The following is a 288,358-nucleotide window of genomic DNA, read 5'->3' on the forward strand; positions in this document are numbered from 1 at the left end:
TGAACATAACGGATTATAAAATGATATTAAAGCTGCAATAGGCAAAACTTTTTATGTGGAAATGAACAAAAACAATTACAGATATCAGAATAGAATGTAAAATAATTAAGTCCCAGATAAAAAAACACTCATCTTAAATATTGATAAACGCTAACAGGGCTCATTAGCATCTATCAAGACCTGTGTAGCTCTAATCTCCTTTTTGTAATATAATCCTCTCTAAATGAGGATTAGAAGTCCTGCGCCATTTTTTAGTCATAGCTTTAACTGAATGCTAACGTAAACATGCTAACACACTTATGCCGAGTCTGTGGCAAATGAAAGATGACAGCTGTAGTAAGGAATTGAAAATAATTGTGTATTTAGCCTCTTGTCTTAGCATTAGCAGGCTAATTTTCTTTTAACAAAAGTGAGTACTTGGTAGAAAAAATGGTGGATTGAGAAGGCAACATCCGCAAAATCGAAAGTCATTTATAAGCACAGGCCATCCAGTCAATGAAAACCAACACATACAAGTACTTATTAATTTATTTACACAATTTTAAAATACACAAATACAGTGGCATTACAAATGAGGAGCAAAAGTCTTAAGTTGGGAGTGGAAAGACAAAAGATTCCCCATGAGTCCAGATGCATTGTGGGACACGAGCAATCATCTCCACTGCGCAGTTAAAAGCAAAATCGGACAGAAGGGGACAAAAAAAAATACAAGAAACAAAAAAAACAAGTGAGGCAGACATGACAGACTGAAAAATAAAAATAAAAATAAAAAATCCTATCCCATGTAAAGTGTACTTGCATTTATCATAGCCATCATCAGTGAGACAAACAAGTTAATCCATCATTACTTTTTTTTTTTATTTTTTTTATATTTTTTTAGGTTTTTCAAGCCCACAGGTGAAGAATATTTAGAAAAAAAAAAAAATCTGCCTTAGCAGGAACTCTAATGGAGTGAGGCATTCCCAGTCCCTCCGTACTCTGACGCCGTACGGCGGCTCACACGGTCGCAGAGCAGGCACATCCTATACACAACAACAGAATAAACATGTACAAATTACCACTACGACCCCTTTCCCCCTTTTTAAACTACAGAAAAATGGCCTACAATACTTTGCAATCAGTCTATCACATCGAGAAGTTTCTACTTTAAAGTCACAGAGGAAGAGCCACGTGAGGGACTCCTTTCTCAGGACGCCACTCAGTCCACGGCTCTCCAAAAACCTCCTTTGCTTCCGTTTAGCCGGATTTTAAACCAAGCCTGTCCCATTTTTCCCACCAGAACACTCACATCTTTTGTGTGGCCCTTCGGATTTTAAAAACGACACCACTCGTTTTCTGGAATATTAACCCGGAAAATTAAGGCAGCCAAAAACAAAAAATAAAAAAATACTGCTCGTTTTCATACAGTAGCTATTTATGGCGTTTTAACCATCTATTGCAACCAGTAAATCCCTGACTCCAGCTCAGTGGTGATGATCTGAAATTCACTTGTTACCACAGTCTGCACATTATAAGGGGCACGCCGGTAAACCAGTTCCCAAAATGTTGTGGCACTTGCAGAAAACTAAGGCTACAGGTTGCAAGAATACAGGGTCAGGATCCAAAAACCATTGCATCCTACATGTCCCATATGTATTTTGTTAAAGCCTCTCCTTAGCTGGGCTGTGCTCCCCACAGACTATTAAGAAGATCGTGATTAGAGGAAACGATGAAATGCCCCTTTAACGCGACTGCTGAAATGTACATGTCATGTAACCGTGTAGCAAAATGCTGTGTAATGGCACATTACTAAACTGAGCACTAGTGGGAAATAATCGTGTGAGGCCGATCTGGGAATTCAATCCAGAAAATGTTGCACGCCGTCGACTCACTACATTACGTAAGCTCTTGTGGGGCTGGTTTATGTGTCGTGTGCGCGCTACAGAGCTGGATCCAGACGAGTAGGCCGCAACACAAAGATAATGTGATCAGAATCGAGTGTTTAATGAAAGAGGAAATGGTTTAAAAAAAATGGAGGCAGATGGTCTAGAGGGAGGTTGAGGAGGCAAAGGAGTAAAAAACAAAAAAAAGAAAGAATAAACCCTCAACAAGTTCATCCCCCACCCGTTTGAGCTTGTATATCCCTAAGACAGAACCACACAAACACACACACAGAAACCACATCACTATGCACCGGGTAAAAAAAAAAAAAAAAGACATCTCATCCGTTCAGTGTGGACAGATCGACCCCCCCCCTCCCTCCCCCAAAAACCACCCCACCCCAGAATATTTCACTGTTCCATTCACAGCTTTTCCCACTGCAGTCACGACCTGAAGACGGAAACAAAAATGTGCTGCGTGTTTTTGTTTTTTTTGAGATTTTTCAACAACGTCCCATTTCCACCTGAGGAGGACAATGTCAAAAAAAATAAAATAAAAATAAAGGAACATTAAAAGGCCTTTCGTCCCATGCCATTTCACAAACCAAGGGGGTTTATCATAGCTTTAAATTTAAACCTGCAACGACTAAAAATAAAAGAAAATAATAAAAAAAAAAATATTAAGATAAAACGCCGACTTGTGGGATTTTACAGCATCTATCGGGACACGAAACAGAGTTCAGGCACTGCCCTCTAACGCCGCCACGACTGGCTCACGTGTCTCCTTGCTTCTTGCAATTAAAATAAATCCCACAGACAATATTCAACCACTCGTTAAGTCTCCGTTTTCAGACCCTCGTGAAGTCTGAGCGGCTGGTGTAGGAGACGTTTTAATGCTAGAGATTAAAAACAAGTAAAATCAAAAGTTGAAAGAAAAAAAATAACATAAAAATGAGAAGAAGATGCCAGAGAAAAGTGAATCCATGGCTTCATCGACAGTAAGGAGGTGTTTCCACATCTTCCATGGGGGGGAGGAGGAGGAGGAGGAGGAGAGGAAGAAGGGATGCTGTGGCTGCTACTTTGCCAAAAGTGGTTGTTAAGGCAACCAAACTGTACTCCACCTGCCCATCTCTCTCTCTCTCTCTCTCTCTCTCTCTGCATCTCTTTCTCTCTCACTCACACACACACACTCACTCTCCCGGCTGTGCACCTCTTCCTCGGTCACGTAAACAGGAGCGCAGCCGGACTCTTGTGCATTAGTTGGTAGTCCGTTTGAAAGTTCATATATGTGAGAGTGTGTGGGTGTGTGTGGGTGTTTCGAGAGAGAGAGAGAGAGAAAGAGAGTGTGTGTGTGTGTGTGTGTATGTATGTGTGCGCTGCAGGTGGCAAATACTGAGGCCTCCGTGGTGCACAGGTGGATGGGAGGGTTTCACCGGGGGGCTGCAGACGGGAGGCCGCTGGCTGTGACTCGGGACAGAGCCTGAGAGAGAGAGAGAGACAGAGAATAATGTCAATGTGATGAATAATGTTTGATGTGTTGCACCGGGACGCACGTGTTGTTTCGGCAATAAAAGTCCAAAAAACTTTCGGGCGAAAAACCGAAAATGCACTTTCGGCCGAAATTTTATCGCCGAAACAACATGGCCGAAACAAAATGGCTGAAACAGGATGATGTGATGATGCGAGCAACAACCGCAGCAATTTTCGGCCCAAAAGTGCATTTTCGTTTTTTTCCGGCCAAAAATTTTTGGTGCATCCCTAATTTATATCGACTGCATTATGACGGTACAGCCAAAGTCCCGGCATCCTATGTTACTGTTGCTAGGTTACGCCAACAATTACACTGAAATCCTGCCGACTTTGTTAGCACTGAAACTTGTAATTGCGATACTTAAAAAAAAAAAAACGTGTTTTCAGTGTGTTTCTATGGGTTTCCCGCAGAGAAAATTTTTTCCACTGTCTGAATATAGCAATATATATATATATATCTATATATCTATATATCTATCTATATATATATATATATATATATATATCTACAGGTATCTCTCTAGTTCACCAAATTAATTATTTACATGGCACAAATACCATGAACCTTATTCAAACTTTTTTTTTTTTTTAATTAACGTTTTTTTATTGATTCCACATATCAATATTCAGCATTTTACATATACAATTTTTCAACAGTATAAAACATTCCTATACTTCTCCACCAGGGAGCAGATACAAGGATAAACACATAGTCTCAAAGAGAGTTACCGTATAGTAAGTTTGAAAAGGAAGGAGAGAAAAAAAACAAAAAAAACCCAAAAAAAAAACCACTTTTTCACTCCTGTCCTTATTTTCACATCTCTCTTACATCGCCCCTTTACTCCTGGTGGAGAGTAAACATAATAAACATATGAACAACAATTAACAAATTCGTAGCCTGAACCAAGGGGATCAGTAATCTGCCATACAGTGTCCTTACTGCACAAAGTCTGCTCTCAATGGAGACACAAAATTAACCCAGTTTTCCCAGTAATTTTTAAATATCTCTGTTTTTAGTCTAGTTGAAAAAGTCAGCTTCTCCATTCTATAAATATTAAGCATTACCTCTACCCAGTCCTCAATTTTTGGTGCAACAGTTTTTAGCCAATTTCTGGTGATGGCTTTTTTAGCTGCCACAAGCATTATTCGAAATATGTATTTTTCTCCTGACCCTGTAATCACCTGGTTCTCTTTTCCCAAATATAATACTTCAAATGTAAATGGAATTTGCACTTTCAGAATTTTTTCCATACTCTTCTGTAACTCCTGCCAATAAGGTAGAATACAAGGACATCCCCAAAAGATATGAAAATGATTGGCTTTATTCTCCCCACAAAGTCTCCAACAGTGTGTATCTCTAGATTTCTGTTGTGCTGGTGTAATAAAGTATCGGACAATGTTCTTCCAGCCATAACCTTATTCAAACTTTTACACATTATTCCCACGCGGTTAGCCACGGCTCGCCTTGCAGCCTTGTTGATGTCGGCTAGGTATTTCTAAAAGAAACAATCATGAATCAGGACCACAAATAAAGCTGTATTTGGGTGGTGGCGGCTGACGCTCTGTAATTATTTATGCATTTCTTAACACAACAAAGGCTAAGGGAGAAGGCAGGCAGCTCTTCGATTACAACACCAGTAACTGTCTGGGTTACAAATACCCACAAAACGTTGTCAAAGCAACGCACACTAACACATGCAAATTATTTTAATTATTCAACAGGATTTGGGATATTTATGAGCTGCACTCCGAACGCAAGAGGAACAAATCTTTAGTTCCCTGGTTCAAAATTCGGCCCGTCGGACTTCAACGTGTACCTTTAGCTGCAGGTTGGAGCAGATAAACTACAAGCAAATACCCTTCTTAAACTTCAACGTGCTATTCCACTCTTTGACCTCTAGGTGGAGTGTTAGACCCACACAAAAGAAGAGAACAAAGGACTTAATGAAGTCACTGGCCCTGCTGGGGCGACCTCTCTTCCTCTATTCACGGGCTGCTTTTCCACTACGACGTCGTAAACTGGGAAGCTTTACAGCTCTTGCGCAAGGGCGGTCAGTTCTGCTTCGCTTTTCCACTTTATTTTGCAAACGGGGAAGAAGTTGCATCGTAGCGGCACAAAACAGGACAGATTGTTTTTTTGAGTGCGTATGACGCGTGCGCTGCACTGGAGGGTAAAAAAAAAAAAAAAAGGAACGAAACATTTGGTTCAAGTGAAAGAGGAAGTTGTTTGTCCTAAAACAGACGCCATCTGTTCTCTTCTTTTTTAAAGACGTGTTAATCTTTGCAGAGCAAGTGAGCAAAGAATTTAATTGACATGCAGATTAATGTCCCATCTTTGTTGTTCTTATTCACCCTTTGATATTTCTTGATTTCATACAATCTAAAGCAGAGTTTTCGTTACCTGTGAGGACATGCGGGACGTGTCCTGGCGGCCCGTCAGGTCTGATGAGGAGATGTTGACCGGCGCTCCGCGGTGTAGACGCATGCTCACTTTCCTCTCCTTCTCCATACCTGAAAGACAAAAAGGTGCAGCCCGTCAAATTACGACACTCAGTAGAGAAGCCAAACTGTAGTTGGTTACAGTCTATGCAAAACCTGAAATAGCAGGTGTGTGTGCGTGTGTGTGCAGACCTGTGTGTGAGGCAGGGTTAAGCGGGGAGGGGGCTGCGACGTCCTGAGTTGCCCTTGCTCTTCCCGAGGCAGAGGCCAGGCCCCTGGCCGCAGGGTTCCTGCTGTGCCTCAGCCTCTCCTCTCGCTCCCGACGCTCCCTCTCCGCGTCCTCCGCGGCCCTGTTGGCACCCTGAGAAACACAAGCGCTGTCACTGACTTTGTTTTTTTCGTGGGCCACATTCAAGCTCGTCTGTGCTCGTTTAGCAACAACCATATGTCGAATCTGGTCGCACTGAAAGAGAGTACAAGCTTGTACAGAAAGCAGGAGGATGAAAACTTCACTCCCATTTTTTCCTTTTCTCTTGATTTCACTTCAAGTCCGTTTCAAATTATTCATAAATGTGATTTGTTGGGAGACTTTTGAATGTTTGAACCTTGTTCATATTTTAGCTGGAACGGTCCAAATGCCCAGAAGTGTTCTTGCGTCTCATATTTTATGCAGCTTGCCTCGGGAGCAGACGGCTGAATGCATACAGGCGCGATGGCAGAGAATATAAGCCGGCGCAGACAAATGTTACCGTGTCACCAAATTTAATTATTAGATGACAAACGAGGCTGTGAGATTGGCTGATGAATTGCAGCAATACGATGTAAACAAAAGAACGACTACAGTTTTGTGTTTTCCTCCTGAGCTTATTATTTTGAAAATGCAGCTCCGCAAGGTTTTCCTGTTTGCCTCGACTGGGTCTGATTTGCATATGTGCATGAGCAAACACTGTCATTAAAGTTCCAAATCGGCCCAGTGATTGAAGTATCTCACCGTCAGTGCAGAGGTAAAAACATTTCTTTCACGACTGACAGCTTTGACCGCTAAAGGCCCCTTTCTACAAACAAATCTGCAAACTTGAAATAAAAAATGCATGAATATGAGCTGAACGACATTAGATTTTGCTTTACAGTGACCGTGGTTCACCTCTCATGCAGACGAAAGCTCAGCAAAAGCGACGAAGTGGACCTCGGACTTGAGATTATGTTGTCACGCGGGTTTATAGCCGTGCTGACGTCAGCAGGAACGCCGTGGTTCCAGTTGGAGATTGAAAGCACGCGTTTCTTTGGAGGTTTGTGGCGAGCGCAAATTCCCAAGAATGCGTGTTTGTTTTTGGCACAATGCAACCATTTAACTGCAGTCAGTCACCGTGTGATCTTTTTTTTACTGTCGTGGTTGACTGTGGCCGTAATAAAGAGCAAATGAATAACCTCCATGAAGTCATAAAACTCACAAATTTGAGCATGTTCCAGTCGAAGACGTAGTCGTAGGAGAATCCCTGTCTGTGGAAGAGGTTCCTGAAGAGCTGGCGGAGGTATGAGTAGTCGGGCTTGTCGTCGAAGCGCAGAGAGCGGCAGAAGTTCAGATAGGTGGCAAACTCCGCTGTGAGAGACAAAGAAAGTGGAAAAGTTTAGTATGAAAGCGGTAAAACGCAATTAAACTTCTTAAAAAAAGCAGCATTATAACCTACATGGGTAGCCTTTGCAGAGGACCTCAATGGGCGTGGACATTTTCTTCTCGCTGATGCGTTCGTACTTCTGCCTCTTGGTGGCGGCTTTGAGTCCTTGCCAGGGCAGAGAACCCAGGTTGAAGTACATGAGGACGTAACCGAGCGACTCCAAGTCGTCCCGTCTGGACTGCTCTGTAAACGCAGAAAGAGCGCGGCGACGGTCAGCGTGATCAGCCTGAAAGGGATGCGAGCGGTTAATCCGCTTCCCGTCGAGATCTTACCGATGCCCAGATGTGTGTTTATGGAGGCGTAGCGGGCGGTGCCGGTCAGGTTCTTGTTCTCGCGGTAGGGGATGTGCTGGTGCGTGCGTGCATCGCGGTACTTCTTGGCCAGGCCGAAGTCGATGATGTAGACCAGGTTGCCCTTCTTGCCCAGGCCCATGAGGAAGTTGTCTGGCTTCACGTCTCTGTGGATGAAGTTCTTGGAGTGGATGTATTCAATGCGGCTGATCTAGAAGAGAGAGAGCGAGAGAGGAGATGGAAGGCATGAAGCTGGAGGGTTTCTTAGAACATTTTGGATTTTGTGTGAGGGTCGGATAAATCCGTTGCTTTGTTTTTCCAGAACTGCGGACAGCAATGGTTTTATTGTCCTGTTAAAGTAGCGGTTTTGGGGAATTATGCTTAATGCCTTTCTTGCAAAGTTAGATTAGAAGTTTAATACCACTTACACTTCTACAGGAAACACGGCGCAACAATCAGCAGCTGGTTAGATTAGTTTAGCTTAGCAAAAAGAAACCGGCTGGTCTGGTTACGTCCAAAGGAAACAACATTTGTCTACCAGAATCTGTAATGTTGTAAACAAGTGGCCAAAACTTGTCTACCAGTTCAAACAAACAAGCCACTGGTTTGTCTTGTAGGTCTCAACTGACTACTGTAGTACGCACCATGGCATGTTATCGTTTTGCAGCATAACCACGTATCAATAAACTGCCAGTAGCATATAGCTCCAAGGGGCCCTTAAAACAGTCTATGCCACACATAAAGTTCAGATCTTGATGTGATTAATCATTTGCCGTCTGGGCACTTAAGTTATCGAACGGCTTCCTTATGGTGGTGAGTTTCAAGCCAGCTCTTGTTAAATATTTATTCCGATGCTTTCAATGGTTTGTTTTTGTAACTGCAATGCACTTTGCAACCCTGGGCTGCATAAACTTGAAAAGCACGAAAGCCAAAGTGTGAACACGCTACGGAAAGACTCGCTGGAGCAACAACAATAACAAAAAAAACAGTTACAGATTTAGATCAGTTCTTTTTCCGTTGCTAGTGGTTACCTAGCCAAAACCTAGCCAAAACCACCACAGTGTTGTTTTTACACATAACTTCACATTTACAAGCTGCTCTTCTCAACTAAACTCAATTCTCAGCAACAATTATAAAATCAATGAAATGACTTTAGATCCCATAAACCATCAACCAAAGCTGTGAAACTTTAACGTGGAGGTTTCTTGGAAGACGCTTTACAATCGTCACGTTTACAGCATTCACGTTTCACAAACTAGTGTAACAAATGGCACACAAACCCAGGAAACCACTATCTCAACAACAAAATTGTGCCCCTCCCCTCCCCCCACACAACCATCATTTCCTTCCTCCCCAGCTCTCACCATCTGGTCAGCCAGCAGCAGGACGGTCTTGAGGCTGAACTTCCTCGAGCAGAAGTTGAACAGATCCTCCAGACTGGGCCCCAGCAGCTCCATCACCATCACGTTGTAGTCGCCCTCTGCACCGCACCACTTTATCGTTGGGATACCCACTGGAAAAGATCAAGATATAGAGGAGAGGAAAACCGTTATATTTGATTCTTACTTGTTGGAGCGCTCGGACGGGAAGGAAATTAAGAGGAAGGAAATTAAGATTTCCACAACGTGTAGTAAATATAAACTTGTCAGTAGGGTTGTCATCATCCTGTTACGCATCTGTACACATCAAACACAGAAAACCTAATCCAACGAACAGTTACAATCACTTGGTTCATGAACATCTAGTAGGATTCCTTTAGGATTAAGGCTAAATGTGTAACGTAAGTAAGCAACATCCACACTAATGCCAGGTTTAAAACTTTCCCAGCAGAACACTGAATATTCACAAGATGATCAATGTCATTTACGACTCCCGTCAGTGGTTTTAATGTTGTGGCCGACCGTTGTATGAGGATACAGTCTGATTCAGGGCTTGAGAGAGGGCACTGTGTGTAAACATCTTTTTCCACTTACAATTCCCTGTGGTCACCACTGAACGATCAAACTTAACATGTGCAAAGAGCAGCTTTTAGCTTCCTTGTGCAAAGCCCTACTTTTATTTTTCCCCTCTAATCACACTAAACTGAGCATTCAAAGATAGAGTATTGGGACAGACCAACTTTTATCGGCTTATACTTTCCCAAAATATGCTAATATATATATAAGTGTGTAGCTGCTGCTGCTCTCAAATCATTAGATGTTAAATCTGAACTCTGTGACCTCAAATGCACTTAATAAACTAGATTAGTCAGCTTTCTCCAGTAACCAGAGACCTTCTAACTGTCCCCCAGGGTAGACGTTTAGATATCTTGTCCTTTTTCTACCATGTTTCTAGTCACGACAAACAGTCGTTCTTAGGTAATGTGCGTATGCGCATGGAGAAGGCCAGGAGCAGAACTGACTACTATGAATCATAAACGGTCTGATGCAACCAGAGGGTTCTTACCAACTTCCTATGTTGTGGTTAAGGCTCATTTAGGCTACGGCGGGACGAGACGTGGTAACCAAAGCACGTGCGAGCCATTTATACTTGTGCGCTCGTCAGTCTGGTTCGTTGGCCTTTCCTTGACGTGTTAAATCGTCACCGAGTCAAAACAATCAATTTGATGATTGCGTAGATGGGAGAAGCAGCTGGAAATGCGCTACTACCAAGCAGACCGATCATATCTCTTGCGGTGTGCGTTGCCACGGCACGTAGTTACATTTCTGGGGAGGTGCACGTCAGGCTACAGCTCCACTTTAACTCTAGACGCCATTATTACGGGTTTACAACATTTTTCTGTGGGAATAGACCCCCACATTGCCTTTGTTTGTCTCATCTAGCAACAGTAACATGGGATATCGGGACTTGACAAAGGGTTAGATCTTTAACTGGTGGTCGGCAAACCTTTAATTGACCTTTAAAAGTCAATGCAAGGGTCAATTGCCAATTGCAATGTAAGGTATGAAGACGTATGTGCAATTTTTCTTGTGTCATCATCACCAAATACACAAAAAAGTCCAAGTCTGAGCATGGACACATCGGCAAGATGTCAGATCTCCCAACTGTGCAACATTTGAGCAATGACATTTCAGTTTCTAGTGCAGCAATGTGAGTCTATCTAATTTTACCCTGCTTAATACATACTTGATCGGATCTTTTAAAACCCTAAACCAACACAGTCCAGTTTAGTGCCACTGTAGATAATAAAAACGTCCAAAAAATATGAGCAGCTTGCTTTTGCACACCCTGTCCATGCCCCCACACACAGGGGCCAGCTGGTTTAGTAGTAGCTGGTAACTGGCTGACGTTGCCAAGGCGAGGAGGCCATCTGGCATTTCCTTCTACAGGCAGACAGCAACGAAATGCTGCTGCTCAGCACCTTGCATCGCACACACACAAATACCCTCACTCTGCATCAGCTATTTATACACATACAAACGCAAATACATCCCACGGGCTGAGTTAACTACCGTGTCCCAATAAATCCTACCATGCTGGAACAAAAATACAAACGCCTGTGTGTGCAGTTATGCAGGCAGAGATAAACTGTCTCTTGGAAATGCTCAGTATCATATTTACTATGATGGCAGAAGGTGCTGATAAGGACAGAGTTGAACTCATCAGCCAGAAAAGAAAAACTCATTTGACAACTTATTCTGAAGCTCACCACAATGGTCACCTTTCTGACGTACAAGGGCGATTAGAAAAAGCAGCTGTTAGTTTTCTTCAACACTGCCAGAACATTTAAAGATGACATTCCTTGATTTTTTTTATTTTTTTTTGACCGGCACTAACCTCCTGTTCACAGAGACTGCAACTTTTTCCCGTGGTGGCATTTTCAAGGGCTGCTTCAGAGCCGGTGTCTAATGTCAAACTAGATCTTGGCCAAGAAAACGGTTTTGAGTGTAACATCATCTCGAAGAAAGAAGACAATAAATCAGGGGCTGATTTATTGCGAGTTAACAAGAACAACTAAAGGCTGTTACGGACTCTGCAAGAAGCAAGAAATTTGTTCTCACACTGAGGGCTGCAAGAACAAAATGATGTCTTTTTGTTCTTGCAGCCCTTGTTTGGGAGTTCGCGCAGCTTGTTCTCGACACATCGACCGGGCAGAACTTTTTTCTCGCGTGGTGTCTGGTTACTGTTTGGTGATTGGTCGGAAACTGGAAGTGGGCATGGTAAATGCTCTGTGAGCTCCCAGATGCCAATATTCACAGAGATCGGCATACGGTGTGTGGGTGCATGCTGAACGAACGGTGTGATCCGACTGAAACGGCCGCCAAAATGGCTGGTCGATATCCATAAATAATAAGAAAAGTCCCTCTTGTCGTCTGTCTCCCGCATCTCCCACAATGCTTAGCGAGTGTGACGTATGCTGCAGTGGGAGGACCCTATGAGGACTTCCCCGGAGATCGGCACTTGAGCTTCTCGTGAACTTTTTTCGTGTCCCACATGCATTTGTCCCGCAGCCCCAGGAGTGAGAACAAGTATGTAACAAGCTTAAAACACTGTGTCCGGGGTAGTGCAATTTGCTTAATCCAAAGAAAAAGAAAGCCAGGGTTTTAGTGTGGACGTGATGTCAAAACAGCAGTGGTCCATGGATTAGAGAAACTGTCTGAACCAACTTGGAAACAGCAATATCTTCAGATCAGAACTAGCACATGATTTGTGATTACTGACTAAATTCTCAATAGTTATAGGGAACATTTCTCTAATACGTACTTTGCATATGTTCAGTACTTCCCCAAACCTTGCTATTGTTCTTTTAAGGTAGCTTAGCACACTGGGAGCTCAACTGCATCAGTGAGTTAACGGCCGAGCCCAGTCACTGCCCGTTAAGAAAGGTGGCTGCAGTCACAGAAAGGCCTATGCTGTAACGCGCCTATATGAGCATAACATTTACTGAAAGGTTGCTCTAGTACTCATATCGGTTCTTTTTGTCATTACGACGGCTAAGAAGATTACCTGAGCATACTAGACTCCAAAATCAATTAGACGAATGCATTAGGAGGCAGAAAGACATGGATTCAAAGAACTCACATGAGTATTAGGACAAACTGTGCATATTTGAAACTCAAGGAAGTGAAATTTGTTTAAGTATCAACCATTTCTTAATTTAATTCCTGGTTCTCAACGGCAGTACTAACCTCCAGTTACTTCTTAGATTAAATCAATGTACACAGTTTGTCAGAGGCAACAAACATTGATCATTTTCCATGTAGCTACTGATTTACAATGATGGATGGAAGCTGGCTTCTGGTTTAAAGTGCCCGTAAATATTGATGAGGAGCGCGTGAAGGGGAGCGACCCAAGAGTCATGCGTGTGTGCGCGTGGCGTGTGTGCGTTACCTCCACCCTGCATCATCTTGTAGATTTTGCTCTCGATGTGGAGCTGGGGGTGTTTGGTCTTCACACATTCCAACTTGATGGCGACCTCTTCTCCGACAGAGATATCGGTGCCTAGACGGAGACGGAGACAAGAGAGGTTAGCTGCAGCCGATCTATAAAATGTTGACGGTATCTTATACGCGGCACTAAAGCGCAGTAAACGCCGTGTCAGCCTGTCAGGTCAAACTCCAGCGAACGTCAAAAGTCGCATATTTAACATGAATTGTGCTATCAATGTGTCACAGAAACATGAACAACTTATTTTATATCAGTGGTTGTTTGCTTGGGTACACAAGGAAATATCAGTGGTTAACACGGCAAAGCCAGCCAAAATGGAAGTCAAGCCAGCCGGCGGCCTTGCACTGTATGTACCCTGATCTTCTTTCATGTACCCACTTGCATGTGGAGCCCAGATTCCTCGCCGCTATCATTTCCTTTTTAATCACTTTAACAGAACAGAAGGATTTGGGAAGATCACCGTCGAACCGACAAATCAGCGCTTCAGCTGTTCTCTTCCTAAATCTGTCCCTTCTTATAAACACAGCAATTGGACACCAGGTTACGTAATCCCATTCAACACACACATGCACCAGCCTCCTAGCTGTTCATTTGTGTAGGCCAGCAGCAGCACCGATGGAGCTTTATTGATTTCTCTGCATGATGTCATCTGGGTGGGGCGCGCAGCACCGACCAGGGCGGGGCGCGTAACCAGAACCCTGAGTGTTCACGCATGAAAACTGTTGAAATAACGCAGAAGAAAGGCCGCACGCACGTGGACACAACATGTACTGTAAAAAAAGAGGGTGCTACGGCAAAGGTTTTATAACAAAGGAGGGAACCACGAGGGCCCGAGGCTGCTCTGCTGCTTCTCATCCGTGAGGCTAAATTAAATGGCATTGATCAGACCCAGGACGGCTGCCCAAATCTATATCCAAATCATTCTGGGGAGTAACTTTAAAAAAAGCTCAGTTTACACAAATCTCTGGGATCTTTAAATATTAAAATGTTCATTGTGCAGCAACACATTTTAACCGTTACAGTTTTCTGTTAATGACTGTAAACCATAAACTGTATAAATATGGACAACGTGTCCCCACTTCCTTGTAGTGGCCATGCTTGCGCTACTTTCCCGGGGACACGGGTGGCGCCATCTTGAGAGTTTGGAGCCAGAGTCTGCGCAGTACGGTCCGAGAGTGGAGCCACGCAGAGCCGCAACATCTATGACCTGACCAGACTTCTGCCAGACTCACTCGCGTTTTCGTTTAATTAATACAACGCTCTGCTCTACCTCCACCGGTTGCAAGGAAATGTTGATTTTTATTTATTTATTTATTTATTTAAACAACTCTCCCGGTCACACGGGGGAGCTTTACGGTATTCGCCTTTAGGTCACATCCTGTTTCTATAGCGTCAAATAACTAACTAAAATGAAACTTATCCAAACAAACTGATATCTAAACATGCATCAACATTATATTAACTACCTAAAATTACTGAAATCATCGTTGAAAAAATAAATATTTGACGTGTAGTTCGGTGCCCCATCCACTAACATGGAGGGGGTGGAGCTTATGACCTATACTGCAGCCAGCCACCAGGGGGAGCTCTACTCGCTGTTCCGCCATCCATCTTTATGCCATCTATGCCGCAAACAGGCATAAAACTGCACATAAACTAATTATCTTTATGTAAATCTCAGCGCAAATAAATCGCAAATATTACAGCCGTTTAAAAAAAAACGAATAACTCAAAGAAAAGTGTATGCGGTTTTTAAGCAGTATTGGTTTTTATAATCACTTTAAAGTGAACAACACAACTAACATTCTTGGTTACGTCTTATTTTGTCCAACGAATGGTACAAAATTCACCTTTAACACCAATCAGAGCAACGAATGCTTCTGATAGCGGACTGCTAAGAAACAAAAGTTACTCTTCCGTCTATCAACGCATAAAGCCCGCCCCAAACTATTTGATTGCCCCAGCAGATTGGTTGGGAAGAACTAATTCCAAATGGAGCCACTCCAAACCAAAGTCCTGCACTAAAAGTTTGTGGGCAGCAGCACTATGAAACTATGCGCACCTGCAAGTTTCATCATTTGATTGTTATCTCATCAGCCGTGTTGACATTTACGATCATGATACTTCAGCTTCACATTACATAACACCAGTTTTATGAGCGTGCTATGAAACTACGGCCTGTGATTGGTTTGATGTCTACAGAAAACTTTTTTGTTTACACAGACAAGCTGACCACAGTCACTTTTGGTCCATAACCTGATAGATGAAACAATAAATTATGAAATAAAAATCCAAACACATTTGCAAAACACAAATTTGACCTTCGACTTGTTTATTTAAAGCATGTTTGCTCAAACATGTGGTGAGTGAAACACTCGCACCAACGCGTTTTTCCGGTTTTGTGCGTGTGGAAACTGATCAATAAACGAACCCGCGTTTCGGTGAAAGGGTTGCACGGGCTCTTCATAATCCGAGGACCCTCGCGTTGCACGGCGCCGTCTCCTCTCTTGCGTAATAGGAATGCGATATGTCTGGACAGATTTTTCTGGGGAATGCAACCCCCCCCCCCCCCCCCCACGCTGGTCTTCAGAGAGGAGAGCTCGTGTGGGTGTGTGTGTTATTGGTAAAGCGGCGCACCACGTGTGTGTTTTTTTTAGCGTGTTCAGCGCTGCCGGTGAAACATGTTCGGACACGTCCAGATAGGCGGGTTGACAAACGGCAACGGGGGCAGACTACACAAGAAGCAAATGTTAAACATGCAAATGGTCGATGACGTTGACGTTGACGCCAAAGCAATAAATGTATACGTAATATAAAGGAAACTTTCCATCATTAATAAACTTAAAAAAATAAATAAAAGTGTGCTGACACACCAGCACAAAGTGAAAACAGAAGCTAATTGACGTGTTTCTCAAGTGTCACTTAGAAATTCACAGCACGGGCATACGTAACACGATGAGAAGTAAAAAAAACAGCCACACAACGCTCACAATCCCGTTCCCTGAATGCTTCAGGAGCATAGTGTGGGAGGTGTGCCCTGGCCTGTCACACAGAGAAGTGTTAGCTCTAGGGCTTGTGGTTCAGGACACGGACCGTATAAATCCCAGCCTGTTGGCATGCATCTCAAACGATGAATTAACTCAAACGATGAATTAATACACGCATGGTGGAGAAAAATGTTCCACCTCATGACTCGTCCTGGGCAGTAGCTCGCTGACGTCACCACAACCACCTTCAACGGCTGCCACAACACAAAGAGGAATCACTCTGAAAAGGGAGTCACCACAAGTGTTAGGTCAGACGCACAACTGTAAGTTCTCTGTTATTGCTGCAGCACTAAGACAACCCGGTTGCTAGCGCTCCTTGTATAAGCTGGGCCCAGCCCTTTGAGCATACACTGCTGGAGCCTCTTCAGTTTACCTAGACATCACAAACTAATCACGCAGCCAAATGGACGCATCCAGTGGTTTACAATGTGTGTGTCAGAAAGGATATAAAGTTTCATCTGAGTGTCTAAGACTAAGCCTAAGGGTGCATCCGAATAGTCAGTACATACTAACGCCGGTTAGAACGTACTACTCAACCGTCAATTTAGTACGTTATTTATGTATGCGAGCGAGCAGTAGGCATACGATTCGGACGTACTGGGCAGCCATCTTGCCTGTCCTTTGACGCCGACATATATGACGCACACCGACGGATGCCGCGAAATTTTAAAGCCACCTCGGAGGAGTATTTTCGAAAAACAACCAACATTTTAAAACTCAACATTTATCCCAATATACTTACATTTATAAACTAAACGGTTGTCGTAGCTGTAGCTGTCACAACGGTCTCAGCCATTTTGTCTGATTTGATTTTCCCGGCGGCTCGTCTCCCGCTGAATTGTGGGATAGCGTAGTGAGCTACCGTTGTATACTGTGGAGGTAGTAGGCCATCCGGGTATTTTTCGCCTACTAAGAATTCGGACGTACTACTACTGTGGCGTACTGCGTCTCGCCTACTGAACAGTACGTTAGTATGGGTATTCGGATGCACCCTAAGAATTGTCTCCTTTAAATCTAATACCAACGTGTGCTCTTGTAGGTAGTGATTGGTATTTGAGAACAATCAGTGGCAATACACGTATTTGTTTGACTTTTGTGGAAGTGAGAATGACGTCTCAGTTCCACAAACTCCAGTGAATATGCGACATATATTAATAAAACGCATACGACGGTGGTAAGATCAGAGACTTAATAAAAACTCGAATACAACGATGTTTAAATCCAAAGTAGAGCGGTGGACGTGACTGCTCGAGATGAGCAGCTGTGGCGGCCAATGTTGATGGGATTTGCCAAACCGAGAACTCGACGTTCTCAACCTCGTCAAGACAACAGTTGCCATCGTCGGATTTAGACGCTTCCGCTTAACGTTCTTAAACCGCAAGTGACAGCGTAGGTCAAGCAGCAGCCACGGCTTCATCAGGGGGACAGCAGAAGCTTGAGACGAAAGATTTACAGCTCTTCACTGCGGTGGAGTCAAACTGGTTTAGGTATGCTCGGTAGCAAATTGCTAGCATGGCATTAATCGCTAGCAGTTGGCCTGCTTTTAAACTCGGAGCGAGATACCCCAACCCAGATATTAAATTGCTTCTCGTTAATACCGTCAACTGCGGAAAAGATGGCCGTCGCCCAGAGGCAGATTATCCCACACCCTCAAACCTACCTGCCAGAAAACACGGAGGGCGTTTTCAATATTTTCACACCGAAACAGAAAAAGGTTCTAAAAAAAAAACTTTTGAAGCAGTTGCCACTAAATTAGCAGGTATTTCTGTCAGTGACCGCTTCAGGCAAAATAGTCGTGACACATAACTCCCTACAGGCAACCTGTCATTTTTCGGTTTCAATCTGATGTGTGGCAGCATTTTGGATTTAAAAAAAATAATAAAATAAAAGCTGGACTTGAACAAAAAGCGTAGCCAACTGGAGGTAAAATACTGTCGAAATATCTCTACGTAAATCGGATCGTGACCAAATAAGCCAGTCCAAGAAGGCAGATTTTGTTACCTTTCAACTTAGTCACACTAGTGGGCTTCTCTTCTTTGTGCTAAATTAAGGAAACCAGCTGTTGGCTGCAAGTACGTGACTGCCACATTCTCCTAACTCTGAACAAGAAAGTATAGTGTGTTTTTTTAGATGTTAAACTACAGATTAAAGCAATGGGGAAAGAAAACTGGATCATAACCATTTCCTCCAACTACACAAGAGTATCTGGTCGCCAACGGACCATAGTCACGCGAGTTTCTGACGGGCAACACCCACAGATGTTCTCAGTTAAACCCCAACTCTCTCCGCAAGTTGTTATTTTATTTATTTATTTATTTATTTACAACTGAATGCACTTCAGTTTCAGCTCGTCTTTTTTTCTTCCAACAGAATCAACCATATTTAATGTGACTCAAAAACTACTACTTTTGATACCATCTGTCAACAAATGCTTGATTTCAGTCGATACCAAACAAGTACTGACGTTTGCCACTAAGCCATTATTATGAGGGGGGGAACTCTCCCAGCTGATGAAGTGTGAACAATGACAAGCGCAGCTTCCGGATTTTTGTAGCCTGTTTCAACACGAACCAAAACGCGCACATCTCCCACCGGAGAGCACACCGGCCTGACTCAGCCACCTGACTAACGCTTTAGTGCTCTTTTGTGCTTTTAAAAAGACGTTTCGCCGTGACGAACCTCTCCAGCGTTGCAAGCTGCTCTACCTGACTATCCGACCACACACTTGTACCCGGTCCGAGGACACGGAGTACGAGGATCTGCTCCAAGAGCTGACCTCACCTCCTCCTCCTCCTCATCATCATCATCACCCTGCCAATAACAAACCGCCTCTCGCACAAATATGAGCAGAATTCGCCGATCCGACGGCAACCGGCGCGCCACGCAGCTCACACATAGTCAGCGTTATTAACACAGGCTGCGTGGGCTGCACTGCTGTGGGAAAACACTGTGAAATCCTGTAGCTTTCCGCTCAAACTTCAAACTTTTTTTTTTTTTTTGATTTATGTCTTTACCTTTGGCTTGTTACCATGCAACAAATTACTGAGTCAGAAACACCGCTGCAGGTGATCACAAGGAACCATGCACCCCTGTTCTGGCTTACTAACAACGTTACGTCACATTAGTCACCAGCCACTCAGCCGGGAAGGGAGGGAGAGATGAGGGGAAGACAAAAAAAAACACGAAGAGATTATGCAAGCAGCTGGCGGCTCTCGCCGTCGCTCCCAACAACAGGTCATGCGGAATACAGACTGGATCAAATTAAATACATCCATTAACCTCCCTCGAAACATTGCATTTACTGAGAACAATCGTTCATGGTGACTGGTTAACCTTCTTAATGAGGCAAGTTAACCATGTCATGACGTGTTTGACATGACTTAACTTAGTCTGTACAGTCAACGCTGTTAGACGTCTGGATAATACAGAATACAACAACTTGAGAGTAACGCTCATTTTAGTCATACAGCAAAATGTAAGTACTTTAAACATGAAGATAAAGGTGGGAACACATGCAGCTATCAATGTTATAGCGCAGACAGGCTGATAAGTCATTTTTCTATTACACTTCTCTTCAAAGCAGCAGCTACACCAGATTTTAAGCTATTTTTAACTACGCGGTTCGCTCTTTTGCATTCTCCGAAATATCAAAGTGCCTCCTCAAGGCAAAAAAAAAAAAAAAAAAAAAAAAAAACCCATGAGAGAATTCAACTGTGACCCTCCAAAAAGAGGACACTGACTAATAAGAGCGCCTACCCTGCAAACTCCGCGCAGAGCTCATCCCCAGAAAGGAAGCCGAGCTCATTAACTGACCAGCCTCGCACACTTCCTTTTATCTTTTAAGTGGAACTAAAATTCGCCTAAAACACAACGTCGCAGCTCGCGTTGAGGATTTCGAAAACTTCAGCCGGGTTTTCGTTTGAGCAACAACGCATTTCTGTGCTAAGTTCGTACCGGGGGGTTTTAAGAAAAGACGGCGATAACGCGTCGATTCGTCATCCCGCAGCATTAACAAACCATTAGGACCCACAGGGGAGAACCTCGTTCCGGGAACTGTCAGCGGGGTTAGCACAAAATATATGTTTATTCCCGTTCTCTGACGGTTCGCGTAGCTCAGGGAGGACTACACGATTACACGCGTTAGTCACTTGATTTGAATAACAGCTAAAAGGAAGATAAAGGACACAAATTAAACATTTGTGGGCAGCCTTGTGCAACGTGGTAACACACAGTTTGGATTTCCTTATGCTGGTGTTTCAACAACACAGTGATCTAACTAAACGAACAGACACGGGCTTAGAATTAATTTCACCTGAAAGTGCTTTGCAACATACTAATCCAAGTTTGTATTTAGCTAAATGCTTTCAAATAAACACTTAAATAAATGTGAATGAGTCCCAACAGCCAGAGCCCGGGACAGTTTCTCTCTGGGCTGATTAGACTGATGTCAGTGATGAAGTGATCAGCGGGTAAAAGCGCCTCATGAATAAGCAACGTCGCCCTCTCTATTGTTGTTCACGCGACTGTCTTAAGCTCAGAAATGCGATCAGCTGTCTTCAAACACTGTTGCCAAGAGCCGTGGACCTCCAACATGGCCACCACAGGGTGAATTACAATAAAGCCGGCGGAGGTGATAGCATCTTCCACATCAGACGCACTTCCCACAATAAATGACCATTTAGTCCAGCAGCCAGTGTGAAACCCACACTGCTTGTGCGTGACGCGTAATCTTTAACCGACACATCTAGTGTACACTTTTACCTTTTAAATGAGCCCACAGCCCTTAGAGCTCCCACATATGAACACGTCCCCCCCCCCACGAAGACAAGTAGATTTATTAACCATGTTCATGTCAAAGTCACCTCAGCTGGTCCTCAGCAGGCCCTCATTTCATCAGATGTACCCAAACTGAATGAAACAGGCTCTAATAAGCTACCTGATTACTACTTTTGTAGGAATGTCTCTATAATTTCATGCTAACATTAATCGTTTAGCTTTAAAAAACCCCACTTGAGAATAAGACTTGATGCAGCCTTTTGAGCAATTAATGATCACAGGAGTAATCTGTGGTGTTTAGAGGTGGACAACGTAAAAGCTGAATGTCATTTACCACTTTATGAACTCAAAAGTAAAGCCTGTCTCATACCAGAGCTGGGCAAGGGCAGAAAAAAATGAAATATTAGCTAGCTAATTGGTAATAAAGGGTTTAGCTAACACAGCAGCCTCCTGTTCAATTTAAGATAGCAACACGATTTATTTGGACGTTAATTTATTTGTATGACAGGGAAAATTAGTCACAATTACGAGCACAATTACAAAAATGCATCGTGTATTGGGAAATAGTTTAAGATATCCAAGTTAGCTGCTTTGCTACACAGACTGCTACTAGCTTAGAAGCTAACGTTGCTAGCGCTCAACATCGAACAGCTGATTGACTGCCAGCCCCGGAAAAGGGCAACCAGCTGTCTCAGTATTATGGACCCCCCCTCTACAAAATCCAGGTAAACACAAAACACAGCGAAGCACCAGAGCAAGTTTCTTAGACGACAACTCACCCAGGTAGATGTCTCCAAACGAACCGCTACCAATTTTCCTGCCCAGTCTGTATCGGTTTCCCACTCGCAACTCCATGGTAAGCAGTCGGAGGTCGGCTAGCAAGCAGGCTCACTAGCTCCAAAATATATATTTTTTTTTTTTTAAATATAAATATTCAAAGCCAAAGCTTGTTTAAGAGCGGACCAGGCAAAAACATCCGTCACAGGCGAAAAAAAAATACGTCTTCTCTGTGTGTTGTCTCCGGATGAAGTCGGCTCTCACAATCTTTCGCCTCTTGTTTTAAAACACTACTAAACTCATATTGCGGCAATACGACGCTCCTTAGAAAGCTTAAAGTGTGTACTTTCTGCTCCTGCCGTTTTTGTTAATGGTACGTTTTAATTTTCCAAGGATGATGACGGATTTTGAGCAGGTAACGTTTTACGCTTAGAGCTCAGGTCCTACTGCTCTGGCTGCTGTCTGTCTGTCTTGTTCTCTGTTGGGATCCTGCTCTGCGATCTGCTGGACATGTCTGACATCACTTCCCTGCTGGGTGATTGGGGGGAGGAGGACGCCGCCAGAGAGCGTATTGTGAAATAGAGTAACCAACGGTTACCACTAACGGTAACAAGGCCAACAAACTCACAGGCTTTGTGTGGTTCCTTAGCTTTGTATATTACGAAAATAAAAAGAATAGTACAGGTAAAACATAGCCATTAACGTTAACAGTTAACCAGTTTAAATAGTTTCGTATAAAAATACTTGTCAAACAGAAAGAGTGTGAATTTTCATATTAGCAACCTGTGCTAATGTTGCATTCAGTTACAACTGAAAAATCGAAATCTCCTATTTGTGACTGGTTGAAAAGTTGTACTTGATAGCTAACTTCAAAGTCCGCATTTTACATAATTTCCTACATCGTGTATCGTTTCCTAATCAATTAAATCTCACGCTTATCATCATTAACTTCATATGCTAAGAACGTCAACGTCCTTTCCGCTCTTCTATTTTCTTCTGTCAAGTGATCCCCTAAATATTCCCACTTGTGCGAGACATTTGAACGCAGCATCCTCCCTCAGTGCCCCGTGTTGCTGCTCTTGTGGTTTCCTGCCGGGGACTAATCTCTTCAGAGTAAAAGGTGTCTGGTCGTGCACAATAACAAAAGGTTGGTTTCTTTGTCCAGTTGGCCTCTATCCATCTTCTCGTGGGCAGCAAACTCCCACGAATTCCTCCCAAATAGACAATAAAAAGAAGTAAATAAATCGAGTTAAATGAGGCAGCACATCAAGCGTAACAATTTCCTACTTTAAAAACAGAAGTGTATATTAACCTTTTGAAAGCGGTTTGGTAAAGAAATATAATAGTAACAACAGAATAAATAAAAGACCATGATGTGTGTTATATCAAATAGTTTTTTGAAAGCTTTGTAGTTCATTTAATTTCATCGTCTTTATTTATTTATGTATATCGAGCTTTTACTCTGAAGGACTAAACCCGGAAGTATTGTGTTGTTGCTAGCGGAACGCGCGATTCTACTTCCGTCTCCTCAGCAGTAGTTCCTTACTTCTTTTGCTTTCTCCAATACATTTAATACCATGGCGTCTGTAGGTGATAAAAACAAGCTGCCCTTACGGAAGAGAAGGGAAGACAGAGACGGAAATGGCGAGATAACCGCGAAGAAGGACAAAATTGAGCCCAACCGGTACTTCCTCTCATGTAGTTTCACTATCTTGCATGTCGGCTGCTTTAAGTACTGCTTGTAGTTGCCTCTTGACAGTTTAACAACTTTGCACATTTACTAGCCTCGGTCATTCACTGGCAATGCACAGGTATCATGGTACATAGTGTTTAGAAGATTATTAATAATGTTTCAAGATTAATTTAATCAAGCAGAAGGCTTTTTTGTGTATATTTTTTTCCACACATTTGCAAAAGCACACGTGCAGACTTTTACTATGGCTGTGTTGCATTCAGGTGAGCTAGGTCCAGGATAGACAGCTTTCTGGTACATTAAATGTCATTTTAAGGGTAATTTATGACCTCTATTAATTGCCATTAATTGCCGTTGCTGTTAAAAGTGTGTTGCCTATAGAGTTTACCTGTTTCCTCTCATTTGTTACCAAGGTGTTAACTAACAGCCCTGTTATAAATCATTTGTCACTAGTTAGTGACAGGAACTGCGTCTGGAGACAGTTTAATCCACCTCTTCCTTTCACCAGCCTGGAGTCTTGTCTGGATGAACCCATGGATTCAATCGTTCACGAGGTCGTCAAGTTCACGCCGTCACCTCTCCCAGGTCAGGCGGCTGTATTTACGAACCCAAAACCCACCGCTCCGAGCCGTGGCCGATGTCTTCACCTTCATCTCCTGTCCTCTTCCAGTGAAACACTACGACGCCGACACCACCGAACCGATCAGCTGCGGCCTTCGCACCATGGAGGAGCTGCTGTCGTGGAAGCGAAGCGAGGCGAACCCCTTCAACGTGGCGGCGGTCCCTCTGGCGGCTCGGGAGCCCCCTCTGGCCCGCAGCGCACATCGGACCTTGGTGTCTCATGACATGATGGGCGGCTACCTCGATGACAGGTATGGATTTTATTGGGCGTGAAATAATTAAAATCTTCTTGGGACATGTTGATGCACATTTTTCAATGATCAAAACTTTGATTTATTTTATCTATATCCGTATCCACATCCATTAAAGTAATGCATACTCTTTTCTACTGTGAAGGTTTATCCAGGGAACAGACTCGGACGCCCCATATGCCTTCTACCACTGGCAGTACATAGATATTTTCAACTACTTCACACACCACACGGTGACTATTCCTCCTGCCACGTGGACCAACGCTGCACATAAACACGGAGTTGTCGTCCTTGGTGAGCACAACAGCACAGCAGATCTGGTCCAGTGTTAGTGTCAGGATTTAAAGTAGATATTAGGTCAGAACTGTTTGATTGCACAGCAAATTCAGCTGCTAATCAGGCTTCAAATCTTACCTTAAATGCATTATAGAGCCTTGTGCTTTGGTTTGCCTTCTATCCAGGGACTTTTATCACGGAGTGGACTGACGGAGCCGCGATGTGCGAGGCCTTCCTGAAGGATGAGGAGTCGTACCGGGAGGTGGCTGACAAACTCGTCCAGATCAGCCACTTCTACTGCTTCGATGGCTGGCTCATTAATATAGAGAACGTCCTCAGCGTGAGTACAACTTCCGTGCTGTCCATGCTCATGTGCTGAATCCGTATAGTGCATCTGGGTGGTCGGGTGCTTGCTCAAGAAGCTGGGATTTGAACCAGCGCTCCCAAATCTGCTTCTCCAACCACCAGTTCACAGCCCCTCCTCATGGTTCCCTGAAGCATTTTGTCCTGATTGTGCTATTATTCGGATTGTTAGAGGGACACTGGTTGGATCTCTAACAAGTGAGGTTCAATAACACACCTTCAGTGACCACGTATCGCGATAGGTGCCGCCAAAGAGAACCAAATGGAGATCTTCAAGACGGCCACTTTATCTTCACGTTTAATGTCGATATAACTCAAAACACTCATCCCCTCGATTCCATTTATGTGATCAGATATTCTGCAGCCTTTATTGGTTTTGTGCACTAAAAAAAATAAAAATAAAAATACAGAATCTGAGAGTTTTATACTATGAACCAGAAAAAAAAACACAATAATGCATATAGGAAGTGGGGAAAAAATACTACATTCTTGTTCTTGCTGGCTCTTGTTATGCATTAATTACTCATATGATGACGTAGTAATTTAGAAGATCATCTGTGCTGCCTTGTGCTTGCAGGAGGCCGCGGTGAAGAACGCGCCTTTGTTCCTGCGCTATCTGACGGACCAGATGCACGAGCGAGTTCCCGGCAGCCTGGTCCTGTGGTACGACAGCGTGATCGAGACCGGACAGCTGAAGTGGCAGAATGAACTCAACCAGCACAACAGGTAGAGGAAGGAGCAGGTGTATTAGTGAGGCTATCCATTCAGAAACAAGCTCTAAACCGGCTCGGTTCACCTGGAATTTAATGAAACCATCTATGGTTTGAAAACAGTTGTGACCATTGAAACGAGTCCGTTACTCTGCGATCTTTAGCCGTGTCAATCTCTCCGCTTCCAGGATGTTTTTTGATGCTTGTGATGGTTTTTTCACCAACTACAACTGGACAGAGGAGAGCCTGGACTGGATGAAAGGTTACAGCGGGGCAGAAGGCCGCCAGGCCGACATCTACGTCGGGGTGGACGTGTTTGCAAGAGGAGAGGTGGTGGCAGGGATGTTTGAAACAAATAAGGTAATGCACTGTTGGACAATGTTGAAATCATTCTGACTTTTTACATGGACGCTTAAAAAACACACGCTACCTCCATGTTTCCATCCCAAATTGTCACTCCACCTGATGTTTACCCCATGCACGGCGAACAAGCGCAGAAAGAATGCAGTTGTTCCGACTTAAGAGTGAGGTGGGATCAGGCTTTTACGTGGCCATTGAGCTTTTTCCTAGTTAAGTGATAATCAAAGGTTTGTACCACCCCTTTCGATCTGATTTCTTCTGATCAGGCCGCTCCGTTAGTCTCGGTGTAAACACAGATTCGAAGTCTGGTCTTGATCTGGTCCCGTTCGTCCGCAGGCGCTGGAAATAATTCGGAGGCACGACTTCTCTACTGCCATCTTTGCTCCAGGCTGGGTGTACGAGACTCACAACGATAAGAGCGAGTTCCGCAAGAATCAAGACAAGTGAGACGGAAACTGAATTTGCACTGTAAATAACAAACGGGGTGAATTTAGGAGTAGAGATACACTGAGGTGCTCTGTTTTGTGTGCAGGTTCTGGGGCCTCCTGTCGGACTACCTGTACATCCATCGGCCCGCCTCGCCTCTCCCCTTCGTATCCTCCTTCTGCCAGGGCTTTGGGAAGGCCGTCTACTGGAGAGGACAGGTAAGAGGAAAATTGTCTTTATCGCCTTTTTATCGCAGCACCACAAATCTGAAGCCGTTACATGCAGGAAAAATTACACACAGAGAACACCTGTGAGCCCACACCTGTGTTTTTCTGCACACAGCGTGAGACAAAAAAGAGCTGGTTCAACCTGACCGCTCAGGAGATCCAGCCCTTGTACTACCGCACGGCTCTGGAGGATCAGGGCTGGCTCAAGAGTTGCGGCTGCCCGGAGGACGCCTGGAACGGAGGCAGCTCGTTGCTGCTGGACGGACTCATCCCCGCGACTCGCACGTCTCCAGTTTGCGCAAAGTGTGTGTTTGCTTCCTGTCCAGTCTTTCTTTTACTTCACTTTCCGAGCAAATCAAAGGAAGCTCTTTTTCAGTGTTCCCATATTTTCTTTGCGTTTGTTCTGCACCTGTCAGGATCTTCTCCCTCCACGTTCCCTTGGCCTCCCAGACCCTGGTGACCCTCATCTACAAGGCGTCTGCTGGGATCACAGTCTCGGTGGAGCTAAAGACGGCAGACACCAATAATTGCACACACTCTGACGTCAGCGTCGGTGAACGTGAGTTTGTTAAGGATCCAACTTCAAAAAAAAGATTCTTGCTCACCATAAAACCTGAGTGATGATGACAGGTTTTTGTGATACCTGGCAACAGGATTTTCTGTACCTCGCTTTGTTTTTGTGTTTCTTCTCAATATACTTTGCATACTTTCGGATACATATGTTTGTGTGTTGGTGTATGCCACTTAAAGGAGAACTCCGGCGCAAAATGAATGAATGGTTAATAACACATGTGTACCGAGTTCGACCGTTCTCTGGTATTTGTTTTCATGCATTTGTTTTGTTAGTCAAATGTGACCAGTTTTCTTGCAAACCGCTAATTAGCGTATAACGCTAGCCTTCGGGGCACACCTACACATAAAAAGAAATCGCTATTTCTATACCACTAACAAGGCTCACAATATCACCACACTTACACGGTAGCATAACTAGGGTCTCTACATGTAAACCGAAGCATTGAGAACTTTGCAAGTATACAGGCAGTTTATTAAAAAAGGAACACAGTACCGTTGGCGTCTGGCTCGCATATCCAGGCGGGCGCCATCTTGGGGAAACTGAACTGTCTGTTGCCGGAAGAAAGCACTGAGAGCATAGAGAAGCACTGAACGAAGAGAGTTCAGTTTCCCCAAGATGGCGCCCACCTGGATATGCGAGCCAGACGCCAACGGTACTGTGTTCCTTTTTTAATAAACTGCCTGTATACTTGCAAAGTTCTCAATGCTTCGGTTTACATGTAGAGACCCTAGTTATGCTACCGTGTAAGTGTGGTGATATTGTGAGCCTTGTTAGTGGTATAGAAATAGCGATTTCTTTTTATGTGTAAGTGTGCCCCGAAGGCTAGCGTTATACGCTAATTAGCGGTTTGCAAGAAAACTGGTCACATTTGACTAACAAAACAAATGCATGAAAACAAATACCAGAGAACGGTCGAACTCGGTACACATGTGTTATTAACCCCAGGTTCATTTTGCGCCGGATTTCTCCTTTAAGGGAACTTACTGTATTTGAAAAGGCAGGTCTCTGCACTCGTTAAACTGAATCTAAGACGGTCTTCCTCTTCGCATTAACGGAAACAGTTCTTTTGTTCCTGCAGTTACCAGTGTGTCGCCTGAAGTTCTGGACGACAGTCACCAGCTAGTGCGCCAGTTCTCTCAGCTGTGTGGAAACTTGAATTCAGATGGCTGGACTGTCAGGTGAGGCCCACCAGGAGCTGAGTCTATTTAAATCGCATTAGAGAGTCTAAATTCATGGTCTTTTGTTCTTTTTTGGTCATCTTAATGTCCCCGGGTGCAGGTGTGCGCAGCTGGAGCTTCATGGTTGTGTTCTTAGAGAGGTTTGTGTCAACATCCAGCGGGACGGAGAGTCTCAGGACACAGCTTTCAACTGCAGAGTGGGAGAAATCATGGTAATTTATTTTCAGATTTACAATACGATTTACAGTTCCACTTCAGTGTATGATTAAAGTGTGAACAACAAAACATTTCTTTAACTCCCCGTTTATAGGTTTACTCAAACTGCGTCCAGTACTTACACTTCCGCTGTCACTTGAATTTATTTTCTGATTTATTTGAATTCATTTCAGTTTGAAGATTTGCATTTATTTTTTTTTTAGAAGGAATGATTAAAGATTTTTCTCCAGTCATTAACTCCCAACCCCCGCCCTACTTCCTGGTTCTCTCATGACTAGGTCTTGGATGTAGCCAGTCTGCAGGTGCCCCCTGAGTCGGTTCAGGGCTTGTGCATTGATGACGTGGTTTGGCTGCGCAGTTCCTGTCCCGGGCAAGAGTCTCCCTGCCTGCACCTCAACACCACCCTACGCTGGGACTACCCAACCGAACTGGTACGCCACTTCAGGATACACTGGCGGCGACTCAGAGGACCCGATCCCAGAGTCCCTCCGGGTCAGCTGGTGCCGGTCGGCCGTGCGTACTCTAATCTGTTCAGGGTGACGGAGCTGGTTGTGCCGGAGCCACCCGGCCTTCTTGAGCTGGTGGTGGAGCCAGTGATCAAGGAGGGCTACGTGGTCCCAGAGAGTCACTGGGGAAGAAGAAGCCTCAGCTACACAGGGGACACCTCACAATGATTTTACACAAACGAAATCAGGCTGCTTCTCCACAGATGCTGCTACAATCACGGCTCTGAAGTAGAACTCAGCATTTTCAAACTGGTGCACACCCATGTTCATTTTTGTACCTGATCTTAATTTAGTTTTTCGTCTTTACCGTCTGTTTTACTTATTCTTGTTACTCCTGGTTACAAGGTTTCAAACCTAGAAACAATTTGAAACTTCCTGAAGGGTTGCATAATCTCTTTCTTTTTCTTCTTTTTTTTGGTAATGCAAAAGTTATGCCTGTAAATAATGGTGCTTTAAATCCATAATCTTGGATTTGTGACTGTAGCTTAAATCAGTAAATATACTGTATCTCTTCGTAGTCTGTAATCATGATGATTTCTTATTACCTATCCTTGGGAAAGCTGTTGTAAGCCACGGGTTATATGAAGAATGCACTTAATTATTTATAAAAGACAATCAATGTTCTTTTCATGTACCAAATTTAGGATGAGCATTGATTAATTCACCTATATATAAACTGAATTTATATGTTATTCACTCACCTATAGTATCTGCTTTACTTCAGTACATGTTTTTTTATTTACCGTCCACCATGTATGTGTCATGCATCACCTATAAGTATCATGTGATCATGCTGGTATCATTTGTATGCACGTACTGTACATATAAACAATTTATAACATAATTTATTTATTTTTACATTTTATTCATTCATTCATCTTTTGTAACCGCTTGTTCCTGTGAAGGGTCGTGGGGTTTTCTATCTCAGCTGTCATCGGGCGAGAGGCAGGGTACACCCTGGACAGGTCGCCAGTCCATCGCAGGGCTAACACAGAGAGACAGACAACCATTCACACTCACATTCACACCTACGGCCAATTTAGAATCGCCAATTAACCGAACTAGCAGACAGAGCAGACTCAACCCCCCGCACAGGAGGCGCACAAGAACACCAAGGCCGCTGACCGGAAAAGGGGAATCAGAAAACAGGACAAGATGGCAACTGTGAAAATCAACTTTGGTTCGATTGCGACAAACACACAGGCAACCAAACCTGCATTGCTTGCCACATTGCCTAATCTGTCCCACACACCTGCCGAGATACCAGCCGCAGCAACTGAAGTGCCAGCCACAGCTCTCACAGTACCTGATGCAGCTCCAGGGATTCCTGTCGCAGCTCCCACAGTACGTGAGTCAGCTTCCAGAAGTGCCTGCCGTATCTCCAGAAGTGCCTGCCGCATTTCCAGAAATGCCTGCCGCATCTCCAGAAGTGCCTGCCGTGTCTCCAGATATGCCTTACCTATCTCCAGATGTGCCTTCCGCATCTCCAGACATGCCTGCCGGCTGTCCAGGAGTGGCTGCCGTATCTCCAAATATGGCTGCCACTTCTTCAGAAGTGCCTGCCGCATCTCCAGACATGCCTGCCGCATCTCCAGGAGTGGCTGCTGCATCTCCAGGAGTGGCTGCTGCATCTCCAGGAGTGGCTGCCACTTCTTCAGAAGTGGCTGCCACTTCTCCAGAAGTGCCTGCCGCATCTCCAGACATGCCTGCCGCATCTCCAGACATGCCTGCCGCATCTCCAGGAGTGGCTGCCGCATCTCCAGGAGTGGCTGCCGCATCTCCGGGAGTGGCTGCCACTTCTCCAGAAGTGCCTGCCGCATCTTCAGAGGTGCCTGCCGCATCTTCAGAGGTGCCTGCCGTATCTCCAGATATGGCTGCTGCATCTCCAGAAGTGCGTGCCTCATCTCCAGAAATGCCTGCTGCAGCTACTGCTGTACGTAGTGCATCTCCAGAGATTCCTGCAGTAGGTCCCAAAGGACCTCCACTAACTTCTGAAGAGCATGCTGAAGATACCCCTGCATGGGCTGCCATGATGCCTTCGATAGGGCCATATAGGATAGACATGATAGAATGGACACCTACATTATGACAGTCCACACCAAGAAAATGGACTGAGACCACACTTAAAGTGGAGCCTATTGCCATGCTCCAATGTGCAGCTCTAAAAGTGCCTGCCACAGGTACCCGTGCACTTGGGGCAGCTCCAGAAATTCCTGTCGCTGCTCTCAATGTACCAGCTGCACCAAACTCTGCACAGACGACCATAAGGATCAAAGTGCAACCTTCAGCACTGCCGAAACTGACGGAGTTGACACCTAGAGTGCTGTTGTCCAGCAGGCCTCAAACTGCAGCTCTAGTAATACCTGCCAATCCCAAACTGCCTCCTACGACTTATACCCTGCAAAAACTGCAGGCTATTACAGAGCCCATACAGCAGCCTGCAGCAGCTAAAGTACATCCTATTCTCCAAATGCTGCTTGGAAACACAGCTGAGAAACCGCAGCCTGCAGCTCAGCCTGAACCCACCAGTGCTAGGATCGAGAACGACGCTCTACTTCAGATCTCGGAGCTGGAGTTTCACAGAGTTCTGGGCGAAGTGACAGACAAGATCTCTTCACTGGAGCAAGAAAATGCTGCTCTAAGAAAAGAGTTAGAGCAATTGAGAGAACAGCTCACAACCCAAGGAAAAGAGGCAAAAGAAGAGATGGCTGTTCTTCATCAGGAGTGCAACAAGAAGGAGAAGATGCATGAAAATGTTTCCCTGCACAGTAAACAGCTAGAAGAAGCTCTCCAAGCTGAAGAAAACAAAAGGAAGGAAGCAGAGGCCTGTCTTCAGCAACAAGCAGAGGAGACCGCTAAAGCTAAAGCTGCTCTGACTCTCATGCAGACTCAGATGGACGAGCAACAACATCAGTGGGAAGAGGAAAAGCTCCGCTACGTTTCTGAGAACATAGTGACCAGATCAACTATGACAGCTGCAGATATCAAGATGCAGGAGGACCTGGAAAACGGAAGAAAACAGTGGGAACAGGAAAAGGCCGACCTCCAGCACCGCCTACAATCCATGACTGAGGCCATGAAGAAGACTGTGGAGGAGGGTGAAAACTCCAGAAAAGAGCTGATGGAAGCAGAGGCCTGTCTTCAGCAACAAGCAGAGGAGACCGCTAAAGCTAAAGCTGCTCTGACTCTCATGCAGACTCAGATGGACGAGCAACAACGTCAGTGGGAAGAGGAAAAGCTCCGCTACGTTTCTGAGAACATAGTGACCAGATCAACTATGACAGCTGCAGCCATCAAGATGCAGGAGGACCTGGAAAACGAAAGACAGTGGGACCAGGAAAAGGCCGACCTCCAGCACCGCCTACAATCCATGACCGAGGCCATGAAGAAGACGGTGGAGGAGGGTGAGAACTCCAGAGAAGAGCTGATGGACAGACTGCAACACCTAGAAGAGCAGGTTGAGGAGGTGCCGAAAAAAGTGAAGAAGAAATCTCTGAAGAAGAGATTCCTCAAAATTTAAAGTACTTGAAAGACCCAGCCTCAGCCTGACTTCTGCCATAAGTAGCCTATAACCCCCTCCTCCTCCACTTCCCCATCCCTTCCCCCTTTTTGTGTGTGAATGTGAGTGTGAATGGTTGTTTGTCCCTCTGTGTTTGTCCTGTGATGGTGAAGAGCCCTGTCCAGAGTGGCCTGGCGTCTCTCTGTGTTAACCCTGTGATGTACTGGCAGCATGTCCTTACGGTATTGGGCAAAAACATCCATTGTCCATTGCTTGCTGGAAGAAGCTACAGACATCAACAGGAGTCTGCTCTAGCCATCTACGGACAATGAATGAATGAGTGAATGAATGAGTGAGTGAATGGTTTCATTAACAGCATAAAAAAAAATAACAACATACACTAATGTTTACACATCTCTTCTATAACTAAGTTCTGAGGTATAGAATATTAATTATTCTGAATATTTAAAGTAGCGTGATAGAATCTGAGTTTAAGAAAAAACAAACCCGAAGTCACTTTCGTGCATTTGTGAAGATTATTATTATTATTTCATGGTATAGTTTTGTTCATTCATCGAAATCAGTAATCAAAGATGAACATGTGACTCACTCATGGGTGATAATACCTTGCTATAGATTCATGAAGAGTACTACGGAAGTGCAATACCTTCCCCACAGTGTTATTGCTCGTCTTACGTGTCTGTGTTTGAACATAATGAGACCCTAATGTCTGAATTCAAACCATTGTTTTCTTAAACATAACACTAAACCTGTTTGTCTTCAACAACTCATTGTAGTTATTTTTATTTCAGGCAAACTAAAAAACTAAATTTATTACACAAAGACTGATGGTGACTAAATTGTCCACGGGTGCGTAAAAGTAATACTTTATTTTCGAACTGACATACATTTCAGAAAAAAAATCATGTTGCTAAACATTTATATGTCTCTGAGAACATAGAACTGTCTAAAATAATTTATATAAAATAATACAAAGGGTCATAGTATTTCCAAAAAGCGTTTATAAAAAGGCAACTGGACTTGTCGTCTCAAAAAAGTCCAGTAGCCTTTTTTAAATGCTTTTTGGATAAATAGGTAATTAACATCTAAAAGGAGGCAATATAAAAACTAACCTGCATAATTAAAAGGAACTTAACACAGTTAACAATGTTCCTGTGGTTAAAACAGATACATTCATCTTAGTTTGAATCTGAATCTATGGGGTTGACCTTTTTTTTTTTTCTCCATCAATCATGGTCTTAAACATATTAATATTTGGCCTAACAGTTAATCAGGTGGTTGAGCAGTAGTGGCAGTTTTAATCAATAACCAACTATTAAGAAAGAGCAGTGGCCAGGACCACAGATGAGAAACATGCAGCTCTGCAGGATAAGAGAAATAAAATGTTTTTATTACAAATTAAAGCTGTGATTCTGCTGTTTTGCATAGCTTCGGCTTCAATACATTTCAGTAAACAGCTAAAATAAAAAGTGTCCAAACATTGCTCGACCTATCTAGATATCTAGAACATGCAGTGGTTAGTATTTTCAACCTCCAGTCAAATTAACAAATATGGAGATTAATACGAGTCAGATGATCAAAATAAAGACTAATAGGGCAGTAGAAAATCTTTGTGTATAATGAATTGTAACATAAAAGTGCATTACATATTCTGTATAAAGATGGACGGAGGAACTGCTCCTCAAAAGTGAAGCCAAAACGAGTAGAGCTCCACCTGGTGACTGGCTGCAGTATAGGTCATAAGCTCCACCCCCTCCATGTTAGTGGATGGGACTTGGGCCAAATTATAACATTAAAATACGTGTCAAATTTTTCCAATAATGGTTTCAGTCATTATAGGTAGTTAATATAATGCTGATGCATGTTCAAAGTGCCAATTACTTGGATAGGTTTCGTTTTAGGTAGATTATTTTTGAAAATTATTTTTAAAACTCTCACGGTCTCACAGGACTGCTTTACGGAGTGGTTGGCATGGCAACTGGTAGTCGCCATTATGTAACATCCAGTTTCTATAGCGTCAAATAACTAAGTGTATAATCTAATGTTTCTTTGTAACTGGTGGAGGTAGAGCAGAGCGCAGTGTTAATTAAATGAAATGCGAGTGAGTCTGGTGAACGTGTTGTGCAGACTCTGATTCCAAAACCGCAAGATGGCGCTGCCCATATACCCGGGAAAATAGCGCCAGTTTGGCCAGTGCAAGGAAGTGGCAAGACGTTGTCCATAACTATACATTATATGGTTCAGACCATGCATACCATTTCAAGACTAAAAGACTGTTTTCTGTATTTCTCAAGTAGCCTATGCAAATGAAACAAATGGCTTATTTCAATGGCTTGCTATTGTACCAGAGAACAGGTCTACGCAGCATTTAGTAAAAAAGAAACATGTATTTTATTGGGTTTATGGCAGAAATTGACACAACGTGCTGCAATCAAAAGTGAACTGTGATTCTGAAGTTTGGTTTAACAGCAAATTAAAAAAAAAAAGTCATGATTGTCAGAGCCATTCCAGCTGGCATCAGTGTGGGTGGATCAGTCCTACTGCGTGATCATCTTGAGCATCTGCAAGGCCATCGGTCCCTGGTCTGAGGGAATCTGAGACAACAGGAACAATACAATTACATTTCTATATTCAAACATACATTCTACAGTTTTTAGAACTTGTGTTATTCTACCTCCAACGTCATTATCCAATTCTTTAGTATTATGCCAACTAGTGTCTTACCATGTGACCTGCTTTGAGGATCCAGTAGAAGGCAAAGTTCTTGTAAGTCTTATAGAAAGCACCAGTAACCCCCGCAGAGGCAGGGTCATCAATGGGGGTCCACCTCAGCTTGTTAAAACTTGGAATCCCCTCCCATTTCAGCCGCTTCACCCACAGCTCCTGACCTGTGAGATGAAGCAGCGATGCATGTTTCAGAGGACTTCAGTCTTGGCCCAGGAAGGATTAGGTGTACAAAACGGGTCTTGTGTTTCATCATCAGTCATATATCGATCATTGGCCTAGAAGGTAGCATGCTGCTGAACAAATTACCCATCGTGTCCACGATGAGATCGAGCTGTCCGTTGTAGACTGTGACATTGACTCCAGCAGTCAACAACTGGTCGACTATGTCCACCACTGGCTTCATAAAGTCTCCGGCCATGTAGCTGAATACATCTTCTGCCTGGCCTGAACACAAAGCAAAGACAGAAGAGACATTATGTATGAAGTGGAGGGAGGTTACAATTTCAACGTGTATAGCGTGTGAAATTAAAACAAGGACGGTCTAGTTTCAAGATACGGTACCTCCCCAGGTGACATTCGAGGGGATGTTGCCCAGTTTCTTCCTTATTGCTCCGTTCATCAGCTCACTCAACGACTGTCTGTGGAGTGGATGAATGTGGCGGTACATCAGCTGTGCTGGTGGGGGGGGGGAAAAAAAAAAAAAAAAAAAAAGTCTGCGTGTTGAAATCTAACATTTAGATATAAATTAATTTCATCTCCCAAAACCCAGATGCTTAAATTTGTTAAACTGGGCGTTATTATTCCCTCACGGTGCCTTACAGAGGTAGTCATCCCTTGCAGAAGAGCGGCGCTCCTCGTCAGGCTCCTGGGTGAGGATGTTGTAGAAGTTGACTCCATTGGTGTTCTAATAGGAAAAACAAAAATAATACAACTGATTTGTACCGACAGACCATAGCAGAAGTCATACTTTTAAGCTAGGGTGTTTACATTTGACATAAACAGAGGCGAGAAACTCTGTATGCTAGCAGCCAGTCGACTTAGCCTAGCATAATTACTGAAAATTGGGAAAACTTCTGGCCTGGCTGAGTCCAAAGGTGTCAAAACCCACCCCCCCAACCGCTCTAAACATCAATAATTACCACAGGATATCCTTTGTAGAAAAAAAAGTAAAATATACAGTCCAGACTTCATGCTCAGCTAAGCTAACCTCTAGGTGTAGTTTCCCGTTTGTCTAGAAAGCTTTAATATTTCCCCAAAACTATTCCTTTAGCATCAAGAAAGTCAAATAAATAAATAAAAAACAACACTTCCTGATTATACATTGCCACTGGAGAGTTTTTAATGTGAAAAATCAGAGTGGAAAAATGCAGCCTTTCATCAACGTTAGCTTAAGTAGCATTAGCATTATTCCTCCACCGACCAGTCAAGCTGCGGTCTACATCCTTGTCTGTCCAGACTTTGAATCGATTCATACTGTGAAATTATGACGTCAAAGTGAAGCCAACATTTGGCCTTTACATACAAAATGTCATAGCATCATTATTGAATTTTATTAGATATTTATGAGGAATGCCATCATAATTAACACTTAGCATGTTGAGTAAAGACTAGCGACCTTTGAACACCAAACTGTAACCAATTAATGCAACTGGATATTTGCACCATGTTTAAAGAAAGTCCCTCAAACCCCTCCGGAAATTCTGTGTTCGACTTATGGGGGGTGCGTTTTGTGAACACTTTCCAGAAATTTTAACCACAGTTGTTCTTGGGATATCGTGTTGCACCAACCTGCTCCACCACCTGCTCAGTCACAGACCACAGCTCAGTGGCTTTACTGAACTGCTGCTGCTCCACGGCTTGCTTCACCGCCTCCGCTGCTTTGTTGACATCTGCCAGGCCGTAATCATCCAGCAGCGACTGCAAAAAAAAATAAAATAAAAAATAAAATGGAAGTTTAACTCCAAACTAACAACAGGGGACATTTGTCTTGTGTAGGTTTTATGTTACTTACAGTAGTGTAGAGGTAAGGTCCCCATGTCATGACAGAGTCTGTGGATGGATCAGAAGTTATATACCGACTAGATCATGCTCTAAGGGAAAGTCTGTGCTCCATAAACCAGATGTTCAGCATTACAGTTCGGCCGTTTATGTTAAGGAACATGAACAAACGTTGGACTACGGATTTTAAAACTGGATGATACCAACCTAGTGGGGAAATCCATGAGTCCCCAAGTGCCACACCACGAAAATTGCATTTCACACTTCCTTGGGTAATGGCCTGAGAAAAGAAAACAGCAAACACATTGATTGAAACATCACACTTTAGATTAATTGCCAAACGTCCCTTTTCTGTTCAGTCCAAACTTTAAAATGTTCCAATGTATTACTGCCAATTCTCTAGAGGAAAAAAAAAAAGCCTTTGCTAGCTGTATGACTGTTCTTTCAGTCACATATAAATCACTTCCTTATTCCACTGTATGACAGGTTTTTCACATTGGGACTTTCCGGTGTCTGCAAGCTCACGTGGACATGAATGCAATTCTAAAAACAAACGTTTGCTCCGAGACTCCAAAAGCGGTCAGCTCACCTTGTTGAGCTCCAGTGAAATAGCAGCTGCCATCTTCCCTCCATAGGACTCAGAGAAGATGTAGAAGGGGATACTCTGCAAAGAATCAAACGATCAGTCTGAATTTATCATTAAAGCACGTGCTGTACAGGACACTTTAATAAAACTGTTGGCACATATTATTTTTTTGTACTGGTATACCTGGAACTCAGCCCTCTGTGAAAAGAAGTGTTTAAGCAGCACGAGCATGTCTGAGGCCACAGTGGCCACGTCGGTAGCGTACGCGTCTGGCCTGTCGGTGTAGCTGAAGCCGGTCCCCACGGGGTTGTCTACAAACAACACACTTGCAGCCTGGACCTAAAAAATTTAATTCATAAACACACACACATATATACAGAAATCAGAGTGCCGTCCTTTATTTTACCGCTACTTGTTTAATACTGCCACCTTCTTCAAAACCATCTTACCCAGCTTGTCTTTCTGGGATTAAGATCCCTGTCCAAGGGTCCGATCTCCTCAAAGTTGCCAAACCCACTTCCAGAGCCTCCTGGTCCACCCTAAAGGCACACGGATGAACCTCTTTGTAAAGTTCAAATATTATTTAAATAACAACAAATGTGATCTTTATTACTGTACATGCATTTATCGAGCAGTATTTTCAGAGATTATTATGCAAGGCTGCTAAATGACTTATTGGGAAAGCTGAGCACGCAAAAGATATTACATAATAATTGTAGTTGGTGTTTACTCTAGATGAATGGTTTAATCTTTAAACTTTTATCAGGAGGTTGGTCAGTTCCCCTGCTGCAGTTACGAATAGAAGCAACACTGTTGTTACTCATTCGGTCATGGGGTTAGGGTTGAGGGAAAAACAAAAGCAACACCCAGGCATTTCCAAATGTGCTGACTTTGAATTTTTTTTTAGATGAACTAAAGATTTAGACGGACTAAAGGTCCAAGAGATGGCCTCCTCAGTTCTAAATGACTGCCGCTGAGTTTAGGTTTTTCTACTGTAACGTCTTTGAGTGGTGCATGCTTCAACTTCACATGACAACCCAATACTATCTTGCAATTAGAGGAAGTTGTTCAACTTAATGTTGGTGCCGTCTTCTTTTTCCAGGGCTAATGGCTGTCCAACAACCCACTAGAGGCCATAGATTTTCCAGACTCAGCATGTGAATGGAAGTGAAACTGCTTCTTGAGGAGAAACACTAAGATGTAATTGACTGCAACTACTGTTTACTGTAGTACTTATATATTTTTTTTACTACTGGGTGCAGGTACAACAATACATTTCACTGTGCATTGTACTATGTATAACTGTGCATGTGACAAATAAAACCTATCTATCTATCTCTGTCTACTGATTTTTTTGCAGCTTACCGTCTTCTCCGGCTAATATATGAACGGTGCCCTTCTCAAAAGAAAAATCCTTTGGATCCTCGAGGTCGCTCACCTGTGTCCAACTCAGGTGACCAGTGGGTCATTAAAACACTCTTGTCATGTGAGTTTCAGGTGCGCACCACCCATATTATATTTATATTAGATTCAGACTTCATCGTCATTGCAACGTGTTCAAGGCAACGAAATGCAACGTCCAACCAGAAGTTTCAGATAAAAACCTAAACTCCACGGGTCATTTAGGACTGGGGAAGCTGTTTGGATGAGTGGTTAACTGAAGTGGAGAATAAAACCAGATGACTAGTGACAGATTAAGGCTAAAACATGGGCATTTCCCATACCCCATGCCCTCAGTTTATAAAGCTTGACTTGTTCTCAATCAAAGGTTGAAAGAAAAACATGACATCTTGAAGGGTGTCAGTACAGGATGCAAAAAGACAGCGACACACTGATTGATTCTCCGTGTCATTAACAGTGACTGGATCCTACCTGCAGCCACATGACCAGAGGCAGATCCTGATACTGGGCGGACTGACTGTCAGCATAGTAAAGCCACCAAAACATATGGGCCCCGTCTCTCACTTCCACATAGTCCCAGGCTTCTTTGCCCGCCAGGGGAGTGGAGAGCCCTGCGCAGAAATCAGTTTCAGTCGGCGTTAAGTTGCAGAGTCACAATAATTATCAAATCACCAGAGCAGCGAACGCATCATGATCAGCATGACCAAAGTTACTTTCGATTTGCGGTCACTGCGTCAAAACATGAGGTAACGGGAACACTAGATAAAGATTACATTTAAGGTATAATATCCTAACTTGATATTTATTCTAAATCATACCTTTGTTGAAGATGGTGGCGAGTAGAAACAACAAACCGGAGGCTGTTTGAAAACGTCCCATTGTTGAAGCGCTGCAGCTAACTTTGCTCTGGGCTCAGACCATTGACTGTATATAGGTTCAGAGAAGAAATCACATGACCACACCCGGGATCAGCTGACTACCTTTTTTTTTTTTTTTTTTGCAGGAATAAAGTAAATAACGCATGGATAATAGATGAGAAGCAGAATTAATAAACCTATAAGTGAGTTTTTAGTTGTGAGAAATCGTTTTCTATTAATGTTTAATGGTTTAATTATAAGATTCCTTCCTATTGATGGGACACATGTTCCGTCTTCGCTGTAATGTGACATCTACCCATAGAAATAAACACCTACCTCCGTGCCAACAGGGGGCAGTGTTGTAAATTAAGGGGCACTTACAACCCCAAACCGCGTGTATCCAAGACTTCCGTAGAAAATTGTTCATACAAAATAAAAGCTTAGAAAATGGATTTTGACCACATACTAATGAATGTACTCTGTTATAAATGGAACTGTTGGAAATTAATATTTAATATACAGCAACATGGAAATATGTTTTTCGAATTGAGAGTTATGTGATGCATTTACTGCGCATTATCATCCCCAATACCACTGCTGTTTATTCTGCATTTGCTGCTCCTAATTTGAATTGTACATGATGTACTGAATGAAATGACTGGGAGTTGTTCATTTAGTTTTCATTAATAATAAAGTAGTTGCTTTTATATAGCTGCTAAATAGCTCAGTTGTTTAAAGTGATGCCTAATTTAGACCGTGGTTAGACCGTTTGAGACACAGGTGACAAATAGGTAGATGTTTGCTTTGGTGAAACCTCAGGCACAGCTCCAGTCACTTCAACTCTTTTCTCATTCTGATGACTGACACTTTTGTCAATGCTCCACTCTCAGCATGACGTGTGAACCAATTATATACGTTTGTCTCACAAGTGCTTGAGTAACACTTTCACAGCAACGTGATAATAACGTAGCTTGCCACACTAACCAAGTTGTCGCTTTTGCCACTTGTAGCGTGAACGCAGCGTTGGTTGTAAATGAGGCAGAGTCAGGCCCTGCCAAGATGGCCACGGCTGAAACCACTCACGCTGAACCTCAAAATTGACCTTCAGGATGTTTTAACCATAGACATACATAGACGCCTCATTGAGCACTGGACCGTACGCCAACGCCGCAGCCATATTGGAGGAGGCAGCTCTGTCCCACCAATACGAATTAATGAAATGAACTTTACTAAGCGTCTTCTACAAAGTACTATAGGCATTTACACATTCACACACGAACGTATATATTCAGGAAACCGACAGGATCCAAAAACAACGTCTGCAACATTCTGAGTAGTTAATGTTACAGACGTTGTTTTTGGTTCCTATCGGTTCCCTGAATATATATGTTCGTGTGTGAATGTGTAAATGAGAGGCATTAACTTACAGCACTTTGTAGAAGATGCTTAATACAGTTCACTCCACTGACTCGTATTGGTTCGCAGGACGGAGCTGCCTCCTATATGGCGGCGACGTTGACGTATCGCAACAACGGGCCAACCCGCTCAATGAGGCGTCTATGTCTATGGTTTTAACCACCTTTATGATAAGAAAAGGGATGGATTGCCTCTTTGAAACATTAGACAGAAGCCGTCACAAAAGTGCAGTGCTAGATACTGATGTGTCATTCGCGAACGAGCCAGCTCTAAGAGGCAGTTCTTTGTAGCAAAGAGCCGAAATAAAATGCATTAAAACAAGGGTTTTGTGAATTCAGTGCAACACAAAACATTAAAAATTGCTAAATTAGACTAAAATAGAAGGGTCCCACTCCCATTGATACTAAATGTATAGCCATTAGGGAGCCGTGAGAGCGAGTCTTTTAAGGGAGCCGAGCCAAAAGAGCCGAACCTCCCATCACTAGAGCTAGAAACAACCACCACTACTCGCCCTCAAACTCCCAGGCCTCTATAAATAGCGACACTCTTATTTTGAAAACCTCAAGCGGAAGTATTTTCCTGCCGGGGGAAACTCGAGCAGTGTGTTTTGCGTTTTGGTAGCCGTCATGGCTGCGCACAGCTCCAGCTTCATCCGTGTGCGTTTGTACTTTGACTACCCGCCGCCGGCTGTCGTCGACTGCCGCATGTGCTGGCTGCTCGTGGACCTGAACACGTGTCGCGTGGTGGCGGACCTGGAGAGCATCATCAGGGAGAAGTTTGAGTTCGGCCGCAGGAGCATCCTCAGCCTGTTCCTAGAGGACTACTACCTGCCGCACACGGAGAGCATCTATGTGGTGCGGGACAACGACAGAATCAGGTGCGCATGCTCTGTTAGTTAGGAACAAGTAAAAGTCAGGACGGTGTCATCTGATTTTCAAAACGAAACATTATCTCTATAGACGCTTTCAAAGCAAATCCAGTGAAGCCCAGATTGACCATGTGCTGTGAACATATCACTGAATGTATCACTGAAAACATTTCAGGATCTGGTTCTCATAAGATCTGCAAACATGGGCCTGTTCAGTCCCGGTATTAACATAATCCAGGGTGACATGATCTCAAGTGGACAACCTTAATTTCAGGTGTAATCTAACTTGGCATTCTTATAAGAATTTGAATCTGGTAACAGAGATAAAAGAAATGTCGTGCAGGGTTCATTGCCGTGCAGGGGATTTAAAAGTGGACACTACTTTCTGGCTCGACTCATACTGAATCGTGTTTCTTTTTCTCAGGGTGAAGGTTGATTCTGTCGCTCAGGTGAATGGACACGACGGCGGTCCGGATACAGCAACAGAAAACTGCAGGAAAAGACAGAGAGTCCCAGAGGAGGACGGGACGGGCGAACACGAAGTGAGCGTGGAACGGAAGAAAAAGAAGAAGAAAAAAATTGAAGAGAGCACGACGGAGGTTGCCAAGCCGGTGCAGAGTGACGACAGAAGTAAGAAGTCTCAAGTAAAGCACGCAGAGGAGAAGAAGAAGAAGAAAAGGAAGAAGAAGGATGCGGAGAAAAACTGCCCTGCTGCCGCTCCAGATCCAGCTCCCTCTCCCAAAAAAACACCGGCCACTGTCAACCAGGCAGTTAAAAGCAGCAAGAAGCCCCAAGTGACACAAGCAAAAGCACAGAAAGCCTCCTCTTCGGATTCCAGTAGTAGCAGCAGTAGTGAGGAAGATAAAGCTCCCAAAAAACCTGCATCCAAAAAACCCGCCTCCATCCCTACTGCTCCTAAGGCCCCCTCAAATTTGAAACCAGCTCAGAAAAAATCACAGCCTCCTCCTTCATCGTCATCATCTTCAGACTCCTCCTCTGATGAGGCCACCAGTTTTAAAATCCATCCGAAAAACAAACCAGTAACACTCAACGCTCCCAAATCTCCTTCAGTCCTGCAGTCCACAAACTGTGCTCAAAAACAGGCTGCTAGCACCGTCCCACCTCCTCGTGACAAGGGGGTCGAGTCCCGCGACTCAGACAGCGAAGAGGAGATCCAGCTAGTTATCAAACGGCCGCTGCCGCAGCCTGCCCTGGGAGGTCAGTTCCCTTGGCGCGGCCGCGGAAGAGGAAACGCCAGGTGGGGTGGTGGTGGTGGTGGTGGTGGTGGTGGTGGTCCTGCAGAGAGGGGCAGGGGTAGGGGTGCAGGTAGAGGGAACATCAGAGGGAACGGTGGCAGCTTTGAGCCCTGCTATAATGGAGCCAGGGAGTCGTCTTACCACGCGGATTCGGCAACCAACTTGTCAGTGGTCCTCCAGGTTTGTCTGCTTCTGTCTTCACCATTTACACATGTGACGACAAATTTATATGACTTAATATACACTGCTTTGTAGTTAAAGGGACAATACTTGATTTCTATTCCTAACTGTATGTTTAAGGTTGATTTCATTGACCATTTTTAAAGCCCTGTCCTTCCTAACCCCCCACCTGGTAATTGCACTAGTGCTACTACTAGTTCTAGCAATGCATTTCAAAAAATGACCTTTGAACATCAGAGAAATCCAAAGCTTTAATGTGTCTTGTTATGATTGCTACTCCCTCACTGGATAATTTCTTTTCTGGACAAGGCTAGCAAGCTATCGGCTACATAAATTATCCATAAAGCTGTGCGACTAAATCTTTTGTGCCATTATATTACCTGTCCATTATGAGATGCTCTGTATGACATGACATCAATATAATCATGCTTTGTGTGTGTTTCTCTGTACGCAGAATAAAACTGAAAGTGCTCCAAAACAGGACTACAGCTCCATGCCCCTGTTAGCCGCCCCTCCACAGGTGGGGCAGAAGATTGCGTTCAAGGTGAGCTCACGCTATAGTCCCAGAATACACTATATACAAAATTATATGCTCGCAGAATCAGACCTTTACATTTTTGGTACCACATCCTTTAGAAACTACTCTTTGTCAAATTGTAAGCTTTGTTTCTCTAACTTTATTCTTTTGTGTTCAGTTGCTGGAGCTAACTGAGAACTACACCCCAGAGGTATCTGAATATAAGGTGAGATAAGATATTTAAAATGCATAAAATGTTTACATTTTCCTGCTGCTGGATGAATTAAGTCTGAGCAATTCATTAATTATTCGTACCAAACATGGTTTTATATGTTGTAGGAGGGAAAGATGGTGAGCTTTGACCCAACCACCAAACAGATTGAGATTGAACTTCTTAATGCCTGTCAAGGTAAGAATTTAAATTCCTAGTTCATATTTAATATGTCCAGATGTAAATGATTGTTTTTCTTTATTCAGTGTAAAACTAGATGTTCTGTTTTAGGATAGTTTTCAGTGATAATGACCTGTTTGAAAGAACTGGAAACTTTCTGAGCTTATGTCGAGACAAAGCTTATGTTTAAACAAAATTGACTTACTTAACATACATTTGTGGTTATTCCCAAATTGCTGCTTCTCTCCCAGCTCCTGTAGAACCGGGCAAGTTTGACTTAGTCTATCAGAACGCAGACGGCTCAGAGAGCGTGGAGTACACTGTGTCCAGAGGATCTTGGGTAAGCCTTAGTGTGAAGCTGTTATTTTATTGATGACCCCTTAATACAACAATTCTTATAACTGGATAATCTGTAGTGTCCCAAATGGAGGTTCCATCTGATTCCCTGCCAAAGATAAGGACTGGTCTCATTTCTCTGAGATTAAAGGTGCATTTTTAAAATTTTGTCCACCAGGGGGCAAAAATGTTCTGGTGAACGTGTAAGCAGACAGTTTACACATTAAGCAGAGATTCAACAAGAATGGCATTTGCGTGGAGTCAAGTTTATGTCCAACTGATGAATTTTAACTCTGTTAAACTCTAGTTGGTCTCCGCCAACTCCTGAGTGAAATACTGGGATATTTAGTAGTGACATGCTTTGCTGTGTTCATCGGCTAGTTGCTAACTTTGTCGTTGGTATGTTGATGAGCAAGTAGTGCACACTTGTCTTCCCAGAAGAACATTTTTATATTAATACAGTGGAGGATAGTCACCCTAAATAACCAAGAAAGGCAAAGGAAGTTTTGATTATTTTTAATAAAAAAAGGGGCAATAAGTACACAAATGACACTACTACCAGTGATTTCATATAAATGTCATTCAATTTTTAATTTGCTTTTTTTAAAAAAAGGAAGTGTTTAGCAACCTTTCAAGTAAATTGAACAGTTCAAGCTCATCCCGTGCCTTATAATATCATAGGTTGTGTTGTGTCTGGGTCCCAGTAATTCTGTCTTTTCCATCCCTCGCCCAAACTACACAAGGGCGGGGATTGACAAAAACAGCTGCATATGCAGAAAGTTGTAATTGTTGTTATTTGGGTGCCATTTTATTTTATGGGATTGTTCCGTATCCATACGGATCTCGTGTCGTTCTTGATGGAATAATAATTCATTCATTCATTCACCTTCTATACCCGTTTAGTCCTGTTAAGGGTCACGGGGGTCTGCTGGTGCCTATCCCAGCTGCCCGGAATAATAATAATTTAAGTAATATATTCACTTTCCTTCTACAGGTGACAGAAAGGTGGGAGTCTCTACTGGAACCAAGATTGATTATTTAAGTCTGACCAAAAATGTGAATTTATACATTTGTACACCTAGTTTAACTGAATTTGCCTTTTATGAAATTAACTTAATTTTAAGACCCTTGATTAAGTTTAATTGGGAATCACTTCTGTACATGGTTGGCTATGATTATGGCTCTCTGTCGTTTTAAATAAGTTTTCACTTTGGATATGAGTTCCTACATGGTATGCAAAAATGCTATAGTTTTTTTTACCTTTAAATTGGATTTAGGTGTGTAAGGCAGTTTTTAATATGTTGTTCCACGACGAGGATGCAATGGTTTTATGTTCTGTACAAAAATGTGACTGTTATCAGTCTTGTAATAACTGTTTTTTCTAATAAAACGCTGCAATCTCTTCTTTGACTTTACAGCAATAAATATAATGTCTTATCCCAGTATATCGCATTTTGCACAGTTGTATATCAGAATCAGGAAACAGATCCTGATATACAACTGTATACACTATATGCAGAAATTCAGAAAAATGCTCAGGAAAAGTGGATGTTAATAAAACATAGTTACCATCCCAAAGTTACCGTGAGTCAGGATATTTCTCAAATACTCACAGAGCTGCAGATAGTTTGTTTAATCCTTACTTTCTTTGTCAAATCTGGATTTTGGAGGCTAAGCTGATTCAGGAATAAATTTTACACAAAATTTTGATTTGCTAAACTAAAAAAATAAATAAATACTTAAACCACCTTGATCTATGGATTATTCCAGACCATGGATGTGGGGTTTTCTCCTCGCAAAGTGTATTAATTTGAACAGAGGGTGATTTTTATTTCTTTTATCTGTTTGTATAGTGCACTCACTTGCCAGTTTATTAGGGACACTAATGAAAACAAATGTATTCTGGTGTAACAGCCAGATCTGACAACCCCGTTTTAGTTTCTTTCAGCATAAACTTTAAGACGTACTTAGCACAAGGCAAATTTATGATAAATCTTTCCGGTAGACTTCAACTCTAGGTTAGCCTGCGTCTTCTCCTTCTTCCGTTAACCCTCGCTGTGGCACAATGCACCCGACACACCTGGATCATTAATTAGCCACTGGCCCGTGACGCAAGTCCTCGTGCTCACATCGTCAGCCCTCGTCCTTTTCCGTAACGTCTCGCGCTTCTCCCGATGGTGCGATGCTGCTTATGTCAGAGGCGGCAGCGGCAGCACCAGTCGGTCCGGTGGAGCTGAGCTGAGCAGAGGAAGGACGATGGCGACGACCGTCTCTTGGCAAACCGTTTAATTAAGATTAACGCATATTATCTAGCCCTCACGAAGCCGGCTCTGTCATGGAGGGACAGGTGTTTCCAGACCAGGACCAGCTCCTGCAGTTTCTGAAGAGGCTCAAGGAGGTTTTCGACGTCTGTGACGAGGATGCCGACGGCTTTATCCGTGTGGAGCACTTGGTGGACCTCGGGCTTCAGTTCGGTCAAGGAGACGAGGTGAGAGCTGGGGAAAAGATTACCGTAACATTTTTGGTTTAATTCTGAATATAACAAGCTGTTGTCGGTTGAATAATATGTCTTTAAGGTGTAGTAACAAGTGACAGGAGACCACCTGTCCTACATTAGCTGTCACAGGTATGTTAGAGGTCTTAGTATTTACTCCGACATCAGCCAGTTGCATAATTTCTTGGCTCTCCTTGGTATTACACATATAAATCATGACTACAAATGAGCTGTCATGGTTCTGTTCACCTCTCTGACACATAATGAGTCAGTCTTATCTTTTCCTCACAATTAGCACGGTTAAAACATTTGAAAACCACACAAGTGTTGTCATTTAAATATAATTTTTGACGGATTCTAAAGCTTTATATGTAAGAGGATGTTGGGTCCTTACATCATATTATTAAAATGTTGTTGCACTAGGCCTTTGTCAGTCAATTTAAATCCCAATAAACAACTGGTAATTGTTGGATTTAATATGATGCGTTGATGTATTATAACAATATTGACAGTCAAACGTTTCCCAGTTGATTTTAGGTAATATTATACACCGTGCTGCCAGTACTTTAGGTGTATTGGTGAAAACAAATCCATTTTAATGTGACAGTCCCGCACTAAATCCCCATTCATGATTGTTCTGATGTTCAGTTTATGTTGAAACAGTGGAAGAAAGGTGGTGATTCAGCTGTACAATCATTTATACAAGACATCTGACTAAAATGGTGTCATAATAATAGAAACATGTGTCGGTACAACGCAACACGATTCAGCAGTACTATAAACCACAGCCTCTAAAATGAAAACACAGACAAACTTCGTGAAGCTGAGATTTTGTACGGGACTGTTAGATTAGAATACATTAGTTTTCACACATTAGTGTACCTAATGAAATGCCTAACGAGTGTACGTCGATCCCATCCTCTACCACGGGAAGTTTAATACTGACAGAAGCCCCACTTGACTCGAACGTTAACGCAGCCTGAAGCAGCGTCTGCTCATGATTTTTTCATGATTTTGAATAATTCCTAAAGGCCCGACTACGCTGTAGTATTTCAAACCAAAGACGTAAACACCTGGAGACGATGCAGGCCTATTTTTGGACCCCTTAAAATCATCTCTATGGATTTTAAACGTCTGTCCACGGGATGTACAGTTAACCGGACACAACGTCACCCTGTAAGGAGGGAACGGGAATATCTTAATGTTGTATCTGTTAATGTAGCCAATGATCAGTCTCAGGTGGAGGTGCAATGTATGACACCTGAGGAAAGCAGGTATCCTAAGAACATCATAAGATATCCTAACTTCATCATTTGTAAGTACCGTACTTATTATTTTCATTTCATATACAGTTCTGGTTGTGTTTACGTTGATGCCTGATGTTTTTTTAAGCATTGTCTCCAGATTTAAAATTTCTATAAGATGCATCCATCTCATATATCATTAAACGAGATTATCTATTACAATAAGTAAGACTGGAAATAATTTTTAAGGTCATGTTATTATCTTGTGGGCTATGCTGTTAACAAACGTTTGCTAGCCATTATTGCTCATCATTATTTTATTCTAAAACCTGCACTTCACCTGAAAGATTTGTTTCCAATGAGAGATATATTAGCGTCTCTCACATTAAGTGCCATATATTGTTGTCGAACCCGGGTAACAACAACTCAAACTGATGGTTTTCAGTTCTTTCGCTTGCGACATGAGGACGGAAGGGCGAGAGATGAACCCATCCAGGGTCCTTACAGCCTCAGATAAATAATATGTCACAGTGGGAGTGGATTTTCCTTTTAAGCCGCCATGGTGGCTGAACACCGCGGAACACGTCACTAAAAATAACTCGGCTCCGCTTAAAGACAGCTCCCTTTTCATCTCCCTTCTCCGTTCTCCTCTCATCGCTGTGTTCTCTGTCGCCATGGCGACGAGAGCTACTCAAGGAGCCTGGGAGCGGATTGGTCGATTATTAAGTAATGAAATGATCCGCCCGGCTTGCTGGAGGAGACGGCCAATGAGACGGAGCGCTGCGCCGGGCCTGTATTTACATCTTGTTATTTTTTTTTCCCATGTTAAACCTGAACAAAAACATTTTTTATTTGACTTTATTAGCAAATGCTCAATTTTTGTAATTATTTAGCGTCATCTACATGTACTTAGGAAGCACTAAGGTTTGCAGACTGATCTGAAATAGGAGAGTGGCCCGCCAAACTACACTGCACCGAGAGCTCTGCTTTAGGAAGATAAAAAAGAAAGAGACACTATAAACGAGCACTGATGTGGCCATTCGAATCAGTAAAATTGAACATGGTCTTGCACCATTTTCTTGCCAAATGCTGTGTTGTTGTTTTGTAGGATTTATATAAAGCCTGATCAAAAAAATGTGTTACTTTTGACTATCTATGTCAGTTATTTAACTATAATTTACCCACATTTTAGCTGTATGCAGTCACTCTCCAACTTTTTCTGATTTGTCAAAGACTGGGGTGGGGATACAAAGCGTTAGAGCAGCCTGTTTTGTTGACTGTACGTGTTAGGAGGAGGAAAACCTGAATAAGAGAGAGATTTCTGCTCCACATTTGAATGAATACCGGTTCCAGCGAGGCCTCCTTTATGAATATTTGATTTGACCCCGGCTCTCCTGCTGCTTTAATAATTGATAAACGCTGTGATTACTTCGACTGATCTGATTAACTGAGAATTAATCTCTAAGTATCCATACCGCCGATCATTAAAGTCAGTCCAGTCTCGCTGTTTTTTTCCTCAGTTTTTAAATTAATAATAACCGCGTTTCGTCCTCCTGGCCTGCCATTTTCCAGTGTTCCCTGGCAGTCCGCAGAACAAACTAATTGAGAAAAATGGTTGGATACAGCCCCAGGTTAGAGACAGCCACAGTAACTGGTAGCAAGCCAAGCAAGCTAGGAGGAAACACTGTCAGCGGCATTATTCAAGTGTGCTGCGTTTCAGAAGGGCTGCCGTTGGCCGCAAACTGCATTTAAACTTCAATATTTGACTTTTTGTGAAGGTTATTTGAATTTGGAAGTGCTTATTTGTCTCTTAGACCAGTGCTCAGTTGGCCAGCAGTAGGATTTAGACAGTTTGCACAACTCTCGCTTCACTTATATATATTAAATGCACGTACATTGGGATACATGCCCATTAGTGGACATTCCTTAATAATTTTATGCATCATAAATCTTGTCTTAGGAAGGCCTACTTAAAATACAAACAGTGACTTTAAGATGATTCTTAATCTTTTGTATCGACTGGTTTCTGCCTGTGTGACACTGAGGAGTCTGCAGGTGCTTGATGTGAAATGGATTGCACAGCATGTTGACACCTTCGTTTAATCTCCGAGCTCTGTGCCTGAGAGATAACGGTTTTCCAGACCGCATGCCGCTCCGTAGAAGCCGGTGCGGCACAGGTTGTCTCACGGTGCGCCCTCTGCTCTCAGTAGGGTTATTTTCATCTATTTATCCGGGCTCTCACATCAGAGCTTATTCCTAGATCAAAGCCTGTGTAGTATTTCTTCTCTAAGCATGACTGACAACAAAGGCGTCATCTTCTGTAGAGTTATTTCAACCAAAGGAATTGTTGCATCAGCTTTGTGTCAGAGGTAATTGACGAGGGGACGGAAATAAAAAGTTCCTTAGTGCCGAGTGGCTTTTATATCAGAACATTAAAAACAACAGAAACATAAAACAACTTCACTTTTGATCTGTTGATTCTCTTGGTAACCTTTGTTAACAAAGATCCTCTTTTGTCTTCAAAACTGCTTTAGTTCTTCGTGGCATAGATTCAACAAGGTGCTGGAAACATCACTTCAGAGTTTGGTCCACAGCTACCTGACTGCAGCACTCAGTTGCTGCAGATGTGTCTGCCGCACACCTATGATATGAATCTCCCTTTCCACCACCACCACCACCTGTTTGAAGCATTGATAAAAGACAGGATGGATCTGTGCTTTCACGCAGAAAAATGAGACCCTACCATCCTAATGTTGCAGCAGTAGTATCTCTTCTATTGTCCAATTTTGTGAATTCTGTGTGGTTATTGGAGATACTGTTGCCTTTCCACCAGCTCCAACAAAGTCTGGCTCTATGATTCTTTGGCCTCTGGCATCAATAAAGCTTTCTCGACCAGAGAACTGCTGCCATTCACTTAATATTTACTCTTTTTCAGACCATTCGCCTGTGAAACACAAAGATGGTTGTGCATGAAACTCCCCGTAGATCAGCAGAAATGCCCAGACCAGCACGTTGTTATGACTACTGTATGTCTGCATGCCTAAATGTTGCTGACATGGGACTGCCTGATTAGGCATTTGCTTTATCGAGCAGTTGGTATTCCTAATGAAATAGCCAATGCAAGAATGTGAGTAGAAAGTCTCATTCAGTAATCACCTGGATTTTGAAGACATTGATTCAGTTACTACTTATACAGTAGTATCAGCAGTGACCACAGTCCAGTTGGTTCCTAATGGGGCGGCGTTGTAGAGTCGTATAGTCCTTCTCAACCTCCTCAACCTGTCCGTGGAGCAGGACAACGACAGCAGGGTGACTCTGAACGAGCTTCCGGCACAAATTAAACGACCTTAGTCTCCTGAGGAAATAGAGACGGCTCTGACCTGTTTTGTATACTGAGTCTATATTAGGCAATCAGTCCAGTTTGTGATCCAGCTGTAGATCCAGGTACCTATAGGGCTGAACCACCTCTACACACTCCCCGTTGATGGTTACAGGCTGCAGGTGGGGCCTGGACCTTTTGGAAATCCACTACCATCTCCTTGGTTTTAACTGTATTGATCTGGTTCGCTCCTCACCACGAAACAAAGTTGTTCACCAGATTAAATCCCCGATACACCCCATAGCTGAGGCTAATGATGCACCATATTACAATTTAAACACTTGTCACATTATATAATACAAACACTGAGTCGTCCAAGAAGCTGCAGCGCGTCACCTCCAGCGGACTGAGAGGCGATCCAGCTGTGATCCAGCTGTTGTGCAGTCAGCAGAAGCCGATGTCGCTTCTGTCTTTGGGTTTTCAGTGGACGTGAGGTGACAGGTTAAAACAGGAGAGAAGCACATTCAGCTCAGGTTACCGTGAACAGTGTTGACACTCAAAATAAAAGCAAAAAATAAAATAATATACATTTTAGTCATTGTTGTTAGAGCAGATTTTCTTTTTTACACGGAAACATTTAGTATCAGCTGCTGCTCTTTTGATGTTTGCTGCAAGTCCGGCTCCCTGATTGACGTATACAGGCCAAGTCCCTGACAAAGTACTGACATTACATTTTGGTAAGGTTGTTGCCTTGCGGGTTTTTAGCAAATGAAATGCAAATCAAAATGAAGGCCGAGTTCAACGTCTGGTTTCAGTCTGTCGGTGCAAAGAGTTTTGTTTTCCTTTTAAAGGTGTAAGGACAGCGAGTGCCTTACTGTGTTCACGCCGTAAAGATTTGCAGCACCTCAATAAAACTGACTGAGATTTTGTGTCTTGCAGGTGAAGAAGTTGACAAGGTACCTGGATCCAAATGCTCATGGCAAAATTAACTTCAAAGACTTCTGTCATGGAGTGTTCGCTATCAAAGGTATGAGATATGTAGTCTGTTCTTAGAGCGCTTTGTGAATCTTGTCACCTTTACAGCAGGTTTACTGTTTCCCTCTGTTGTTAGTCTTTATGTTCAATAAATCAGATGATTGCTTTGCCTTCATGTTTAACATATAGACATCAGTGGCATCAGTCTTTTAACTTTTCTTTCTTTCTTTGCTAGGTTGCGAAGAGATACTGAAAATGGCCGTGGGTCCTCGCAGTCTTTCCACCAGCCAGCCGTCCGTCACAGACAATGGCTATATTTACCAGGTACCTATAGTTTACAGCTTTGACTTCAAAGTGGGTATACTCTCGAGAAGTTTTGTGACCCATTGTTGCCCCCCACTGAACTCATGTAGATGAGGAAATTCAGCGGCATTTATAGTGGCAATAGTTGTCAAGCATGGTAGTGCAAGGTGTGTTCTGGAAAATGTAAGGCTTCCCCCTGCTTAGTTTATAGAAATATAGTAGAATGTAACGCCATACTATGATAGGCCTGGTAGATTTTTTAAATTGTATACATGGACTAATGAGAATTTGTCCAATAAACTGGTGTCCTTTGTGCAGGACAGACACCAAAAGATAAAATATTCAGCTAAATCCATAATAATATTACACTTTCATCATTTTTAAGTCAAAAATATGTATATTTTTTTAAAGTTTGACTCAGTATTTCTAAGGCAAAATGTCAGAATTTAGCAAAGTGGTACGAGCCTCAACAACAGTAGAATTCAGGGCTATGTTTAATAGTGAAAGTAAGAGCATTTCCACACGTACAGTGCGAAGAGAATTCAAGGCATTGGGACTGAACAGCTGTGTAGCCTTAAGAAAACCACTAATCAGTGAGGCTAACTGGAAAAAAAGGCTTCAGTTTGCTAGAGAGCATAAAGATTGGACTCTGGATCAATGGAAGAAGGTCATGTGGTCTGATGAGTCCAGATTTACCCTGTTCCAGAGTGATGGGGGCATCAGGGTAAGAAGAGAGGCAAATGAAGTGATGCACCCATCATGCCTAGTGTCTATTCTACAAGCCTGTGGGGGCAGTGCTATGATCTGGGGTTGCTGCAGTTGCTCAGGTCTAGGTTCATCAACATTATGTGCCCAAAGAATGAGGTCAGCTGACTACCTGAATATACTGAATGACCAGATTATTCCATCTATGGATTTTTTCTTCCCTGATGGCACGGACATATTCCAAGACGACAATGTCAGGATTCATGGGGCCCAAATAGTGAAAGAGTGGTTCAGGGAGCATGAGACATCATTTTCACACATGGATTGGCCACCACAGAGTCCAGACCTTAACCCCATTGAGAATCTTTGGGATGTGCTGGAAAAGGTTTTGTGCAGTGGTCAGACTCAGTTCTTGGTGAAAAATTTATGCAAAACACTGGATGGAAATAAATCTTGTGACATTGCAGAAGCTTATCGAAACAATGCCACAGCGAATGCGTGCTGTAATCAAAGCTAAAGGCGGTCCAACAAAACATTAGATTGTCTAGAGTGACCTTTTTTTTTTTTTGACCAGGCAGTGTACATCACCCTCAATCTCATTTGTTTTCCTTCAGTATCAGTTTTTGTCCTCCTAACATTACACCTAATATTTTGTATTCATGTCACAAAGGGGCTTCCATACACGTAGGCAGCACATTTGAGATGGTTTTGCATTGTAGCATATATAATAAAAATATATCTATAAATTTGCTGTGTTCACCTGTGTCTTGCAGTGCATGGCTGCTCATGTCCTTGCCAGAGATCAGCCCAACCGGATAGTTGCCTAGCAACAGCAGAGCCAGATAGAGAGGGCGAGTTAGAGAGTGAGAGTGAGAGAGAGCGAGAGAGAGAGAGAGAGGGGTGTGGCTTTGTCCCAGTTAAAGCATCATGTGTTTTTCAAATGTGAATGACTGAGCTGCAGTGTTACATGTGGGGCGAGGGATGGTATGTGTGAGCTTTAAAGACGGGGGGGGCATTTTTGTTTGACCGCCATGATCACGGATATTCACACATGCTGCACACGTACAAAGGGATGTGACTGGTGACTTGGGACTTGGAGAGGAGACACGTGGTATGCACTCTTAACGGGGTAAGGTGTGAATGTGTTAGACTGATTGACTGACTGACTGAGAGAACTTCCAACTAGATTTAAAACTGATCAGTCAATGCTTTATTTTATGTGCTGGTAGTCTGTGTGGTCGTGCTTTGGGTTGTTTTGAACAGAATTTGAGTGTGTGTGATGTTAAATCCTTGAAATTGAAGCCTATATGTTTTCTATGCTCCACCTACACAGGTGCTTTCATTTAGTCTGGCTAATTAGATCTGTTCTTGGGGCGTTGTTTCAAAAAAATGCGCTCAAAAGACCTCGCCAGTGCTTGGTTACTTACACTGCACCTCTACTTTTTATGTTCCTTACTTGTGCGTGCGGTTTGTGTTTGTGTTTGTGGCTTATTCTGCTGAGCCAACACATATTTTGGCTAGACTTGGCAGGAAATTCACAGGTGTACCTGATGACATTAAATTTAGCCCAACTCTGGAAGTATTGGGAGCATCTGGATGTTTGCTTCAGGAACACGGTTTGAACTGTGCGATGAGAGACAAACCACTTACCCCAAAGCCGTTTTTAGACACTAAAAATGTGCAAGATCTGTGCAATCTGACACAAGCTAATTAAGGAAACTGTTTACAGCGTTTTACAGCCTTGGCACTCGAGATAAAAGCGTACCTTTTGAGCAATTTGATCCAATTTACTTTAGAGGTTGGAGGATTTGGCCTTGAGGTGCTTGAAAATATCCAATTCAAGTTTTTCTGAATTACCAGAAGCTGTCTGAATTAATCTCAGTCGCAGCATTATCAAGCCATTCAGAAGGCTGAGTCCGTATCAGGATTAGAGCCATGGACGTTGAAATGGAGCTAATGCACAGCTCCACGTGGCATCCTTGTTATGAAATACTGAACTCACCAACAGTGTAATGTAATGGTATTTTTTTAAATGATTTAAATTAGTTTTTGCATCTCTTTAATAGCACATGTAACTTTTGAAATTTCTCTGTTCCAGCAATGCTATTTTGATATAGCTGTATGTTTTTAAACACACAAATTCATATGAATAATTATAGAAATTGTATGAAACGGTTGAGTTATCAATTGTTTTACCTTTAAATCCAAGTGACTTGGATGAGGCCAGTTGCTTTTGTTTCAGCTTTGCTTTTTCCTGGCCTAGATAAATGTCTTTGCAGATGCATCGTTATTCAAATGTATGATGCAGATTGATAAAAAGAAAAAAAATAATGTAGGCAGTAGGATTAAAAGACATTTTTAATTCAGGGCAAATCATTTCTAAGAGACACTCCTAAACATCTTTGTTGTAGCGTCACCTTGAGGCTGTTGGCTCAGATATTTTATACTCGTCTTGTTCATGACATCCTAAACCAAACAACCATAGTCTTTATGGTGATTGGCCCCGACCAACTCTACTGAATATCACTGCAGTATGCTGAGAAAAGTTTGACAGCATTGGCACGAGTCCTTGTACCAAATATGGATATTTTTCATATAATTAAAGGAATAATAATAAGTTTATTTGTACTTGTAGGTGTATAGTTAAGCAGAATGAGTCCTCGGTATTGGTGGTGACGACAAAGTTGGTTTCCTTGGGAGATTTTTAATTTCAATCACAGCCCCTCAGCGAAGGATTTCTTAGCCAAAATTGACACAATACAACTGAACACCACACAATCCATTGCTTCTCTGTTCAAAGATATTTCTCTGTCATTTCAAAGTCATTCTCATATCTCTTGCAGCATTGGAGGTAATTCAGCTGACCACACAGGAGCCATCATTTAAAGTCTGGGAGGCTTCATTTCTAATGGTCTAACGGCGGACACTTCATAGTGCCATATCCGCACACATATCTTTTCATCTCAGACAAAAACATGTGTATAATTGATGAATGAAAGACGCCTGTCTCTAAGAGTCCACACTGTGACTCCTGGACCACGTGTTGGCACGTAGACAAATAGAGAAATAAGCCGTCATCTTTAGCGAGACGTGCTGTGAAAGCTTTTTTTTTTTTTTTGTCTTTTAAAGATGAAAATATTTTGTGTATGTGTGAGAGATTGGGTGTGACCGTGCTGTGGCACCTCAGTTGGGTGAAGCCAGACATGGGACATGCATTATTAATATACATATCTGGGGCATGCAGTGTCCCTCTCTGTTTTAGATAAATCAACCCAGGGGACTATCTCATGGTGAAATACCAGAAGTGCAAATTGTGTTTAATTCTCTTCTAAACCTACTTGATACCAAATTAAACTCTAATGCCTTTTAAATAGACTTACTACAGGAAGCAGCTCATTTGAATCAATGGGTCTCCTGCTATGTAACTTATCTGCAGTTTAAATTTGAAGCCAGGCTTAAACCTTCCTGTTTTGACTGTGTTATGCCCTAGACTCACTGACGCGTCCTCAAAAGGAGTGATTAAAACTCTACCTGTGGTTTGTATTCTGTAAAGTTGTTGGAGATTTTTATAGGTCTTGGTTTCAACACGTCTTTCCCCAGACTATAACCTAACCCTGACATACCCAAGAGCCGCTAGAGGTCACTGTACCTTGAATTTTAACCTAAAACTGTTGCATATTTTGTTTAACAGAAGTTGGAGCTCCAGCGTGGACCCTATATGTGTTTTAAAGGGTAAACAAACAAATAATGTTACCCAGAAATGTTGCCGTTTTTACTCACTGACTCCGTGTCCGTGTGTGCAGAACGGCGAGGCAAAGCTGGGCCCTCCGATTATCATGTGTACGCGGTCTTACCCAGAATGCAGTGCGTTCAGTGGCGCAGACGGGGAGTGTGACATGGACAGCAGCGCCGAAAACACCAACAGCTTGGACACGTTGCACCCAACACGACAAAACAGGTCAGTCATGACAATATCTGATGAGCGACTAGAACTTAAAATTTTAGTGTGTATCTGTAATTGATAAAAAATAAGTATTAGAAAGAGGGGTTACTTTATTTATTTATGTCTGTCTGTCTGTCTGTCTGTCTGTCTGTATGTTTCTGCAACCTTAGCCACCTGATTGGCTCAGCGGCTGCATCCGTCATCTCCGGGGAAGAGCAGTTCGAAGACTACGGTGAGGGGGAGGATGTGGATTTTACTCCCAGCAGCCCTTGTCCTGAAGATGACTCCCGAACTAATGGCTTCTCAGACCTGGGATCCTCACTTCCATCCAGGTCTGAAAACACACACCGTTGGCCGCAGTTACAGAGAGAAACTTAAGATCATTTACGTACTCCTAGGAGGAAAAGCATGTGGACAACAATCTGATATCCAGCTTCATTAATACATCATTTATCATCTACCATTTCATGGAAGTATTGAAATAATCCCTGCTGACTGTCACGATGCAATGCACTAAAGACATGGACGAACTGTGCACATCTGCAAATTATTTAACAAATTGTAGATGGTAATAAGTCTGTGAAGGATAGATAGTAATAAGAAAACCAAAGGCTTTTCTCATTGCAGAGTGCAGCACTCACTGACATCTATGGATATTCTTGCGAACGTATGCATCGATGTGTTCTTTGTCATTTCAGTGCGGGTCAGACTCCTCAGAAGATGCGGCAGCTGTATAACAGTGAGCTCCTGGACATCTACTGTTCTCAGTGCTGCAAGAAAGTCAATCTACTCAATGACCTGGAGGCTCGACTCAGAAACCTCAAGGCCAACAGGTAGAGGACTCGCTCATGTCCTGTCCCTTCAGAGGACATTAACCTGACCAGAAATGTTAGCCTAACCTGAACCTAAAACCTGATGTTATGAGGATTTGCTTTTCATCCCCAAAAAAAGGAAACGAGTCGAAGCACTGTTTAAACTGATTTATGCGCGTACAGTCCACGTGAGCATTCACACAAAGGCAGAGCGGGACCAGGACGATAGCGGGGTAGTCGGAGAGACGCTCCGGCTGCTGCCTCAGCATCGCCTCGATTTAACAAAGCTCAGATTAGCTCTCTCAGAGACATCCACCCATCCAACCCAAATCCCACCCTCTTTATTCGCTCTCGGCACCAGATGCTGCACCCACATCAAAGGGGGGTGAGCCTGAGCCGTTGCCGTGGCAACCAGTTCCCCTCTCTGCTGGGATGAGTGGTTGCAAGTTTTTGTCTTTCCCTGCTGTGTGTGTGTGTGTGTGAGAGAGATGGCAGATTTTTAAGTATAAATAACAGAAGTTAAATCAAATGATTGTTAAAAAAAAATAGATTTAAAAGCAACACTGAAAATCTGTGTTACTGTCAGTGTGTGTGACTCAGATTGTCTCTTGTGTTTCAGTCCTAATAGAAAGATTTCCAGCACAGCTTTTGGACGGTGAGTAACCTGACCTTCATACAAATGACGTTTTCTTTTTTTTCTTCATAATAAAATACTACAGTGAATCATCCTCTTTCATTGTAAAAAGGGGATGGCCAGTTACTTGTTTCTGATCGCGTACAGACTTCATCACATAAATGAGTTATTCAAATGTATTTAGCGCTAAAATGGAAGCCTGAACATCCCATCTTTCATCGTGTTGTCTGTGGTGGTTGTCTGATGTGTCCTCTCCTCCTTGCAGCCAGCTGTTCCAGGCCAACCACAGTGTGTTCGGCTCCAGTCAGGGCAGCAGCACGGAGGACTTGTTCACGGACAGCATCGACTCCTGCGACCTCGACATCACAGAAAAAGTACAAAGATGCACATGCAGACAAAAATCTGTCCTCTTGTTGTGCCTTTTTCTTTTTCCTGAAGACATAAAACTAAAACTGTTGTGACATTTTGCATATGAGAAAAATTAGTCTGACATCATTTTCATGTCTAAATATGGAGTTCCTACCAGCAGTTGCTTAGATTAGCAAAAAGATCTACAAGTCAGTTAAAATCAATCCAATCAAATCTACTTAACTGGACAAACAAATGTTTTAAATGAGCTTAGAAACACAATGAGAAGTTGCTCAAGAGCTGTAGCAGAAGAGGACTGAACATTTTCTCACAACTTATTCCACTTTCGCATGCGTTCTGCCTCGTTTGTGAAACTACATGCTGAAAATCGGTTTTGAATTTGTCTATATCATGGATTCGGGACAAGCTGCTTTTATGCGCTGAGCTGCACCTACATGATTTTCTGTTTGTCGTGCTATAAATCAGATATTTAGAACAACGGTAAAGCATGGCCTTACACACACGGTGAGTCAAAAACCTGGTTGTCTTACTCAGGTCAGCTACCTGGAGAAGAAGGTGACGGAGTTGGAGAGCGACAGTCTGGCCAACGGTGACCTCAAGTCAAAACTCAAACACGAGAACACACATCTTGTGCACAGGTATGTGAAGACGTGAGAGCATGTATTCCGATGTTACCCGTTATTGTGTTAATCATTGTATGTTCACTGCATGTAATGCTTTTTGTTTTTTTTGTTTTCTCACTCGGTCTATGTGTGCAGGGTGCACGAGCTGGAGGAGCAGGTGAAGGATGCCGAAACGAAGGCTACAGAGAGTCTGGAGGAGGAGATGAAGAGGCACCGGGAGGTTTACACCAAGATGGAGAGAGACAGAAACACAGAGAGAGACCTGCTCTGTAACAGGTAAACGCACCAAGAGACCATTCAACAGTAATCCACTGTCTTAAAAACAAACACGTCAGTTAATGCATACAGGAAATGGAATTTCTTCTGTAAAATTACCGCAATTATATCCTGTTGAAAATAGGTCTCTTTGTGATAGTTTGATCAGGACATGAAGGGTGCAGTTCCAGACTATAATAATGCAAAAAAATCTGAACTGGGAACAAGACTTTTACCGCGTAGTATTTGTTTGTGTGCATCCACAGGGTTCAACAGCTGGAAGAAGAGAATGGAGAGATGAAGATAAACGTGTGCAGACTCAAGTCTCAGACAGAGAAACTGGACCAGGTTAGTGCAATTCACCGAAATGATAATTAAGTCATTCACAGCTTGGATCTTTTTTGTAGCTGTGGTGATTAATAACTTTATGGTCACCAAGATGAAGTCTTGGCAAGTGTTGGAATACTTTTATTTTGAAGAGAAAATAAGAAACGGTGGCTAATACAAAAAAAAAAAAAAAAAGAAACTCAAATTATAAAAAAATTATTCTTTAATTGTATGAATTCATGTTGAAAGAGTTTTGTTACACCACTACACAATATAATCTAGGCTATCATTTGACAATTTGATCACTATCACGCCGTATTCACTTATTGCTCGACAAGGACCATGTGCGACTGTATGCAGATGACACTGTTGTTTATTACAATGACTCCATTACAAGGTCTAAGAAGGAGCTAACAAATCCCTTATCTGTTTTTAATAGATCAATCAAAAACTGGCGACTATTTGTTACAAACTTTATCTTTTAGGCTCCATATTTAGCATCTTCTAGGATAGAAATTTAGTTTTTTCCATTCAGAAACAATCATTGCTTTTCTGTCTCGATTAAATAGAGGCTTGTTTTTTCTTCCCTTAGCTTGATGATGAGGATGCACTGCTCCTATTTGAAACTTGAATCTTTATTTACTATATACAGAAGGAACAAGTGTAGAGGGGTTTAATGAGCGTTTTGGTACGCTGCACCTTCTGCTTTAGACGATGGTTTCAAGTTTTTTTTTTTTTGTTGCTGGTGTTTCATTTTATTTGCTTGTCTCCATCGTTGTGGTGTTTTCATCTCGGCTACGACACTACGCAACACTACGAACTAATCTCAGTGACGTTTCCCTGATTAAATAAAGGGTTGTGCGAGGAAGCGGTAAATAATTTACCAATTTTCTGTCTCCTTTTTTTTTTTTTTTTTTTTTTTTTTCTGCAGGAGAAGCAGAGGATGACTGACAAGCTGGAGGACACGAGTCTAAGGCTGAAAGATGAGATGGATCTGTACAGGAAGATAATGGAGAAGCTCTGGCACAACCGCAATGCATTCCAAAAAGAAAAAGAGTCTATGCAGGAGGTGGTGATCTATCTCTATCTATCTATCGCTCTCTCTTTTGCAGGCGGCTTACTTAAAATAATAATTCTTCTACGTATAAGAATATCATGGGAAATATTCCAGACTTCTATTTAAATCTTTTTTTCTTTCTGCAGTTGATTGATGATCTCCGCCGGGAGCTGGAGTATCTCCAGTTGTTTAAGCTGGAGATGGAGCATCCTGGAAAAGGCAAGGGGCTGTCTGAGTTTAATGCCAAGACCAGGGAGATGGAAATGGAGCATGAAGTCAAGAGACTGAAACAGGTCCACACACAAATACGACACTGTCACTGTTGCTTCATTTGTACTGAATCCAGTGGAAGTAATACCATAACATAAGGGAACATACGCTGTAGACTTGATGTCTCTTTGTTTCTTTAGGAGAACCACAAGTTGCGGGATCAGAACGATGACCTGAACGCTCAGATTCTTAGTCTGAGTTTATATGAGGCTAAGAGCCTGTTTTCTTGTCACACCAAAGCCCAGTGCCTGGCAGCTGAGATTGACAATGCATCCAGAGACGAGGTTAGTCTCTCAGTGGAGGATGAATCAAATGTTTTTTTTTTAATATATATATATATATATATACGACTACTAATCTTTTTCTCTTTCTTCTTGCTTCTCTCAGCTCGTCGACGCTCTCAAGGAGCAGGAGGAGATCAACCTGCGTCTGAGGCAGTACATGGACAAAATCATTCTGGCCATTCTTGACCACAACCCCTCCATCCTTGAGATCAAGAGTTAAACATCACACACACACACCCGCCACACTCTCTTGTATTAGTGTAGTTGTGCTAATCTACCAATATCTTAATGTTAGCCTACGCGTTAAAGCTGTAATCCTTAATATTGCTGTCCTGGTTACTGGTCCTTCAGCAGCGGCTTGTGCATAGCTTTGAGGAAGTCAGTAACTGCTGTTTTCCATCTTGCAACGAGTAACTGAATGTCATTCTGCTTCATGAGAACGTAGTCGCTGCTTAAAATATATCTCATCAAAGATGCAGAAGTACAACTGCAGTGCGTACTAACCGTTTTCGGACTCCTTCACAATAAAAGCTGCCCTGTATTTCAGCTGAACGCTTTTAATGTGGACTAGAAAATGTAGGATCTGTTCGGCTAATGTTGAATTTCCACTGAATTCCTCGTACTGTAAGAATGAAGCCTGTTTGAATCTAGCACAGGAATGGCTGCCATAACAAGAACTATTGTATAAAGCTATAATTACAGAGTGTAATACCATTAAATGGCCTTTTTTAAAAAAAAAAAAAAGGCACAGACCAGGGTTTGATATTATGAAAATCTTAAGGATTACAACTTTGAACCAGAGCTTGAATAATGAATGTCTCTGAAATCGTTGCTAACAAGCGTAGTCATGTGGACGCGCACACAAATGTATATCTCTACCACCCCAGCAGCTGATGGCCACGTTCACTCGAATTTACTGTTTACAAGTCAGTCTGTCGATCACTGTCGAGCTACTCTGCCGTGTCTAAACCTATCCACCAATGTTTTCTCATTGTACACTTGAAACTGCTGGAATTTGATGTGTGAAGAGTAAAAAAAAGAAGAAAAAAAAGCATTGTTCACTTTATTCCTTGTAATAGTTGAAGGCGATCACACTTTGAGTTGAATGGTTTACTTACATATCAATCAAATGCAGCAAAGGGTCACATATCTCTAGGAAATGGATTTGAAGAGCTGTGAAAAATGAAACGCTTGAAGATGGTTTGGTCCTTCACTTACTCCTAAACTATTGGACATACAGAAATGTCTAGAATCAGATTTTACTGACATGTTAACGAGGATAGTTTAAAATGATTAAACGTCCCTATTGCTACTTTTACATGGACACCAGTATTTCTCTAGTAATAAAATAAAAATGCCACATGTGACCGATTGGAATAGAAGGACCTGATCAGAAGGAATTTTCAATCGGATTGAAAGCTGTTCTTCTGTTGAATTAACTGAACTTGATCAATAAATCAAAAACGATTTCCATCTGTTGAAAGAAGCATTGCCCATGTCAACGTAGCTGTTGTTCTCCAGTGTAAGCAACCTCCTCAAAGTAGGATGGCTTAAAGAATCCCTTTACTAGTCAGCTAGACTTCTGCTAATTTAAATTGAATATTGACCAGAAACCAGAAATCTGTTCCACAGGCGTGTCACAGTGAGCACTATAAGATGTTACGAATCAAACTAGTTTTGCTCCATTGCACTAAATGTTCACAAAGTCATATTTTCATATTTATTAATTTTTATTGGTTCTTCCACAGTCTGTGCATTTGCATACTGGATATATATATATTATTTAGCACTTTTCCATCAAGACATTTTATAATCATTTTTATTTTCTGACACGGTATTTGTGATTTCATACGTTGTAAATGTTGTACAGAATATAATTACGCTGTTTACGTGCAAGTCACTTATTACAAAGCCTCTGTGAGAGGTTTGACACTAAATATGTGTAGGTTATAATATATATAGATATATATATCTATATAGCACACCTGTGTCTTAGCCAAAGTGTATTTGCCTGGAATAATTATGTTAAAGTCTGTGTAATTCAGAATTTCTCAACACGTTATATACATGTTAGAAAATTATTGCCACATTAAAGTTGTTTTCATCGCCTTTGTGTTTTCAGTATTTTTGCTTGCTGACGTACAGTGGAGCTATAGCAACATCACGTAACACTACCCCTCTGTTAATAATATAACTTTAAACACTAGTGTGAATTAGCATCTGTGCTCCTGCTTTATTGAATGCTACTACACTTGGTTTGCTAGCTAGCTATGCCTTCATCCTCCAGAGTTGGAAAAGAGTTGAGGATCACCACCACCTCTACACTGACTATTTAACACTGAGTAGCTTCAATAGAGACAAATAGGGTTCACAGGTACGTCTGCTCTTATCAGGGAATGGGGCCAAACCAGCTAGCCTTCCCTTCATGCTAATATCTAGTGCCAATGTCTGCAGTTCACATCCACCAATGGGTGTACAATATAAGTTCAAAAAAGGGAAATAACTCTGTACAATATAAGTTGCCTTTGTCCGTTCTGCTAAATTTTGTACGAGGTGTAGCCTTACATCCCTTTCATGTTAGCCAGTGATGGCGAATACTAGAAAATCTACTGCTCCAAGGGTAATCCTTCTCCAGATGTGCACTGGTATAGCAAAGACCATTGAGTTATATTTAGATCAAGATTGTGGCACACTTTTGAGACCTAATTTAACAAACATAGCTGCTTCTTTTTTTCCCCCTTTTGGTTCGTAGCCAAGTTAGTCTTAGGTGTGACTGCTTTACACAGACTTTAAACATGGTGGAAGAAAAATATTGTCTCACAATTCACGTGTTCACACTGATTTCTGTTACTTGTGTACCACTCAAATGGAACTCTGGGTGACTAAATGTGTAAATAAAAATCCATTTGCTTTGGCATGACAAACCAGGCCCTTTTGTTGTTCTTTCTTCTGCAGCAGGTTTCGTGAATTTTCTGTCCTGTTACCGAGTGGAATCCAGCTCTCTTGGTAATGATTACATTACCAATGGCTCTGTTTACCAGGGGGGTATTCCAGAAAGCAGGTTTACCGCTAACTCTGGGTATGTAAACCCAGAGTTAGCGGTAAACCTGGGATTTCGGTTCCAGAACGCTCAAAAATGATCAGGCTATGTAAGTAACTATAGTAACATAGGCTCTGAACTTAACCTGGTAGGGGTAGGTTTTGTTCAGGTTATGTTCGGGTATTTAAGTGCACGTTCAGCCAGACCGCTGTTTCCACACTTGTCACACAATGACGTTTCCTTTTGAGGAAGATCCAATTGACATTGAAGCACAAATCATTGAGGCTATTCACCGTGAGAGGGTGATAAGACCACGACTTAATATCCTTTCTTTTCCTGATGAGTTTTTGCCAGAGCGCTACTGTTTTTCTGCGGAATCTTTAATTTATTTAAACAACATTCTCCATCCCCACATTTCGAACGTTACGCATCGTGGATTCGCTCATCGTAATTGTTGCGCGTGCGATAGCCTATTGCACAACATTGCAACGTTGCGCAATGAATTAGTTCCTGCTATTGAGGAGCAGATAGGAACACATTCAGCAACTTGACATCAGAGATGGTCAAAGAATGCGTGATGAAATCTGTCACAATCACTTCAACCAAAAAAAATAAAATAAATGCACGTAAGACTGTTTCACACATTTATTTGCCCATTGCGTGTTTCATGGCCTGAAAAGAGAAAACACTTCATTATAGAGCAAATGTTCTGATCCAGTGTTCTCATGCACTGACAGAAAACATGAAGCAACTATGCTCTAGTCTCTGCACAGCATTTCTTTACCTCGATTCCTACGTGACTGCTGAGAATGTCTATTCATCCTCCTATTATTTATATGAACGGTAATATTGGCTATAAATTGGTCATTTTCGAACATGCAAATCTACACAAATTAGACATAAGTGATTTAGGCGTGGGCCTATTAGGGTAAATACATTGCACTTGTTCATTTTGCTCCTCCTGGGAGGTTGAGGGCTCCGATGACGTGCCCCCAGGAATCCCCTCCATCATCGGACGCCCTCGATTGATACTGATCGCCAACTCCTCCACAGGGGTGAGGGGGGACACCGCTGGCCCAGAACCGGTCTTCCTCTCCTCTGCTTTCTTCCTATTGGCTTTGAAATGAATGTAACTTGTTGCAATATGGCAATTCAAGAATATAATACTGGATAAGTGATGTCTAAGATGATGCACCCAGATATATCTTACCAACTTGGACAATGTTTTTATATTTTGTTTTGACCTGCGGCCACGTTCTCTTGAGGGCGGTCGGGTTACATCTAATTAAAAATAATACAATATATGACAAGGTAGTCTATAGTATAAGAAAGTCTCATACAAAGCAGTTAATATGTAGCCTAATATCTACTGAATTATTGTGCTTCTGACACATTAGTGTGCTATATCCTACTAAACTTACGCATTTACGCGGTCGGCAATTCTCTGCCAAGCAAGATCTCGTTCCTTGGCAGACGCGCAAGTATTGCTTTTTTTCGTTATTATCGCTCTTTCCTCCTCGTACGCCTCGAGCAGAACTTGCTGCTCCGCTTCAGAAAAATAGGCTGCTCTGCGCTTTGCCATTTTTACTCATGGTTTCGACTCTCAATAGATGATGCCTTTATAACTTCGCCGTGATCGCGCACAACTCTAGGTTAAACAATCCGGGGTTGATTGAACTGGGGGGTATTCCAGAAAGCAGGTTTAACAAACACTGAGATAAAACTTAACCTCTGGGTTGTCTGAACCTGAGGCGACTAAACCCGAGCTGTCGGTTCCACAACACCGGTTTGCAATCAGTTCAATCAACCCCGTATTGGTTAACCTAGAGTTGTGCGCGATCACGGCGAAGTTATAAAGGCATCATCTATTGAGAGTCGAAACCATGAGTAAAAATGGCAAAGCGCAGAGCAGCCTATTTTTGTGAAGCGGAGCAGCAAGTTCTGCTCGAGGCGTACGAGGAGGAAAGAGCGATAATCACGAAAAAAAGCAATACTTGCACGTCTGCTAAGGAACGAAACCTTGCTTGGCAGAGAATTGCCGACCGCGTAAATGCGTAAGTTTAGTACTATAGCCTACTATACTTTTATACTATACTTTACTAGCACATTAATGTATGTCAGAAGCACAATAATTCAGTAGATATTAGGCTACATATTAACTGCTTTGTATGAGACTTTCTTATACTGTAGACTACCTTGTCATATATTGTATTATTTTTAATTAGATGTAACCCGACCTCCCTCAAGAGAAAGTGGCCACAGGTCAAAACAAAATATAAAAACATTGTTCAAGTTGGTAAGATATATCTGAGTGCATCATCTTCATCACTTATCCAGTATTATATTCTTAAATTGCCATATTGCAACAAAGTACGTTCATTTCAAAGCCAATAGGAAGAAAGCAGAGGAGAGGAAGACCGGTTCTGGGCCAGCGGTGTCCCCCCTCACCCCTGTGGAGGAGTTGGCGATCAGTATCAATCGAGGGCGTCCGATGATGGAGGGGATTCCTGGGGGCACGTCATCGGAGCCCTCAACCTCCCAGGAGGAGCAACATGAACTAGTGCAATGTATTTTCCCTAATAGGCCTACGCCTAAATCACTTATGTCTAATTTGTGAAGCCTTGCATGTTTGTAAATGACCAATTTATGAACTTCTCAGTTGAAGGTGGAGTGCTTTTACTGGTGGAGCCGCCCCCCCCACCACCACAAATGATACTGCTCCTACTGCTGTAAGTCGTTATTTAATAGTCAGTGTTATATGGCCTATTAGCCTACTTCAGCCCCCAGCCAATATTACCGTTCATATAAATAATAGGAGGATGAAGAGACATTATCAGCAGTCACGGAGGAAGCACCCATGTCTGCAGAGGTATGTTTTGACATGATCAAATTATTTATGGAACCTAACATTCAGTGCTCACATAAATGCCAACTGGAAATGTACCTCTTATAGACCGTGGCTGCGGTGGAGGATCCGGTGCCAAGTAGGCCTAATGAATACAAAAACGTAAGAAATAACCATAGTTGGTCTAAACATGCATAACTAGCTCGAATGCTGAACATGACTGGGATGTATTTCAGATGTCTGCAAAGGAACTTTATCGAGTCCATCTCCAACGCCAAATTGCAAAGGCAGATTTGGAGATGGAATACCTCAAATTAAAGATCGAGGTAAAGAAATGGGCTGTGCAGAGACTAGAGCATAGTTGAGAACATTGGATCAGAACATTTGCTCTATAATGAAGTGTTTTCTCTTTTCAGGCCATGAAACACGCAATGGACAAATAAATGTGTGAAACAGTCTTACGTGCATTTTTTTTTTTTATTATTTTCAGTTGAAGTGATTGTGACAGATTTCATCACGCATTCTTTGTCCATCTCTGATGTCACGTTGCTGAATGTGTTCCTCCGGTATCTGCTCCTCAATAGCAGGAACTGATTCATTGCGCAACGTTGCAATGTTGTGCAATATGGCACACGCAACAATTACGTCGCATGCCCTTTCAGGACTGACCCTCAGCCGACGCAGGCACTGAAACCTCTCCTTGAGAATCCCGAATGTCATTTCGATTTTAGCTCGGGTTCTGCTGTGGGCCACGTTGAATCTGGTTTGCGGTCCAGGATCCGGATCAGGGTACGGGGTGATGAGTGTCGGAAGGCATGGGTATCCTCTATCCCCCAGAAGATACCCATCAAATTCCCCTGTAATTGCACATATAACATTAAGTTAGAGCCTACGCATTAATTAGCCTGAAGTGGATCTGATAATATTTGCATAAGATAACGCACCCCGTTGAAATCTGTTGCTCAAGTTAGATTCCCGGTACATCCTGGCATCGTGTACTGACCCTGGCCATTTCGCCTCCACGTTTGTGATGAGGCATGATGCATCACATATCATCTGGCAATTAGTAAAATTAAATGTGTTTTAAACATCAACACCATTAACAGAGCGTCAAAAATTAAAAGTGGCCTATAGCCTACACCTACCTGGACGTTTATGCTGTGGAAACCTTTCCTGTTCACATAATCTGCCTCGTTTGTGGAAGGCGCTTTAATAGGCACGTGCGTCCCATCAATGCAGCCAATGATGTTTGGAAAGCCTGAAATAGCCAATGCCCATTAATTGAAAGCTCACCAGCAAAGATAATTTCGGTGTAAATTTGAAAAAGTTATAAGTGATGCTGACCTGCCAGTTGATGAAACTCCACTTTGACGATCCTCGTCGGTTTGTGGCCAGGAAAACGAATGAAGTTGCGCAGGAACCGCTTTAGCGCAAGGCAAACTTTACGCACCGCCCGACAAACAGTTGCTTTGCCGATATGCTCTGCGTCTCCCACATCATACAAAAAACTCCCGCTCGCAAAAAAACGAAGAGCGATGCACATAGTTTGCAGAGAATTGAGAGCGAATCCACGATGTGTAACGCTCGAAATGTGGGGATGGAGAATGTTGTTTAAATAAATTAAAGATTCCGCAGAAAAACGGTAGCGCTCTCGCAAAAACTCATCAGGAAAAGAAAGGATATCAAGTCGTGGTCTCATCACCCTCTCACGGTGAATAGCCCGAATGATTTGTGCTTCTATGTCAATTGGATCTTCCTCAAAAGGAAACGCCATTGTGTGACAAGTGTGGCCCTGGCTGAACGTGCCCTTAAATACCCGAACATAACCTGAACAAAACCTACCCCTACCAGGTTAAGTTCAGAGCCTATGTTACCATAGTTACTTACATAGCTTGATCATTTTTGAGCGTTCTGGAACCGAAATCCCAGGTTTACTGCTAACTCTGGGTTTACATACCCAGTTAAGTTCAGAGCCTATGTTACCATAGTTACTTACATAGCCTGATCATATTTGAGCGTTCTGGAACCGAAATCCCAGGTTTACCGCTAACTCTGGGTTAACATACCCAGAGTTAGCGGTAAACCTGCTTTCTGGAATACCCCCCAGGTGTCCCTGTAAGCCATGGCAGTGTCACAGTGAGGCAGCAGTTGTCCACTTTGTCTGGTTGTACAAATGGCCACAGCCTGAAAACCTCTGCATTGTTACTTAAGATCATTCGACGTGTTCTTGATCTCTTTTCCACCACCCTAGAATAAACTTCTGCAGGGAGGCTGAGAAGTGTGATAATTTCAGCACAACCACCCTGGTCTGTAATACAATTGAAAAGATCGTACATTACAAGTAAAAGTCATACATTGAAATATACTAGACTACATGAGCATTAAAGTAAAGATGCTAGTTCGGCCGCTCTAAAATTGTATAATTTTTTTTTCTGGACTGGATCCTTAATCTTGTTTTTTTGTTTGGAACATTAAATAACATCAAAACATGTTTAGAAAAAAATTGAAGGGGACATTATTCATTTGTGGACCTCTAAAGATTTATTTTTTATTTTTTTATGATGTCAGAAACCAAAACATTATGAAATTTTTAAGTGAATGAAGTGATAATTAAAAATTTCTTTATGAATTATTAGTTTACCACAAAATTCTGACTTTGTTCTTAAAATTCTGACTTTTGTTTCAAACAATTAACAAAAAACAAAAAAACAATGACAGAATTGGGACTTTTTCTTTGACTCTGACTAAAATTCTGACTTTGTTCTTAAGATTCTGACTTTGTTTGATTCTGACTAAAATTCTGACTTTGTTCTAAAGATTCTGACTTTGTTCTTAAGATTCTGACTTTGTTTGATTCTGACTAAAATTCTGACTTTGTTCTAAAGATTCTGACTTTGTTAAGATTCTGACTTTGTTTGATTGTGACTAAAATTCTGACTTTGTTCTAAAGATTCTGACTTTGTTGTTAAGATTCTGACTTTGTTTGATTCTGACTAAAATTCTGACTTTGTTCTAAAGATTCTGACTTTGTTGTTAAGATTCTGACTTTGATTCTGACTAAAATTCTGACTTTGTTGTTAAGATTCTGACTTTGTTCTTAAGATTCTGACTTTGTTTGGTTCTGACTAAAATTCTGACTTTGCTCTAAAGATTCTGACTTTGTTGTTAAGATTCTGACTTTGATTCTGACTAAAATTCTGACTTTGTTGTTAAGATTCTGACTTTGTTTGATTCTGACTAAAATTCTGACTTTGTTCTAAAGATTCTGACTTTGTTTGATTCTGACTAAAATTCTGACTTTGTTCTAAAGATTCTGACTTTGTTCTTAAGATTCTGACTTTGTTCTTAAGATTCTGACTTTGTTTGATTCTGACTAAAATTCTGACTTTGTTGTTAAGATTCTGACTTTGTTTGATTCTGACTAAAATTCTGACTTTGTTCTAAAGATTCTGACTGTTGTTAAGATTCTGACTTTGTTTGATTCTGACTAAAATTCTGACTTTGTTGTTAAGATTCTGACTTTGTTTGATTCTGACTAAAATTCTGACTTTGTTCTAAATATTTGGACTTTGTTGATAAGATTCTGACTTTGTTTCATTCTGACTAATATTCTTTGTTCTAAAGATTCTGACTTTGTTAAGATTCTGACTTTGTTCGATTCTGACTAAAATTCTGACTTTGTTCTAAAGATTCTGACTTTGTTGTTAAGATTCTGACTTTGTTTGATTCTGACTAAAATTCTGACTTTGCTCTAAAGATTCTGACTTTGTTGTTAAGATTCTGACTTTGATTCTGACTAAAATTCTGACTTTGTTGTTAAGATTCTGACTTTGTTTGATTCTGACTAAAATTCTGACTTTGTTCTAAAGATTCTGACTTTGTTGTTAAGATTCTGACTTTGTTTGATTCTGACTAAAATTCTGACTTTGTTCTAAAGATTCTGACTTTGTTGTTAAGATTCTGACTTTGATTCTGACTAAAATTCTGACTTTGTTGTTAAGATTCTGACTTTGTTCTTAAGATTCTGACTTTGTTTGGTTCTGACTAAAATTCTGACTTTGCTCTAAAGATTCTGACTTTGTTGTTAAGATTCTGACTTTGATTCTGACTAAAATTCTGACTTTGTTGTTAAGATTCTGACTTTGTTTGATTCTGACTAAAATTCTGACTTTGTTCTAAAGATTCTGACTTTGTTTGATTCTGACTAAAATTCTGACTTTGTTCTAAAGATTCTGACTTTGTTCTTAAGATTCTGACTTTGTTCTTAAGATTCTGACTTTGTTTGATTCTGACTAAAATTCTGACTTTGTTGTTAAGATTCTGACTTTGTTTGATTCTGACTAAAATTCTGACTTTGTTCTAAAGATTCTGACTGTTGTTAAGATTCTGACTTTGTTTGATTCTGACTAAAATTCTGACTTTGTTGTTAAGATTCTGACTTTGTTTGATTCTGACTAAAATTCTGACTTTGTTCTAAATATTTGGACTTTGTTGATAAGATTCTGACTTTGTTTCATTCTGACTAATATTCTTTGTTCTAAAGATTCTGACTTTGTTAAGATTCTGACTTTGTTCGATTCTGACTAAAATTCTGACTTTGTTCTAAAGATTCTGACTTTGTTGTTAAGATTCTGACTGTTTGATTCTGACTAAAATTCTGACTTTGTTCTAAAGATTCTGACTTTGTTGTTAAGATTCTGACTTTGTTCTTAAGATTCTGACTTTGTTTGATTCTGACTAAAATTCTGACTTTGTTGTAAAGATTCTGACTTTGTTAAGATTCTGACTTTGTTTGATTCTGACTAAAATTCTGACTTTGTTGTTAAGATTCTGACTTTGTTTGATTCTGACTAAAATTCTGACTTTGTTCTAAAGATTCTGACTTTGTTGTTAAGATTCTGACTTTGTTTGATTCTGACTAAAATTCTGACTTTGTTGTTAAGATTCTGACTTTGATTCTGACTAAAATTCTGACTTTGTTCTAAAGATTCTGACTTTGTTGATAAGATTCTGACTTTGTTTCATTCTGACTAATATTCTGACTGTTCTAAAGATTCTGACTTTGTTTGGCTATGACTAAAATTCTGACTTTGTTGTTAAGATTCTGACTTTGTTTGATTCTGACTAAAATTCTGACTTTGTTTCATTCTGACTTTGTTCTAAAGATTCTGACTTTGTTGTTAAGATTCTGACTTTGTTCTTGAAATTCCGACTTTGTTGTTAAGATTCTGACTTTGTTTGATTCTGACTAAAATCCTGACTTTGTTCTTAAAATTCTGACTTTGTTGTTAAGATTCTGACTTTGTTTGATTCTGACTAATATTCTGACTTTGTTGTTAAGATTCTGACTTAGTTTGATTCTGACTAAAATTCTGACTTTGTTCTTAAAATTCTGACTTTGTTGTTAAGATTCTGACTTTTTGATTCTGACTAAAATTCTGACTTTGTTCTAAAGATTCTGACTTTGTTGTTAAGATTCTGACTTTGTTTCATTATGACTAATATTCTGACTTTGTTGTTAAGATTCTGACTTTGTTTGATTCTGACTAAAATTCTGACTTTGTTCTAAAGATTCTGACTTTGTTCTTAAGATTCTGACTTTGTTTGATTCTGACTAAAATTCTGACTTTGTTGTTAAGATTCTGACTTTGTTTGATTCTGACTAAAATTCTGACTTTGTTCTAAAAATTCTGACTTTGTTCTTAAAATTCTGACTTTTTTGTTAAGATTCTGACTTTGTTTGATTCTGACTAAAATTCTGACTTTGTTCTTAAGATTCTGACTTTGTTCTTAAGATTTTGACTTTGTTTGATTCTGACTAAAATTCTGACTTTGTTGTTAAGATTCTGACTTTGTTTGATTCTGACTAAAATTCTGACTTTGTTCTTAAGATTCTGACTTTGATTCTGACTAAAATTCTGACTTTGTTCTAAAGATTCTGACTTTGTTGTTAAGATTCTGACTAAAATTCTGACTTTGTTCTTAAGATTCTAACTTCGTTGTAAAGATTCTGACTTTGTTCTTAAAATTCTGTGTTTGTTGTTAAGATTCTGACTTTGTTTGATTCTGACTAAAATTCTGACTTTGTTGTTAAGATTCTGACTTTGTTTGATTCTGACTAAAATTCTGACTTTGTTCTAAAGATTCTGACTTTGTTGATAAGATTCTGACTTTGTTTCATTCTGACTAATATTCTGACTGTTCTAAAGATTCTGACTTTGTTGATAAGATTCTGACTTTGTTTCATTCTGACTAATATTCTGACTGTTCTAAAGATTCTGACTTTGTTGTTAAGATTCTGACTTTGTTGTTAAGATTCTGACTTTGTTTGATTCTGACTAAAATTCTGACTTTGTTCTAAAGATTCTGACTTTGTTTCATTATGACTAATATTCTGACTTTGTTGTTAAGATTCTGACTTAGTTTGATTCTGACTAAAATTCTGACTTTGATTCTGACTAAAATTCTGACTTTGTTGTTAAGATTCTGACTTTGTTTGATTCTGACTAAAATTCTGACTTTGTTCTAAAGATTCTGACTTTGTTGTTAAGATTCTGACTTTGTTTGATTCTGACTAAAATTCTGACTTTGTTGTTAAGATTCTGACTTTGTTTGATTCTGACTAAAATTCTGACTTTGTTCTAAAGATTTGGACTTTGTTGATAAGATTCTGACTTTGTTTCATTCTGACTAATATTCTGACTTTGTTCTAAAGATTCTGACTAAAATTCTGACTTTGTTCTAAAGATTCTGACTTTGTTGTTAAGATTCTGACTTTGTTTGATTCTGACTAAAATTCTGACTTTGTTCTAAAGATTCTGACTTTGTTGTTAAGATTCTGACTTTGTTCTTAAGATTCTGACTTTGTTTGATTCTGACTAAAATTCTGACTTTGTTGTAAAGATTCTGACTTTGTTAAGATTCTGACTTTGTTTGATTCTGACTAAAATTCTGACTTTGTTGTTAAGATTCTGACTTTGTTTGATTCTGACTAAAATTCTGACTTTGTTCTAAAGATTCTGACTTTGTTGTTAAGATTCTGACTTTGTTTGATTCTGACTAAAATTCTGACTTTGTTGTTAAGATTCTGACTTTGATTCTGACTAAAATTCTGACTTTGTTCTAAAGATTCTGACTTTGTTGATAAGATTCTGACTTTGTTTCATTCTGACTAATATTCTGACTGTTCTAAAGATTCTGACTTTGTTGTTAAGATTCTGACTTTGTTGTTGTTAAGATTCTGACTTTGTTGTTAAGATTCTGACTTTGTTTGATTCTGACTAAATTTCTGACTTTGTTCTTAAGATTCTGACTTTGTTTGGCTATGACTAAAATTCTGACTTTGTTCTTAAGATTCTGACTTTGTTTGATTCTGACTAAAATTCTGACTTTGTTCTTGAAATTCCGACTTTGTTGTTAAGATTCTGACTTTGTTTGATTCTGACTAAAATCCTGACTTTGTTCTTAAAATTCTGACTTTGTTGTTAAGATTCTGACTTTGTTTCATTCTGACTTATATTCTGACTTTGTTGTTAAGATTCTGACTTAGTTTGATTCTGACTAAAATTCTGACTTTGTTCTTAAAATTCTGACTTTGTTGTTAAGATTCTGACTTTTTGATTCTGACTAAAATTCTGACTTTGTTCTAAAGATTCTGACTTTGTTGTTAAGATTCTGACTTTGTTTCATTATGACTAATATTCTGACTTTGTTGTTAAGATTCTGACTTTGTTTGATTCTGACTAAAATTCTGACTTTGTTCTAAAGATTCTGACTTTGTTCTTAAGATTCTGACTTTGTTTGATTCTGACTAAAATTCTGACTTTGTTGTTAAGATTCTGACTTTGTTTGATTCTGACTAAAATTCTGACTTTGTTCTAAAAATTCTGACTTTGTTCTTAAAATTCTGACTTTTTTGTTAAGATTCTGACTTTGTTTGATTCTGACTAAAATTCTGACTTTGTTCTTAAGATTCTGACTTTGTTCTTAAAATTCTGACTTTTTTGTTAAGATTCTGACTTTGTTTGATTCTGACTAAAATTCTGACTTTGTTCTTAAGATTCTGACTTTGTTCTTAAGATTCTGACTTTGTTTGATTCTGACTAAAATTCTGACTTTGTTGTTAAGATTCTGACTTTGTTTGATTCTGACTAAAATTCTGACTTTGTTCTTAAGATTCTGACTTTGATTCTGACTAAAATTCTGACTTTGTTCTAAAGATTCTGACTTTGTTGTTAAGATTCTGACTAAAATTCTGACTTTGTTCTTAAGATTCTAACTTCGTTGTAAAGATTCTGACTTTGTTCTTAAAATTCTGAGTTTGTTCTCAAGATTCTGACTTTGTTTGATTCTGACTGAAATTCTGACTTTGATGTAAAGATTCTGACTTTGTTCTTAAAATTCTGACTTTGTTGTTAAGATTCTGACTTTGTTTGATTCTGACTAAAATTCTGACTTTGTTGTTAAGATTCTGACTTTGTTAGATTCTGACTAAAATTCTGACTTTGTTCTAAAGATTCTGACTTTGTTGTTAAGATTCTGACTTTATTTGATTCTGACTAAAATTCTGACTTTGTTCTAAAGATTCTGACTTTGTTGTTAAGATTCTGACTTTGTTTGATTCTGACTAAAATTCTGACTTTGTTCTAAAGATTCTGACTTTGTTGTTAAGATTCTGACTTTGTTTGATTCTGACTAAAATTCTGACTTTGTTCTAAAGATTCTGACTTTGTTGTTAAGATTCTGACTTTGTTTGATTCTGACTTTGTTCTTAAGATTCTGACTTTGTTCTAAAGATTCTGACTTTGTTCTAAAGATTCTGACTTTGTTGTTAAGATTCTGACTTTGTTTGATTCTGACTAAAATTCTGACTTTGTTGTAAAGATTCTGACTTTTTTCTTAAAATTCTGACTTTGTTGTTAAGATTCTGACTTTGTTTGATTCTGACTAAAATTCTGACTTTGTTCTAAAGATTCTGACTTTGTTCTTAAGATTCTGACTTTGTTTGATTCTGACTAAAATTCTGACTTTGTTGTAAAGATTCTGACTTTGTTGTTAAGATTCTGACTTTGTTTGATTCTGACTAAAATTCTGACTTTGTTGTAAAGATTCTGACTTTGTTGTTAAGATTCTGACTTTGTTTGATTCTGACTAAAATTCTGACTTTGTTCTAAGGATTCGGACTTTGTTGTTAAGATTCTGACTTTGTTTGATTCTGACTAAAATTCTGACTTTGTTGTTAAGATTCTGACTTTGTTTGATTCTGACTAAAATTCTAACTTTGTTGTAAAGATTCTGACTTTGTTCTTTGAAATTCTTACTTTGTTGTTAAGATTCTGACTTTGTTTGATTCTGACAAAAATTCTGACTTTGTTCTAAAGATTCGGACTTTGTTCTTAAGATTCTGACTTTGTTAAATTCTGACCTTTGTTGCAAACAATTATGACAAAGAACAAAGAGACAATTGTGATTTTTTTCTTTGAGTTCCAATTCTGAATTTGTTCTCAAAATTCTGACCAATCTTTTTCCCCTCACAATTGACAGTTTCAGAATTCTGACTTAAATCTCATATTTCTACGTTTGGAAGATATAGAAGGTAATTTGTGCCACTGTAAAAGGTGTTTGGGTTAGAATGATTTAAATCTCAATATCCTGACTTTTGTATGTTAGTATTCAGTTTTGTTTTGTTTTTCATAATATGGTCACCTTTTTTAAGACTATGATTGGAGAAGCAGAACCAAATTCTGGTTCTCCAATTGTAGTGGAAAGTATCATTATTTCTGGTGAGGTGGTTAGCACTGAGCGCTGGGCCTTTCTGTGTAGAGTTTGCATGTTCTCCTTGTGTCTGCATGGGTTCTCTCCGGGTACTCCGGCTTCCTCCCACCGTCCGAAGATATGCGCATTCGGTTCATTGGTGATTCTAAATTGGCCGTAGGTGTGCATGTGAGTGTGAATGGTTGTCTGTCTCTCTGTGTTAGCCCTGCGATGGACTGGCGACCTGTCCAGGGTGTACCCCCGCCTCTCGCCCGATGACAGCTGGGATAGGCTCCAGCAGACCCCCGCGACCCTTAACAGGACTAAGCTGTTTAGAAGATGAATGAATGAGTACCATTATTTCGTTTAAATATGTAGTGGAGTGTAAGTATGAAGCAGAATAAAGTGGAAAAAGTACCATGAAATTGTGGTTAGATAAGTACATGACTATTACTGCCCCCAGTTGCCTAAAAGCATAATATTTAAATGAAGTGAGAGAGAAATAGCCATGCTCATGCCCATTACGTGTTGTTACACTCCAGGCCAGCAGGCGGCGGTAATGCAGCGCATGCGTCAATATGTCCGCCGCCAAAACGCTCATTTCACAGAAGTAATATTTTTCTTTTCGGAAGAAGATCCCGACAAAGCGGCCCTGTTTCTTTTCAACTAATAAAAAAAGAGTCGAAGAATCTGAAAACCGACGATGTACGCCAGGACAAATACCGGCAGCACGCATGGAGACTTTCAAGATAGAAACGGAGTGAACTATGTGACATCGACAGAGTCTTTCGGCCACTGCTCCCAATTGTTCTGGAAAAAGGACCCCAACGACACCGGAGTAAGAAAGCCAGCTGCTGCCACCACCGCCGCCGTTAGCTAGCGAGCCCAGCCGACAGATAGCTGCACCGAGCGGCTAACGGAGCGACATTTTACCAACAAAACACGGAGCGTTGCTTCTGTTTTTTGTGTTATTGTGTGTTCGTAGTGGATTTTAGCCACACTGGATGGTCTAACGCTGCAGGATATGCCCCAGAACAGCATCGTTAGCATTCGGCTAATCGTCATGCTGAGCGAATCCTGGCCTAGTTTGACTTAGCCGCCGTGCTAAGTGGCTAGTAATGATTTTGTTCTTCGTGTTGTTTTTATTGCACCTCTAAAAAGCGTGCAGTGGATTTGGGCGCGTTGTTTCAAGTGGTGCGGTGTCGCTTTGTCACAGAGAGGCGCCGAATAAGTGAGAAAATAGCGTTAAAGCAGCCAAGCATCACCGAGTTGAAGCTAACTTGAGGCTACACTGGCTGCTCCAGTCAAACCGCGAACGACAGTCAAACAAGGCAGCGTTTTGCCAGTAAACACAGCCGTGTGCAACATTGTGTTTCCGAAAGCCATGCGTGCACACGAGCGAACCACAAAAAAAAAGTTTATTTGAGGCACAAGTGCACGCGTGGGGCCTGCAATATTGTTAGCCAAGCAGCGCAAAGTAAACACGGCCGGGCTGCCCCGCAGGAAACGGGAGCGGAAGACGCCCCGCGGAGGACTTTGAAAGACCCTTTTGTGATGCCAGACTGTGCGGTTCATTCGTGGTCGCCCTCAGACGAAAGATTATCTGCACGGGCACTCGCGCAATTTAATTTATATGTGGAAAAAGACATCTTCTTTAACGCCGCCTGTCTACCACTGTTAGATACACGTGCAGTTTGTGGGGTTATTAACAATAACAACACGGGTTGCTGAATTTCCCACCTTTCTGCAGTCCCTCAAATGTGTCATCATTTGGAGACAGAGCTGTCAGAATCACTTTCCAGGATCACTTGCTGTTTTTTTTTTGTTTTTTTATTATTATCTTCCACTGAATATACATACAATCATTTCCCAGTAAATTAACGACACTAGTGCACAGATCCATTTTAATATAATTTTATGACTTTTTACAGTGCTCCGCTTATCTTGAAACAGTGTCAGGGAGGTGGTAAATCAACTGTATGGCCATTTTGTAGGGTGTAGTTTGTGGTGCTGTTAAACTGGATCGAATTAAGCACAGACGTTTGCCTTGCCCCCTGACTATAAAGTCAAAATAATAGAGATGTGTGTCTGCAAAACATTTAAATTAAATAGTACTACTAAGCGCAGCTCTCTGTTATTTTAAACAAATGTCATAACCTTCATTAAAGCTGAGATTTAGTGCAGGGCTGTTATATTAGAATGCATTCATGGATATTTAACATGATTTCCTGTAATAATATATATATATTTTTTAAATTCAAATGGGCATATAAGAAACTGGACACCTTGTGCACAGTGGGCATCATCAAGCATGATGATTATTTTCTAAATTAGTCGCCAGTTTGCAGCATTTAACTGCAGGTTGTTGTGTCAGGTGATGCAAGTGCCTAGTAAAAGGACTGGGGGGAGACGGAATAGGTCACATTAGATCAGTGAACTGATGAAATGTATGAAAAGTTGTGGGTGTCGGGTCGTGTTTGGATCTCACGTTGAGCCATACCATTTAAGCTCTTGGCATTTGAAGATGGTCGTATCAGTTTTAGTTCTATGTCAAACTAAGATCTGAGTGCAGTAGCTTCTTCTGGCTTTTAGCTGCTACTTTATCCAAACCTTTCCATGTACAGATTGTGATATTAATCAGTCATAAAAGTGTTTTTTTGCTTCTCTACACACATCATCGTCTACATTAACATTTTCCTCTCCTCCGCCACAGCCAAGTTCGACGATCAGCTGGTGCGATCAGCTCCCCTCGTCCTCTGCAGCCCTGTCCACGTCCAGTCTCTCCTCAGCGTCGCTCTCCAGCTCAAGTCTCTCCATGGAGTCTCGAGCGCCGGCGCCGGCGCCGCAGCCGGCGACGACGGCGTCCGACGACATGGAGTCGGACGAGAGGCCGTACGTCTGCGACCTATGCAGCTGCGCCTACAAGCACGCCAGCTCCCTGCTCAACCACAAGCTCACCCATAAGACTGGAGACTTCAGGTAGAAGATATTTTTCGTCTAATAGGTTTCATATCTAAATTGTTGTATCGCTTCCTCTAAAATCCACACCGCTTTCGCCACTCAGGTGCGACTTTTGCAGCAAGCCCTACACCAACTACATGTCCTTGCGCAACCACATGCGAATCCACGGTCAGAAGCGCTACATGTGCGACCTGTGCGGCAAAGCCTTCCGCCTGGCCCGGTACCTCCGCAACCACCAGAGGATCCACGACGACGGGCCGAACCGCTTCGACTGTCCCTCCTGCTGCAAGAGCTATAGGACCATGCTGGAGCTGGCTCAGCACCGCTGCACCGCTGCTGCATCCAACCAGGTAGGTTTGTGTGAGAGCGGCGACGCTGATGATATTGTGGTATAGACTTAATTTATGTTGCCAGTGGGACTTTTCTTTTGAGAGTTATTTTGCAGCAAAACAAGCGCACTTGCATGTTGTATATTTGAAGAAACTGTAATGTGATATTTAAATTTAAGGCCTTTTAGAAGTGTTTCGGGGTTGACCACATACCCTTAACGACAGTCAGAAATGAAGAGTTTAATTTTAAAAAAGGGATCTGTAATTTAGACGTTACCAGCAATTAACACATCGGTGCTCTAGCTGTCGACGAACGCGGTGCAGAACTGAGTCACACTCAATTCACTAATCCGTACCACAGATGCAGCAAAGCTTCTCAAACAAACTCCGACTTTCAATCTTTACGTAGTGGAGGATTTTAACTTCTCATTTTTGGATAATACGATACTTTAATACTTTTAATACGTACTCATCACTTCTCCTAAGTTTGAATGTTTCTTCCTGCAGCACCACAGTGCTATTTCCAGAAAGCTTGTGGAAAAATAGGCTGAAGCTCCACTCAGATTACAAAGCTACCATTAATTACACTGCTTCAGTAACCGTCATTGAAGCACAGCTTTCCATTAACCATTAAATGAATGTGATCTAGTCAGTTAAAGGCATAAAATGACAGATGTGTCAAATAAGTGCCAAATAAGGGCATGAACTAGGTGCTAGCTCTTGCTAAGCATTGCAACTCTATATATATATATATATGTGTGTATACATTTACACCTTTGCAGCCGTGCTAGGGCTAAACACAAGAAAAAGACAATGTCTGTGTTTTAAAGTAGCTCTCTGATGTCAGCTGTCGTTGCTATTGTTGTCAGCTTGCCCAGTGTTGCCGCAAGCATGGCTGCTAACTTTTGTACATCAATGTTATCAATGTCGGACATTTATGAGAGATTTATGAGTATTTTAGGATCAGACGCTGGCTCTGAACTGGCCCTCAAATTGTCACGTTTAAATAAGAGGGTCGTTAGAGTCCAAAACCACTTCAGTTTAGACATTAGTTTAGATCTAGAAACCCCATCTTCAAATTTCTACCTTCTTCTTCCAAATTTTGCCTCCATTTATGTCGGCTCCTCTTTTGGGTTCTTTTTATTAAGTATGTGTTCATGGAACAAAATAAATCGCCAACCACAGACGTTGCATTTCACCTGATTATTACATCAGAACTATTGAAAGGAACATAAAGTTAAATTTACAGTTTGAAATTTCACATCCAGAAAAACTATTAATAGACATTATGTAGAAAAAAAAATGTGTCTTTTCAGAAAGGTGGCTGCGTTTTGTAAGATAACACCTTTTCCTCCCTCCCTCCACCAATCTAATGAGTCTTAGGTGTGGCTGGAATGACGATCTGTGTGAAAGTCAGCTGTGGGCGAGAGTTGGAAGAATTATAGATTTAAAAAAAAAACACAAATGAGTGGAGTAGACCTCCTCTCGCCTCTGTTGATCACAGCTCTAAATACCTTTTAGCTGATTCTTGGAGAGCGACTCCACGCAATGCTGCATTGTGAGACACATGCTTTAGTCTCCTGAGTGTGTTGTCTATTAGATTTGCTTTAATTCGGCGCCCGCGTCAAAATACTTCACAAACGCATCCTTTCCTCCTGAAGCGACTTTTGCGCACTTTCTAATGGCTTTTAGAAACGCCATCCCCTCACACAGACACCTTCGCAGAGCCTCGCGTAGCCTGACGTGCCCCTCCTGCAGACCACAAGAGCTGCGATTGGTCCGCTTGGTCGTAGCGTGTTTCCACTTTAGTATTTTCGGCTGCTTCTCCACCTCCGCAGTTTTCGAATTGATTGTCTTGGATCAATAAAGAATCGGTAAGGTTAACTGAGGAGGTTTGGAGATACAGACGTTCGTATGACTCGCGTTCGGTGAAATTTCGCCCTAAGTTTCAGTTGCCAGTGTTGAAAGTGAAGCAGGAAGTAGAAACAAAAAATCAGCGCCGACTAGCGTTAGGGTGGCGTTTTTACAGAGCGAGCCAGACTGACAAAGCGCACAAGTATAAATGGCTCGCACCGGCGTTGGCCACGTGCGTAGGTTGCAGGTTACAGCGTCCCGCAGAGTTGTAAACTCCGCTTTACTATAAACGAATGATTCAGCGTTCACAAATACACCACGTTTCGCAAGCTAAACAGGAGCCAGGCTTTGTTCTCTTTCTCCGTCTCATTCCAGCCACTTCTCATGTCGATAACAAAGTTTGTAATTGCTTTCTGATGGTGCCAGTGTTAACACTTAGGCTCAGCCCACACATATTTATTTCACACTATAATGTCACAGGGTAAGTAGCACTTTTTTGTGACGAGTAAACAGGACTGGTTGTGTGAAGGAGTTCTTATAAAGGCACTTTTATAACGGTTTAAGTTTATATTGGCTTCACATTATTTGTGTTTCTGTGGTAGAATAGGGGGAAATGCTGTTGATGTGCGCGGTCGTCGGGAATATTTTGTTGTATTGTTTGCTTTGATGAAAAGTGTGCATGCAACGTGATGTGGCATGTTTTCCTTGACCCTCTGTCCTCTTTCCAGCTACAAGTGACTCGGAGAACGTTTTTCCAGGCCTCCTGTTGTAAAAGTGCAGCTAGGGTTAGACCAGGGTTAGGCTAAGTTTAGGGAAAGGGTCAGGGCTCAGATATCAGGATGAACACAAAACAGCGGATTTTCCATACAAGTATAGTAATCCAAACTTATATGTGTGTGTATGTGTGTGTGTTTGTGTGTCTGCGCGTGCGTCGGGTTGGTTCATAAGAACCGGTTCAACTGCCCGTCCTGCTTTAAGAGCTACCGAACCATGCTGGACCTGGCCCAGCACCGCTGCAGCGCCGCGGCCAAAAACCAGGTTGGTGTGAGCGTGAGCGCGTGTGTGTGTGTGTGTGTGTGTTGTTGTGTGTCAGGCAGAGTCGGCAGATTGAGGTGTAGCTGTGAGGAAGGGCCAACTAGTGCAGGTGTTTTAGATGTGATGGTCAGGAATGAAATCCCAGTAACTGGCGAGAGGCCGATTTGCCTGGTTTCAGCTTTAAATGCAGATTATGGTGACGTGTGGCTGACCATCACATTTAAAACCCCACACACAAAAAATTGAATTTGAAGTAATGCAGGCTCAGCCAGTGTTAAGGCTGAAACGCCTGCATAACCCCAGACATACCTGTTGCCCATACAAGCATACCTAATCTTGAGTTCAGCTCTACTCTGATTATTTTAGTTGATATTTAGAAATGTGGCGTTCACATTGTCCACAGACCACATATTTCCAATTCACCAGGATTTTGGAAGTGAAAATAAAGCTGCTTATTAAAGGACAAGTTCTGTTTTTTTCTGCTGTAACTTTTCCCCGGCAGACCTTTTAACTTCACAGCAAGAAAAGCACAGGTGGAACAAATATCACTAAGAGTAATCCAGTTCCGTAAAGAGTCTCAAATCTTGTCCATAAACGAGTAGTTCACGGCCCGATATCTGGAAATTATGACGTCATTCCGAAAAGTCCGATATCATAACGAATGGCCCCGATAATATATAATATAATATATATTTTTGTCAGTACTGCGGTGTGAGTGGTTGTTTTAATCAATCGCTCCAACTCCCACATGAGACCTGAACGACCTGAAGTGAATGCTGCGTTCAAGTGGCATCGGTATAATCGGAAAAACAACATTCTGGCTGGAAAAAAATCATTAAAATACTCCCTCATGTCGGAAAACAACCTGTCTTGACTCGGTCATGATTTTGGTAATAGCTGCCATTACCCAGGATGTTACACAGAAACCACAGAAACATAAAAGGTCGGAAAAACGACTCTCAAACTGCGAACGGGGAACTTCCGTCGCCACTTGAGTGCAGCACAACGTGCATACGTTTGTAAACAAACAACATGCCGGCGGTGGCGGTGGTGTTTTCAAAGTTCAAAGTTTCTGAGGATGACATTTCTCTGGCTGTTTGTAATAAATGTTTAGAGAAAGTGCCACGTAGGTGGAAAAATCAGCACCAGCTTTAATACCTCGAACATGAAAAGTCATTTGAAACATAGCCATCGATTCGATGGGGTTTTGAAGGCGTATGAGGACGCCAGCGCGGCTTTTGCTCATTAGTCTTCCTCATCTTCAGGTATGTTATCGGTATCGGCCTTTGGAGGCGGAAAGTTATCGTTTATCGTATCGTTTTTCTTTAAAAGTTAGCGTGCATCCCTAATAAAGACTGTGATCTTCCGTGGGATTCCTGAAGAGCGCTTCTGAAGGTCATCGTCTTGACTCTGCAGCTGCCGTCTTGAATTCAAAATCGGGTAAAGAAGCAGCGCGTGAGTGGAGCTTATGGTTGGCGGTTGATCTCTAGGCGTCTTCTTAGTGCTCAGAATATCCACATCCTTAATTATCTGTAATTTTTAAGCCTTTAAAGTCTGGAGTTTGCTGCTTGAAAGGACACTTTTTTGATTTGAGACAAAACAATGCTCGTGTTAATCTGGTTAATTTTTTTAGACTTAGTTAGACTTTCACTATACTGAGTAAGAGCAGCTTCAAAATTCACTATGGAGGTCACTGCTACACAATCAAACTCTCACGGCTTTTCTCCCCCCAGTCTTCAGGCCAACATGGCGTTAGGATTAGTTCTGTATCACCAGTTCCTGGTTTGGCGTCGTGAAAAATAATCTGTTTTAAAAATACCTATGTACGTGTGGACTCGACATTAGTAAGCCATGATGGACTGGCGCCATTGTCCATGTTGTTTATTACAGTTGTGCTTTCCCTTTTTGCGACGTGTGAAAAGGTCTGTTATCTCTCTCGTCCTCACCGAAAGGTTGCGGAAAGATCTCGTCTTAATAAACGTCCAGTGAAATATATTCTGTAGACCAGGTCGAACAGTCCGAGGTGTAAATTAATGTGCACATGTTAAACTGTAGCCCTTTCTTTAAATGGCTTTGAAGTCAGTCGTTGTTTTCACTTCCAATCCTCGATTGCTGGTAAACTGTATTCGTTCATTATATACATGTACACCAATCAGGCATAACATTATGACCACTGACAGGAGAAGTAGATGAGTAAATTTCTGCTGGGAAACCTTTGGACCTGGCATTCATGTGGATGTTAGACATGTAGCATCCACCTAGAACAGACCAGGCACCCCCACCCCATAGCAATGACACTCCTTGATGGCAGCAGCAGCCATCCCCAGCAGGATGCAGCCTGACACAGGCACACACACAAAAACGGTTTAGGAACAACTAAAAAAAAAAAACATAAAAAACCTGGCCTCCAAATTCACCAGATCCCAAACTGATCAAGTATCTCTAAGATGATCTTCGGAGGCCCCTCCCCTCAACACATAGGAGCCAAAGTCCCCCCCACTAACAGCATCCTGTTGCCAGACACCACAGGACACCCTCAGAAGTCCCATGTCCATTCATCGATGAGTCACAACTGTCACAACACAAGGGAGACCTACACAATATTAGGAAGGTGGTCATAATGTTATGCCAGATCAGTGTACGTGTCTAGTCTTTGAACTTCTATAGACGATGATCAGAGCTACAAAGATGACAATATAGTTGCAGGCTCTAGGTTTGTTACTTGAGTGTGTGTGTGTGAGAGTGTATTTGTTTGTGTGTGTATGTACAAGTTGACCACTCCATCCGCTCATATTGACAGGTGTAAAGAAAGACAGGGCAGTGGAAGGTGATGAGTGTGAGGCAGAGATGAAACACATGAACTCAGACCAGCAATTGAGCCTGAAGAAGCAAATTGAGTGTGGAGATTATCAGATTACAGTATCATCCTTCATCTGTCACCACTCCTCAAATCTGTATTATCTCAGTTACAAGCATGCGTTGCTGGCATGAACCGCGGCCGCAACGACTGGACGGGTTTTAAACTCCCTCTTTTTCCCCCTTGTCTCTCTCTCTGTCCGTCCCCCCTTCCGTCCAGTCTGGTGGCCGCCGCTCCAATTTCTCCAACAATGCTCGACGTCAGCAGCAGCAACAGCAGCAGCAGCAACAGCAACAGCAACAACAGCAGAACAATGCTAGCTCCATGATGCAACCGCAGCACGGAGGACATGGCCAACAGGAACCTCTTCCCTCCCACTGCGTCTCACCGATGTCCCAGGGAGGGCCGGGCGGCGGCGTGGCCGGCCAATCCGTGCCCGACCCCCACCAGGTTGGCCGAAAACATCAGCTTCCATCTTCAGGACAAACATAATGAGCGTTGTTACTTGTTTTATATATACTATATTTATTAGAGCATGTGTTGAGACTTCTGTTTGTGCGCCAGCAGGGCCGTCCAAGCTCAGTGTCCTCTCAGAGCAGCCAGCAGAGCATGAGGAGCTCGTCCTCCAGCAAACACGTCTCCTCCTCCAGCGCCACCCCATCCTCCTCCTACTCCCTGCTCCAGCCCCTGGTGCCTGAGGTAAAGGAGATGAGCTCGGGATACACTAGGCTGAGCGCCAACCCCATGGTAGGAGAGAGCACCGCCGCACACACACCCGCTGTTCGCTATCTGCTGGCTGTCTGCCTACTAACATCTGGAGAGGGGGACTAATGCTTTCTAACAGCGCAGGGCTTTCTTGACTGTTGATATGGAAAATTTGAAAAAGCCTAAGCTCTACAATAGAGACACCTGGTGAACAGTCTCCTTAATTTGGGGGATTTTAGTCTGCTGTTTTTATACAAAATGTTTTGGCACTGATGGAAAAATATAATATACTTATGGAGCATCCATTATGAATCAATTAATTTGGCAGCTTTAAGTATGAAGATGGCAAGTAGATATTACATTAAACATAGCATCAGTTTTTTAACTACATGGGATGCTGCAATTCATTTTTTTAATCTTTTTAATTAATTTATGTATGTGTGTTTTAAATAATCCAATTACTTGGAAAGTAAAGTGTCTGTTGCCACACAAAAGATATAAAAACAGGCAGTGATACATTAGATTCTGCTATGATTTACCTCAATTCCTGCGTCTAATGTTGGTGCTGTAAACATGTCAATAGCAACTTTGAGGAAATTTGAACTAGGGATGCACGATAACTTTTTAAAAACCGATAACCGATAACTTCCCGCTTCCAAAGGCCGATACTGATACCGATAACCGATAACATGAAGATGAGGAAGACTAATGAGCAAAAGCCGCGCTGGCGTCCTCAATACGCCTTCAAAACGCCTTCAATGTCATCCTCGGAAACTTTGACACCACCGCCATGTTGTTTGTTTACAAACGTATGCACGCTGTGCTGCATTCAAGTGGTGACGGAAGTTCCCTGTTCTCGGTTTGAGAGTCTTTTTTCCGACCTTTTATGTTTCTGTGGTTTCTGTGTAACATCCTGGGTAATGGCAGCTATTACCAAAATCGTGACCGAGTTGACGAGTTGTTTTCCGACATGAGGGAGTATTTAAATGATTTTTTTTCAGCCAGAATGTTGTTTTTCCCGATTATACCGATGCCACTTGAACGCAGCATTCACTTAAGGCCGTTCAGGTCTCATGTGGGAGTTGGAGCGATTGATTAAAACAACCACTCACACCGCAGTACTGACAAAAATATATATTCTATATTATCGGGGCCATTCGTTATGATATCGGAATGACGTCATAATTTCCAGATATCGGGCCGATAATTATTGTGCACCCCTAATTTGAACACAAGGGCAAAAGTATGTATTTAAAAGAAAATATATAGTACCCCTTAGAGGTGCATTTTCACCCCATTTTTAACTAGTCTTTTAAATGTGAGAAATCTCGTGCAGTTTGGGACTTGTCTGCCTGCCTGTGTTGTTCTATTATACAGAATAGAATAAATATATATCTAAAAAACTTAAAATGTAGTTAAATATTATTGCACTTTTTTAATTGCAGGGTAATGGGAGTAGGTGGAGGGGGGTGCTGTTTATATTGCGTTGAGCAGTCGTATCTTTTGTTGAATTTTATTATACAATACTCACCCTGATCTTTTTGAATCCTGCACCTGACAAATAACCCAAAGTATGAAAAAACTAAAACTAATAAAAACTAAACTAAAACTAAGTATTTTTGAAAATATAAAAACTAATAAAAACTAGCAAACCCATACTAAAAACTAATTAAAAAGTCAAAACGAAATAAACTTAAACTAAGATGAAACTTAACTAAAATGAAAAATCCAAAACTATTATGACCTTGCCGGGAGATCGCGAAGCAGTGCGGGTAGATCGCGAAAAATGGCGTGAATACAGCAGAGGAAACATCCACCCATATATAAACTGAAAAACTAAACAAAAAAAAAAAGAGCCCAAGTTAGAACGGTTGCTAATGTTAGCTGGCTCGCCTCTGCTTTACCACTAGACACTTATTATGAAAAACTATTTACACAGTATATGGCACCACATCAAATAAGCGCCTGTGGTTTGCATCAGTCCGTCTATAAATTACTGTTACACCGCAAATATTGGTTTTACTGACCAATAGCAGCGGCCTGTGTAGTTCATGTGCAGGAACACTAAACATAAGCTGTCAAAATGTGGCATCTTGTGGACAAATGTCTTAATAAAGGATCAGCAAATAAAACGTATTTTAAGAAAACTGTTGCATTTCAATCGAACTGTGCTAGCTAGCTCTTATAACGTTTAGCTAGTACACGTTATGTCCGGAGTCGTTCCCTTCGGGTTTTGACCAACTCTCTTTAAATAATATAAATATAAATCGACGTGGTCTAAAAATCAAACATTGGTTTTTAAAAAGTGACGGTAATGTAAAATTTTATTAGTGAACAACATAGCTTCTTTGAAATGTGCAAAAAAATATTTCCGATTTGTTATGAGACCATGGAGGAGTAAATTAGACCCTGGCTTGCCGCCGTAGTGTTAGCATCGTATGGGAAACACTGCTGTGGGAATGGACCCCCTCATTGCTATTGTTGATACTTGATAAAGGGTAGGAGCCCTCTGTTTAGTGATCAGCGGACCAATCGTAAGGCCAACAGAGAGTCAGTTAATAGTGTATAGTGGAATATATCTATTGAACAGCAATCCTGGCTCAAAAACTGTTATTAAAACAAATTTGGCTCCATTGGTATTAATGTTGATTCCAATTGAACATGAAGATTTTTTTTTTTTAGAGTATAATAATAACCTGCGTTTAGGGTAGTGTGAGAACCTTTCCCTGACGGTAGTCTCAGTGGCCTTCAAAGAAAAGCAACAGACTAAAACTGAAGGTCATTCTCTCTGGTGGGCTGTGGATCCCCTCTGGCGGTAGGAGGCTCTCTAACACTACTAACCTGGGGCTGTGCTGCTAACTCGACCCGTCTTTCATGACAATCATTCACTCTTGCTTCTGCTGCACATCTCAGTGTTGTAACAAGGGCCGTACATGAATCGTGTTTCAACAGCATTTTACCGTTGGCCATTTGACATTCAAAGATGCATCAGTTTTTTGTTTTTTTTGTTTTAAAAAAAAATAAGTGGGTTATTCAAATCTTCTGGTTGGAATCTGCAGGCCTAGAAAGTGTCAGCCCTGATGCCGTGTTTGTACAGGAGACATCGCATCAGCAGCGCAATCCGTAGCAACAAACTGTTTTAAACGAACAAAGTCAACACAAACACCTTCAGCAGTAGCAGCAGCGGCGTCAACGTTCACACTTGTTGTTTGTTGGTATAAGAGGAACAAGAGACGGAGACGAAGCCTATGTTGATTCTCTTGAGCTCAGCTGATGATGGTCACTAAGGAGAGATTTAAGATCAACTGGCACTCAAAACCATTTGTGAATTTGAGTTTCTTTAAGGATGAGCAGCTCAGTGCTGCAGTCAACTCCAAAAAACTGGCATATAAAAATAAACACTTGCAGAAAATACTTACCTGTTTAACTTTAACGGTTAAAGTGTTCCTCATAAATAAATGTTTTATGGTTTGATGTTATTAGTTGTTAATCTGACACGTATATTAACCAGTTGTTTAAAAGAGCTGAAGAAAAATGACCATAACCAAGTACCGAGAACTTGAATCCAAAAAAAAATTTCTTAAATGTATGACATGCCTGTATATTTGTGGATTACATACACTGGGATCTGATATCTATTAATAACTAAATGAACAAGAGGAATCGTACAGGACAGCGTCTCGGGAAGGATTGCTTTCAGATCGTTTAGTCCAAACATGAAGATTTGAATCCATGCAGGACAAACGTATGTTGCTCAGATGTTGTTTTGCAGCTCTTTGCTCCATGTTCTCTGCTCTTTCATTGTTGCTTTCTTGCATTGTTCTTAATTTTCCTCGCCCTCTTTGTCAACCCATGCATCAAACTGTGTTTTTTTTGATCTGCCAAGTCTCTCCATTGAAAATATTTAACCGTCTCCCTCGTTCTCCCCCCTCCTCCCCCGCTGTCTCTTCTCCAACGCTCTCAGCCGAAGCACCAGGACACTTTCTCTCTGGCCCCCCAGCGGCCCCTCACCACCATCAACCCCATCGGCCACTCCCTCCATCCGAACGGAGCGCCCACGCTCAAGCCTTCCCCCGTGCCACGCACCATCCAGGCCATGCCCTGGGAGCAGCGGTCCCTCTACAATCAATGAGACTGCCTGGAACCGAGCACCCCTACCCTTACCCCCTTCACGTCCACCGCCGCCGCCACCACCCTCAACACCACCTCCAACCCCAGAAAACCCTTTCAGACCCAGCATCAAGGATGGAGGACTACCAGACGCCCTCCCTCCCCCATCCATGTCCCCTCACCCCTTCTTTGGAACGTTGTGTTTGGGAACGGGGACGGGGCACCATTATGAACTAGTTGAGATTGATTACTGAGTAGTTAGGTTTAAAACAATGTGTTGCCTTGACCCTCATGTATGATCTATGCCATGTACTGGATATAAGTTAAAATGTTTGTCCTCTAATCTGTCCTCTCACTAAGAATTTATCTCTCCCATCCTCCTAGTTATGAAAATATCTATCCTTCCCATTATGAATAGTGTCTCTCCCCCCCCCCCAACCCTTTCCATATGTTAAATGAAAGCCTACTTTTATCCAAAGGGCGACCCAGACCCTTGAACGGCGAGGGATCCCCGGGCGCCAAGTAAATGTGACAAAAAAATCTTCCCCGGTCTGATATGTTTTTGAACATAATACCCAACTTTTTTTTTTTTTAAATCTAATAAGGCATCTGGAAAAGAAAGAAGGGGGATACATGAACATCTTCTCTTTTTTTTATTTTATTTTTTTTTCTCCTCGCCATCAAACTCCTTCGACAGAACAAACATTGTGTATATTGTGCAGGCGTCACTCAAGCTGATTCCTTTTTACCTCGGTGATCACGCACCTCATCTCCAAGGACCACGGCCGGAAAAACGGAGAGCCAGACGTGACGGTCGAGCCTCTGTCAAACATTTCAAACGTGCACGCGGCGGTCTGGCTTCTGTGTGACGCCAAGACTGAAGCCCGGACAGTTTGTCACCTTCGTTAAGCTCTTTTTTTTTTTTTTTTTTTTTTTTTAAATGGGAATCAACTCTCGTCAAGAAAAGATCCAAACTGACTGTTACAGTGTTCCTATCACTTAAAAGCACTTTAAGACAAGTGCTGTTTATTTACTACCGTCTCACCCATAGATCTGTGTCCACTATAAAGATGTAACATTGCCTTACATCACCCCCACTCCTCCTCCCCGTCCCACCCTCCCCTTATCACGACTCACCATTACCAGTGACTTAGCAGCGGTTCTGGGCCTAATTCTAGCCCATAACAACTGGAACCACATCTGGAAGCTACACCAGTGGCCAAAATACAGTATATTTTCAGCTCCGGACCGACCCAGCTACACCTCCCAGTGTTTCTTTTAATGTAGAGAGAAAGGAAAGGAAAAAAAAAAAAAAAGAGACTCATTACTCCCAGGATGGATTTATTTAACACCTAGGTTTCCAGCCGATCACAGCCGGCCCCGTTGAAGAATTTTGTAAAACGGTCAATCTGGAGGAATAACAGTGAATCCACGGATCCAGTATGTAGTTCTGTTAGGTTATCTCGCTAACACGGTGTTCATCGAAATACCCTCAATTCTACTGACATTGTATTTTCTCTTTTTAAAGTTGTTTCTATTTTTATTCATGACATGTTTTCATTGTTATTGTTGCTTTCTCTCTCCTTGTAAAGTGTCTTTGAGTATTTAGAAAAGTGCTATACAAATAAAATGTTTTATTATTATCACCATCCGTGCAGCTTTTCTGGCGGAGGAGGCTGAACAGCGCTGTACGCTTTAAAATGATCCCGTGGATACTTTCTTGCAGGTGTTAAGGTCAAGGCCGACGCCCAAAAGTCTAAATAAATAAATTAATTAATAAACTGCTCAAAGTAAGACGTCTCGCAGCGCTAGAGGAAGCACGACCTGCAGACGAAGACGATGTGACACCAGCAAAAGCTCCAGGAAATACGTAAGTAGTTCAATTGCTGTCCTCTGGACCCAATCTGTCTTTTCATTTGTGTGGAAATTTCTCAAAATGAAGAATGAAAACATCCACCAGAGGGTGATGTATATGGTTTACCACAGTTACACGGCTTCTATTCTTTGATGAGGTGCCCAAGACCCTGTGGCAGGTGTGACAGGATGTTCAGGATTCATGTGGTAGGTAATGACGTGAAGGTAAAGTAAATGTTTGGGGCCCCTAGATAGCTACCTTTAAGTTTAATTTGCAATAACAACCATAAACCTCTTTAAACCAGTGAACTGCATCAACAATATACCACAACCCCACCTTTTAAATTCCCTATGATAGATTTCACTACTTAAGTCTGGAGTGAGAGCACACATATGCTGGGGGGGACCCCCCTAGAACTTGTGATCGCCACTGCACACCACGCAGCTCTGCTGGTCTACTACATAGACAAGAAATGGGACAATGCGCCCCCCACAGTCAGTTTTCTCCGGGCAAGGTGAGTGTACACGTGGAAAACCGCTAAGGACAGCTGTCCATAGCTAAATCCTTTCAGGAATATGCAACATTAAAGCACAATATCAAAATTATCATCAGAAATGCACTCTTAAAACATTTATTTTGAGTTTGCATTCTATCCACGATGTCTCTTGGTGTTTACTGGGGATGGATGCCTCACCCCTGGATTTAGTGGGAGCTTTTTAAATAACAATGAAAACGAGCGCGATAGGATAAAGTAGGATGGGATTATATGGCACCAGATGACCGATTAAATTAAATTCGGATGTGGTCTTTTTTTAAAAAAATGTTGAATCTTTAACAGTAACAGAAACCCCAGCTGTGGGAGCTTGTCACCAACTTTAGCTTTAAAAAACTAAAAATATACAAAAAATACATATTTAAACTTAACAATTTGAACGTTTTTTAAGAGTTTATCAGTAAGTAACACAAATGTGAATGGTGAATTTAGTGACTCTTGGACCACTCTGTTGGCATCGCTTTAATTTGATCCTGGACGAGAACCACACACAAAAAAGTTATTATATTAATAATATATATATATACTTTATAAACGTTAACTGGAGTCTTAAATCAGACTAGAGACTGCCCTTTCATTAAAGGATTAACTTACAATAATAAGGATGATAGTAATAATTTTTAATAGTTATATAGCAGTTAAAATGATTTCGTTTCTAATGCATACTGTCTACAAGAGTCGTCATTTTAATCGCATTTCATCCGTATGTTCGAAACCGCGTGCACGTTCCGGGAACGCGCATTAAAAACCGTCTCCTAAATAAATGAATGAGCTGGCCCGCGCGCTCTTTGTCGGGCCGATTTAAAGCCTTTGAAGTTTCCCGTCGCGCGACTCTCCGGTGCGTATCGGGATGAATTAAAATCCACTCCCTGACACGCGGAGCGTCGGTTCTGCGTGGACGCCGGTTATCGATTAAAAATCATTCGCCTTTTCGATGGCCAGGCTCCGTTGTTTTTTTTTTTTTGTTTTTTTTTTATTCCTTTCTTTTTTCGTGGGGAGGCGTTTCGGGGCCTCGGCGGCTCCGGCTCCTGCGTCGAATCGGTTGCCTTTTCCTCTAAAACGTTAACCGACTCGGGTCCTACAAATAAATTCCGTACAACTAATAATACAATACTGACGCGGTTAATTAGCAGAAGCTGTGTCAATGGACTAAACAAACCCGGAAACTAGTTGTGTTTTATTTTTCGGTGGAAATAAGAATAGTCATAGCCTACTGGTCATTTGAAAAAAATCTCACAAATTAAAAGTGATTAATTTTTAGAAAACAAATGCTTCGGTGAACATAATCGTTTCATATTAATTCATATATTTAGACACATTTACGAGGGCTTACATTAAACCTGACAGGGATTATCTAAGCAAGGTTAAATATGCAATAATTCAGTACGTAAATATGTAATTTATAAGCAACTTGTTTCGAAATAAACAGGTTCATATTTTAAAATCATTCTGAGGCGGAGCTATTCAGGCTGTTGCGCCTCAGCAGGCCATCCCGGCTGAAGGCCCCGGCCTCCCCTCCCGCGGCGGAAGGCAGGCCCGTCTGCAGCGGCCCCCGTCGGACGCTTGGTGGCGGTAGTGGTCTGGATGAGAGAAGGAGCGTTTATGGTGTCAAATTTACTGTAGGCTGTTTTACTTTACAGTCCAACCTCCAACCGCAGCTAGAATAAACAGCTTATCACGTTTTAGGCTTCATTAACAGAATGTAAAGGCAGCAGCCTTTTTAGTTCCGAGTGTTAAACGATAAATAATCTAATAAAAATGAATGCGAAGCTTTTAAGTCCTGCATTTTTATACAATTGAAAAAAAAAACTTGTAAGAATATACAGTTTCTTTTAAATAAAAACTTTATTAACAACACATTGGTATTAAAATACACTTTTTGATTTATATTGACTCATCCAGAGTATGTCTGAGATTAAATAATCAAGTTTTCCTTTGTGAAACTTGTGATTAGATTTACTTTAAAACCCGCAGTTTTATCATGTTCCCAACTTCATTGTTGCTAGACCACATTCATAAATAACACCATATGTTCTCTGATTCAGACCAGGACACTCAACTCCCTGATTAATTAGGAAATTTGAGTTTTTTACTTACTTTAATGAGTACAACCCCCTAAATAAATGAGAAGGAAGAAAAAGTGGACACCCCGTGTCTAAATATTGTGAAGGAAGTTGACTTTAGAAATGAACAAACAGTTGTAGGGGTTTGTTAGTTCCGCCTCCACCCGTGATTGTTCCTCCCCATGAAAGGCTTCTCTCTTTTCGCTTTTTAATTAACTGCTAAATCATGCAGACGTTGTGAACTGAACATTTAGAAGTAAAGACACATTTCTGTTTTTGAATGCGCAAAAAAATGTATGTGATTGTTTCTGGCTCAATATAAGCAATTAAACAAAGATATCATCTCATGTCATCATGTCTTCTTTATGTCTTTTTTTGTTCCCATCTAGTCGAGCCGACACAGTGACTGTGGTGCGTTTAAGTGTCCCTGGATGTATTTCGTCGCCACAATAATCGGTAAACTTGTTTGTATTTCAGAACCAAATGAGGACCGGCTTCGACTGTGGATCGAAACATGTTTCGTCGTCACTGGTATGATCCCATCACAAGATGGTCTCTCGTTTGTTTCTTTAAATGGGGTCCTCTAAGAGGTGCCTCCTCTCTCTCTCTCTCTCTCTCTCTCCATCTCCTCCCCCTTCTCTCTCCATTTTGTGTGTTTTCTGAAAGCATCAAGTCTCCACCACCACACGAGGGATTTCGGAGTATTATTTTGATCGAGCTCGTAGTCGGTGAGTTCGATTCACAAATGGTTAACGACTCCTCCTCCCCCACAGACACGCGTATTTTCTTCTTTTTTTTTTTTTCTTTTTAATTCAATCATCCAATCCTGATCGGTCGTAATGAAAACACACAGTTTGACTTATAGTTCCGGGCTGCACGAGTGAGTCTAGATCTTAAATGAACTCGATTCAAAATCAAATTGAAAGAGTTTGCAAGCAGAATGCTTCTCATGGAAGATATTTTACTGGATGAACCGATCAGTTAGGTCCAGAGAGAATCGGAAAAAATATTAGTTTTCAGATTGCAGCGTTTATTTTGCACAACACAGCCTCCTGATTAATTAATATTTCATTCAGCTATTATTCCACATTGATTCTGAATACATGTTCTTTGTAGAATTCGTTTGCATCATGTTTAAACTAGCCTATTGTTTGTGATTCATCTGGTTATCAGTGACATAAAGTCAGTTATGTGCTACATATGACTAAAAATAGTCACTTTTGATTTCTTGTTTATCTCCCCTGTCAAACCTTGTGTGCAATGTTTCAGGTCTGATTTTCTGAAGGAAAAAGAAATAGAACCTGTTCTCTAGAAACTGTCTCACCACCAAAAACTCTGCAGATTCAAAAATAAGTAAATAAAAACAAATATTTCCTATCATCTGGTCCAGCTGTGGATTTCCCAGCTTCTGACAAGTTAAGCGTTAATACGGTTTCTTCAACTTTTCGTTAACTAAACACATTTCAACGCAGCTTTATACTTCCCTTCTAATTTCTACTCAACAGATTAAGATACAGCAAACAAATAAAGGATGCACGGTTATTCCAGGTGCATATAATAGTTTAGCAATCTGTCTGCATGTTACCTCAGATACATTACCTTACATTATTAACTTTCTATTGCATGACTTTAATTTGCATCCCACTGTTGTATTTTTGCTTCCCACAACCAGTTTGTGGCCTTTCATAAACCCATTTCATGCATGGATAACACAAGAGCATAACTATACTAAATGAAACATTTTCACTTAAACATAATATCATCCTTTCACCCAGCTGCAGATAGCACATCCTGTTTCCATGCTGTCAGCACAGGAAGTGAGGCCCACACATGGCGAGGCATTTCATTCAGTCATTTTTAAGTAAAAAAAAACAATTAAAAGTTAAAATTCACTCCAAGACAGACATGAAATGACTGGAAAGTTGCCGTATCACAGTTTCACACCTCGTAGGCTTACAGTACGTTTACTATAAATGTTTTCTTTCCGTAGATAGAAACATTTTTCCACAGTTTCTCCTGATAGATTTGTCATCTCTGGAAACGTAACGACGGGATTTATAACTTAGCTGCTACAAAATAAATTATTTCCAGCAACGGATGAAACGGTGCACCGAAAGATTGCATGTATGCTCTGTTAGTAATAGAACATATGGCGTCAAAATGTTTAAAACAAAAGATTTTAAGAAGGAACTGAGCCAGAGTCAGTTCAAATTTATCACTTTTTAAAGTCCTCTAACTCCAGTTAGTATACCAAGAACATGAATCTGTCTACTTGATTATTTTTTTCCCCTCAAAAGGTAGTTTTTATTCACGAGAAAGAAAAAAGTAAACTTCCTTGTGATATTATTTAAGTTTATGATTATTTTTTTTCCTTTTAACTTAAAATAGAACCGACAGTCAGTTCATACTCGCTAGATTTTCGTCCATTTGTGCGTTAAAGAGCATGTTCTAAATTAGATCACTTTGTGCACTTTGAAACTGTTTTGACCACCGACTGAAGAAAATAAAAGTACATTTAATTTAATCATAAATTAATGCAATTTGGAAATGTAACATGCAAAGACTAGTCTCCCGAGCTGCCCTAGTACCTTGGTCTGAAGAATGCATTTTCACCCTGCTGTTAATGTCAAAGGAGAGAGGTCAGTCAGGGTGAATGACCTCTTTCCTTTGACTTCATGCACCACACAACAGTTTTGCATAAGAAATTTAAATCCCACACCGTTTTCTCATTCATCCACTGAGGGAAGAAAGATTCTCTCCACAGGATGAACCTTTGAACGCGACTCAACGTCTTCAGAGATTTTTCTAAAAATGTAAAAACAGGATTCTATTTATTATTCATCTTGTCTGGATGGGACCTTTAAAAGATGTGTTAGCTCCATCTTATTCTTGAACCCAGTCTTGGTAAAAAAACAAAACAAAAAAAAGTATGCATTTTAGTTGTGGCTAAAAAAAAACTCCACCACAAACTGATCCTCTCTTGCATCAGAGTAGATTCCTGTTTTTGTGCAGACGCTTCTCCTATGCCATCTCTTTGCCGCTCGTGTTTTTGTGTTGTTTTTTTTTTTCTCTCCGTGTCGTGTTTGTGTTATTTTATTTTATTCCCAGTATACTTGAAGTATGGGAGGCCACACATGGAGCTCAAAAGGACACACAAATGCAGCTCAGCCACCGTGATAAGTAGTAAAACGTCTTTTAACAGAGTTTCCATTTAATTGGTTGTGATACTTTCATTCTTTACACGTTTTATTTTTATTTCTAAATGCCGTCTGCGAGTATTAAAGCTATATTTTTTGGTGATGACCTTGAGCTTTTTTGACTTCAGTATTCATCTAGATTGACGGTATGCACTATTACGCTACAGCCAAAGTTTATATCCTCCTGCACCGACCATATTTTCTTCTCTGTTCTTGCCAGCGGTCGTTAAACTTCTTTTTAATTTGTGAACCCATTTAAATGAAACCGATTAGTCAGAAACCTGCAGACGTTAATTTCAGAACCGAGATTTACGGGGCGCTAATGTGACGGAAGCACACGTGTAATGAAACAGGTTCTCTTCGCACCTTTAGGGATTTAATTCCAGGAACAACTCCGTCTCAGCTACGTTTCCGTTGCTGCTGGTGCTGCTGGTGAGCACGTGCAGGAGACAGTTAGCGACCCACTATGCACGCACAAATGAGTAAAGTATATTTTGTGCAAACTGTTACTCGCCCAGCTGGTCGCACAACTTAATTTCCTCGACTTGAAAGGTTACAGTTAACGCCGAGGTGGTCAGGGCAGCTGGAAATCTGTGTCTGAGGTCATATTATAGAAGAGCAGGAGGGCGATGGGATAATTGGGAGGAAAAAGGTAAAATGAACAGGAAGAACTAGCAGGCTGTAACCATCCGTCTCTGCACACTGATGTTGGAGCTCATTAGTCCAGCAGCAGCAGCAGGAGGAGCAGGAGAAGCAGCAGCAGACGACATCCTGTGCTCCCCTGCTCATGGAAATAGTTTGAATACATGCAATCAACACGTTGTCAACCGTAAACAGGAAGAGTGCCAGCACACGACTGACACGCGTGACGTCCTCTTGTGACATCTAACACGGAGTAAAAAAGAGGATCTGAAAGCAAAGTGGCTGCTTCGGTTGAGAACATAAAAGAAAGTTTTAACTGGAGCCAAATCATCAGGAATAGCAGCTGTAGATCAAATCATACTGAATGGGAAAAACTGTGGCATGATGGGAGATCACTCCAAAGTGGCAAACAATGTGCCTTTAAAATAGGTATTTAGTGGTTGTTAAAAAAAATCTAAATCAACGTCCAAATGATGTTTTTCAGTTACTGTATGGACCTCATTGTTTGGTTTTGAATGAGGTCTCTTCTTTCTAGCAAAGGGACGTTTCTGCCTGAGCAGCCTCAGCATCACAGTATCTAACGAGAACCGTTCCTCCCAGGCCGTTTGTTTCTGGAGGAAGGTATAGAAGCTACACGAGATGTTTTTCTACCTACAGGCTCTGGAAGAGGAGCGCCATGTCTGGATAAATATTTGAACTGTTGTGCTTTGAGCCTCTAAAAGCAGCTGCTGTGCAACTTTTTAGGAGTTTCAAACCAGGACACTGAAAGCTTAAATTTGACCTCTGAAAGCCTTCACAGATGGGACAAAAGTAAAAATGTTTTGCTTCCCGGCCTTTGCTGTTCCAAACATTGACAGGTTCTTGCCTTTGGTCCTCACGTAGTTTTTTTTTTTTTTTTTTTTTTTTTTTTATAAACGAGACATTTCTAAAAAAAATAATCCACAAAAAGACAAAAAAAAAAAATTGTGTCTCTTCCCAACTTCTCTGTAATCTTTCAGCTCACGGTTAAATCTTTTGAAACACAAACATGCAGTTTCTTTCTGAACTATGAGGGACTATTTTTAGCGGCGGATTAATCCAGACAGTGAGCTCCCGTGTGGATTTGTGCAACAGTAGCATGTGTGTGTTTGGGAGGGATTTTATTTTTTATTTTTTTGATGATCTCAAGCTTAGACATATATTGTCGGTCTCTTCGTGGGATTTGATGACAATGTAAAGCATCGCTAGCCTAATCCTTTAAGGCGGCGTCTCTTTGGAGTGTAAATAGTGGAGTTGTTGTCAATGCGATTCATAACACAATTCCTCTAATCTTTCAATTACAAGTTGCACACAGGTTCTCTGTGTGGCTTTACCTGTTTACATCATTGACTGTGTACTGTCTAACTTATTTTAGTTCGGGGGCCACATACAGCCCAATTTGACCTCAAGCGAGCAGTAACATAACAGAATAATAATATAAGTAATGACAACTCCAGATTTTTTGTAGTGCAAAGAAGAACAAGAAAATTAGTAGACTGTTTACATTTAATAAACTATCCTTCAAAAAAGAAAAATAAGTGCAATTTGGGGCACGTTGCTGTCTGCTCTTTTAGTGCTGGGTCTTAGTGTTGTGTTCTGTCCACTTCTCTCACTAAAACAGTGCACAAATTAGAAATAGCAGTTATTTTCATTGAAAAACTACATGCCTCATGCTGTGGGCCAGATTAGACCGTCTGGCGGGCCGCTTTTGGCCCACGAGCCCTATGTTTGACACCTGTGGTTTACCCTCTGGCTCCCCGACGGCTCAGCTCTAACAGAACTGAACATGCAACAGTCAACAGCAGGCAGAGAGAGACATCCTTTTGTTTTTGATTGGACGTCTGGTTGGACCGCAGGGCCTAGGTTAAAAAAAAAAAAAAAAAAAAAAAGTTGCAAAACCTGCGTCAATGCCTCATCACACGACATTTCAAAGACACAACAAGATTAATAACGTTACCTGCAATGCGGTGATCTCACATTACACGTGTGGAGGGCAGAGGACGGTGAATCGGAGGTGAACATTAACCCGTTCGTGCTTCCCGAGGCACTTTGTCTCCTCCTTCTGCATTCCCGCCCAATTCACCCCGTTTCTCCACAGCGTTTGACCTCCGCCTGGCAGCCCCTCCCCCCGCACACACAAACATACACAAGGAGGGAAGACCGCTGGTAGACAAGAGCCATGAGATGCCATTTTTTTGTGTGAGTAGAAAAAAAAAAGTAATTTTCTGACAAATTCACCTACTTTGGATGCAGGGGAGGAGTTTATGTCTTTGGGTTAAGACTAACAAAGTACTTTTCTTCTTTTTTTCATTTTACTCCATGTATTTGCCATGTAAATTGAATGTTGCGTTCTACAAAAAAAAAATAAAAAATCTTTCACTATCAAAGCATCTTCATCAAATAAAATGAAAATATTCCAAACATTTGATGCTTCTGGCTTCTTTCATTTGAAGGATTGTCCACTTAGTTTTGTCTTAACATTCAGAGACGTCTGGTTTTCAAGCTTTCGTTGGAAAAAACGAAGACATTTGAAGGCATCGGTTAGCGCTTATGTTAAAGTGCTACTCTCATGTGAATTGACTGTACAACACTCACATGGGAGCTACAATATCAGTACTCACCACATACTTTTTACTCATTAAAACTATTTACTTACAAGGGGAAAAAAGGGGCTTATACTTTTGAAATTTAAAAAAATAAATCTTCCTCCAGCATTTTTTGAAAGTACATCGTCACACTCAGCCAGGATAATGAAGCAACTTAACTACTGTAGTTTAGATTAAAATACATAGACTAAAAAAAATATATATGCATTTAGTGTTCTTTACCTTTAAAAGATGGCGATTTTCACGTGATAAAATACTCCAGGGTCCATTTGAGACGTGTTTACAACAGAGAGAGAGGAAGAAAGAAGTATCAGGCAGGTTTATAGGAGTTGGAGGAAAAATGAGAAGAGAGGAGGTTCCAGGTCAGAGCAGCGGAAACTATAAGCATTTATTTTTTTTTTTGGATATTACCGAATATGGAATGAATGGGCTTAGATTTATACATACATCCATCAGTGGTTATAACCTCCACACTATTTAACTATTTTCATGACTTAGTTTCTTCTAGCCGCAAGACTTCATCAAGAAAAACTTTTGGTGAATCTGCCGATCGCTGGTCACAGAATATTGAGTCATTTTTTCTGCAGCTGGAAAAAAAAAAAATGTTAATCATATGGATCTGGTTCACTGGGTCAAGGATAAAGTGCAAATGTGTGACTATTTTCAAAACTTGCACAGACACGTGTAGAATTCCTATTTTTATATTTCAAACTTAACACCAGTTGTTGTAGAAGCCACTCATGCTCCTTTCGTCTAAAAGTCTCAAAAGTATGCTGCCTGTTGTTATTCGAGCCCTCGAGACTCTAACCTTTGACCAGAAAGTGGGTGGGAAGAGCAGTTTGAGACAAATCAGGTCAAGGAAACACTTATGTGTGTGGAAACGGAATCTGTAGCGGACTGAGAAGACAATCAAAACTCGTGTTGTTATAAAAGGCGTTCGACTGTACAGGAGGAATGTATTGTGCAGCTACAATTTCACAGCGTTACTCTTCCTTATCCTTCTATTTAACATGGTTGTAGCTGACATAAGTGTGTGTCTGCTAAAACAGATTAATATACACACACTTGCCAGTTTATTAGGTACGCCAGTGAAAATTGACGCGTTCCAATATAACATATTACATTCATGATGATTAATATATTCAGCATTTCTTTAAACAACAGAGAGCTTCTATTGAATCGTATTGTGTCGCAATGTTCTGACATTTCATTCAGTGAGCTAGGCTAAATAACAGAAACACTTTTGAGTTGTAACAGCACCTCAAACTACTTCCTCCAACATGATCATCCAGTTGAATCACAACCTCTCTTTCTCCTTTTCAGACGTCAGCTGAATATAACGGTCACAAAGTGGCATTTAGTGCGGGACTATTACATTGGAATCCATCTGTTTTCACAAGTGTACCTAATATTTTGGCAAGTCAGTGTCTATATTTAACTACACCCCAAATTTATCACGTCATTGATTCAACCAAAGGTTAACTCCTATATAGAAAAACACAACCAGATGACTGATGAGTAAATAAATTGAGAGAATTTCACCAAATTCCACACACACGACCAAATGCAGCAAAATTTCTCCCATGGTTATTCAACTGTACAACCACTCCTGTGCACAGGAGCCATTTTCCATTTTCTAACCGAGCGAGCGCACAGCGGTGCCATGTGTCCTCTGGCGTGTACAGTATGGCTACAAAGTCTCAACAGCCTCTCACACTGAGGAAACAAAGCCCGTTAAACGCAGACTTGTGGAAATTCATACCAAAGCAGGAAAGTGTGAGATAGGAGCACACTGGAGAGCGCACAGAGCGCCAATGTGAACCACAGCCAAACTCTGTGAGTGGGGTGGGGTGAGGAGGGGAGGGAGGCCCGTGCATCAGTCACTGCCCTCCATTTTGAGAGGGATGTGTGGCGCGTGGCGCTGTAGCGCAGCGACTGCGCCATTCTGCTATTTCCTCTGCACTCCACATGGAGATACATGCTAAAAACTGAGGAAGCCAACATGCCTGCTCGGGCGCGGCCCACTGCTCAAGTTGTACTTTAACTCTGGTTATCGTATACTGGTTAAGAATGACATAAAGTGTCTTTAAAGCAGAGGGGTGGTGCAGTTTAATGCCAACTATGAGTCGCCTATAGCTACAACAGCCTTGACTGTGTTAACATTGTTTTGCAGCCAGGGTACAAATTGCCAGGAGGAGGATTTCCTTCCATTTCGCCTATACATCCCCAGCCTCTGCTGAATTATTTTAATCCCAAGTACTACTTCTAATACCCAGTACTATGCTACTTTGTTAATAGACCATATAAAATACCTAATATATATATATATATATATATAGTTTTTTAAAATACCTCTAAATAAAGTGCCGCAAATTGAAGACAATCCTGGTTCCAGTTGCCTCGATCCATGCATGGTCTTCTGAATGTCATCAACTTTGTTAAGTAGATAAACTAAAACTACAAACAGAAGAAACGGATTCAGAACAACATATAATTGTGTTTTATTACAGAATTACAAATGTGAAGACTGGGTGAACTACTATTTGGATGGCAGGGATTCTGATTGACTCAAACAAGTGACCAGCAACCCAAGCTTAGCTAAGCTAGCCTCTTCCTGTGTGAGGCTATGGTTGCTAGCCTATGCTCGCTAGCCTCTATTTTAATGTTGACAGCATCCCGCACTACTGCATTTGAGATTATTTTTTTGTTAAGTGTTGAAGTTGAGGCTAGAAACTTTTGGTACACAGACAAGTGGTGCAGTCATACTGAGAGAGAACACCATATTAGCATATGTAACACATGCCTTTTGTCTGACAAGTATCCATATACCTCCTATTGATTATTGTTTTTGTTTATGTCTGCAGTACGTTGTACTGAAATCATTTTCTACTAAATAGACTATTGAAGTTTATGAGCAAGTGCTTGGGCATGCCTGGTCGAGTGGAGCAATCCACTTAATCCTGTTAAATTAGCACATTTGTTGTGTTGTGTATAATCACGTCTCCTTCGTGTCAGCATGAAATGCACGAGAGAAAAAGATACTGATGAATTTATAAAACACATTAAAATATCCATGGATATATGTACTGTTATACAAAAGTTCACAATGATTATATAAATGATGCATGCTTGCCAGTTCATTAGGTACACTAATACTAAAAACATGAATGCATTCTAATATAACAGTCCTGTGCTAATCCCTCCGTTCGTGACGTTAATCAGTGTTGAAAACAAAGTAAGGAAGGTGGTGGAAAGGTAATAGAAACATGTGTCAGTACAACACAACACAGTTCAGTAGTACTAAAAACCCCAGTTAGTTGAAAACACATGAGCACTCTCAGTTATTTTTCAATAAATGCCTCTGTTAAACTAGGATGAAGTGCAGGACTTTAGTGTAGGCCTATTCGTTTTCACTAGGTGTACCTAATGATATGGCGAGTTAGTGTATTTTAATGAGTAAAAAACGTCACAAATCGGACGATGAAGCCGCCATTTTGGAGACATTGTTTCAGTCCATGGTACTCTGCGTGTACGCAACAGTGCAACCCATCAAAGTGAGTATGAGGGTTTCCACGGGATCCGGTAGCAGCACCCTTGCGGCCCCTGAAGCAAAAACTGGGGCCCTGGACCTTTTGTTCCGCTGCTCCAAACAGCCAAGAGGTTCACTACAGGTCATTTATGTAACATCATGTCAACTAACTTCTTTACCACACATCATATGCATGCGGAGGGCGGGGACGACTGGAGGGGTGGAGGGGGTGCTGTAGATTTAGGTGGCGGCGTCTTGTTATTTAAATGTGAAACGTTTTTTTGGCCTTCAGCTGGCAAGGCGCAGGGTGTTGGGCGAAATGAGTGGAAGTAATAATAATAATAATAAAAAAACAGTTCGACGCCTACAAGGCTGTCCGCTCTTGCCTCTCTATATAGCCTAATCTTCGCCCGCACGAGCAGCGAGCTACGTATGCGGGGCTACGTATGTTGCGTAAAAGCCAAAAACCGCGCCGTGCACGAGTACAGTACGGATGGGAACACGGCAAGGAATTAGGAGGTTTGTGTGCCCATGCGCGCACACACATGAACACAAGCTCATCTGGTGAATACCCTAGGATGAGAGGGGGATGCCTCCTCCCCTTCCTCCTCTCTCTAACCTACTCCAAATAGACCACGTGGTTTCCTCTTTGCAAACAAAAAAAAAAAAAAAAAAAAGGAAAAAAAAACGTGAATTAGAGTCGGTGAAGGGGCGGCGCGTCACCCCTCTGCCGACAGCGGGCGGATCGCTGAGAGAGGGACGGGTAGAAAACTAGAGAGAGAGAGAGAGGGAGAGAGAGAGCGAGAGGCGGAGAGAGAGGAAAACATTTCTCCCGATCTGATCCCGCCATAGTTTTTCCCACTCCTCCACCATAAACCCATCATCAAACCCACCCAGTACACCTCCTCCACAGTGCGATAGCGAGGCTATAGGCTGCTGCTTTATTTCTCTGCTGGGGCCGGCTGGAAGTCAAGGGATTTCATTTTCTCCTCCTGCTCCATTTATTCAACTGGATTTACGGCCGCCTGATTTGAAATTTTATTTTTTATTTTAATTGAATTTCTATTTTTGTAGGCGTTTTTTTTTTTCTTCTCTCTGCACTCCGGCGTGCGATTTCCACTTTCTGTTAGTGCGAGCGAGTGTGGCAATATCTTGTTGCGCTATTTGCAAATTCAGGAGAGAAACTTTTCTTTTGCTGGAGTCAGTTTCAGTTATTCTGGGCTTTGTTTATTTTCGTTTTTTATTTTATTTTTTTTGGGAGGACTCGGATAAACAATTTCCACCATGCACAAGCTATACATTGGGAATCTAGGCGAAAGCGTGACTGCCGAGGACTTAGGAAAAACCTTTGACGAACACAAGATCCAATACTCCGGACAGTTTCTAATGAAAACCGGCTATGCGTTTGTGGATTGTCCGGACGATCAGTGGGCCATGAAGGCGATCGAGACGTTTTCTGGTGAGTTAAGGGTGTACTAGTGACCACCGGGGACCCTCCTTCTTTGCACTTTTAGTTTCATTCATTCTACACATGCTAGCGGGTGGACGCCGGTGCACAACCCCGGCTTGCATGCCCACCTTTCAGCTGCGTGCCCCAGTTTCACTCCCCGGTCACCTCCGAGGCTCCAACTGAATTAAAACTGTTTTTTATAAATGCTAGCTTAACGAGTAGTGGTGTGTGTGGAGACCTACACACCCTGGGGAGCCATTCAACTTTTGCAGGGGGGAGGGACACTAGTAGTGTAAACGTAAAGCTATAGCCTATAACACAGAGCCTGTGGCGAGCGTTTGACACTGTTTGCGATTTGACCCAACGAGATCAGAACAGTCCAATGCTAATTGTACCATGAAGCTAAAGCGTGCACATGGGTGTCGTTTAGATACCTTGCACCCCTGTACTACTGTTTAATTTAGCCTTTTCCTTTGATATAGAATGAAGCTTCGCTGCTTCCCCTCCCCCTTTAAGCCGGGAGTCCACTATGACACAAAGATAGGAAAAAATACATTACCCTGTGTACTTACCAAAACGGGCCTCACACCAGCACGAATCCAAAATAACCAGCGAGCAGCAGCATTGTCGTAAAGCTCTCTCTTTCTGTTTTGAAGCCCGTTTCTCACGATTTCCTACATATGTAACGTGAAGAGGAGGCAAGGTCGCCATGCCAGTCCTCTCCAACGTGAAACATCCAAGACAAGCCCCCCTTTTTTAAAAATATTTTATATGAATCACATTTCAAACATTGTGAAGTAATATTAATATCCTCGTGGCTGTCACATTCACAGGCTACGTGTAATTTAACCAGGCTTTTTGTGGGACTTAAAGTGACGTGCCTCTTCTGTTCACTTGCTCCATGACTTCTGAGTTGGGCCCTTTGAACATGTCCGCCTCTCACTTTTCCATTTCCCCTTATACTGCTTTGGTACGCTGCAGGTTTTGGGGTTTTTAAAGGAAGAAAAAAAGTTAGTAGCTGTCCTCCACGCTACCAAGAATAACCTACAGCACTCCCCTCTTCCTCCCCAATAGGCCTGCACAGCTAGTAAACAGTTAGCATGTAGCCACCCTGTGCCCTGAATCTATTTATTTATTTATTATTTATTCTTTTCAGGTAAAGTGGAGCTTCATGGGAAACGTATCGAGGTCGAGCACTCCGTCCCCAAGAAGCAAAGGTACAAAACAGCATTCAGGCATTTCCAACACCCCTCCCCCTCATATAGCTTGCTCTCTTCAAAAAACCTTTCATGTGTTGCATCACCTTGTGTTACAGGCCTCTTGTCTCTCACGGAGTTCAAATTGAAAACACTGATTAATGAGCGTTAAATGGAGACTCGTCCGTGCGTCTTCATTACGCTTAAAACGCCATTTGGATGCTAGCAGTGGCTAGTTTTTTATTTTATTTTATTATTTTAATGTTGGTGGTGGTGGTGGTGGGGCTGACGTTGCGGAGCCTGAACTTTGTCGGCCATTGCTGTGGAAGTGTGTCAGCTTGCTGGAGATTTTACTGGTCGTTTTGAAAGGCTGGTGTTGGTTGAGTGGTGCTGGGCGAGTCCAGCGAGCACGTAGGGGTAGTACCGTTTGCGAAGTCATCACAAATGCGATAAGCACGTCCTGTGCGTATACACACACACGTGTATACATATATAAAATTGCTTTAACGTGTATAAAAATACACTGCGAAACGTGTGCTGTGAGCTATGTGTTGTAACCTGTGGTGTATGCTGTTACGTGTGTGTGTGTGTCTTTATAATCCCGGACAACTTTTTAAACTCTAGCCCATATGCATTAAAGTTGATCTCCGCATTATTTCCATGCACGTAGCTTTTGGCGTAATTGATTGTTTACACCTGTGTGTGTGACTTCAAATCCCTTTAAAAATAATAATTAATGAGTTAGAACGGATTCGTATCAAACTCAAATTATTTTTAATATATATGACTTAACTTTTAAAAGATATAAAATACTTCCAAGAAAAAAAAATGTCGTTTATGTCATTTAATGGAACCCATGATAGTTTAATAAAATATATATACATATATATTTTTACGTGAATCATAAATTTCTTGCAAAAACACGCTTGTGTGTTTTAATATTTTAATTTCTACAATTTTAACCTCTTGTTGTCAAATGTGGGTTAAAATTAAAATAGGATTTTGGTGTAAATCGTTAAAACGCTCATATCTGGATTATATCAGTGGTACCTGTAGCTTTGACTTAAAAAAATAAAAAAATAAAAAAAAATGAGAGAGGAGCGTATGGACGTAAATTGCTCATCAGATGTGTTGCGGGAACCAGGCTGGACCTGCGTTATACAGCAGTACGGAATTCTCCTATAGCTCATCATTCATGGCTGTAGTAACCTTTGGCACAGATACGAGGTGAGCTCTGAGCACTCTTCTCCATGTTCCGCCATTTGGCTACATGTGTGTGTATGCGCGTCCCATGATCAAAATGGCCAGTGAGCGTAGATCCCAACCTACGTGCACAGCGTTGGTTTGAAATAAATACAAGCATTTGGTGTAGTCGACTGTAAAGGTGATTTTGTGTGAACGTGGCGAAATATTTGAATTGGAGCGTTTTTTGGGCGCACGCCCCTGAACCAGGAGGTGCGCAGTGGAAACGTTGCAACATGGCTGTTGCACAAATACAACAGCAGTGTGCTCTTTCTGCGCACGAATGGCGCTATAGGCGCTGAGGCAGAATCTCGCAAACTGTTGTCAAAACTCGCCACGATCAGAAAAACCCAACATGGCAGCAGTCTGTAATTTCTTGTAATCTCCCAGCGGGTCTGTGAATTATTCTGATGGCGCCGGGGGTTTGCGCGAAGAGTGTCCCAGACCTTCTCTATGATAACCTTGAAGAGCCATAATGATAAAGGTGATTTGTGAGTGTAGGGGGGCCACCGTGGGCGAGCGGAGGCCTCCATAACACGTGGTGCGTCCACGCAGAGTGGAGTCACTCCACGTCAGGCAGTGAGGGCAAAATGGCGCAGCTCTGAATGAATCAGTAAGGCTGCTGCTTTTTTTTTTTTTTTTTTTCCTTCCCCACTGTTGTGTGTCGTTCCGGGTCTCTTCACCGTCGGTTCACCCTGTACTAACACAACACTTTACGTGTTCCTGTTTAAAACGAACGCTGCAGGAGAGGGTTAATACGTTAAAATATTTTTGGACGCCTATCAACCTATAAAATGGCCGTTCGCTTACTCGCCTACCAATTATCCCAAATTACGTCCCAAAATGATCGTGGTTGAATATTTGACCACGTTTGCGAGATGTTTCAACACTAATTTTACTTAAATAATTTCGTAAATGTTTAAAAACGCCCCAGCAGCACGTTAATTTGAGTTTTTGAAGAAGTGTGCCTTTACCAGAAATAAACAGGCAAAAATAATTTACTGTATTATGTATCACAGGATTGTATTTAGCTTGAAAAGATGATTTATAATAATTTGAATGTGACTAGTCTCAGACTGTTTTAAAGTTTGCAGTTATGTTGCTGCTGTGTGTGTGGGGTGTGGCTTTCAGGATTTGGTTTAAAAAGACACAGTTGCTGCTGGTTAAATACCTTAATAGTGATGTTTTTTTTTAAATGGATCATCAATGGTGGTGTTTGTGTGGGAGTGGTGGCTATTCAAATGGAGAGAGCCCTGCAACTAGAAGATCCAGGGTGCGATTCCTTCTTTTGTATTCTGCAAGTGTCACTTGTGAAAGCAAAAAGCTGCGGGGGGTTGCCGGCCCTGGCTGTCCCCCCCCCTCTGAACATGTTGTGGACATGTATGTTGTGTATGTGTGTGTATGGAAATAGTCACGTTTTAAATTTCTGAGATAATCGTAGTCAGGAAGCGAGCAGAAAATGTGTGTCAGGCTGCAGAGTGTTTGTGGAAGCCAAGGCGGTAGAGGAAGAGAGGGAAGGGAGTCAGAAGGGAGCGTGGGGGGTTGAATTGTGTGTGTGGGTTGGTGGTGGGGGTGGGTGGAGGTGCTCAGAGGGAACAAGCCACCAGTCTTTGGAGAGGGGGGAAAAAAATGTATAGAATGCCCATTGTGGGCGTAAAGCGAATCCCAAAACAGCACCCACCCAAAATCCCATTAAAATAACTACTTATAGCCCGCAGATAAATATTTAAATGAAGGGTGGAGAAAAGAAAGGTTTTGCCCTTGAGGGTCTCCAATTCTTGATTAAAAAAAATAAATAAAAAAAATAATAATCAAGTCAAAATCTTGTAGACTCTGTCTGCTAATTCACTTTTAGCTGTAGGAACCAAGAATTTAAGAATAATCTGTTTTCATGCAACTCGCTCATAGATTTGATGGTGGCCGGAAAGGATAATCTTGAAATATAATAGTTAAAAATATTGAAACAGTTTGAGAATGACTACTACTTTAGTTTGTCTAAGAAATGCAAAGTTTTTTCACTGGGCATTAAAGCTGAAAAGCCCTAAAAATATACATTAAAGTGTAAACCTCACTACAATACTTATATACACTGAGTAACATGTCTAAGGGAGGTAGTTTGTTTTATATGGACGACTAAGGAGCCTGTAGCTGTTTACTCAGGTTTCACTCTCGTGCTTGATCATATTGGCAGCCATTTTTTTTTTTTTTAAAGCCTGGTAAACAAGCGTTACTCTTTACAGCCTCGTTGGAGCTCTGTTCTGATTTCCACGACTGAAAGGTGTTCTTGTGCTGTAACTTGGCTCGTCGGCTAGTAGCGGGAATGGCAAGTTGCTCAGATCGGAGTGTGCTGATGTTAATTCAGACAATCAGAAGTAATACAGTACATGAATGGAGCCTAGGTTGCAGCTACACCTGGGCAGCTCCTTGTGATCCACTGGACTGAACCATGTTGACCAGAAAGGTGCCAAAGAAGAATTAAATATATAATCTGGCATATCAGCTTTGTACTTAAAAAAAATAAAATAAAATTTAAATGCAAGCCATTTGTTAATTCCGTAACTTTGGCGATGCATCCTACTTCAATATATTTTGTAACCTAGTGATTTAACTTTACATGGAGGTGTCCACATGTTTTTATTTTAAATCCTGCTCTAATTTTAGAGCAAATTATACTCCGTGAACTAATTTCATTAAAATAAGTACACTGCATGCGGTTTTATATCAGATGTACCCGAATTTACGTGTAAGACTTTATTCAGATACTTGTCTGTTGTGATTAGATGCTGTAATTGCGGCCATGCCTGAGTAATCATCAGTGTTGTGACAATTTTCAGTTTCAGAACTTTTTCTTCGCTTTAAACACTTCTGAGGTCTGGAAGCAGGGGTGTGTTAATGTGTGTGTGTGTGTGGTAGTGTGCCGCTAACGAGGGTATGCTTACAGTCAAGGTGTTGAATATGACATGTCTCTGACTCCTAATCTAGTTTTTATCTTTAACTAGCGCTAGTGCTGCTAATTGGATCGGATTTGGCGTATTTGCTCTAAGAACAATGCCAATGTTTTGCAGTCTCCAAGAAAAAAAAAAAAACACACAATGCACAGGGCGACTCCAGGAATGTGACACTTTACCATTTGCTGCTGCCCATGTTTCTGTTTTACTTTCTGTTATGATTTGCCCGCTGAGTGGATGTGACACCGAAATAAATCTGAATCTCCTCACCGATCTGTTCGCTGTTTATAATTGTTGCAGATAATCTTCTGCACCCTTTAGGTGATTTTGCTGAACAGTAGTCTCTTGATCTGTAACTGGACTGAACATCTCTCGGGTGGCGTAGATTAGAGGAGAAGTGTTTACAGTACAGAAGTCGGTAGATGGTAGAAAGTGACGTTGAAGCTAATTGTTCTGACTGTGTGTGAACGGGTGGAGGATAGGTGGGAGGATTTCTTTTTTTAAAATAAAAGGGCTCGCCACGTCCTCTTGGTGAACCTATCAGTCGTCATCCATACTGCTAGAACAGATTTCTCCTTGCCTCCGTGCTTGGCGGGTAGAGTCCTCCATTGTCTTGATTTAGCTGTGAATGCAGTACAGGGCTTGTTTGCGAACCGTCTTCCCTCTGATTTCATAGCTGTGGTATTTGGCGTGACCAAAGCTCACCTTCAATTTGGCTCTTTGTCTGGCTTTTGGTGCCAAAATAGGAACTGGTGCATACCATCGACCGTTGACGTCCATCAAAATGCTTCAGACAGAGCTTTAAACCAGTCAAATGTAGTTTTCTGCTTTGATAATCGATTCAATTTTAATTGTAAACCCATGTGTTAAATGTTCCTCATTTAAAAACAAATATCTTTGCAAAGGGCAGCATCTTCTCTTGTAATAAACCCAATGCTTTCCAGTGCGCTTGGACAAAAAACCGCTACACTGCACGGAGGAAGGTTTCTCACAAATCCTCACCCTCACCTTGCGTCCTCATCACCTATGCTACCACCGGACGCGTAGTCGTTCTTGTCCACCACGCTCTTCCTGACAAAAAGTTTCAAATCATCTCGATCGCCGCTCTCTGTGCTCTGTAGATTTAACCCAAATCTACAGTTTTAAAATGTGGGGCATGTCAACATATCCTCTGTCACCACTGCTTCGCTGATTTTTTTTTTTTTTTAAACGGCTCTACTATGGTTTGCATTGCGAAAAACTATCGTGGCGGACAAGATGTAGATTATTTCAGATCGCTGACTGCTACATCTCTTCCCCAGTGTAACTGTTAAAAATGTTAACCAACGATCAAGTTCCTCTATAATCCTCATATTTTCACCTTTTTTCTTCTTTTGGCCAGCTTGGAAATCTAAAATATAATTTTCCTAGTTGCTATTTTACAGCGGTACATTGGCATTTTGCTTTGGTGTTTTTAGTTTAGCCTTTCAGATTGAAAAAAAAAAAAAAAAATCAAAATGAAATGAAGGTCCAATGAGCTTTCAGCCACATCTCAGAAGGGTTTGCCTTGTGTAGGTGGTTAATTCTGAATGTCCATGCTTGAGAAGTCTCGCAGACGCTTTGGTGTATATCATATGATGTATCAAATAGATTCAGATTCAGAAAACTTTTATTTGTCCCCGGGGAGGGCAATTTAAGGCACAAGTGAGCAGCTTAACGTGCAAGTGCAGACATTTTAAGGTGCAAAGAAACAGAAACAGAACAAGATACAAAGTATATACAAGTTACCATGCCATAAATGTTATGACTATCCAAAATATCCATGGAGAATGTAAACAGACTGTGTAAGTAAAGTGACTAAAGTGCAAATGTAAACAGTAAACAGTAGTTACAGGGAATATGTATTTTCAAGTTATAGCCGAGGTAGAATGGGCAATAAATAAAAACAGCCAAAAACAAACAACAAATAGGTCATGCCCAATAGTTTGGGCTTGTCATCCTTTTAAAATGAAGCAGTTGTCAGTCCTCATTACATATCTTCAAGATCTGAGCAGCCATTTTGTCCTCCTACAACCTCAACGAGGCTAAAGTATCTAAAATATTAAGTGTAAGTGTAATGTTGAATCATCCTTTGCCACCGTCAGATTCATCTTTAGGTACCGGGGACGTACAATCACTACAATGCGCGCTTGAGTTGTACATGTGTTGTTAACAGAACAAGTGTCTCTGATTTGATTGCGCCGTGCTCCGAAAGTGGAAAATAGGTTATGTCAAACACTGAGCTCAGCGACGAGATCTGAGCTGTAAGTAATGCCCCAGGTAGGACAAGTGTAGCTGGGTAAATAGTGGCCCGGGACGACAACCTCCACTCCTTTATTTGAAGTGCAAGGCTCTCGCTGCTACTCTTGCTTAAGAACCCCCCCCCCCCCGCCCCATTTATCATTGCTGCAGAGAAACGGGTATTATAGATGTGCTGATAGGGCAGGAAAAGGCTTTACTGATGCTGCACAGGTGTTCTGATGTAACGCTGAAGCCTCGTCGCCTTGTAGCCACGACCTGACCGTAGATTATTTAAAAAAAATAAATGCTGCAGTGAGATAGTTATGGGTCTTTTGGTCTCGCCGTTAGCTAACATAGACTAGGTCCATTTAAATGCATATTTTATTTCACTTTTTGAAGGATGGGTTCAAATATTATTAATGTAAAATATTTTTTTTCCTTTTCTGGAAGGTTTAAAATGCGTATTTCCTCAAATAGTGACAGAGTCATTATTTATCTCTACTGCAGAAGCCGTTATTTAACTCAGATTTATATTAGAGACATGTCTCCTGTTTGACAAGTATATTAAAAAGAAAATTGCCATATTTCAGTAGAAATCCTTATTTCAGTTTGCTCCCGCTTTCCCTGTTGAAGTTAAAAATTTCACGTGTTTAATGTAAACCCACCACTTCCCTTGTAAGCATTTCAAATTAAAAGCCCCCACGATGTTGCAGGTGGACTGACGCCCTTAGTCTCTGTGCAGTGCTTTTATTTTGAAGCATTTGCGGTTGCGGCATACGAGGGATGACGAAGCGTGCGAACGGCAAAGTGTTCAAACAAGCCAGGATATGTTGTTTAATTAGTCAAATTAAACGGGTTACATTTCGCATTAATTGACTGGCATCGTTTTAAATGTTTGCGTTGGCGACGCCGCCTCAACAGCCGTTAGCTGAGAAATTTGAGGAAATGCCGCGAGTCCGTGGTGACACGCTATTTGTAGCCTAACTGGTTTCATATTATCAAATATTATACTTTGTATAAGATGCTGCCACGTTTACACGCAACTAGTGTAAATAGCGAAATGCCACAGACGATAAATTATTTCTGTTGTATTCCGTTCTAACTTCCTGTAACATTGTATTTGTCACAAAAGCATTCAACCATAGCTTCGAGTTACACCCTGATTTTCTGCATCCCTCATCTTCTAAACACCCATGCAAATTCTCTTATTTTTTTCTCCCCCCCTGCTAAATCCTAAACCATTTCATGCAAAAGTTCCTTTGTTTGTCTCTTATGATCGTTTCAATTTTGTGCAAAGGCGTTTTTACGTTATATTCGCACTCTTCTCTCAGTGATGGAGAACTTGATCAATCCTCATGTGTGAAGCAGGAAGGTCAGGGTCCACCGGAGCTGGTGGTGGTGGTGGGGGAGACTGGCTCAAGGACGCTTCAGTCCGGTGTACAGAGGGTCCCAAATGAAATCCCAATCAATAGAAAAAAATAAAAAAAAACTGCTAAAGCATGTGAGTCAAGCCTCGTAGGGGTTAAGACACGATAGCGGAGAACATCTATTACCGTGTGTTGAAAATTCTCTGCACATTTTTCGGGTAAAATATAGTTTTGGTGCACATGCTGTTGAATATTAATGACTGTATGATGTCTATCTGTGCAGGGAGCACTTCAAATAAGTCTAAGATGAGATTGGTTTCAGAAACGCATTAGTCAGCAGTTTACACATAGATGTACAGAGAGAAATATTCACATAAAGAAGCTGGTTTGAGTCATATTTTTCATCTATGCTTGGAATTCCTCTTCCCAGTATCCTGCATGCAGAGAGCTGTGTTTGAGAGAGAGAGGCTTGGAGAAGGAGAGGCAAACTGTGGTTTGATTTCCTCCCCTCTCATGGCTGGCGAGGAGTCGGAGGAGGAGGGGACAGTGGGCGGAGGGATCAAGGGGGGTGCGACCAATCGTCTGGCGGCAGCACCTGCGTGAGTCGGGGGCGGTGGTGGTGGTGGTGGTGGGGGGGCGTTCGCCGGCGCCGAGACCAGAGGACCCGATAGGTCGTCCCTGCCTCGCTGCCTCGCTCGCTCACACGCATGCTTTGACTTTATCCGTCTCTCTCTCTCTCTCTGTTCATTCTCTCACTCTCTCTCCTTTTCCTCCACCCCTCCCTGGTACAGTATGTCCATTTCTTTCTCCCTTGTTTTCCCTTCCCTCGCTCTCCCCTGGCGTGTTGCCATGTTCTCTTTCAGCAGGCGAGCCGAGGCAGAGCGTTAGAAAGCACACGGCAGACGGGCGGATGAAGGGACCCGGGCGAGAGCGACGCTGAGATGGCTGCATGTGTTTTAAATTTTGTTGTCAGCTCCACTGCCTTTCTAGAGCGCTCTGGACAAACAGTTTGGGAGATAGCTGCAATCTGATTAGACGGGAGGGGGGGGCTGCCGCTTCGCTGCATTGTTTGTCTGCTGGCGTATCCGCGGTCCATGAATGTAGCCTGTGGTTTGGGTTTGTGTCCTCTATTTGCATTAAACCATCAGTTGTCTTGAGGAGAGAGACGGAGAAGTGGTCGCAAATCAGTGATGAAGACGGCTGTGTTTTTCAGCTCTGTGGTAATCATCTTAGAGGGATAGCTTTGGATATTTCGAAGTCAGCCATAATGCATTTCTGTCACAACTCAACACGGCTACAGTTTAGTAAGTAACTGCATCATCCCGCAGCCCTCCTGTGCGGTATATTTGTCGCGTTGCCACTTTCAACTAACTAACTAACTTCCACCACTGGCTCTGACTCTGTTCTTATGGATTTTTGGAGTAGATTCCCCCCCTCTCTTTTTTTGCAGTGCAGTCACATTAGGATCATGTTTTCACAGGAGGAAGGACTTACCTTTGCACAGAATATCTGACCTCAATCAATGAAAAAGGTTTCAGATTCACACGTCGTTTTTTCCTCTTGCTGCATCAACTTTTTACCAAGTTTCGCTTCACGCGTTCACGATCTGTTATCTTAGTTTCGGGTTTATGACTTAGGACTGACCTTTTAGCTCTTGTACATCACTTGCGTTGTACTATAATCAGTTTTGCTGCTCTTGCATATATGTGTATAGCGCCGGCCCTTTTTATCTAATGAATGAAATCAATGAGCAGGAAGAGATTAGTGCAGATGCAGGGATGCTTGAGGAGTAGAAGCTCGGCCTCAAGCAGGAAGGTCCCCCCGCATATGAACTGAGACCTGCACAAGTTTTTATTTTTTTTTCCTGTTGAAAGGGAGTTTTTCATTGCTTCCGCCACCTTGGTGCTTGCTCTGGGGCTCTCGAACTTTAGTTTTTGGCACTACATAAATAAAAGTGAAAAGTAGAAACACGCTCGAAGAACAGAAGAAGTAGATTGTACTGCTTGAGGCCGGCTTGAGGCCTGCTTAACAGAAATACTCTTTTTCTAATGTAGGTCAAAGGGTTTTAAAGATGTTCATTTAAAAAAAATAAAAAGTGGAATCCCGTTGCATTATGGGTAATGTAGGCTCCAGTGGTTTTTAGATTGTGGGAATAAAAGGAAATCTCAGCTTCTGCTGCAGAAGCAGATACGTCTTTTTACATTTGCGTTTATTTTTAGCATGGAAATAAGGAGCCGGCGGTTCGGCAGTAATGGGCTCAAAGAAAAAGGAGATCTCGACGTAAAGATTTAAGGCAGAATGTCACGACAAAAGCCCATTGTCCCCGAGCCAAAATAAGAGGAGGAGAGGGTGGAAAAAATGAGAGGAAAGTGAAGGAAAGGGGATAGCGGAGATGCATGGGAGCTTTATGTAGGTGAAGGGGTAAATGAGCCCTGTCTCTTTAAGAAGACCCCCCTCCCCCCTTCCACCTCCTCCGCCCCATCTTTCTGATTGTTTCTTCTCTCTGGTTCAAACCATCTGTCGTCCCTCTCTCTTTCTTTCCCTCTGTGTCTTTTGCCACCCCCCCACCCCACCTCACCCCACCCTCCCTGATTCTGGCTCCATCTCTCACTCTTTCGCTCACTAAAAATAAATTGTACACACGCACGCACATCTGGGCGCACGCACGCCACCAGCACACACACACACACACACGCATGCATGCATACATACTAGTGGCGATGAATTGCAAGCGGCGGATGGGTGGGGGTGGGTCGGGAGGAACGATCAAGAAATGAAGAGAAAGAAAGGCAGGGAGGGGTTGTTTTGGAGGAGGTGGGGGAGGAGGAGGAGGGATAGTGGGGCCCAGGGGTCGGGCCTTTCGTGGTGGATGGGGCCCCCCTCGTGTGTGCATGTGCATGAGCCCTGCCCCGGTCAGCGTCCAGTCGTTTCATCAAATGGGAGGCTCTAGGACACGCGTGTGCTGGTTCGGTGTGCAGAGAACGTTTTTCTCATACACGTAAAAAAAATAAAACTTTGATTTAGTTGATGCTGGATGTCAGGAATCCAGGACTTCGGCTAAGTCATGTGATTCAGATACTTTTCTGTGCTTCAACTTTTTCTGTATTTTCACCAAATACGGTGTGCAGTGTATTTTTTACTTTGTCGTACATTTAATTGTGTCCAAAACTATATCACCATAAAAACTTTAAAGCTTAATTTTCTCCACCAAATTACACAAATCGCTGACAAATGTACCATACAGCCCTAATACTAGGTACAGTTTAACAGATTGAAATGCATTCTGTTGCTCTTGAATGGTTCAGAGTGATTTTGTCAATTCCAAAAACACTTATCTCTAAAAATTTCTACAGGAACTTGGCTGATTTGAAGTTAAGCGTCTGTATTGTCTTGCAAATGCATGTAAATTTAATCACATTTTCATTACATGAAGTGGTTTCCACCCAGAGTCGACTAGATACCCTTGACTCCGTGTCCACGTCTCTGTGCGTGCTTATTTTGAAAAGCAAAATTTGAATCAACATCGTGCAAAATACACTGAGCTTACTGTGGGAATCTGTCGTTTGTTAGATTAATTACACGACCAAATAGCATGGTTACAATCTTTTGCGCTAATTATGTCGATTTAAGCAGGTATATGTTATTCCTCCGATTAAGCAGCAGCCTGGTCTTTCGTTTAATTGAGCAAAAACACGATTTGTTTTGAATTAAACAAAACTACGAAGAGCTAACATCTGAATATTTAACTAAATTTAATGTTAATGCCAAAAAATGTGTAGTGCCAGACTCTATCAATTTTCTTATTTTGGTCAAAAAAGACGATTAGATTAATAAAACTTAAACGAAGGAAAATACTGGTTTGAAACTCCAGTGGGAAAAAAATTCAGTTTTACATGTGAAGCACCACTTTCCCTCATTTCACAGTAATTACACTATCACCGTCACCATCCTGAGATTCTGAAAGCGCGGATTTCTCCTCCTGCTTTCATGCACACTGGTCATGCACGAGGTCTGAAGGGAAAACAAGCGTACTCAAAAGAGATCTGGCTTCAAGGTCCGCATCTTATCTACACTTTGACAGTGTCGTAGTGTGACGAGTGAGCTGAGACGTGAGCGGTTATTGTGCATAATTATAACAGGCTGAGCGGTCGAGGTGACAAACGGAGACGTATAAAAAAATAATTATAATAATCGCTCTCTGGCTGCCTGACTATGAACATTTTGATTGTTTAAGTCAGCTTTTCGGGTTTGCAATGCTTTTTTTTGCTGCAAATGAAAATTAAGGTGGTTTTGCCCCCACTTTTGTTTGCTCAGGATGGGTGGATGGCAGTTGTAACATCTAACGCTTTCTTTGACTGGTGTTGGCAATTTGCTGCACGATTTTGAGGAACTGTTGGGTGGTCTGTAGCTCTTAGTCTGATAAGAATGTGATAAGAAAGAGGATTCGTGTCATGACGGCTGTCAGACTCAGTTTCCAGTCTGAGAATTGCTTATTACTATGTATGGAAATATTGCTTCGTTGTATCTTGTACAAAATATCAAAGTTGTACCCCTGACTACTTGATTAAACCAAATTTGCATGTGTATTGTGTTCAGACTTTGAAAAAAGGTAATTGGAGCCAAACCCCAAGTCCCACAGGAAGTCAGCCATTTTGAATAAGCCTGTGCAGTTTCAAAGTCTCTTTTTTCCTTCGGCAACAATTCTGTTTTAGCTGTTAAACAGGAAATTGTTGTTAGTGTATGTGTGCCAATTTTGACTTATTATCAGAGCGCCACCTACTGGCAACAGGAAGTCAAACATATGTTTTAAACCTCGTCTGTTTTACATAAAATTTCAGAAGAAACGGAAGTGGTATTTTTATTTTTTTTTTGCTTACCATAAAACCCCTGGGCTTTTGGGTGCAGTCATTCAATCAAATCATTCAAGTCAGTCCATTTGATCCGTCTCATGTCTCCTAAATAAACCTGAATCCTTTATCTTGTGAAATCTGTTAACTCCACTCCAGAAGTTTAGAAAACTTCAGTCCAGCAGCTGCACATAGATTATGTGTATCGTATTTAAGAGAGTTTAAAAAAAAAAAAAACAGGCACAGATATTGAGTTTTAGACGAGTGAAGAATTAATCACGGTGGTGTATTTTATACAGCTGTTGAACTCATTCAAAACTTTGTTGCTGTCAGCACAACGAGCAATGAGCAAAACAAGTAATCCAGAGTTAAAAGAAAAAGAAAAAAAAACAGAGCTGCTAAAAGCTAATTCCATGAAGAAACCGTGCAAAATTATCCTGAATTAAAAAATTTTAATTTAAAAATATAAATAGCAGGGGGAGAAATGTTTTTCATTTCTCTTAATTTGAAGGAATGTGTCGTCCCACATTTCTAGAAAAGTTAACTTCAGATTAAACAATGGAGCTTTCATGTGAGGACAATTACCTACTCTTTTTTAAAAAAAAAAAAAAAAAAAAAAAATCAGCAATTAAAACATCTTTTTTTGATGAAGCTGTGACTCGCCGTGTCTCTACGTGGAAGTCTAAAGCTCCACTTTCATGCACTTCCTTTCTTGTGTTCCCGTCTGCTGATGGAAGTAAAACTGAGCTGAACGGATTGCAGACATTTTCCTCCAGCTCCTCCACTTCCGCTTCTGTTTTTCCGAGAACAACAGGCCTCTTGTATAAACCGTCAGACAAAGGGGACAAAGCTACGCTTAATCTGCGCACCAAAGTGGATTTTGCGCGAACAAAACAAAGTGGACATATATCATCATTTGCTTTTTGCGCACAACTTTTAGGACTATTGTTTTTACGTGCAATTCAAACCATTTTTTCGAATTGAGAAAACTGTTTTCTAATCTGAACTATAATCCTTTTAAAGACTTGACTGCTCCTTATAGTTTCCTTCCTTTGCTGTTTGTCTCTCGTTCTTGTTTACCTTTCTTTTTTTATGACCTTCCACCCTTTACCTCGGTGCAACACGCCACCAAAACACTTTTGCCTGCAGGATAGGTGTGTGTGTGTGTGTGTGTGTGTGTGTGTGAGAAAAAAAGAGGGGGAGAGAGAGAGAGACGCAGGGTGGGGTGAAGGCATTGCCCGTTGGACCTAAATTCTTGACATTTTTTCAGCAGTAATGAGAAAGAAACTGGAGATTAAGGAGCCTATAGAGTAGCCGTGCCTTCTGATTGGCCAGGAGGTATTTCACGCTGGGCTCCGATTGGCTGGGAGGAGTTTCTATAGTTGCTCTTTCGCATATAGAACTCGGTGTGCAGCCGTTTTCCTGGTTCGTCCGCATGTATATATGTGTGTGTGTGCAAACTGTCAGCCTCCCTTGTGACCCAGATTGTCTTTGTTTATTTTATTTTTCAGTGTCTAGGAGGATATTAGCGTGTTCCTTCTCTGTAGACAGCATCGTCCTGAAGATATTTGGCAGTTAAAGTAATTTGTTTTCTCAAGTTTTGAAGTTTGGTAGGACTCAAGGTTGTGAACATCTTGCTTAAGTTTTTTTTTTTTTTTAATGCATGGAAAAAAAGTTCTGAACGTAACGTCCCACAAAAAGTCCCGCTACCCACTCACTGAGAATTAACAGACCACTAAAGTGCAGCAAGTAAGTGAAAGGCTTCAGTACCTGCCTACTTAGACTACTATTTAAATCTTTAAATTTATTTTCAGACTATCTGAGCTGCTTTTTTTTTTTTTTTTCAAAAAGAAATAACTTCTGAAAATGTCATCTACAGCTGTAGAAGCAGTGAAATGTGTTAGGATAACAACAGATATTTATAGTTAGCTCAGTTCCTTACTAAAAACACATCAGTATTCATATTTTCCCTAAGTCTTATTCATGCACCTATATTATGAATTTCCATCTTACATTTATGAGTTTGTATTGCACTTTTTTTTAGGAGATTTTGAAGATGCAAATTTAAAAAAAAAAAAAAAAAAATGAATGAAAGTAAAGGGTGATCTTCATTATTCTAACGTGCCCCCTTTACTTGTGTCTCTTATTGAACTACTTCTTGTCAGACTGGCTGGTACTTATGTCCACATAAGTGGACACTGAACACTTGAAATTTTTGTAAAACCTTGTGTGTCTTTTGCTATACACACAAGGCCATATTCATTTAAATATGTTCTTCGTTTCATCATTTATTTTTCCTCTCCATTCTTCTCATTCGTTCCCAGATCTGCATTATTTGTCATTTGAGTGCCCAGGCTATTCATCAGCCGGCGTCATCATTATCTGCACATACACTACACACATTAGATACACTGGTGAAAATGAATGCACTCTAATGTAACAGTCCTGCACTAAACCCTAGCCTTGCGAAGGACGGAGCTGTGTTTTCATTTTCAAGGCTGTGGTTTGTAGGCTTGTTGAGTTGTATTGTGTTGCACCGACACATGTTTTTGTGTAAAGAAAACCCCCTTTGTGTTTTAATTCAATCCAGTTTAGCAGCACCACAAACTACATCCTCCAAAATTGAATTGCCACCTTTTCGGATGCGGCTTTAACATGAACTAAACTTGCAGCGGTCACGAAAGAGGGGTGTATAGCGATTAAATAATCTGATATATTGAGATTCTTAAGATTATCACACATGGTGCATTATATGCATCCAACTGTGCTCTATTATATTATCTGTAAAGCCTTAAATATGACGCCGCAAAGTGGGATGTCACTTGCACCATGTGGATGCACAGTATTTACATCACATAGGATTCATCTGTGTTTCCTCACACACCAGAAGCTTCCTTGCTCCTCCTCATCTCCTCAAAGTGAGTTTAAGGGATCGAAAGATGGTCCACGACGGTGGAGGGGTTAACAATTTCTGGGTCACAGGGGAAAGAAGGACACGAGAAAGCATACGTTCGCATAATAATAATAAAAAAAAACTTGTGTTGCAGGATACTATCTCTTGAGGCTACACAGAGCTAACAAGTAAACAGATGTGTAAAATAGATGCCACCTGAATTAGTCTGAGAGGGGAAATCCGGGGCAAAAAAAGTCTCAAAATCAAAAATTTTGTTTAGAAGCATTAAAAAAAAAATCCATATTCAATCATACCGTTACTACGGAGCTCCTGTAGGACATAAAGCTGTTTATTCACTCTCCAGTTCCTCATGTTCTCCTCCTCTTTTTTTTTTTTTTTTTTTTCCCTTCATCACATGTTGTGGTGATCCTCTGGCCGGTGGCTAAAATAACCCCAACTGACTGCTTTGTTCACTGCAAGATTATGCGCTTTTAAAATGCCAATTATTATTAATGACTTTTACTACATTTCTTAATATCTTATAAAGCAAGTAGATACAAGAAACTGCCTCCAAAATGAACCAAAGTGTATTGCTTTCATTTAATTTTTCTAATCTCTGAAGTGCTGCCTTTACCCATGAGCTTAACAAGTATAAAATAAGATAATCCTTTATTTATCGCACAGTGGGGAATAATATAATTCGTGGCTAAATTCCAGCCGTGTCAAGCAAAACTTTAACAGTTTTTTACTTAAATGTTGTTCTTTTAAAGCTCCCCCGTTATACCTTTTAATAAATTAGCTGAAGAAGCCCTGGTCTGTATGAAAACTGTGTAGACTATTTCATTTATTCAACACTCTCTCTCCATAACCCGTGGTTATAGCCCTGCTCTAAACGGGCTGCTTCAGTGGCTGCAGCCCACGCCCCTTTCAGGAAAAAGACGTTCAGAGAGGAGCAGCACACTCGGGTTGATTGAGTGTGTGTGAGAGAAAGACATTGTGCGTGAGCGTTTCTACGTGTAAATATAGCTGAAATCCCATCGCAGTCTTAAGGTCATGTGTGAGGTGATTTTATCAGACACCGTCTTGGGTTATTAAACATTTATTTTTTGTTTTGACATGTAGAGCAGCAGTTGCTGCACGAGCGCTGGTAATGGGACGCGTTTCAGTCACTATTTCATACACAATCCTTTGTCTGACAACAGAAACGGAAAAAATATGGAAATGAGAACGGCTTTATTGGGGATTCATCCACTTGAGCGCAGGGAGAAGTAAAGAAGCAAACAGACGAAGGGCTAGCAAGAGTTTAGCTTGCACATGAACCCACATCCAGTCCTTGTTTAATGGCTTCAAATCAGGAGTGCACTGAAATGTATATATCTATATACAAAGGCTTCCTGACATCCAACACTTAAGCAGTGATTCCCTGAGATTTTTTAGATTCTGATAGCTCACTAGCTTAGCAACCAATTGACTGCTAAAAGAAATGGTTGGACGGTGGGTCCACGTGGGGAACATGGCTGGAAAGGGGGAAGAGTGAGAGCATACAACCCTACAGACGTCCTGAAGGCTTCTTTAGATGCTTCCACAGTATTCATATAGCGCTCATAGACCTGCTTCATAATCAGACAAAAGACATGAAAGTCTCAGTTTCTATTAATTGGAGATGAGCTCCTCACCGTGTCCAACTGTTGACGTCAGTTTGTAGTTTAAGGTCTTAACAGTGTGCAATACACAAACTACAATGAGATGTTACATATAAATGCTCAGAAATCCCTTGTTGGTGCAACATCTAACAAAAAACTGAAAAAAAAATTTCTAGTCCTGGATGGATGCTTTATCATAATTCTGGTCCTAGAAGAGGTTTTGGATGTGTCCATCTGACATCGTCCTTTTGGGGCATATTGAGGCCTCTACGCTTTTATTTTTGTGCACTATTTTGCAGCAGATGTATTTTATCATGCCGTAGTAGTAGTAGTTGTTCATTAATCGTAGGTTTGTGGCAAGGGTCCCGGCTTCCTCTTGTCCACAAGCGTTCTTCTGCAAGGCACAGAAAATACAATCCTCCACGGAGAAGAGCTTCTGCCGAATGAACGTAAGGGAGGTAACTGTTGCCCTTGAGTCAACAAGACGCTCTGACAGACTCATCGCTCTATATTTAGACTCTAGAGGACTAGAGAATAATATGTTTTTTTACTCCAAAACGGATATGTAGCAATGAAGGCCAGCGTTTTTGAGATGACTCACTGACTGATCCAACATGGTTTCACCACGGCCGCCTGTCTGCGGGTCGTCTCCAGCATGTTTCCACCGCCGGGGGCCGGCGTGAAGACGAGGTTTCGTCAGCTTCGGATCTAAGGGAGGAGAGGAGGGAGAGCAAAGGCGTGTTATCCGCAGAGAGAGGAAGTTGTCTTTTGTTGTTTGAGTAAAGCTGGATTCTGCGGCGAGGTTTACAGCGCGAGTCTGTACCAATATGTGAACATGTGCATCATGAGAACTGCCGGCATGTTTGTGTAGTATTCAGTTGATGTATTTGTAGTTATGTTAAGGGGCTTTGCCGTCTCTTGAATGAGAAATCATCTCGTATTAAAAAATAATAAGAGAAAGTCTTAACTTTCCTCGCACTGTCTATAAATGACAAAACGCGAGCGTGAAATATGTTGGACTGCTGTGGATGGAGATGGAGAGTTTCTGAACTGACGATTTGCCGGTTGCGAGTATTTTCTGTTGCGTTGCCTGAGTTTAGAACAATTTGCAAACAGGTTACAGCTGATGGGCTCATGGAGAAGTCCAGGCTTTAGATTGGACTTCAGATTTCAGGTCATCACGCTTCTGCAGTGTCAGCGCTTCTTTGGCTTAAGAACATCTCTGGACATCGGGTTTTGGGAACTTCTGGAACCTCTGGGCGAAAACACACTTGCAAGTTTAACGCTTTGCCGACCTAATCGCCAAAGTCACTATTAAAAGAAGGCTCCGAGGCTAAAATGAAATGTCTTTTAGCTTAACTTGGTGTGCATTAAGGGAAAAGATACTCTGCAGCAGCCGTGCACTTCAGTCTGTTTGCTTCCCATCAGCCGTCCTCCCGTGGTTCTCTTCTCTCTCTTCCTTCTCCTTCGCCTTTACACTGAGATTCTCAAAGAGTTAAAATGGAGGCTATGCATGCTAGTCACATGTCTGAGTCACAGGCATGTGCTGCGGCCACGCGCATGCATATGCACGCATGCACACACGCCCGCGCATACATATATGAGCTGCAGCGGGAGGAGGAAGAGGAAGAGGAGGAAGAAGAAGAAGAAGGGGCGAGAGGGAGAGAGAGAGGTCCCCTCCCCCCCCACAGTGGTAATGTGTGTTGCTCCCTCCCCTCTCCGAAGTGGGTGTGTGCAATCCGGGGGTGTGCCATATCACATCCACTGCACTGGCTCACGTGGTGTGGAGGGATGTGTGCATGTGGAGGGAGGTGTCGCAGTAGCTGGACGCCGTGATGTCGTGTGAGAGAATGCTGCGTGACAGTTTGACGCGTTTGCTCGGGCCAGATGAAAACGAGAGACTCGTTATTAAAAGATTCATTATTTTTTGGGGGGAGGGAAAGAAACAGAGGCCACCTACTCTGGACAGAATGACTGACGGCTTGTCTGTGTTTGTTTGCCACTAAGACACCAAAGTCACCAGATTTGCAACGTATTTATTAAACTGTCCCTCTGTGAAATAGTAAATCTTACGATGGTGGATGGCTGGTGCTGAGCTGGCGAACAGACTCTGAAAGGGAGTTGAGTCGATATCTCTTCTCTTGTCCCAGGTGGGACGCGAGGCTTCGACAATCCGCTCTGTTTATTTTAGTTTCCTTGACGTGATGGAGTTTTAATCGGGCGGAGTTGTCAGCACCACTACGCCGTGTACCTGCCTCACTTCCAGACTTTTCTAGAAGCAAAAAAAATAATGAAGCTGCCCTCATTTTAGAGGCTGCCTATCTCATCTCATTCCTCCCATCATCTGGTTCCCACTTGCTGCTGAAAATAGCGTTTCCTGTCACAACATTTAAATGTCATTGATGATGAAAAATTTACTCGTGTGCATTTTGGAGTCTAGTTGCCGCGTTTATTTGTTCTTTATGATTTTTATTGCCCAGAAATGTCCACTCTTGATGAGGAAAAATATGATTTTGTTATGAATTGTTTGTAAAAAATGAATAATGTTGTTGCATTTTCTGGTTTCTGTGTCTTATAAATGTTATTTTAACTACTACCATGTTTTTTCCCCCATCCTTTCTAATACAACTAACTTTTTTTTGTCTGGCTATGTCAAATCTGAAGTAACCAAGATCGAATGAGTTGCAGTTTATGTATAACTCTAGTAAAATACAACTGATGTGTTAATGCAGATTAATTTAATGTAATTTAATCTTCATTTAAAGGGACACTACTGTTACACAAATGTTAAATTAATTATTTTATTGTCATTAGCTTCAGTGCCAAATAACTAATGTGCAGTTTTCTTTCTATTAACATTTTTCTGCTAAATCTCCGCTTAATACCTGTTGCGTTCGTTTGCCGGTGGAGAATAGAAACACTGCAATTGAGTGGGACATATTTGACTTGCTCAACAACATTAGCCGTCTTGTGTCAGATGAAAACGAAATCCCAGTTTTTGCGCAGAAAGCACAAAACACACAACGGAAACCCATTGTCCTAATTGTTTTCATGAAATGAGACTTGGATTTAATTGTTTCCGGCCTGGAAACGTTTCAGGAAAACACATTTTGAGCTATTTTCCTTTTAAATAAACAAAAGCCAAAATAAAACATGGAACAGCTGTGCAGTTTTTCTGCATCAGTCAACCTGCTGCTGTGTTACAGGTGGACTGATTCCCCAAATGTACTGGCATGTTGCTTAGACTTATATTAGAAATATTTCATTTCTGTTTGGGCTTTTTAATGAAGCCAGCAATAAATTGGTTAAACATGGGGTTTCATAATGTGAAAAGGACAACACACTGAACTAAACTGTTGAAGCATTTGTCGCCAGAAATTAAAACTACAACCTATTGTGCCCATATATGGGGGTAAGGGAAAAATAGCCAGAAGGAGGGAATAAATTGCATCCCCTTTGGGAGAGAGGCTAGATAATGGATCCAAAGTTCTTACAGTAAAAACGCTCGTCATGTGGGTCAGTAAAACCTTTAGACAATCGGGGCAAAGTTCTGTCGCCACAGACATGATTTCCCGTTGATGCAGCTGGAGAAAATGTCATATGACACGATGATCCTCAGCAGCAACGGTCGGACAAAAAACTTGGAACAAGGATGCGTTGTGTTTAGGTTGTGTTAAGTAAGCCACGAGCGGCGTTTAAGTTAAAAGAATCATTTGGCAGCTGACACAATGAAGAAGCCTTGAAGCCTGCACTGCAAACACATCTCGTGTGTGTGTGTGTGTGTGTGTGTGTGAAAAAACTAAAACAGCAAAATCTTATTTAAATATATTTTAAAACGTGTCAGGAAAGTATTTTTCAATTTTTACAAATGTTTGGAAGCTAAAAACCGACGCTTTGAATTTGACAGAGACGTTGCAGACATGGTCCCTTTAATGAGAGGAACAGCTGCCATTAAAAGCTGTGTTTTTATTGCAAGAAAATTGTGCAGTCAAATGCGTATTTGAGTTCATACAATAGCCAAACAGACTGGAAAACGAATCAAAGACTGAGAAAACAACGTGAGGATTCATAAGCTCTAATTCACTTAAACTATTATCATTTTATTGTAAGTTATAATGCTTTAGTGTGTTATTATTATTAGAAATTAGGAAGTAAACTGCACAAATAGTCACAAAAATGGCATCTAAATTGATATTTCTGATTAATCTTATCATTTTTTTTCCCTCTGGTTTCTTCGGCTAAAAGGGCCGAGCTCTGTAATCTGAGTTAAAATTTTCATCTCAATATTAATTTCACCTTTAAAATTTGTTCGGCAACGCTGCAGCAGCTGTGTGTGTGTGTGTGCTGGAGTCTGAACAGCAGCAGAGCAGAGTGACTCAGTCGGCCCTCTGCTGTTCAAAGCTGCAAACTAGGGAATGAAATCCAAGGAGGCGAGGCTGTGTGAGTGTGTGTGTGTGAGTGAGTGTGAGGCGAGGAGAGGAGACGGGCCCCTTTCCTAGCTGCTTTTCCATAGGCTGTTGTCGGTCCCACCCTGCTCCTCGCCAATTCAAAACAAAGCAGGGGGCTGACGTCACTCACACACACACACACACACACACACACACACTCCATCTCATTTAGACAAAGCAGGAACTCCCTCCTTCCCTCACGTCTTCCTCTTTCTCCCCCATTTTGTTTTTTAAAGAGGAGGGGGACAGCGAGGCCCGGGCCCATGCCCACTTTCCATTCACTCAGCCCAGGGAAAAGCAAAAAAAAAAAGAAAATAATAGTCTTCAGATATGCTTTTTAAAAAAACTCAAACCTTTGTTTCTTTTTCTAATATTTTGACACAAGCTGACGAGGCTTTTCGATATTGTCTTTAGGAGGCGGGTGGTTGCAGCGTTTGTTTGTTGACTCTTCTGATTTGAAGATTCAAGAAATCCAACAGGAGTTTGTCCCTAAAGAAAAAAATTTATTTATTTTTTTACCAAAAGCAAATCCATAACGAATGAAATTGAGCTGCAAAAAAAAATCTGCTTACAACTTAATGAATGAAAACAGATTTATACAATTTTCACTTGGCACAATTTGGCTCTGCCGTGTTAAAAGTCGGCAAAGAGTGAGGAGGATTATTAAAGTACTCAAATCATTTACCTTGCTTAAAACTTGCAAAAAATAAAAAATAAAATCAACCCACAGACCGGTTAGTAACGCCTGTGCTTCCTCTTCAATGCCAAACATCAAAATGACGAGAAAAATCTATCAAAATCAAAGCCACTTTTACACATCAATCCTGAAATATTTCTTCCTTTAAATCCAAATCTTACCAAAAGCTTCCTGAGCTGTGCCTCCTTCAGCTCTGACCCTGTCACAGGAGGGTAAAGAAAGCTGCCATGTTAAAAATACATTTCTTACCTTCTTGCTTTAGTTTCCCGCTGCTTCTTCGGCTTCAAAACGAACGAATGAGTTTGAGTTCCTGGGACTCGTTTTCAGCCTTTAAACAGATAAATTATAGGAGAACAATTAACGTCTGTGTAGAAAATAGCGATTATATGTAATTAAAATCAGTGATTTAGTCAAATCTGTTCAAAAAACACACATTTTCATTGCTTTGACAAGGCCGTTTAGTAAAGAAGTTGAGGTTTGAGTTTCTTTAACATGTCATCTTTTGCTTTTTTTCGTTAATATCTATTTTATATGTCTCAGTTTTTAACTTTGTATTTGTCTGAAATCATCTTTTGAACTGTTAATCCGAAAAGCAATAATTTAATTTGAACGGACGGCGACATAAGTTTGCTTCTGAATTTCTTCTTTCCTTTCAAACCTCCAAACTAAACTTCTCATCTCTGGCTGACCTTTAAATTAAATCATTTATTTATCAGACACCATGGGGGTCGTTTTATGACTTTAGATAGTAAAGGAAAAGGATCAGACAAGAATCGATAGAGGAAGGGTTTCTGGGTTAAACTTGCAATACTTTGTTGGGGTCTTGATGTGTGTAAAATATTCCTACAGCTCTCATTGATTTCTGTTTGTTAAGATCCTTTTTAGTTTTTTAGTTACTTGCTTCTCTGAGATGCATCTTTATGTTATTTCGTTCAAACAACACATTTTTCTTTACCCCCTTCTTGCTTTTGGCTGAGCTTTGAGTCGTCTTTCAGAATATAAAATAGAGGATTCAAATTTAAAAAGAAAGAAAGGAATTATTTGGAGGGTTATTCTAAAGAAACACAGAGCATAACTTCTTTAAATCATTCAAAAGATGAATCTAGTTCCTTGTGGTTACATGTAGATGTTACTGTTTCTTCTCGATGACTCTTGCAGCTTCGTCTTGTTGCTTTAATTTCAAGCCCCTTTTTAAAATGCAACACGAATCTGGATTTACCTTAAATATTTGTCTTGCTCTTGAACGCATCACGTGATGAGCCTGACTCTGCGGCATTAGAAGTTATAGAAACGGAGCCGCCATGTTACATGTCATCTACCGGTGTGGTTTCAAAAGGTTTTTTTTTTTTTAAAGCTCTTATTCTTTTATTACAGCCGAGGTTAAACGTTTAATTTGGAAACATGTCTAAGCTGCGGGGATAAATTAGCCCTCAGATTTAACTTGATAGCGTGGCACTGCTTTGTTTTAATCTTTTTTTTTTTACGCGACACCCACAGCCACAGCTTTGTGAGCCTGCAAATTAGAAACGATGTCTATGCTGCTGTTCATGCTCCTTGAACAACATTGGGTTTCCAGTTTTAAAACTAAATGGTTAATTGTTTTTTTTGTTTTTTTTCTTCTTTTTAATAAAAACAAAACCAAAACAACCTTTACTCCTTTACCTGCCGAAAGCGGGAAGCTTCGGGGGTATTTAACCGGAGCTGCCTGTTGCTTAAAACCCCGGACACTTTTCACTCAAACCAGAAAGGAAACGCTGCGTTTCTCCTCTGCTCTCTGTCATACTACACCTAAAACCCCCAGGCGTGAGCACTGAAGGCACACATTCTATAGCTTTAACCTCCCCCCCTCCTCGCTGTGCTGTGCTGTGCGGTACACGGTCAGCCCATCCCCTCTGCTGCGCCGCTGTAGTAACTCCGGAGTAGTTTTTTTTTTTTTTACGTACCTACTTTATGAATGGAGGGGCGCGCTCGTGCTCCGGCGCGCGGAGAGAAAAAAGCAGTAAGAGCGTACGCGCGCTCACAATAAGATAACCAGAATAATATTTTAATAACACGTGCATGTGCTTTTCAGTATATATTTTAAACTGTCTCTATTGTGGAGCATTTCTCTCTGTATGGGGGGGATTGGACGTAAAGCGCGTGTCTGCTGTGCGCGCGCACGGAAGGAGGTGTGGCATTGTTTTAGCGGATTTGACTCTCGCGTATTAGCCACCGGAGCTTTAACAGCACGTAAACAGACCCGTTATTATTACTATTACGCGGAGAATGGTGATTTTAGCCGCGCGTAACGACTCCGTTTAAGCCCCGTTATCTGCGGGTCTTCTGGCGAATTCTCCGCTGTCATGTGACCGCACATTCATTGTAGTAAATGGGCGTTGCCTGGACATGATGACTGGCTCACACATGTAGGCTCTGGATGTACTATAGCTATATGAGAGAGAGGGAGGGAGAAAGAGAGCTAGAGGGGCTTTCTTTATAGTGAATCAGAAAAGCTTGACTATATTCATATATATCCCATATTAGCCAATGTGAAATAACCTCACAAGGACATGGCCAACATCTAGTTTCAACGTGCCGTATCAGTAGGTACCCTTTCACATGGCGGTTTCTTCCGTCCCCGTAGCTGGAAACAAATATTAAGACGTATATGCTACATGCCAAGCAACCTCATTAAATAGTTGACCAGCTAGCCGGTAACAGCCTCGCCAGTCTCCTTCCCTTTAGCACTCACTCTTCATTAATTGTTTATGTTACACAGAAACAATGTTCCTCATTAGAGGCTCGGCTCCTTCCTCCCTGCGCATTCAACATTTCAGCTCATATCCTCAACCGCCTTCTGCGCCAGTTGTAGACGGCGGGAGGTGAAAACCTGTAATTGTGCGTGTTTTTGGGTTAACCAATTAAAAATGAAAGCTCGCACGAGAACCGAGAGTAGCTAGTAGAAATGTGTTGGTAGTTGCGCTTAATCACACGGAGATATATATATATATATATATATATTCGGGATTCTGCTAGTTTCGTTTCTCTTTAATGAGAACCATAGGTTCAATGTGCAGCCTGGCGGTGGGCCCTGCCGTCCCCCCCCCGCCCAGCACAGTGTCCGTAACATGAAATGGCTATAGGAACACAAAATGGCGAGCGGAGAGAGGGGGGCGAGCGGGAGGAGGCGCAACACAGCTGAGGGAAGAACCGGTGAAGTTGGTGAGCAAACCTCCATCAGCTCTTCTCTTTTTAAACAAACAAACAAAAAAAAAAAGATCTTCACGTGTGAGGATTACGTTTCCAGGAATTAAACGAGTCATGATAATAGTATTTAAGTCAGTTAAGACTTGAGTTGTCAGACCTGGTTCAAAATTATACAACTTCACGTTGAGGCACGATGGTAAAACGTGAAGTGTAAGCAGGAGCGTCTCTGTTTTTCTTTTTTTTTTTTTTTTTGGTTGAAACAATGAAGATATTTCACAACTACCCACGCTGACTCAGTTCCACCTTCTCAAAATGGAGCCCCTCGCCTCTCCAAAATGGAAGCCCGTGTCGCAGCAGGCGGGGTCAGAGTGGAGAACAGAGCCTGAACTTTGACCCATAGCCTACCGCTGCTGCACCCGCTCCTGCTTTTTTTATTTTTTTTTTCCTCCTCCTAAAAAAAAAAAAAAAACCTAAATGAATTCCAGGACTGCGGCCTCCCTCTTTCCTTTAACATGTCGACCAGGCCATGTTCACTTCTCACATACGTATCCCTGTTTCGGCAGCCCTACATCAGGTGGCGTGGCGTAGAAACGCAACTAGTCCGTATTCTAATCTATTCTTATACGTAAATGAATATTAATATAATAATTAATAGCCTAATACAAATTCTCAATATGAAATAGGAGTAAGTAAAATACTTAGCAGTTTTATGTTATTTAGTTTGCTATAGAGTATAATAAGTTGTAACTTTTTTTTTATCTATTACCTCTTAAATAAAATAAATAAATAAAAGAATCAGAATCACTATCAAAAGTCTATTTAATGATATATATGCTCACACCTATGTCATGAGAGTTTGATGCGACAAACATAAATCTAAGTAAGAAATGAGAACAATTAAAAAATATATATACTAAAAGAATATATATAAAAAGTGTAGTGAAATACTGAACTGTATATTGTGCACAAATCGTGTAAAGAAAGTACTTTAAAGGATGTGACGCACACTTTTTCCCCTCATTATCCATATACACAACAAACTAAAATGCATTTTATACATTTCATGGTGGCCTGATTGCTAAGTTTGATTGGACCAGAGACTCCCATAAGGGTGTGGTGCACCAATGAGATCCCTGCCAGCGGGTGTAGCGACCTTTCCCCTATAAATCTGGGCCAATCAGGGAATGATGGCACTGTTTTTTTTTTCTCTCCCTACATTTCTATGCAGAATAGTGTTGCACGATCAATACTTGGTGTGGATTAGTCAGTGGATAGTCAGAAGAGTACAGGTGTAGAGGCTGGGTGAGCAGTAGTGTAATAGTGTATGTAGCGGAGGAATGGCTGGCTGCTCTAATGGAAAGCAGCTCACAGGTATATCACATTCCCATCAAAGTGAAACAGATCAATAGCGTGCATTTGGAGAATAAGAGAATCTAAATGCCATTAGTTTCCGCTCATTTATTACTTTTTCTTTCTGTTTACATAAAAAAAATCTGAAACAAACGTGCTTTGTGTCTCTCATGTGAGATTTCACGACTACATCTAGTTGCTGTGACACCACCTGTCAGACATCGCTAACCCGCAGAGAGCGGCGCACAGTTTACCGTAGTTCATTGTGGATTTACACTTTAAAAACACGCTCGCCCTTTCCCTTCACAGTCCCGTTTCACGATCATGCTTTTACACATCTTTACAGCTGGCAGCTGACACACGTCCTCCTCTGACTGACGCGCTCCGCTCACGTTAGCTAGCATGGAGCCTCTCCTCCTGCTTTGTAGCTTGGGCTTCTCCTCCCTTACATTTCCTCCTTTTTCCCCCCTCTTTCTTCTTCCTTCCTCCTCCCCTCTGTGCTGTCTATTTAAAGCTCCCCCACAGATACAGTTACTTCCACTGTAGCTGCCACTCCAGCATGCAACACTGGGGGAAGGCTGTGAGAGAGGGGGACTGGAAGGAAGGAAGGAAGGAAGGGAGGGAGGGATGGATAGAAGGAAAGGGAAAGGGAGAGTTGTAGAAAGGGTTGGAAATATGGCAATAAGAGGAGGAAACAGAGTTGGACACAATTAACACTCTCTATACAAGGACACTAAGCAATACAGCATTTGTTGGAGATACCGCGTCAGCAATACGTCCATATAAATAACAGCATCTAAGAAACCTATTGCTAAACCCCACCTTTTAATGTACAGAGTGCTTCACCTGCAGCAGGTTTAAACCAGTGGTTGTGCATGCCACCGTTTATCTTTACCTCAGCTTACTCCTTGTCCTCACCAATATTCATTCATCCCTGCTTTAATTTAGCTGCGGGAATATCCAGCTCAGCATATCTGAGGTCACAGCGATGACGATGGTGGTGGTGTTTGTTGGAAGGGTCACCGGAGAGAGGTGGTAGAAAGGCATTTGTCTAATGGGATGACGCGTAGGTGGGTTTAGATGCTAGGTATTGGCCAGGTTATGCGGTTCTGTGCATGCCCGGGCGATGGTGTTTGGTTGCCTCTCCTCAGCCGCTCCTCAACGTTACCAATAAAATATTCATCTGTGATTTTATGCTGGCTACATAGCGCTTATAAAATATTAACCCCCTCCACTTCAGTGCTCCAGCGCCGGCAGCCGGCCCTTTTGCTTCTTGCAAAGGGGACATTTGAGAGCAAGCCGTGTCGTGTAAGGGGCTTTGTAACGGTGTCAGGTAATGACTACACCAGACATGATGATTTCCATAAGTGTGCTTAACGTGCTAAACAGTAGTTAGAGACGTGAACTGTGCAGTGATAATTCCCGTCGCGTGATTGTCCTTTAGAGGAATAGTTAAGCCGTCAGATGCGTTCTGGACTCTGACGTATTGGGTTTGGATTGCTTTTGTAGGACAAAACTATAAATTGTTCCAGTCAGATGCTTTATCGTTACTGGAGAAATGTTATGTTATTTGTAATTTGGTCATAAACAAGTAAGGCTTTTGCCATTCCTCAAAATTTGTCTGGTTACTTTGGCTTCGTCAGTGATTCTTCTTCAGAAAATAACTCCTTAGAAGCTTCAACAACTTCATAAAACGTCATAACTCTCTCAGTTCTCTGGACAATGACCTGCTGACATTGCACAAACTCGTCAAAAAAAAGGACCGGTCAGGGGGTGAAGTCCAGGGTTAATGTCCAGTCTAACATATTTGAGCATTTGGCTTTCTCGCAGGGAAAATTAAGCTTTGACTAAAAACTGGACAACGCTACCCTGGCTCTGTCCAGTGGTTAAAAACGTTCTGTTTGGGCTATGTTTTTTTTATACATAACCGGAAACTGTCGAACATATGAGCTGAGGCAGGGTTAGGTGTTAAACCGGCTCCCAGCTTCAGCTACATACAGTAGTTATCACACAGAAGTGAGACTGCCATTTCATGTAACTCTCGGTAATGAAGCAAATAAGCATATTTTTCCAAAATGCTCCTTCAAGGAAAACTCCTGTTATGTATTATTTCTATTTGGAAATTCCGCAAATATTTGGGAGACCGTGGAGCTGGGACTGCTGCTAAAGACAGAAACACACGCTGAATGTATTTGTGCTCCGTCACGCTGGGGAGGACTGCGGTGGCCACTCGATACCTTAACTTGGATACAGTCATTTAAACATTGTCAGAGTTGTTTGGCAGCAACAAATCAGCAGTGTTTAGGAAGTCTTTTTGCGGTGGAGGCATCTTGCAAAGTTGACGCAGCGAGCTTTCCCGACGGCTGAGATGCATTACATTACTCCGGCGGTTGCATTTATTACGGGCCACCTTCAAATGTGGTCTAAGTGATCAGATTTGTGTTGGCCGGTTCTGGTGCAAATATTGTCCTTCTGATACAAACTGCTTAGTGATTATGCCATTCCTGAACAATAAACACGTCCAAACTTCAAACTGTGTAGCGTCGGGAGCCGTCAGGAGAAGTGTCGTCAATTTGTTGTCCTGATCTGTTTAGTCTCTCCTAGAAGTGCTTTGGTTTAGCACGTAATTCGTCGGTGAGGTCACTTTAGTGCCCTGCATAACGCGGCTAACGCTCGATGCAGTGAAACTCAGGATAAAAAGGCTTTGAGGTGTATCGATGAGCACTCGTGTGTGTGTGTGTGTGTGTGTGTCGTCCTCTTTTCATGTGTTTGATTTGATGCAGCAGATTCCCAAAAGCTCGTCTAATTCTTGTAAAAATCCTTTCTTATTTAGGTTCAGCCCCGCTTCTTCTTTTTCTTTTACACCAAAGACTTTCCCCCAGTATGCATAATTACCAGATTTGGCAGGTAAAAATAGTAGTTAACACCTGCCACCTGGGTTTGCTTTGCTGGAATAGATGTCAGTCAAACCTGTCAGACAGGCTTTATTGTGTCTTAGAAGAGTCCCAGTGGGAGTAGCAAATTGCCGCTATGACACACACACACACACACACACACACATAATCACATCCACGATTTTGGATGATATTAGACTTGGTATGAGTGCAGCCATATTTCAGAGTGTGTTTTGCCCGACTAGACTTCTGGGAGCAGTTTCCATTGACTTTTCAGCTTGTAATATCTGGCTTGATCTCACATTTAGCAAGAGTTTAAATAGCACCAGAGTTTCACAGGGAATTCATCGTTTTGTCTAGCTTAATGAGTAAATGAGCCAGTAAACTCATGCCAGAGTCTCTGCCGACATAGAGGGTAACCCAGTCCATAAAGTTGTCAGATGTCCGTTCATTAGTTATCACTAAATATACAAGCATCTTAATATTCTGAACAAAATCAAATATATAACGTGTCCGTGTCTAAACTCTGGAGGTTAAGAGCTTCATTGACATGTTCACACTTCTTAAGCAAAAGAAGCCATTAAAAATACACTTTGTTATCTGGAAAAAATGCATTTGGAGTATTTTGTAGACGCGTGGGTTTCACGGGACGGTGCAGATTTGACGTGAAATCAGGTTTTACGTTCCAATTGTCCGACGTGCACACTTAACCTTTGTTAGATGACAGTATCTGTTGTTTTTTTTTTTTTTTACATGTGATATCTTACTTGTACATGCATCTCATACCTGAAATAGATTAAAATGTAAAAATAAGTCAAACATGGGAATTCAGACAGTGATTACGCATGTTAATAGCTGTTTGCACTCAGTTTTCAGCACATGACTTGATGTGTGCTTCAAATGAAGTACACTATATCTTGTCATCTGACCATGCCTAAACCAAAATAGTTTGTAGTCTACAAATCGCGACAAGTGAGACAAGTGAGAACCAAGTGTCACCCGACCATATCCGAAGGCAGAGGGTGTTAATTGTTGTTCTGAGCAGCCACACTCGAAGGCGTTCTGTGGGGCTACCGGGATTTAGTCATTTCTGTTGGAAGATACGGACGTCCTCAGATTGAGCAAGACCCCACCAGTCCGTAGTACCAGTTAGTAAATCCCAACTTATCAGACGGACCAGCGTGCTAATGTCAGACAGGACAAGGTTCACGCTGATCCCTCTGCCACAGTCTGTGATTGTGTCAGTTACAGTTGCTGGTGCAATTAGTCTTGCTGCTGTGGCACCTTGTGCAGAAGTGTAATCAGCAATTAGCCCCATATTCCTCTGCCACTGAAATGAAAGTGTATCACTCTCGGATCATTAAGTAGAAGAGTGAATCTCCGAAAAGGAGTTGAAACCTGTCGGTGCACATTGTTGAATTTAGAGGATGTAGAAGGATACTCACTGACAGGCTTTATGTATTCTGCTCTTGCTGATGAGTCATTTATGTTCATGTTTTGCTACAAAAGTGTAGTTTAACACCCTCATAAACGCACCTCGATATGGTCCAGAGGTCCCCCTCTATCTGATCTCAAGAGCACTGACCCTTGGCCTTTGATCCCTCCTCCAAGCGAAGCATTCTCCTTCTCCTCTTGGTCCTCTCCTCAACCTCTGCCTTGAGGACCACACTCTTTTCATTCCCGTGGCCTCTTTTCTTTTTTCCTCCTCTGTCTCTCCAGCCCTTTGTCTCGCTGGAGGCCGGAGCCGAGCATGGATTTAATGCCTTCACAGCTGAGGGAACCTCAACAGCTTTAGTTCTTACGTTCAACTTTTCAACATTTCCAAGCTCATCCCTGACTCATTGTTGATATGCAAAGAGGGAAACGGATTGTCCACTGACACAGTGTCCATTGGACAGTGTGTTTCCCTCTTGTGCATATCAACAATGAGTCAGGGATGAGCAACTAAGAGCTCATTTATTTATTGTTTCACAGGTAAAAATGCATTTGAAACTTCCATTTCCAGCCATTTTTGCTGTCATTTTATTTTATAGGTAAATGCGCGGAACGTATTAGTGGTGTAATTTTGCAAAGAGCACCGGTTAATGTTTTGAATCAGACCACCCGAGTGCAGCTAAAAGCATGATATTTAAAACAGAGTGACCTAGTGTATAGGCGAACGTGGAGCATGTTGTTTTGTTGTCCGTCCGCCCGCCCGCCCATCCATCTTTCCCTGCCCATTCCTGACTTGTTGCCATGGTTTCAGCCAATGGCGTAGGCTGCGGGATGGCAGGTGGCGACGGTATGGGGTCAAACAAGTTCAGTGATGGCGGTTCGATGGGGGTTGGGATGGTGTATGTGCGTGGGAGGGGTGGGGGGGTTTGTGATGGTTTGGAATGGGACTGGAGAGGATAATGGGGAGATCACGTGTTGATACGGTGGAACTTTGTTTGGTTGCATTGGGGCGTCATGGAGTCTTTTGGTGTATGGTGGTAGGTATGCATTTAAATGTGTGGAGGACAGGTTATTATTAGGTTGAGGCCGACAATCAAGCATTGATTGAGGATCAAAGGCCTTCACCATTTATTTTTTTTTTTGTTGGGATGGGGGATGTCAGGTATTCTAGATGCACAATAGACTATTCATGTGGGCCGGAGCCTCCTGGGGGTTTGGGCGGGATTTCTTATGGGAGGGTGAGATGGGGGTTGGTTGTTTGAAGCCAGTTGGGTGGCGCACATGGATTGTTGAAGATACATTTAAGATATCCAGCGTGGTTTCCAATGAGGCCTTCTTTCTTTCAGGTCCCTGCTCTGGATACAACCATCTAAGTTTAAGGATACTCGACACTTGAGCCATGGAAGGAGTTACTATTAAGTTGTAGGGGACTGATAACGAAAACGCTAAACAAACCGAAAACTGTAATTGATAAAAATCCTCCTCTTGTGATGGAACAAGAGCTTCCAACAAATTAAAGCAAGTGAAATGCAGCAGCGTCCACAGAGATTTGCTTCGTGTCGCCAATAAACTGAATCCAAAAGTGAAAAGAAAATCGGCTGCAGCCAAAACATTTACAAATCGGTTCCTGCCAAAAAAATTTAAAAAAAAAATGGCGACCCTTTCTCTTTCACCACATTGTGTGGGTGCTTCACTGATTCAGTGGTTTTCTCCCACTTAAGCCACATAATGTTTGACCACAGCACTTGGACCGTGTTGTCAGCTCAGGGGTTTTTGAGGAGGTAGACGTGTAAACATACAGAAAGAAACCCAGAAACTGAGCAGGGGGCCGTTTTGTTTGTTCGTGTCAGATTCCGAATCCATCAAGCAGACGAGAACGAGACGCTTCCGGCAGTTTGTCTGGTTTCAAAGAGTTTGCGGTGTAGGCTGTACAGTTATATATCAGCACCTCACGGGCAACACCTCTTGGTGGTAGGACGTATTTGTACGAGAAAGACAGAATCCCCATTTGACAAACGGGAAACGGAGAAAAACCTTGTTTCCACAGTAGCGTTTGGTCCTAAGGTTGTGTGTTAAAAACCTATAACTAAGCAAAAGTAATTGATGAATGCCGTTAGCACTTGAGGAATGAGGCTTCAAAGCTTGACTGGCTACTAAAGCCGGTGTCTTGCAGTTAAATGGGTGCGTTTATTAGCTAATTTGAATCCCCTTGTGTTGTTTGAAGCTTGTCAGCCTTGGACACATCTAAAAGTGTTGTCGCCCAGAGGTACCCAGGGATGTGCCTTTAAGGAAACACAACAAAACTAGGAAAATCTTGCATGGGTCAAAGCATAATGATTGGTTTTCATCTAGTGTTACCAATCCCAAAAAAGACCACGAAACCTGCACATGTCTGTGGTTTATCTTCTGGCGTAGAAAGGTTAACTATTAATCCCACACACACACAAATCTAACACAGCAACTGTGTGGGTCAACATGTTGCTGTGCTTGATCAGTAGAGCTGTAGTTAGGACGATGAACGGGTCAAATGCGGCCGGACTCGTGTCCTGTGGTATAAAGCTCTGCAGCTGAGCGTTGGCGCTCTGTTTTGGTTTTGTGTTCACATCTAGAGCGAGTTACTTGAGGCCGATCCTCTTCCTCCTTCCACCTGTTTGTCTCTCAAGACACGTTCTGGCTTCATTCAGTGGCCTCCTCTTTCTCTCACCCCCTCCCATTCCTGAGTTTCACACACATACACACAAACACACACACACACACACACACACAAAGTATTCCTCATGTGTTTTTATGTTTGCACAATGCAAACCGGAGGCATTGTGTTTCAGGGTCATCCGTCTACATGGAAGTACAAAACGTACGTCTTTCAGTCCGTCCATTACATCCCCATGAAAACAGTGTCTGAGGAACACCACAAGACTATTTCTTCAAATTTCAGCCAAAACATTCACGCACGTTCTCAGGAGCTCGGGAAACTCCAGGAGGTGTTGTGTTCCTCCGAGTCGTCCATCACAACCTCATTGATTTAGCTGCTATTGAGCTTCAGGCAATTGTGGTTGCTTCGTGACGAAGCTTTCTATCAGTCCTCTGCACCACTCTGTTAAAATGCTTTGTAAGTGGAGACGGCTTGTTTCTCGCCGGAGATTATTCAGTGGAGTCGTAGCCGTCAGTGCAGCGATAACTTCTATTTCACCAAAAGTACGCTTAATACAGTTTCATTAACCTCCTTGACCGTTAGAAGGCGGCAATTCTTGCTTCACGCTACAAGCTTCATCTCTTAAAAGTTTCTATGTTTGCAGATTTTGAATTTTGCTTACGTCTCATTCTCCTTCCTTTCACAGGACCAGGAAACTGCAGATCAGAAACATTCCTCCTCACCTGCAGTGGGAGGTGAGTTCCTATTTCCTTTTGTTTTTCTTTTACATTGTCTATAACTGTGACTTCACACTGCTAGCAACTACATCACATCACAGCACATCACAGCACAGCACAGCCGCCCACGCACTGTCACGCTGTCCTAACGCTGTGTGAAATGAGTAGCTAAGATGAGCTCCTACTTAACAGTGGCTGCAAAAAGGACCACTTCAGACCGCTTCTCCACTTGTCCGTACCAGCGAGTCGCAGGTTGTGGTAGATATGAGTGACCGACACAGTGGCCAACAACGAATATCCACTTGACTTTCTGGCCACCTGGGTTGTTACAGTGTGAGCGTGCTGATGTATGTGTCCAACCAGCTAAAATCTTCAAACCAAAACATGTCGAGCTCCATTTTAACGCCGCCATCGCCACATTTGGGGCAGGATGTGTCCTTCCGTGCAGCTATTTCTAAGCTTCTAGTGAACAAATACAAGCACCTCTAAATAAAACTCACAAAAAAAGAAGCCTCTGCAGGTTCTCTGTTTCATTATATTGTAGCCGTTTCACATGTTATTGTTCAATATTGGTCACATTCCCTAATTAGTTCTCTCTATTAAACTTTTAGATCCTAAAATACCAGAATTGTACTTTAATGAAAATGACCGAACACATCAGACGTCTAATAGGCGGTTTATGCTTCTGCACAAATTTGATGCCGTAGCTATGGCGACAGCCCAGACCCTACGCAGACCCTAACAACATAGCCTGACGTGCACCTCCCCAGAAATGTAACTACGCGCAAATGACCTGTGATTGGTCCGCTTGGTAGCAGCGTATTTCTGCTTTAGTATCACCGGCTCCTTCTCCATCTCCGCAATTTTTGAATTGATTGTTTAGGATCAATAAAGATGGAACACAGAGAATAGTGATTGACTAGGGAGGTTCGACGGTACGAGCATTTGTGTGACCCGTCTTCGGCAGAATTTCGGCGAAAGTTTCAGTCACCGTTTTGGGAAGTGAAGCAGGAAGTGGAAACAAAAATAAACCCAGCTGACAAAAAGGACACAGTGCAGACTAGTTTGGGTAGCGTTTTATTTGCAGAGCGAGCCAGACTGACGAGTGCACAAGTATAAATGGCTCTCACCAGCGTAGGCTACATGTGTAGGTTACGGCGTCTAGTCCATGCAGATTCATAAACTGCACTTAAGTCATGCATTTGGACTGCAATGTTCCAGCATAAAGCATAAAGTAGGGGTTAAAGCAGCATCAGAACTGTTAGTGGCAGCCGTGCATCCCAGCGCTGGGAAGTGTGTCAAGGACATTATCCCGATCACAAAAATTCACACCAATGCCCCTGATACCAGGAGGTATGGATGTCAAAGCTTGTAACGCCACCCAGGCTGGCCTCTTTGCAAATATTTCTAAGTCGGCGGCAAGGTGGTTTCGGGTCATTTGCCTTCGCCTCGGTGGTGAATCGTGGGCGGACAACCACAAATCTAGGCGATGACTTGTGGCTCAAACCAAAACCCACTCGTTTTCTGTGGAAAAACATCGGATCTGACGGCTGATTTCTATTCGGAGCCAAGTGATTAGAACTGAACACGAACTAATAGTCGCATATTGACCAACATATAAGCTATGTGTTGTAAGCACTAACCTATTGATTGCTGGTCGCTAATTGCTGCAGTTTGGTCTTCGCTCCAGCTCGTTTAGCTACAGTAACGTTTAACAAACCACAAGAAACCTGTTTGGAAAAACCACAGCTGAGCACAAGGAGCTGGTCGCTTACGTGTGTGTCCGTAAACCACAAAAAAACAGCTCGAAACGATATTCATAGTCCTACAGATTACACAATAACGAAACATTAATGTTAGAGAACGGGTATGATTCAGAGTTCAGGCTTGACCTTGGACACGGAGGAATCAGCCTCAGCATTCCTCTACAAATGTAGTTCTCCTGTCGTACTATTGCAGATGTTACATCAATTCTTTGGGATGAAAAACCATAAAAATGCTCTGCAAATGGGAAAAACATTTCCAATTCCATGACAGCTGCAATTGTGTGAGACTGTTGGTTAAATGAAGAAAACAAGTGTTGGAAAACTAGACGCCATTTCAAAACAAGAGGCTGAGGGACTCTAAAAATGTAATATTTCTATAGGATGTGCTTTGAACAGACAAAACTAAACGGAAGAGGATTGTTTCCATACTCCACAAACTATTCAGAGCGGCAGAATCTCTGCGCCTCTTTCTGCTCTGGCTCGTTTTGCCCCGAAGTATTCACCTGTAATCTGTTGATTCATCAAACTAGATTGAATGCAGAGGATGGGAATGCGGCAGGATCAGTGGGCTCTGTACATGTGATGTGTAGCAGCGTCTGTGTGAATCGGTACACTTGTGAGGGCGTGGCACACCGCCAGCCTCCTCTGGAAAGCCACTGCCTGTGGGAGTGGCAGCCTCCCTCTCTGCCTCCCTCCCTCCCTCCCTCTCGCTGTCTGTGTCTCTCTCTCTGTATGTGCCATTGTGCGAGGCTCTCTTTATCCATCTCTCCGCTGCTCTGGTTCGTGCTGGCTGAGTCCACACGGGGGCGACGTCTCTCCGCAAAACTGACTGAACGGCGTCGTCTCGGTGCTTTCTATGAATCTTAACAAGGGTTGATTTAAGCATCCAGGAGATAAAAGAACACACTTACCTCAAAGTACCTGCTCTTTGGGATAGATTAAAGACTAAAATAATTATAAAAATGTGTATTATCACTGTGAATTGTAGTATACGCCGATCAGGCATAACATTATGACCACTGGACAGGACAAGTAAATAACATTGACCATCTTGTGACATGTACCACTCATCTAGACCAGACCAGACACCAACACCCCATAGCAATGACACTCCATGATGGCAGCAGGATGCAGCCAAACAAAAGCGGTTTAGGAACAACTAAAAAAAAAAAAACATGAAAAACAGCACAAGGTGTTGACCTGGCCTCCAAATTCACTAGATCCCAAACTGATCAAGTATCTGTGGCATTATCCACCTCAACCCATAGGACCCAATGTCCCCCCACTATCAACATCCTGTTGCCAGACACCACAGGACACCCTCAGAAGGCCCATGTCCATTCTCTGATAAGTCACAACTGTTTTGGAGGCACAAGGGGAGACCTAGACAATATTAGGAAGCTGGTCATAATGTTATGCCTGATTGGTGTATACTGTATGTTGGATTTTTGTACATTTTCAATTGCGGCTTTGCAGCTTTGATCTGCATCTGCTTTTTACCAGTCAGAAATCATGTTGTAATTGTCCAGCTGGTGACAATCATGTCTTGGACTTTACCTTTATTTTTATCTATTTCCCAAAGAGTAAAATGTGAAATCAGTTACTTAAAATCACCCCGGAGGTCTCTGAAGTTGATCAAGATTAGAACCCAGATATTATGTGTTGGAGTCGCAGTTTAAAATCATCAATCTTAAGGAGTTTTTCTCCAGTAGAGAACAAAATGTGAAAATGACAAGAATTTCCTTTTTTTTTTTTTTGCAGTATAAACACAAGAAGTACAGACACAGACTTTATACTGCAAAAAATAGGAAATTTTTGTCATTTTCACATTTTATTCTCTACTGGAGACGTTTGGGATTTTACACAAACATAAAACATTTCTATAGTAAGTTTATGTATAAATAATAATAATAAAAAAAGCTCTTTAACAGACTATTACCTAGTGAGGCAGATGTAGGTTAAATCGTTGTGTCTGATTGGCTGTTCCTCTTCAGAGCATTCCTTTAAACTCCAGAGTTAAGCAGTTTTTATACAAACATTTGTTTAATATAAAATATGCACTCTGCCCTTTGGATCTCAGGATGTTAAATTTCCTTCTTGTTTCTTCTTCTCTTTCCTCTGTGTCAGGTGCTGGATGGTCTGCTGGCTCAGTGTGGAACCGTAGAAAACTGTGAACAAGGTGAGACTTTTCACCGCTGCACCCTCTCTTCATTTCAAGCTCACTTTATTAGATTTATTCCCTCTGGTTTGCTGTGTCTCTCTCTCTTTTCTACATTAAAAGGAGCTTGCATTTGAAGGTAGCAAACTGGCTGGATTGTGCCGCCGTGTGGCAGCACGGCAGTAAATGCTGCTTCGCTGTCACAGATAAAAGTTGGAGTTGAGAATTACCGCGCAAACAAGTAGCCATGACATTAGCAGGACGTCCTCCCTCGGTATCACCCAACAGTGATTTTAGATCTATTGGAACTGCGCGGAAGGTCAAATAATAGGGATGAGGGTGATGCATGATACATGTGGGATTTATAATGAATAAAAAGGATGGAGAGAGTCAGCACCTAAAGTATTAATTATAGAAAAAATCAGTGGGAATAGTGCTCAAAAGGTTACTGGTAAAAGAATAAACTGGATTGTTATGCTGGCAGATCGTATCTAAGAGCCAGAAATCAGACACTCTGTGCTAGAGACACTCACAGAAAGGTTAAGAGGGCGGAGGAGGCGACATCAATCCATCACTATTTCTAAAACTCAAGGTGATCCTAAGCTCCACGTTATTTAATTTATTATCAAATAAGACGAAGAAAATTGTCAAACCATGAAAAGGTTGGCACTCTTGAAAAGTTTGCTCATTTTGCTGACTGTATCGACTAATTGATAAATTAACTAATTGTTTCTAGTTCTTAAAAGACAGAGAGGAAGAAAAAGTGATTTTGTAATAATATTCCAGTCCCTTCATATCAGCTGACCAGTCACTAAATAGATTCACTCTGCTGCAATCCAAGAAAAATCCTTTACAAAGAATACACCTGTGGTTCCTCCCTCCTCGTCTCCTCCGCCGGTAGTCAGTCTCTGGATCACTGCCTGGAGGACAGAGGAGCGAGGTAGGAAGGAAGGAATCAGGATAGATGCGTCACTCCGTGGCCCAGAACCAGAACGCACCGGTGATATCGCATATCGCTGGGAGCGCTCCAGGACGGATAGACGGATATATATTAATCACTGATTCAATTTTAGCTTGCACCAGACTGCAAACTATTGATCCGCGAAACATTTGAGAATACAGCGGAAAGGGAAAGGCATGCAGACACTTCTGCATTAACCGGCTGTAAAATGTGATCTGATGTCCGTCTAAGTTGCAAATACACGCAAATAGTACAGGCGTAGTACACACGAGTCAAAATTAGCTCAAACCTCTGACACCAGTCGACCCCAGATGTTTTCTGGTTCCCTCCCTGCAGCCGGCTTCGGTTTGAACAGTTTTTACCTGTGAATGTTTGAGGGATAATATAGTATTATTAAATATTATTTGTTCAGGATTTTAAAAAAAACAAACGGATTATATCAAATGAGTTTCCTGACGCAGTATAATTTGCATTAATCTGTAACGTTAATCACTTCATATGGAGCCATAAAAACATAATGTAGGCATCTGAAGCAAGTTTATGAGATGATCATTTCACTGAGATACAAACGGTCAATTAAAGCCATAAAACGTTGTCAAAACTCAACTGCAAATACTTTGTTTGATGAAAAAATATTTTTCATTTTATAAAAGGAGCTGTTTTGCAATGGTGTCTCTTTTTTAAGAGGACAAATACAGAGTGCACTCTGCAAAATTAAGTTCAAAATACATATAATAACCCTTACATGACCTGATGTTCCTTGCTTCTGTATTTTGCAGGTTGTAACATCTTATAATTTTGTTAAGTTAGATGCATGCTACTGTTAACCTTTGTGCAGATCTGAAACCTACGTAAATGTACCGGTACACTATTTTAAATATATTCATTACAAGCAAAAGTCAAAGTACAAAAATAAGACTGATTATATTAACGTATTAATTAGCAGTGCAATAGCAGTATAAATTCACGAGGTATAAAGAACTAATTTGCATTTATTTTTTAGCATTACATTTTTAATAATGTTACTACTTTGTGCCTCTGACAGTTACTCATCGAAAAGTTAAAAATACCTTCCCATAATTTCCCTCTTTGTGATTTTTATATATAAAATGCTCAATCTGAAAAGTTACCTGTGAATATGTGCCAGGTAAATATCACGCAGTAAAAAGTAAAACATTTCGGCCTAAAGTGTAATGGAATATTAGTATTATAAATTAGAAATACTTATTTTTCCAATATTAATCATTTTCTTATTTCAATATAGTTTTTTTTATCATTATTTTAATAAAGTGTTTTTTGAGTTAACAAACTGTCTAACACAACTGTGATTTTGTTCATTTTTTAAAATAGTTTTATGTCCCCCTCCAGTTTTTTTATTTGAGTTAAACTGAATAATAAGATGAAGAAAACCCCAAAGACTCCTCGTAGGCTGCTACACCTTCATTAGGGCAAATACCTGTTTGTCTATCAACCTTTTTTTTTTTTTTTTTTTTAAATCCTTGCTGGTGTCTGAGTGAAACACGGCTCACATTTCGCTCCGATTTTATTTGATTAAGAGTCTTCCTCTTCTTTCTTTCAGTCAACACAGACAGCGAGACTGCAGTGGTTAACGTTACGTACGCATCCCGAGAGCATGCCAGACAGTAAGTTACCGTGTCTCTTTACATCTCTCTATCTAGTCTTCTGTTTTTTGATTGGTGCTGAAGAAATGGGAGAATATATTTAAAAACATATACTGAAAAGGCATTATTAAAGTATAGACGGCTAAAATGGTACTTTATCACATTTTCTAAATGCTGTAAAACTGCAGTGAGATTTACAGCAAGTTGTTGCATGAGTCCCATCTAGTGGCCATTTAGAGGAACTGCACCGTCTACCTGGAGCGTTGCTTAAGAGTATTGACAGTGGAAAAGCTACTCTCTAAGTAAAGTGGAATTATAATCTTATAGAAAATAATCTTTTACATCTTTTTAAAGGTATTAGCAACAAAAAGGTCCATATCATAGAATCTATCACTAGATTAAACACAACAAGGACAGACTTTAATATTGGAAATACTGTGTTGCTTAAAGATTATCATTTTGAAGTAAAGTGGAAACTTTAAGTAAAAAGTTTCCACTTTAACAGCCTTTAGCAGCTTTTTATTTTATTTTATTTTTTTTGTTTTTAGTTTTTTATTAGAACAGAGTGTGTGAAGTGCAGTTTAATGTGGCATATTCAAGTATCTCAAAACAGCACACAGGTGCAGAACCTGTACATTTCATTGTAAAAAAACAACAGAACGTCGATTCATAATGAAGATATTTTTTAAAAATATAAAGAAAATAGATCTAGATCTAATCCCTTAGAACTGAAGATGCTACTTGAATGAGTGGCTAAATGTCTTCTTTGGTGTTTTTTTTTTTTAATATAAATAAATAGTCTCAAACGTCTCTTTCTTGTGCACTCTGTCATTGTTTTCATGCTGACTTCTGTTTTCAGAGCCAGCTCTATTTCTGTTACCGTTTACAGTGATTATGTGATGATAATCACTATAATAACCTGTAATCACGGCAGTGATTATATCTGAAATAGACCACAACAAAGCTGGATAGATGTACAAAAGGCCTAAATTACCAAGCTGTAAACGTTGTAAAAAACAAAATGGTATAATTCGATATTTAAATGTTTTAAATGTATAAGGATACTGTTAGTGTTATATCTGACCTGCTGACGTGCCGTGTCCTTCACCAGAGCCATCCAGAAGCTGAATGGATACCAGTTTGAGAACAACGCCCTGCGCGTCTCCTACATCCCAGACGAGACCTCCGAGCTGGAGGGAGGCCAGCGGGGGCCTGACAACGGCCGGCGTCCCGGCTACGGGCCCCGCGGCGGACCCCGCGGCGGCTCCCCGAGCTCAGGGATGCCCTGCAAGCCCCCGCATGCCGACATCCCCTTGAGACTCCTGGTGCCCACGCAGTACGTCGGAGCCATCATCGGCAAGGAGGGAGCCACCATTCGCAACATCACCAAGCACACGCAAAGCAAGTGGGTGACGGTTTTATATATTTGTTTACTTCATTTTTATTTGCATAGGGACATATAATGAAGTAATACCTTAACTAAAGCATGCTTGCATAAACGATTACAGTTGATTTGCAAGTTTTCGTGTAAGCTGTATTGAAGTACGAATCTGAATCTGAACTCAGAAAGTACTGGACTTGATTAACGTGAATAAAATTATAATTTCCTCTGTCGCTGCAGGGTCGACGTGCACCGCAAAGAGAATGCAGGCGCTGCAGAGAAGCCCATCAGCATCCACTCTAGCCCCGAAGGCTGCTCAGCCGCTTGCCGCATGATCCTGGACATCATGCACCAGGAGGCTAAAGACACCAAGACGTAGGTTTAAAAGAGCCGGCGTATTAGACGATGTAAAACTAATGATCCTGGACCCTAATGAGTTCTCCACCCGGGTAAAGTGAAACATTTATAACGCTCAAAAATGATTTCTTTTTGAAGCGCTGATGAGGTTCCTCTGAAGATTCTGGCTCACAACAACTTTGTCGGACGCCTGATCGGGAAGGAGGGACGCAACCTTAAAAAAGTCGAGCAGGACACAGACACCAAGATCACCATCTCCCCGTAAGACACATCCACACTAAGCTTCAAAGACCCGCCTGAAGATAATTAGCGGAGTTTTACGAGATAGGAAAAAAACACACACAAGTTGTCGGCGCGCTCTAAGACATTTCACAGCCGCTTAACCACCGGGGAGCTGAAATTATTTTTAAATGAGCTCCTTATTAATTAGGCGAATGTATCGGTAACCACTCCCGGCGCAATGTGTGCAGACTTCAGGACCTGACGCTGTATAACCCAGAGAGAACCATCACGGTCAAAGGCACCATTGAAGCCTGCTGCCTGGCCGAGGTGGAGATCATGAAGAAGGTCAGGGAGGCCTACGAGAACGACATCGCGGCTATGAATGTGAGTCCGAACACGCGCTCATTATAATTTGTATTTCAGCGGTGTACACTTCTTACTCTGAGGCAGCTTTCTGTGAAGGTGCAGCGGCCCCAAAAGGGTTTTAAACCACACTCAGAAACGTACGAATTTCTTTGCATGACATGCTTTTTGATTCCAGCGCTTTGATTTTATCTGCTCAGGTTTTACGATTAATTAAACACAATATACCACGGTCTATCAAACCTTTGTTTCATCGGCTCTTTTGCAAATTTAAATGCTGTAATGTGATGTGTTTCAGACGTGCATCATTTCTAACCTCCAGTTTCTTTCTCTCCAGCAACAGACTCACCTGATCCCTGGTCTTAACCTTGGCGCTCTGGGTCTCTTCCCCTCTTCCTCCAATATGCCTCCACCGCCTCCTGGAAATGCAGTTGGTGGCGCCCCCTATGGCTGCTTTGGGGTAAGACTACTCTCAGAGTGGCCAAACAATGCGTCTTTCATTTTGCGTCTCTCTCTAATAACAGATCTGAAGTTTAAGTAATGAAATAATGGGGGTTTTATTGTGTGTGCGCTCAGGCTCCGGAGCAGGAGACGGTCCACGTATACATCCCAGCGCAGGCAGTGGGCGCCATCATCGGAAAGAAGGGACAGCACATCAAACAGCTGAGCCGCTTCGCTGGAGCTTCCATCAAGGTCGGTAAAACGGGGAAAAAAATAATCAGAGACGGGCACGTTTCAGATTTATTTTATCAAACCAAACCTCGGTCCTTGAAGTTCAAACATCCATTTCTCCGTTTTTCTCCAGATTGCTCCAGCCGAAAGTCCAGACTCTAAAATGAGGATGGTGATTGTGACAGGACCCCCTGAGGCTCAGTTTAAGGTAAACAAGACATTTATTATACGTTTATTTCTCCTAGCCTTTCCTGGTTTCTGATTGGTTGAACAAACGTCTGCACAGGAATATTAACATGTTTTTCTCTCCCTGCTACAGGCTCAGGGCAGAATCTACGGCAAACTGAAGGAGGAGAACTTCTTCGGGCCGAAGGAGGAGGTCAAGCTGGAGACTCACATCAAGATGGCTGCTGCTGCTGCGGGAAGGGTCATTGGCAAGGGAGGCAAGACGGTAAGCCATGGAAGACCGCGTGCTTGAAGTGCTTTTGACATATTCACATATGCATTAAAACCAAATAACCAACTTGTGTAACTCCAGGTGAATGAGCTGCAGAACCTGACAGCGGCTGAGGTTGTGGTCCCCAGAGAACAGACGCCTGATGAAAACGACCAGGTCATCGTCAAGATCAATGGACATTTCTATGCCAGCCAGGTACGGCTCCTCGTGTACACTTTTGTTTCCTTATTATCCATTGAAGATATAAATTGTAATATACTTTAAGTGTAAGAAATAGTCTTTTATCTTTTGTCATAGTACTCAAACATTTGTATCTGTGTCATTTTTATTGATATAGCGATGTGTGGCTCTTGACAGATGTTTCTTTGTGGTGAACACTCACTGGTGTTCCTCAAGGCTCAATGCTGGGCCCAGTTCTTTTCTGAATTTACATGCTTTTCCTTCGTTGGATAACCACTACACACTAGTTTCTTTTTATGCATCTTCTTTATCTAGTCTAGCTAGACTAGTGCAGCTGTCGGCTTTCTGACAAACCCTTCTCATCTTTCCCATGTACCCCAGCTGGCTCAGAGGAAGATCCGGGACATCCTGACCCAGGTCAAACCGCCGCAGAAAGGTGGGATGGGTGGCATGGGCGGCACGAGCTCCGGCTCTCAAACCCAGTGCTTCACAGAGATGGGCAGCCCCACGCAGGGACTGACTCAGGAAAACCAGCCACGCAGGAAGTGAGGGTCCTGCATCCTGCTCACGTGCTGTGGGGCCCGCCGCCTTGACGGACAGACAGACACATGCATGGACGGATAAACGGACGGACGGACGGACGGACGGATACAGGAGAGCGACACACGGACCCAGCGATAGACAGGGAGAGATATAAAGAGGGAAGGAGTATGCCCGATAGCCAGAGAGAAAGATTTAGAGAGGAAAGAGAGAAGATAAATAAAATCAAAAGATGAAATGAATTAAAAAAAAAAAAAAAGAGGATTACGAGAAACAGGAACTTGAGAACAGAGACCAGATGCCAGGCCAGAAGAGAGACTGAGTGAGGATGGAGGGATGAAGGTAAGGAGGGATGCAGAGAGGGAAGGGCGGTGTCCTCCTAGTGCGATCTGTTATGGCTGCTACCAGCTCCTCATCTGCTGTGATTTTAACAGATCTTGCACCGGATAGGTTTAAACAGCACGGCCGGAGCTGTTCTCCTTGTGAAGCTGGAGCATCACAGCCTGTTGTTTACACCCATCCACATAGGCTCCGATCTACTGCAGGGAGGGAGGGACGCACTAGCAAGGGCCCGTTTGTCCTTCTATCACCCTCTGTAGACCTTCCCAACCATCTGCAGTCAGTCCTATATTTTAAGGGTGGTTTTTTTAAACATAGAGATATATGTATAGAAATGTTTTATTCAGAGCTATTATTGATAGAATGCAGTGAGGTGGAGCCGGGAGAGGGAGCAGGGGAAACTGCTGCAGCGGCACAGAGGGTATAGGCTGCTGGTTTGGCGCTATAGCCTCACCCACCTCTAACCTCCTAGCCAGTGAAAGTTTAGAAGAGGGGCCGCAGATGTTAACACTGCTCTTTAACCACCTCTCTGAATAGCAGAGAGATTATGAGACAAAAAGAAGAAAATATGAGGTTGTAAATATATAATCTTCATGTAAACGTTAAGAAATGCTGCGTCTAGCCGGCTTTGCCTCTTTATTTTTTTTCTTCCTTTTTTTGTAAGGAGGGGGGGGCTTCTGTCTGTTTCCCCAGTCCCTTGGCTATGATATGTAGCATAATGTAGCCTACAGTGAGGCTGGTGGGCCGGGGGGAGGCACCGAGCAACCCCCTTTCCATGTTAGGCATCCGGCAGAAGGCGCAGCAAGAGACAGTAAGGAGAGCGGAGGTCGCGGCTGGTCCTGCAGTTCTAATGCAGCGACTCAGCTTACACGCTTAAACAACTTAAAACTGCCCGCAGCTATGCTAGCTGGCCAGCGGCCCGCGCCTTAAACGGCATATTTTATATATATTATATATATATGATATGTGAGTTAGCCCGGCCCCTCGGGTGAATGTACGGAAGGCAGTGAGTCAGGTGTGAGATTTTTAAGTCCGACAGTGACAGACAGACAAGGCGCGTCTGAGAGTTTCTGCTCACTGTGTTTGTCCAGCGCTGGACACTCAAGGCCAGCCTGAGACTTGAGGGATGGCTTTTTTTTCCCTCATTGTGGCAGAGGGTCCTTAAGAACATCTCTGCATTGAAGTTTGTTCTTTGGAATAAAATGCTTCTAATGCTCGTATGATTGGAAGGACTAGCCTTGACCAAGCGCAGGAACCAAAAAAAAAAAAAAAAAAAGTCTTCCAAAGCTCCTTGCCTTGAGCTCAGCAATGGTAAAATCAGACAGAAGGGGAGCAGCTTCCTCGTTCTCTCTCCCGATCTGCCAAAGGCCTGTGGGCGGAGCCTCCAGGCCCCGCCTGCGTATGATAATGAGGGGCGGGGCCAACACCTGGACGCTCTTGCCAAGATTAGAACAGATTAGAGAAGAAATGAAAAAGAAAAAAACCTACCTCAGGGTAAAGTTACCTCAGTATTCCTAACTTTTTTTGCTTGCTGGTGTTTTATATAAGAAGAAAAAAAAAGAAAAGAAGAGCTGATAGTCCTGAATATTTTTTATTTTTTTAAGAAAAAAGTAATTTTTTTTTAGGTATTTTCTTGTTGTTGTTTTTTTCTTGTTTTTATTTTCTTTTATTTTTTTTTGTTTCTGTTTTTTTTTTTTCTTTTCCTTTTTGGGTGTGATGATGGTTGAATGAGTTCAGGATGATGAGGAGGCCGTGTTTTTCTTTTCAAAGCAAAGAGAGAGATAAATGGTCGCCTGGAGAGGAAATAGGTCTGCTGCCATTTTGCCTTTTTAGTGGAGAAACATGCTCTCTGTCTTCCTGAAAGTGTGACTGGAGCAGCTGTCGCCTGAAACTGAAAAAAAAAAACTGGCCAATGGGGAGTGGTGTTAATGCAACAGGGGGGTCCTGAAGTGCACACGGTGAACGAACACGCCACTGGGGGCTGTTTTTTTTGTTGTTTTTCGTAAAACATCCAGACAACCTTCACCTCGGGTTGCTTTAGACATAGCGACTGCCCCATGCTCACGGCTTCTGGCCCGCTCTGTGCCCTGAAGGACTTTCCTGTCCTGCCTTATTTTGATGACATCATCACGATGCGCCAAACATTACGAGAGGGCTTGAAGTGTTCGAAAAATAAGAGGTGCAGTAACTCTCCCGCGAAGAGGACATGTGAAAATGAGCTTTCAGAGCTGAGCAGTAGTGATCCATTTACAGCCTAACGATACACCTGAACACACCACACCTAGCTCTGACTTCTCTGAATGTGAATATTTATTACCTGTGCACTGACCGCGACACCTCAGATGCTCCCTGTTGGCTACATATGCGTGTGTGAATGATGCAGGTTGCGTGTGTGATCACTGGTTTTAAATGTTCTTTTTTATTTTTTTTTCTCTTTCTTTTCTTGTCGGGGGGGATGTGGTTGGGTGAAACTTACAAAAAAAATAACAAAAAAAAAAGCAGGACGAGAAGACTATGGTCCTTCCGTCTTTGACCGAGGATGGGGAGAATCCGAGACAACAACAACAACAACAACAAAAAAAAAAAACGGGGGCAAACGAAGTAAAAGCAAGCGAGTTTAAAAAGGAACAGCAGCAACACCGTGACATGATAGATTCAAACCTGTACATAAGATGTTCAAAAGGCGACTTTTGTATTTTTCGAGAAAAACTAAAATCGTAATGGGAAAAGCTGTTGAGGAAGGAGAGATCGCGCCGAGCCAAGTCACTGAAGGACACTGCCAGATATCTGACAACCCTTTTTTAACGCTCGGCGACACACACACACACACACACACACACACACACACACCCCGACAACCTTCATCGGCTACAAGCCACAAGCTTACCCCCAGCGAACAGGGAGAAATCTATTCTGTGTCTATGCTTCCATGTTTTTTTGCCCGGAGGTTTCTACCTCTTTCCAAACCATAGAGCTCTGTTCACAACCACCGAGACATGCTATTTAGGATTCATTATTCAGCCTGCAGCCTTTTTTGTTTTTGGATTAGTTAGGATTCCTTTTTTTTTTTTTTTTTTCATTTAATTTCTTTTGGTTTATTTAGTTTTGACAATACATACAGCAAGCTTTATTTGGACGTGACATCTGGGGACGTACCGTTGCACTTACCGATGAAAAATGTCAACGACGTCAAACTATCGAAAACGACCTGAGAACACCTGATGCAAATCTCTAAAGAAAAAAAACAAAAAACAAGAAAAACAAATTGGAGCGTGGAAGCGTCGGGGAGAGGGAAGGATGGGAGGGAGGTTAAGGGTCTCCTTCCTTGCCTCGCCTCCCCCCCCACCCCCGTCCTTCCACACAAACATGTTCGTGCTTTCTTCTCGCCCTTCTGTACTCTGGGAGAAGAGTGTTTTTATTTCCTTTTGTTTTTTTTGAAAAAAAAAAAAAAAAAAATCATTTCATTATTGGAGTGGGCGGGAGTTGTCAGGGTCCCTCGCCCTCTCTTGCGCTGGTCTCCACCGTGTTCGTTTTGCTCACTTCTGTTCAAGACCTTTTCGACTTTCTTATTTTAACCAGCTTTTTTTTGTTTCTCTCTCTCTCTTCAGTTTTTTACGATCAACGTTCGGACTCTTCTTTGTCGCGAAATGAAAATAGCGGAATTTGATCATGTTTTGTTCTTTTGCTTTTTTTTGAATGCACAAATCTATTAACGAAACAGCTACTAAATACAATGAAGTACTAACATGTAGCTCAGTACAATGACTGTGCCAAACACACAGGAAAGGGGCTCGGTCCAAGATACAGTTTGGAGCCACGTTGAGCAGACAACCTGAACTTACTGAGACGGTCTTAAGGTGACTCCAGTTCTTCAGAGTGAAGGCTGCTCACGCGGCGATGTCTCATATTGGCGCTGAGCTCTTCTCATCTTGTTTTTGTATGTGCAGTAGAGACAGTAGAGAAAACTTACATTTCAAGGGTCAAAGCCGAGACACCTACCTACCTACCTACCGCTCCCGCTCTGGAAGTAAAAATGTATGGCTCACACGAAACCTTAGCCTGACAGGGACAGAAATCACTAAACCTTTGTAAAAGTTTCCTCTCTGCCATTAGGAACCCACATCTGGATCGTTTCTGGGCCAGAAAGTGAATACCGTGTCCACTTTTTATGCAAGTTGAGTGACGTATTTGATAAGTTGTATCACGCTTTAGCAGTGTGAGGTGCCACATGGTGCGAAAACCTCAAAATCACCGGCACACACTGACATGTCAAAGTAAAACTTACACTATTCTTTTATCAAGCTATTTCCCACATTATTGAAGGGACTCTACCAGTGTTCTTTGCATGTTTTACCCTTTTAATTAATCACTGCTGACCATTTTCTACAACATATAATATGCCATGCACATGGTGTGGTTCATTTGTCAAACCACGTACGTAGATATCTGCTTATTTCTGTTTATTTCTCTACATAGGACTTAAACAGGACATGCGTGTAAAGCTGTTGCTTATTTTCACGTCTAGCAGCGTTATCCTGCCCAAATTTAAGTCTTAATATTCGCCACTGGTTCCCTTTTTTGGCTCGAGAGAAACATCTGGAACTTTAGCTTATCGCCGTCTTCGCAAGCTAGCCGCTAACTCGCCGTTTGGTGCTTGACGGATAGTTTTGTCAGAGCAGTTTCACGGAAAAGTGTTCAACGTTGCGCCGGGAAATGGAACCAAAACGTTAAAGTGGCAGGCGGCAAAACCAAAACAACGAGCTGAAAGAGGCTAAAAGGCTATGCAGGCTAAAACGAGGTAATTCTCGGACTCTTCGCAGTGAGCGAAACCCTTTTACATTACACACTATCACTTGTAAAAATGCTGACTATAGCAGCTTTAAATCTCTGCAGCCTAACTGCCGTGTCAATTCAAACACTACAGCGTGCTTTAGGACAAGGCCGTCTGGTCTTTTCCCTCATGGTCCTAAAGCATGCAGCAATGTAAAATATATGCAGTGTATCTCAGTTTAAAAAAAAAAAAAAAAAAAAAGGTTGAATGCATTTGTGGAAAGTCACTGGTATTGTCCCTTTGAAGGTTGGAAATTCAGACTTTGGGAAACTATCTCAACCAGCTTATGGTTTGTGGCAGAAGAGCATAGCTTTGCTTTCTAGACAGCTGAGCACCGACAAACGGATAACGAGCAGACAGACGGACAAACTCCAAGCTATTGCGAGGAGGCGAAACAGCATAATCTCCAAATTTTTTGTGTACCTGTCCTCCTCCTCACTGCCCCTCGGTAGAAACGGGCTCAGATTCTTGACCTTTTCTGAGACGAAACCCGGCCGAGGGGCGGCCTACAGAGAAAAAAAAAACAAAAAAAAAAACTAACAAACCTCTTGACACATAACTAGGAACGCTACCTCAAAGCATAAGCAAACTCAGCTAGAAGATTGTTTCTTTTATTTTTCTTTTAAAGTACAGACAAGAGCAAGCAGTCGGTCAAAACAGCCAGACAGACATGCAGACAGAAAGGACGGGCAGTAGACTTATGTTACAGTACAGTCATTATTCTTTTCTCCACTCTTTGACTTTAATTTATTTTTTTTTCGGTTTTTGAAGCTAAGAGATGGGACTGTAAAAATAAATACGTACATTTAAAAAGAAAAAACAAACAAAAAAAAACAAAAAGACAAAAAAACCCACATTGTGGTGCAGGGTGGCGTGGAGCGAGGGCAGCAGGTTGAGGATTTTGCGCCACGTGACACCCAACACACGGTCCAGGTACGGGCCACATTTACCGGCGTACCGACCCACGGTCCTCCTTAAGCTCCGCCGTGCTGCTCCACTTCCCCTCCCTGTGATTTCACCTCCTGAATCGAGGGGCACGACACCTGTAACCATGTAATTGTTTTGTTGATCTACCTCTTAGGAAAAAAAAAAATAGGTAAATGGTAATTTTTTTTTTTGAACACAAAAATAACTAAAAAAAAAATAATAAAAATAATAAAAAAAAGAAGTTGCTCGAAAGAAATATAGGTAAACGAATAACTGGGTAGCGGCATCTCCATATACTGTAGTGGATAGACTATTAAGAGAAAAAACTTTTACTTCTTCCAAAGATGATTTCTTTTCTTTCTCCATTCTTAGTTGTTTTGGAAATGATTATGAAATGGAATAAAAAGTGAAAGAGGGGATACGAACTCGCCACCTGCTTTCAGTTTCCTCCTTTAAAAAGCCAACATAAATGAGATTTCTTTATCCAATTTGCATTTTTTTTCTCTCTCCTTTCATTAAACTTACACTTTTTTTGTTTCTTTTTAAAAAAATTCAAACATTTTTTGTTTTCTCCATGTTTTTGTGTTGGTTGACTTCTAATTTTTTCTCTCTCCTTTTTTAATGACAGCAGATTGTATCTCTTGTGTTTGGGTGCATTTAGCAGTTTCTTTCTCTCTGTGAAAAAAAAAAAAAAAAAAAAAATAAAAGCCTACATGAGTTAGAGCGCCTTGCGAGGACCTTCTACACCAATCGATGATCTATTTTCACTTCTAATGAGTCGTTTGATAAAGCAAAAAGGACCTGTTGTTTTAGCTGACTGTGTAGCTGCAGGTGGAAAGAGGGAGGCCCCTCCACCCCCACCCAACCCAGGACTCTAAGCTAATCACACCCGAGCTCCACCTCCAGAACTATAATTCAGATTACCCGGTGCTGTGATTGTGCAGCCGTGAACAAGACAACTCTGCTCATTTAGAAGGGTTGGGGTCTTCCTACTTCCACCAGATGGCGCCTTTGGTCTTTACAGTATATGGACTTTCACCCTCTGCCTGCCTGATTCCTTTAGTCCTCATCAACACTTGTTTTAAACTCCTTGTAAACAAAACAGAGCATAGATATGAATGTGTTATTAAAAGATGAGAAAATGGACCTTCTTGGCTTTCTGTGGTCTTTTTGTGTGGCTTGTGTAGAAGATTTAATAAGGTGCACTGCAGTAGACACGTCAAAAAGCAATACTACTAATTCTAATATGAGTAATCCTTCTGAGATTTATTTGGCTGAAATACTCAATATGTCCAGTAGCAACTAACATGTCACACTGACACCTTTAATATCTGTGTTAATATGCAAATAGTAATTAAATAATAGGCTAAAATAGAAATAACTAGTGAATAGATTTTCTGGAGAAAGAGTGTGCATGCTACTTTCTGCTGCCACTAACCCTCAACTATCAGCTCAACTATCAGCTCAACTATCAGCTCAACTACCATCTTAAAAACCCATAGTATAGTGTTTAAGTTTTGCAATCTTTGTGAAACAGTGACCGGAAAGAAAAGTGGGAAATGGCGACTGCATGAAAAGCAGAAATAGAAATAGAAATAAGCAGATGAGAATCTTATAATATAAGCAAGATGAATGGAAATAGCTGATCAATAATTAAGTGGATTTCAATAGCTTTGTCTCCTATTTCGCAAATTGTTGACCATCTCAGAGCAAGGTCTTTTCTCTTTCGATCCACCAGATGGCGCTGTGGCACATGACATGCAGATAGTGAACCAGCTTCATGCAGACGTCACCTTAGTTTTAGTCTGACCTGAAATGTTTTTTTTTTTTTGTCTTGATAGTCACGAACAAAATCGTTATTATTATTATTATTATTATTATTATTATTGATAAGCTGTTTGAACACAGTATTGCCAAGATGATTTGATATTCCAATATGTACACTATGGCGTGTCAGTATGACGCAGTGTAGTGCGATTTAATGCTTTTATAGACAGCAAAAATACGAGGTTAAAATGAAATGAAATACAAAGCAGCAGTTTGATAAAAAACTTATATTGAACCAAAGCCCTATGAAAGCCTTTATTTTATCTGTAGTGCAGATAAATGCCGTGTGCGGTACCTTCTACCAAGATACTGTATCTCGGTAGAAGTATTGCTCATGGGCCAAGTGATTTCAGTTTTTTCAGATGTCTGTGGTCTACTGGGAGCACCCCCGGTTAGTCGCACAGCTTACAGGAAGGAAGGAAGGAAGGAAGAACTTGTGGGTTTTCTCCTTCACGAGCCACAGCCTCACTGTGGTTGCAACCTTTGTCAGGTCTTCTTTTGTCAAATAAAAAAGGGTCCTCAACAGTGCTCCCTGAGTTTCTACAGGTCCACAGCAGATGGAGTCTACTCTGTCCGTTTCTGTAGCCTTGGTAGATTCGGTTTGAACGGTTTTCAAGTGAACACCCCGGAACCTGCAAGAGTCCACCATCCCCCTGGGTGCTCAGCTGTTTGCCCCAGCTGTTTCTCTGTATATTTCAAGACATGGGAGTCCCTCAAGGTACAACTTTAGGTCCCATGTCAGTTTCACTATATATTGTACTATTGACCTGAGCAAGCACCTAACCCCACAATACAAGAAGCTGAATCAATGCCTTAAATGCAGAGAAAGATCTTCCCCATGAGGGATCAACGAAGGAAATTAAATTAAAAACTGGTACAGACTTTTGACTAAAACCAGGAATTTTATTTTTATGTTTAAACTCAACATTTTGAATATATTTAAACCAACAAAAGACAATTTCAAATGTGACATCAATGGACTTCTTCCTATCCCCTGAAGCACTGACGACATACACTGTCTCGTGGTTACCTCTTGAAAAAAATTTCCTCTTGCAACAACCAACCACAGCTTCCTTTTCTTGCAAAATGTTCACTTTTGATTTAGCAGTGACGATCCAGTGTGAATCTTTACAAGATCAAAGATTAGTCTAGACTAACGGATGTGTAGAGGAGAGCTTGTATATACTGCTCACTATTATTCTAGTAACTGAGGATTTTGACACCATGGACTTTGGTCTGTTAATGGTGTAATTTTGGAAAATTTTATTTTGTTATTTTCTTTTTCAGGTTGCACTTCTGTTATTGCTTTTTAGGGAAGTTAGAGAGGACTTGACCTTTCATAAATGCAGAGCAACTGAAGACACTCCGAAACGTGAGTCGTATAAAAACTTACCTCCTTTAATTTTTATTTATTTATTTATTTATTTATTCGGTTTATCTTATTGAACATCTTTTGTTTATAGTCTTCCATTTATCGTCTGTTTATTTTCTGTTACAGTCACTTCTAAAGTCTCTAGGTTGGTGCTTGTGTGTTAGATGATAAGTTCATGTATCACTGAAAGGACTATCTAAACAGTGTTAAAGGTGAATAATTAGACTCTAGAGGTTGAAATTTGATATTCTGACATATAAATTGGTGTTAAGCGCTGTTGAGCTTAGAGGGGAATTATGCTCTAGTTTTAACTCAATCAGTGAATATGAAATTAAATTCACATTTCTCGTCTTCTGTACGGCACACATCTGTTGAAGCGCTAGTTAGCTTGTCTTTGGCCTCAGTGACATGCGGGGCACCCCAAAGTTCAATTTCAGACACCTATCTTATTTTCATTATATACAGTATCTTCCCATTTGGTCACATCCTACAAAGAACAAAAATCTGAGGCAGCGGTAGTCGTAGACTGAACAAAAGTGGACTGTTGGTTTCTAATGGGGCACACATAGCTTGTATATCTTCGGAAAATTAGCTACTTTTGTGTGTATTCAAATATTCAGGCACTGTTCTATTTGTACTCTCTGAGAAACCTGACTTGCAGCTTCATCAAAACGGTCGACATAAGCAAGCAACATCTGGATAAACCAGAGTGGTTTGGTAAACAGGTACTGTGGACAGATTCAGTCCAGCTTTCTTGCCAGTCTCACCTCTCAAAAAGATCGGCAGGTGTTAATGAAAAGAACACCTTCCTAACTGTTAGACACAGAGATAGAAATGTTTCGCTTTGGTATTGCGTGGCAGCTAATAGCAAAGCATACGCTGCACACAAAGACGGAATAATAAATAGTGGATACAAATGTCCAGCAGCCATCTAAGGAACTAAAACTCAAAAATATACCGTGCACCATGATCGCCTCAGAAGCCTTTTAGCCTCCTTCTACACATTTTGTTAGGGGTTTTGTTTTAAATGGCTTAATATCAGCATATGTCTTCATAGCTATTATTATTCATGAGACTTGTCCTGGAGTCCAGCTGTGGCAAATTGACCAGATTGGTCATTACTTAGAAGGGGAAACACTTGTTCGTACGGTATAAGGTCCTACAATCCATATCACCCTCCGTAATCAACAGTGAAGCATGGTGGTGACAGCATCACACTATGGGAGTTCTTTTCAACAGCTCGGAGACGTGAGTCTGGTCAGAACTGAAATGCAGCCAAACACAGAGCACCCAAGTAGGACCCAGACTTTTTGAAGAGATCTGTTTTCAGAGTGCAGAGACAGACCTTACACTGGGATGCACTGGGAATATGGCCGTTCACAGACACCTCCCCATTCAATCAGATTCAGGAGAGAGGAGCTGCTGGAAAAATGTGATAAATGGCTCAAGAAGTTGTGCAAATCCAATAGGCTTTTTGCCAAAGGGATTCCTCAAAGTATTGTTCCCGAAGTAAAACTTTAAATTCTTTGGTAAATGACTTCTCAGTTTCAAAATATGAATGAATGAGATCGTATATATAATTTTATTAATTTAAAATAAAAATCACAATAAAAATCGCTGAAATTGAAAGTGAAAATCTTATGTAGCTGCTGTCACAGACTCATGATCTCTTGGGGGAAATCTTAAGTATGCTGCGCTTGACATTTCATGTGACAAATAATAATTAAAAAAAGGGAACAGAAGAGGAAGCACAGAAAAAAAAAAAACTTGGAAAACCCCCATAGTTTACCCAATACAGTAACTTTAGCTGTCCATACCCTTTAAAAGTGCATGCCAGAAAGAACGTTTTGTCAAATCTCATGTAATGCAACACATAATGCGTACTGTGTTTTTATTTACAGGAATAATTACAACAACCTTACTGTGGTCATAAGTGTACACTAACTATGGATATGGATCTGAGAGCAGACTCCCCTGAACCCTGCAATGTGAAGAGCAACCAGTCCATTGATGTACCCCTAACATTTAAGGACAACACTCAGAGGTGACAATGCAGTAAATACATCACAGTCAAGAAAACACTGTTGCTTCGTGAGTCACTGAGCGTTTGTGTATCACTAATTGTGTTTGCATCAGAGCCCAACAGGAGACTCCAGACTCCCTAGAATCCAGCAGTATTTTCAACTGCAACGAATCCATGGCTGAACCCCTGACCTTCAATCACGGAACTGACTCTACAGAGAGGTAAAAATGCCTTGTGTGGTTCAGCCGGACAAATAGTCTGGAAACCTTTTTTCATTTTTGATATGGAAGGAACATATGATGTAGCCATGTTGGATGTTCATGGAAGCCAGAAGTCTCTACTAGATCAAATGAAATGTTCTCTCAGATCTCTCACGGTCCACTCTGAACACGGGCACAGCTTAATTTGACATTCTTCTTCAATGTAACATCAAATTAAAATCTCAGATTAGGATTTCCTCTAAGGTTCACATTGTGGTTTCCGCTCATATACTCAACTACTGTTGGGTAGATGATCTCTGGATTAATTTCTGTTTCACACTTTTGCAGAGTCTACCAGGATGTTGACAGTTCAGAGGGTGCCTCTAATCGCTCAGACCATGATCACAAGGAAGCAGATCTAACTTCCGTATTTATGGTATGTGTATTGTCTGCAACTAGCCAATATTACCATTGTCCTACTCATCTGAAAATTCCTACCAAGTAAGAGTTTTATTTTTGAAATGTCGTGAGAGACGATAAAGAGCAAAGTGGTAATTTTCTGAGATTCTGATCAATAGGGACAGCTCATTTGCTCAGTTTGCGCTTGGACAACAATTGTCTTATCATAGCTTAGCAACTAAAATTAAGCACAGACAATTTAAGAGCAATAAAGTGTTTGGAAAATGGCATCTTCACCTTTCCAATATTGTAAGAAAATTTGAGCAAAAACAAAAAGAAAATAAAAATAAAATAAAAGAAGAGAGAATTGGGACTGCCAGATTACAAGATAGAGTTTCAAAACTTTTCCGACATATTTTTTACACTTTTGTCACAGTTTTATACTTCACAACGCCTTCACAACACCACATTGCCAAAATTGACCCAGAGTTTTCCTGGTTCATCTACTGTTGGTATTACAAATTACATTTATGGTCTAACTAGTACTGTTGACCATGCTTAGCTAATTACAGTGGCAGCCAACTGTTATTTCCGAAGCAAAGAGGACTATCAAATGCATACATGAAACCCTGTCTACTAATGTTAACAATTCAGTTTTACCATTCGGAAAGTTACCTTTCGGAAGGATAACATGAGACAGGGAAAGTCAATAATAATGGCCAAAACTATGACTTTTTAGCATTATAAACCCATATGGACTTGACTATGTCTTGCACAAATGCACTGCCCTGTCCTGAAATGTAAGTTAGGGTTAGGTCTTAGGGTTAGGATTAGGGTTAAACTACATAGGCCGAAGATATACACTGAGCTTTATATTTGGCCTGATTTCCAGCTACTAGAGGAGAACATTATCACTTTTGTGAAGACTGAGCTGAAGAAGTTCCAGGGAGTCCTCAGACCAGATTACCCACAATGCTTAGAGGGACAAAAGAAGGACGAGGAGGAGGAGGTGGACAGTGAGGAGGAAAAACAGAGGAAAATCAGCCGAGAAGCACTTCTAAAGATCACACTGCACTTCTTGAGGAGCATGAGGCAGGAGGAAATGGCAGACTCTCTGCAGAGCAGTAAGTCTTTTTACAGAAGTTTAACATGACAGGAACTGTATCCACATACCATGAAATGACACTTTACTTTTTGTTTTTCTGTGTAGGAACTCTTGCTGCCTCGTGCCAAGACAAGCTCAAAGGTAGCCTGAAAGAGAAATTCCAGTGTCTGTTTGAAGGAATTGCTAAAGCAGGAAACCCCACCACTCTGAATGATATCTACACGGAGGTCTACATTACAGAGGGAGGGAGTGGAGAGGTCAATAATGAACACGAGATCTGGCAGATTGAAACAGCATCCAGGAAAACATCAAAACCCGAAGCAGTGATCAAATGTGAACAAATCTTCCAACCCTTACCTGGCAGAGATCATCAACCAATCAGAACGGTGCTAACAAAGGGCATGGCTGGCATCGGGAAAACCGTCTTAACACAGAAGTTCACCCTGGACTGGGCTGAGAACAAAACCAACCGCAACATTCAGTTCACATTTCCGTTCTCTTTCAAAGAGCTGAATTTGCTGAGTGGGAAAAAGTACAGCCTGATCGAACTCATTCATCTCTTCTTCGGTGAGACCAAAGAATCGCAAATGTTCAAATTCGACAAGTTCAACGTTGTGTTCATCTTTGATGGTCTGGACGAGTGTCGACTTCCCCTGGATTTCCGCAAAAATGAGATCCTGACTGACATCACAGAGGCCACCACCGTGGACGTCCTGCTGACAAATCTGATCAGGGGCAAACTGGTTCCCTCTGCTCGCCTATGGATAACCACACGGCCTGCTGCAGCCAATCAGATTCCTCCTGAGTATGTTGATGTTGTGACGGAGGTGAGAGGGTTCACCAATATCCAAAAGGAAGAGTACTTCAGGAAGAGAGTCAGAGGGGAGGAGCAGGCTAGCCATATCATCTCCCACATCAAGGCATCAAAAAGTCTCCACATAATGTGTCACATACCAGTCTTTTGCTGGATCACTGTTTCAGTTTTTGAAGAAATAATGGGATCACATGCACGCAAGCAGTTGCCAAGGACTTTGACTGAAATGTACATTCATTTCCTGGTGGTTCAGACCAAAATAGGAAACATCAAGTATCGTGGAGGTGCCGAACCACTCTGGAACACTGACATCTGCAAAATGATAATGTCTCTAGGAAGACTGGCTTTTGAACAGCTGCAGAAAGGCAACCTTGTCTTCTATGTGTCGGACCTGATAGATTGCGGCATAGATATCAGAGCTGCAACAGTGTACTCTGGGGTGTTCACAGAGATGTTCAAAGAGGAGTGTGGACTGCACCAGGACAAGCTGTTCTGCTTTGTTCATCTCAGCTTCCAGGAGTTTCTGGCTGCTCTGTATGTCTTTGTGACATTCACCAACAATGATGTCGATCTGATGTCAGAATCGCAGCCAATGTCTTGCTGGAATCCGCTGTTGAAGGACAGATCAAAGATAAATCTTCTCTTCCAAAGTGCTGTGGACAAGAGCACAGAAAGTTCAAACGGCCACTTGGACTTGTTTCTTAGGTTCCTCTTGGGTTTCTCATTGGAATCCAATAGGACGCCTTTACAAGGTCTGCTGAAACACTCAGGAAGCAGCGTTCAGAGCTGTCAGGAAACAGTCAGATACATCAAGAAGAAGATCAGGAAGAATCCTTCTCCAGAAAGATGCATCAATCTGTTCCACTGTCTGAATGAGCTGAATGATCATTCTCTAGTGGAGGAAATCCAGCAGTACCTGAGTGCGGGAAGTCTCTCCACAAACAAACTGTCCCCAGCACAGTGGTCAGCTCTGGTCTTCATACTTCTGTCATCAGAAACGGACCTGGATGTATTTGACTTGAAAACGTACTCTGCTTCAGAGGAAGGTCTCTTGAAGCTGTTGCCAGTGGTCAAGGCTTCAAAAATATGCAAGTATGCACATTACTTTACTATATAAAGTGTAACCTTTTTTCTTCTTGTGATATAACACAAAGATTTATTTTTTTTGTTTTATCTTTTCTCTCTAATGCTGCTCAGCCTAAGTGATTGTGAGCTGTCAGGTCAAAGCTGTGAAGCTCTGGCCTGTGTTCTCATGTCCAAGTCGTCACGTTTGAGAGAGCTGGACCTAAGTAACAATGACCTGCAGGACTCTGGAGTGAAGCTGCTGTTCGCTGGACTGATGTGTCCACAATGTAGACTGGAGACTTTACGGTGAGTGGGACTGAATTGATTAAATGTGTGATCATCAAAGCAGATCTTTTCGTAAACTGTTTATACATTTAAAGTTTTGCCTTTTCATTGAGAAGCCCAGGATTACTAGGAGTTAAGGTCATGTTGGAACTTAAAGCCAATACAGAAAGTAGCGTGTCCTTTATGCAGTAATTTGAAAAGTAAGAGAGTGGAGGTTGGGGTGGTGAATGGGCATGGAAGCACGTCCAATTTTGGACTTCATTTTGGCTGAGTTTGTACTTTGTACTGGTCTAAGTAATCACTTCCTTATGTTGCGCAAAGATACATCGTGCTACAGCTACTTGAAATGGATGTGACCAGATTTCCATTTCATAGCCTTTACAATTTTTTTTTTTTTTAACTATGATCATACATTGTGTAATTCCTGCGTCTGACTTGTGTTTTTCTTGTCAGGTTAACTGGCTGTAACTTGTCAGAGAAAAGCTGTGAAGCTCTGGCCTCAATCCTCAGCTCGCAGTCCTCGTGTCTACGAGAGCTGGACCTGAGTAACAATGACCTGCAGGATTCAGGAGTTGAGCTGCTCTCTGCTGGCCTGGCAAGTTCATTCTGTAGAGTGGAAACTTTAAGGTCTGTAGTAACAAAACAGTTCAGTACGTCTTTACACGTGTGCTTGAGTCAATCTAATTTCACAATTAATTTAGTTAAACTTGGACATTGTTGTTTTTTACTGTGAACAGTTTTCATGACAGACATCTTGGCTTGACAGGGTAGGAAAAGCACAAGTGTATACAGTAAATGATGACCTTACCAAAGTAAAATTTCTCGAGGAATTAACCCAGCCCTTAAAGGGGAACTACTGTTTTTTTACAACCTGGACCTTATTTCTGGCATAAAATACAATTGTTTACTCACCCAAATAACTTTGGTGTTATTTGGAGTCGTTTGTCAAATATTTAGATCCGCGTATATCCATATAGTGGGAGTGACTGGGGCACCGAAACGCAGCCTCTAAATAACGCATTATCTGCCGCAACGGGGAATAGCACTAGCATATCATAACAAAATATTGGTGAAATGAACAAGTTTTGCGGCAAATAATGCGTTATTTAGAGGCTGCGTTTCGGTGCCCCAGTCACTCCCACTATATGGATATACGCAGATCTAAATATCTGATGAACGTCTCCAAATAACACCAAAGTTATATGTCTTATGTCAGAAATAAGGTCCAGGTTGTAAAAAACAGTAGTTCCCCTTTAAGAGGCAGTGGATCCTAAAGTGGGGGTGTTGCAGGGGCTTTTCCAAAGCAAAAGAAAGCATATATGACAAGGCGTATATCACCCTCAGTTTCATCAGTACAATGATGGGTAACGAAGAGAGACCACAGTGTGTTGTTTTTGTAAAAAATATTAGCGTCTGGGGAAAACATTCCACACCAACTATAAGTTGGACTGTGGCAGTTACACCACAGTCCAGCTATAAATCCACCGTTAGGCCAAACATGGCATTCAGGGGCTTTGGAATCGCATCGTTTTTGCTATTTACTGATGTAGTGTCATTGCTATGGGGTGGGGGTGCCCAGTCTGGTCTAGGTGAGTGGCACATGTTTAAGTAACATCCACACGAATGCCAGGGCCAAACGTTTCCCAGCAGAACATTGCATTGTCACAAGATGGTCAATGTTATTCACTTCAGCTGTCAGTGGTCATAATGTTATGCCTGATTGGTGTATGTACAGGCTGTCAGGCTGCCTGATCACAGAAAAAGGATGTGATGCCCTGGCCTCAGCTCTGAGCTCCAACCCGTCCCATCTGAGAGAGCTGGACCTGAGCTACAACCACCCAGGAGACTCGGGAGTACTACTGTCTGCTGGACTTGAGAACCCACAGTGGCGACTAGATACTCTCTGGTGGGTTATTATTAAGTTAGTGTACTGTTACATCCTAGGCAAAGTTTTTGGGTGTTGTTTGTTTGCATCTCTTTCCCATTATCTCATGTGTCACTTCTCCCACAGCCTCGACCACGGTGGAAGGCATCGCTTGCAACCCTTCAAGTGTAAGCTGAGCTCTTCTGAATTATCATTATCAACAAAATACAGTTGATAAAGATATATATTATTGTTATAAACAACTTACCAACTGATTATATGTTGTATATAAAGGTGACTGTATATTTCTAGCTGCATATCTCCATAAATGAGATATACATCTAATTTGCCAAACAAAAACTGCATGAACCTTTTACTACTCAAGCCACAAATTAACAGTGAATTAACCAGAACATTGTTGTGTCTCGTTATCCCCATCAGACACTTGTGAACTCACACTGGACCCAAACACAGCAAACAGAATGCTCTCTCTGTCTGAAGACAACAGGAAGGTGACAGAGGTGAATGAGGAGCAGCCCTACCCTGACCATCCAGATAGGTTTCTCCACTGGAAGCAGGTTCTGTGCACAGAAGCCCTGACTGAACGCCATTACTGGGAGGTGGAGTGGAAGGGATGGGTCAATATAGGGGTGACATACGGAGGAATCAAAAGAAAGGATCGGGATAATGAAAGTTGTCTCGGGGAAAACGACCAGTCCTGGGGTCTGTTCTGCTCTGGTACCGGTTACTCGGCCTGTCACAACAAGAGAACATTCGACATTCGGGGTGCCCCCTCCTCCTTTGACTCAGGCAGAGTAGCGGTGTATCTAGACTGTTCTGGCGGCGCTCTATCCTTCTACAGAGTGTCCTGTGACACCTTGATCCATCTCCACACCTTCCACTGCACATTCCCTAAACCTCTCTACCCCGCATTCAGATTTAAGCTCAGGTCTGGAACCGGTGCTTCAGTGTCCTTGTGTCAGTCGCAGGAAGGGGAATTCGATTCTCCAGCATAGGGGAAAGTTTATGATTGGTTGCACAGTCCAGAATTCAAAAGTGGTCATTTTGGGGCTGTTACCGTATAGAACAACTCTAAACTTTTGCAGTCCTGACAATTTCCTCTTGTGTAGCATCAAACTAACGTTTCAAGACAAGCATCTTCACTGATTGTTCGAAGAGAATACCGCAGTTAAAATGAGACTGCGTAACTTTTTAATACATAACTTACTCTCATTTTAAGTCTTCACCAGGAGTTATGCTTTTTCCCCATTTTATTTAATAATATTGTGTTTTCACTGTGATGTGAGTAATGTCTCCCTCTAGTGGTTCACAGTAACCACAGCAACTCTGTGCTTTTACCCATCCCACTTGCTTTCTGTAAAGGTATCTAATTATGCTATTGACTCAAGAGAAGTGACATATAACAGATTACAAATTATATTTCAGTAATATCCGTTTATGCATTCAGCTGACAGATTTTGCAAACTAGCTTGACGTAACTCTTGATTTACATATATTTTTTAAAAGTGGATCATTAATATTAGCCATTTATAGTATAAGCCCGCATTTAGTGATCACCTGGTTGGTGGTGGATGGATGGGTCAGTTAAGCATTGACCTCGACGCTGGAGACAATCGCCTGCATTTAATACTAACAGATAATAGTCACACATAAACTCAGGAATTAAAAGGCTTTTCAAGAAGGGTTGCAATTCATTGCTCTTGTCTCCTTGTCTCTACTGTTACTATATATTCAAGGATTGACAGAAAAAAAAAACAGCAGCAACACTGTTAACATACAGTATGACATTCATATTAAGTCAGAGCTGATCAGTCGACAGAATAATTTGAAATGAAACGTCTTCAAGAAGCTCTACAAGACCAGTCGGTGTTGTTTTTGACCTGGATGAGTCACCTGAGAACCATTGTCTAGTTGTAAAATATCACCTCTGATACTTGTTCACTAATCCGTTTCAGCCAAGTTTATCTTATTTTCTACTGTTGTTCTAAAATGTTAATTGCTTTATTGTATTTAACACATGAACTTGTCTTTTTTTTAATAAAATATAACAACCGTTTTTTCATTATCTCGATAAAATGGCAAAATGTATTATCTTTGTGTTTTGTATTTTCACGGACAGTATGTTTATTTTATACACTGATATAGTAGATTTTTTTTTTCGTTAGTGTTTTAAGTAAAATGCAAATTTAGAGATGTAGGTCATGTCTCCCTCTGGTGGTTCAAAGTAACCATAGCACTTCTGTGCAGGAGCGACCCTTTATTCCTGTTCATTGCAATAATCTAAAACATGACGAGGTCAGTCACACTTTTTTTTTTTTTTTTTTTAATTTTATAATATTTAATTTGCAAAAAACAAAGCACCTATTACACATTTGTAGCATTGATATACCATACAGAATTGATTACAGCAGCAGTGGGTGCAGTTTTGGCCGTGAAGGCAGGAGTAAACATTAAAAAAAAAATATTCAAAATGTTAAAGTTTTATTAAATGGCTTGTACGTTGAATATAATCTAGAGAAATTTGCATTCATCTAAAACCTGCTTCTTAACCATAAAAGTCAAAACCCAAAATCTATCTATCCATGCCTTTTCATTGGTCTTGAGATCCAAAACTAAAAATTAAAAGAAAACATAAAACCAGAGTTGAGGAGTGTATAGAAGGATCAATTTGTGGTTGAAGCGAGGCTGCCCTCTGCTGGGCTGGGTTAGCTGCAACAATGTGGTTAAATGCTGATGTGTTAATATCCGACAACAAGTCATTTTACTAGAGATCAACAGTTTCTCCAGCTGGAATTATAAAGTGATGACTTGACTCATAACCTTTGACTCAAATCTTTCCAAATTCAGTGTGGTCTTCACATTTTATTAGACATTATACCCGAATAAAGTGTGATTAAAACAACAGGAAACTACTCTGAATAGAAAAGGCCAACGGCATCTTTACCCCAGTTAATATGTGACTGAACACGTCGGCGCTACAGGATATTACAGTGCTTAAGGTGAAGACAGTAAATATTAATATTCAACCCAGACAAAGTGTCATTTAAGGTTTTATTGATGAAGCAAAAGAAACTTTAAGATCAACAGATGCATATGCTCAGACACAAATATGTTGTGGGACGAAAAATGAGGCAGGAGCCCATCAAGTAAAAAACTAGTTAAGTTAAAAAACAACCTTGCGCATGTGCTTCTGCATACTAAAACTGACGAGCTGAGTGTGCAAGCGCTTAAAGAATAGGACCAAAGCGGAGAAATACACATAAACTGTATAAAGATATACATATAACACACCTGAACCAATTGTGTGCTTGCTGTGTGAACAGTCGGTGCATGAAGGTAATGAAGGCGTGTAGACGACTGCACAGGGGGTCCACATGAGTCCAGATTTGGTACAATTCATATGTACCGTCCCTAAATACAATAACCTCCTCTCTCACCCCCTCCTGTTCAGTGTCCACGCGTTCCATACCCAAGTACAGTTACGTCATTATCCACAGTTACACATTTAACAGGCACAATAAGTGTGTTTTTCTATTATTTTATATAACAAAAAATCTCATCTCCAGAATTTTGTGGCCAGAGCGACTGCTTTAACAGTGGCCATGAGTGAAAAAAGTCACAGACAGTCGAGGGATCTTGACTTCACATCCTCATCAGCTGTAAACTTCCTGATCTTGGAGCAGTTATCGCTTAATGAGTACACATTTATCAAATACTGGACATTTGGGGTTAAACCTGTCTGAATATTAAGCGTCGAAGAAGCCTTGGTTCAAGTTGACCCGCCTGGTCACATGGGCAAAGAACCCACGTGCTGGCCCTAATGCTATAGGTGCAGTAAAAGTTTTATGTTAAGCTGCTGAACTACTGTTGCTAAAGAGCGAAACTTAAACATGCTAGCCAGCTGCATGGCTCTGAGCTAACAGGCTTGCTAACTGCTACTGAAGCCAATTTATTCAAAAGACATACTGTGTCTTTCCGAGTGACTTCTGTCTCTCAACAGTCCGCAGACAACATCTCTGTTAGGGAGAAATTCAAACACAGGTGCGACACCGCTAACATGCTAGCATTCTCCATGTTGGGCTCTCTGGCTAGCTTTACAGTACATTGTATTGCAGTTGCAGGACAAAAAAATAAATCAAGCTCAACTCTTAAACTATGTCAGTACTGTTAAGAGAGAAAATGTCTGATTTGCATGTTCTGTGCTTTAAAGTAATAAATCTATGAAGTGCTGCCATTTAGAACCAGTGCTCAACCAATCTGAGGGAGTGTTTCAACGCCCCTGCCCTGTAATGATTTAAAACATCATAAATGTCACACGACAAAATGACATTTCACACAAGTGTCATCAGTCATTCAGTCTGACTGGTTAATGGTACGCAATAACTGAATATACTCGTTGCTCATAACCTAATTTAACCTAATATTAATGGTTATTTCTGTTTGTCATATCCAAGGCTGGTCACCTTTTTGAAAATAAATGTTATCAAGCGTCCTGGAGTGTATTTTTATGACCTGATCTTGAGTTTAAGAGACAATGCTCACAGTCCAGACACATCAATAAGAGCCAAAGGCAGGTCTTTATATTATGTTACAGTTGCCAGGAACTGTCACATTTGTGATCCTGTTGAAGGGCTTTAACAGGAACAACAAATATTATCCTACAATCAACCAAAAGTGTAAGAAGCAGAAAGGACCTCATATGAAACTAGTGTGAAAGTGGTAAGATGTAGTTTGTTTAAAGATCCCTAAATGCCCGTTGGAGTGAAGTGCTGACCTCAGATCCCTCCAGCTCGTTTTCTTCCTTATGTTGAGTCTAGATGTCATTTATTCCTAAACTCAATCACGGTCCTTTAAGCTGGGCTGTGGGGTGATTTGGGCGTAGTGGGTCCACTGGGGAATGGCATCTTCAGGGACACTGGGTTCAGTTTTTTCCCTGGAAATTACTCTTTTGTATTATCAGGATTTGATCCACTTGGCCCAATAACTTTTGGAAAGTCTAGATGAGCCTTGTGATTTAATTACTTTCACCCATTCATGTGAGAAAGGGAACCAACATTAAACCCTGCTCTCAACTGGCTTGTGCGGGGTAACGTTACACTCTAGCCTCTATAGGCCTGAGCACCCCGAGAGACACAAGAATGAATGGGATGATCTTTGAACAGGGTGTCCTGTACAGCCGTGTGACGAATGCATCTGTGATTGTTTAAGTCTTTATGTGCCGATGTCTTCATGAGTGCAGATTTTAATTAACCGTTTCCATATTTGCGTGTCTTTTCATTTCCCCGCCATCTGGTTCTCATTCCTGGTCGAGTCAACCTTAGCAAACATCTCTGGCTTCTCCGCCAGTGTGGTTCGCACTTTCTTCTTCTCCTTAAACCTCCCCGAGTTAGACACTTTGACGTGGCGCCCCTTGCTGGTCGACTTGTCCACGATCCTCTCCAGTCGGGCCTCCAGCTCGGGGTCCCCCGCGTTGGCGCCGTCTCCCGTCGGTGCGCTGGAGGTGTCGGCAGGGTTTGCATACAGAACCTTCGGCTGGGATTTCTTTTTCCTCAGGAAAGTCAGTTTCCACCAACCTGCAGATGGTTCTTCCATAATGGGTGCAATGTGGGATGGGTGGGTGGCTGAGGAGAGGGGAAAGGGACAAGAAAAGGTTCAATAAAGAAACGCAGAGAAAACAGTTGCTAAATTGTTGGGATTAAACAAGAATAATCTACATCTTACATTGGAGTTGAGTGTGTATGAGTCTGTGTGACATTGTACAGAGCTGGCCAAGCAGATTCTCCTGGCTATATATTCAGTTTCTCAATCTCTTAACATGGTGAACCCTCAAAAAAAAAAAGACGGCCAAACATTTAAACCTCACGCTCGTGGTTCCAAAAATCCGGCCAACGTTATTTAAAGATCAGAAGAACGAAAGGGGGCACTCCAGGAAAGGCCTTCATTTTTGTTTTAGCTGAAATATCAATTTATACCCTTTGGAAAGATCACTACTTTCCCTTCCTGCTTTCTTTCTAAATATAGTCTTCTTCTTCTGTAACCGCTTGTCCTGTGAAGGGTCGCGGGTTCTGCTGGAGCCTATCCCAGCTGTCATTGGGCGAGAGGCGGGGTACACCCTGGACAGGTCACCAGTCTATCACAGGGCTTCTAAATATAATATAATGTAATATATTTTTTCCCCTATTTTATTATACAGGCATAGATTAAATGTGTTATATTTAAACTGGCCTGGTTCAGAACTGGTTTGCAGCAGCTTCCTTTTCCATAGAACCTAAATACATAATCACCAATATACACAAACTAATAATAATTTTGTATCGCCTAATTTAACATCTTCTCATCTCCCTTATTGTAAATGATGTTACAGTTCCTGTTCATAGTCTACTCACATTTAACAAACAAATCCATCCGTACAATATGTTCATAGTAGCTCATTCAATCATTGTGTATATCCTGCTCATTCACCTGTATATACGGTCTCACCTGTACATAGGTTTTCATCTGTAAATATTGTCCATATGCTGTAAAAAAAACAACTTGTACCATACTGCTTGCACTTCTGGTTAGATGCTAAACTGCATTTCGTTGCTGTGTACCTGTACATGTGTAATGACAATAAAATTGAATCTAATCTAATCTAATCTAATAATATAAAATACTGAAGAAAAGGGAAATAAAACGAAGGAAATCAAAAGCAAAATCAAGGTGTGACCTCAGATATCAACTTGCACTTTGGTTAACTGCTTCATTATTTGGGCTCTAAAAATACCAGCTAACTCTTCCAGTTGGCATGCAAACCGGTCGCAGGTCAGGTCCCTAGTGCCTTCTCACCCACTGTGGCAAGTTTTTTTTTTTTTTTTTTACAGCAGCTGAGCAAACAGAAACTAAACCACATTGCTTTATTGTTTCTTTTCTTCTCTCTCTCTCTCTCTCTCTCTCTCTCTCTCTCTGATTCATGAAGATGTGATACGCTCGGCGAACTGATTGTTATGGCGCTCCCTTTTGTCCCTTTTCATGGAAACTCTATGCAACTTTGAAGAGGCGCCGAGTATCGACTTCATAGCCACTCGGCCTGAGTGCCCTTTTGAATGCGGGGGAGCGGACATTTTGGTGCTCGTTGTGCAGAAAATGTAATTTTTATCAGGTGGCGCACATTTCGCCAAGAAATGCCTCCTTATATGCAGGAAACTGTTTATTTATTTATTTATTTTGTAGTCTACTGATGCTCTCTCGGCCACATTTAATGGAACGCCCTAAAGTTGCGTACAGTGGCGTGGTGGTTAGCACTGATTCCTCCCACCGTCCAAAGACATGTCGGTAGTTTAATTGGTGATTCTAAATTGGCATTGGTGTGAATGGTTGTCTTTCTCTCTGTGTGAGCCCTGAGACAGACTGGCGACCTGTCCAGTGTGGACCCCGCCTCTCGCCCAATGACAGCTGGGATAGGCTCCATCCCCCCTAAGACCCTTCACAGGACAAGCGCTTACAGAAGATGAATGAATGAATGTTTATTATTTTTTAGCATGCAGGCTGCTTCTTTTCTGCATAAACCTTGCCTAGATCAATAAACCCACAGCGCTACCTCTGAGTGAAACATAAAAAAATGTTTGTACATCATAAAACCGTATGCAGCTTGCAAAACTATAGTATTACAATAATCCATTGTAGAAATTTTGAATGAAATTTAGTGCTCTGTTACTGATCATGGTTAATGCAGCTACAGTTCTCTGGGTGTAGCCTCTATGTTATTGACCACAATGTTTACTGTGCGTGTGTTTGGTGTGTGTGTGTGTGACAGAAGAGATCAAACATGGCAGGTAGTGATCACGGGTTATTGCACCAGGCAGGCAGAGGAGTACCAGACCACAGTGGACTCTTAATGCCACTTACACGGCAAACACGAGAATGAAACGCAGCGAGGATTACAACTGTTACACCGCAACCACACTGTAGCGTGACAGCTCTAAAGTAAACAACCCCGGCCATCCGAGCCTTTCCCATCACCCGCTGGACGGCGTTCTGTGTAAATATCAGCTCATTTGAATGACAGTCAAATGAACATCAGGTGCCTGCGACTGGCAGCGCTGGATAACTGTGGGAAACAAATCTGTGCTACAGTCAGCTGATTTTGGATCATTTGCGGAGGGTCGTGCCTCGTTAATTATTGACAGTTCGGCGTGTTCTAAAACCAGGGGGCATGACTGTGTGTAAAAGTGTAATTTAAGGCCACACTTCTTGGCTCAGATGGTTTTTGTTGAGAGATAAAGATGCTTTCGTGGACATGGCAGCTCAGTGACGCTCAGTTTGATATGAAACCTGTCAAAACGACACGACCTAAACCAATGACTGGTGCCAAAACTGGTGCTAAAACACACTTTATATTCTTCTTGATAGAATGAATATGAAAACAAAGTGCTTGGACTTGGATGTGGCTGATGTGGATTAACAAAGCAGGCTTACAAAAAGTGTTCAGACTTCAGTGCAGATTGAGGTGCAGCAGGTTTTAATTATTTCCAGTTAAGTATTTTAGTCCAGTGGTCCCAAATGAAAGGTCGGCTGATGGCTTGTGTTCGCTGTTCAGCGTGTGCTCAAACTGTTCCTGTCAAATTACATGTACTATGTTAAGTGCGCAATGCTGGACTCACCTGTTCAGAGCAGATGTAGAGCCAGATGTTTTTCTCCCTCCAGCTGTGGCTCAGGAGCTCAGCAGGTTTCCGGATCAAAACGTTTGTCCTTTTCACCCCGGCTGCACTCCTCTCATAGGCGGGGAACTGATGCACGCCTTCACGAGGCCAGTTAATCATAAGCTGTCTCACCGAAACTTAAGTCTCACCTGAGAGTTTTTAATCCCAGTTTCTTCACAGAGGAGAGTCCATAGTGGATTTTCCTCATCCGCAACTACACTAGAACCGGAAGTGAAGTCACATCAGAGTGTAGTGTGCATATAGAAGGTAGGTTTAGACCAATAAATATAAATATATTACTGGGAATGGCTGATTGCTTACTGTAATCCACCTTACTGATGTAGAAATCGCTCTTACTCCAACTCAGACGCACTGAAGATACAAGAATGAGAAATATGAAGAGCTGCTGGCAGCAGCACCGTTCCCCTGTTTGAATGTATCCTCACATCTGCACGTTTCCTCCTTTCCTTCTGACCACATTCACTCCTCTGCCTGTCTCCTGTTAGGTGCTGAGTTACAGGTGCTGTGGGTTGGCCCCGCCCACTGCCACACACAGGGACACACACACATACTGTACAAGCCCTACTATGCACGTAAGGACATTAGCTGAACTCACAGTGATGAGCGTGTCTCCCTCCCTAACGTTAAACCAATCTTAGCCTTAACCCCTGACCCCTGACCCCAGCCTTCAACTGAGGGTGCCTGGGGTTCAGGCGGTGGTTCGATTTCCAGTTCTTCCATGTGCAAAGGTGTGCGTGCGTCAAACTGAAGAAACTTGGTGTCGCATTATACATGTACAGCAATCAGGCATAACATTATGACCACCTTCCTAATATTGTGTAGGTCTCCCTTGTGCCTCCAAAACAGTTGTGTCTCATCAGAGAATGGACATGGGAACTTCTGAGGGTGTCCTGTGGTGTCTGGCAACAGAATGAAGTTAGTGGGGGCTTTTTGGTCCTCTGAGGGGGCTTTTTTTTTTTAGTTGTTCCCAAACCATTCTGCTGGGAATGGCTGCTGCCATCAAGGAGTGTCACTGCTATGGGGTGGGGGTGCCTGGTCTGATCTAGGTGGGTGGTATATGTCTAAGTAACATCTACATGAATGCCAGGTCCAATGTTTCCCAGCAGAACATTGTATTGTCACAAGATGGTCAATGTTATTTACTTCTCCTGTCAGTGGTTTTAATGTTATGCCGGATTGGTGTATGTGTATATGACACTTCTAAAACTGCTCACTAAAACAACCCTGTATGATCTCAACCTATTAACAACTGAGCGTGCTTCCTTGCACTAATATCCTGAATGTCATATTTCCATGGTAAAGACACGTAAATCAGATTAAATTACTCCTTAGGGTTAGTATTACGCCCACAGAGCTTGTATAACTCAAGCGTAATCAAGATGATAAATAATTAACATGTCAAAGTACGTTTGACACGTGTAGTATGTGCCATACTGACGCTGGGTAGCGATGAGTAGCTAATTATCTTGGCTAAAAGTCTGCAGACATGTAGATTTACTGAAAGTGTGCATAAAGGGCTCAAACTGTTAGTGAGAGCGATGCCGACAGACCAGCGCAAAACTGAAAATGTTTACAACGGTGCAGGCCACCCATGTGGGCTACGGCATTGATCCAATTAAGCTTTAGCGAGAACGGGCCTTAAAATACGTGGGTCTGTGAGAGTGAACATTGGGGCTGGGCTGCTGTAGCTTTAATGCCATAGACACTACTAAGTAGATATTAAATGATAGATATTACTGTGTTGAGTGCTAACATATTTGCGAATAAGTGGCAGTTACATTTTCCGTAAAACAGATTTTCTGTTGCTGTTATAGCCACCTCATGGCAGTGCTCACCGTTTTTATTTACGTTGTACACTAATGATTGTGTCAGCTCCCAGCCGAACCAGTATCTGGTGAAATTCTCATAGTCTGCTAAAAACTAATAGTAACTTAAGCAGCCACAGATCTGGAGTGGACAGATTTGTGAACTGGTGTGAAGCTCACCAACTGCAGATTAATACAGATAAAAACAGTGGCGATGCTGGTGGACCCCGGGTCAATTGCCATATATGGACGTAACAATGAGCTGGTCAATTCATACAAATATCTGGGGGTTCATATTGATATCGCAAGTGGAAAGTGTTTGTGCCCGAATCCACCAGCGCATGTATTCTCTCCGTTGACTCAGAGTGGTGTGTGTAGGAATATTATGTTGATTCTCTACAGAGCAACTACTGAGTAGGTCTGTGAAGGTTCTCAGTCATCCAGGTCATGGTATATCCAACAAAGGTTCAAAAAAGGCAACTGGACTTGTAGAGTTTATTTTTTTTTTTTTTTTTTAAGTGAGTATGTGTTACGGTACGGGATTACCAGCTACCTTTTTTTTTTTATAACCTGGACTTTATTTCTGGCATGAAATACGATCGTTTACTCACCCATATCACTCCGATGTAATTTAGAGTCGTTCGGAAGATATTTAGATCCAGCGGAGCGCTGCGTATATCCATATAGTGGGAGTGACTGGGGCACCGAAACGCAGCCTCTAAATAACGCATTATCTGCCGCGAAACTCATTCATTTCACCAATATTTTGTTATGATAAGTCAGTGCTATTCCCCGTTGAGTCCGGAGTTACCTGTTACAATCATCCAGGGTCTGTAGATTGACCCCACTAACTTCTGACCTGGATGATGTCATCTCTGAGCGCCACACACACCCGCGACGGTAATTTTTACGTGTAATTTGCTACCACTAGTTTTTTGCAACATGGCTGAATATTTTTCCGATTCTGAAGTTGTGGATGACGACTTTGTTTATGGTGGACGTCCTTACCATTTTGCATCAGAGTATACGGATGAGGAGCTCGTTGAAAGGAGGATGCAGAGGCAGAGAGAGGAACAGCTGGCCAAAGAACAACAAACTGCTGCACGTCCACGAATAGATAACAGGTAACTCTGGCCTCAACGGGGAATAGCACTAGTGTATCATAACAAAATGTTGGTGAAATGAACGAGTTTCGCGGCAGATAATGCGTTATTTAGAGGCTGCGTTTCGGTGCCCCAGTCATTCCCACTATATGGATACATGCGGCGCTCCGCTGGATATAAATATTGTCCGATCGTATTTTATGCTAGAAATAAGGTCCAGGTTGTAAAAAACGGTAATCTAATTCCCCTTTAACTGTTAAATCAAAAACACAAATGCTAAATCTGATGAAAGTGGCAGGAAACATCATTGCTATGGCAGCACCTGCAACTCCCCAAGACCTGTTTGAACAAACAACCCTCAGACTTGCAGACAATATTCTGTCTGATACATCTCATGTACTGCACTCTGAATATGTTTTACTCAACTCGGGAAGGAAGTACAGAGTTTCTCTATGTAAAAACAACAAATACACTCGTTCATCACACTATCAGTGACTGGCAGGATGGACAGAAAAGAGAGTCTGAGGTCAGGTGATGCCGAATTTGCACGGAGATGCTGGAATGCACTTTTTACCTGATCCCGTTGATTATGTATTTTTATTTATAATGTAAATGTGCGTTTCTTTTTTACTTGTCCTGGATGCAGGAGTGGAACGTGTTGAATGTGCAACACACCCCTCTGCCCAAGACTAATTTCTCCCAAGGGAAACAAATAAAGACACCTTGACCTTGACCTTTAGTTGTAGATGAATGTGATTTATTGCAGACATGATATAAGAGCAAGTGGCTAACCTGTTGCTAATGGTCTGTAATGGATAAAAAAAAAAAGCCAGTTAAGACTCTGGGTCAGGTCTGGATCTTAGAATTTGGGAGCGTCTTTTACTAGTCTGAATCCTCAATGAACCAAATTAACCTAGAACCTCGCCCTTGGTAAGAATGTGGCTGTTTTCTATTGGCGAATGCATGTGACTGAAAACCAGGTGAACCTTGAAGCGCGAGTATCTATTTTTTACACTTCCCAAAAGGCTCATTGTTCTTCCACTGAACAAAGGTTTAGTAGAAAATGTTTTATGAAATCAGCACGCTTAAACCTCTCAGTTATCTCACATCACTCTTCAGTGATCATGTCTTGCCAAATGGATTCCACGTGGGATTTTCCAGCTGTAAATGAATGACAGTGCCACTGAATAAACTGCCCTGTGAACAGTGCGTATTCATATCTGCTGCTGGCAACTGCTTCGGGAAATAGGACAGAAGTTAATAAGTAACAAGTTATGATCCCCCGCATGCAACGCATAAAGATTACACAACTACACACATAAACTGCGGATGTGTGTCCTCAAATCTGGGATGTGTTTACTCCGTTTCCCGGTTATCTGTATCGATGGGCTTGCTCTTACATAACAGCATATAAAAACGCAAAGACATACACAAAGAGAGGAGCGTTCTGCGCGGTCACTTGTGTTATTTAAGGCCACCTTTACAAAACACATGTAAATAGTGCTTTCGTTGAATGTAGAACCACGCCAGACCGCTGACATTTACCTTTACAACTTCATTTGTTCAACGTAACACAGACAAGAACAGCACTTGGAGTGCTTTCCCGGAACAAACAAGAAACTGGTTTGATATGCACACCTTTCCTGATCAAAGCTGAACCTTGCCCTCTTTCATCGGAGACTGTTAATCATGAAATGTGAATGGTAAAAAAATCACCTGACATCCAAAGCCTGCGTACTGTTGGCCCAGCATGGCAGCTCTTGAGGCTCTGTATGAAACACTGTAAAACTGAAACTGAAACACATGACATCCACTACTGGTGTTCAAGTAAAGGCCGCAATGCAAGAATACACCATCGCACGTAAAAGCCCTCGATTCAAAGTGTTACTTGAGTAGATGAATGCCAATATGTCATTATCTGCCACTGCTTATCCGGACTTGGGTCACAGAAGAAGCAGTCTAGCTACATGTTATAGACAATCCATATACACCGATCAACATTACGACCTAATATTGTGTAGGTGCCTCCAAAACAGTTGTCACTCATCAGAGAATGGACATGGACCTTTTGAGGGTGTCTTGTGGTGTGAATGTTGTTGGGCCTTTGGGTTCTATGGGTTGAGGGGAGGGGCCTCTGTGGATCATCCCACAGATACTTGATCAGTTTGGGATCTAGTGAATTTGGAGGCCAGGTCAACACCTTGTGCTGTTCTTCATGTTTTTCGAGTTGTACCTAAACTGTTTTTGTGTGTCAGGCTGCATCCTGCTGGGGATGGCTGCTGCCATCAAGGAGTGTCATTGATATGGGGTGAGGGGGCCTGGTCTGGTCTAGGTGGGTGCTACATGTCTAAGTAACATCCACATGAATGCCAGGTCCAAAAGTTTCACAGCAGAACATTGAATTGTCACAAGATGGTCGATGTTATTAACTTTTCCTGCGAGTGGTTTTGTTGTGGACGTCTTTGGTGTATCTTGCTCAGCGTCACGTACAAACTCCTGCCCCTTCCCCTTCAGCAAGGCAGACGATACTCCACGCCCAGAGAGCCAACTTAGATAACCAGCCCCATGTGATTGTTTTACTATTAATACATTGATGTGTCAGTAGCATCTGTTCCTGGCTGAGATGTAGCCGAGCTGAGTAATGTCCCAGTTATTCCAACAATTAATCATTTCACATACAGCGCCCTCCATAATTATTGGCACCACTGATTAAGATGTGTTCTTTAGCTTCTAATAAATTCATTTTTTTATAAATAATAAGGGGACCACAATGAAAAAAAGAGTAAAATCCAACCTTCAATTCAAGTGCATTTATTCAGAAGGAAAAAAATCCCACATTAAGAAATAATTATTTTACATCAAATCATGTGTGCCACAATTATTAGCACCCCTGATGTTAATACTTTGTACAACCCCCTTTTGCCAACAAAACAGCACCTAATCTTCTCCTATAATGTTTCACAAGATTGGAGAAAGCAGAAAGAGGGATCTTCGACCATTCCTCTTTGCACAATCTCTCTAAATCATCCAGCGACCTGGGTCCTCTCCTCTGCACTCTCCTCTTCAGCTCACCCCACAGGTTTTCAATGGGGTTGAGGTCTGGGGACTGAGATGGCCATTGGAGGAGCTTGATTCGGTGTCTGGTGAACCATTTCTGTGTAGATTTGGCCATATGTTTAGGGTCATTATCTTGCTGAAAGACCCAGTGACGACCCATCTTCAGCTTTCGGGCAGAGGCCACCAGATTTTGATTTAAAATGTCCTGGTATTTCAAAGCATTCATGATGCCATGCACCCTAACAAGGTTCCCAGGGCCTTTAGCAGAGAAACAGGCCCACAGCATCACCGATCCTCCCCCATACTTCACAGTGGGCATGAGGTTCTTTTCTGCATACTCATCTTTTTTGTTACGCCAGACCCACTTAGAGTGTTTGTTGCCAAAAAGCTCTATCTTTGTCTCATCTGACCAAAGCACACGGTCCCAGTTGAAGGCCCAGTACCGCTTAGCGAACTCCAGACGTTTGCGCTTATGATTTTGAGTGAGAAAAGGTTTTTTCCGTGCATGCCTCCCAAACAACTTGTTGGCATGTAGATAGCGCCTGATGGTTGTTTTGGAGACTTTGTGACCCCAAGATGCAACCATTTGATGCAATTCTGTAACAGTGAGCTTTGGAGATTTTTTTATTTCTCTTACCATCCTCCTCACTGTGCGTGGTGGCAAAATAAACTTGCGTCCTCTTCCAGGCTTGTTTACCACTGTTCCAGTTGTTTTAAACTTCTTAACGATTCCTCTGACCGTAGATATGGGCAGGTGTAGGCGAGTGGCTATTTTCTTGTAGCCATTGCCTGACTTGTGAAGGTCGACACACATCTGCCTTACTTGAACGGTGTGTTCCTTTGTCTTTCCCATGTTGAAGAGAAATGGCCTCTGTGTCACGTCATATTTATACCCCAGGGAAACAGGATGTTTCTAATTACTAATTAAATGTTCCCGCATACTCTGATCAACTTTGTAAACTACTGTAGAAATGACAGAAATACTTTAATTACATGTATTTCCTAGGAATTGTTAGGGGTGCCAATAATTGTGGAACAGGTGATTTTATGAAGAATAATTATTTCTTAGTCAGGGGTTTTTTTCCCCCCTTAAAAATTCACTTGAGTTGAAGGTTACATTTTTCTACAATTTTCAGTGTGAGAGTATGTTTCTACAATAAAAATTGAATTTATTTTAAGGCTTTTAACACATATTAACCAGGGGTGCCAATAATTATGGAGGGCACTGTATGTATAAAAAAATCAGACTCCCAGAACTCTTGGTGTCTTTAAGTATAATACTGAGAGTATTAAGGCAAAAAAAAGAAAGACTAGATTAATTGATTCAAGTAGTTCACAGCAGTTTTAGTCACACATGAAGCTCCACCAAGCTAGGCAGGTGATCATAATATTTCGGCTCGTCATTTATTCCACAGTTTCAACTGCTTGCTTTTACGCAAACACAAAACTAAATCAGCGGAGTGGTCTGTTAAACGGGTGTTTTCCGTCAAGTGCTCATGCTAATTCTCCACTGGAGGTGAAGCTGAAGATCAGGCTGATAGAAAAATGCTTCATGCAAATCAGGAACAATAGCAGCGCTGTGATCCTAATCAATACATCCTCATTTCTTTATCCAGGTCATTGTGCCGCCCCCCTGGACTGTGTTTCATGGGAAATAACAGCCATGATTTCCTGTATTAAAATAAGTGGCCCAGCGCTGGAACAGCGTAAGGTTCACACAATAAAGAAGCAGACAAACACTGATAAGGTCTGAAAACAGTGAAAGCATCATTATTAAGAACGGTAGATTGAAGATATGTCGGACTGAGCAAACCTAACATCTTTTAACCACCGGGTCTAGCGGTGGGATAAGTAGTCTGGCCTCTGTGACATATCAAAATACATGACCTGAGGGTATCGCGGTATCAGTGGGAGTTAGGAGGCCGCCATCTCTACTGAAGCTGCACTCAGTAGTCAAATCTATTCAAATACACCAGACTTCAACAGATTGAATAACAGCTTTAATGGACAGGGATGAGATGAAGGAAGAAGATGTTATACTCTAAAGAGACACCTTTTAAGAGCAAAGAAAACCCTTTACTGGGTGTGAAGAAGTGACTTCGCCAACTTACAGTCATTTCATGGTTTTGCATGATTGAAATAAATCAATTGGCACATCAGATAAAGAATGCTAAACCATCTGTAATTAATTCATTGTGAAGAAAATGTTGGATGTAAAGGAAAATCATTAGGAAAAAAAATGAAATATACAAGTTAGACAACAGTGCCACCCAGCGGTGACACTGGGAAACAGCACTCTGTGAAGAATTAAGATTCAGGGCGATGCCACAAGAAAAGTATTGAAGGCATCCTAATTGGTGCAGTGAAATGACACTGCTAATCATGGAAAGGAAAAAAAAGAGTAATTCCCTTTTCAATTAAAGAAATTAAACCTAACTAAAATATCTGAAGGGAATGGAAAGTCATGCTTTGCAATTAAAAGTAATGTTTAGACGCATGCTGTTGTCTGATTTGATAGATAAATGAGGGAGGGCATTCAGTCTAGACTGGTGATTGCTTTCTGTATTTAACAACACTTTGCATACAGTGCTGTAAATCACAGCTAGACACACTTAAAGCTTCAGACTGGACCGTGTGGTGTTCGTGGCTGTGTGGTTGCACATGCTTTGGACAAATATCGCCATCTTGTGGTGACTTCGGTGAAGTGCATGTACGCCACCTATTGAACAGCCTTCCAGGACATGCAACACGCAGACACTGACTTCAGGGTAGGCTTATCAGAGATGAGGAAAATTTTATCAATTCAGGAAAAAGACCTTATTAAAAAAAAAAAAAAAAATGCTAATTTTGATGTTTAATTCCCAAATGTTGACTTGAACCGGAGCAGAAACCTCAGCTTTCAAAGCGTGTTTACTCACTCACAGTGTGCGACCACTGTAGAGCTCAGCATTCGTCTCCACCTCTCGTATTACGCTGCCTCCCTTCTGCTTTTGGTCGTCCATCCCTTCCCTTGTTACCGAAGCTGCGGGAGGGGGACAGTGATGAGGGCTATCCATCAACACACACACACACAGTTTCACGTGAGAGACTGCGCACACCTCTTCCTCGGAGCGTCTACAACACAACATGCCAGCTTGACTGAAATACAGAGCATGTAAGCTCCAGTATGTGTACCAGTCCAGTCAGATTCAGTATAATCAATTTTTTTTTTTCACAATAATAGAATCAATCCTAATATTTTTATGAAAGGTTTTCACATTTTGATCCCGTCATCTAATGATCTAATTTAAAATCAACAAGCCGACAAATCCTTTATGGGTCATATATAGCACACATCAGCCAGTTTAAACCTCTACAGCTCTCCTGCATGCTTGCATAAAACCTACACACAATTAAAAGTAGACTGCTGTAGTCAGCTGTATCCTCATTTGGATTCTGCTTTTAATGTTGTGGCTGATCAGCGTACTGTATGTCTTCTTTTCGTTCCTGTGTTGCAGTAATTTCAGTAAAACATTTATCAACTCCAGCATTAGCCGCTTGGTTCGAGTTGCCACAGTTTGGAAAGTGAGAACCTACAGATCAGCCAAAACATTAAAACCACTGACAGGAGAAGTAAATAACATTAACCATCTTGTGACAATACAATGTTCTGCTGGGAAACTTTTAGACCTGGCATTCATTTGGATGCTACTTAGACATGTACCACCCACCTAGACCAGACCAGACCAGGCACCCCCACCCCATAACAATGACACTCCTTGGTGGCAGCAGTCATCCCCAGCAGGATGCAGCCAAACAAAAACGGTTCAGGAAGAGCTCAAAAAAACATTTAGAACAGTACGAGGTCTTGACCTGCCCTCCAAATTCACTAGATCCCAAACTGATCAAGTATCTGCGGGATGATCCACAGAGGCCCCTCCCCTCAACCCATAGGACCCAAAGGCTGTTGCCAGACACCACAGGACACCCTCAGAAGACCCATGTCCATTCTCTGTTGAGTCACAACTGTTTTGGAGGCACAAGGGAGACCTACACAACATTAAGAAGGTGGTCTTAATGTTATGACTGATCGGCATATATGGTTCTGACTAGTGATTTAGAGGCATAATCACATAACAATGCAGTCACACCAATAGACAAGTATAAACGCTAACAACGGTGGGGGTTATGACGTAGGCGCCGCGTAGATACAAAGCAGAAGCATGAATCTACCTTCTGGGTCAGCTCTAATTGGCCGGCTTTGCATGCCATCACGTCAAACTAAAACGCTAAACACGCTAAGCTCTAGTGTCTCGGACTTGTTTAAGCGTGCGCCTTAATCTTTCGTCTAATTTGAACTTTCAACAAAAACTTTGGCTCCGCTCCATGATGTCACTTTACCACTTGTTCTCCACCTCTCCCTTTCTTTCTCCTCTGTTTTTGTATCCTCCCTTCTCCTCTGATCTCACTGTTTCCATAGCTGTATCTCTCCATCATCTCTTTCACGCTACCACTCTCTCTCTCTCTCTCTCTGACTCTCACTCTCTCTCTTTCTCTCTATCTACACCCCCATCTTCCTCAACCCCTCTTAGCCTCCCTCTGTGTCATATTTCTCCATTAGGCAGGAGTTTTAACCACCTCTTGTAGCTCCTATTAAAGGAAGTTCTGCATCGTTTACCACGACTGGCTATCAGTCACTGTCACAGAGCTACAGCCCTCACACACACACACACACACACACACAATTGTGTATCCATCACTTTAGAGGACGTTACATTGACTTACATGCATTTATTGGATAAAACCAACCTTAACCACGTCTTCATACTAAAATCTAATGTTTAATGTATCCTCAAAAGGTAGACATGTCCTACCTGTGTACAAAATTTAAAAGTAATGCAAGTGCACACACCCACACACCCACACACAAATACCGGCATATTCTTATGGAGACACATGCCAAGACAGGTATAGACACACAAACGTATGAGAGTCACACATCTTCACAATATGCTAGAAATGCACACCCACACACTCACACACAGCAACACTGTGCCATGGGATGGTTCATTTGTCACCGTGGTAATGCCTGGCTGTGTCCGAGGGGAGACGGGATGAAGGGATGCAAATGGGAAGATGGAACAATGAGAGAGTGAGGCTAGGAGGGAAGAACGGAGTGATGAAGCATCGAAAGAGAGAGGGAAGGGATGGATGGGCAAACGAGGAAAAGCCAGATAGTTGGACAAGCGGTAAGGAAGGGAGGGTCAGCGGGTTAAGGATGGAGGTGTGGAAATAGGGAAGGAGGAAGGGATGGAGGGGAGGCACGGGAGGAGGAGAGAGAAGGTATCATTAGTCCTCTTTAGCTTCCATTATGAAGATTAAAGTGAAGACTGCCTGTTCGCCTTAACCCTTTCCGCTCCCCTTGTGTTGGATTTGGAGACGTCAGCATTATTCAAGCACTTCGGAAAGACGCTCAACGCGCCCCGGGTCAAACACATTAGTTCCACTAAACAAAGAAACACAAGGAGATGCGAGTTTAATATGGGTCCCAACAACTAAGGTGCCAAGATATGTTCAGGACAGAGCAGTTGCCATTGTGATTTCACCCCCTGGTTGACTCATTCACCACTCGCCAAATGTCTGAGGCAGGGCGATGCTAGAAATGTGACTACGATGACTCATTCAATGAGTAAATTAACAGCAGGGTAACAAGAAACTGTCGCATTGCACCGATCAATTGCTTTTTGCTGCTCAACTCAGGCAGCAATACCACCAGTATCCACTAGATGGCTGCAAATTTGGTTGTTAAGGCAACTATGTTAAGAAAACTAAATGGACTCCTCACAATAATAGGTTTCAGTTCATTACATTTAATTGTAGAAGCAGCAGAGCCAGGATGAAGAGCAGTTGCAGTGGGGTTGATAATGTGCAACATTTACAATTTAACCACCGTGCTTTAATATATGAGGTGTGCAATGTCATAATTTGACAATAATAATCTGTGGATGACTCCTTACAAGCCCACCAGGTTTCGTGCAATACAGTCTATAGCGGGCGCTACTGGTGACGTGTAAATATTTGAGTCCCATCTCCTACTCAGTTGGCAGACCCAGCTTTCTCCTAGTCATGCTTGACCTCCTGTCAGGTCTTTTCCCACCTGCTTTAGCCTATGACTCCCTCTAGTGGCAGACTGATGCAATGGCATCTGTGGAAGACTGCATACAAGCCCACCACATTTCGATGCTTAAGACCCGCCTGACTCTCATTCACTTGCCAGCCAAAGGATTCCTCCGCAGACACTTTGCCTTCTTTCAGGCCGTGTCCCACCCGCTTATGCCTCTGCGTTCCGCTCGGGGACAACTTCGTCACGGCATGGACCCCTTTATTATCGCTTGCAATCATCTAGTTCACTATTTAAATTAGAGTCATTCATTTTGAAATTTTGGTTAATTTATTTTTCAGTGCACCAAAATAATCGGTTACCCTGACTACGTTCAGGAATGTCTCCAGGGAGGGTTTATATGACAAAATCACGCAAGTGCAAGCCCTGCTGGAAACCATTCACATTACAATACAGTGTTTACAGTTTGAAAAATTAGCTTCTTAACTTGAGAATCTATGCGAGTCATCTGAAATCGCCCAAAAGTGGGGGCCAGCAATACACCACGGAACATAGTTTTATACTGACTGGACAGTCTTGACAGCTAGCCAAACACTATGGTTGACTGTGATAGCATAGCACTGACAAAAAGTTACTCAAAAAATAAAATAAAATAAAATAATAATAATACATTTTGTTTACTTGCAGTGAGGTATTGATTCATGCAAAATACATAAATACTGCAAAAACATTAGTGCTACATGTACATGCAGAGCTCTGGACAAAGAGTTGACCCTGAGAGGTGTAAGGAGATGTTTAGGTTCAGTCAGAAAATGTTTCTGAAGTGAGATTCACTCCTGTGCACAGCTGCACATCAGTTAAGCGATCAATTATTAGGACCATTACTTTTTATCAGGGAATTAAACCAGAATTTCAGGCCAGCGTAGTAATTAAAGCCATTTAATAAATAACCTTTCAGCATTGTATAGAGGTTGAAGGTCAAAGGCCACGGTGTCTGACAATATTAATGATAATGGAGCAGAGAGGGGACAGCGGAGACATTAGGATAAACGCAGACGAGGAATATAAGGAGTGTTTTTGTGTCTGTAGTCCGTCTTGCCGAAGCACAACACTGACAGAGAAACCATATAGGAAAAATGCAGAAAATTACCACCATGAATTATTATGGTAATGGAGATCGCTTCAGGCTACAACATGCAATAATGCACTTATGTAGTTTGTTCAGGAAACAATATGGTTCAGGTCTCAGTGTGTGTGTGTGTGTATGTGGGTGTGTGTGTGTGTTTGTGGGCGTGTGCTTGCTTCTAATGAATGTGATTTTTCATGCTTTCAGTTTGTGTTGCAACTCGGCATGCTTTGTATTGTCAAAAATAATTAACCCCTTTGAGCCCATGTGCATTTATATATTCGTATTTTTCTTTTTCTTTTTCTTTTTTTTACATCTGATGAATCCTATCAGAAAGACATAGAATCTTTCTGGCATATGTTGCGTGCGTTGTACGAGGGCTAAATTTCTCAAGAAATCTGTCCTTTGTCCTAGTTTGAAAAAAAAAAAGCTTATTTGTTAATATTTATGTGTGTGATTTTTTTATATACCGCACAATATACACATGCAGGGTGGAAGTATAGGAAGCTGTGCAAACTAGCTTCCTATATCAGGAGCCAGAAAAAGCAACCAGGAGAGAAGATCAATAGGAATGAAATACTAAATCAGTATTCTTTTCGCTTAAAGGCTGTAGTCCCTCAGTCATTTTTTTCTTAAAATGTCAAGATATTTAACTCAGTATACCTTTGAAAATGTTTAAAAAATTAATTAAATCCAGCTTTGGTATCCCAGCGGGTGGTAACAGTTAATTTTTGAGGGCTAACTCACCCAGAAAGCCACTGTGACCGCTGCAGTTTTAAATACTGTTTTCATATCTTCCGTTTAATTTCCTCAACTTGTGACTTTTAGTCCCACCATTTAACCCCGGTGCATGCTGGCGGCCCACAGGGACTGGCCAGTCAAAAAGGAGGGCCACGGGCGCTTCCTGTCAGCAATCAGCGCCATTCACACACAAACATGCACACACACACATGCACTTTTGCTGCGGTGAAGTTAAACAGTGCTTAGTGTGTGACACCACCATCCATTACACTAAAACGGGAGTGTCTGCGCCAAAACCTGACACTGCACAGACCCTCTGTGTGTGCATGTGTGCTCATGTGTCATGAGTGTATTAACATTTTACTTTTTGTCAGTCTACTTTTTCTCACTTTTACCTACTTTATTAACTAACTCTTCCGCCTTTCTCTCTATTAAGGTCTTTCTCAACTTTGGTCTCCATCTCTTAACCTCGTTCTTTCATTCATCTGACACCATTCTGTGTCTCTTTCCGACACTAAAACCTAAACTTTGACCTGACCAGGAAGTGGCTTTGGACTGAAACAAGGAGCTATGCATATGCTGTGCATCATAAACTCAAATTAACCTCAAGAGTGTACAATCTTGTTGTAACAGTCACACAAAAGTGTAATTTATTTAATTTAAGTGTAGTTTATTTACTTAAGTTAATAGTAATTGAAATATCCATAGTTTTCACTGTTACAATCATAGATTGATTCAATTCAATCACAGACCAAAGCAAGTAGAGCTCCCCCTGGTGGCTGGCAGCAGTATAGGTCATAAGCTCCACCCTCTCCATGTTAGCAGATGGGGCTTGGGCCAAACTAAAACACTAAAATATATATATCAAACAATTTTTTTTCAAGGATGGTTTCTGTTATTTTAGGTAATTAATATGATGTTGATGAATGTTCAAGTGTCAATTTTTTGGATTCGTTTAATTTTAGTTTAGTTATTTGATGCTATAGAAACAGGATGTGACGTAATGGCGACCACCAGTTGCCATGCCAACCACTCTGTAAAGAGGTTCTGTGGACCATGAGAGTTGCAAAAAAACATAATTAAAAAATTAGTACAGTGCATAATCCAACATTTCCTTGTAACTGGTGGAGGTAGAGCAGAACGTAGTATTAATTAAACGAAAACGCGATTGAGTCTGGCGGAAGTGTGGTTGGATCATTGATAAAAATATCGCGGCTCCGCGTGGCTCCACTCCTGGACAGTACTGCGCGGACTCCGGCTACAAACTTGCAAAATGGCGCTGCCCATATCCCTGGGAAATTAGCATCAATGTGTCCCCACTGAAAGGAAGTGGGGACACATCGTCCATATTTATATACAGTCTATGGTTACAACAGAGATGGTTACAATAAGTTATTGGTAGAAAAACAATACACATTCTTATCTTATTTCTTGTTCTGTATGTCGGACCTTTTGCAGATACAGTACACACACTGTCCTAAGACTATAGGTGTCATTCCGCATCATCATCATCACAACATGGACCCACAGAGGAAACTCACTTCACCTCATGCGGCTATTCATCTTCTCTGGTGTGTGGTGTCAAAGGTCACACAGAAAAAAAAATGCAAGCGTGTTATGAGTAAAGACAGGTATAGCGAGAGGCATCTGTGATCCATGTGGGATAGTTACTGTGCAGTTAATTTAATTTCCAAAGAACTAATGCCCAGGAACCTTTGAATGGGTAAAATATCCTTAGCAAGATGACCAAAGTCCTGAGAAGACTAAATGAATCAGTCCACTGGCCTATCAACAGAAAAAATCCTCTGAATGACACAACAATCCTCTGTAAAAACAAAATGGACAATGAGGCATGGACATCATCATCAGTCATGAAATCTCTTGGGCTGCTCCAACCCTATCATTGTCGGCCAAGCAAAACAACAGGTTTGTAAGTTTTTTTTTTTAAAATAATGCTGCTTGCCAGTTAGCCAAATTCACGGCGCTGCCTCTGTACTACACACACAGCATCTACTGTCACAGAAAATCCAGATGTGGTCCATTTGCCTTCACACTACAAACAAACTGAACCAGAACAAATGTGCCAACGTGACCCAGAAGCTCCTGGTCTCCTGCAATGGTTTGGTTATTTACTGTATGCACCAGTCTGTAGATTGGCTAGGTTCTGCTGTTTGGTGTTTATTTTGTTATTTTTTTTTATATTAATTTACAACAAAAGTTCATTTTAATCATGGACACACTGTGATAGCTGCGTTGAAGTCAAAGAAATTAAAAAGCTGTAACTCCTCGGATAATCTGACGACTTTGTTGAAATTCAGAACCGAAAAATAATTTGCAAGGTGCACAACGACAACATAGGCAGCCACGTTTCTGCTGTTGCAGTTTACGACGTCATTTATGAAAAGTCTCGTTGCAGAATGACACATCAGTCATTTAAAAGGTGCCGCCCTGCGAATAAAGCTCCTCTCGAGAGAGCGCTGCACTTAAACTTGAATCACGAACTCCTTTTAATTAATTAACTTCTCTCAAAATGCACACATAAATATATTTTTATAGAAAAACCAAACACCCCACCCTCCGTATGTGTGCATGATTACCAATTAAAGAAAGCGGTGAATGATGGGACCAGTGTGGAGCACAGATAAGAGCCACCTCATGTTTCTCTGCTGCCTATAATATGAAACTCTGATAATGAGATTATATTCAAATTGTTGGTGCATTAAAAAAAAAAAAGCCTTTCTTTGTGGAGGTGAAGGTTGCATTGGAGGGTGTGTGTGTGTGGTGGCGGGAGAGGGGTAGGGGGGTGGCTGTTAACGCTGCGAGCCGGTGAATGAAACGGCACGGGGAGTCGGTGAGTGCAGATAAAGCCCTGCTCATGTATCAGCCTGCTCACCTGTCTGCAGCCAGACCAGTGTAATGGATAGACACAAGCTGCAACCATCACTCATACTCACACTGGCTGCCTGTGAGTGTGTGTGCGTGTGTGAGAAGCAGAGATGGAGGGTGTGTTTGTGTTTTGTGTATTTGGTGGTGGCGGTGGGAGTGATTATATGTCTGCATGGGTGCATGACAGGGAGAGACAGAGACAGAGTGTGTAGCTGTGTGTGTGTGTGTGTGTTTATGTGTGTGGATATATTTGTGTGAATCCTGCCGGTCTCACTGTCATTTTGAGTGATACTTCTAACAGTTACAAAATTTTTAGCAAGAGTCCCTCTCCCTCTCTTTCTGTCTTTCACTCTCTCTCTTTTTTTCTGCGTGTGTGTGTGTAGGAAGAAGAGGTTATGGGAAAGGGTCATCAGCGGGAACTGATGTGATGGACAGCTGGCAGGACACATAGGGCGCTGGAGCAGTGAGGGGTGAAGCAGTGCTGTCAATCCAAAACACACACACACACACACACCCATAAAGGAGAGGCTGAGCCTTTTATTGTGGAGTCAGATTTATACTTTCATGTTTAGCCGTGTGTCGAGAAAGATCCCGCAAAAATTACTCACTGAATGAGAAACATTTTAGTCCAGGTCGTCCAGATATGTTTACCGTACTGCCAACATAAAAAGAAAAAAAAATCCATCTAATGGCCATTTGTGAAATAGGCTTTCAGATGCTGTTTGGTTGTGTATTGGAAAAGATTTTGCGTGTTGTGCAGTCATGGTAAAGTTGAGCAGGAGAAAAAAAGAATTGAAATGTCATGGAAAGTTTTAGGTTTAATCTTAGAAGCAGAGAGGGTGTCTGTCTCCCAAACAACTGAAGAGGAGCCTCAAAGCTAAAGGCAATACTTCCCATTTTACATTTCAAAATCCCAAGTAAGCCTACACTCGTATAGTGTAGTGTTCTCCCAGGTTAATATGGTACCGTCCATAAGACAAGATGTGGAGCTTGTTCATCAAGGGCTTTGTAATCAAGAAGAAGAAGAAAAACAAATTGAAAAAATTCTACTTAGGATTTCACAGGGAGACAATGAAGTGAAGATGCAACTGGAGAAATATGATTTAACTGATTTGAGGATTAATTTTGACAATGTTGCCGAGGTGAAAGAACACAGCTCAAGAGATGTGTTTTAGTCAAATATAATACTGTGGGGCTTCTAACACTGGAGGACAAGGGAATGCCTACTATGTGGTTATATTGTGTGTTTGTGAGGTGTTAATAGTCAAATTTTAGCGAAGTAGGAAGTAAAGCTAAGTTTGTCTGGCTACACAGATACATGTACCACCTGGATAGCAATGAAAATCTATACAGTTTCTAAGCAATATTGCCTAAGGGAACCAGAATTAATCATATTATGTAAACAGTAAAAGGTGAAACGTATGGGTCCTAGTACAGATCCCTGGGAAACTCCACGACTAGCCTTCGTGTATGTGGAAGAAATTCCACTGACATGAACAAATGGGAATCTATCTGATGAACAAGATTCAAACCAGTGGTTAATTTTTTCACCAATGGTTCATCATTATGATGAAATAACGCGATCAGAGGTGTCAGGCAGGACAAATATAGAACTGAGTGCATTGTCTGAGGCTGTGAGGAGATCTTTGGTAACTTTCACCAGTGCTGTATTTTAAGTACTGGCTTTTAAACACACAAGTTATTTATATACAACATTACAGCAGCAAGGCAAGTGTTGAAGACAAGAGTTTTGTGGTTAACAGAATACAAAAATGGACTAAAGCTGGGAAAAGTGGGACTTTGACCCGACGGCTGCTGGTTTTATTCCAAATTGGACACTGGGCGGAGAATGTGAATGTTTGGCTGCCAGCTGACCAGACTGAGTATTACTGGGCAAATTCCAGTTGTGGAACATTTAGCCGCAGCATTAATCATGTCATATCCCTGTGGCTTACATTCTTACATAAACCGTCTGTATTGCTGTCATTTATATTTTCTGAAGTCTGGGCTGCTGGTGATTGGAATGATATTTTGATACGACTGTATTATATGACATTAAGATATCTGTCTTGATCTGGTCATATTTTAATAAAGCTAAATCCAAATGTTTGCAGATTGTACTACCTGCATTACTGTATGTGATACGTACGCATAATAATTACAACAGATGCAAACAAACCAGCCTTGTTTCAAGCCAGATGCCCACATGTCTTCCTTTTCAAACAACAGTCATGCCGACCCCTGGGAACTGACCCCTCCAGGGGTCAAAGGTCAGCCTCCCAGCCTGCTGCTGTTGCCACAGTGATGAACGGCATCCTGAGAAGTGTGTGCGAGTGTGTGTGCGTGCATTGTGAAATAGAGAGAGTATTTATCAGCCAGAAACTCCGCGCATGTGTTTGAGTGTGTGCTTGATACTACGTAGACTTAAGAGCAGTGAGGGGAGATAAAGAATCTCATTGTGAGTGTGTGTGTGTGTGTGTGTGAGAGAGAGAGAGAGAGAGAGAGAGAGAGACACTTTGTTCGCATAATTCATAATATGGAATAGAATTCTTATAATTTCATTAGGAACAACACAATCTGATTATGGGACAGCAGCAGGTCCTGTGTGGAAATGGGCCACACAGGGAGCCACACACACACACACATCCTACAGAAGAACATGTACACATCTGAGGCAGACACACACACACACACAGACTTAACAGAGGGTGCCTGTATCCCCCGTCTCCTCAGAGGATAATTTGCCTCCGGCCGACGGAATGACATCACCGGGGGAGGGGTCAGAGGTCATGACACTGGGGGTAGTAGTGGTATATAAATGTGTAGTACAGAGAAACAGAGGGATGTAGACTTCGTTAGAAAGAAATTGTAATGCAAGAAAGTTTGTGAGGACACAACTCACCTTTACATGACGGTTTAAAATCATAGATAGCTTTACCCAGACATGTAAACTTGTGATTTTGAGGTTTTAATATACAGCCCTTATAATAGTCATTCTTGCTGTAAACCATTTAACCAGTCCACAGATTCACATTAACATTCATTCTGTGGTTCTGACAAATCTGCCCAATATAATATAATATCACTTCTTGACAAAAATATATGGCTCTTTAACTTCTAAGTGCACCAGTGTGCTCATAAAATAGTTGCAAAGCGCTGTAGCAGTCGGCTTTATGTCTAAAACCTGCGCTATGATGAAGTTTAATGCTATTTAAAGTTTGTGGTTTTGGTTTAAACAAGTCAGGGTAGAACAAAACTACAGTATTCGGTGGACTATCGACCAGACCGTCCTCTGGTGAGTTAATTATCATTTTAAAGTCATGCATTTTTCAAACATCACCCAATATGGTTACAAACGCGTCTTTCCACACGTATCCATTCTGCTCAGTAAAACTAACCAAGCTCACCATCAGTCTTTCAAAGCTGCAGCCATTTTGTATGTCACACTGCCAAAACCAATTGTGGGAACAGGATGAATATTTTATGGCAAAATGCATATTTCACCTTGCATGTGTGTGCGTGCATGTGTGTGTGTGCGATTGTGCAGTCAGCAGGAGAGTTGGAAAACAGCAGTTGCCTCTGCGGAGATACACAGTGGGCTTGTTCACTAAGAAAATAGATATCATTAGCTAGCTGCAGCACACACACACACACACACACACACACATAGAGAGAGAGAGAGACCCCACAGATATCATTAGCTGACTGTTTAGTATTCATACCCATCCACTCTACCTCTGCTGCACACACACAAGTCGAGGCAGAAATTAGCCAGCAGCACCTGACACTCCATCATGATGTCACAGCGGGATTTGGGTGTGTAGATGTCCATCTGTGTGTGTGTTTGTGTGCCTTTGTGCATGTGTGTGTGTGTAGGTGCATGTGTGTGTGTAACACATTAGAGGTTGGGAGGAATAAAAAGCCTCCAGCCATTAGCTACCTAACACACCCTCTGCTTCCTGGAGGGACAGACATGGAGAGACAGAGCAAGACAAAGAGAGAGGGGAACAGAGAGACAGAGGATGAATGGACATTTATAGAGAAGAGTTGGACATACAATGGAGTGGAGGAATAACAACATACTCGCACGCCAAAGGATGCGTTTCTAATATTTGAGACAACTAATTTGACCATGACTTGAAAGCCATAACACGATTAGACCGAAAAGTACGTCCAACACATGATGTACATTCATAGATGTTGCTATGAATGTACATCATGTCTACTCTCTACTTCAGTTTAGCATGATGCCACAAATGTGTGACCATAAATAAAACTACTGGACAAATGGAAATGTGGGGACATGAATGTTTGCGCCAAAATTTGTGGCAATCCGTCCAATAGTTAAAACTGCACTGAAAACCAAAACCAACCTTCTGATGGCCCAAGACAAGTCATCACCAAAGTCATAATGATCCATCCCATGTGGACCGTGAACCAAAAGCAGTTCATACAGTCGCATTCAAGATATTTCACACAATACCACAAACATAAAGTTCATGTGGTGGCGCTGAAAAGTGGGGGACTTGAACACTTGAGCTAAAGAGCAACACTTTTCTTCTTTTTTAACTTCTCTGTAGACCTTCCCACTTCGCTGAGGGTGAAATGTTTCGGACACATGGTTTCCGTCTATTGCAACTTTGCCTACAATGCATAATTCAAATCTATCATCGTCCAAACGATTTGTAAAAGGAGACATTTGTGTTCCATCTGTACTGAACATCCATTCCAGTGCAAGATGCAACCTTATCTCTGTGTGTATTTATTTGCCTAAACCTAACCATCCTTAACCATGACATGGTTATTATAGAGAGAATGATTTGATAAAACATATTTTGGAATTAAACAATGAAGTCACCTTGCTAAAGATGTAGATGGGTAGTGCCTAACTCATGCAGCGGTTCGTCCACCACTTTGATCCACACTAAAATAATATAAAACTATAATTCAATAATATAATACTATAATACTATAAAACACCTATTGGACTGACTGCCCTGATATTTTGTACGTATGGTACTCAGAAGGTCTATCCTGATGACATTATTAAGCGTCTAGTGCTTAATTTTATGACCAAATATGCCTCATAAACCCTAACCCTAACGCTGATGTCCCTAAACCGGATGAGGTCCTAACCAAGAACCAAGAAATGAATTCACTACAACTTCTAAGGACAAACAAGAAATGGTTGGACGTCAGCTATTATTTCCCTTAGATCTGGCTCTCAAAAGTAAAGTCTTACAGAGAAGGGAGTACGGCTACTCCATGATTGTCAGACAAGGCTTTGGCCCCTTTGGAGTGCAAATTATTTTTCAGTTTTAAAAGAGATCATCTGAATTCTACAGTACATGTATGTGCTGTTTGAACAGCAGAGCCATTTCAATGCACATTGTATTTAAAAGGCTTCGTGTATGGCCACCGCTTGATCTGACCTGCAGCTGTCCATAAGTGAACTATTGATTCCTGCGCTCTGCATCGATGTCTGCTCCCGATCAATGATCATCTCCTCATAATCCTCCAAGTGGGGAGGAGAAATTGACATGTTGGTGGAGAACTAATGGCATAAATGTATTAGTAACGGTATTGCAAATCAGAGCGAGGGAAGAGCAGAGGCACAGAGAAATGGGAGAGAAATCGACAGCCGGGCAAAGACCATTGACGCCTCTCAAAATAAATGGCATTAATGTATAAGTAACAATATTATATAAGGCGCCGGGAGGGGGGTTAAAAAGAAAATAGAGGGGACTGATAATAAAAATAATACAGAAGTCTATGGACACTAGAACACAACATCCACATGTCTAACTGGTCATTAATGTGCTGTCATAATAGGCTCCACACCACAATAGAAACTCAGTTATGTAGCTCCTTTTGTACGCAATCATTAGACAATTTAGGTTTCTCATTTTATCCTCCCAGGCAATTTAAATCCTAAACAGTTATGCTGCATTCATAAGCGTTACAAAAAGGGCGAACGTGACCAGGTAGACTATCGGTGAAATGCACTGCATCATTGCTGAAACGTGTTTGTCAAGGTCAGGAAAGGCTTGGGATCATCTTAACAGAGATGTTGACCTTCAGTAAAAGACAGAGTGTAAACAGCTCCAGTAGTCTCTAGTGTCATCTGATTTGTACAGCCAGAGAATTTAACCGGAAGAGACTTTAACCGGTGGTTTAGTGAAGTCTAAGCTCTACTTCCTTTACCCCGACTTATAGATTTACTTTATTTTACATAGTGAAAAGGAAATCAGAATGATGTGTAGAGAAAGAGATAAAAAAAATAACTCACAGCTGCTATAAGTAAGGGCCATTACCCTTAATGTATGAAATCAATGCGTAAGTTAACTAAGTGGGGGGGCAGGGGACGCGATTATAGAAGAAACAGGTATAGAGTGGGAGACAAAAATCGACAGCTTTGTGGGCTATTGATGTCTTGTCAGACAAATGGCATAACTGTATCGGTAACAATATTAACATTTTACCCTCTTGTCATAGCTAATAGGCATGGATTGATGCTATACGATCAGGTATCAATACACACATGTCACGGTCCGGCCCTGCGAGCAGGAGCCTAGCATGCAGATGTTAGCGTTTAGCTCCAAGTGCCGCAGAACCACGAGCATGGTTGCAGACGTTCAGGTTCTAATTGGGTCCAGTTATAGTCATCTTCCAGCTCCATCACGTCAATGCCACTGTTTTATCGTCCACTGGAGGCACGAGAAAACGAAGCGTTCCCAAGGAATTGACGCAAAACAGATGGAGTCATTCGACTCCTTCTCCACTTTGGCAGCAAACCTCTCGTCATCCGCACTGACAAAGTAATACTGATGATATGTTGACTGCTGACTTTATCAATGGGGTGTCCAAACAATTGTCTCCCAGGTTTTGGCGTGTCCTGTTTCTTTTTGCTATCCGTCTAACCTCCCTCACCGGCCCTCCCACCCCCCCACAACCTCGCAACGATAAGGCCCATCGCAGGGACCATCTAGTACTTAGTGGAGGAAGTAGCTGAAGGTATCAGGGAGGGACGGACCACTAGGGTGGTAGGTATGCGGCAGCGGAGGGGCATGGACAAGGCGGGACAGAGTACTGTACAGGAAGTACTCTATATATACTCCATGGAAAGGAAATTTAAAAATATGAAAACACACAACAGCAAATTTCTGACTATACCTTCACGCAAACAAAGACACATACAGACTGGACAACCTCTGATTTGCATAATGTACATATGCTTGCACAATACTGAAATACAAACACACACCCACAGTATACATACTTGTGCACACACACACACACTAAAATGCGTGGGTACAGAACAGATACACACAGAATGAATAGGAGAGTGTGTATACAGTATATTTATGCATAAAGTTGGCACAGCTGCAGCTTTGGGTGGGGGTGCTGATGGGTGGGGGATCGCACACTGTACTGCCTCAGGGTGCTCTGGTGCAGTGTGTCGGTGTGTGTTTGTGTCTATGTGTACATGTCTTAAATGGTTTAAATGCGCAGTGCATATGTGTGTGTGTGTGTGTGTGTGTGTTTCAGTGTATTAGGGCCCTGACCCCCATCAGTCTCACTCAGGACTCACTTAACAGAACCAGAGGGGGCCTCCAGCAACACAAGCTCCAGGGGTGGGACATATCTGCGTGTATACGTACTTGTACTTCTATCTTTGTGGGGACCAATTTGAGCTTTATACCCAAGGAGTGAGGACATTTGCGGAAAGCGAGGATATCTTTCGAGAGCTGACTGAGGTTCAAGCCTTGGTTTTAGGGTTCAGATTAGGATCAGGATTGGGTCAAGTTTATGGTAAGGGTTGGAGGAATATAGTTGGGATGTCGATGACAATGTCAATGTGATGGAGGCTTTGCTTTGTCAAGAGATGACATGACACCCAACACCAGTCTTTGTATGGCTTTGAAAAACAAACACACATTCACATACACAGCCATATCACAGTTTCTTGTGGTAATACTGCTGCTGCTCTACCCTTTATGATAAAAATGAAAAACGATCCACGTTTGGTTGCAGTCAATAAAGGTTGACTCATGATTCTGTTTTAAGGTAATTGTCCCACTGCTGCAGCTTGCACATGAAGATATGGATGATCAGCTGCAGGAACAATGTAGTGTGTGCACATGAAGAGAAATGTTACCTCCACAAATCTATATAGTTTGTAATATGCAACACCAATCAGGCATAACATTATGACCACTGTCCTAATATTGTGTAGGTCTCCCTTGTGTTTCCAAAACAGTTGTGACTCATCAGAGAATGGACATGGGCCTTCTGAGGGTGTCCTGTGGTGTCTGGCAACAGATGTTGTTAGTGGGGGGACTATGGGTTGAGGGGAGGGGCCTCTGTGGATCATCCCACAGATACTTGATCAGTTTGGGGTCTAGTAAATTTGGAGGCCAGGTCAACACCTTGTGCTGTTCTTCATGTTTTTACATCCTGCTGGGGATGGCTGATGCACATCAAGGGGTGTCATTGCTAAGGGGTGGGGGGAACCTGCTCTGGTCTAGGTGGGTGGTACATGTCTAAGTAACATCCACACGAATGCCAGGTCCAAAAGTTTCCCTGCAGACCACTGAATTGTCACAAAATGGGCTATGCTGTTCACGTCACCTGTCAGTGGTTTGATCGGTGTACATGCAAACGTCAAACAACACCCCATGGAACCCTCTCCCAGACAAAATCTCAAACTCAGCTAAATACAAGCAGAACCTCGTCCTGTAAGCTAATAATGTGCATAATACTGATATTCCAATGTCTCCTGTACCTCAAATACAACCATCTATTGTATGATGGTGTTTGTTATTAGTTTCTGGTGCAACAATTATAAAAAAAATAATTCAACCACTTAAATTAATGTGAACGACGAGTAGAACACGGGGCGGTTGCAGATCTGGGTTCAGTCACCCAAACGTTCTCCAGCGCTGGTTTCCATCCAGCCTTCACTGCTGTGGTAATGTGATATTTCTCATTAAACCAGGCAAAATAAGTCAAACGGACAGCACAGAAACACAATGTAGGCTCTGTGTGTGTCTGTGTGTGTGTGTGTGTGAGCGAGAGAGAGAGTTGCATTTGTGCGGTGCTGGATGAGTGGGTGTGTTCCAACAAGACAGGATATTCATTAATTTGGAAATAATTGATCATCGGCTTGTAACTTTTTATTACTTGGTTAAAGGATGTGTGTGCGTGCGTGTTCGGGTGTGGGTGCGTGAGAGAAAGTTGTTCAAAAGAAAAAAAAAGTTCTTGTTTTCATTCATTTTCACGTACAAAACCATTGATTATTCTCACAACACCGACAATATTTATTCAATGTTCTCTCATTCATCGGAGACCTTTGAATTCCTATGATTGTTTTCCTGGTATATTGATGATGGACCGCTTTCTCTCATTGACCTCGGGTGGCAGTCTCTGTGGATGAGTGAGAAATGAACGCAAAGCGCGCATTTCCATCCAGAGACCCTGCAGCGTCTGGAGGAAAAGAAAACACGGCGTCGCTATAAAAAATGTGAGAAAGGAATACTTCAACACTCCAGCCTGTCACCCCTAAAGCGTGAAATAACAGCTCTTTCAGTTCTGAAATATTTTTCATGCTCCATTGAGAGGATGGATGCTGTTTTCAAACGGTCTCGCCGCCAAACAGTCTCACGCATTCACAGCCGGGAGTTCCTCGGCAAAACAAGGCACTGCCACACAGACTGTCTATACTCCAGGACATGAGAGCCAACCAGTCAACAGAGAGCAGTTGACTACAAGTAATGTTTTTTTTTTTTTTTCCTGTACCTGACCGGTTTTGTTTTCTCAGCAAGAATCCGTGAAGTGTCTCACAATGCAGCTCCTTAAATGGCCACTAGAATCCAAGGCAACTAACCCTAATGAAAAGCCTAATGCATCCAGATTAGATCCAGATGTGCTTTAATACACCACTGTTTACACTATTCCTCCTATGTTCATGAACTGTATGCTAATCTGGTCAAAAATCTGATTGCAGCTGACTGTCTTTGTTTTCATTGGGCTACGTGCAAAATTGGCAAATCAGCACTATTCCAGTCGAGAAGGAAACGGTGATGCACCAACTGCATCTGTGCCTAGAATGTGATTTACAGCCTGCATAGAATTACCATTTACACAAATACAGTCCGGTGTATGGTAACTCGGGTCTAATTGCAGGAGTTGGAGGATATGCTATTCCACCGAGGCTAATGACTCTCGTTATAACTACTACCACGCACGCGAGAGGCGCAGGGAAGAACAATGTAGGATTCTTGATTTGCCAACTGCTGCGTCTTCCCCCGGCTTCTTCAGGCCACAAAAACCTCAGAAGAACCTGAAGCACAATAATGCAATCCAGCTGTTCTAATTTCTTCTTCGGGCAAACTGCCAGCAAAGATCTTGTTTGCTTCGCTGACAGCGGTGTTGTCCGGCTTCAGCACCGCGGAGAGTTCCTCAGCACGGGATTAGTTTACGCGTCGGCGCGATTATCATTTTGTCGCTCTGTCGCTACTCGGTGCAGTCGCAAAGTCTTGGTGCGAAAACAGGTGTTAAGGAAGTGGTTTGTGGTTGAGCAATATGTATAAATGTATAAACACTCCATGAGTAACTGAAAGTATATACCAGAGGTCATCACAGGTTAAATTGGAGGGACACATTGTTTTATCAGATTAGATTAGATTAAACTTTATTATAATCGAATATAGTACCTGTACATAGGGGTACATCCACAACAAAACGCAGTTTAGCATCTAACCAGAAGTGCAAATAGCTGCAAGTGTGAAATTAAGGGTACAAGCCATGACTATTGTATTAAGTATGTAAGTTGTAGTTAATGTATGTGTTTCAGATGTTAATGTTGTTGCCTTCAGTAGTTAATAAAAATACATTTGGAGACTCAAACTTTGTCAAGAAGTTTAAAATTTCTAGTATATAATAGGAAAACTGCAGCTTTCGCCGTGGGGGTGGAGCCTAATATTTCTGATGGATTTACACCTGCTCATCTGAGATCAGTATCACCGTCCCAGCTCTTCAGTAGGGACATCTTGTAGAGTTTATAATAAACCCAACATGGATAAAAATGTGCTTTACGCACGGTCAGGTGTAACGTTGGTCTGGTCTGGGTGGGTGCTGAGTGTCTAGGTAACATCCATATGAATTAATGAAGGCCAGGTCCAAACGTTTCCACAGCAGAACATCGAACTGCTGTCAGTGGTTTTAATGTTGTGGCTGATCTGTGTATGTATACCTTATAGAATTAGAGTACAGTATGTTTCTGTTGAGGTTTTGCGGTTGCTTTCAAAGCAGTGGCTCACGACACCTCTCTACCTGACACGTGGTTAATTGATTTGAAAGTTTCCTTCGTTTGGTGAACCCAGGTAGTCACTTACCCCCTGCTCTCCAACCAAAATTTGCTGCTGCTCCAAATAACATTTTCCAAACTCATTTTGTGCGTTTGTTTCCGCATCTGTGCTTGATGATGATATGATACTGCCTGTAAGTCCTTGTAAGTTCAAAAATCTTCATGACATAAACAGAGCGGGAATAATCTTTGTGTGTGTTTGTGTGTGTGTGTGTGTGTGTGTGTGTGTGTGTGTGTGTGTGTGTGTGTGTGTGTGTGAGAGAGAGAGAGAAGAGGGCTAGGGCAGCATGGGGTCGTCACTGCAACAACCCCCTCCCAGCCCCCTGATCAGTGAGGCCCCTCTGCATGTGTGCAGCTCTGTAACTCAATAAAGACAGCACACTGGGAAGTGTGCGCAGTTGTGTGTGTGTGTGTCTTTGTGTCTTCCTGTGGGGGCCCAGAGGAATCAGAGCTTCAAAACAAGACATGTGGAAAACAAGAATCACCGTTAAACAGAATGAAACACAAAAGTTTTACTTCAACGCGTTTTTACGGGGCTCATCGTAACCTAGCTCCCAATCACTCAATTAATTCATGCACAATGGTATAGGATGCTTAAGATCTCTGTTACGTACATATAATCCAGATTATGACTGTGATAGCTAGTATCAGTCAAAAGCATTTTCATTTAGCTTTTTTTTTTCTTCTAAGAAAACATTGTAATCAAATTTAAGTGTATTTACTTTAGCCATTACCGCATTTCTTGTTATTGTTGTTGTTATTGAAGGTCCACTCATTGGCTTTTTATGGGAAGACCTAATTATAGGACATCATTATGCAAAAAACAAAAACAAAACAAACACAGCATTGATTTGTTAATCATAATTGAAGTTTGCAGTGTTAATCTGCGTTGACCGGCTTTTGATGAAACGTGTTAATTTAATCCCTGTAATAATTAAGTCTTTGTTTGTATCCGCTTTCATGCGTATTTCAAATATTTGCAATTAAATAATTCATTCGTAACGAGCGGAGAATTAATTCCGTGCTTATTTGTCAGGATTTCGCGAATGATCACCAGTTCACAGGTACTCGTACTGCGAAAGTCTCGGGAATAGCAATTCAATTTAAAAATTTCGGGCAGTTAATTATTTTTTAATGTACTTCTCTCAGAGACATCAGTAGGAATTAAACCTGTGTGTGTGGGTGTGTGTGTGTGTGTGTGTGTGTGTGGCAAGTGGAGACGTATGATACACACTCACTACTTAAATAGCCACTCTGTCTCTCTTACAGTTACCCTCATACACACACACACTCAAACACACACACACAGGAACACAACCAAAACACAAAAAGAGAGATTTACTGATGTTGGATATGTGACTGAAAAAAAAAAAAACTGACAAGCTCAATAACAAAAGGCCCTCCCTGCCTCTCTCTCTGTCTCTCTCTCTCTCTCACACTCTCTCTCTTTTTCTGGCTCTTGCTGTCTCTCTCTCTCATCCTCCCTCTGTCTCTTTGTGTGGTGGGGGGGAGGAGGACGGGGTGGGGGCAATCAAACTCCTCCCGCCTTCTCGCTCGACCATTCCCTCTTGCCTGCCATTGGTGAATCCACCCTTTTTCTAGAGCCCGATTGGTTAACAGGATTTCACTCCCTCACACTTTCTCTACTCTCTCTCCCTCTCTCTCTCTCTCTCTCCCTCTCTCTATTTCTATCCAATCATTGTCTCGGCTATCAATCAGCTCTGACAGAATGTGAGGCCCACATGAAAAGAAGAGAGGGAGAGGGGGAGAGAGAGAGAGAGCATCAAGAGCTGTTAACCTCTCTCTCTCTCTCCCTCTCTCTCTCTTTGTGCTCTGTTTGGAGGGGAGGTGGATTGAGGGCGGGGTGGGCATTAATCAAACTAACCCCTTGGAACGGCCTCACACACATGTGCACACACTCATGCACACGGGAGTACACAAGTATACGCTCCTGCACATAAGGATGATCACAAGAGCGCGCGCACACACCATCGAGGTATGTGTGTGTGTGTGTGTGTGTGTGTGTGTGGACACACACATAACAGACAGCAAGTTTGCCTCTTTATGGACAGATGCGCTCCCTCTCTCACCTCTCTCTCTCTCTCTCTCTCTCTCTCTCTCTTTCTCTCTCTCTCTCTCTCAGCTCAGCTGGTGGTAGAAGTGTATTCAATTCCCTGTAGAAGAGGGGGGCAGCTGGCAGAGCTCTGTGTGAGTGTGCGTCCGTGTGTGTCAAGGGACATGGACCCACTGGGGTCTGGTCTGGCTGGGTACCACCTGACACACACACACACACACACACACACAAAGATAAATGTGACACTAAAATGACGCGTTGAGCCGTGAAAGTGATGCACTGCGGGTGTCATGTTTCCCCAATAGGTCTGGTATTGTGGGAAGTTTGTGGGGTGGGGTTGGGGGGGTGGGGGTTTTTAAGAAAGTAAATGAAGAGATGTGAAATAAAACAATCTGACAGAACGAACAAAGTGAAGGATATTATTAACATGTCTTAATCCGACTGTAGTGGGCTTCCAGGTGACGTTACACCATCTGGCAGCCATTTTACAGGCAAACAATGGCTGCAAAGAGTCAATTGCTGACCTCAAATGGACCACGTGTGTGTGCGTGTGTGTGTGTGTTTTTGACATGCAAATTCAAGGTAGCAATAAGATCAACTGATGTGAACAATGTTTTCAGTCAACGGACAACATAAATGCCCCCCTCCCCCCCTTCCTCCCCCTGCTTTATATTCATGTAAAGAGTGTGCAGACATTAGCAACAGACACGCCAAATGTGTTTCTCTGTGTGTCCACGCTTCAGCCTCTGATTGGTCGCAAAACGCACCGAAACCTTCGAGAAGCATTTTTATTTTTCGGATGTGTGCATGCATCTATTGCCCCACGACTAGTCAGCCATCTCTGTAACTAAATAAGAAATTAATGAATGTTGGACAATTCTACAAAATCCTGGACTATGTTCAATTACTTGGCTCTTAAAATGTTTGCTTTCTCCAATATCTGGGCTGTAGAGTATACACCGGAGGGGAATACAATTCATTGCTCTCCATTTACTTTGCATTAAGAAGGTTCCTTCTTGTCACGTTCCGATACTCTCAAATCAGTGCATTTATTTTATTTTATCTTAAAAACCGTAGAGAGCGCACTGTAATCTCAATCTGAAGTTATACGTGGGCTAACATGCTTCCATCAAACCTAACCTGTTTTTCTACATCGCTGTGTCAGCCAGTTAGCTAGCGATCAAGACTTTCCTGCAAAGCGTAAATGGGTCAGGAACCTCTGAAATGCACCGGTGATGCTTTCCATAGAGAGGGAACTACTCACGAACACGCCTGATTTCAATGGGCCGGTCACTGATCATTTTGGTGCTTTGAAAGTGTAATACAAGTGAGTAATGTAATTGAAATAGTCGGTTATGTGAATTGTAAATGTTTAATTCATCGCACGTCACTAAGCTCGGTGCGGCTGCTCTTTATTCTGGATTTGCTGCACCTCATATGAAACGTACGTCATATACTGAATGAGATGCATGCGAGGAGTCAATAGATTTTTTATTAATACCAAAGTAGGTGCATTTGCATCCAAATGTGCTGGACTGATTAATGGCAACCCATCTGTTGATGATCACTGTATAATGTCTATTCACTGTGGTGCCAAGCTCATTACAGACATTGATAGCAGCAAGATGTGGCTGCCCACAAATACTGCTCAGTTTGTAAATAATCTAGAAATCTTTAAATTATACTGCCACCTAGTGATTACCGTTGGCATTGCTACCAGCGTTGAACAACCGCGACATTGTTAACCCAACGGTATTCAACGCAGGGTTAACGATGTCTGATTAATTTACCCATTGAATGGTTCACTTTAGCCATTATTGCAGCAATTGCCTCAAGATATTTGGCAGAAGCTACCACTGAACCACAAAAAAAAAATAAAGATTTCGGGCTGCCGAACCGAAAAAGCTAACATTTGAGAGGTCAAATATCCAAATGTCACTTTTTACTACTATTTTGACAATATACAGAAAGTGGATAATTCAGAGAACTATGCACTAATAATTTAGCACTAGAAAAATTTCTTTGCATGTGGTAACTAGCGTGACTTGCAAACACTTAGCAGGTAAACATATAGGTTGTGAAAATATCATTTGACAAAGTGAAAATACAAAGCTTTAAGCGAGTTACAGAGATCTTGTTAACGTTTCAACCCTTGGTTCTCTATTGTGGTCATTTTTTCACCCAACCAGGTGTGGTTTTCAGAGTTGCTTTGTCTAGCTGGTAAACATAGAGAGTCAGGGTTAATATAAGAGAAAATAAAAAACAAAGTAAATGAAAAATCTTCTTGGCTTCTTTTCCTTATCTGGTTTGTTATTCCATCTCTTCATCCCTTGCAGGAACCCAACCCCAGGGTGGAGAACCACTGGTTTACTCTACAGTTGGCGCAATAAACACCATCACTGTTACACAAACACACACACTGACAGGATATGGTCTTAAACAAACACAGATAAAAAGCAAAAACGGTCATTTCTGGACGAACAGTACACACACCCACATGCAAGATGATTGTAAACACACACACACACACACAGTACACACAGACAGAATGTCACCAGTTTGATTAACCGTTAATTCCCACTATGCTGCCAGGTTTGGAGGCATCCTCCCAGGAAAGCAGCCTGTCTATATCTGCTTTGTTCTGCTTTGATTTGTAGTACACACTTTGCTAGTAGATATTATGTGATTTCAAAACTACGAGGAATCAGGCCTTTCACCAAACAATGCAGTGAAGCGTAGACACAGCAGATAAATAAGCCAACCCGACTGACTTTCCACCAGATCGATTGCTGTTTAACATGGAGTTTGAGGTCATGGCACCTGATTAATATTAAGTGCCTGAATGATTTGTTTTGTGTGGATCGGTAGAGTTTCTGGCAGGTCATGATTTTGGTCAGCTGTCTTGCACGCTGAACAGTTCCCACGTCGCTGCGGTCTAAAAAGCTTCCATAAAGTGTTGTGAGTTTAGTTTAGTGTAATTGTTATAGCCTATTATTTTACAACTGACCATTTTCTCTGCATCTTCAATCCGTTTTCAGCTGCATATACATTTATTTTAAGTTTATTTCATATTGCTTTATTGGAAGTGTGCATGGAAAACACTATTCAGGGCGGAAAAACCACAATGCCCCTGGTCAATTGATCCAGCGACGTGAGCAAAAGTAATAGAAGGTTACTGGCCAGGAAGTAAGGCTGATTAAAATGTACACTGTGAGTTAACAATGAGAGTTAACAGAGCAGCAGTCTTAACACAAGACCGATGCCCTGGCTTGGCCCCAGTAATGAAAAACAGACACAGAACAAAAGTCAAATATGTGATGATTTTGTCAATGCTGTGTAGATGCAACAACAGGAAGACGGGGCGTAAGAGTTTTATATGTCAAGAGTCAAGATTAAGAAACTTTAAACTACAGAGGACATGAAAATGAAGTGTTTTTGTGTGCAGCAGCTGTTTTAACGCCTAGCCATGACTGATTGCTTCGCCATAACTACGGAAAATCGTTTCACACGTTCAGAAGTATGCTTTTGAACGTGTCTGATGTAAATGAGATTTGCAAATCGACTTTCTATCAACAAATGAACGCTGCTGCTTCGTACTCAATCCCCATATGGAAACACTCGCATTCATGTGTGGATTATGTTCCTTTGCGTGAAAAATGGTCCAGTTTATCCGCGAATACAGTTTTTTTTTCTCTCTCTCACTGAGTTTAAACCGGCCAGTAACATTTTATGATATCATTCTGCGCACATTACTCATAGAAAATACAACATGTAGCTGAAACACAGAAGGAAATTAAGGAGAAGTCTGGAGTTTTCTGAAGGCAAGTAGGCTGTCCAGGTCTCCAAAATATCAGATATGGTCAACCTGGGGCCAAAGTCTAGAGATTGGACATCTGAGAGCCAAGTAGATAGTTTCTAATTCACCAACATTAAACATTAGAAATACTCAAGCATGAAAACGCACGGGAGTTACGATCCACACATTGACTTTTAATAATGGTGTCAACAGAAGCCGCGGTGACAGTGATGGATTGGGGTGGGAACTATGGAGGCCTATAAAATAACCTCAAAACCAATGAGAGGCAAGCTGTATGACCTTTGCACCAATCACAGCACTTCCAGGTCAAATGTGACTGGAGGGCGAGCACTGAAACAATCTGTCCATCTGGGAATGAATGGATTGAGCAGAAAATGGAGAAAGAGAGATGTAGAAACAGAGGAAAGGAGAAGGAGGGCTTTTCATGCCTCTCTTAGTAGTAATCAAGAAGCAAATAAAAAGGTGTGTTATCTGAATCATTATTATCATTCAGGGATGTCCCGATCAAGTTTTTTTTTGGCCCCCGATCCAATCTCTATCACTTAATATTGAGTATTGGCCAATCTGAGTCCCGATCCAATCCTAAATAAACAAAATTTCCTCCCCTGGAGATTCGTAAGGGACACATCTCTACACAATGATACCGTAGAAAACTCCAGAAGCTCCAGAAGCTCCAGAAAACCCGTGTTTTCCAGAAATGGGCTACTAATCGAATGTAATAAACGTCTCTGTAACCGTCTCTGCAATACTTTTCACCTTGATGGTGTCTCGGGGGAAAATTTTCTTCTCTTAAACACAGCGTTCAGAGTGTGTTATTGTTCTTTTGGTGCAGCCTTTGCCTGAGTGTACTTAATATGTTCTGCCGCTAAGTCTTCTTTGCTTTTTTGCAGTCAGTTTTGACGCTAGCCAACCATCATTAAAACAGAAGAAGAAGACGTTTTGACGCTACAAGGATGTAGTTTTGGTTCATGGACACAAATAAATACAAAAGGCCAACAAGATCCAATAATTTAAAAAAATGTCTGGATCGGCCGCAATACCGATCTCCCAATACCGTTCCCTATTATAATTATTCTTAAAACATCGAAAGTCTAAAGTGTCAGTCTTTAACGTGAATTTATGTGAACGTCAGTAGTATGTCAACGATGTCAACATCAGCCATGTCAAAACTAACTAACACCAGTGTAATCTACTGTTTCGTTACAAGGGCTTTAAAAATAAGTATCAAAATGCTGAAATATTTAGGCTAAGATCTTTGCTGTATTTGTATCAAGCAGCTCTCAGTCTCCTTCAGTCTTGAATCGGGTCTCAGGAACAGTCACCAGAGTTAATGCTTGTGGATCTGAAGGTACGCTCTGGATCAATCTCAGAGCCAAGTCATGAAGAACTTTAAAGCACCAGGTAAATCTCTTTGTATTTCCAAGTGATTTGAAATTGTGCCGACATATTATGCTGGCAGGCCGGTAGCAATGCATGAAGCATTTTCCACCTTTGGTGGGAAAAAACGAAAACAAGCCAGAGGAAGGTTAACTATCTAAAAAGTAAAGCAATCGCAACAGTACTCTTGGAAACTCTAAGAGAAAAATATTGAGACAATAATCTATTACATTGGCAGAATAGTCTACTCCAGATATTTTACAAATACCGACCGACCAATGGTAATGAATATTAGCAAGTTGGCTAGCGTAGGTCCTTGTAGGCTTAATAGGTGACAGTTGTGTGCCTGAGATTACTCAAAAAACACCAATCCTGGGCTTGTGGGCTAGTGCAAAATCAAACAGGAGCAGTGGCTCTTTTCTGTTGGTCAGTCTTTTTGTCCAAGCTGGGCTAGCGTGGTTGGTTCTCACAAGAGGAGTTTGTGTAATTTGGCCGTGGTATGTAGGAGAAATTTGGATTTGGAAAGTTGTCAGAGATGTCAGTCAATAATTTTGAAAATGTGCGTCTAGCAGGCATGTCTGTCCAGCACTGTGTGTTTACAGCCTAAATTGCCTGCCATCAAATTGGCTGTCAGTTTACACAATCTCTAGCTGAATTCTCTGTATATAAGAAACAGAAATGAGATTAGGTGGTAACTGCAGAATTTAGTTGCTTCAATTACTGTACAAAGCATTTAACGGTGACTAGTTGCGCACAACTGGTTATCAGTCATATCATATTAAAAGCAAAACTGTGTGAAGCTCAACAAACAAAAACCGGTGTGTGAGTTTATGTGCGTGGGTGGGTGGGAACATGAACTTCACCGCTGCAGCCATGTGTTAAACATTACAACCAATCAGAGGGGGTAACGCACATACAGACGCACACACACACACACACACACACACATTCACCACAGTAAGTCATTATTCCCTGCATAAACGTAGAGCCAATCATTAACCTACAACTCTTCAAGAGGCATATATCAAGCACACACCCACACACAGACGCACACACACCATCATGTCCAAGCTAATCATGAGCTAGTGTTCATTTATAATCAATCTCAGACACTTGACACTGGCTGTAAATAAACAGACATGTGTGTGTGTGTGAGAGAGAGAGAGTGTGTGTGCGTGTTTGTGTGTGATTTCCATATGGCCGGTGTGGAATGGGAAGCAGGAAAGTAGTCCCGGCATCTATCCATCACTTTGACCGTGCCGCAATCCACGTGCCGTGATTTGCCTACTCAATCTGTACGAGTGCGTGTGCGTGTGGGTAATATGACATAAGATGAGATGCAGACCTCAGACTTTAACAAGTGGTTGCAATTAGCTGTATTATGCTCATAAATTACACACACACGCCTACATGCGCGCACATGGCCGAAGTCAATCTACGTGTCGCACACAAATGCTCTGATTTGTCAATCACGCCATCAAGAGCCGTCACCACCGCCATCATGATCACCATCACCTGGACCGGCTCAGCTTACAATTTGTGTTTCTTTGTCATTAGTTTCTAATACACGTCAAAGTAAGTTATTAACATGTACATCTTTGGAAACCGACGATGTTAAAAGAAAGGCTGTTATTTTATCTTCTTTGTACATCATCATCCTCCTCATCTACGTTGTTTAATTGTTCCAAGGTTACATGTTACATGCAGGTTCACATGTTGTATGTGGAGTCTGAACTCATAGCAGGTTGCTTAGAATTGAGATATTAAGCTGGGTAAAAATGTTTCTAACAAAAAGAAACCACAAAACCTCAAGAAGCTGTTATTGTTAAAAGTATTGAATTTAGGGAAAGAAACTCGAGGCTGTTTGATTTATAATTCTTTTTCTTTTCCTCGTCATCTCGACTCAATCCAACGTACTCCTGCTACTATATCACCAAACGCACAGTTGGAAGTACTTGCCGGAGCACATTCTTGGTAGGCTGCTCTCTAATGTCAACAACAGTCTCGGGGCGGCAATGAAATTTAATCAATTGATTTGGTCTGGTATGGACACCGTTGGAAGTGTGGTTGGCACCGGTCACAACGCTGGATTTCCATCCAGGAGAACGGGATTGGAATTTCTTGCAGGACCGCTACTTTTTCATTTCATTTTCACCCTTTGTTTTACGTTTTATTTTCACTGGCTGTTTTCTCGTTTCTCTTGGTTAGGTTTAGGTAAAGAAGTTCATTGGTTAGGCTTTGAAAATTTCATGGTGTCCACATAGACGTCACTTAAAATCCATTGTTTTCAAAGTTATGCTTTGCGTCACAAGAAACAGAAACTAGTATGTGTCCAAAGAAACAAATCACTTAAATGAAGCATTTCACCTTTCACTATTTCATAAAGTTCTGCGAGACTGAACTAACAACGTGGTAGGGTTGAATGCGACAAAAGAAATACGTGCATTTGAAACATCTGATATGTTTTAAACGTTTTAAATTTCTCTGTTTTTCAAACTCGACCTCCCATTACTATTTTATATGTATTTTCTTTTATTTTCAACCCATTCAGTGTCTTTCATTTCAGTTTTATTAAGTCCCCTTAAGAAACCGTTTAGAGACTCACAAGAAAAGTGCAAGAACTGGACGGAGTTGTAATACCACTTGATGTTTAAGGTGGGAAAATATTGAAGAATGAGAGATAGGAACTGCTAAAATGTCCACTGAAGTCGTTTTTTCACATTATTATTTAAAAAGAAACACAGGTTCATGACAGCAGCCGTACTGTGAGACACTGACATTTACAATGAGTGGTGGTGGATGGATGCTGTGGACATTAGGGAGAAAGTCTGAAAGTAGTTGAACTGGTAACGCATCATGGGACGTTATGTCTTTGTTATCATGTCACGTCTGCACTGCTCAGCAACAGCAGAGCAACACACACACACACACACACACACACACAAAACACACATGAGACATCAGTGTGAGGCGGCAAAGCTCCCACACTCTCCACCCAGCTGCAATCACACGTCAGTCAAATTCTGCCATGTCCAATCAGAGGAGCCCTGTCACTCCCTCTTTGTCCCGGACACCCTTTGGTCATTTCAGACAAGCAGAACGGACAGCCATTCAGACGACTGCGTGCGTGTTTGTGTGTGAAAACGTGTGTGAATGCCAGCGTGACAGTCACTGAGAAACACTGACGACAGACAACTGTATGTGTGTGTTTGCGAGAGACCAGAAGAGTGGTCAGCGTTTGATCAAAGCAAACCGAGGCGCCACGGTTGTCTCGACAACATGCAGCGACGTCATGGTAACAACATTGCAATGATGAATTTTTAGCAGTTTTCCATAAACCGCTCGTCTTCCATTAACACACACACACGCGCGGAAACAAATGCTTGCTGCAGATTATAGCTATATTATGTTGGCTTTTACAAACATATATGTCAGAGATCCACGTGTATCCCACTAGTTTACTGAGATTTACACAATTTCTCTTGGACACAACTAGCAAAAATGCAGAATTTTAATACAAAGGGACATCATTAGGGTGATTTTGTGTGCCTCTGAATAATGAAAGTGTGCAAGAGTTAGCCTAAAGACATCCTAAAAATGGTACAAACCAATATTTATTTATATCGTACACATTATTCAATCAATAATTGATGATAGCAGATTTGTAATTATGAATTCATCATTTACTTTGAACCCTTACATCACTCAAATTGTAAAAATTCAAAAATTACACAGCTGTCCTTTAGTCACACTGCTGTTTAGCCTTTTTATCCAGGATCTTAGTAAAACAAAAGGCTTCTACAAATACATTCCCTACTTATATATTTGGATATGCATGAACTAAAGCACGCAGCATTCATCCTCTTTTATACCAGTGTGTGATTGTATGACTGTATTTGTCAGCGTGTGTTGAGTAACCATTGTCCTTGGCAGTAAACTGGCTTTTTGCACCACCTAGTGGTCAGAAGGAGGAATTGCCAAGTGACACAAAAGACAACACTGTGTTGCTGTCATGCATCATTTATAATTATTTATAAAATATCAGATAAATGAAGCGTTGCAGGTCAGCAGACATGTAAAACCAAAGGTATGGAGAGCTAAATCTGTAAGCTTGGCTAAATTGAGGACTTTTAGTAAAACTGTAAAACTGAACTGAAAAAAAAAGTGACTTTAATGACCGTAACATGACTCTAAGGACCATTAAAAAGCAAATAAAAATATAACTATTAATAAACGGAGCTAAAAGTTCAAAAAAATATGACATCAGAATCTCCTGACTTTGAAAAAGCGTTTCAAATCTGACACCTGGAATCACTTGAAAGCACTGACGACCATACATTTTGTACATGTCATTGTTTAAGTCACCAGCAATTACGTCCGTATTGAAAACAAAAATCAGATTGACCTGTGGGTATTTGGTTTTTGCGGGGGCGTTCTGCACCGAACGACTTAAAAAGTCAAAGATTATTTGGTGAATTTAACGCAGAGCACTCCCCTGTTTTCTGGCTCTGTCGCCCCGAATCCCGCGCTCCCTCTCCTCTATTTATCACTAACCTGTCTCTGTATGTTTACCTTCACACTGGGATAAATGGTTTTTCTGTTGCTAATTGCGGCTGCATGTTTTTCTGTTGGCTGGTTTTGTGTTTCTCCAATCAGAGCCCTGAGATCCTGCATGGAACCCGTTTGTTTTTTCAAGCACGGAGGGAATCATTTATTTTGTGTGTGACACATTTTTGCTGTCTCATGCGCCCAAAAAGCCCCAAGTTCAATACATCCTAAAGAATTATCCACTGCTTGCTAGAGCTTATATGTATCGCAATAAAATTTAGGTATAAGTAGTATTAGTTTTACCCTAAACCTTTTAATCTAATGGGGAATAAATAAGGTTTGTAAGAAACAGCCTCTACAGATTAAAGTTTATAGTGTAGAGTTATGTACAGTAAGGTGGAGATCGTTGTGTGGAGCTGAGGGACGGTGTGTGTGTGTGTGTGTGTGTGTTTCCTGGAAAGGTGGAATGTTTTTACAGAACTGGGCAATTCTTCTTGTAGAGCACAGATACTCTTTGGCCAGATGGTGGCATAAGAGGCCCCTCGGTTCGCTCCAGCCAAGAGCCGGGTTAAATTTATTTAGTTTGTATTTATTTGAAAAGGAGGCGTGCAGCCTGGCGGTATAAAGGCCATGTGTTGCGTTTCTCTTTTTCGCTGCCGAATGAGGGATGATTGGATTGGGGGGGTTCGGTGATGAGGCCCAATGTTGACCCAAACTTGAGCGAGCCGAAGGGGCTTGATCGCTACGTACGGATCGTGTTTTTAGCTCTTGGCGGTGCTGATCAGACCAGACGTTAGGATGAACAAACCAAGAATGAAAACCGTCCATTCGCGTTTGATTAAGTGATCTTAAGATCTCTAGACTTCTGTGACATGATGGAAGTTTTCAGTTTTACCCCTCTAGGCAGTTACTGTAAGTTGTGGGTAGTCAAAGGTTTCTAAAGGTTTCACGGTCGGTCAGCCTCAGTGGAGTCTGGGGTTTTGCTGGATCCCATATGAACTTCCAAAAAAGGCTTTCCTTTTCAAGAACCATCAAGGAGTTTTACAATTTTACGAGTTTCCCCAAGATCAGAAAACCCTTGAAAGTCTTTAAAAGGCTTGAGTTCAAAGGTTTATAGGCCTGTTGGACTCATTAGAGTTAAAGTTTTGCAGGGATTCTTTATGAACTTCCAAAAAAAAAGGTCTTCCAGAAGCACATTTTAGAAATATCTAGGGATTTTCCTAGTTTCCCAAAGATTTAGAAGAAAGAAGCTTCTGGTAGTCTGTGAATGTCTTTAGAAAGTCCCGAATACTAAGGTCTGTCAAACCAGCTTGGAGTTCATGGTTTTCGTGTCCTGGGCTTCCAACAAGCTTTCAACATTTGGAGTTTTTGTTTTAGGGAGTTTACGGAGATCTCTGGATTAAACAAACCTCTGGAAAAACACACTTATTTGATTTGTTGCAGACACATATATGAGAATATTGATGCAATTCCCTTGCAGCTATGCATTTGGGTCTTCCGGTTGGTCAGTGTGGCAGACCCAGACACTTAGAACAAAGATAAAACTAGACTTTTTTTTTTTTTTTTTTACGGTTGTTTATGTGCCCTAAAGGATCCAGAAAGTTGTGGCCATGACCAAAACATATTATGCCGTTATCTCCCATTCAAAGCTGAATTGTGATTTTTACACTAAGCTCAGCTAACAAGCTACTCACTAGACAGACATGATAGTGGTATCAATCTAATCATTTAACTCTCTGCAAGAAAGCAAAAAAAGCATGCCAAAATGTTTAACTATTCCTTCGGGGAGGTTTTCAGCGGGCACATCTGGGGTTCTCCGGGGATTTTCACATTTTTCTGGGGACTTTCAGTCTCTGTGGAGATCTCTGGAGGTTTCTGGAGGCTTGCGGCTGCCTGCTGTCGTTGGCCGTGGCTCTTCTGCTGTCACTTGAGTCCTTATGGTGTCGGAGGAGACTTTTTTTTTTTTTTTTTCTTCAAGGTGCTAATTAATTTTTACAGCCAGCCTTCCAGCTGGAGCCTGCATGTACAAAAATAATATAATTACATTTCCACATCACATTAAAGGTGATGGTTTGCAGGCACAACATTTGGCCGCGCAGAGACGAGCCTAATGGAAACGTCATCTAGCCTTGTAACGTTACCCAGTTGCTTTAGGTATAAAGCTTATGTCATGCTACGAGACATTACATTATTGCAGCGAGGGAGACGGAGCAACGGGTCACAAGAGTCGAGAAAGCACTTAATCAGCCTTGACACCCTGCTTGCATTGTAAAATAATGTTGTCTAATGTTACCTTGACTCATAGCTCCTTTAGCTGGGACATTTTGTCAAACAGAAAGAGGCCAAATGGAAACTTAAAGAGTCACATCAGTAAAGAGACAAGCTGCAGCCTTTATATTTTTTTAAATCATACGATAGATTTCTTTTCCATCTTTTAGGTTTTCTTTGCAAATACAGTAAATCTCCAGAGTAGCTCGAGGAAAAAAAAAAAAAACATACTTCACTTATTTAAGGATTTAAAGATCCCTGCACCCTTCTGTATTCACTCACACAGTACTAAAGACACGCACACACCACGATTATCCTGGCCAGTAAGGCCGGGATATAAAAGTGTCAGCGCGACGTGCACACGGCAGGACAAAGCCTGCAATGATAAAAACTGTTGAAACGGCATATTTCATATTTCAGCGCATGTCTTCATTGAAAGCTTAATAGTTTGCAGACTTTTGGAGGCGCCTTTTCACAGATTTTACTTCATCTTTCATCTATAATCAAACAAACAGCATCCAGCCAGTAAACAGTGATGTAATTCAATCAGTTTATTTATGCTCCAGCAAAATAATGATGTGGATTATTGGCAGTACTTCATCACACACACACACATACATGCACGCACACACACACACCATTCACTTTACTCCTCTCTCCCTCACTCTCTCTCTCTCTCTTTTTCCAGCGTCGTCTTGAGGTCTCTTTATCATTTCTATCCCACCCACTTTCTCTCTCTCTCTTCCTCTCTCTCCCGCACAGACGCACGCACACTAAATGTCTCTCTCCCTTTTCGTTACTCCACCCACATCCACTGACATCACGACTTAATTAACCAATCACCGAAAGGCCAATCTGTCACTGTCATCACTCTGGCCAATCAGACGCCACGTGCATATTACCCTCCCCTCCCCCTCCACAGCCAATGGAAATGATCGTGGCTCTGCCGGTATGGTATATAAAACAGGGAAGCACTGATACAGGCACATAAAAACACAGCATGGCGTGATGTGTGTTTCGTGAATGAAGACGGGATTCATCGTCCAAGAGAGATGACAGGTGACCGCCAACAAGGTTTGATTGACAGGTGGTCTCCAGAAAAGAGGAAGAGGATGCACAAGTAGAAAAGCAAAACTTTCCGCTGTGATAAAAACTGGAGAGACTTAACCAGATGACCCTCTTAACGCAATCAAACACACATACTCCCCTCAGCACTGAGTGCCAAATCAAACACGGTGGGTAATTTCTGACCTATAAAAAGCAGAGCTTACTTTCAGTATATAAATATATATACACCTGCTCTGATGAAAGCCAGACCAAGACCATCTGTGAGGGATGATGATGATGATGATGATGATGATGATGATGACCTTTTTACTGATGACTCAGCATCGAGTTAAAAGCCAGTCATTACGCTACATCCACCACCACCTTTCATCAGTTTTTCTCTGAGAGCACATTTTCCATCTTTCTGAATTTCCGCAGCACTCTGCGTCTCGTCTCAGACTCGCTCTATGTAAGCGAGACAGCTCAACGCAAGACGAATGCAACTAAACCAAAGCACGTCAAAATACATCTAGGTTGTGCGCTTAATATAAAAAATATGGATGGTCTTCATACGTTTCTACAGAGTGGAGCCGTGAGGAGACTTTTCTTAGTTTGAAAACGTTGACATTTTTTTAATTTAACATCCTACTTGTGCCCTATTTTGAAATGTTTTAATAGTGGGGGATGGAAAGGAAATCTTGACTGGTGAGTACACACACAGAGCCAAATTAGAAAGTGGACTGTAACCATACACCCATACTATATTTTGTTGCTGAACCTGAGCCACAGTAGTCGGACGGCCATAGTGTGAGCCATAGTATAAGGTACGATGGTTTTGACATTAGCCTTTTATAGGTACCACTGTATATGGGACTTGAAATGCCGCACAGGACGGGACGGTTTATATACATAGAAAGCTGCATACCACGGGACAGGCCCATACCATGTCTTAATTACAGTATAATAAACGTATGGTCTATTCAATATGGTCAATTGTACACTCTACAGTACATAAGGAATGTGTATATCATAGTAGAAACCCATACATCTGCTATGTATGTACAATCTTCTGATCATTTACCATTTGGAAGGGCCTTTAACGCCAACTGCTCCAGTGGAGCTACCGAGCAACAGGTGTGTGAATGTGTCTAACTATACAAATATAAAAACCTCAGAAAATGAAAACAGAATTGAAAAAAAAACATGGGCCAAAAAACAAATGTTTTTAAATTGTGATTAAATTATCAAAATCTAAATCTGATGTTTACAAGATTGTAAACACATATTTTCTGCACAACTGCGTGCAAATATTTGCTGACAGAATTCTAAATAAATCTAAATGTGAATAAATGTTAGGCAGTGATACTAATAGGAGGGGGTGGAAATAGAAATGAAAGTTAATGATAGACTAGAATTAAACATAAACAAAGATGGTGGTGGTGATGTCTGAATACTCGTTGCAATGCCCACTTTTGACCACCAGAGGGTGGTGTTCACATGCATTCATCACTTCATACTATCACGCTTGAGCCTGTCTTCAGTGCTGAACTCAAGTATGGAAGCCCACAACTAAGTGTTTAATAATCAATACATAATTTAGATTCACAAATATACCAATGCAGGTAGTTACTTGTACATTGTACTTGACTTATTGTCCCTCAGATATGATCCCCCCTTGCCTCTTCAAGGAAGTTTTCATCACAATCTGCCCCACAATCTGATCCTGGCCATAATTAACAGCTGTTTAACTAATGGTGTTGTCCCTGTCAGTTTTAAACATGCAACTGTACAACCGCAACTAAAAAAACTCAGCCTAGACCCAAATGACTACAGTAACTACAGGACCATTTCCAAGTTACCTTTCATTTCAAAGACTCTGGAAAAAAGTTGTCTTCTCCCAAATCTCCTCGTATCTGACCACCTTCAGCATTTTTGATACCTTCCAGTCGGGTTTTAGGTCACTGCATAGCACTGAATCCGCTCTGTTGAAGGTACGCAACGACATCCTCCTATCTGTTGATTCTGGTTCCTGCCTCATTCTAGTACTGTTCGACCTCAGTCCTGCCTTCGACACGGTCGACCATGACATCCTTTTAAAGCGCTTAGAGGTCAGTGTTGGTCTGCATGGATCAGTGCTAAAGTGGTTTACATCCTGTCTGAGAGACAGAACCTTCTCTGTAAAAATAGGCAGCAGCTCTTCAATCCCTGCTCCCATGAAATGCGGTATCCCTCAAGGGTCAATTTTAGGACCTCTTCCTTTTTCCTTATGTATATGCTTCCCCTTGGCTCTTACAAATACAACATCGCTGCTGTGCGGACGACACACAGTTTTACTTACCGTTTAAACCAGCAAGCTCACTTCAAAACCTCTTTGATTGTCTTAATGACATCCAACGCTGGATGGCAAGAAACTTCCTTCGATTAAATGATTTCTTGGATTCCTCTCCTGAATTTTAACAGGCAAGTCAATTGTGTGGTGAAAGAAAGATTTTATCAGCTCAGAATCATCACCAAATTAAAGCCATTTTTATCTCGGAAAGGCCTGGAAAAAGTTGTCCATTCATTTGTAACCTCCCGGCTTGACTACTGCAACTCCTTGTATAGACGACTGACTCATTCCACCCTTTCTTGGCTGCAACTAGTGCAAAATGCAGCTGCGAGACTGTTAACTGGCGCAAAGAAACATAAGCACATCACTCCTGTTTTGGCCCAGCCTCCACTGGCTCCCTCTGTACAGAGTAAATAGTTTATTTTAAAATCTTACTACTTGTTTTTAAAGCCCTAAATGGTTTAGCTCCACAAAACATCTCTGACATGCTAATTCCATATTCTGCCCCCAGGTCACTATGGTCATCCTCACAACAACTCCTCTCAGTCCCTGACTGTCACCTTAAATCGAAAGGTGACCAGACTTTTTCAGTTGCTGCTCCAAAACTCTGGAATAGTCTTCCATGCCACATTAAGCCCTACTCCACTATCGACTGTTTTAAATCTCATTTAAAGTGCTACCTCTTTTCTCTTGCTTTTAGTTCGGTCTGAGGTTGACCTATGGCTAATTCTGTCTGGTCCACTTTACACTGATTTTTATTGTTCTCCTATTTCACCCACTCTCTTACTGTACCTTTATTTTATTATTTTGGCTGTGGTTTGGTGCCTCATTGTTATTGTATTATACTGTGCATTACTGTTCCCATTACTGTGGGTTTTACTTGTACGGAGGCAGATGTTTTTATCCGCCCTGAGTGGAAAGCACTTAGGGTCAACTTCTGTTGTTTTTAAATGCGCTATGCAAATAAATAATATGACTTGACTTGACTCACATTGTGCAACAAATTGGCTAAGGAAGCACTTTTTCATTGGCTCAGTGGCAAACACGTAAATATTAAATAAAGTAAGAAAAGTATAAATAAATAGATGGAATGGACATAATACTGCAGTACTGAGTATTTTTTACGTGAACAAAATGAAGTCATTCCAGCAATATAATATCATACATACAGTACATATGATGGCTGTAGATATAAGTGTATCTGCAGCCATATACTGTATGCATAATTTTATACAGATGCAATATGTACAGTAGATGTAGCAGAGTGTTGCAATAGTAGTGTGTACACTTGTACATTTCTTTATAAATGCATTTGTTTTTTGTTTTTTTTTTAATCAACATTGTGCAACAGTTTGAGTTCATGTTTATTGGCTAAACGTTTGTTTGAAGAGTGTGAGTGACCCAAACTGTTATTGGTGTTTCCACAAGGGCCGCCACAGATTCCTCAAAAACACCCGACCTTATCAAGGATGGTTTTGTGGCTGTCTTCATATGTGAACTAAAGATGGGCCATATGTGCCTAAACATTGCAGCCAAGCAGTGTTTTATCCTAAAAATACACAAAAAAAGGCCTGCTGCTGCAAAATGCTACAGGACATGTGGTCATCTTAGGAGTAAATTGGAAAAAAAATAAATGAAAAATGCTATAGTTTAGCATTGCTCACCTCTGGCAGATGAGTGGGGCTCTCTGTCATCACATGCATGTTGCTCAGGATGCGCTCCCTGATGCGCTTGTATGTAAAGTTGTACGGCAACTGCTGATCCTCTTGTGCTGAGCTGCCATCTCAGTCCTGGTAATGGGGCATCAGGAGAGCATCAGCCTCACGACACCTTCCGCTCGGCCTCTTGACCTGAACGAACATCACGCTCGTCCGACATAAATAAAAACTGGACCTGCGGGCTGATGTCCAGCTGGCCGGACAATGTTCCGGCTGCAGCTGATTCCTCTTGCATCTCTTCCAGCCGAGGTGCTCTGCTGCCATAAATTAGGTGCTGCTGACACAAACCACTTGTCTGATCCTTTGGTGCAGTCCGAAACAGGTGAGCTCCTAAATTCAACAGGCTCCACGTGGGAATCACTCTCAGTTTGTGGAATGCCAGACACCGACATTTCTTACCCAGTCTGAAGAGCGCCTTGAAAATCCACTGTTGGTCCGGGACAGTGAAAGTCTGTTCTCTATTAAACACAAGAAAAACTGTGGTTAGTTTTGGTTTGGATAACAGCATCTGCTAAACAAGTAAATGTAATGTAAATGTAAATAAAACCCTCTTCCTGCTCTGCTGTTGCTACAAGCTCATTAGAGGCAATGCTGCAACAGCTAAGCAAAAACACTATTCAAAGAGTTAAAATATTTACATGATTATTTCAATTATCTGTATCATACACTTGAAACACGGACACATTATGGACTTAAATGATGCTAGTCTGAAGAGTAGCACTAGTGGAAAACAGAAAAGCTGGAAAAGAGAAAAGAGAGCTGGGTGATAATGGCTTCACAGCCCTCTGGAAACCATCTATATGTAAGAGCCTCCTTATTGGCCCCAAAGCCCCCATAGAGGACATTCTCCCTGACCCACTCTGTCCCTAAAGAGGCCAAACTGAGACTCCCAGACATCCGGCACACAGCAGCTGTCCCAGCAAACTTAAAAAACTTAACCTGAAAGAGAAATGTGCTCATGGACCATGACCTGAGTCCTGCCCTGTCAACAGTCTTAAACCTTAACACAATATTAATAGCTGAGTAGGAGCTTAACACCAACAAAGAAGGACCAGGGCATTAACATATTCTTATTAATCTTGTTTTAATACATGTGTGACTACATTAAGGAGCCATTCTGTAAAAACAAAAAAAAACAAAACAAAAAAAAACAGAACAAAACAAACACTAGCTATACATTTCATTTAGTTGTTCTCAATTATATCTCATTCCTCAGTCTGCAGACTGCACACATTGTGAAAATATTCCTTTACTGAATTAGCCCCCAGTACTCAGCAAACAACAGAAATGCATTGACTGATCCACACACATTTATTTTGGCACATGTTTTAGCTAACCAGAGATCCAAACAAACAAAACAAAAACACAGATTACACTCATCTGTTAGCTTTCTACTTGGTTGTTAACAGTTTGTGACTAATTGTTAGGCTATTAAACTAAAAATGAGTCAGGTAAAATGGGTTACGTGCACACGTATCAGCTCTTTACCTGGCTCTCTCCTCTGGGTACACCACATCGTTTAAATAAACTTAACAAAAATACAGAAAAGAACTGTTAAACTACTAAATTAGTAAACTTGCAGCACTCAAATTGCTTAATGTTTATTTCCGGGAGGGACTTAAGGCTTTAGAGTTATGCCCGAATATGATTGGTCAACTCCCGGATAAATAGTGATCACCTGACCACTTGGGGGGCGTGGCCTCTGAGGCCTTCATGGTGTGTGGAGCTTAAAATGTGATGCAGAGAAAAATACATTGTTAAATACTTAGTCTGTTAATTAATCAATTAATTAATTATTTTTGTGTTCTTTTTAAACTTCTCTAATTTCCACTTCATCTTTCAGTTTTCATCCACGTTTCTACGTTATATTTTTCTCATATCTGGATAAAACATGAAATAAACAGCGTAGCAGAGAAATTAAACCTCACACTGAAGACATGGATAAGAAAGAAAGGAGAAAAATGTTTAGTGGCTCCTAAGGGAAATAACTGTAACCATGAAATTCTGAATTCCATCAATAAAATATCCTAAAATATTAAATTACCTGAAAAAAACAACAACAGCTTCCAGGGGGGCTTTGATCAAGATGAGTTTTATTTTTTTTTATTTAATACTGTGGGATAAATTATCTATAATAATAACAATATTAATAATAAAACTCCTTTTTTAATCTTTGAGTTTGGACCAGGTTGCAGGACGATGAAGTAGTCATCCAATCACACGGCTGGGAAATAAAAGCAGAACGAACCATTGGCTGGAGGAGTCCGCGCACGTGTCTGCTGACGTCGCCCAATAGCATCCATGACCACGCCCACTCCTCTATTTTGCATTCTGATTGGCTCAGACCACTAATAGAGTCTGGTTTCGGCCTTCTGTGCTTTTTGCAAGGCTTAGCTGCACATTTCCAGCAAAAACAATCAAAAATAGATGTAAAATAAATAACAATTGAATGAATAGAAGACTACTTGAACACATTAGCGTTTAGACAAGTTTTATTACCAGTTTCACAAATGGCAGACAGACTAAATATATGTTTGTTTCAGAAACATCTAAACGTACACAAAAATAATTAGTATCTTTTTGGCTGGTTTTATCTTTTTCAACTAAGAAAATATCCACATCTCTAATTCTCATTATAACATTAAAATAGACATTATTGTTTGCAACCCTGGCCACAAAGTCATCTGTGCAGTTTTTCACCTTCTTTAAGCTCCCGTTGACGTTGTTATGTATATCTACATACATATATTCATTTACCTAAACGAGAGAACCTTCTTTCGTGCATGTTATACAGTGCAACAGTAACATAGTGCCTCTTACACATACTGCTAACATTTGTTTAGTGTCATAGAGCATCAATACAATCCCTTAGAGTCTTTAAATAAGCTTTACAAAACCCAGCAATAGAAAGTCATTATTAATATTATTATTCAATCATTATTATTACTTGTTAGGGGACAAATGATAATATTTAAATCATTTAATGTGACATATGTCTTTTAGTGTTTGCTTCTGTTTCAGTTTTTGCAGGTTATCCTCAGATTGATCCGGCTCACAGATAGTAACGGTTTACAGGATGCAAACTAGTGTGTTTTTGTAAATGACAGTAACGCGGTCGTTAAAATGATGTGCTTCACGTATAAAATGGTGCGATTTCTAACTTTTGCTTGTCACCAGTGTGCAAAATAACTCAAACGGATCCTACAGTCGTAATGTGTTTTATGTAAATGTGTCAATAAAGTAAAAAAACAAAAAACAAAGCAGAACCCATACTTCATTTAATTTGCCCATTCAGATTCCCAGTACTCCTGTTGATAAGTCTTGTACTGGATAACTGCCCTGTCATCCCTTTAATGGCGTGTCCTGGGTGTCATTTGGCCTGTTAAATAACATCTCTACACAGCTGAATAAATTAAATGTGTGTCACACAGAACGTAACAAAATGCCATCAGACAGAGAAACCAGTAAAATCCCATTTCTGCCTGGTTCCTGGTCAATTGCAATACATGGCAGTCTACTGGCCGACAGGCCCGCCACGACCTTCCCCTTTAATTCCACCCTATAAAAATAGCTTTGGGACTAGACAGAGATTCACTAGAGCTTTCTTGAGAATCTTAATATGTTTTTTCTGCTACGGGTCATTTTAGTATGGACCACTTGATCTGCTCCTTAGCCGACTGCAGGACCTGGAAGACAAAAGAAATGATTCATTTGTAACATAATGTATGGATGGTGTGATACGGTCAATACAAACTCCACATATGAAAAAACAATGCAGTTGAACGAGCATTTCCTGAAGAAAAGTAGTGTGAATACTTTGCACATCAGTGGTCACTGTTCTCATTAGCCAAGTTACAGATGTAATGAGAGTTAATTAAGTTTCAAAACACTACACACAAACAATTTAACACATTACAGTATGCAACACATAGTTTAAAAGTGTTAGTTTGAGGTGAAAGGCTGTGCATTGTGCAGCCGGGCCTCTGTAGGTTGTAATGTTTTACAAAAGTAATAGTAATGCAAGTATTGTGAGTTTTAAAATATTAGTGCACGTTGTAAAGAAATAATTCCTCATCACCTGAACATGCCACCACAACGACAGCATGTGCATGTAATTAAGATATTTAAATATGTCCGTTTGCTTCGTTTTGCCTCTGAACTCTTCAGGAATTTGTAAAGAGTTGCAGTACCGCTCTTCAAACACTAGAGGTCAGGCTTGGATCAGGTTCAGAGAACAAGGTGGCGTGTCATTTCGCCTTACTGGAGTACAAGGAGGACAGAATATGACTCTTGGCAATTTAAAACACTGCTCTTTTTATTCACCTCGGATAAAATAAAGTTTTCTTTGTTTTTTTTTATTATGATTTAATTTAATTTTATTTAAGCTTGCTTTGTTGGTCTGTTCCTCAATCAAGATATGTCAGTACTGAGCATGTTGTTCCTCATTCTGGCAGCAGGGGGCGCATGGCGCTCAGGTAAAGCTGCCACAAAAAACAGGATTGTGAGATATGCTAATTACACGTTTAGATTTAGTATAGAGTGCACGTTACGACCTTATGAATACAACTAGGCTTTAATTGTAACGTCTTATAAAATGATGCAAAAGTAAGTAATAGTGTAAAAGTGGCTGTAGATATTTATCTCCATTATTTTTACTTTTACTTTTTAATATATACTTTGCTAATACTTCCTTCTCCGCCAGTGCAGCACCATTAGTTTCATATCACCACCTCAGTCTAGTGAAATTTCTCCATCTAGGCCGTGACGTGTTGTCAAAATCAGTATTTTGCATTCCCATTTTCCTTTTTCACAGAACCATGAAGCTGTTATTGGAACAACAGCGAGCGGAGGCGCTCATACAGTATGCTCCTCAGTTTGCCTTTAACAAAGCTCTTCTATCCAGGCTTAGTGATTATATCTCTGGGCTCCATACTGTGTATACCAACTCATTTTAGTTCAGGGGCCACATACAGCCCAATTTGAAAATGCCCAAAACAGCATAATAACCTATAAATAAAGACAAAGATATTTTCTAAAGGAGCTATTATTAAAACAGTGGACAAATTAGGAATAGCATTTATTTATGCTGCGGCCCAGATTAGACACTCTGGCGAGCCGGTCTTGAACCGCGGTCCGCGTGTTTGACACCTGTGGTCTATACAGTGGCCTCTGAAGGCTCAGACTACAGACGCGCCACCTTAGAGGCTAAAGTCAGGCAACGGAAGTGAGCTGTAAACTTCACAGATGCTGCCTGAAGGACGATAACATGAATGTCTGCTTGTTTGAGGGTGTTTTTTTTTTTTTTTTAGGTTGGTACAGTGAATTCCCCTGCTCAGAGGTGGGCATGTACCACTTCTGAGACTGTAATATTATACAATACGACACAATAGATCTAATTGTCCCTGTGGGGAAACTACACATGGTATGTTATGGTTTGGTTTAGAGTTATGCAGCAGTGTTATCTAAGGCTCGTCCTGCCTGTAGAGTCAATGTGCCCATTGTAAATGCAGGTTTAGAAACTTGATTAATACGAATAAGATATATTATATAAAGTACAATAAATGGACAAAAGTTTGCAACTTTTTTTTCTATTATTATTTGTTTTACATATGTTTATGTTTCATCGCATATATACCTGCATAAAGACACTGATAAATGCCATTCTGAAGTAATTTAATAAATAAAGGTGGACAAACTTGGCGGTTCGGGAGGTATCTCAGGTTTCAGGCATCTTGTTTGATTGTATTTTACTGATCGGACAAACTAACAATGTGATTTAGAGCTTATATTCCATGGACAAATGATTAATGAGAGCTGGATGCTGTGCTGGTCACTTGCGTGGAAAAAAAAGATGCCTGTAAAACTGTATCCATAGAGACTTTATATCTGAGGCCTATTAAAGTCACTTACATCCTCATAGTGTGAAGCCTATGCTATGGGAAGCACTACGTGGAAGAAAGCCCGGAAACTAAAATACGATTTCGTCTAATGCACCAGCTTAATAATTTTTATTTAAGTAAGAGTGTGCCATTTTTGAATTTGGTATCCATTTTTTTTGCATCCATAGTTCTTCATTAGCTCCACATGGCAGCCTATCAATTATCTCCTATTGTAATCAGTGGCAGGTTCTGGCAGTGAAGCAAGATCCGTTAAAACGTGCAGTCTGTTATAATATTATCACGGTGCAGTGTAGAATAAGCCCTGTCATGCTGTGGTGTTGTGAAAGAGTTGTTGTGACATTAGCGGAAACTTACGTTAGTGGTCAGTGCCAGTTTCTCTGTTAGGTGCTGTCGAGGGTTAGAGCAACAGATAAACAGAAGCTTAGAGCACGAGTACAAACAGCATTAATGCACAAGATCTATTCCAAGCCAATTCCTAGCACAAAGACATGCCCGTGCACATGTTCATTCCTGCGCGCAAGCAAAAGCAGAATATTCAGGGTATTAGGGAGGCTGATTTAGTTCTCTCTCTGTTAGTTATTTACCCATTCACTCACAGCTAAGCTTCAGAGATGAGGCCAAGCAAGCTTCTACATGCATTAGCGAGTTAGCATGCAGCTTAGTGCATTTGCAAATGCCAAAAGGCTATCAATCATTTTGCAATAGAACAGTTAACTTTAAGCTGTGTCTTTCTCCAACTCCTGGGAGTTTACTGTATGCTGTGTGTGTGTGTGTGTGTGTTACCTGGGCCACGCTTTGCTCAGTTAATGGGTTTTCATCGGCCTGTAAAACAAAATGGCATTATTGTGTGCATGGGGGAAAAAATAAAAATGCAAAAGTCAAACACTTAAACACACTAAAAGTGACAGCAGAGCACTGCAAGCGCCGTTAGATCTATGCTGCAACTCAGTGACATTCAAATTCAATTGGTTAACAGCTGATATTAGAGTGATTAGCCGTTCTATAGATGTGGCTGTAGGCTCAGTCAAACCATCCCTTTGATATATGGGATAAGAGGATGAACAAGCGTGGTCCCCAGAGGACAAAGCCTACATTTGGGGACTTCGGTGTTGCCTTGACTTTTCCTCTCGCGCCACCGGTGGGTTAAAAATTAGTCCGCATGCTTTCTCTCCATGCATTAACCCCAACTGAGCGAGAGCTCATCCCACCTCCGCGCACTCATTCATTCTCTCTTTCTCCACTCGGCTATCTTTCTCCTCGGCTCCCTCCCTTTTCTCACCCTCAGGTCTGTCTGTTTGCCTGCCTGCCTCCCTGCCTGCCTGCCTTTCTACAGCAGCTGGCTCCTGTCTGTTTGCGCCTCTAGGTTACCGGTGATGTAATCAAACAGGACGAAGCCATAGGCTGGCTCTGACATTTGCTGACACCCATCAGGAGAAGAGAGAGAAAGAGAGGGAGAGAGGGAAAAGGAGAGAAATAAATTTGAAGCAGGTAAGAAGAGGAAACAAGGCAATGGAAAAAAAAAAAAAAAGCTATGGGAAGCTACAGTGAGTATTCTGAACAAAGGCCAAACAGACGCTTTTTCATTTGTTGGCTTTGAATATTATTTTCCAATGATTGAAATCAATATATAAAATGAAAATGATTGACAATCATCTTACCCTGTAGTTGACCTTCTGTAGGACCTGCTGGTGGTCACACTCTAGAATCACCCTGGCAACAGGATAATACAACCAATCAGGACAGAGTGTAGCACAAACAGGATGGGGATTATATATATATATATATATAAGGGTTAATAACCACAAGAATAAGTGTAAACCATCTAATTTGTAAGCTAGTTTGAAGCTCATACTTTGCATCTCTCTTACCCCCCATCAATGATTTCATCCACAACGAGGAACACTCCTTCCATGTTGTCCAGTAAACACCTGCGCTCGACATTTTTCCTGCAAGGATAAAGTTAAACATTAGCCAATCTCAACTCTGAAGGCACTGTTATCGTGATGCCGACCAATAGGAGTGACTGAGAAACAAATACTGAGTTCCCCCAGACATTCAGCCCAAGGAAACGCTGTCTACAACTTTTTGACACCCAGAGTGTTGAGTGAACTAAGATAGAGCTGCTTAAAACTGCAAGACAGCCAACCAAAATTTCTGAAAGATATCTAACCGATAATCAGAAAGCCAGTGTCATCTATCATTCAGCAATTAATAGGATGTCTCGTGTCTAAAGATTTGGCCAAAAATAAGTCTTAGTAATTCTGTCAGGGGCGACAAAGTTTGGCTGGGCTGTCACAAACTGCAGTTCCTCGATTGGCCACTTGAGGCTGACTCCAAAAGCAAGTTGATCTCCATAGACCTCCATGTTAAAATGCCCAACTTTACAGGTACCAAAAAATTAAAACAATCTATAGCTAATTTCCCAGTGTATGAGTTAATTTTTATATAACTGCCCCATTTAAATTATATCAAGGATTAAAAGTTATGCATCATTTAAGGCATGGCCCCAATGAGAAACAGGTAGCATTTCAGGTTGCTAGCTGTTTACCGAGGCGTCACTCACACGGCTCAGCTACATTTGTGCTTCACCTGTTCGCCCAGAAGTTGGGAGTTAAATGGAGTCAGGCACTGGCAAGATGGCAACGATCAGAGTCACCAAACTGTGCTTCAAAAACGGTAGTCGTAATTTCTCGTAACTCATAATTTCGTACGTACCGTTCACGTAAAAACTGACACAACTGAACAGGTTAATCGCTTAATTTTATAGGTGCTGCTAAGAATATGTTTCAACTTTGAACAGAGCCAAATAACCAGTTTTCTGCCCGTTTCTGGTCTGGTTATGTTAAGCTAGGCTAATCAGTTGCACTCTGCACTCAACACAAGTACAAGAGAGTTGTGTTAATCTTCTCAAACGGTTTTCACAAAGAAAATTCACCAAAGTTACTCCTTTCCTTTCCACAGCCCAAGGTTGTTTAGTTTAAATTACAAGTGTACAGTATATATAACCCTTACGCATGAAGATCTTAAATTTAAAATCTGCAGCCCTGTCTGTACAATTAAGCTTTAATTCATTTAACATGTCCTAATTGCCACATTTTATTGAGTCAGCGCCACTTCCTTTCACACCGTTGACACCGAAACGTGGAGATTTTACATACCGCGCCGTGCCATTTAGAGTAGCCTGTAATCGTTCATACGGTGTAATAATATAATCTCTCCGTGCCTCACACTCCGCATTACTACTGCATCCGTTGCCGTGGCAACCACATCAGCCGCTGTTTGGCTAATAATGTTGCAGTCAACAGCAAAGGGATCCTAGTGTGCATAACATACACACACATACACACACACGCAGACAGTGAGGCGCGCGCACACACAAGCAGCTTTGCAACCACTCTAACAGGGATTTCTAACGGGTTGAAATAAGTGGGGGATATTAAATATTCGCTCAGCTCTGTTGTCTCTTAAATTAAATCGCAATTGCTTTTTTTTGTGTGTGTGTGAAAAATACACACTGCTGTTGAATTTTACATCAAATTCAGCACGGGGGACTGGTTGTGTCCCTGGGAGGTTATGGTGGAGTGATGGGAAGGTTGGTGTGTGGGTTTCCGTTAGCACTGATGCTTCTTAGGCTACGTGGATGACAAAAGTCGTATTGCATTGGCACGGAAAAAACACTATATTTAGCGGCTGTATTTTCTAATTTTCATAAATATTACAACAACAACAAAAAAATCATACTTTCTCTTAGGTAATTTAATTTTTTTTTTAGATTTGATGAGATAACGTACCTGAGGATGTGACTGAGGGAATCAAAGAGGCAGTTGAGTACCGACATCAGCATCAGCTAGCAAGAGAAACATAATTAATCAGTAAAAATGTGATTTCTTAAGCAGCACAACTCAGTTTATAGCTCAAATAAGCAAAAGGTACATATTGGCTAATTCTTGTCTTTTTACAGCTAACAAAGAGCAACAATAGTATTTAATTGCCATTGTGTTTCTGCATTGGGTGATTTTTTTTTGACCATGTGGGTGCCGCCATACAATCATTGACACATATAGTTGTTTACAAAAGTTGTGCTGGCTAACGAGCTAACAGGCTAGCAGAAAACCGTGCAAAACGTGTTTCTGACCAAATATACTGTATATATATAGACCTTTTAAATATTCCTTAATTTACACCCAAAAGATCGAAAGACATCTCTAACTTTTCCATTTATTTTTTTTAAAAAACATTAAGACTAATCCTCTTACAATACCTTAATTTGAAACTGCATTAAGTACTTAAACAAGTAGATGTTAGTTCTTCTTTAAGTCTTAGTTTACACGCTAATTTTAAATGTACAATGACGTTTGTAATTGTTTTCAGCTTAAGCTTTAATTAACGTTGGGATTTAAGCATGCAGTACCACATACCTACACTTTAAATGACTTTTCATTATTTTTAGTGTTGTCTACATTGCTTTGAAGACATTAAAACTATGAAATAAGACATATGGCATAATGTTGTAAACAGAAAAAGTGCTAACAAAAGCAAGATATTTTGACCATCTTAGTAAAAATAAAGCAAAACTCTTAAATGAGTGACTAGTACATTGGTTTGAAATATTTTACGGTAGAGGTACGGTGGTTTTTACAGTATTCAAGGCTTAGTGCAGTGTACAGTGCCTGCCTTTTAAACAAGAATTATTACTTTTGCAGATTAAGCTGAATTCACCCTACCTCATTCTCCTGAGCACTTCCCACCACGTAGAAGAAGAGATCTATACTGCTCTTATACACAATGGTCAGCCCCTCCAGGAAAGCTATCTCATCTAGAAAGAAGGAAAAAGAGAGAGAGAGAGAGAGATGAAGGAGCACGATCATAACCTTATTTTATTTCACTTTTTACAAAATGCTATGACGACCGGAATATATCCAGGGACAAGGACGAGGGGGTTGAGAGAAGACGAAGGGGGGAGGAGGTGAATAGAGGAGAAGCAACATGAGAGGAAGTAAAAGAAGAAGACAGAAACTTGGGAGAAAGGGAGGAATGAAGGAGGAGTTTAGAACAAAAGGAGGTACAGGGTGGGTGACAAGAAGACCCGGGGCAGAGACTCAGGTGTCCGTTGTGTGAAAGCGTTGATCGGGTTTCCCTGAACATCCAAATGCCAAACCCTCCTGCCATGAACACTGTGGATCTATCGTGGTTTGGTTCAGTTAAAACCAAGCTGCTTTGGGCTACTAGTGATAATAGGCAAGAGTTGACACTGTATATATACCTGTGTGTGTTCAGTATAATACATTGTGGGGGTTGGGGGCACATGCAACCGACACCAGAACAGCCAAACATAAAGAGAGGACCTTACTGTCTGCTTTGTGTGTCTTGTTGAAGACGTTTCTCTCAAAGTTTTTCTGCTCCTTCATGGAGGGGTAAAGCTCGGGGTCGTAGTACTGAAACAGACACATAGGAGATTTTTTCAGAAACTTTTATAGTAGACATTCAACACATTTACACTCAGTAATGATAAAAAAAAGTACTTTTGATTGTTAGTGGTGGAGTCACTGGCTTTATACTGCCTTGACTGAGTCCTAGTGTGAGGGATTGACAGGAAATGCAGTGAAATGATCTCAGTTTAGCGAGTTAGCTTGCTAGCATATAACAATTAGCAAAAAGCGCAAAGTGCAGCTGAAGTGGATACCATCTTCTCAGACTCAGATTTCAGTTAAGTAATCTCAGCCTTTATCAACTCCAACATGAGTCCATTTTATTTTTTTTTTTTGAAGCGCACAGAGGAACATGACACAGCTTGACAGTAGTTGTCAAGTAGCATTTTAGCACCGCTATTAGAAAATGTTGCGGACAAACCGGTGCAGGAGTAGAAAAATGCTTACAGTGGTGCGTAAGGCCGTGACGTAGGCTGTGCGTAGAGGCATAACTCCAGCTTTAGTGGCGGGGTTTGCCATTCAAATTTCCTTCCCACACATATCAAGTCTGTCTGTTTGTAAATGAATCTCTCGCACAATGCCCTGAATGTCTCCGATCAAGTTGCGCAGTGGGTAATGTAGGCGCTCGGCTGTCACGAGGAAGAGCGCATTTACTTTAAAAACATGGCAACTGCGGTTCTGAAGGGTTCTCAACCTGTCTATTTTAAGTCTGTTAGTGTTGTAGGGCAACAATTGAGCGCAGAACTCTTTTTACATTGCTGCTAATGCCAACTTTACCGTTTCTGCTTCTCGTTAAAGAAGCACAAAGCAGTTTTTATTGTGAAGCAGTCTCAGAAAACACAGGATCCTATTACCTTTGGACATTCGGTATCAAAGCTAGCCGTTTCCCATAATTAATAGTCTTTGTGCTGAGGGAATTTAACCAGGTGCTGGCAATGCTGAACTTGAGAGAGAATTTAAAAACTCACGTCAAAGGGAATTTATCATTTGAAACCGCTAGCAGTGAAGCCGAGCTACAAAGAAACGTTGCTCTGTTAGGCCACTTGTGTAAATGCTAAGCTAGGTACTCAAACATGTGAAGACCACTTACCTTTGACAGAAGCCTGTTGCCGTCATTGTCGAGAATCAGAACAGCTTTCACTGTGTAGAGGGAAAGTTCCTGCAACGATAAACGGAAAGAGCTACTTAAATGTTTCAGCTTCGCTTCGACAGTAACATTTGGGACATAATGCCACAGCTACAGTCAGATCCATTCCTCCCACACCTGGCCAGCGTGTAGTATCAACCTTTATTATCTAGATAAAGCCTGTGTTCCCAGCAACACCCTGCTTGATATTCAGCCTGGTCTCCACACACACACCCATCCATATAGGCTTCACAGTCCAACAGGTTTCTATAGCTTACGTTAACAGTGTGTCCCACACTGGTGCGCTTCATTCCCAGTCGTTTTTTTTTTTTTTTTCCAGGTTTGCTGCACAGTTTTCCAGATGTGGAAATGATCGCCATATTTATATTTAAGAGGCTTTTTTTCCCCATTCTTCTACACCCACTTCCCTCACTCCTTCATCTATTCATCCGTCTGTCCGTCCCTGTGAAGAGTTTTTAGACCCGGGACAAAGTTCTGTTATGCACTGACTAGCATACATTCACAGTCAGAGTGTATCACAGAACTTGGACCAGAAACTTAGAACATCCAAAGTCCAGTATTCCCAGCTCACGTTACCATGGTTACAATGAGTAGAGGATGAATCAATCCATATGACCATATACTCATCCCATTTGGGTGTGGGTAAGTCAGTGCATGTGCATGATGGATGGTCATCTCTGTAATATGCTGCATGCTCAGATTAATGAAGACCGCAAAGTCGTGCCAGAAATACCTTCTCTTAGCTTCTCTCATAGCTTACCCTGGTAGCTTGCTTGACATTTGATGAATTATCAACAAATTAAATGACAATTGTGCCATGGGTATCTCCTGATGAAGATCATGCGGTATGACTGAAGGCGCCTGAAAAGCAGATTATTGCATTGTTTGAAATGTTCGGAGACTGTTCCCCTCTTAAATAAAAATGTCCATTTTCATTTATTTCCTGAATTTTATGGAAATTTGGCCGATGATGTAATAAAGAACAGCTGACAGTGGCTCCGACTTGTTTAATGTCTAACAGTGCACCTCAGGACCTAAAAAAAAGAACCTCAAAACTTACATTTTCTAACTCTATTTCTAACAGCTAACTAAATAGAGCCAGACTGCTAATAGTCTATTTAAAAAAAACAACAAAAAAAAAAACGAAACATCCACTTGAGGACAGTCTTACTTTGCGACGGAAAATCTGGCATTAGCAAGTTTCCGTTCTCCTAAAAGTCAGTGAAACGTCTAAATCAGGCACGGGCTCGAAGGCGACGAGGAGTCCGAACAAAGGCTGCACAGCACAAAACAGGAACACGCCTTACTCAGAACGGAAAGGGGAAAGTACTAAAATATATATTTTTGCACTTACTAGCTTTCTTGCAGAGAGTATTATTTAAAGAATCGATCCGAACTCTTCCAGGCTTTGTGTGAGAATAAGTGGAAGTGAAAGAGATTCTTCTCGAGCTGTCTTGGTTGACACACTTATACACTATTGCGTGGTGCCTCTACATTGACAGAGTAGTGGTCACCATTTTTAAGTACGTGAACCGCACTGGAGAGTGTGCTCCAGCTATCTGAACACAACTCTCCTCGGCCTTGCTGGTAAATGCTAAGCTAGGTACTGGAAAGGAGGTTAATGTAGTAGAGCATTAGATCCAGGTGGAACAACATGGGTTCTATACAGTTCACATCACAGTGACCTAGCTTTATACTCATTAACAGATGATCAAGGGGTGCGTTTTGTGGACTTCTCCTTCAAGGTGCTTCAGCTGCATTTGCCAGGCCCGTTAAATATGGGTATCGGACTTTGCCAAGGCTGCAAGCTGTCACTGCTTGCTGTGGTTCACGGACAGCGTTTCAATGAATCACCTAACTGTGAGAAGGAAGGCGTCCAGCGTGGAGATCTGGAGGTAACATCTCCACTCTTTGCAGATGATGTTCTTCTTGAAACCATAACAGGAGGACCTCCAGCGCTCACTTGACTGGTTTATAGTTGGGTGTAATGTGAGCCGTCATTCTTTCCTGGGAAATGGGAAACTCCATTCCCGAGGGATGGGTTTGCATGCTTTACAAGTATGGTGGGTGCAACTTCAGTAGGGATGCAGTTGCTGTACTGAGCAGATGATGTGAAGCTCTAAATATACCAGACAATCAAGCCAGAGGAGACAATTGAGGTGGTTTAGGCACCTGATAGGAATGCCCCCTGGATGCAACCCTTTAGCGCTAGGGGGAGGTTCTGCTGAAGGTCCAACCCAGGAACTGCTGAAGGGATTTTATCTCCTAGCTGGTTTGGGAGTTCCTGGGGGTTCCCCAGGAGGAGATGGAGGACTTTAGTGGAGACAGGTGTGGAGAAGGAGTGAATGAATGTTTTTGGACACCTACTGGTGATCGAACTTCTTTTCTTTTTTTTTACCAAGTTTTCCCGTTGTTGTTTCTAGAGTAGGTGTAGCTGGATTTTGATTGGTTTCATTATCATTTCCTTCTTATAATGATCACATAGCTTTAGGCCGCAGCTAATGGCCTTCAAGAATAGACATGAACATTGTCTATGTCGTTGATTTGAGATGTGTTTATATTGTAATGCCTGTGTTGGTGTTTTCTGATTCTCTGACACAACCGGTAACAAAATATAGCGAGAGCGCAAAGAAATCAGTACTGGCCAAGAAAGTTCCGTTGAGTTTTGGCTTGACTTCTTGTTCCTCATTACCACTAATAATATGACTTGATCCAAAACCAGAAGAAGTCTCAGAAAACACACCACGATGATGTCACCAGGGTTACCGTATCTCCACTAAAAAGATGATATTATATCGCAATGTCGGAAATGCTAGAAGTCTACTTAATGGACATGGAGGGCTAAACTGCCGAAGTGGCCCTTCAAGTAACATTTCAAATGCACGACTTGCACGATTTTTATGTGATCAGAATCTATCATGGATTACTTCCCACACTGATTCAGGCCATTATATGGAACGATACACGAGGGAAAATGGAAAGGGTGAAATGACGGGACGATGAGAGAGGCTGGGTGGGGAAAGAAAGAGTGAAAAAGGCAGAAATAGGGGCAGCGAGAGCCGAGAGTAAGAAAACGGGACAAGGGGAGAAAAAAGAAAAAAGAAGAAGAAAAAAAAAAATAGCTCAACGGAAGTGAAAGAGTAAGATACTGAGAGAGAGAAAGCAGTGATGGAAGAAATGCCCAGATCATTTACATGAGCATCTGTTTAAGGTTTGGTGAAGTGCGGTGAAGTGGATCTATAGAAGTGACCAAATTTTTTTTTTTTTTTTAAACGACTGAACTTTTTCATTTACTGGAGCATTTCTTCTTTAAAAAGTTACAGAAGGTGACTTTAAAGTAAAAAAGTTGGCTATAATTAATATGGGTTGTAGTCGGTGGAGCTGACTTTAACTAAGAGGTTGAAAAAGTACTCAGATTACTTAAGTGAGGGCAGCATACTGCCATGGGAAAACGCCATATTTAACTGAGTTTTACTGGTGTATGATGTTATTTTTGATTATTTTTCCTAATATCTTCACGTTTTAGTGGATTTTCTTGTCGTAGCTGCTTGACATTGAGACATTGTTCAACTTTGTTAAGCTAAACTAACCCCTGTGTCATATTCAAGTAGGTAAAATACTAATTTACATAAGGCAATTGGGTAAATGAACTTAATAAAGTTCATTTTGACCACGTATTGGACACATTGTACCGGTCTGATCACGGATTCCCCCCGTGATAGGCCTTTATTATACAATGCGAGGTCTTTTCTCAGAATAATGGATTGCTGAAGTAATATCTGAGTAAATCTACTTAGTTACTTTCCACCGCTGAGGAATAATGGAAGGCAGGAGTGAGAGACATCTGAGAATTAAGGGGGAGGGAAGTGTGAGAAAAGGCTGAGATGAAAGAGTGAGAGGGGCCGAATAAATGGTGCGCAAGGCAAACGAGGAGCGAGCGAGAGAGAGAACGGTGGACGTGGCACCTACTCTGCTCTACACGTCAGTGCACATATGCTCGACACAAGCAGACATTTAAAACACGCAGACCCGCGTCGGCTGCGCTGCTCGTCTGCCTAATACGCACAGGATTAGGACTCTTCGCCGGTTTTCCCGAGCGATCCCCGCGGGAACCGAAGCTTTGCGCTGCGTCGTCCTGTTGCGCTCCGCACGGGACTCCGTGTGGATAAGTGGGTAACAGCTGTGGCTCCGCCAGCCTATTGTAATGGAGTTAACTTAACACCACGATAAGTTGTCGCACCGTGACCAGCAGCACGGACGATCTGGACTGTTTTTACGCGCATATACGTGTAGAAAAAAAAAAAGAAAAAGTGTGACAAACAGTGATCACATCGGGCCTGAGCGTCCACACTAAACGTGGCGAGCACAGTCACGTTCAAAATCATTAAAAGGATAAATAACGTGTTTCAGATTTATGGATAATCTGCAGTCAAGCCCCCCTCCCTCCCTACTGCCTGCCTGCCTGCCTGCCTGACTCCCCCTAATAATGCTCACCACCGAAATTGCCATAATGCAACAATTGTCAAGCACCCTGATGAACAAAATACCCACTAGGATAAATAAACTGCCGATCGCATTTAACACGGTTCCGCGCACGAACTAAAATGCGGTGAAACGGTGGAGAGGCTCACCAGAGACGAGGAGTCCATCGCTGCTGCCGCCGCCGCTCGCTCGGTGTGTTGACGTGGACAGCTCTGAGCTGTCACACCGAGATCACTGCTTTTTTTTTTTTTCCACGGAGCCGCCCGGGCGCGCTCACGCAGCAGCCAACCGGATAGAACCACAAGCAGGATCGTAGAGGCGCAAGCGGAGCGCGCTCCCTACACGCCTCCTCCTCTCTTCCGGTCCTTCACAATAAAAGCCGCCGAGCTCTCTTCGTGGGCTACCATGGTTTACAGTTTCCCAGGATGTTTGTAGCCTGTTGTATATATACAGCAGGTTGACTGTTATTGCTGATTGCTGGAGCACGATCAGAGGTCTCGGTTTGGGAAATGTCACGGCCGGGGTCACGGGTTCACTGCTAAACCCACCTCGGCCACAAATCTCTCAAATCGCCGGTAAACAAATGCTCCGGAAGGATAAGATGTGCATTAAAACCAAAATTAACCCAAGAGAGTTCGCACACCACTTCGGTATAAAGATAGCACAGGGTTGCAGTGCTTTATTTCTGTTGCATGGGATTTTGTAGGAGACGAAGCGAAGTATTTACAAAAACAGGTTCAGCAACATCAGTGAGTACTGACTCATTGTTCAAAGTCACAAAGTGGGACAGGGCATTTTAGACTGGGAGGGTTTCATGTTACTATATAGATCAGCTGGATATCTGACGATTCATATACTTGACAACACATAAAAACACAAGCTGTGAACGAAAGATACGCCGAGTGGTGTGCAAAGACCTTTGAGGAATCTAGGCTGTCTTGAGCGGCGTTTGGTTTAGATTTGAGGACGACTTTGACCTGCGTAAAAGTTTTGACGTGGAGTCGAAAAGTTGTGACTCCACGCTCTCTCCGCAGAAGCCTTGGATGTGGCCGGGCCGCTCAAAGAACAGCATCGAACACAGAACAGCGTTGTTCTGGACGAAGGTTTTCTTCAAAGACCTCTCTGTTTTTCCTCGTCATGCATCCTTCCCTCATTTCATTTTCCGTTTTTCGCTGGTAGGACCCTACAACATGATTCTTCTACCACCATGCTTCAGTGCTGGTATTTGGTCATGAGACCAGAGAGTCACTTTCCTCTCAGAGTCCTTTAAATGCCTTTTGGCAAACTCCAAGCCTCGTGTAGGTGGTCTACTATTAAAGGTGAGATTGCTGTAGCTACGACGGGTTCTCCTATCTCTGTAGAAGACCGTTAAAGTTGTGGTAGTAATTAAGTCCTTCTTGCTTATTTGGGTGGATGGTCTACTCTAATTAAAGTCCTGGCGGCCTCTTATTGAAGTCACTGTGCTCCTAAGAACCCCTAGCCTGGAACCCAGACCAGCTCCCCCGCCCATAATGTTTCTGTTAAACTGTTTTTTTATAGCAGAAAGTTGGTCTGGAACAGCTCCTTTGAGAACTGATTATGCTCTGGCAATACCCAAGCGGCGATGCAGTCATTTGTTTGTTCCTTTGTTTATCGCAAAGTAGCTCTGATTGCTTTTAGGACTACCCGATTGCATGCGGAGGTTTGTTTTGAAACACACCCCGTAATGAAATCCATACGGTGTCTTACCAAACTCATATCCTGATAAGGATTGAGCCTAGCTTCGCCGGAGTAGGGAACACCCAAAGATTTAGAATGTATTTATAGCCTGGCCCTGATCTTTGCCTCACCGCACTTTCATAACAAAAGTCCACAGAGAGTTTCATCATTCAGCCGATGGCTTGGCTTTTGTCCTGACAGACAGTGTGAATTGTTAAACCTTATACAGGTGGTGTCTGTATGACCCAATTCATTCAACGTGTCCAATCGGGTTACCGCGGCAAACCCTATAATTATTGAAAACACAACAACATGACTTCCAGTCCTCATTAAAGTGTGCAGACTGACAAGAAGGCAATTTTATTCATTTAAAACTAAATCTAGAAAAAGGTAAAGTGTATGTGTGTGAGAGAGAATACTTTCTAAATACATTATGTATAGATTCAAATTCAAATGCGTTAAAAGTGAGATAATAACAGGAGGCATGCTTCAAATATCTTAAGAATATTTCCACATACTGGGACCGAAAGCGCGCTCTCGATGTTCGGGCGCGCGCCTCGCCACTCTCAGCGAGCGCTCCATTTCGCCGCGTTGCACCCTGGGAAGCCGTGTTTATTTATCGTTCGGGAAAGATGGCAGGCGTGCAACCGCCACCCCTCCGGACCGTGGACGATTTTCTCCTGACCTCGGCCCGGTTCGCGGTGCCAGATGTGCGCAACCTGGACCGCTGGAACAATCGCATCATCAACAACCTGCTGTACTACCAGAGCAATTATTTCCTCTGCGCGCTGGGCTTCCTGCTCGCAGTCGGGTAAGTTTCCTTATTCTGACGTGGTAAAACCCCCACTTCCCGTGATCCCTCTCTCTCTCTCGCTCTCTCTCTCTCTCTCTCTCTCTCTCTCTCTCTCTCTCTCTGGTAGCAAACCTACTTTCAGGCTTTAATCAACACTGATGTGATTGTTTTCCTGTTTTGACGCATTACTGTCAATGACTTGCATTTCCTGTAGTAGGCACAACGAGCAGCCTCCATCATCATCACCATCATGACCATCATCACGCACACAGTTCAACACATGAGTTAGAGCAGCCTAGAAGTTTGAATTAACTGAGTCAGATCTTCCACTATCTCCTGAACCCAGAGGGAGAGTGGAAGGAGGAGGCAGCTGATCGCCATCATGTGTTCACACGGGAGTGGTAACGCCACCACCGCTGCTTTCAGATCAGTCTAGGTTTTGGAACCCAGAAATGATTTAGTTTTTAATAGATTCCAGGCAGATTCCATCTGGATTTCATTCTGGCCCCCGTTTTGGTTTCAACAGAGAAAAAATATCAGTGCACGCAACTGGATAGTCCTACGAACCAATCAGAGCTGTGAATTGCGTTGCTTGATCTCTGTTAACTGTTTGCCCTTTAAACTTATTCCGCTATCAGTCGTGATAGCGGAATCTAATCATCCGGGCTGCTCTGGTGTTAGTTGAGTTTGTTGTAAACAGAATCGACTCGGCGGCGCTCGGATGACATGCATGACTAATGCCGCTGTTACTCTTCTGTCCGTCCCGGCGTAAAGCCCGCCTAAAAGATTAGATTGGCCCTGGCAGATCTTGCCCAGGCATAATAAATAGTTTGTGGGCAAGGGGAAGTTTGGGCTGGCTTCCAGGCGAGGTCACGAAAGTTACCAGTGGTATGGTTTTTCTGAAATCTTAACTTACGTCAGATACTCTTCCTTGTTTGAGCAGTTTTGTCTCATCAGCTTTCTTTTATTTCAGGTATTTCCAGCCCTTCCAGCTGTTCGTCGGGGCCACCGTGGTCACCTTGTTGTTCCTGGGCTTCGTCTGGGCCGCCGAGAACCAAGCTCCCATTCGCCGTTTCCGCAGAAACCACCCGTCGGTCTCCGTGTTTGCCATCCTTCTGGCCAGCTACCTCTTTATATCGGTGCTGGGAGGAGTGGCCGTGTTCCTGTTTGGGATAGCGTTCCCTATTCTGAGTAAGACGGGAAAATACGCACTCGCAGTAAACTGTATTAATCAGCTGATCTCAACATGCTAGCTGATTCCTGGCGTGTTACCTCTTCATCGCCGTGTCTGTGTGTGTCTCCCTTCAGTGATTCTCGTCCACGCGTCCGTAAGGCTGCGCAGCCTCAAGAACAAGCTGGAAAACAAACTGGAGAGCATCGGTCTGAAGAGGACACCCATGGGTCTCCTGCTAGAGGCCCTGGGGCAGGAACAGGAGGCTGGGTCCTAGAGGAGATGCGGATCGGGTGAGGGATAAGTTGAGAAGTAAAAGGAGACATGTAAGTGAAGACATAGGTGAGAAATGGGAGGGAGTAAAGTAAAACCAATGATGAGAGCATTACTGCAGTGCAAGAGGGGGAACAAGTAGGAAAACAAAAAGGTTTGGTGTGTTAACCAAGCGGAAATCGCAAGGAAAGTGGCAAACGCACAAAAGTCAAGTGGTTTGATCCGATTTGTTTTTGCCAAACCTCGCTCTTAAAGCACACTTGTTTTTGTCTGCTCATGTATTACAGCGTGAGGTGTTGAAGCCATACCGTATTTAGCTCTCTCCTAAGCATCACATCATTCTGTCAAGCTCTGATGAAGGTTCGTAAAAATATGGAATATTATAAGAATAAAATAATGAGCTAAGATGATTGACTAACTTACTGCATAAAAAAAAAATCCAAAAATTATTGGGGAATTTTTTTCCCCCCTAATTTTTTTTTTTTAGAGAACTCATAATAAAATCAGCATTATATTAAATATTCAGAATTTATTCGTAAAATGGGAAGTATATTCTGCTCATCTTAAAAAACAGAAGTGAAATATTGCAATTTCTTCCCCTCAGAATTACACAATCTCATAGTTTTTCTCGTAAAAATTCAACTTTATAGGTGTCTTCTTTCCCCCTAAATATTATCACTCTTTTTCTTTCGTATACCAAAGTATTGACAGTGCGGTTGCCGGTGTAGTAGCTGTACTAATACGAGCATTACAATTCCCTGCATTGTGGCCACACAACCTACAAATACAGTGCATACGTGGTGCAAACATACATGCGTAAAAGTTAAGCTCACGTGCGTTCTAGATATCCGCTGATGTTTGCAAAAAAAAAAAAAAGCCACAGAAACAACTGAAATTATCTCGCCCTGCTGACAGATGGAAATTCAGGTTATACACCCTGTGACTTAATAATGTGGACATTTTTAGTTGTGCAGATTGCAGAGATAAATCTGAATCTTGACACTTTTTTTTTACTCAGCGAGCAGCGTTGAAAAGTGACTTAAAAGAAGAAAAGTTAGAAGGAAAGTTTTATATGAAGAAAAAACCTGATGTAGGACTTGTTGAGGACCATTTAGAGCGGGAGTCGTGTACAAACAAAGGCTCTGCTTAAAACGAATCCTTTCCTTTCTGTTACGTTGTTTATGTAGTCCTCCGGAATTAAAGGCTTCACCCACACACCTACTCATTACAGCCTTCCTCTGCTGGTCAGTGGGATCTGCACACTCGTCCAGTGCTGGCCACTGGTTAAAGCTCTACGCGAAGCAAATGAATAACTTTAATTCCTTTATGACTTAAATCCCTGTTACCATGAAGAACCACTAAACATAAAATTCCTTGGTTGATGTGCCAACATTTTTCTCCTTGTAATTTACTCTGTTTTTAGCCATGCTAGCCATATATGGCGATGATGGTCGGTTGGCCGGCCGCTTCGCTACAGACTGTAATATCCCAACAAAGATTGGGTGGATTTCAATGAAATTTGGTACAGCCTTTTGCTGTGCCTAGAGGAAGAAGCTGACTGACTTTAGTGCTCCTGTGTATGAAGAAATAGAAAGGAGATGCCCTGAATCATATTTGCGCTAGCCTGTATTCTGTTAGCTTAGTAACCCAGTGCTATTAAAGGTTTCTGTCAGTCATGTTCTTTGAAGTTACAGTGGGCTACAGTTTAGTATGTGGTATTAGAAGATAAAATCATGATTACTTTCTTAAAAAATGTGCATATTAGCAAAACTACAGCTCCCTTCAAATTAATCAATTCAGTGCTGTGAATACTACAAAGAGGTTCTAAAGAGAACCTGTTTTCTGAGTTGGACCTTATTCCATGGTGGTTAGCTAGTGCTAATCTTGTAGTTACATCATATTAATGGTCTAAATTCTATACTTTTTTTAATGTATATGTAGCAGCCAGTTGCCATCATGCCACCACATACAAACAAATTCACTTTTTACACCAAAATTGTTGCCTAAATACAGTTTGTAAAACATTTTTAGTGTCAGCATGCTAAAATAGGCAATTGACTCCTTTCCCATTGCAAGGAAAGACGAGTTTCTTTCCTGTTGGGTCACGTTCAATGTCCCAAATGTGCCACTGGATAACAGGGTTATCAGAGCATAGAAACTGAAACAGAAATTAAATAAAATGTTGTAGAAAAGCACTTTCAATAATAGGGTTTTCTTAGGGTCAATCTGAAAAGTTTCCCGTCCCACTTTGAATACAAAATCATAACATTCCCATCAGTCCCAGCAGTATTAAAGCTTAGTGACATGTTAACATGCTAAGCGAAGAACAGACATTTTGAATTTTAGCTGCCAGATAGCAGCCACTCAGCTTTGCCATTATGTTAGCATGCACACATTAGCATTAAGCTCAAAGCACCCCTGTTCCTGAAGCCTCACAGAGCTAGCTTTGCTGTAGGTTATTATTAATTATTGATAAAACTTTGATTGATTGAAAGTTTAAACTTTAGACCACTCCAGGTGTTATAATATAATATACAGTATTGAGTTTTGTTTGAAGAGTTGACTTTTTATTTCAAGAGCAGTTAATAAAATGCAGTCCTGTGTTGTTCTTAAGAGGAAAGATGTAGATAAACACTACCAAGATTGGATGTGTTTTCAGTTTATGTTAGTAATGTCCTGGTAAATACTTGCACAAAAACTGACTGAAATCCTCACTTTTAAGGTATTTGACGAGTTATTTTATTACTAGCTGCCTGTTATGGGGACTGTGCATTATATTGCTTTGTTTAAAACTAATGGAGAATCATTGGGAAACATTTGGATGCGCCTACTGAACGGAGTCATAATCCAAGTTAGTTAAACTGGCAGCGTAAAAATATCCCCCGATTGTATTTAAAGCATTTATTAAGAAATTGAGGATGACAGCCTACAGTTTATGTGTGGATTTTTGATTCTTGTTTCGTATTGTTTAAAGTGTGTATGTGCTATTGTGGAAGAAATGCCTTTTGATGTATTCACAAACATTCAATGCATTACTAGAATGTAAGCTGAGAGAAGAACATCTCTGCATGACGGTGCACATTGAACTAATGTAACAGGTGATCATGATTGTTAATGTTTGGCGTTGCCTTCCATTCAGCTAAATGTTTGATTTTTGTTTCACCAACATACTTCTTTGAGTGTTTTGCCAAATGCTGATCATTTACATCATTTTTTTTTCTAAATAAAAAAAGAACGATGTGCCGCACTGTGTATGGACTGTTTATCTTGCAAAACCCTGTCTGTTTTCAACCTATATAAACTTATTTTCATGAAAACAACAAGAATTTTCAGTCACAGCTTTAGCAAGGCAAAGCTACATCGGGTGAAAGCTAGCTGTTGAGATAGCATTGGCTAGCTTTAGCTAAAGTTAAAACTAAATTAAGATACTATTATCTGTTTATGAAAACCATCCATTTCCATTTTGCTGACACAGAAACGCTAAATGAGGTGTTAGATAAACCCAATTATGATAAACAGAGATGCTAAAGCTAACTAGCTTACCAGCCAAGCAGCAGTGACCACAGTGTTAGCTTTTGATTCCCCTCTATGAAGGTACTCAGCCACAGTCCAAATAAAGACAATCCATTTACAGTTTGACCCAGAATTTTAAAATGTAGTAACAGTTACATTGGTATATATTTTTGCTATGTTTTGATACGACACTCTGTAACATCAACCATATGATTCCTGAAGAGTTGTGAAGCTCAGCGTGGGTGATCTGGCCGTCGCCATATTGAAAGTGACCAACCTGTAAAGGCCCTCACAAATCACTCCAATCCAGCAACAAAATTATGCATAACCTTTAGCCTCAATACAATTTAAATGGGTGAGTAATATAAAAATTCACCCCATCCCCCATTCATGTATGGTTTTCATAATTGGGGAAATTAGCCACAGGGACCAGGACAGTTTTTTTTTAATACAAGGCTGTAAACATTTTTATTCTGCTGTAAAGTTTTTCAATAAAGATGGGTATATCTGCCTGTCTTAACAACAGCAATTTAGGAAAAACATTCACATCCTCAGTATATTCCATAACCTGGGTGTCTATGGGATCGGCCCACTTTTGCAGCCTAAAGCGAGAGTTTTTTGGCTTCAACACTGAAGTGTGCTAATTTTTTTATTACCCATGATTATGTTTCATTGTGGCAACACCCTCTCCTGGCTATCATGAAGGAAAAAAATATATTCTAGAGGAGGTTCAGTTGCATGGATGGGTGTATAAAACATTGGACTTTAACACAGGAGACACCCATTTCAAAACTTAGAATACTGTTTCTTTTAACCATGACTTTCTCCAACTTTAAAGGGAAAGGTTTGTTTCTTTGCAGCAACGCTGTGTGAGGCAGGCTACTTCCATAGTTTGGGTATCAGATGGTCATAGCCACACTTCCAGTTTGGAGAAGCAGAGAGGCATACAGGCAAGGAAGCCAAGCAATGAATTACCGTGGACTGCATCAGCAGTAAAACATAGTAAAACGAGACCATCACTGAAAAGTAATTCGGCCTTTCAGGTCATCTTACAAGCTTTTTTGAGTCTTCTCATGTGCACATGACAGAAAAAGTAATTCTGAAACTGAAACTGAAACATGATATGAGGTGATATCGACCGCGTTCCCCGCTAAGAACAAATATGGGGTCGCCTTTTACTTTTGTGGGACTTTACTCAGATGATGACGTGACTGAATATTTAGTTGTTGCAGTGAAGCAGCTGCTTCTGCCAGCTTACATAAGGATGAGTATGTGAAAGTGTGTGACTCGGGTTTACTCTCCTAACAGCAGGTGGTGGTGGTTCTCTCATTCTAACATGCTTACACTGTGCATGTCACAAAAATCTCTCGGTCTGTCTGAGGGAAAAAAAGAAACTATACTGTGTCTGGCTAGGAAGCCTTGTCCAGGGTCAGCTTATTGAGAGTTGGGTTCTTTGGGGGAAAGCCTAAGCAAAAGAGAAAGGCAAAAGGGAAAGTAACAAAATGAAAGCATAAAGCTTAATATAGGACGCAAAATAAATCGATTTAAATTGAAAATAAATAAATAAGTTGCATGCAATGTACATTTACTTTATATTTCCACATTTATTTTCTTATTATTTTACTTTTTTTTGTTAAAGAACTGAGTCTGAACGACATAAGCCCAACTTATATATTATTTTTTTTTTTTTCATATATTCTCAGTGAGTCTTTTGACCAGTGATCCAGTGATGCAATAAAAATAAAAATAAATTGAACGCATCTCTGCATGTGTTCACAGCAAACCAAATCCAGTCAGTAGGTTATTACACACCAATCAACAAACGTTGCCTCACACACATATACATACAGGTTTTTTTTTTTTCCCTGGGCGGAGTTATGACGCGTCACCGGGGTGCTGCTTTATAAACGTTCCGCCCAACAAAGTAGTTCAGAATAGAAACTGAAGCCGGGACAGTGGGACCGCACTGACACGCAACGCAAGACCCGACAACCGCGTTTGGTAAGAAAAAAAAATTCCAAATTATATGCAATGTTTTTTTTTTTTTTTTGTTGTTGTTTTTTTCAATGTTTGTTTGTTTAAAGACCTATTGTGTAATTTGTCTGAACTTATTTCTGTTAGTTTTCCGGACTGCATTGATCTCATAGTTTAATAGTAATCGCTAATGGGATCATAACAATATACCGGTAGCCTTCTTCTAATTTAACTGCGAGCTGCTATAGTCACTTCGTCTCCGTATGCAGCGACGTTTACTGAGCCTGTGACAAGCGTGTTGGTGGATTTGTAAAAGTTCACGATCATCTAGGGATGAACGCTTTGTCTAACCTGTTGCTCCGGGTGGATTTCCTTAATATTTACACATGGAGAACGAGAAAAGTCAACATTACCTCAGAAGTATGCAGGAAATATAGTGTTACAAATACATTAGTACTGAGAGGCACCATTGCCCATTAAATCTCATAATACTGTACTATACCTCACTATATTGATTTAAAAGCTCTACCACTTTAAACAATTAGTTTTTACACATGACAAACCGATTAATTGAAGTGTATATAACTGTTAAAATGTTCTTTCCTTTAACCAGCTTGAGCAATAAAATTCTTTATGCACATTAAAAATGTTCTAACTTATAAGAAATATTACTGAATTGTTCCATTAATAGCAGACTCATGTTCCCCAGGATACTGAACTGACTACCTTTGGGTGGTTGGGAGGGATCTGATCATTTTATGGACAAATAAACGATCTGCAGATGAATCATTAATAGTTGCAGTTCTGCGCTAAACAGGTGCAGAAACTGCACCCAGAAGCGTGAGAGCAAAACTGTCATAACAAGATTTTTCTTGCAAATGAAGAACGGTGGTAGTGTGGAGACTGGTGGTCAGCAGGAGATGTGGAGTCAGTGGGGCAGATGTGGAGAGCGGGCGGAGTTTAGTCAGCCGGGCTGTCCCACAAAGAACAGAGTGGCCAACGAGCCGGTCTGGCGCACACTGGATCAGACACCAGGGTAGATTAAACCGCAGCAGCTGACTGAGTGATGAGATGCAGAGCCGGTGGTTGCTCAGGAACAGGGAGGTGGTGCCGGGCCCACACACAAGCACACGGAGTAACGAATTGCAAACGAGGGGAAAGGGAAACAACACAAGAGTCATGGCAGATGCCAACAGGGTATTTGTCAAATGCAGTCTTGTCTATTGAGTAGTCTGCTCTATATTTAGCAGCAGGGCTAATAGTTTTAAAAATAAGATGATAGAATGCTATTTTACTGGCTGCCAAGGTGGATTGTTAACACTGGCCATGTGATTGTTCATAAATATACCATCGAACAATCTGAACAACACTTCCAGGAATGGAAAAAAGAAAAAGAAAAAGAAATTCAAGTCTTTAAAACTGAGCAAGCCAGCTGCCTGTGGGATAAACATCATCTTCTCTTTGTTGCCAAAGGCATTGCTCCTCCTTTCCTAGCAATACCCTACTTTCCTCTAGACCACAAATAGTCTTCCAACTACACTTACAGTCAGCTGTTTCCGCCCCAGCTTCTGTAAACAGGTTACCATAGCATGAAAAGCAAACCCACTGACTGTTGGGAGGGAGGAGGCGAGGAGAAGGGTTGTCCCAGGCAAACACTGAGGTTACATCATGCGGCTGCAGTGAGAAAGACAGGGAGTGAGGGGTAGGCAGGTTTTCTAGACTTTTCTAGAAGCAGGTCAAATGTAGTGGGAGTGGTAATACAGACTGGCTCTGCCCCTGTCTTTCTTCCTTATCTACTCTGCTAACTGCCAAACCTCTCAACTGCTTCAGGTCAGGCTGCGCCGATAGTGGTAGATGAGTGCTGATAGCCGGACTGTCTTTATTATTAACACTAGCACAGTGGTGGGAGTGCTTTTAAAGTGCAGTAAAAACTGGCTAATAGTAGTGATAACAATAGGAACAGTTAGATGGAACAGTTAGATGGTTGAAGCCACTGTGTCAGACAGTGTAAAATATGAAGACTAGGCCTTTTGCCTTTCTTTAATTTGCTGAACTAGCCATGTTGCGTAAAAGATACTTGCTCAAAGTATTAAGGTATAATACCTACATCCCTAAATCAGTTACATTACTCAAAGTGAGTCATGCTGATGAGGAAATGATGAGCTAGAGCTAGACAGACACTGCATACTTAAGACCTTTGTGAAATCATGAAAAACAAAAAATGAAAAACTTCTTTCTTGTTGTTGCTTAAGGACCCGAACAAGGATCCCCTCTTCATCCAGACGGAGCCATCTGTATCTGACAGATCTTCTTGAGACTTTATATCTTGACCAAGAACCCTACAACAGAAGAGTGCCAGCAACTGAGGTGAGCCTTTATAGGCCAACCTCTCTAACGTTCATCTTCTGACGGAGCAAAGACCATGCTGTACCTAAAGAAATACTTCACAGAGGGCCTTATCCAGATGGCCATCCTGCTGAGCCTCTGTGGAGTCAGGGTTGATGTGGGACTGGAGCCCTACCTGCCTTCTTCCTTGCATGAGATGATCCTGGGTCCGACCTCGGCGCTGACCCAGACACAGTTCCACAACCTTCGCAACCGCCTGGACGAGGGCCACAGCCTGCACCCCAAGAGTGTGGACCTGGACGAGTTCTTCACTTCACGGAGGCTGCTGGGTTGGGTCCACTCTCTGGACAGACTACAGGTAGGAAACCATGTCTGTTACCTATAACATCTTTAGCTGTATTGGCTTGTTTAGACTCCCTTGTAGTGAGATCAAGATAGCGAGTGTCTTTGGTAGTATGCCCTGGTATTAGAAATTCCTGTACGTATCTCCACAGGTTCCTCATGCGGAGCTGGAGACATGGCTGGTCCAACAGGAGCCAGATTCTGTCCCCATGGGATGTCCAGACCAGGCGTCTCTGCTAGGTAGAGCTTCTGGTGGGGTAGAGAGAGCTACCACACCTGTGGAGACCCGACCAGGACTTGCCAGCTTGGACGAAGAAGTAGAGGAGGAAGAGGAGGAGGAGGATAAAGAGGTACAGCAGTTTTATTCACACTGTGCTTTTTAAAATTGAAGAATCGTGTGTTTTAACATGCTCTTCTTGTGTGGCAACTGGTCAAGAATCTTTATTGAACCAATAAATGAATGCGATTAGGTTGAGTTAAGGTACAAGGGTTGGTTATATGTAGTTCACATCAGTAATCACTGTTGGCCTTTGTCCGTGCCATAACTCCAGATGATGTAGTACTTGTGTAGCTCCTACAGCAACTTGTGAAATTGCTTCTAGTCACCTTTTGCCTAAAAGATTTGATGTTGACTGTGTCTCCAGACATTGTTGTTCTAGTATACCCAAAAGCTGTAATGGGGGGAAGGGATAATTAGGTGTGACACAGAGATAATGAACTTTGGGATTACTTTTTCTTGCAATGGAGGAAGAAAATGAAAGCTTAAGAGAGAAGCAGGTCAAATCCTACCTACTTTTGTCACCATGTTGTTTCTGAAAGTGAAAGGATTTGACTGGGCCCACTGGACCTTGAACCACTGCATTACACCACTTTTCATTTGCACTGAGGCACAGCAGCCCTCAACTAAATGCAAATTTTAGTATGTTGACATGCAGATGATCTTAGTTTAGCATGTTAGGGTGTTGACATTTGGTAGTTACCATTCCTCTTCATCTTGATAATACCTTAATTGTCCTCAATTCTACTGCGATTTACTTAACACCACAAATGGCTAGGGTGCAGTGACATGCGGTACTTTATATTCTGATGATTCGATCAGTTTTTAACACAGACTGTTCAAGAAAGTATCTTCCACCATTTACCACTTCCTGTTTTGACTGAAGGTCTAGTTTTGAGAATGTTTTACGCTTAGATATACAATCCTCCATTTCTAGTATATTTCTAGAAGATATCCCAATAGTTGACTTAGTGTAGAAGAAGAGCAACGGTATGAACCCGTGGCTCACTAGCACCCTCTTCCATGAGGCAGAAGTACTGGCAGATCAACAAGACTAAATGTGTTACGTGCATACATGAAATAGGCTTACTAGGCTGTGGAAAATTAGGACACATGACAAAAGTGTGTACAACAATTATATAACAATATTGGTGACATACAAAGTTAACCACATGCACGCACAAAGGACACGAGCCTAACCCAGTTTGTGAGAGACTGCGCAATTTGAGGTGAGGCTCAGCTCGCTGCTGCCTCAACTTGCGTCTCTTTCTGCATTTACACAGGAAATATGTAAATTCAGAGATTTTGTCTATAAAAATAATCAAAATCACTGGAATCATACAGAAATTACATGTATATCACAAACCAATTGACAAATAGTATAATTTATGTTATCAATAGTGTCATTTATAGTCATTACTTCTCATGATGTCAGGTGAGGCAGTCCCCTGACCACATGTCCCTGCTAGGATGGAACTAGATCATAATCATGTGATCGCCAATGTCATTAAGTCACATAGTGGTTGTGGCCAGCTGTTCAAATCATTTGGTTTACACAGCTGAACATTATTGTGTCTGTTAAACATTAGCAAAATCTTATTTGAGAACTGCGGCCCTATAACTAAATATCATAAAGTTTATTTTTTATATGTGCTTCCTTTAAAGCCTTAGTGGTTCCTTTAGTGGTTTGAATTAGAGTACTGTTTTTGTCTGTCCCCAAAACTGAGTGAAATGTCATGCGAGAGAATGAGTCAGAGAAAGATGAGTCATCAGAAAACCTCCCCTCTCTAAGGCTGACCTCACCAGGAAAATGAAGCAATACAATCGGTACAGTTGAAATACTGTAAAACAGGAAAACCCTGGTTAACAGACCGCTTGTTTCAAATAAATACACAGTGGCTGATGAAGTCACCTGGGAGTTAGAAAGCTTTTCAACAATTTATTGTGTCTGTGTGACACTAACCTGTGTTTCTTGAACTTCCTGTACGTGAAAGAATGGGATTCAGGAAACCAAAGCTAACTCTCTTGAGTCCAGCTGTGGTGTAGCCTGGTAACGCTCAGCTAATGTTTAATAAATAACGATGAAGGAAATGTCTACGTGGCAAGCAAAAGGTGTTTGTCATAGTGATGAACCCAAATCCAACCTTGCAGTTTTCCTGGACTCCATGCCAAGTTTTAGTGTCTTTAAGCTAATTTTTTTTGGTTGCACAGCCTGCATCTTAAAGGTTTTTCGTCCACTACAGGTAGCTTTGTTTAGAAGAAAGCTCTTATAAACCCACTTACCTCTACTAACACTCACCGAACAGCAGAGATAGACAATTTATTAGCTGTTCTAGCTGTTTTTATTCAGCAGTTAAACCGTCGTTAGCTATTCTGTCAGTTTAAATTCATGCTAACCTTGCTTACTGTGTATCTAGTAACAGCTTGCTAACATGCTAACTAGCTAATAAGAACAAGAAACAGATTTTTCCATTAAACTAATGCTATTATTAATTGAAATATGTCATGTGTGCAAACAAATTATGTTTTTTGTTTGTGTAGATATTTAACAAAATGGGGATATTGTGTTAATCACTTAACTTTAGAGGTGTTGCAGCGCAAAATGTTAACCGCTTATAGCTAAATCGACTAATACTTTTAGTGGTACTAATTTATCTAAAATGCTTAATTGGCTGGTTGTGGTACGAAGTGTAAACAAGTTCCAACACTATAGTTAAAACTCTAGTCTCAGAACTGCCCTATTGAAATAAGACAAAGAATAACACTTCATGATACACTCATTGATACACAGGCTACACGGACACTGTGGCAGCAACACTTAAAAGCCCTGTTGAAGGTCAAATACCACATACAAGTATAAAAATCAGGTGATGATTAGCTGAGCTGGGAGGCATAACTAACTTCATGTCCCTGCCTGCCCTGTTGTGAGCTCCATTTACTAATGGCAACACCTCAGACATGCCTGGTCAAGATTTGGCCTGTAGAACAGACTTAAACCCATACATTACCTGACTGAGTGGCAGACCGCTGGGCAGACACGTTGAAACGGAAAATACACTGTAGGCTTCATCATGTATCGCACAACATCTGAAATAGCTGAAGGGGCCCCCCCACTCCTGGCCCTGAGGTTTACAGTGTTATGGGGTTAGGCTGGAATTTTGGTTCTCACTAAAATACATCGAAATGTCTCCGTGGGTGTACACAAAAAAGGAAAAATTTTACATGGTTCCCAAAGAGACTGCGACACACTCTTACACACAACACAGCAACCCATGCCAACAAACAGACTGTATAATATATAAATAGCCCACATACTGGCCTACATGTCCAGTCAGGACGTCAGGGTTCCAGTGTCGAGCAGATCAACGGTGCCTGTACTTACTGATGAATTTGTCCCTGTTTGTGTGTGTTCACGCGAGACACGGATACACACTGGTATGATTTACTTTCTGTCTGTTTCACCATGAACATAAGCCTATGGATTAAAGCACCACTCTGCCTAAGGACAGCCTCACAGAGCCGAGAGGAATTACAGCAATGTTTTTATAATACATGAGAGGTATAGTTGACATTCAGCTAGTCTTGTTAACTTATGGACAGCACTTTGTTACTCATTAGTGACAAATAAATCCTCATGTCAAGGCTACTATTTTTAGTTAGTTTTACTTATTTTGTGCAGGTTTTTAAGGTACTGTAAGTTCAGAAACACGCATTTCACCAAAATCAGAGACATTTAAATCAAAGAGATGGGCCATATTTCTTCAACTTGAGGTTCCAACTTAACTTGGTCCGCTTGGTAGTAGCGTGTTTCCGCTTTAGCATTTCCGGCTGCCTCTCCATCTCCTCAGTTTTCAAATTGATTGTTTTGGATCAGTAAAGAAAACGACACAGCGCCAACTAGCGGTTGGGTGGCGTTGTTACAGAGCGAGCTAGACTGACGAGCACACAAGTATAAGTGACTCGCACCTGTGTTGGCTACGTGCGTAGGTCCTTGCGTTTAGGTCCTGCAGTACTATATGCACTCATTCATTCATTCATCTTCTGTAACCGCTTGCCCTGTGTGTTTACACTTCCAAAAACATCAATTGGGATGTAACCTATTTGCCGTGTATAGTTTGGCCCACAATGGAGCGTCCCGGCTGAATGCAGGAAAAACCATCAACAGTGGTTCAAAGCACAGAGCAAGCACAAGAAATATCAAAAAACAACAACTCTTATCACGTTGGGTCTATTTATTTGGAGCTGCAGCTGAAGCGCTGTGTCATTTTACCCCAGACTGGATGCCTGCATGCCAGCCATGGGGACACACTGAAACAGAGAGGACATAAAAGAACTTAACAAACTTAGTATAACAAATAGTGATTTAAGCACATTTTAGTCTACCGCCCTCTCTTCATGATACTGAAAGTGAATATTTTGATTTCCCTCTCATGTATTAAGTAGCAAGCGTACTCACAAAAACACATGGAGCCACGCACACACACACAAAACACTTAATTAGCGTCCTCCCGGCCTTGTGACCGGCCGGCTTGTTTTGAAACCTGATCGCAGGCATGTTACGTACTGGCACACATTTGCGTCCCCTCAGTTTTGCAATCCCTCCTGTTTACTCCAGCAGCAGACATGCACACAAGCAACGAGCAGGAGGCATGCCTGTAAACAAATCTACACAAGTACATGAGGTGTGAACCTACTGGAAAAAAATATTCTTGACTTTAGTAACAACATTATGGTGTCAGATCAAGAGGTTCCATAACGTAGAGTTTATCAAGTCTGCTTAACATACAGAAGCCAGCTGTAAATAATATAGATACATCAAGCATCCAACAGTTTCCCATAATTATGTGTCACCATAAAAAGTGTCTGGCTTCACCCACTGCCACACCAGTATAGGAAACTTTTAGTTAAGTGGCTAATTCGAAACAAAAGACAATTTCACTGACAAACAGAATTGGACAGTCTCCACCCTAGAGGTGAAGTCAGCCTCTACTTTAGCTCTTGTAAAAATATTAAATGAATCGCAATCAGAAGGACGATATGAACAAAAAAATTACTTTGCATATGGAGTGCAGTTGCAATCTGTAGAATCACCCAGTGTGATCCATGATCATTAAATTTTCCTCTGAAAATCTGCTCTCATTCATAAAAAAGTAAGGTTGTAACAATGCTGACGTTATTTTAGCGAAGTCAACGAGGCTGGGAGTATTAGCCTGGGTCAAGTTCTCAAACTAACATGTTTGTTGGTGCCTGGGGGTTTCGCGAATTATTATCTGTCCCGAGTCTGCCGTAAGTAAAAGTGCTAACATAGCTTTGTAGACAATGCTAAAATGACACATTGACGTGTTTGGGATGACTAGATCAAGCAGGAATAAGGCACTCCTGTGGTGAAGTGATAGATGTGTGCACAGGGGCAGCAACTTGGCCTTGGCCCATATACAGCATGTTCAAAGCGACATATGTGTCCTCGCTAACCAGCTGCTGGGGGTCTCTGGGTTTTTCTGTAAGCCCCCCAGCCAGGTCAGGATAAGGTTAAAGTTATTTTCAGCGTGGGTGTCTGTCTCTGGGTAAAATGGGAGCATTTACATTCTGTACATACAAGTCTGGCAGTCTGGAAGTTGCTGTCACACTGTCACATATTTTTTGGGGGCATTTTCAAAAGAAACTATGTGTATGTTGTTTACATACAGAAGGCCTTAGGTTTAAAACTTACTTTAAAACCAGTAGCTTCCTATTGGATGCCAGGTTGCTTTCAACTCAAATTGAACTCAACAGACAAACACAGTCAAAGATTAGAGGTGGTGGAGACTATAGGAAAGCTAAAAAGACAATGATAATTTGGATTTGCCTCCAAAGGAATGCTAATGTTGCACCACAGTGCGTTGGCTCATCTTCGTTATTTTTGTTTCTTCAAACAGGAAGGAACACATGATGTCCCTCATCACAGCGGCGCACACGCAAACAACGAAGAGGTTACTAAGAATGAAGAAGACCAGGTAAGACATAATACAAATAAGATTTAATATCGTGGCATCATGATTACAAAATGATTCAGTAGTTATGTACCCACAAATTTCTTGAGCAGGGACATTTTTCAGGCGACCAACAAACATTCCTGGAATCCACAGAAGTAGTCAAAGATTGCTCAAAAATCACAAAGTTTGTTATTTGGGTCAAAGGCCTCACTGTACTTGACATTAAGCACATTGTACGTTGTGTCATCCCACCACGTCTAAAGACAAATGCCTAAATTTACTGTGAATCATACAAACAGGCATATGAATGATTTTTCATATCAAATAAAGATAAAATGACACATTCACTCGAACTAGTTCTGAACCACAGATCGCTTGCTATGCAAAGACAGACAATCTGATAGTGTTTGCACATCAGTTTATCACTAAATAGTGACAGTAGCTTTAGGCAGAAGCTGCTTGACATACGTACTTCAATATTCTGTATTATGCGAGGTGATGAGAGCGTTTTGTTATGCTTAAAATCAGAGCTGGATGCCTCATCTTTAAACACTGGGTTGCTGCCAAGTATTAGTGACACAGTTTACACCTTGGTACACTCTCAAACACACTGTTTTGTGGATCCTACAGTAAGCCTGACTAGTGCAAAAGAATTCTGGTACTAAGAAGAAGCAGCAGCCAGTGAAGATTGAAAGACTATGCATACATTTCTAAGAATGTAACCTGAGAACCCAGATGAGAGAGAAAAGGACAGAAGAGCACTGTAGATGAATAAAATATGTGTTTTTTTAGGACTCGTCACTTCTACCATCCCACATATGGGTCAGACTAAAAATTCCTTATGGCAATGGGACATTTAAAGGCAACACATCTGATATCCAATAGGCATTTCACCAAAAGCCAAAAATACCATCATGATGCTACAGAAAACGTTAAGTTGTCACCAGAGGCCCATAAATAGACTATGAACTGTATATGTGCATTTAAGTCCAGAGCTGTAGAAATATTTCAGTCTACCAAAGTGACCAACCAAACCATAGACTCTTGAAGTAATGCTACTAACCAGGCTAATAAGAACATTCACATGTACAGTATTTGTACATTGTCAAACTCAACTGTCTTCTTTTCCATTTATCCCTCCAGACTTCTTTCTCCCTTCAGGAGTGTTTGAGGTTGTTGGAGGAAACATTTCCCCTCACTGATGAGCAAGAGGTACAGCCTTCATCCGTTTTCTTTTCATTCTTTTAGTTATCTCTATTTTGTCCTTGGCCTTGAACTGTATCTAAATGTACTAAGAATGTCCTCCACTTTTGTGTCCCTCAGTTAAGTGATGGTAGAATGGAGGACCTGGAGTCTCAGCCCTCAGACAGGGAGGCCCAACTGTCCCCCATCATCCCCACTGAAAACCCTTCCTTGGACCTGGAACTCCATTGGCAGGATCTTCTGGCTATCATGGAGCCTGAGGTGATTGGGAGAATGAAAGCAGATCAAATTATGCTTGCCTAAGTAGAATAAGACAAAGTGATGAGATAAGAAGAGAATGAACAACAAAATAAAATTAAGTGAGATTCATTCGTCATCTTTTTTTTTTTTTTTTCTCTCCAGAGCACAGATGTGAATATGAGGACACAGTTTGATCAAACCCTTGATTCAACACCATTTGGGACCTTCCAGGGTGTTGGACCTGAATCTCTGCAAAACAACCGTCACAGTGCTTTAACGGAGACTGACCAGGAGGCCCTTCTCATGGGGACTCCCTTGCAGCATGGTAATTCAATTAAGAAGCTGACACTTGTATAAATCCGTGGACACAATCCACACACTTCAAAATTCAAAAGAAAACTGGCCTTCTTTTTCTTAGAAACTCAAAGCTCAAACAAAGCTCAGCTGTAAAATAATCACCACAAGGTATTCATTACAACTACATCTTGTGGCCGTACTCAGTGGTGGTACAAAATGTTGATCCTCCTCCTTCCTACTTGAAAGACTACCAATAGAGAAAGAGTTGGAGTTCTAATGGTTTACAAAACCTTTTTAAAAAGGTCCAATAAGGTTCACATTTTGAAATATATATTACAATATTTCCTGAATGTACTGTGACTGATCATGCAATGCAAACACTCAGTCTCACAATGTCCACTCTAGGTTTGCTCGGGCGTCGAAGACAGTCAGAGCTAGAGGCAGGGCTACTTCCTCTGACCCCCAGTGCAGAGTTGGATGACCACACATCAACACCGAACACCAGGGACACTTTGAATAACCCTATTGTGGATTCATTGGACAGCCATCCAGATCACACAGATCTGCTGGCAGAAGATCCTTCAGAGGACTTCCGCATGCGACTAAATATAGAGGATGACCCAAGTACCTTCAACATGAATCTGCTAACACGACACGTTGCGGATAGTTTAGAACCAGAAAATGTTCCTGGCTTCGAAGTTAACTTTGTTTCGCGTAACCTTACACGTTCCAGTTTCACCACATCTCTTGAAAGGAATGGTATTACCCAAGACCTACTGGTATCTCCTCCTAGTGTCTTTCTGGAGGATGAGGAGGACGTTGAGGATGAAGATGGTCTCCTTAGTCCACTTAATGAGCTCCTGGAGGATGCAACCATCTTGGATGAGATTAGATTGTTGGACATGGCTCTGGAGGAAGGATTCAGTCCTGAGATGGCAGCCAGGCTGGAGGAGGAAGGCTACCTTGAACGAGAAAAAGCCCAACAAGAAACTAGGAGAGATGACGACTGCTTAGACTCTAAAATGGTGATGACAGAAGATCAGGGTCAATCAGGAAGACATCAGCAAGGTAACTACATAACTGTGATTTAAGATATTCTAAATTAAAGTGTTAACAATGAAACTGAACATTTCTTTGACCATTGCTTGTTCCCTCCTCCTAGATGGCGAGGATGAAGTGGACTCAGACTCTGGTCTTTCTTTGGACTTTAGCCACAGCCCTGCTTCTCCAAGTGCTTCCGAGGCCTCCTCTTATTCCTCTTCTTCATCCTCTTCTTCATCCTCCTCTTCAACTTGTGCGTCGGCCGTAGATAGTCCACTCTCCGACGACGAGGGTGGCGATTCCGAGGGAGGCTTAGTTGATATGGAAGTGGAAGTGACCATAAAGCAGGAAGACCTGGATGATGAGGAGTTGGGCGCAGTAGGAGGATGGTATCCTGGAGATGCTAATAAAATCTTCCCTTCCCATCATGGGGATCACAAACTGTTTCATGACTTTCCCTGGCCGGAGCATATCGACCATGATCACACGTACAACCAACCCTGGTCCTCTGCCTCATCTTCGTCCCCGGGCAAGATACCAGCTCATACGAAATCCACCCTGCGACATGACAATGCCAAGCCTTACCACCGCTCCACTTCCAGACATATCACAGAGAGCAAAATGTGGGGCCGCGACGAACGGCGTGCACGAGCCTTGAAAGTCCCTTTCTCCAATGAGCTGATCGTTAATCTGCCAGTAGAGGAGTTTAATGACCTACTGACCAACTACCAACTCAACGAGGAGCAGCTTAGCCTCATCAGGGACATACGACGCCGCGGCAAGAACAAAATAGCTGCCCAGAATTGCAGGAAGAGGAAAATAGATGTGCTGGTGGGATTGGAGGACAATGTGACAGGTTTGAGGCGCCGCCGCTCACGACTGCTCAGAGAAAAACAAGAGGCCCTGAGAAATCTGCAGGAAATGAAGCGTAGATTGGGAATGTTGTACCAAGAAGTATTTTCCAGGCTGAGGGACGAGGAAGGGAGGCCACTGGATGCTACAGAGTACCTGCTACAATTCGGGCCCAATGGTGAGGTCTCAGTGGCTTCAAACCAACAAGGGGCAGGGCTGCCACTGACACGAGAAAAAATCAGCAAGAAACAGAAGGACAAGAAGAAGTGAGGAGATGGGATATTCTCACAGAAGAGGAGGAGAATATAAAACATAGGAAAAAGTAAAGGGTTTCCTTAAAAGGGAGCATGATCTAATATACAAGTGGGAATAATGATGTGGTGGTGAATTAAGGAATTTGGGAGTTGCTCTCATGGTGTCAGCTGAAGGTCCTGAGTTTCCAAAATCATGAAACCCTCAGATTCCCCTGAGAGCGATGGCTTGGTGGAGAGATGGATAGACCTCATCATTATTATGATGATGCTGATCGCAAGGCAACATCGTGAAACAATGTACTGCTCCGTTCTTCAGTATAAACATTTTCTACACTAGAATAAGACTTGAAGAAATTCAGCTCATGTTAAGCTGTGAGATCAATCCAAGCTACCACTGAGTGGATAGATGACTTGGGAATAATGTTCAAAAATGCTAGTTCAACGCCTAAGCAAATTTCTCATCCATCAGACGTAAAATTATTGAGTTTGAACGAGCCAGCAGATTTGTAGCAGGCTGGATCCTGGCCGTCAGCTCAAATAATCCAACTTTCATAGACAATACTCTGACTCTGGCAAGGATCAGTTGCTGGCATGCAGGAAAAGAAGCTGTCGAGCTGATTGGGGTGCGGCATCTTGAAAAGACTCTGCAGCAGCAAGAAGACTTGTATCAAAATTGGCCGTGTTCAGTTGATAGATGGCAACGTAACCCCAGATCGGAGGTTGCTGTTCACCAACACTCCAAGATATACAATTGTCAAGAAGGCAGAGGAAGCCAATAAGCTATTTGAGCAACACATTCAACAAAGATATGTTCTATGGTGAAACTATTGATTTATTATAGGGCAGGTGATCCTGCAACAATGTGAATCTGCAGTCTTCTCGGAAAGTGGTGGCTCCCACTTTTTCATGGTTTTATTGACTTGTGGCTGACAGACTGAAATTCCCTAACAAATGTTGTGAACTGACATTTTCATTCAATAGTGCATGTTTTTTATTTTTTTTTCTCTTGTGAACTGAGACTAGCAGATCTTTAAAACCAGACTACTGATTTAAACCGTTAATGTTTGAGGACTGACGGATCAAAATGTGTCAAGAAAAAGAGACAAAAATTGATGCTGTAAAAATACAAGGCTGTTGTCACCCTCTACTGGCTGTGGACATAGCTGAGTGAGACCTACTTCAAATGATATTCTGATATTACAAGCTGTGCACGAACAGAAGCCCATACTCATTGTTCTGTATGCTACATGTATTTCAAATCACTGGGAAAGACACTCAGCAGGATCAGTTCAGACCCAGTTCAACTACTGTATAAGTCTGTGGTCCCTGCATAATAGAGACGTGAAGCATCGCAATCCTGTTTTTCAAATGTACGAAGACAAAGTGTGAACTTTTTAATCTGCACCACTGATGGAACAAGCTTTGAATATTTGTTTATATGTTTGAATGTCCAAGGTCTTTGCTGGGATTCAAGGACTTGGCACATCATCTTTTGTTATATATATATAAATGAATAAAAAACAATTCTGTGCAGCCCTTGGTGGCCATAGTCCTTTCAGCGATTGTTTCACGACAAAAAAAAAAATGGTACGGGGGGAGAAAAAAACAAGTCACACGTTGAAACAAAGATATTTCTATCACAGATTCCTTTGTATTGAAATTATGGATTTGAACTCATATTTCAATAACTCAATCAAATAAAAAAATTCAAGTAATCAAGTTGCTCAAATTCGAGAAAGCTTCCACAAATTGTGATTTAAAGATAAATAAATAAATTGTACTCCACTTCATCTCGGCACGTGAAGAATTAAAGATAATGCCAGGATAGTTGGCTCCCACCTCACTACCGTTTTAAGCTTTTATTGCACATGATCACTAAATTCTCAATTCAGATTGGACAACTCAGACTTACTGCCTTAGTAGCCCATGTAATTTCATATGACATTCACAAGGATATCAATAATAATAACAAGTGTTCTGAAGGCACATTTTGGCAAGTTTGGAGACACATGACCATTAGCGGCACAAAGATCAAGCTTACAAATGCTCACAGAGACGCGACAATAAAATAAAGGACTAAAAGAGACGAGCGCAAAATGTTACAAAAACGAAAACGTTTATTGTCTAAAACAAATGAAAAGGTCAGCAGTGACAGTAACATTGCAAGAGAAACCAATGAACATGCAACAGCACAACACAAGCTAATTCACTAAATACACAGAAGTTTCAGAGACAAGACAGAAAAGCTAAGTAGGAGACCCAGGTGCAGCTAGTTCAATCCCCTCCTGTTAATGATGAAATCGAACATTTCATTCATAATACTTGATGCAGAATTTGGATGCCACCAAAAATACCTGTAGAAAAAAAACATTTAACAGTGAGTCAGACGTTAAAACCGTTACTGTGCAGCTTGTAGAGGTGGTTCATGTCATCCATCCATGACATGTCACTTGAGGTTAAGGCTTATTAAAATGATTCAAAATACTGTTAGAAAATGGAAATATTTAAAAACTGCCGTTGCAGGGGTTTTTGGAAGCTGCAATGTAAGGGGGAGCAGCAACACTGACTACCAGAAATGAATGCGGGTGGACGTTGTCTTATCCAGGTTTGGTTCTTGAGAATTGTCAAGTCGCAAAAAAAGAGATTAGAACTAGCCAACCCAGGTGTGCTAACAGCATTGACTGAGTATAAAAAATGAAGCTTCAAATTTGGCACTTGGCCGCTGCTATCTTGGATTTCCAGAGCCTGAAGTGGACAGATTTGGATGTGAAGGAAGGACCATACACTTTGTCCATCTTTTATACTCAGTCCATGGCTAACAGGAAGCAACTATGCTAACTTTAATACAGTATACATATCGATACACATAGCCGGGCTACATTCAACACATAAAACATTGGGCAGCAGAATAAACATATGAGAAACCCTCTGTATGAACTGATCCTATCCAGCTTGCCTAATTCAAAAGTTGTATCCGGTTTTATTTCGGTGCGTTAAAAAAAAAAAAAAAAAAAAAAAATGCAAGCAAGAAGAAACCAGAAGAATTCCAATGTTTTGAGAGGTGCCTCGGCAGTGTAAGCTAAAACAATACAGCCTAGAAAATAGTTCTGTGTGAAGGTTTATCAGAAATATTGTATTTCAAGGTATTTTGAATCACCTCTGTTAGCGGTAAAACACAGCTGTGTTTGTTATGGAGCATGTACCTACTGAGAAACTGAGTTGTCGTCTCGTCAGGAAACCCCACCACCACCACCACCTAGCAGCCAAAGTGGCAGCAGAATTAACAAGCCGCTTCCATTGTTTCACGAGTCAAAGGAGCTTGTCGGCCGGTTTGACGACAACACAACGTAGCTGGCAGAGGAGATTACTAGGTACACACACGCTGCACTGACGGGTGACTATCGGCTGGTTTGAACACTGAAGGGGTTTTTACAGGGGAACATGCTTGACGATCCCAAATCTGAACAGTTTGTTACAGCGGCTCAACATATTAAGCATGCTTTAAAAAGAACACATCCTTACAGTGTCAAATAAAAATGTACCTTATGTCTGAAAGCAATAAAAAAGAATACATTTTAGCATGACAACAGCTAACAGAAGATTAAAAAAACAAAACTAAGATGCTCAAAAGCCAGAAGAGTTTAATCCCAGCTAATCTCTGCAGAAATGAGAACCTTAGCTTCTTAAGGCATTCAGTGTGCCTGTTCATTTAGGCTCATGCAGCAGCTATTCTTTAATATTGTGGTTACTGGTCATCTTGTTTCAGATAAAGTTAGCAGTTAGCGTTATCTTGCTTCGGCTGGACGTAGTTGTAATGAGCCAGGTGCATCTCAAGGACATCAGCAGCTACGATCATTACCAAGAAAATGTAACGTGCACGCAGCAGTTTGGGTTGAAATACATTCTGTCGACTGATTCGTTTGTTCGTTTGGTATCATCCATAGCTGCCACGCTGGCTGGTAGGACACATAAGGCCAACAACTGGTGGTGTTTTCACAAAGACTGCAACCCTTCCTCGCGAGCCCACATCCGAGGCAAAATATACAGTCGTCATTTGGTGTTTGAGCATTTGAAATGAACAGTGGCATGTCAGTCATAATGAGAACCGAGGTGGCACAAATAACGGATATTAAACAGTAGAATGGTTTCTGTCCACCCTTTTTTTTTTTAACTACGTAATACCTCACCCAACTTCAGCACCTCGTAAAAGAAGTTCCCTCCCATGCATCCCGAACCGTTCGACCCATGGGAATACACCGCTTTAAAAGGCGATTTCTAAATGAGGACCGGTGACTGGCAGGAAGAGAAACTTGCCAGCCACAGGCAACATCCAACACTTCTCACTTGAACGCAAATGTTAAAGAAGTAACTTGACGGCTTGCTTTCGCTGTCTGGAATCCCTCACACCGTCCTCTGAGGAATACTTAACGGAACAAACAGGAAAAACACGAGTCTAAGTGTCAACATACCTCTTTAAAAACAGCTTATATTTTCACTTGAGATACAGGCGGGAGCATCTTTTGACGAATCCTTGCAGGGCAGGAAAACCAACTTCTTTTCCCTCTGTCAGCTACATTGGCAGTTCTTTTTTTTCTCCCCCCTCCACACTTACGCTGCCAAAGTGGCTGCTAGAGTCGACTAACTTTCACAACAGTTCATGGGTGTGTCGTAGATTCCCTGCCCTCCATCTCCACCCTCCTCTTTGTCTAGTCTTTTTTCTCCTCTTCTTTCTTCTCCTCCTCTTCTGTGGGGTAGGAGTGCCACGTGAGGCGCTCCTCGTAGAATGAGATCACAACTTGCGGACATTTGACGTTTGCCTCCTTGGCTGGGACGAGGTCGGCCTCATCGGAGTTTTTCCTGTTGGTTTTAATTCAAGAGAGAAAGTAGACAATTTCTAGACCAGGTCTTTTATTCTGAAACACCGCTTTCCATTCCAGGTGAGTAGTGATGCTGCGACCTACAGCTTCGCAATGCACATGCCTTTTAGCTTGAGGATCTGTTCTTTAGTGCATATTATTTTATATTTTATTTTTAACTTTGTCATTTTGTAACGTATGCCACTGGCTTGAAACCTCGCTTTGAGGCATTTGAATAAGCCAGAATGATTTGCAGCTCCACTCTCGAGGCTTTTCATGTGTTTTAAGCGTTGGTTTTAAGCACTGACCCTAAATACACAGAAGGTTGTTGTTGTGCTTCTTACACCTTTGAGTTTTAAGTCTTTAGAGGTGTGTTAGTGAAGTTCTAGAGTAGATCAGTTGTTAATTTTGTCTCTTACAGTAACCAGAGCTTCAATATAGTAACTTTTATATATATCAGATATTAACTGATCTTATTATCGTTCAATTGCATCCATTTGTAGTCATCTCGGTTCAGTGTTAGTTAAGGTTTGCATATTTATCACATTCAGTTACACGACTAACCTTCACTTTCCACCAAAAAAGGGGGTTTTGGAACTGAACGCATTTGAGTTCTTATTTCTCACTAACTGAGATCCAGGTTATATTCCATTATCATCTCCATCTCTACAAGAGAACAAGTGAAGACCCACCACTTCATTAGGAACATCAGCTCTCCGCTCGAGTCTGTCGCGCCGATAATTCTCTCAGGCTGCAGCCCTCTGCCAAAACCTCTAGCCTTCTCACCCTAGAGACAGGACGGAAACAAACAAAAGATCGCATAACTAAATAAGGAAAAACAGATGGCTAGGAGATGATGATGATGATGCTGCGACGGGCATTACAGGATCTGTGCGCACACTGTACGGTTAGAAAATCTGCCGGGACTCTTTACAGTGAGGAGCAATCGCTCACCTCCTCCTTCTTCCTCTTGCTTCCTCGCTCCTCCGAGTCGCCCGAGGCATCTGTGGGTACTTTCCTCTTGCCCTCTTTCTTTTTCTCCTCCTTCTCTTTGTGTTTCTGCATGTACTCTGCGATAAGGTCGGGGCAGTCCAAGTTCTCCTCAGGCTCCCATGTATTGTCCTCACTAGACACGTGGATGCAGACAGAAACACATGACAATTATTACTCATTGCGACTTCTACTATTGTTCCTGTTCCTTGTAAAGTTAACATGCAGACTCAGCTATAGTCTAGTGCCAAAGACTAAGTACCACAATTGTGTTTGGATTGGATGAGGAGATTGTTAAGTGATGTGCCGCCAAACTTATTTTGAGAATGATTTGTACTCACTCTGAAAATCCTTTCCATTTCAGCAGGAACTCCACTTTGCCCTTCACCAGGCGGCGGTCCAAAACCTTTTCCACCACATACTCCTCCTCTTCCTCCTCCTCTGCTGGCGCCGCTGGCGCCGCGGCCGGTGCAGCCGCGGTTGCCGCCGGGGGCGCTGCCGCCGCTGAAGGTGCTGCAGGCTGTTCCTCCTCCTCAGCCTTCTTGCCCTTCTTTGCCGCTACAGTCGCCAGCTTGATAGTTGCTGAGGAAACCCCTGGAACAAGCAGGAAACGTGCAGACTAAGATATGGGCACACAAAGGAGGTGTATGGTATGTGTACCGTACAAAGTCAAACAAGAGTTAGCAGCGCATCAGATGCCACGCATTACACACAGAACGCTAGCAAGGTTAGCCTTTAAAAATGAGCTGTTGTTGGATTTACTGATAAATTGTGAATGTGTTACACTTGTCTTCATGGATATTTGATTTTATACTTGCCAGCAAACAAGCCAGAGTCTTTTGTTCTTGACAGTATGAACGTTTGAGTGCTTAGTTATAATAGAAATACATATAAATTACCCAAAGAGGTACATTTTGTGCACCATTGTGCCATAATGCATGTTTTATTTTGCAGAAGAAGCATTTTTTTAACGCAAAACTAAATAGGAACCTTGTATTTCCTGAGCCATGTCGATTCAAAACTGTTATTGAATAAAATCGAACTGTTCATATGAACAGAAAAGAAGAATGTGACTCCTGGCGTGAAGCCTCCACCTCCCTGGGACTGGTGAAACTCCAGCTGTACTCACAGCGTACAGCCTGGTGGTCAAACAGGACAGCAGTGAATAAACAAAGAGCCCAGTCAAGAAAGCATCCGATTGTGAGAATTTGTTATTTATTTATTTATTTATTTTTCTGGTAGATAACGACCCATTTAAATATGCCTGGATCAACTCAGACACAGATACAACCGATTGTCTCCGCACATCTTCGCTACGAACAACAAAATCCCAACAAAGATTAAAGGATTTACAGGTTACACGGCACACTTGCATCGTGTGGACCCTTGCTCCAGCAAAACATCCGAAGTATTAGCACAAAACTACCGACTACATTTTGGACAAAACACACCGACACTGTGCAGACAGAGGGGTTCAGGTGATTTATGTCAGGATGCGGTAACCACTACCAGCTGACATTCAACATACCTACTTACTCCCTTCTCTGTCCACCACTTATCAAAAAGGAGGAGCCATGTTAGGCCCAGGGAGAGAGAAAATGTGCTGAAACCTGAGTGAGCTGGGAAAGAAAGGAGGAGGGGTCACCAGATAAAGAGCTGAACCACTCAAAGGAAACCACTGTGGCAAACTCTCCAAGCAAGTCTGGAGTGTCTTTTGAGTGGCTCCATTTTGGCCGGTAACCACCACCTTCTCTAAAACATCCAGGTGGCAAGAAAGATGAGGAAACCCCGAGTATGGAGTTGATGGGATTTTCCAGTATGGACAGGTGGTGTTTATGCAGCTGGTGTATGAAAGGTGCTCTTTGACCCAAATGCACGCAATGCACCGCTCATTCTGTGTGGCATTCATACAGTTTTCTACTGCGCACTGCAGGCGCTTAACTATTTAACAGTTGCAATTTTACAGCTGTGCAATCACAGTAAAGGACAACATGCTGCTGGGATCAATGGTCCCGAGACCGCCCCGTGGATTAATCTCCCTCCGAAAATAGTTCCAAGAAAAAAAACCTACCAGGGTGTTCTTGGAACTGACTGAGATGTTTTCCCAAGTGCATATTCACGACCCTGAAAGGCTGTACACAGTGTTTTGTATCGATGATGTCAAAAATGAAAAAAAGATGGTGTCACTGTGCAGTTTTTCCACATTTTGCACATATAAAAAAAGTTAATAAAAGCCAATGATGGACTTTTAAAGTGTTTTTTTTTGTAGGAGGACACTGAAAAATCTAAATCAGATCAATTTTCAACTTTCTCTGGATACACCTTCTGGTTATTGGGACAAGTTTCGTGCTCTCTAGTCGTAAAAATGACCTACTGCACAACATGACAAACAACTCAACATAACACTAAGGCACAAAGAAGCCTTAAAACAATATCTGTTTGTTGGTGCAAGTAATTGAAGAAACACTGTTTTTTTTTTTTACTTTAAGTGCACTCATGCAAAATGAATGGATTAACATGAGGCTCATCAGGTGATGGATGATTTAAACACCGCATGTTTGGAGGTTTGGCTAGAAATGAAGAGCAAATGCTCCAGCTCTCCAGAATCACACCAAGCTCCATTTACTGACCTAAAACAGCAAAACTAATATAAATAAAGCATGGGTAGAGCCAAATAACTGAAGAGGTGTTGTGTTTATATTGTAAACAAAACCATGGTGTGCAGTTCATTTTAATTTTTTTTTCTATGAGAGCCACAGAAGCTAGCGAGGTGCCCCTATTTTCCCCCCATCATGTCTGCACATGCCTGCATAACCTCACTTCACTGCACTACCTACTGCTAATATAAGTTGGGGCAATTTGGGTTTTACTCATTTCACACACACACTACAATTTCAATGCACCACAAACAAGAGCACAGAGGCAAAAAAAAATAATAATAATCAGGCGGCCCGCCTCCCTCAAACCAAAGGGTAACATGGCTGGCGTGTTTTGCTTCAACAAGCTAGCTAACGCGACCCTTACCTTCACAGAGAAAGCTTCGCGGTGCTCGTGTGGGCTAACTGTGGGCCCCGAGTGAAACCACTGAGATTTGACCGCGGCGTCGGAGACCAGAAAACAGGCAGGAGCAAAACGGCGCCGATGCAAATTTTGCCCGAAGCGTGCAGCGCGGCGACTTCTGCTTCGCTCTGGCGATGAAGCACACAATAGCACCGACGGCGTCGCTAATGACTACTAGTAGCAACGAGCCCGTTCTGCCCGCCAACAGCTCCACCGGATGTTACGTCAGCAGGTCGCGTTGGTCATGGACGTTGGTACCTTGGTACGCAAGGCATTGTGGGAGTAGGATTTGATTCATAAATTGATTCTGTAAAACTTTTCACAAACAATGAAGAAATATCAACAATGAGCATATACACAAACATATGAGTAAGTATATTTAGTTATTAATTTTTATCCACTCTCATTCTCTGTAATATATCATTCAAATTCATCTTTATACCTTTCCTAATTTCTGTTTATTATAATATGTTTAATATATTTTTGTTTACGACTGTTATAATGTTCAGTATAAACTGAAAGAGCGTGGTATTTCTGAACAATAAAGTAAAAATATTTTATTTACCAGAGCACACTGACTAAAAGGGGATTGTTAAAATAACAGAAACATGTGTTGGAAAAACACAATACAGTTCAATAGTACTATAAACCACACCCTTCAAAATTTGAATCAACATCTTCCTCTCTCTCAGTTTTTTTTTTTAATGCTGAATACCATAAACTTCCTGGAGCTAAGATTTAGTGCACGACTATTTTATTAGAATGCATTTGTTTTCACAAGTGTACCTAATGAACTGGCAAGGTTAATTGTTGCTGACAATTGAACAACAAAATATTCTTCATCTTTTTAATCGTTGTTCATTTTGTGGAACGATGGCATGTAAAAGAGCACATCTGATTTCGAGCGAAGGTAAAAATGTCACTGTACCAATTGTAAAGACAAAAATTGATGTATTACTATTAAACTCTTAATTTTATTAGTGGAATCTCGTACTCATAAAGCTAAAGGCTCTATATCGGTCCCATCCTTTAAGTTATTTTTAATCGAAAGTGTATTTTCATTAATTCATCTTCTGCACCCGCTTAGTCCTGTTAAGGGTCGCGGGGGTCTGCTGGAGCCTATCCCAGCTGTCATCGGGCGAGAGGCAGGGGTACACCCTGGACAGGTCGCCAGTCCATCGCAGGGCTAACACAGAGAGACAGACAACCATTCACACTCACACCTATGGTCAATTTAGAATCACCAGTTAACCTAATGAGCATGTCTTTGGATGGTGGGAGGAAGCTGGAGTACCCGGAGAGAACCCATGCAGACACAGGGAGAACATGCAAACTCCACACAGAAAAGCCCAGCCGGCCCATGGATTCGAACCTGTGACCTTCTCGCTGTGAGGCATTAGTGCTAACCACCTCGCCACTGTTTGCATAACCGAAGAATTTCTGCACAAACTGTCAGAAACCGTCTCAGGGAAGCTCATCTGCGTGCTCGTCGTCCTCATCGGGGTCTCGACCTGACTCCAGTTCGTCGTCGTAACCGACTTGTGTGGGCAAATGCTCACATTCGATGGCGTCTGGCACCTTGGAGAGGTGTTCTCTTCACGGATGAATCCCGGTTTTCACTGTTCAGGGCAGATGGCAGACAGCGTGTGTGGCGTCGTGTGGGTGAGCGGCTTTCTGATGTCAATGTTGTGGATCGAGTGGCCCATGGTGGCGGTGGGGTTATGGTATGGGCAGGCGTATGTTATGGACGACGAACACAGGTGCATTTTATTGATGGCATTGTGAATGCACAGAGATACCGTGACGAGATCCTGAGGCCCATTGTTGTGCCATTCATCCACGACCATCACCTCATGTTGCAGCATGATGATGCACGGCCCCATGTTGCAAGGATCTGTACACAATTCCTGGAAGCTGAAAACATCCCAGTTCTTGCATGGCCAGCATACTCACCGGACATGTCACCCATTGAGCATGTTTGGGATGCTCTGGATCGACGTATACGACGGCGTGTTCCAGTTCCTGCCAATATCCAGCAACTTCGCACAGCCATCGAAGAGGAGTGGACCAGCATTCTACAGGCCACAATCAACAACCTGATCAACTCTATGCGAAGGAAATGTGTTGCACTGCGTGAGGCAAATGGTGGTCACACCAGATACTGACTGGTTTTCTGAGTGTGTTGGAGAGGTTTGTCTCAGTGAGGGACAGGATGACACTAGACAAACTTCTCTCAAACTTCTCATGGACAATCCGTCACATCCATTACACCAAACAATAGAGGGGCTCTCACACTGAACGCTACAGGACTACTTTCATACCATTCTCTGTCCAGCTGTACAACAACTCACCTTTCTGTAACGGATAAATCCATGTTATTCATGTTAATGGACACTACTGCACCTTACACCTTACCCTGTGTATATAATATATATTCTTCTGTCTCTATTTTTTGTACATTTGTCCATATGCTAATATGCTAATTTGTACATTTTTGCTTATACTATTTTATTTTACTAGATTTTATTTTACTTATTGTATTTAATCTTTCTTTTATCTGTGGTTCTTAAGAGTTTTTTATGTACAACTAAGCTACTGTGACCAAGCAATTTCCCTTGTAGATGAATAAAGTTTATCTAAGTCTAAAAGTGTTGCGTTTATATTTTTGTTCAGTGTATATAATGCAATATATACTGTTTCTTTAAAAAAAATTGTATATATTGGGACATATATGTAACACTCTACAGTGCAGCTATCTTCCACCTTTGAAGGTTGACTACTGTTACTAAATCTAGTCATATAATATACAAATGTACAGTATGTAAAATTTTATTGTAAACAAATTAACTAGAACAAAGTAGCACTGCAACTCTACAAATCTATGAAATGACAACTTGCTGTAAATAAGAGTTTAGTCATAAGAAAGATCATGTGAAACTACAGAAGGAATAAATCATAATGGGGTAGTTCTCCATTTAGACTTTTACCAATTTTTTAACAGCTATATTGAGGTGCATGACAGCAGATTTTCAGGTCTGTGATATTTTGTTTCTATTAAAATATATAGGTCTAAGTAGGTGAGCTTATTTCATCTATTATTTCTATCATTTTAAGCAAGTGATGAAAGAGTCTGGATTAGAGCCCTGCCCGGGACTGTTTTCTTCATCCCGCTCCCGCCCGCGCCCGCCGAATTTCTGACCATTACCGCCCGCTCCCGCAATGTGTGTGTTACACTCCCGCCCGCACCCGCAAAACTCTGAGAATTTATTCCCGCACGATAATAGAGATGCATTGATTTTGTGTCTTCTCCCGTCCCGCAGGAAAAAAAAAACGTATTTGTATTGCTATTATTAAAGAGATTCATGGGGTTGTTTGTTTCGTTTCCCTGGCCTGCATGTATTCTGACGCACTGGTCAGGAAGATGAATAGTAGCCTGGGCTATCGGGGACATCTAAAACGCTTAGGCTCCCGCAGTGTTTTTTTTTAGCCGCCCATTCCCGCCCGCAGCAAAGTTCAAACCGCCCGCTCCCACGAGATTTGCTTTGGGTCCCGCGGGACCCGGCGAGTCCCGGCGGGTCCCAATCCCAATGCAGCCCTCTAGTCTGGATGCTTTTAACTCTTCAGTATTGAAGACTTGAGCTGTAAGGTTCTTTCTGCAGTGCAGGTTTCTTTCTTGTAGACTTTATAGGGCTATAGTGTGGTTATTCAGGTTATGGTCTTTGCTGCGCAGTAAAAAAAGTTAAACTACATCTCATGGGATCGTAAACTCATGTGTTTCGCAATTTTTGACATTGCCTTGAGGCCAAAGTGGTTGAGGAAACGCATGAGCAACATTAAACCCTTTAATTATTCTGCACCAGGTTTCATTTTAAATTTCTTCCGTACAGAAGGGTGTGGTGTAGGAAGGTCTAGCATTAGGACCCAGGCAATGATGTCCCTGGGTGAAGAAAGCTCACTTGGTTCTTGCCTTCCTGTTTTTCAAAAGACTGGAATCCCCGTAGTTAAGACCGGACTTTATCTTTGCTTTTGAGGGAACATTGGTGCTTGACTCTTAGGTTATTAAAACATGTTGAAGATAGTGGTTTGTATGCTTAGACTGTTAATATGAGGTGGAGGAGTTTCGGTATAGGCACCATCCTGATTGTGTTTCCACCACTTGGACATTGGGATTATTAGTGCGCTTTTCTCCAGTCATCTGAATGTGTCTGACTTTGGAAACCAGGGTCTACCCCATCAAGGTATTGATCGATTCATTTTTTCATATTCAGTGTAACAGACTTTGTGTGTTTGCTGTGGACATATGTTACTTCCTTGTCCAAAAGGAAGAAATTAAGAAAAAGAAAGAAACTCATCTTGTGAAAAGGCAAAACTTAAACTCTGTCTAATCGTAAGACTTTGACTTAGATAAACTTTATTGAACCACAAGAGAAATTAGTAATAATTAAACGAATAGAATGTTTATTTATTCGTTTGCATATATATATATACACAAATCAAAACAAGAAGTAGAAATAATAGTAAATACTCTATATCTATATAAAGGATATAGGATATACACGTTTTCTACCTAGTCAGAGTTCAGGTGGCTGCAATAACCATTCTGGTTAATAGATGGCAGAGCAAAATACATGCATGCATTAAGTAAGAAAGCTTATAACTCAATGACTCTGTGTGATACAAAAACAGGCAAGACCTCATGGAACAGTTCGTCTTGCAAAACACAAACAGTACTGTTGATTAAGGTACGTGTTTAACTTGAAGGAAACGAGTGTTAAACTATCGCAGAAATGCGTTTCTAACCTTTGACTGGCATGTGGCTGGTCTCTTATCTTAAGCTGAGAGGACAAAGAGGAGGAGGGTGCACCTGTGTGTGCGTGTGTGAGAGAGAGAAGAATGCAAGTTATGGTTCCTGTTAAAATGTGGAACTGACAGAAGGATTTCCCCACAGGGATGAATCCCCTCTATGTGGTAATACAGTCATATGTGGTAAGGACAGATTTTTGTCACTATAACAAACAGTCTGGTTGTCTACATGCCGTGGGTTCCGCACAAACTGTGAAGTTAACAGACAAAGGGGATCCATCTGTTCAGTGTTCCCATTTGACATCATTGTGCTTAAGTCGGGCGAGTCATTTTAACAGAACGTCGTCTTTAAGACAGAAGTATTTCTTTCATCTTATCTCAGAGAATATTTACATCAGATGTCCACTACATATAGTGCAGAACGCATATGGCCGATTCCTGCAGTTTCTAGCATTTCATTGACACAAACCATTTCCAACTGCAGGTGGATCTCATACTTACAGTATCTGGTCGTAATCAACTAAATTGGAACAGACTGGGTAGTTAAGATGGAACTGTCAATCATATTTCCTAATTGAAACTGTTTGCACCTATTAACGCTTGATCTAATAGTTTCTCTCCAATTGCACCAAATATATTCTTTCTGTGTTTGCGGTAAACACCAGGTGTCTTGACAAGTTTCCCAGAGAGACAGAAACATCCGGTTCACTAAATAAACCTTCAAATAGCTGAAGTTGGCTGTCTCATACTACGACTGTGTCTCAAGTGAGCAGGTACCAGTCATGGCATCACCCGTGGAGCTCCTCTTCGGAGTTCTCCAGGACCTGGCAAATGATGAGTTCAAGCACTTCCAGTGGCTCCTGAAGCAGGCTGGTGTCGTAAAAGGCTTCCCGGCTATCCCGAAGAGCCGTCTGGAGGAGGCCGACAGGCAGGACACGGTGGATCAGATGGTGCAGGCCTACAATCCTTCTGGAGCTCTGCACATCACAGCGGAAGTTCTGAAGAAGATCGGCAGGAATGATTTAGTGGAGCAGATTTCCGAAAGTGTTTCTCAGCCCTCCAGTGAGTGACACTAAAATATAATTTTGCATTATAAGTACATAGGAAGGCCTCTCTGATCATTTTCTTTCTATTTACATGTCTGTATCTCTCTCTAATGTCTCTCCAAGGGTTTGCCACTGATGTTGGGGAGAGTGCAATAGGTTTTCCTGTTCAGCACGTTCCTTCAGTTCTCCATAACCCTGTCACCTCTGGACCTGAAGCTGAAGGTGAGACTGAAACAGTTTATTGTCTGGACATTTAGCTGCTGTTCTGATAATTTCATGACATTTCTTTTATTGCGTAAATGGTTTGAAGTCACACACACAAACACATACACAATGCACCTGTGATGTCCTGGATTGAAGGAGTCTTACCAGCATGTGTGTAGGACATTTTAGCAGACACCAATTTGCAGATACTTGGTATTTGGTTTATTCTATTTGCAAACTTTATATTCTGTCACGATGGTAGCTTCATCTGAGGAATGTAATTTTACCCTCGGTGGTTTTTAAGTTAGGTTATAACATGATAATGATTTATTATTGATCTAGAAGCATTCAGAAACCCATATAAAACTAATGGCCTTGATCTCCTTGCGCTGTATTCACAAAGGACACATCATTTGATTAGGGTTTAGTTTAATTTGTACTTTAAACCAGATGAAAACATCTGAACCAAGCTAAAGCTTAAACCAAAATGACACATTTGGCTTTGGAAACAGGAATACTGAATAAAAGTGTTAAGATTTAAAAGATTGCAGAGAAAGGCCATACCTTTTTTCATGAGGATTTTTTTTTAACTTTTCCAAAGTTACTGGGGTTCTGATCTCACATCTGACACCCCTACTGAAAGACTCCTTTGTGCTTGTTGTGCATACACTGAATCCTGTGCCTGTATTCCTTGCAGATTATTTGGTAAAAGGACCAATGCCTCCACAACCCATCACATCGTACCAACGCTTGCTCCAGTCGAACCTCCAGAACAAGTTTATGTGCATACGAGAGGGGTCATCGAGGCAAAATGACAAGAAACTTCTGGACGACATCTTCACCGAGCTCTACATCATAGATGGGAATGATGTAGATGTGAACAGGCAGCACGAGGTCAGGCACATTGAGATGACGCTGAGAAAACCAGGAGGAGCCGAGAGAGCGATCCAGCACAACAACATTTTCAAACACCCTTCTGGTGAAAACACACCTGTGAGAACAGTTCTGACTAATGGGATTGCGGGAATTGGGAAGACATTCTTGGTGCACAAGTTCATCCTGGACTGGGTTGAAGGAAGAGCCAATCAGGACGTGCATCTAACATTTCCTTTCACCTTCCGCCAGCTGAATTTACTGAAGGGGAAAAGGTTTTGTTTTGCTGAGCTCATTCACAAATGTATCAGGGAAAGCCGAGACATCCACGTGGAGGCACTTAATTACATCTTTACAAAACTACAGGCTTCAGGAAACACAAACTATGACAAGAGTAAATTTAAACTTCTTTTTGTGCTTGATGGCTTGGACGAAAGCCGCCTTCCCCTTGACTTTAGCGATACTGACGAATGCTCTGTTGATGAGCCCCTATTTGTGGGTCAACTGCTGGCCCACCTCATCAAGGGGAAGCTGCTCCCCTCTGCTAGACTCTGGATAACCACACGGCCAGCAGCAGCCAGCCAAATCCCTGTTGATTTTGTTGACATCATGACAGAAGTGAGAGGGTTCACAGACCCACAAAAGGAGGACTATTTCAGGAAGAGATTCAGAGATGAGCAGCTGTGTGGCAGAATCATCTCCCACATTAAAGCATCACGAAGCCTCCACATCATGTGCCACATTCCAGTCTTCTGCTGGATCAGTTCTACAGTTCTGACGCAAATGTTGGAAGAAGAAAGAAATGAAGTTCCTCAAACTCTGACCGAGATGTATACGAAATTCTTGGTGTTTCAGATCAAACAGACGGCACTGAAGTATGACACGAGCAAGAACATCACAATCATCAAGTCACTTGCAAAGCTGGCTTTCCACCAGTTGGAGAAAGGAAATCTGATTTTCTATGAGACAGATTTGAAGAACAGTGGCATTCACCTTAGCAAAGCATCGGTCTACTCAGGGGTGTTCACGCAAATCTTCAAAGAAGAAGATGGGCTGAATGAAGACAAGATGTTTTGCTTCGTCCATTTGAGCATTCATGAGTTTCTGGCAGCACTTTATGTTGTGATGTCACAATTTAATAACGGCAAGAATGTGATGGTTGAAAGGCGAACACTTCTCCGACGTCTGCATAAGCTTATCGGGAAAGCATCTACAGCTCAAGTCTGTAAGAAAGCTGTAGACAAGGCCCTGGAGAGTCCAAATGGACACCTAGACATGTTCCTCAGATTCCTTGTGGGACTTTCTTGGAAGTCAAATCAGGATCTCTTACAAGGCCTTTTCAAACAAAAGAGAGGCAACCCGGAGTCCAACCAGGAAGTCGTGAGATACATCCAAAAGAAAATCAGGGAGAATCCCTCACCAAAGCGATGCATTAACCTGTTCCACTGTCTGAGTGAACTGAAGGACTCTTCGCTCGTAGATGAGATCCAACAGTACCTGAGGACAGAAAGTCTCTCTAGCGCCAACCTCTCTCCTGCTCAGTGGTCAGCCTTGGTCTATGTGCTACTGTCATCTGAAAAAGACCTGGATGTGTTTGACCTGAAGAAATACTCGAAATCAGAGGAGGTTCTTATGAGAATGATGCCATTGGTTAAAATCTCAAGAACTGCACTGTAAGAGTTGTTTTAAGTGATGTACACACTTGCAGATAAGATCTTTTAGGATATATTCTGTTTGGGATCACAGGTTGGTTTCGTTCCAGTACAGTTCACATTGTTCACAAGTTGTACAAAGTTAATGTTTGGCTCAAGTGGAAGTAACTATCATCAGTCCACTGCTGTACTGGAATTAAACTCTAATGCAAACTTTTGCAAGGGCAACAGCTGTGGTAGGAACTGCAACCAACATTATATAGGCATTTGTGTTCCTGCCACAACTGGATTGATTCGATTGACTGCATCTGAGGTCAGGTCAGGGCCTGTTCCCCTCAACAGTTTTTTGTGCCAACTGCCCATGCCAACTGTCCCCAACTAGTGCAGACTAGAGCAGACTTTGCCCAACTGGGAATCATGGGTGAAATCTGGCAAAAAAACCTGTAGTGCTTTTTTTATTTTTCATTTTTTTACATGGTTCAGTGGTTCATGGTTGCATGGTATAACGTTAACATCTTAACTGTCTTTTCCCATTTGTCGGATTTCTAATTTAGACTGGACCAATGTCGGCTCTCACACCTATCTTGTGAAGCTCTGGCTCCCATTCTCGGCTCAGAGTTATCCAGCGTGAGAGAGCTGGACTTGAGTTACAACAAATTGCAGGATTCAGGAGTGAAGCACCTCTCTGCTGGATTGGGAAGTCCGCAGTGTAAACTAGAGACTCTCAGGTCAGTATATCTGCCCGGCTGGCTTTGTGTAAAACACACTGGCTTCCTCTGGGCTTACTCCTTTGTCTGCTAGCTATGACTGACTAATTACACTATTACTAGACTACCACTACAATGCTGATAGAAATGGTGCCCATTGTTCATGTTCAAGTAAAGCTGTATATTGACACACCTCTATTCCTGTGCCCACTACTCATTCTGTGTGTGGCCCACATCCAAATTCAGAAGTATGATTCTGTTGGTTTTTCAGTGCGGTTTCAACTGCAGTTTCAACTGTAACTGTTTCCTCTTGCAAGGCTAATGCAGCTTCAGCCTCGACTTCTCTCTGCTGGATTGTTTCTTCCTCTTCTTCTTCTGCTTGCAGTTCTTCCAAGAACCAATGATAACACTGGTTACGGGAAGAACAGATGATTTTTAATCTGGACCCTAGAGACACAGTGAACGTAAACTATAAAACATGAGTGGAAACATAACCCACCAGACTGATCATATAAGTTAATGATTAAATGAATGATTGAAAACCAGAATCATGACAGTTCAGACAAACAATTGCTAAGCCAAGCCAACGCATGTCACTGCGCACAATGCCCATTTCAGAGTGTGTGGATGGAAGAAACTTCGTTGTGCATGTCGTGTATCATTAATGGATGTGGATACTGGAAGCTGAAAGGAAAAAAATAATAATAATCTGTGTAATGAAACACAAAGCTCAACACAAATTAATGATACATTTCCTCATGCAGGTTGTCAAGCTGTGAGGTTACAGAGGAGGGCTGCACTTCTTTGGCCTCGGCCCTGAGCTTCTGCTCCTCCCTCCAGAAAGAGCCGGCCCTGAGCAACAATCCTGAGCGAGATCCAAAAGTGAAGCGGCCAGTTAAAAAACAGAGATCGATGCCTATCCAATATAATGCTCCACAGTCGTATACATTGTACAGTATTTATTATTAACACAACTCAAATGAATGTCTTGCTGTTTTGTAGAAGACTGTATCAAATTCAAAGCCAGTGTGCCTCCATTTAGTGTAACAATTTATTGTTGTATATTAGAAATATGCAGGATGCTTGTAAGCGTTTCTTTTTCATTGCCTTTTCTTTCTTAGATCAAGATGCTGTGAGCTAACAAAGCCCCAGTATTCCAGTCTGAGAGAAATGGATCTCAGCAACAATAACCTGCAAGACGGAGGAGTGAAGCAACTGTGTGATGGACTTATGAGTTTACACTGTCGACTAGAAAATCTCAGGTCTGTTCACTTCACTGAATGATAAGTGTTTCAGATTCTATGTTTGTTTCTATTGCTACAGTTGACCGAAGCAACTAAAAAAAATGTCACCAATGCTTCTTCTCCAGGCTCAGTTCTTGTAACTTGTCCCAGAGAGCCTGTTTATATCTGGGCTCAGCTTTACTGTCCAGCTCCTCCAGTCTGAGAAAGCTGGACCTGAGTAACAATGATTTGGAGTATTTAGGAGTTCAGTGCCTGTGTCTTGGTCTGCAAAGTCCAAACTGTAGACTGGAAACGCTCGGGTAAGTAGTCGGGAATCTTTGCTAAAAAGGCATTGAAAGGGGTTTAAACCTAGTATATACAGTCAGTGGTTTAAATGTGTACTCCCCACAGGTTGTCAGGGTGCCTGGTTACAGAGGAAGGCTGCGCTTCTCTTGCCTCTGCTTTGAGGTCCAACCCCTCACACCTGAGAGAGCTGGACCTGAGCTACAATCATCCAGGAGTCTCAGGGTATAAGCTGCTCTCTGCTGGACTTGAGGATCCGCGGTGGAGACTGGAGACTCTCTGGTATACCAACGTTGATGCCAACAATGAGATCGACCTTAAGATTATGCATAATCATTGTTTCGTATTGCTGCAAAACAATACTGACATATTTCTGCAGGACAGGCGAATAATGTTGAGTCATTTTCTGTAACTGCTTGCCCTCTGGAGGTCTCCCAGTTGTTATTGGGCGAAAGGTGGGGTACACCCTGGACAGGTCACCAGTCGAATGCATGGCTAACAAAGAGAGACAGACAACCACACTCACACCAATGCATAAGAATGCATTTAATTAACCTAACTAGCATGTCTTCTGATGGAAGGAAGTACCTAGAGAGAACCCATGCAGACACAGAGAGAACATTTTTAGTTCAACAATTTTAGTTCCTATGGAAACGTAAACATTTCGGGACTTCTGATATATGCAGCAGTTGGTTGTGTAGCAATTGCTACTCAGGCTGTGGTAGTCGCTGTACAAAAGTGACTTGTATATCTGGCCTCTGGTATTCGTTAAATTCATCTGATGGTGATACAGTATCCTTTCTTCTTTTACTTCAGTGCTGACCATTGTGGAGCAGGTAGGATTGTACCTGGGCCCAGAAAATGTAAGTACCACTCTCCACTTACTCACTTTGCTTCTTTCATTCTGCCCTTCCTCTACTAAGGTGAACACAAATGTTCCCGATCATGATCATTAATACTAACTTGTGAGTGTTTTTCCACTTATAGATCTCTACTTTTAAGGATTTATGCTGTGGTATTTGATCTTTAAACAAACTATGTCTTGTTCCCTCCTGCCAGATGCATGTGAACTCACACTCGACCCCAACACAGCAAACAAGAAATTCCTACTGTCTCAATGTGATAAGCAAGTGACAATGGTATTGAAGGTGCAGCCGTATCCCGATCACCCAGACAGGTTTGAATACAGGTTCCAGGTTCTATGTACGAATGCTCTTACTGAGCGCTGCTACTGGGAGGTGGAGTGGAAGGGGCCGACTATTGTCGGAGTGGCGTACAGATCAATCAAGAGGAAAGGACGGGAGGATGACTCTTTGTTTGGGTGGAACGACAAGTCCTGGGCTTTGGATTGCAACAGGAACATTGCTATGCATAGAGGAGAGAAGATACTCACACCTGCGGTGTCTAGTTCCAACAGAGTAGCGGTGTATCTAGACTGGCCTGCTGGCACTCTGTCCTTCTACACACTCAGCTCTGGCATAATGATCCACCTCCACACTTTCCACTGCAGATTCACTGAACCTCTCTACCCTGCACTGAGGGTTCTTGGCACTTATTCTCATGCATTGTTATGCACACGTTAGAGACACTCTCTG

General features: G+C 41.7%; 13 protein-coding genes across 18 annotated transcripts in view; 9 read left to right on the forward strand and 4 right to left on the reverse strand.

The window, feature by feature from the left end:
- Positions 1-2,281: 2,281 nt before the first annotated feature.
- csnk1da (casein kinase 1, delta a) lies at positions 2,282-22,571 on the reverse strand. Its single transcript, XM_084570288.1, has 9 exons — positions 21,785-22,571; positions 13,126-13,236; positions 9,159-9,307; positions 7,777-8,005; positions 7,517-7,687; positions 7,280-7,428; positions 6,021-6,189; positions 5,791-5,900; positions 2,282-3,339 (listed from the first exon to the last, which is right to left on the reverse strand). The coding sequence occupies exons 1-9, from the start codon at positions 21,858-21,860 to the stop codon at positions 3,289-3,291; spliced, it is 1,215 nt and encodes a 404-aa protein (XP_084426414.1). The 5' UTR covers positions 21,861-22,571; the 3' UTR covers positions 2,282-3,288.
- Positions 22,572-23,256: 685 nt separating this feature from the next.
- On the forward strand, positions 23,257-30,007 carry engase (endo-beta-N-acetylglucosaminidase). Its single transcript, XM_084570646.1, has 14 exons — positions 23,257-23,466; positions 23,984-24,060; positions 24,146-24,347; positions 24,493-24,641; positions 24,809-24,963; positions 25,564-25,712; positions 25,885-26,056; positions 26,393-26,499; positions 26,589-26,700; positions 26,825-27,012; positions 27,126-27,268; positions 28,362-28,461; positions 28,562-28,673; positions 28,956-30,007. Exons 1-14 carry the CDS (start codon positions 23,360-23,362, stop codon positions 29,349-29,351), a joined length of 2,169 nt encoding a protein of 722 aa, XP_084426772.1. The 5' UTR covers positions 23,257-23,359; the 3' UTR covers positions 29,352-30,007.
- A 4,905-nt stretch (positions 30,008-34,912) lies between these two features.
- On the reverse strand, positions 34,913-40,364 carry scpep1 (serine carboxypeptidase 1). Its single transcript, XM_084571506.1, has 13 exons — positions 40,234-40,364; positions 39,887-40,026; positions 38,464-38,553; positions 38,198-38,353; positions 38,018-38,092; positions 37,636-37,708; positions 37,442-37,479; positions 37,219-37,347; positions 36,250-36,334; positions 35,992-36,105; positions 35,737-35,874; positions 35,428-35,591; positions 34,913-35,297 (listed from the first exon to the last, which is right to left on the reverse strand). Exons 1-13 carry the CDS (start codon positions 40,292-40,294, stop codon positions 35,241-35,243), a joined length of 1,320 nt encoding a protein of 439 aa, XP_084427632.1. The 5' UTR covers positions 40,295-40,364; the 3' UTR covers positions 34,913-35,240.
- A 1,950-nt stretch (positions 40,365-42,314) lies between these two features.
- Positions 42,315-46,645, forward strand: coil (coilin p80; the record flags this gene model as incomplete). Its single annotated transcript, XM_084571189.1, has 7 exons — positions 42,315-42,565; positions 42,981-43,992; positions 44,447-44,536; positions 44,688-44,735; positions 44,849-44,918; positions 45,152-45,240; positions 46,231-46,645. 7 exons carry the CDS (start codon positions 42,315-42,317, stop codon positions 46,276-46,278), a joined length of 1,608 nt encoding a protein of 535 aa, XP_084427315.1. The 3' UTR covers positions 46,279-46,645.
- A 913-nt stretch (positions 46,646-47,558) lies between these two features.
- On the forward strand, positions 47,559-63,594 carry rab11fip4a (RAB11 family interacting protein 4 (class II) a). 2 transcript variants are annotated; one of them, XM_084570290.1, is made up of 15 exons: positions 47,559-47,724; positions 53,233-53,320; positions 53,504-53,592; positions 58,080-58,234; positions 58,390-58,551; positions 58,918-59,052; positions 59,651-59,686; positions 59,931-60,039; positions 60,569-60,672; positions 60,793-60,933; positions 61,179-61,260; positions 62,171-62,308; positions 62,443-62,589; positions 62,707-62,850; positions 62,954-63,594. In XM_084570290.1, the coding sequence occupies exons 1-15, from the start codon at positions 47,572-47,574 to the stop codon at positions 63,068-63,070; spliced, it is 1,800 nt and encodes a 599-aa protein (XP_084426416.1). In that variant the 5' UTR covers positions 47,559-47,571; the 3' UTR covers positions 63,071-63,594. The 2 variants fall into 2 exon arrangements, with proteins under 2 accessions (XP_084426416.1, XP_084426415.1); XM_084570289.1 differs by lacking the exons at positions 47,559-47,724; positions 53,233-53,320; positions 53,504-53,592 and adding an exon at positions 55,295-55,405.
- A 15,049-nt stretch (positions 63,595-78,643) lies between these two features.
- LOC311507186 (uncharacterized protein) lies at positions 78,644-93,988 on the forward strand. Of its 2 annotated transcripts, none has more exons than XM_084571443.1 (6): positions 78,644-79,326; positions 81,202-81,467; positions 81,553-81,799; positions 87,744-87,974; positions 88,092-88,271; positions 92,194-93,988. In XM_084571443.1, exons 1-6 carry the CDS (start codon positions 79,192-79,194, stop codon positions 92,359-92,361), a joined length of 1,227 nt encoding a protein of 408 aa, XP_084427569.1. In that variant the 5' UTR covers positions 78,644-79,191; the 3' UTR covers positions 92,362-93,988. The 2 variants fall into 2 exon arrangements, with proteins under 2 accessions (XP_084427569.1, XP_084427568.1); XM_084571442.1 differs by having other exon boundaries at positions 78,646-79,326; positions 88,089-88,271.
- Positions 93,989-107,782: 13,794 nt separating this feature from the next.
- Positions 107,783-162,330, forward strand: igf2bp1 (insulin-like growth factor 2 mRNA binding protein 1). Of its 2 annotated transcripts, none has more exons than XM_084570914.1 (15): positions 107,783-108,261; positions 109,409-109,469; positions 143,995-144,043; positions 147,919-147,970; positions 150,490-150,553; positions 151,644-151,937; positions 152,154-152,288; positions 152,409-152,531; positions 152,741-152,876; positions 153,193-153,315; positions 153,432-153,548; positions 153,661-153,735; positions 153,847-153,978; positions 154,066-154,179; positions 154,546-162,330. In XM_084570914.1, exons 1-15 carry the CDS (start codon positions 108,087-108,089, stop codon positions 154,711-154,713), a joined length of 1,818 nt encoding a protein of 605 aa, XP_084427040.1. In that variant the 5' UTR covers positions 107,783-108,086; the 3' UTR covers positions 154,714-162,330. The 2 variants fall into 2 exon arrangements, with proteins under 2 accessions (XP_084427040.1, XP_084427041.1); XM_084570915.1 differs by having other exon boundaries at positions 153,199-153,315.
- A 3,477-nt stretch (positions 162,331-165,807) lies between these two features.
- LOC311507086 (protein NLRC3-like) lies at positions 165,808-173,785 on the forward strand. The gene is made up of 10 exons (XM_084571291.1): positions 165,808-166,044; positions 166,137-166,244; positions 166,572-166,659; positions 167,515-167,746; positions 167,833-169,633; positions 169,739-169,912; positions 170,345-170,518; positions 171,627-171,797; positions 171,903-171,943; positions 172,197-173,785. The coding sequence occupies exons 1-10, from the start codon at positions 165,947-165,949 to the stop codon at positions 172,769-172,771; spliced, it is 3,462 nt and encodes a 1,153-aa protein (XP_084427417.1). The 5' UTR covers positions 165,808-165,946; the 3' UTR covers positions 172,772-173,785.
- Positions 173,786-230,026: 56,241 nt separating this feature from the next.
- copz2 (COPI coat complex subunit zeta 2) lies at positions 230,027-245,045 on the reverse strand. 2 transcript variants are annotated; one of them, XM_084571292.1, is made up of 10 exons: positions 244,950-245,045; positions 240,262-240,330; positions 239,093-239,177; positions 238,467-238,558; positions 237,534-237,589; positions 235,611-235,688; positions 235,401-235,452; positions 234,526-234,564; positions 234,097-234,129; positions 230,027-231,528 (listed from the first exon to the last, which is right to left on the reverse strand). In XM_084571292.1, exons 1-10 carry the CDS (start codon positions 244,965-244,967, stop codon positions 231,481-231,483), a joined length of 570 nt encoding a protein of 189 aa, XP_084427418.1. In that variant the 5' UTR covers positions 244,968-245,045; the 3' UTR covers positions 230,027-231,480. The 2 variants fall into 2 exon arrangements, with proteins under 2 accessions (XP_084427418.1, XP_084427419.1); XM_084571293.1 differs by lacking the exon at positions 234,097-234,129 and having other exon boundaries at positions 230,029-231,528; positions 244,950-245,039.
- Positions 245,046-247,008: 1,963 nt separating this feature from the next.
- On the forward strand, positions 247,009-252,090 carry praf2 (PRA1 domain family, member 2). The gene is made up of 3 exons (XM_084571294.1): positions 247,009-247,309; positions 248,265-248,482; positions 248,600-252,090. Exons 1-3 carry the CDS (start codon positions 247,131-247,133, stop codon positions 248,737-248,739), a joined length of 537 nt encoding a protein of 178 aa, XP_084427420.1. The 5' UTR covers positions 247,009-247,130; the 3' UTR covers positions 248,740-252,090.
- Positions 252,091-255,809: 3,719 nt separating this feature from the next.
- LOC311507091 (endoplasmic reticulum membrane sensor NFE2L1-like) lies at positions 255,810-268,668 on the forward strand. Its single transcript, XM_084571297.1, has 8 exons — positions 255,810-256,926; positions 257,063-257,260; positions 263,103-263,180; positions 264,303-264,371; positions 264,483-264,623; positions 264,765-264,927; positions 265,305-265,967; positions 266,062-268,668. Exons 1-8 carry the CDS (start codon positions 256,645-256,647, stop codon positions 267,060-267,062), a joined length of 2,595 nt encoding a protein of 864 aa, XP_084427423.1. The 5' UTR covers positions 255,810-256,644; the 3' UTR covers positions 267,063-268,668.
- Positions 268,669-269,140: 472 nt separating this feature from the next.
- Positions 269,141-273,366, reverse strand: cbx1a (chromobox homolog 1a (HP1 beta homolog Drosophila)). Of its 2 annotated transcripts, XR_014699714.1 has the most exons (5): positions 273,234-273,366; positions 272,857-273,028; positions 272,595-272,689; positions 271,516-271,903; positions 269,141-269,400 (listed from the first exon to the last, which is right to left on the reverse strand). XR_014699714.1 is itself a non-coding variant. In XM_084571295.1 (4 exons), exons 2-4 carry the CDS (start codon positions 272,965-272,967, stop codon positions 271,753-271,755), a joined length of 357 nt encoding a protein of 118 aa, XP_084427421.1. In that variant the 5' UTR covers positions 272,968-273,028; positions 273,234-273,366; the 3' UTR covers positions 269,141-271,752. The 2 variants fall into 2 exon arrangements, 1 of the variants encoding a protein (XP_084427421.1); XM_084571295.1 differs by having other exon boundaries at positions 269,141-271,903.
- A 7,677-nt stretch (positions 273,367-281,043) lies between these two features.
- Positions 281,044-288,358, forward strand: part of LOC311507090 (NACHT, LRR and PYD domains-containing protein 12-like) — an 8,247-nt gene continuing 932 nt past the window's right edge. The window contains exons 1-10 of the mRNA XM_084571296.1: positions 281,044-281,817; positions 281,925-282,023; positions 282,703-284,551; positions 285,085-285,258; positions 286,002-286,187; positions 286,359-286,499; positions 286,607-286,780; positions 286,872-287,045; positions 287,580-287,626; positions 287,823-288,358. The exon at positions 287,823-288,358 is cut by the window's right edge and continues 932 nt beyond it. Coding sequence (XP_084427422.1) covers positions 281,538-281,817; positions 281,925-282,023; positions 282,703-284,551; positions 285,085-285,258; positions 286,002-286,187; positions 286,359-286,499; positions 286,607-286,780; positions 286,872-287,045; positions 287,580-287,626; positions 287,823-288,346 — 3,648 coding nt within the window. The 5' untranslated portion in view covers positions 281,044-281,537 and the 3' untranslated portion in view covers positions 288,347-288,358. The remainder of the gene's footprint in view (positions 281,818-281,924; positions 282,024-282,702; positions 284,552-285,084; positions 285,259-286,001; positions 286,188-286,358; positions 286,500-286,606; positions 286,781-286,871; positions 287,046-287,579; positions 287,627-287,822) is intronic.

This window comes from Chelon labrosus, assembly GCF_963514085.1.
Source record: "Chelon labrosus genome assembly, chromosome: 21".
NCBI lineage: Eukaryota > Metazoa > Chordata > Actinopteri > Mugiliformes > Mugilidae > Chelon > Chelon labrosus.

Excerpts from the sequence above, each read along its gene's own strand:
- csnk1da (XM_084570288.1), bottom strand. The coding sequence starts at position 21,860 with ATGGAGTTGCGAGTGGGAAACCGATACAGACTGGGCAGGAAAATTGGT. Across the intron at positions 6,190-7,279 it reads ACTGGAACATGCTCAAATTT|GGTGCCAACAGGGCCGCGGA; the intron begins GTGAGTTTTATG and ends TGTGTTTCTCAG. Across the intron at positions 3,340-5,790 it reads CGTCCCGCATGTCCTCACAG|GCTCTGTCCCGAGTCACAGC; the intron begins GTAACGAAAACT and ends TCTCTCTCTCAG.
- copz2 (XM_084571292.1), bottom strand. Across the intron at positions 239,178-240,261 it reads GCAACAGGCTTCTGTCAAAG|TACTACGACCCCGAGCTTTA; the intron begins GTAAGTGGTCTT and ends TGTCTGTTTCAG. Across the intron at positions 237,590-238,466 it reads GAAGTGCTCAGGAGAATGAG|CTGATGCTGATGTCGGTACT; the intron begins GTAGGGTGAATT and ends TTCTCTTGCTAG.
- praf2 (XM_084571294.1), top strand. The coding sequence starts at position 247,131 with ATGGCAGGCGTGCAACCGCCACCCCTCCGGACCGTGGACGATTTTCTC. Across the intron at positions 247,310-248,264 it reads GGCTTCCTGCTCGCAGTCGG|GTATTTCCAGCCCTTCCAGC; the intron begins GTAAGTTTCCTT and ends CTTTTATTTCAG. Across the intron at positions 248,483-248,599 it reads GATAGCGTTCCCTATTCTGA|TGATTCTCGTCCACGCGTCC; the intron begins GTAAGACGGGAA and ends GTCTCCCTTCAG.
- igf2bp1 (XM_084570914.1), top strand. The coding sequence starts at position 108,087 with ATGCACAAGCTATACATTGGGAATCTAGGCGAAAGCGTGACTGCCGAG. Across the intron at positions 144,044-147,918 it reads CTCCTCACCTGCAGTGGGAG|GTGCTGGATGGTCTGCTGGC; the intron begins GTGAGTTCCTAT and ends CCTCTGTGTCAG. Across the intron at positions 153,979-154,065 it reads TTGGCAAGGGAGGCAAGACG|GTGAATGAGCTGCAGAACCT; the intron begins GTAAGCCATGGA and ends GTGTAACTCCAG.
- engase (XM_084570646.1), top strand. The coding sequence starts at position 23,360 with ATGGCGTCTGTAGGTGATAAAAACAAGCTGCCCTTACGGAAGAGAAGG. Across the intron at positions 24,061-24,145 it reads CACGCCGTCACCTCTCCCAG|TGAAACACTACGACGCCGAC; the intron begins GTCAGGCGGCTG and ends GTCCTCTTCCAG. Across the intron at positions 26,701-26,824 it reads CCGTCTACTGGAGAGGACAG|CGTGAGACAAAAAAGAGCTG; the intron begins GTAAGAGGAAAA and ends TTCTGCACACAG.
- rab11fip4a (XM_084570290.1), top strand. The coding sequence starts at position 47,572 with ATGGAGGGACAGGTGTTTCCAGACCAGGACCAGCTCCTGCAGTTTCTG. Across the intron at positions 53,593-58,079 it reads ACAATGGCTATATTTACCAG|AACGGCGAGGCAAAGCTGGG; the intron begins GTACCTATAGTT and ends CCGTGTGTGCAG. Across the intron at positions 62,851-62,953 it reads ACAATGCATCCAGAGACGAG|CTCGTCGACGCTCTCAAGGA; the intron begins GTTAGTCTCTCA and ends TGCTTCTCTCAG.
- cbx1a (XM_084571295.1), bottom strand. The coding sequence starts at position 272,967 with ATGCAGAAACACAAAGAGAAGGAGGAGAAAAAGAAAGAGGGCAAGAGG. Across the intron at positions 272,690-272,856 it reads GCAAGAGGAAGAAGGAGGAG|GGTGAGAAGGCTAGAGGTTT; the intron begins GTGAGCGATTGC and ends TCCTGTCTCTAG. Across the intron at positions 271,904-272,594 it reads CTGATGTTCCTAATGAAGTG|GAAAAACTCCGATGAGGCCG; the intron begins GTGGGTCTTCAC and ends TAAAACCAACAG.
- LOC311507186 (XM_084571442.1), top strand. The coding sequence starts at position 79,192 with ATGTACGCCAGGACAAATACCGGCAGCACGCATGGAGACTTTCAAGAT. Across the intron at positions 81,468-81,552 it reads CATAAGACTGGAGACTTCAG|GTGCGACTTTTGCAGCAAGC; the intron begins GTAGAAGATATT and ends TTCGCCACTCAG. Across the intron at positions 81,800-87,743 it reads CCGCTGCTGCATCCAACCAG|TCTGGTGGCCGCCGCTCCAA; the intron begins GTAGGTTTGTGT and ends CCTTCCGTCCAG.
- scpep1 (XM_084571506.1), bottom strand. The coding sequence starts at position 40,294 with ATGGGACGTTTTCAAACAGCCTCCGGTTTGTTGTTTCTACTCGCCACC. Across the intron at positions 38,554-39,886 it reads CTCTGGTCATGTGGCTGCAG|GGTGGACCAGGAGGCTCTGG; the intron begins GTAGGATCCAGT and ends GTGTGCCTTTAG. Across the intron at positions 37,709-38,017 it reads TTTCACTGGAGCTCAACAAG|GCCATTACCCAAGGAAGTGT; the intron begins GTGAGCTGACCG and ends TTCTTTTCTCAG.
- LOC311507086 (XM_084571291.1), top strand. The coding sequence starts at position 165,947 with ATGGATATGGATCTGAGAGCAGACTCCCCTGAACCCTGCAATGTGAAG. Across the intron at positions 166,045-166,136 it reads TTTAAGGACAACACTCAGAG|AGCCCAACAGGAGACTCCAG; the intron begins GTGACAATGCAG and ends TGTTTGCATCAG. Across the intron at positions 169,634-169,738 it reads AAGGCTTCAAAAATATGCAA|CCTAAGTGATTGTGAGCTGT; the intron begins GTATGCACATTA and ends AATGCTGCTCAG.
- LOC311507091 (XM_084571297.1), top strand. The coding sequence starts at position 256,645 with ATGCTGTACCTAAAGAAATACTTCACAGAGGGCCTTATCCAGATGGCC. Across the intron at positions 256,927-257,062 it reads ACTCTCTGGACAGACTACAG|GTTCCTCATGCGGAGCTGGA; the intron begins GTAGGAAACCAT and ends GTATCTCCACAG. Across the intron at positions 257,261-263,102 it reads AGGAGGAGGAGGATAAAGAG|GAAGGAACACATGATGTCCC; the intron begins GTACAGCAGTTT and ends TTCTTCAAACAG.